We start from the raw sequence: 288358 nt of genomic DNA, 5'->3' as shown, positions 1-288358 counted from the left end.
GAGTGGTTTATTGTAAAAGGAGAATTTGACAGGAACAGATTGGGTCCAAGGGGAAAAGGGCTCTCGGAACAGCGGCTCACTAGGGAAACAGTAGAGAGGTGGTGAGTTTCAGAATCTAGAAAATGGGAGCTTTGAGCAAATAATGGTGGAAGTGATGAACACAGTCTGGGAGGGTTTGGCTGTTGGGTCTGGTCTTGGTCTCCGAGGGCTTCTCAGAGACCAAGGACAAATTAGTAACATCAGGTTTGTCCAGGTACCAGGTGGGGAGGCTCGACAGCGCAGATCCGGATAGCAGGAAGAAGGCTGCAGTGGAGGGCGCGTAGACAGAGGAGCGGAGCGACTGGCAGTCGGCGTTTCCAGAAACTGCAGATTTCAAAAGGGAGGTAGGTTGCAGGAAACCAGGGAAAAATCCTCTCACAGAGGATGTTCAGAATCTTGAGGACAGCACCTGAAGAAGGAGGACACGAAAAGAATCACTCAAGGATCTACTCGAGGATCTACTCAAGGAAACCACAAGGGGCTTATGCTGGAGGGCTCTGACAACCAACACCCAGATGTCAAAGAAATGGCAGTCAGCTCCTCCTAAGCTCCAGGCATGATGAGATGATGTAGCACAGGTGTGCAGGCTACGCCCCCTCCAGGCAGGGTAGCCTCTGGCGCTATCTGGTGGATGGATGTGAAGCAGCAGAGAAAACTCACAAAGAAAACCAACAGAAGCAAACTAATAAAAACCAAAGAACAGTTCTCATTAACTGAGATGAGTCCTACCACTCATCGCATAGAGCCGTTCAAGGAATCCAATCAGTAGTGAACGCGCCAGGCTATAGAAAGAAGTCAGTGATGGGCCGGGGGGGCAGGGCTAATGCCCGGGCCCTTTATACCAAAATAATAAAGGTCATGATAATTTAACTTTACAACTTAAACATCCCCACAACAGCATAGCTTACAAGTATCAACACCACAGAGAGTGACTGTCATTCTGAAATCCATCTGACATGAAGTATAACAAACCAAGAAAGCAACAGAAACATCAGGCTGCTGGTCACCAGCCACGTGCAGAGGAGATTATTGGTGCCCTTTTACCTTTGATGCCCCTAGTGCCCCTCTTGATTTTTTTTTCAAGTTTTTTTTTTAAATTATCATTATTTTTAATCTGTGCATCAGAAGGCTTGCTTGTGCCCCTCAGCAATAATACAGTTTGAAATAATCTTCTATTAACAAGAACCCAAAATATATCATGTTTGTTCATTTCTACTATACTTCTATCCTCTCAATGTTACCTGTCTTGTTTTGTATTCACTGTAAGATAAATCCAAAAACTGAGAAAATGGGTCCGAAACTTCCAGTCAATGCTAGATTCTATTTTTGTTAGCTTTAGTCTATGAGAAATATGTTGAGTTAAAACAGTTTTAAGTCACAAACAATCTGAGATATTTGAAAACACAAAAAGTTTGATTAAAATTAGAAGTACAGATTAGAAGGAGCAGAGCTTTATTCAACTTCATCAGAACCTTATCAGATGAATCAATAGGCACGTGTGGGAGGGTTGGAGGAGTGGGGTGTTGGGGTAACATGTTTTTACCTTTGATACCCCTGGTGCCATTTTATTTATTTTTTATTCTTATTATTTTTAACCTGTGCATCAGAAGTCCTTCTTGTGCCCAAAGCAATAATATTTAGCTAAATGTAATTTAGTAAAATAAACTAGTCTGGCTGGTCTCAGTCTTATAATGACTCAGTTTCTCTTCCTCCATGTTGTTCAGACACTGGGTTCAGGGTGAGGCAGAGGGGGGCAGATCTGCACCCTCTAACTATCAAATTATGGGTAAGAATATTTTTTTCATACACTGGTTTGTGAATAAAAACATAGGTCTGATGTTGACGTTAGAAAAACTGTTTGTATTTATATTTTCGTAATAGCGGGAAAAAGCCGTTTCGCCCCTAAACACAGAAATGCTTCGGGTGCAGAGGACCTTCTGACTTTAACTTAATAACTCTGCTGAATGCCCGAATCACTACAGGCAGTCTGAGTCTGTCCCACCGACAGTTAGAAAGAATGTCTGTCTTTATATCAGACATCATGATATAAGACACGCACCTCAAAGCCCCGGTACCATCCAGGTGACCCGGAACCACCCGATACCACCCGGTACCACCTGCTGACTGGTTGCTCTGCTTCTCCTTAACGTTTCCAACAGGCGGGTTAAAGCCGCTGCTGACGGGATCAAATACAATTGATGGAAATTGGTGGATTATTTTTATATTTAATGGTGCTGAAATGTATTTTTTGTTTCTGCTATAGCAACTCAAGACTAATTTTCTTCAGTTGTGCTTCTAAATCACAAATAGCCGAAAATATTATTTATGCACAAGACTTGGTAGGAAAGAACAACTTCTGTTTTTATTTCCATGTGTTTGACAGCATTGGAAAGCTACACTTTCAGAATCTGTAAATAACTCAAAATGCCAAAGAGGGCCTGGTTCATGGTTTTATTGTGGCCAGTCAGCACCACTCTACTCATGAGGATGAACAAAGAAAACAATACACAAGTTAAGAGACTAATCTTTTAACTTCAGGTTGCATCATATATTTAGATGTGTTATTGCAGGGCAATTTCAGGTTAGGTTATCCAGGGCTGTTTGTTAAATGGGTTAAATGGTCCTCAGCTTGCAAACATTTGAGAAACACTGGTCTATGGTAGTGTCCCTTTAAGTTGGTTACCGGCCATCTTAAAATGGTAAAAGAAGAAGAGGATATGCTGCATTTCCCCAGCCTTTTCCATGTGACCACATCCTATGCAATGCATTCTATGTTCATTTATTTCCAAATGTGTCCTAATCATCTCATTATATCAATATCTATACATTTATGTAGTTTGTAACTACAAACTTAATAAATGTAATGCTAATTGTAATGCTAATTGTTTTTTTAGCACTTTTATCTTGGGTGTGTTGCTGTACAAAGCAATCCCAGGGCATCACAGCATCATAGCTAAAAGCTAGCTATTTCATCTTGCTAGTTTGGTAATGCAGCTTGATACTGGATAAAACTAACCCTTTGCAGTTAGTTTTCATGCAAGTTAAAATAACTAGTAACATCAGATTCTAAGCCAGCTGGATAGCATCCCCTTTGTCCATAAAATTGAGCTTATTAATTTTGTAATAAATTATGTGGGAGGTTCCCGGTTCTGTATTGTTATATGTCTATGTATTTTTAGTGGATGTTTTGTCAACTTCATTTTTCTCAGGGGTAAGTGGGAAAAGAGAAGTCTCCCTGGAAATCCCACTACCTCATTCATGCATGATGCTTTATGAGCTATCTTATAAAACCTGAAATGTACATTCTTTGTAGAAGAACAATTTATTAAGTTCAGTCCTTTTACCTGTGTTAGTTACTGGCAGATATGACACATTAAATATGACGGACTGTGAGGTTTTCCCACAAACCAGCCAGAGAGTATTGAGTAAAGTTCAAAAGAAATTTTAATTTATTACAAAAAATCCACAAATAATTTCAAAATGATAAATCGGGCCCAAAACTGAGGTCAAAATAACAAACTACAACTCAGGTAGCAACACAAAGAACTCAAACAAAAAACTGAACTAACTAACAAGACACGAAGAGAACTTAAATAGTGGGTGATCAAACCACTACTAAACACAAAAGGGATAATTAAACACACACAAAAAACACAAACAAATACAAAGAAGCATTACTAAATCTTTAAATTAAATAAATATTAGAACTGAACTAACTTTCAAAAGAACAACAAACATTAAAGAAATAATGAAACTAAACTAAAAACCAAATTTCCCCCTCCCCCGGCGAGCAGATGGAATGGCCCACTGGGAAGTTGACCACCAGTGGGCATCAGCTGGAAATCATCTGTAGCTCCAGGGGAAACTGGTAAACTCAAACAAAAGAAATTTAGTGCATTTAACAAAAATTATAAAGAACTGACAAATAAAGTTAACTAAATGGGTGCACTACACATAGTTAACTAAATTGGTCAAATTAATGAAGACAAATTTAAAAATAAAAATCTAAACGATTCAAACAAATATATAAAGTAATATTAAAGAAAAACAGAAAACAATTACTTTTATTCTGTGACAGCAGGGACAGCTGTCACAGGGACGCTGTGACGTATCGCAGCAATGGACCAATCCGCTCAATGAGGTGTCTTCATATTCATGTCTATGGTTGAGTCCACAACACACTGTCTGTGAACTATGTAAATCCTCTGCGGCACACAGACTTTTAGGTCAAAATAGGTAGTTTGATTAATCTGCATTATGCAATATTAACCCTCTGCTGCCTGAGATCTTTAGTTCTCCTGGTTTAAATCTCCTGGTTGGGGGCAATGTGGGAACCTTCCCTGCAGCTTCATTTGAGTCTGTAGAGGTTTTCAGAAGCCATTCCCTAAGTCTTTTATGTCATGTCTTGCTTTTTTTTTAATGCTTCTTTTCATACCTTGCATAACTTGACTGTGATTTTATGTTGTACATTTTTGTCTGTGAAAAATGCTTTCCTTACCTCTGATCAGAGTTGTGGACAGCAGATGTCCCCAGAACCTTAGTAATTTGGAACATGTTTTTATGTAGGACAAACAAATATGCATCGGTTTGAGACCGTGCAGAGGTAGATGTATCTTTTTAATTTATTTGTGTATTCTTTTGCTGAATTGTGACCCCAGATCTAAAATATCAGCTGGAAATTTTCAGTGAAATATTTTTTTCACACCAAATTCTAAAAAATATGACAAATGAAGATATGTCTTTTAACGCAAGGTGAAACAGAAAGTTTTGAATTCAGCCAAGCTTTCAGGCATTGAAAATAAATTTTTTCCATTGATTTTTCTGGCAGTAATGCAATTTGTGATCATGTAATTTCATATCTTTGACATGTTTAATGCTGGGTTTTAATGTTGATAAAGCTATTGAAACAAGAAGGTGGTCGGATTGTTCTTATGCATCATCTTTACCTGTATCACATAAACATGATACATTTGATTAATTTGGTTTATTAAATTATATATAATAAAGAAATATTTGCTATTTATTTTGTAAAGGTAATTATAATTATATAGTTATGATTATGTGATTACTTTATTTATTTGAAATGGACTGCATTAATATACTTTAATAATATTAAATACTTAAACCTGAGGATTATGCATTTAAAATAAATATGCTTTTTACGCTTATAAAAAAAGCATAATAAGCATTTGCTTATTATGCATATAAAATATGCAAATTTTATATACATATTTTATTATTTTATCGAGAGAGATTTAAAAAGAACAATTTCACCAAATGTTACCTTTTAAAAAAGTGACTAATCTTTTAAATCCTCAAGTCAGATCGCCCTTTAAATAGAGTGACAAATAAATTGGGTGGATTAAGGGGTAAGTTCAGGGAACATCAATGCTGGATTGTGCAGATAAAATAGGCTTTCCTTGGTTTGAACTTGGTCTGGATTTCTGAAGACTGGATGTTTATGCTCAGCTCGCAATCTTTAGGTAATTCTTAATAATTCAGTTTAGGGTCCTTCAGGAACCATGTAGAACTTTAAAGTGATAGAAAAAGTTGGAATGCCATGGAAAACAGCACAAAGGAAAGCTATGTATTTTACATTTTTCAATCCAATTTATAGTGCACACTTATGAAAGCAGTTTTGTGTTTGCACTCAAAGACGTAGCTTCACTGATCATATTTTTCAAGATTTGGTGTAAAAAAGTATTTAAGTAAAAATTTCCAGCTGATATTTTAGATCTGGGGTTACAATTCAGCAAAAATTTTGAATTTTTTCAGCAAAAACTCAGCAAAAATTGTGGCTCCTGCTTTGGGAGTCAGAGCAGGGGCCACACAGCATGAGCATTTGGAAAAGGGGTGGAGAAGTTCCACAAACTCTGTGACTGTTGGGTAGTGAGGATAACAGGTCTATGTAGTGCCACTGAAGTAATTGCCACTAGCTGAGGCCTTTTGGGTGGGGCATGAGAAGCTTCTGCTGTTCTGATGGATTTGTCCCATTAGTGAATTGCAGCTTTTTTGTCAATTGGATGGTAGGCTATATGTATGCATTGGCCCTGAATGTGGTATATCATAATGACTGATCATTATAATATTTGTAAATCTGATTATGATTAAGTCAGTGCCTCACCAACTTTGAGCCTCAAGGCACGTCACTGCTTAGAAGATATAAGACCTGTATTGTCTATAATTAGTTTAAAAATGCTGAACCTTCAGAGACATACAGTAAAAGACAGGAAGGTAGAGGAAATTAAGTCTAACATAAAAGAAGGAAATAAATTAAAAGAAATAAACAAACTAGAATCACTGACTAAGGACTGAAATAGTGAAACAGAAGCAAGGCTAATCTATTCCAAAGAAATTGGAAAGTACAGAATTAAACCCTAAAATAACTCAAACAACCCAGGATCCTATAAAGTGCATATGTACAATGTAACTGACAAACATAGTGTTTGTCAGAATATTAATGACAGAAAAAATGAAACACCTATCATTAATATTCATATATCATTTTGAAAGGTAACATGATGTTGAATCTAACAAACTGGTGTTTGAAATTATCTTTATAGACTATCATCCTTAAATATTCTTTTTTCTTTTACAGCATAGATGTGATTTTAGTTGAATGAAGTTACTTGCAGCATAATAAAATGGACTGTTTGTTTGTGCTTTGTCATAAAATTGTTGATATACAAATTTGATTTCACTAAGGGGTGTAAAATCATATGATCTCTAAGGAATTTGTTTCAGAAGCACCAGGCAAATAACACCGTTGTGTAAAAAATGGAAAATAGCCTTAACCATCTTCCTGGACCTTACTTCCAGAGGAAGGAGTCAGGGAAAGTTGAGTTCCTTCTTCCTCCTCTTGCTCAGTTCTCATTAATGTCAATTTCATACTGCCAGTCCCAGGGCAATGCTCTCCTAAATGTGTATCAAGAATATGTTGGCATTCTGAATCCACTTTCAGACATCAAAAGGCTCCACAGATATGGCTACTTTCATCCACTCTCTACTGTGTTGATTGGAATGAACTCTTACTCTCATGCTCTTTTGACCTTAACATTTTCTGGAGGTGTAAAGTGTGTTTAATGGCAAATAAAAGTTTAACATGTGATGAGAATTTCCTCTAAAACACCACACTTAAAGGCAGTGACGCCACTGTCAGGGTTTGTAAATGAGGGAGAAAGTTGCTTTGCTATTTTTCATTTTGCTGATATATGGCATCTGTTACTGCTCTTGAATTTAATGCAACGGATGGAAATGTTTCCACTCAGGGTGAAATTCTGGTCATGGATAACATGTGATTCACCCTTCCCCCGCCCCTCTGGATCTGGATAAAGTTGTCACCAGTTTTCTCCTGTTGCTTCTCCCTGTCTTTGTGTACCTTTTTCAGCCCAAATTCTGACAGCACATTTTGAGGCGCTATCTCCAACTTGGTTGCCATGGCCACAGTGAAGTAGTGTTTTTGCTTGTTGCACTTTGGAGCTGCCACTTATCTTGTCAGAGAAGGATATGACTAGCTGGTGAGATGGGGGTTGATGGGTGAATGCCACCATCCCAGGGAACAATGGAAAGCAAATGTAGTCTATGTTTTCCCCAATAGGTATAAAGTTGCTGTTTTGTTGCCAACAGAGCAATTCTTGATCTCTTAGAGGTGCTAAGATTTGACCTGAGATTGTAGTTTTTAAACAGCAAATTTACTGCTGTTTTACTAAATAAAACCTCATACAGTATTTCTTTAACCGTTTAACCTCTTGGCTGCAGACTGCTTTAAAAATAGAAAATGCTTAGAAGGGTTAACTCAACATAATTTTTGGTGTTAGCACCTCTAAGAGATCAAGAATTGTAAAACTCAGAGACATCAAGTCCAAAAAAACTCAACAACTGTTGATAGGCCCCTTCACACAGGAACCCCTAAAATGGTTGAATTATAACACAGACCATAGATATAAAACTTTAGCATTCATTTATTGACAATGACAATGCTATTGGATTTTATTTAAAACATTCAGCAGAGATAAAATAAAAAATAAATTGTATATTTAGGACATTCCTGATAGTTTGATTGTTGTGTTACCATGGCTACAATATGGTGCAGGGGCGCCGCCAGGAATCTGGGGCCCCATGACAAAAAATTTATTTGGGTCCCCCAGTGACCCATAAAACTGTCACAATTTTAAAGGCTTGTAACTGCCTTGCTTTCTTTGGTCCAGTACTCATACTAGCACAATATTCACTGCTAATGAATTTTACATGCAACAGTCCACATACTGCATGTAAATAGGTTGCTTATTTTTTTCATGATTAATTTTAGCTCATTGAAATGTCTCTCCCCACCAGCAACAGTGAGAGGCTCTGTAGAAACTATACATGAAGCAATCCAGACTTCTACGCCATGTTGTTGTATTTTATTCAAATGGCATTATATAACTTTAATAAGAACATTTTTTTTCGTGACAGTTTGCTCTGAAATAGATGATCTGTGAAAAGATCAATCTCCTCCACCTCCTCCCTGAGCTGCTGCTGTCTGGGCATTGATCTGACCAAAACCAACCAATCAGAACGAGGATGACAGTATTAGCGCTGTCAATCAACCTCTTTCATTCGTTGCTAAGGTTAAATTTAGTGAGCTAAAGAAAGTGAAACGATTCATTCTCCAATATTGTTAGTCATTTACATAGTATGATGACAAATTAACAGTTGATTCATTTTATCTACATACAATGCAATATTTCAATTCATAGTTTAAGTTCTATTATCGGGATTCTGCAAGTTAAATATTTCATCGTATATTTCAATGATTCCTTTCATACAGTGTAAACTCCATGAAAAGGAGAAATTACTTTTCAGATCAATATATTTTTGATTGCTTTCAGTATCATGATATTTTACTTAATCTGACTCATATGATCTTCTTTAAAGCACTGATGCTTCACATTGATCATCAATAAGCTTATCATTTACAAGATTCACTAATGTTCTGTTAGCGAACATTAGTGAACAGATACCATCATTAGGACCAAGGAACAAAAGCTGTAGATAATTTTAACGGTAACAAAACAATTCACCATATTGTGACCAAACCTTGCAGCATGGTTGTGTAGTGAGTATGTTTTATTTTTTATATTTGTTTTCTAGGCAAAGTGCACCAATAGCACACTTAGTTAATGTTATAATAAGGTGGGTTAGTTGTCAAAAGATGTGAGAGAGGCTTTTTAAGAAGAAAAAAAAACTGACTGAATTGGTTGTTGATAGCCAGCATATATTTGAAGTTGTGCAACAAATACCAACATAAAAAACTACATAAAACCTGATAACTAGCAAGTGTTACAGAAAAATCTACGAGAGTTTAAAATTTAAGTGTCAGTTTGTTTGTTTTTTCGAAACGGATGAAGGAAATCACAAACTCGTAGTCAGCACTAACTAGTCATGGTACCATAAATAATATTGTTAAATTGTAAGTTTTCTTTAGACATATGTATTTGCAAAGCTAGGGTTTTTTTTTTCCCCTCACGACTGCATGCACACCGACACGCACACACACACACACACACACACACACGCACACACACACACACACACACACACACACACACACACACACCCACACACACACGCACACACACCTCCACACACAGGGGAGTGAGGTTCTCTACAGACTGTATCGGGAAGGCGCTGGGATTAAAAACTAGATGTATTACAATATCCCAATTAAATATACTATAATATAATATATATTGTTATATGCTATATAACAATATATTATATAAGTGAGGACGGGGAATTCCCTCTCTCACAGCATGGATGTTACATGAGGCAGATCCTATGCTCTGTTCATTAGATGGTAATGGGGTCAGAAAATAGCACTGACATACATCACAGCAAATGCTTTTGTGCATCTCATAAGATCCCAGCTAGAAATTATATCTAAAAACTTAACTGCAATCAAGTGCTATTAAAGACAAACAGAAAAAGCTTAAACACATGCAAGCAGTTGCTTAGAGACATACAAATCGTTCCATCTGCATGCACAAAAACATCAAGGATAAGCGCACACTTTGAGTATAACGCTGGGAAGCTTTCCTTTGTAGCATCTGGTTTCATCTGCTGAGAGCATGTCACAGCATGACACTGAAATGTTTCAGATGTTTACAAATTGAGATATTGAGAAGAGAAAACTTGACAGCTGATCAAGGAGGGATGTGTGGATGCAAAAAGGAAGGAGGGAAGTTTTGCACACAAGACAAGCCTCTGTCCTGTGTGCCATCATAATCTCTTTCTCTGCCTCTCAATCCCTCCAAAAAGAATTCCATAAATATATGATGGGACCTCGAAGAAGGAGAGGGAGAAAGTCAAACATCGCCTCTGAAAGTCACTAGCATCAGTAGTCAGAACACACTCCTGATCAGTGCAGCGGCAGTACTTTCATATCTTGTGGTTGTGAATTGAAACGTGCAGCACCTGGAAAGCTTGCCTCCTGGTGGAACTCCAACGTTTTCCTTTCCCTCATAGACTTAGCCCTTGTTTTTGAGAATCAATTAAAGCTGGAGCCATCACCGCACCATGTGTTCAGGAAATTAGTCAGTCACTTGGTCTGATGTGTTTAGCTCTGCCTATTCATCTCAGCTTTGCTGAAACAGGCTTACTTTACACACAGACAATATGAAGCAGATTCAACAGATGGCGAGTGTAGATGGTTGACATTGAACCTGATTCACAGCAGCTGAGATTCTCTCTTTTTTCTTAGATGCTCAACTGTCTTTACAGTAGAAGTGAGATCCAGGCTGTAAAAATCTGCCAACAGAAAGATTTTTCTTTATATGGATAAATTCAAAGGAGAAAAGGATTGTAGGATTACATGGTGGTGACACATGTCTCTAAAACAGATGGGTTCAAAAGTTCAGCACAGCCCAGGGATGCCGGGATGGCAGGGTTTCTACCAAGAGGCTGTGGAAAAAGAAAAAAAAAGCGATTTACCAGCCGATATATGTTCCTACAAATATTCTGTGGTCATCTGTGGTCATAAGCACAGATGATCGTAGGAACATAGATCGACTGGTAAATCGCTTAATTTTTTTCCCCCACTGATTATCTATTTTATGGTTGGACAACAAAAATTGTCCAATCATGACTTAACTTAAAACATATTTTTTAAGTTACATGCTGCAGCTTAATGGAGAGAAAACACTGTCAGGTGGAGTGACAACGCTGCTACGTATGTGAAATATTGCATCTCAGTAGCGCCTAGCTACGGTTTAACAGCAAGACCAGAACCCAACATCTTACACTGCTAGTTTGGTGAATGAAATTATATTCAGACTACTTGCTTTGCTTTCTGACCATTATGTTAATCTGGGTAAGTGTTGGTAGCATTGGTGACAGCAGAGGGGTTGAGGACAACCCACAGAAGGAGCCCTTAGTCGTCCATGCGGTCATTGAAGGTTCGATTCCTGGCCTGATGAGCTTTGCCTCATGTCTTCCCTCTCTCTGATTACCCTACTATTCTGTCAGAGCACTTTCAAATTTACCCATGGAGCTCGGCAGGGCTCAGCCTGAAGAGGATACATGGGTCCCCTCTCCCATGGGCCGACCACCTGTGAGAAGGGCCAAAGGGGTCGGGTACAATGTGAGATGGGTGCCGGCCAAGGGAGGGGGTCCTGGCGGTCCAATCCTCACTGGCTCAGAAGCTGTGCTCATGAGACATAGAATGTCACCGCTCTGGTGAAGGAGCTGGAGCTAGTGTGTGAGGTTGAGAGATTCCAGCTAGAAATAGTTGGTCTCAACTCAACGCATGTCAAGGTTTTATCGGATCTGTGGCCATATGTCTTGGAGACTCAGGTGAAGAGAGGCGTGGAGTTGTCCACTGACCACTATCTGGTGGTGGGGAAGGAAGCCGGTCAGACCTGGCAGGCCCAAATGTGTTGTGAGGATCTGCTGGGAACGTTTGGCAGAATCCCCTGTGAGACAGAACTTTAACTCCCATCTCTGGCAGAACTTTGAACACATTCTGGGGGAAGTAGGGGACATTGAGTCTGAGTGGACCATGTTCTGTGCCTCCACTGTCGAGGCGGCTCATCAGAGCTCTGGCCTCAAGGTTGTCAGTGCCTGTCATGGAGGCAATCCTCGAGCCCATTGGTGGACACCTTCGGTGAGGGATGCTGTCAGGCTGCAGAAGGAGTCCTATAGGGGCTTTTTGGCCTGGACATCGGGAACAGTTCTCCTGGATTGGCAGACTGGGGTGGTTGTACCCCTATTCAAAAACGGGGATTGGAGTCTGTGCTCCAATTATAGAGGGGTCACACTCTTAAGCCTCCCTGGCAAGGTCTATTCAGGGGTCCCGGAGAGGAGGGTCTGTCAGATAGTCAAACCTCAGATTCAGAAAGAGCAGTGTGGTGTTCATCTTGGTCATGGAACACTGGACCAGGTCTTCACCCTCAGCAAGATCCTGGAAGGTGGATAGGAGTTCGCCCAACCGGTCTACATGCGTTTTGTGGACTTGGAGAAGGCATTCGACTGTGTCCCTGGGGCAGCCCTGTGGGGGGTTCTCTGGGAGTATGGGGTACCGGGCCCTTTGATACGGGCTGTCAGGTCCCGTATCAAACCGCTGTCAGAGTCTGCTCCGCATCGCCGGCCATAAGTTGGGCTCGTTTCCGGCGAGAGTTGCCAGGGCTGCCCTTTGTCATCGATTCTGTTCATTACGTTCATGGACAGAATTTCTAGGCGCAGCCAAGGTTTTGAGGGGATCCATTTTGGTGGCCTTAGGATGCATCTCCGCTTTTTGCAGATGATGTGGTCCTATTGGATTCATCAGGATGTGATCTGCAGCTCTTGCTGGAGTGGTTCGCAGCCGAGTGTGAAACGGCTGCGATGGAAGTGGAATTTAGACTGGGTAAAGACTCACTCTCAGCAGAACCCTTGTTGGTACCAGTACTTGTGTCAAGTGATTCCAGTGTAGTACAACAGCCAATAATTGGCTACAATGTTATGGAGGAAGTTCTAGGAGATAATGCACTTAAACACAGAAAACCTGAAGCCATCCAAAATGTGTGTGGATCCTTTCCTATAACTGTCCAAACTGCACAGACAATTCTCAAACTAATTCAGACATCAGATAGTCAGGTTGATGTGGGTCTTGTGCACACAGGGAGAAGTCAAATCAAATTAGCAGCTGGACAAATCACCATCATCCATGTTAGAGTTAATACTGGAGCTCAGTTCAGAGGAGAGGACCTTCTTTTTGTTCCTTTGGAGGACTCGGTGCTGCCAGAAGGTGTCAGCACCGGTGAGGAGGGTCTCATAATAGTTCCTAAGGAAAGCTCAGGATTTGTCTCAATCCCAATTTCCAACACCAATAAGTATGATGTCACTCTACATCAGCGTGCAACCCACTTAGAATCAGTAAAGACAGCTTATACTGTAATTACACAACAGTTGAACATCACTGATGGTGAACAACAAAAGTTGACACTTCACCCAGAGAAAAGCCAGCTGCAGGACAGTTCCTGATCACCAACAGCAAAGCAGAAAAACAGTGGGATCCTCCAGTCGACCTCAGCCACTTAACGGAAAGCCAAAGACATACTGTGAGACGCATACTGAGAGAAGAGTGTAATGCATTCGCCTATGATAAAGATGACATAGGTTTAATTCCCTCTTCGAAACTTCATATCACTCTGCATGACACCACTCCAGTGAAGAAAACATATATGTCAGTTCCCAAGCCATTACATCAGGAAGTTAAAGAACACCTTCAAGATCTGCTGACCTGTATAACTCAGTCACGTTCTCCATATGCATCATCAGTGGTGTATGTAAGAAAGAAAGATGGAGCTCTGAGGTTGTGCTGTGTCTACCGGGAATTAAACAGAAAATCTGTCCCTGACCGCCACCCTATTCCCCGAAACCAAGATATGCTGGATTCTCTAACTCGCAGCTCCTGGTTCTCTGTATTAGATCAGGGCAAGGCCATCAAGGGTTTCTGGATGAGAAAAGTCAGCCCTTAACTGCTTTTATAACACCATGGGGTCTGTACCAGTGGATCAGAAACCCCTTTGGTTTGAGTGCTGCCCCAGCAGAGTTCCAAAGAAGCATGGAGGAATGCCTGATTGGCTTAAGGGATGTGGTATGCCAGCCCTATCTGGATGACAATTTAGTTCACACCCCAAGTTTTGAGGATCATCACAGAACTGTGTTGCAAAGATACCAGAAGCATGGAGTGAAGCTGAGCCCAAAGAAGTGTGAGGTGTTTCAAAGAAAAGTGAGATTTCTGGAGCGTCTTGTCTCTGGTGAGGGCTGCACGATGGATGTGGGAGAAGTGACAATATCCTCCGTTAGTAGTGGACACTATAATAATAATATGAATATCATGTGAAGTACCTCACTTACAAAATTACTTCCAGTAAAGGGGTCAATAGGTGACATAAATGCTGTTTTAAATGTCTGAAGCCATTTTCATGCAATAGTTGTAGTGAATTAATACTGTTTTGGGTTTTATTGTGTGTGGTATTTACAAGTTGTGTCGCAGTTTGACGTGGTTGCGGAGGGGGGTTAATATCCAGACAGCGGCTGGAACAGTTGTGTGCTGTGTCTCTTGTTTTCTAATGGCTGTGTAGCGATACCGCTAACGGAGTTACTATGTACCGTAACAAATATTAAATTAAAATGTTGCGGACTCAATCGCAAAAGCTCGTTTGATTGTCACACCGCTACACGGGCAGCCACCCATGCTGTCTATGAACCCTATATTTTCATTGGCAAGTCTGAGATTTTCAGAAACCAACATATTTTTTGTATGTAGTAATATTTTAATAAATTCCCCAAAATGAGAGATTGAAACTGACAAATGACGACTAATGCTGGCCTTGCTGAACATGATCATTCTGAAGTGAAGGTGAGATACTCTGTCGTGGCAGCAACATCTCAATGGCACTATGTTCTGAAAATGTATTTTGAACCTAAGAGCTAATAAAAAGTTAAAAATGTATTCATGGCATCTTAAGGCCTATTAATACAGTCTTACTGGGAATAACTGACTGAGCCGTGAAAATATAAAAGGATAGAATAGATATGAATTCCCAACGACAGGTTCCACATATATATCTGCTGGATGCCATTTGTAAGCTGCTGTGAATGTTTGTTGGCTTGAATCTGAGCTGTCCTTTCTGTGAATGCTTGTTCACAGAACAAAATGAAAGCAATGCATGTTATTAAAAGCCTGGCTACCCACATCAGTCTGTAAGTATCAGTAATCACTGACCGAGTGTACAGCACACACAGGCTCATGCTTGAACAAATTAACTTCAGAAAGTAGCTGTGTCTCAACAATCTGATTGCAACATCTTGAGTAGCCAACAGCTGCTGGAGTGGCTGATATCACCTAATGAAAGTAAGTAGTTGTTAGTGTCAATATACCGCCACACTCACCTGGGGTCCTTCTCACATTGAAGGGATGTGGGTGGGGACTGTTGATAACAAGCTTTTGCTGACATGCTGCCACATTCTGAAGCTGTATCTGACATCAGTTGGGGTCAGACACAGAACACTAACCAAGAGGCCACCATAGGCTGACAGCTCAGCAACCATCTGAAGCCCTCAAATTCAGTACACCTATCACATGGCCCTGGAGTATCAAATCTTAATTTATATAAGTCATATGTGTACTTGAAAATCTATATATTTATGACTTCACATACAAATGAAAACAGAAGTTTACATATACTGCATAAAAAGACATACACTTGTTTTCCTTATTGTCAGCATTTAAATCAGACCACACTTCTCTTGTTAGGTCAGTTAAAATTAGTAAAGTTGTTTATACTTGCTGAATGCTACACTCATGAAACAATATGGCAGCGATGTATTTATTAATGCCACCCTATCTTGGTGGAGGGCTTTAACTGTCCCAACTATCCTAATAGCTATGCTTTGTGCCCCTGGTAGGGTCACCCAAAGCAGATATGTTCTAGGGAAGAAACCAGACAAGGCACAGCCCAAAGACCCCTTATGACAAAGAAGACCTTTGGAAACTACGTTTTCTTGACCGAATTCTTCACTGGGGCCCCAGCCTACAATATACAATACCTTCAAAGTCTGAGGCACTGATTCATTTACAAAGGATTGATTAGTCATGTCTAAAATGCGGATAGTGATCAAAAGGAATCCTGGAAACAGTTGCATCTATATTTTACTCTCTTTGCACCAGCTTTTTTTCTCGCCTTATAATGTTATGATACAACTTCCCCAAAACGGAAAACTAAATATGCAGAGAATAGAGCTGAAAACCTCACCTATAAATTTATGAATAAAAAAAATCCAACAAACTGTGACCCCGTGGTGACCTTTGGACTCCAGCTCCAGGTGCAGTGATTATGTCTTTGTTTTAAGATGCACGGTTTGTCAGCAGATGATGTCAGTGAGTGGGAGATATTGCACATTTCCCGGTGCACTACAACATCAGCTGTCAGAAACCTCACAGCACCTTTGTACTTTGTGCTCACACTCATTTCACACATCACATTTTCTCTCTTGTTTTTAAACTCTGCAATGCAAAAGAAACACTTAAAAGTTATTTTTGTGAGGAACTTTTTTTCAAAAATGGCTTCATCATTGTCCAACAGAGTTTGATATCTTCATGTGTGAAGATAAATCCAGATGTCCCATGTTTAAGGTCCAGAAAAAAGCCTAAATCCTGTCAGTTAAAATAATCTATTACTCCTCAGTGAGGCACAGTGATGATATCCAAAGATTTGAGTCACTGATTCCCCTCCCTAACCCAACACTATATTTATTACTGTCTTTATAGCTTCATCTTCAATGGCTCCTACATTAAAGTATTATTAAATGCTAATTCATGGATGATAAGTGCAGTCCTTATCCACCTTAATGCCTATAATTGACAGCATTGAATTTCACCCCACCTTCATCAATCTCAGCCTTTTAACAGTTTTTCAAAATGAATTAAAATCAGTGCTTTGCTCAAAGGGGATTTACAGCAACCTGCTCAGAATATTCCTGCCTTGTTGGTGTTTAATCATCAGTTCAGAGTGCCAAATAACAATTCTTAAGAAATGAAGCTCTGTGTTGTTGGCTGGAATTAAGATCCAAACAAAAAGTCAACACAGAGGATCAGCGAGCTGGTGAGATGAAGTCCAGCTGCTCTGACACCTCAATACCCTGAAAATGAGTGTTAAGATTTTGTTCCACAGGATCAAAGACTCATGAACTGAGATAGACAACCACAATGACCAGATAAAGAGATATTCAAATCCAGATAATCTGACTGAAAATAATACTTGTCACATTAGCTGTGGATATCTTCACAGCTATATCCACAGTAAGTTAACTCTTTAGGGAAAGATTTATTTCACATTATAACCACAAATTTCAATGTGTATTTTTGCTCCCTAATAGACAAAGTGGAGCATAATTATGAAGTGCGAAGAAAATTCATACACCAATTTTGTTAAATAATCTGAAAAGTGTAGTGTGTTGAAGTTAAGTCCCATGTTTAAGGACAGCTTAGGTGGACAGCAATGTTATCTTAAGTTTCCAGCAGGGAAATACTCTATTTTCAGATAGACAGAGAATTTGTTAGCAAAATTATCAAAACTTTGAACCTGTTATGAAACCCTGATACTTCCGACCGATCTATCTGCATGTTCTTCGGTCTTTGTGATGTTGTTTGTTCTCTAATGTTCTCCAAAAACCTTGGAGCCCAGAGACAGAACATCTGGATTTATTGTTCTCTCCGACAATCACAATGCTTTTTGTGATTGTTGCACACAATCATACCTATCCAAAATGAAAGATCTTGCTGTACGTTTTTCAAACAAATGAGGTCAACATATGGTTGATTAACATAATCACTTCCCTGTTGGAAGGTTGCTTTCTGGAGGGGGACTTTGCTGTAACTGAACACACAACAGTTCCAGGCACAAAGACCTCAATGACCTTTTGTTTTAGGCACAGTCTTCATTAGTGATTACTGACAATATTGTAGGAGGATGGTCATGCTTCAGATACACTCTTGCATTACATTATTTTGAATTTTGTGTCAAAAAAAGAAGCAAAAACATATTACTGAATTAAAGTTGTATTTCCTTTTCAAACCAAACTTGTTTCAAATGGAAACCGTACGCAAATATATATTTAGTTAAGTTTTTTTTTTCTTTTCATTTATTTTGTTTCTTACAAAATAGTTCCCACAAACATCTAAGTAACTTTTTGCCATAGCATTTGGGGTGCAAAGATAAATAAACAAGAAACTGGGGTATTTTTATTGAGCCAAGGCCCTTAAAAACTGATGCAGGCAACACAAAATCCAAACCTTTAATTTAATGTGAATCTAAGACCACAAAACTCCAATTACTTTTACTAAAATGTTCACAATATGTAACATTGCTATATACAAATATAGCCAATACCTACTTTCAATTTGACAGATTTGCAAAAAGTTTGATTACCTCTGCTTCAAACAAGCATCAAAACAATGTGCAACAATTGTGTTGTCATGGTCAGTACTCCCTTTCAAAAGACATTTTGAGCCACTAGCATTACTAATGGTAAAAAAGAAAAGGTAAAGTAGAAAAGGAAAACTATATTTACAGAATTAGAATGATAAAAGAGCAGCGTTTATTCATCATTTACTGTAAACATTCTTAAAACAGGGCCGTGCAGAGATTTTTGGAGGGGCAAGGGCTCAAAGTTAAAAAAGGTCATATTGAACAAGATCTTAAAACACAGTACAACAACCCATATTAATCCAGAATTTAATTGTATCATACTATATCATTGTCATCATGCGAGGAAATGCAAAGCAAATGAATATTTTCCCTAACAGGTATAATGTTGCTTTTTTTGCTGCTGACAGACCTGGAGGACTGAGTTTATCTGAGACTGTAGGTGTTAAACAGACCAGAGGAGAGAAAGCTTCTGATTATGAAGTTGTAAAATAAGCAAATTTGCTGCCATTTTACTAATTAAGGCCTAATTATCTCTATTTAACCTCTAGAACAACTTGGCTGCTTTATAGATCAAAAAGCTCAAAGGGTTAACTATATAATGTTTTGATGTTAGCGTCTCTGAGATCTAGAACAGTAAGACTGGAATATCAAGTTAATCAAGGCAAAGAAAACTCAGTAGCTGCTGGTAGGGGCCATTCAGGGGCCCCTAGAAATGGTTTATTTGTAACACAGACCATAGATCTAAACCTGTAGCATCATTTATAGAGAATGACAATGTTACTACATTTATTTAATGCATTCATCTCAGAAAAAAGTACAATGAGGATTTCATTAAGAAGTTTACTTTGTAAAAGTTTAAAGAATCATCTTGATAGTTTGATTGTTGTGTTACCATGGCTACAATATGGTGAAATCTTTGTGTGTGAATTGGGTTTGTTCTCAAATACATCACAGCAAGTAACTAATAATCAAAAATAAACTCGGTCAATAAACCTCTCACAGACTTCAGCTTATCTATATTTAAACATGTTAGTGATGCTGATGTTCTTAATAGGAAGGGGTTTGGGGGGTGTAGAGTGGATCTGTCAAAGGCCCCATATTACCTTGGGCCGGCCCTGCATGAAGAGCCGCTGCGATGCTCATCTCTGGAATCCACCTGGAATCCACCTGGAATCCACCTGGAATCACCCCAGTGTCAGTCCGCCGATGCTTTGGGGACATTTTGATTCAATTGTGACATGTTTGGTGTTATGCTGCAGTTCAATTATTGCTGCAGTATTTTCTCTGATGTTTATTTTATGAACTCTGGCCCGAATCTTCTTTTAACACTTGAGGTTCTGCAGTAACTTCTATTTACAGCCGTTCACCTCCAGGCCAGATCCCGTCAGCAGCGGCCTTAACCCGCCTGTTGGAAACGTTAAGGAGAAGCAGAGCAACCAGTCAGCAGGTGGTATCGGGTGGTATCGGGTGGTACCGGGTGGACCCGATGTCTGAACAACATGGAGGAAGAGAAACTGAGAGTCATTATTAGACTGAGGGTCAGACTAGTTCATTTTGCTAAATTATTATATTTAGCTAAATATTATTGCTGAGGGGCACAAGCTTTCTGATTAACAATAATTAAAACAAAAATAAATAAGAGAAAATAAAAGATCAGAAATGACACGAGGGGCATCAAAACTAAAAGGGCCAGGGCTCAAGCCCCCTCTATACCCCCCCACCGCACGTGCCTTTGGAAATACAAAAATCTGAAGATCTACACTTTTTGCTTTGAAAGCTGAATTTCACAAAATATTGCTGTTAGCTTGAGTGTACAACAGAGCAGCTCCCTAGAAATATTTTCAATATTTTAAATGAGCCAAAAAAATAAATGATTTAGTCAGTCAGAAAAATAAACAAATTAATTTTTTTATACAATGCTTGTAAATAGCCTTTTTTAAATATAAATACAAACCAGAATACTTTGCTTTTCCTAACCCTAACCCCCTTTCCATGTCATCTATTTTACACATTCTCTTCATTTAACTCCAAACACACACAATGTTTTTTACGGTAAGCTACATTGTTTCCTTCATAAGTTGGAATGGCAACACATCCAAGTAAGATGTGAAACTTTTTTCTGAATCAGAAAATTTAAGTTTGGATCTGAATTTTGTTCTTATCTAGTGAAACTTTCCTTTGGGAAGTTATCACAGCCTGTAGACACGGTCATTGTTTCATCCTTAATCTGTATTTGTTACTAATCTGCTCTGACATTTGAGCACACTCTCTAGCTGACCTAGTGGCTCATGAACCTGCCTTGCAGTTTGCTGTCAATTTCTCAACGCAGTCACTCAGTATGCCTCCTCTGGGCTCCCACCATCGCATCAGCGGCGCCTCCCTGACAATGCAATGAGTCACCCAGATCTAGCAATATGTCCAGCAGGCTCATCACAAGAAGTCCAGACAAGGTTATTTCAATGTCACTGTCTCAGTTATCTTTTAGTTTGTTTGTTCATCCACCTTCTGCCTAATGAAAACCAAGGATTTTGGTATGTGTAATAAAGTTTTCATTAAGATCCAGAAACCTTGGTAGAGCCATAGCTTTGTACAAATTAAATAAAGTTAAATGAAATTGCAGATTAAATAAAGTTTAGTTTGAAGTCAATGGACTTGAAGGGTGATGCAACTAGGAAAAAAACAAAAATAGATTTTTCCTGGACTTCCAAAAGCTTACAGAAGAAACACTCAGACTTGAATACTTTATCTGCATTTCATGGCTGATTCTAACATATCAACCTCTTAAGGATCTTTGACGAGTCAAAAGATAGTACTTTCACATAGAAGCAACCAAGAGTCTTTTTCTAAAGGATCAGTATGACATAAAATCAACTTTTTCAATTGTTACACCGTGTTATAATGTTATTCTTTAATTAAAAATATCTCTCTGGAGTATTGGTTTGATTTTTCTTCTAGCATGTATGAGAAAATCTCCAATGTCCTGAAGCATCAATTCACCCAAGGGACCAAGTGCCCCACAGTGTTAAGAATGAAGCTACTCCTTGGATTGAACAGTGTATCAGTATGTAGGCAGTTAATCCATCTGTCACTCAGGCATTCTATATTCATTTTGAGTAAAACAATTGGGATGGTGATAAAATCTTTGAGCCAATGAGCATTTTAACCCCCTAATGACTCCCTGTGTTTTTCACCATTATTTCATGTTCTCATCTGAAACTCTTATTTCTGGCTCACGTGAATACACAACACTATAATAATGCAGAAATTGAAGTAAAATGGTCCAAAGAAGCAAACATCACACATCACCAGATGCTGTGCATGTCACTTAGTTTCAAGACAGGTAGAGTTGTCTGGTGTAATGTAACTCATTTGTCCCACCTGTCTCACAGCTCTAAAATGACCCTCATTCTTAAAAATGTGCATCAGACTGTCCAACTTGAGTGCAGGAAGGGAAGATATATTGGAAGATTTAATCGGAGCTCTTTATATTCTGAGGCAAGATCTTTTTAGGCACTTGAATAAAAATAATAGATTATGAATAAATTGCCACTGATGAGATTGCATATATGTTGAATTGGGTTGTTCAAGCTCAATCAAGTGCCTTTCTGTGATAAGTCACATTGCCCTGGGTTAATTATGCAGGCATTTGTTTTTCTTCAAAGCCCAGTTCCTTGATATCCACTTCTTACAGAATAAATGACTGTTTGCTTTCTTATTCCAGAGAATGTTATTCCTTGTCTTCAGAAAACAACCTCACTGACAGATCACACTGAATCTGGCATTTACAATTTTTATTAGTGAAATTTATTAGAATATTATAAATACATCTTCTTGTTTTTTTTTTTATTGGATTCAATTTAAAAATGCAACAAAAAGAAAAAACAAACAAAAAACCCCAAAAATTAATTTGAATTTAATAAATCACTCTTGTATCCATTTGTCCTTCCGTCCAATGAGATTTCAGAGAAGGAAAAACAATTTTTCTTCTCCCAGGCCTCGGATTGCAGGACTTCCCAGATGATCCCAAATACAATCCTTTCATTGGACTGTATTTCTGTCTGTCTCAGAAGTCTGTCTGTCCATGCACAGATTTCTAATTCTTCTTCTAACTAAAACTCTGAGTCCTTTCTGATCCATTTCACCTCTTCTGACTTGTCATGCTGCTTCCTAATAAATGTTTCATGCCTGAAACAAAGGCAGGTTAATCTATGGATGACACTGTAAAAGGTTAATTCTGGGTTTTTTTCCACTGAAAGGAGAATTTCAGTGTGTTTTTTCTGTCTGTGCAGGTAGCTGTCATACAGAAAAACAGGATAAACCATAATCCATGTTTCTTTTTTCATGGAACGAGTGTGTGTTCTAGCTCCATTTCATTACTTACAGGATTTAAGTTGTGTCTGAGTTGTGGAACAGAGGATTAAGATCACAGAGGATGTGCCTTTACCACATCCTTCATGGCAGCAACAGCTGAGGCCATACTAGTCTCACCTTGGTACAACTCTGATTGTGTTTTTGGAATTTAACTGGTCTTTTGAATTGCATTGTTGCTGAAAATATGCTATCTAGATTGTTTGTCATTACGCAATAGCCAGCCCCGGCCTAACCCTCACAACTCCTTTGGGCTGACTACTGACCAGCTCTCCGCCTAACAGGTCCTGAAAGTCCCTAAAACCTGGGTATTACCCTACAGAAGGACTGAGAGAGACAATCTGTCTAAGCTGGTGTCGAGAGAGACTCGTCTAGCTCCAACTACCTACAATCCAGAAGTTATGACCCTTTTCAGTTAAGAAACAATCAGTTTAGTAGGCCTCACAACTGCATAACTCTAATAACCACTTATGTTAACAGTAGCCCTCTCTCTAAGAATAACATGCACTTGTTAACGACTAGATTAGTTTGTGACTTTGTAAGTCCCAAAGTCATTATTTTATATATAAACTAAAGGAAGGTCTGGAGCCACCACATTTCTAGAGCCATGTACATGGATTTTACATTAAGTAGAAGAACCGTAACCAATAACATGACTAAATTAATTTCAGTGTCCACAGACCTCATTAGAATTTTAATATATATATTTATTTAAGCAAGCTTTGAGCAGGAGTAAATGACAACCGGATTAATCATCAATGATTACAAGTATCTAGAAACAAAATACATTTTAATAATAATAATAATAAACCTCTCCTAAATCGTTTCCCTAAACCAGGCATGTCCAAAGTCCGGCCCGGGGGCCAATCACGGCCTGCGGTCAGATTTCATACGGTCCGCAGCTTCGGTCTTACAATGTATTATTTACGGCCCACCTGCATTGTCAAACAGAATAAATTAATTATAAAACTTGAAACTGTAATTCCTCCTTTCACCAAATAGTGGCAGCACCACTTTAATACTATCAGTCTCTTCATCCGTGCCGCAAACCTCTCTCTGGTCATTTCTGCCATGGTCACTGCAAAGAAAACGAGGAAGGTTGACATTGAGGGCCGCCGCTTTCAGGAGAGAAGGGAATTACAATACTTCTTCACTGAAAATCAAGGCTCGTCTCATTTGTAATGAGACGGTTGCCTTGTTTAAGGATTTCAACGTAAAGAGACACTACCAGACTAAACATGCTAACACAGATGGCAAGCTAACAGGGCGCGACTGTGCTGAAAAAGTGAAGTAGCTCCAAGCTACAGTGGAATCACAAAAATGATTCTTCACGCCAGCCTGTGAGTCAAAAGAAAATACCAATAAAGCAAGCTACGAAGTGGCCATATTAATAGCTAAACATGGCAAACCTATTACTGAAGGTACATTTATCAAAGACTGTGTTATGAAAATGGTGGAGAACATTTGCCCTGAGAAAAGTTTAAAAGAAACACCACCCAAAACTAGAAAAACTAAAAATCCAATGTAATATGAAAATGGAAACGAAAGTTCAAAATCTGTGTAAAGCCAAAGGATGAAAATAAGCATTTATGGGATTTCCTGATGGGTTGTTGAGCTATATGACAGCTCCTCCTCGTGACCTCTGTTCCCTTTCTGTGATCTGGACTGTCACTTCCTGATGTCGTCCAGCAGAGCGGAAAGGCCAGCAAAAAACAATCTGAAAAAGAAAAAAAATAAAACAACTCAGAATTACAGTCACAGTCAGTGAAGTGCTTCAGAAATTCCTCACATCACATTCTAATTTCAGCTCTCCCCACCCCAGTCTCCCAGTCGTCGATAGTGCTATGAAAACAGTCAATAGATTTGTATGAACAACTGGAAACAGCTGTCATGTGAAGTGTCGCTTGCTATATTGTGCAAATTACCTAGGCTCATATCTGATATCCAGGCAGAGGTGGTGGTGTGAAGTTTTGGCATATTAATTGGACTGAGTGCATGCATGTTACCAAGATGACTTTGAGCTAGAGCGTAGAGAGTCATTAGAAGGGGAGCTGTCGGCTAAGTGTGTGTTGATAAAGTGAGGCCTGGAAGCACAGAGCAGGAGGAGAGCTGCAGTGAGTGGAACTGCCACCCCATGTTAATGATCAATGTTCTGAGTAGCTCATCATCATCAGATCAGCTTGGCTCAACAGCTTGTAATATAATTGATAATAAAGGAGTTTTTGACATCATGGGTTCAAAAGGAGCATTAGTCTATTCAATTTTACAATCACACCATCAAACAAATGAGTAATTAGACAGATGTTACTAGTTACAAGCAGAGCATCAGCAGCTCTGCTCAGCTCAGGTTCACAGAGCTCTTTAGCTGCATCTGGCTCATTATCTTTCCTAAATAACAGCACACCCTCCTACAAAAGCATGAATCTTAGTTTTAAAAAAAGCCAAATATCGAGGTATATATTCTGCAAAAGGTGTTCCTTATTGTATTAAGGATTTTTTTTATTGAACCTTTATTATAAGAAGGATAGATTTAAGGAGAAATAATGATAAAAATAATATAGCAGAAACTAAAATCAACATTTAGCTTCTTAGCAGCAGCTTGTTGTTACAAAAACAATATTCTCCATTTGGATTTGCCTGAAAATGTATCTCCTTATCGAAACCTTCAGCCTGCAGCTGATCCAAAACACTGCAACAAGAGTTCTCATGAAAATCTGAAAATATAATCATATTGCTCCTATTTTAGCTGCACTTTATTGGCTCAGTGTTAAATCCAGAATAGAATTTAGGATTCTCCTTCATATATCTGAGATCACAGCGCACTCAACTTCTGGAACTAAAATGGGAGACAAATTTGTGAGGCAGACACTCTCTCTTTTAAGATTAGGCTTAAAACTTTCCTTTTTGATGAAGCTTGTAGTTTGATTGGCTCAGTTATTCTGTAAGGGTTCCCTCACTTTATCACATTTTCTTACTACTCTTTTTGCAACATTTGGAAACTTAGTTCACCCTAATAATACTATAACTCTACAGAACAGCTAGGATCTGAGAATTTAACAGTGGTACACTTTTCTACCATGACAAACTGGATAAGTTTTACTTTTGGCAAAACAGAGCAAATAGGGATGAGTCAGATCATAACTGTTCAGTCTAATACATGATCCCAGAAGAAAGACATGAATATTTTACTGGCAGGTCTAAGGTTAGGAAAAAAAGTGTTAAAATCTCTTGCAAAATATGCTAGCTGCCTCTTGACAAGGCTTAATGAAAACAGATGGCTGGGTCGCCCAGATGGGACCCATCACCTTTCCTCTATTATCTTCTCAGAAGTGTACAGTGCTCACTCTGATCCTGTCCATTATATTTCTGCTAATGGATATGAAGATATCTATTCCAATGGAAAATGGCTATGGACAAACAGAGGACATCTTGCTGAAGCCTGTTCTTCATTGGTTAGAAACTAAGTCCCAGTTTATTGACCAATCAGGGCGAGAGAGAAACATAACCTCAGATAGAGGTGTGCTGATATTAAAGAATGTAACAAATATATAGGATCAGGCAAGTATATAAGTGTAAGAATGTCATGGAGTGAACAGTGGTGTATTGACCTTATTGTTTAGATTCTGGTGGTGTCAGGTTAATATGCACTCAACAGGATGTGAGGCCCCTTGGCAGGCTGGCTTTGTCAATGTGAATAAAAATAGCAACTGGCAATCTAAGAATTCTGATTTATGAAGCATGTTAATACCCAGGCTGCAACAATACATTGACTCAGTCTAGATTGCTGGTCTTATAGATAGAGAATAAGCATAACCTTCCTGGCAGATTTATACTTTATCCAGCCCCAGGAAAGTATCATCTCAGCAGTTGAATGAGACTAGACCAATAGTTACATTTTTTTCTGTGTCATTTCCTAACAGAACCTCTGGGTGAAAACAAAACCTTACTGTAATATTCACAGACAATTTCATGTAAATAGTTATAGTGATTACTAATCGTTACTGACACATCAACTGGTAGTACTGGTGATAAAACCATCTGCTAACTCATGTGTTTATATGGAAAATAAAGATTCATAACTGGTAGACCATAGTCCAGACTGAGAGCCAAGATTGGTTGTGATAAAAAGTGTGTTTAATTGTGCATATGATTGTTTATTTACTCTAATTATGTTTGAGTTGTGAAGTGTTTTTTTATTGTCAAAGTATTTGTGAGAACGTCTGCTAAAGGCCAGGGGCCACCAGGGGCCACTTTCAGTGAAGCTGACGTTTTTTTATGTGACTATAGCACCAAAAACATACAATTTTATTATAAAATTCAGATTTTTTAAAATAATAATATATAACATCATGCAGAAATTATTCTTTATATGGACAAAAAGAAAATATCAATTGCTCTTGGGGTCCCTAGTGGCTGTGCTAGGTGATGCTTCGCCAGTAATAGGAGCTGCATTGCAATATGCATTGTGCATCTAAATCTCCAAAGCACCGATGAAATATAAGTAAGCAAAACAATGTTGCATAAAATAACTTATCCTCAGGGACAGAAAAAAGATGAGTAGCAGAAGAAAAAGTCATCATAAAGCTATGTTTGCATGTGTCTTGGAAATGTAATGTTTACCAAAAAGATGTGTGAGCTGCAAATAGAAAATTTGCTTGATAGCAACCTCAAATGCTGCAGCTCAACAGCCAAACATTTATGCTGGAGTCTTTGTGTTTGTGTTTAAATTTTAAAGGAGTTGTTTGTCATGGTTGGCCTGTTTTTCTGAGGGTTTTATTTACTTAATAATGTTTGATAACAATAATTAAAACTCAACATTTGACATTGTCTAGTAAAATGTTTTCATATCAGACTACATATATCAATGCTGCCGCACTATTGTATTGATAAGCTACTCTCTGCTGTTTCTCACATATCGAGATATGACATGTGTAACTTATAAATTACATATCTTATAAGTTATACAATTTATTTATGAATTATAAAACATCTCCAGGAATGCTATTAAAATTATTTGAAGGCATTGAATCATCACAGCACCGGTCCATGTTCTCAGGTGAGAAAGACTCACCTAATAAACATTTTATTTTTAGCTTTTGGAATTACAGCTGAGAGAAATTAATTCAATCAAAGTATACCATGAATATGTGTGTTTATTTTTGTTGGTTTGACTACCTCCAGATGATACATGCATGTAGGATACAAACTCAACAGTGCTGTCAGAGTTGCAGTAAGTTTATAGCAAATGTGTGAATGATCTCATCATCTGACTTATGACTGCATCTATCTAGATGTAAGCCAAGGTAAAAACTGCCCTTAATCTCGTCTTCTCTGCTCCATTGGTTAGAGTGGCAGTCAGCCACACAGTGCATTCAGCCAATCACTGCACCTGAAGTGGTTTTTCAGGCCTGCTCCAACTTTCCCAATCAGGTGTGAGGGGGAGAGCTCACACCTGAGCTGCAGGCGTGAGCAGCAGATTTGTGCTTCCAAACAATTAGTTAATCTATTTGTTTATTATGCACTTTAAAAAATTCACAATATAAAAATCATGAAGATATGAATACCCAGTGAGCTTGGAGTCATGAAGCTGTCATGCACTGAACTATCAATGGCATTGGTGAGTAGTGAACATAATGTTGTTTTGTTTGTTTTGCATGTTGATGGTGGTAGGCAATGCTTAGTATTTGATCATCAATTGTCACATGATCTAACTTCTTAAATTAAATATATATATTTTAGATAATGAGACAAATGATGACATCTTTATTTTGTCTTAGATTTGATTGTGGAAATAATTGCATTTATTTCTGGATGTAACTGAAAAAAGGCTGGTAATTTACTGGTCCTGTTAATTTTGATACAGGCCAGGTGACCCTTTTTGGGTTAAAGGATGGTGAGCTTTTGACAACTGGCAGGGGTTAGGGGAACCTGAAATTCACTCCTTAAGCAGTCCTTCAGGAGTGAACAACAACAATAAGGTCAACCTGAACCTATACAGACACACAATCCATTATTCATCTCTTCTCTATTGGAAATAAATTGCGCTTGGACATTTTCACCTCAAATATCTGAACAATCAAACCATGGACTTTTTAAATGTGTGCTAGTCAGACATTGTGGTGAGCAGAGGGGAAATTTAAGGTTTATGTGCACATTTATATGAATGATGTACTGCAGTGCTCTCTGTGTGTGTAATGTATATTTGTAGTATTTATTTTTTGGGTTTTATGTATGTTTTGTGTCCTGTGGTGTTCACTTTAATTTTCCCTTCTATAAAATACATGGTATTGAAAGTAGTTATTCTTTTGTATTGTTTTTATTGATTACTGACAAAGTTTCAGTAGATGAATTCAGTCTTCTGATATCAGATGCTATCTAGTCCTTTAGATAGCATCTGATATCAGTGCTATCTAAAGTGTGTAGCACTTAAGTAGTGCTACACACATTATTAGCAGAAATAGAGGGACCCTCCCAAAAAAGTAAAAAACTCACTTGGGGCCCCTTGGAGGCTTGGACCGGCCTTATGATGCCCTCAGCGATGCTGCCATTAGGTTAAGTGCTCTGAGTTCTATAAAATACCAGTAAAAATGCAAATATAAAAAGGTTTGATGAAAGAAGTCTGCATGCCTGTTTATAATGATGAAATAAACTTTTAATTGAAGAAAATATGAAAAAGTGGTGAACCTGTCGAATAACAGAACAGTGTTACTCTACGAGCACATTGAGAACATATAGGCAGTTCAATAGAACCCAGGACAACATTTACAGCCACAAATACCTCACAGGCTTCAGTGAGGTCCTAACTGAGGAAACATGTTTCAGAAAATTCAAATTTTTTTGAATCTAAAAAAAATCAGTGTGTAAAATAAAAATGGGTAGGAATCCTTTTGTAGTGCTTTTTAAATGTGTGTTGTAGTTAAAATAACAAAAAAAAATTCCGTGAAACATTTGTTTAGCATGTATTAATAATAATGCATTCGTAGGTAACTTCTCTGTGGAAATTCAATAACCTATTCATGTGTTTTATATCAGTACTAATGTAGTAACAAATGTTACTACAATGAGCTGATCTACAACTCAGCATCAGTGATCCTTGGCTATAAGGGCAACCATTAATGTACTATTTGGCAGTTAATGCCTACATTAACTGCCAAATAGTACATTAATGGCTAAATATGTCTAATCACATTTAGTTATGATAACCTCCTTAGTTCTGACTTCCATTTAAACCTATTTAAATGGAAGTCTTGACTTTGTTACTGCAGAAATAAAGAATTTGCTCCATTTTATTGGTTCAGTTTATTCTACTATATACTGAGGTAAGGCACAGACCTTTCTTAAGCCCCCACTGCCTTGAACGATAAATTCAAGGATTCTTATTCTCATGAAAGTGGATAATGTTTAATACTTGATGCATGTTTTTAAGGCACTTGAAATGCCAATGTTGAGTTAGGCAAGGTTTAGTTAACACCTTACTAAACCTTGCTCATCTCAAGGTTTTCAGTGTTTATATTATGTACGCATTACATATATATATATATATATATATATATATATATATATATATATATATATATATATAGCTGGATAGCTCAATATATAAGGCATCAGTATATCACCTGAGAGGGCGGGGTTCGAATCCAGTCTGGGTCCTTAGGCAAGACCCTTCAAGCTACTGCCTACCTCATACCATGAGAGATACTATGTTGCGTAACATGCCGGCTCAGACGTCGTCCGGCCAAACAAGGTCTGCGTCAGGTGTTGGGGAACCAGAGCACCTTGATGACAAATGGGCTACTGGAACAAGATGGAAATGGGCGAGAGAGGAAAATGTGGATCTGTTGGAATGCTACTACTCAAGTAACCCTAGTCAGAGGGGTTACATGCAAAGACTGGGGAAGGAATGGTTACTTCGACCAAGCGCTAAACAACTCAGTGTTCCAACATCCGCAAACGGCAACTGCTATCACAACTTGAGATTGACGAGATACAACACAAATGCTACGGCAAAAGGGAGGAACCCGGATGTCAGGACTGTGGGGACTTAACTACAAGTCCCCACCCAGTGAGGGGATACACGGCCCCAATGAGCGAAACAGAGCTGAACGAGACAGCTGCTGACCTGAGAGAGAGAATAATGACCTGAATGACAACCAGACCTCCTCGGCTGCGTTCACACTCAGCCGTTGTGAACGCAGCATTGAGAACGATCCCTACCAACACCATAACCGAAAACAATGAGCTGATCTACAACTCAGCATCAGTGATCCTTGGCTATAAGGGCAACCAGACGGTTAGAGGCTAAAATCAAGGGAGGGAAGTGAGCCAACTGTCAGAGCTCCACAAGGGTAGGGTAATACCCTGGCAAACTCACTGCTCTCCATGAGCAGTGAGTTTCAACCAAAGTGGACTCAACCACTTGAGTCCACTTTGGTTGAGTCTCAACCTGAATGGTTGAGTCCACTTTGGACTCAACCATTCAGGGTGAGTCCCCAAAGTGGGTGAGTCAACCATTCAGGGTGAGTCCCCAAAGTGGGACTCACCCTGAATGGTTAACTGAAGGGCGAACAATCCTAATCCAGAAGGATCCATCAAAGGGTCCTGCCTCTCCACAACCTGGAAGCTCATGTCAGGCATCATAGCGGCCAAGATAAGCAACCACATGGATAAATACATGAGCATGGCACAGAAAGGTATCGGTGTAAATAGCAGAGACCGCAAAACCCGACACCAACCTGTGCATGGCTTGGATTGATTACAAGAAAGCCTATGACTCAATGCCGCATACTTGGATCATTGAATGCCTAGAGATGTATAACATCAACAGGATTCTGAGAGCCTTCATTGCAAACTCGATGAGGCTGTGGAAAACCACCCTTGAAGCCAACTGCAAACCACTTGCACAAGTGTCCATCAAATATGGCATATACCAAGGAGATGCTCTGTCCCCGCTACTGAACCCCCTCAGCCTAATTATCAACAAGACTGGCTACGGATACCGACTCAAAAATGGGGCCAACATCAGTCACCTTCTCTACATGGATGACATCAAGCTGTATGCCAAGAGTGAGCGAGACATCGACTCACTGATCCACACCACCAGGATCTACAGCACTGACATTGGGATGTCATTCGGACTAGAGAAGTGTGGTCGGCTGATGACAAAGAGGGGGAAGGTGATCCGCACAGAAGGAGTCTCACTCCCACAAGGAACAATAGCAGACATAGAGGACAGTTACAAGTACCTAGGTATACCACAAGCAAATGGCAACCTCGATGAGGCCACAAGGAAAGGAGCCACAGCTAAATACCTCCAACGAATAAGGCAAGTCCTGAGAAGCCAGCTCAATGGCAAGAACAAAATCCGTGCGATAAACAGCTATGCCCTGCCAGTAATCAGATACCCTGCTGGAATAATTAGCTGGCCAAAGGAGGAAACAAAAGCCACAGATATTAAGACCAGAAAGCTACTAACAATGCATGGAGGGTTCCATCCCAAATCCAGCACCCTGAGACTGTACACGAGCCACAAGGACGGAGGCAGAGGACTAGTGAGTGTGAGAACCACTATCCAGGACGAAACAACTAAGATCCATAAATACATCAGGGACAAAGCCTCAACAGACAATGTGCTCAGTGAATGTCTCAGACAACAGGGAACGGAGGTTGAGGTGCCAGAGATACCATCATGGGAGGACAAGCCCCTACATGGGATGTACCACCAGCAAATAACCCAAGTGGCTGATATCAGTAAATCCTACCAATGGCTGGAAAAAGCTGGACTCAAGGACAGCACAGAGGCCCTCATCCTGGCCGCCCAGGAACAGGCCCTAAACACCAGAGCAATAGAGGCCCAGATCTACCACACCAGACAAGACCCAAGGTGTAGGTTGCAAGGAGGCCCCTGAGACAGTCCAGCACATCACAGCAGGGTGCAAGATACTGGCAGGGAAAGCATACATGGAACGACATAACCAAGTGGCAGGCATAGTGTACAGAAATATCTGTGCAGAATGGAAACCCCGAGATCAAAGTGGGAAACACCCCCCAAAGGTGGTGGAGAACGCCAGAGCTAAGATCCTGTGGGACTTCCAGATCCAGACAGACAAAATGGTAATGGCGAACCAACCAGACATTGTCGTAGTGGATAAACAACAGAGGAAAGCCGTTGTGGTAGATGTAGCAATACTAAGCGATTGCAACATCAGGAAAAAGGAGCACGAGAAACTGGAGAAATACCAGGGCCTCAGGGAGGAACTGGAGAGGGCCTGGAAGGTGAGGACCACAGTGGTGCCTGTGGTCATCGGGGCTGTTAGAGATTTTTTGATATTATCATTTTGTTAAAGTGTTCTCTTCCTTATGTGTGTATGGGCTGACCTGGAGGTTACGACTGTCTTCACAGTAGTAAAGAGATAGTAAAACTTTATGGTTCTCAGACCTTAAAGTCTTCTCTGGTGTTTATCTACCCAGTCTTAGGTGACAGTTTGACCTAGAGCTGAACTGGGCTCAGATTGTAAATTAGATATCACACCTGGAACTGAGTTGTTGGTCTGTTTGTTAAATGTTTTACGACCTCTGTTGTTCCCTGACTGTAACATGTGACTGTTTCTCTTTGACAATAAAGAGGGAGCTCACGTGAAAGCAGATCAGAACGCTCTATGAACAGCTTGGAGGAGCTGTTGATGGAGACTTCTCCTTCTGCAGAAGCCTGACCATATTTAATTCATATACGTTGTCTGTGGTTATTTTATTGTAGGTTCGAGGAAAATACCTAACAGGGGCCCTCGGGGCAGTAACCGCCAAACTGGAGCATTGGCTACAACAGATCCCAGGAACAACATTAGACATCTCAGTCCAGAAATGTGCAGTCCTTGGCACAGCCAAGATACTGCGCAGGACCCTCAAGCTCCCAGGCTCTGGTAGAGGACCCGAGCTCAGAGGATAAGAACCACCCGCGGTGGGTGAGAAGGGAATTTATATATATATATATATATATATATATATATATATATATATATATATATATACTATTCATAGAAACAATGATTCAATGTATAGCCAGATTGTTGATTCAGTGCATAGCCAGATTATTCTGGTGCCAAAGTTTCAGCACAATAGCAGCTTGATCAATGCAGAAAGAAGTCCCTTCTCTAGGGAATTTGGATAGAACAACACAGCTGTTACTTGCAGCTGCACTTTTTTGCATTCTGTATGATTTAACATTTTTGACCTCTTTGATGGGAGACAACCTTCTACATAATAAGATTCATTCCCATTTACACAAAACGAAAGTTTAAATGGAGACAGTAAAAGTCTCTTGTCAGCTATTGTTTGACAAAAGATACTAATCTAAAGAGGACAATAATTTTATTATGGCTTTATTGTCCCATAATAATTTTATGGGACAATAAAGTAACTTCGGTCATTAGAAAAATGATGTATATGGATGTCAGGTTCTGGGATGTTTTGAGCAGTCTTGGGGTTTGATTATTGATTCTATTATTATTATACTGTGTTCCTTAGACTCTTTCAGTCTTGCTTCTGATTTACCTTGTTTTCTGTCGATTATTTCTTATTTTGTCATCTCCTTTATTTGAGTATTGGGATAGCCCACAGATCTAAAAGCTAGCTTCTTTGTTTCACTGAGTGATGCTGTTATGAAAACTAGTATGAGGAGGTGAGATCTGTCTAGATTCATGCAGAAAACAGATCCTCTCCTATGACCTGTTATGAGGAGGACATCTTGCTTCTTGGCTGTGATGATGGACTTGATTTTTTTTCTGATTAGATTGTGTGTTTTCTGCATAGCACTGTCTGATCTCAAGGACAGGGTGTCGTGAAAACTGGTATGAGGAGGTGAGATCTGTCCAGGTTCACGTAAAAAACAGATCATAACGGGCCTGAGAGACTGAAGTAATCTTGCACGCTGATTTAATGTTGATTATGGAAAAATTTATTATGTTGAAGTATTAATAATTATGAAGTAAGTAAATTCTGAAGTTGATTGTTGATAATTATAAATCAGTTAAACAATGAATCACAAGTTGAAGGTATAATCTTACTGGATTACAAGCATTAGTTATGATTGAAGAAATGTATTAAGAGTGATTGTGTTGATGAGTTATAAGTTTGTATAACATGTAAAAGACTGAAATCAAATAATAGAAAGCATAGGGACAGTCTTTGGGTGCAAAGGCAAGCCTTGCTGAAAAAAGACATCTGGTAAACGAGCCAAGAGGCTTGGTGCAAGTAGAGGATGAAGTAATCAGGTGGCCTGGTGTAAGCAAGCAGGCCTGGTATGAAGTAATCAAATACTTGAGAAGTCATGTAATCTGCTCCCCATACACAACAGTGGGGGAAAAGAGTATAAATAAGCAGAAAAATGGAGAGCTTCGGTTCTTCATCTTTTAGCAAGTGGAACGAGCAACAGCGGGCCAAGAAATCAACGAGGAGCCTCGCCCCGGATCCAGAGGCTACACTCCACTGGAAGAGAGACTGGACCCGATGCCCAACAGCTCTGGCTTCTAATTTGACCGAGGCTCCACACTCAACCCAAAAGATTTCAAGAATTACTGTGATGGACTTGGGGAATGGACAAAGATCGCAAAAGTTATGAAGATTTGGGATGTTTAAAGGATAATTACCAATTCTGCTTTGTTCCTGTCCGAAGTAGGATTTGTCATGACAAGACTCTGTCCAAGGATATTCATTCTTCTTTTGCCGAGATCCTCTATCATCTGGGTATGAGTTGTCTGCACCCCAAAAAGTCTTACTTAGTATATTGATGGCGCAGTTTAGGGAAAGGTGTTAGGAGAGATTTATGTTGATTTTATTCAGATTTAAATTTTACTCTTAAAAACTTGTAATCATTGAAAATGAATCTGTTTGCCATTTACTCCTGCTGAAAGCTTGCTTAAATAAATATATATATTAAAATTCTAATGAGATTTGTGGACATTGAAATTAATTGAGTCATTTTATTAGTAATGGTTCTTCTATTTAATGTAAAATCCATGTTCATGGATCTAGAATAGTGGTGGCTCTGGACTTTTCTTTAGTTGACATATAAAATAATGAGCCTAGAACTCACAAAGTCACAAACTAATCTAGTCGTTAACAGGTGCATGTTATTCTTAGAGAGAGGGCGACTGTTAACAGGAGTGGTTATTGGAGTTATGCAGTTGTGAGGCCACTCACCTGATTGCTTCTTAACTGAAAAGGGTCATAACTTCTGGATTGTAGGTAGTTGGAGCTAGACGAGTCTCTCTCGACACCAGCTTAGACAGATTGTCTCTCTCAGTCCTTTTGCAGGGTAATACCCAGGTTTTAGGGACTTTCTGGACCTGTTAAAGTGAGAGCTGGTCAGTAGTCAGCCCAAAGGAGTTGAGAGGGTTAGGGTGGGGCTGGCTAAGGTAATAACCTTCAATGCCATGAAGTTATGTGTGAACTGCAAGAGGAACAATGTTGCCAGACATTCCATGGTGCAAAAAGTATTTTCTTCCTCTCCATGAATTTATTCATATCCTGAGAGATTCAGAAAAATATATTATTGATTGCACAATATCCATGTGTGGACAGTTCTTCAGACAATTTTACACCAGCAGCTTTTCTCATAGAGAATATCTCTTTCTCCTTTGTTTCTTTTGTGCAGAAACAGAAGTCAGGAAAGGTGAGCAGGAATGCTCAGTTTGCTGGATTGCTTTGCTGGGTGCTGTGGCAAAGATGTATGACTGTCTAGAAGGTGAAAGTTGTTTCCAACTAAGACTGTATCTAATATGAAAAAATAATCAGGCTTTCTCACCATTTTACCATAGTGCAGGAAATGAAGCTGCCCCAGAGGAGCATTACACTACATTCCTGTGTATGCATCTCATTACAAATTCAAAGTATTCAATAGAAAAAAGGCCATTAACAGTGCCGTTTTCTGGGATGTGAACCAAGTCTGATCAAAATTCTGGTATAATAAAATCCCCTCGAGTGTTCAGATGGAACCAGTGCTTTTTCCTCTTTGATGAGCCAGGCATCCAGGCATAATGTCTTCACTCATGGTGGTTCTGTTTAAATTAGTCTGTGTTAAACACCATATTGAGAAGATGTTTGCTGATAAAACTGCCAGAAAAACCTGCAGTGGTGTTGATGAATTGCTGGAGAGGTTTCCCGGTGACTCCAATTGAGTGTACTGGCCAACTCTCTGCATGTCAGAACAGTAAAATCCTGACTCAGATTTGGTTTTTTATGTTACCTTTTTTTTCATAAGCAACACCAGAAAAAGCGTTCAAAGGTCACACAAATTCTCTCTAAGACACACACACCTGCACACCCCTTGCCACACACTCACACGCGTGCCCGCACTCACGCATGCACACATACAAACATATCAAAGAAACTGGTTGCTGTACGAATTGAACTTGCATTTTACTTGCACCTGTACTCTCAGTCTGCTGCTAACCTCCCACATCACACAAGTTCCCAAACACAACAGAAAACAATCTCAGACATAAATTAGGTATTGAGGCTATGAAGGTATGCTGAATCTGAGTACCGCTAGTTGGTTTCTTGCTGACGCCCCAAGTAGATGTTTCACTAACAGGTGCTACCTTGTATATTTACACACTGTCCCACATGCAATCTTCAGCACAGGAAGTTCCACATCTTGTGTTGAACAAATTATTGTCATCTACTGAAGAACATCTTCACAACTATGAGGATTTTCTTGAACATTTTGTGTTGAATGTGGGGTGTTCATCTTAAGTTCAATGTGGGGTGGAAGGGACAGGAGGTCCTTTGGTTTGTGTTGAAGATGTTCAACATAAGAACATCTTATATGTTGAGCTAAAGATGTTCACCTTGTGCTGAGGATGCTTAGCATAAGAACATCTTCAGGAGATGAACATCATCTTCTGAAGATTTTCCTCATATGTTCGACACCTTATGTTGAGCAGAAGCTGTTCATTTTGTGTTGAACATCTCATATAGTTGAGATGTTGACGCTGAACAACAGTAATATTGTTCAACGTCAACGTAAGAGCTGATAAGTTGTTTACAAAATCAAGCTTCATTTTGTTTTGTTGCATTACCAGAGGTATTTTTATATTCCATTTCCTAAAGGAATGAACATTTGACAAAAAAAGTTTCAAACTGACTTTTTTCCCCTTCAGTATAATTAATTCAGAAGTAATGACTTCACATTTATATAATTACAATAATAAAATTTTACTGTGTAAACAAAAAAAAAACATACAAACAAACAAAAAAAAAAACTGTTACAATTGGTTTGCGGTAAAAAGAAAAAAAGTGTAATACTGTTGATTGAATTTTGTATTGTAAAACAAAAATGCATAATAAAAAATGAATTCTGTTATTCACATTGGTAAATAACAGATTCTTTCTTCATGCAAAATAGATTTTGGATTTAAAAGTCAATTAACTTGCTTTTTGGGGGCTTTTGTTAGGATGGATTATTTTTACCTATAGGACAAGGGGAGTGAACAGAATGTTGGGATCGCACAAGGGTTAAAATAAAAACTAGCAAGCTGTTGATGAACTATCTCTGTTGTATTGTGTATTTCTAAATTTAATGAAAAAAAAAATGAAAAAAACTAATTGCAGAACACAGGGAGCCAGGGCTGAACAAAACCAGAAATCCAGGATAAAAAGACAGCAGGGTTACACAGGGAAGAAACCTGACAAATAATTGAGAGGAACCAGCAAGGAGTCAGAGTAGAAGAAGTATATTATTTCTGGCAGAGTGAATTTCGGAACTAAGGACCAGGGCTAATGAATTAACGAGTTGCAAGTCTAAGGGGAGAAAATAGAAGGCAGGCTGACAAGAGAGAGGGGGACTAGGAAATGAATCTAACAAGGACTAACTAGACATAAGAAACATAATTAAACTAAAGTAACAAAGAATAACCAGAAACCAGAAAATAAACATAATGAACTAGAATCACTAAGAAAAGACTGAACTAAAGTAAACCAGAAACAAGATTGATCCAAACAAAGAAAGAGACAAAATAACACAGAATAATAACGAAAATACAATCATTTAATAAACACCTAAACAACTTTAAAAACAAACAAACAAACAAACAAAAACAAAACAAAACACAGGGTCCTGGCAGCATGTTCCCTCAAACAGCTTTGTCTTATTTGACTGCTTTTCACTTATTGCATAGCAATCACACCAGGATTCAGACAGTGTTTTTCAGGTGATGTGCAGTGTGGTTTTCCACATTGTAAGGTTTTAATTTATTTCTCACTTTGATCAGAGCACCATATTCAGATGTACTTTATGACTTGTGGTAAACTCCAAATGAGTCATGTTGCCAGATGAATATCTTACATCCTTTGTGAACAAACAACCAATGATTTCTCAACTTAATTTTTTTAAATCTGACTGGTAGTAATGCACAATATATTCTGTACATGCGGATATGATAGAAATTTAGCCTATCATAAAGATCTACAGTCTACCTGCTAACCACGGCAGGACCGTGCAGAGACCTTTGGAGGGGCAGGGCCTCAAAGTTAAAAAAGGGCACATTGAACAAGATCTTAAAACACAGTAAAACATAGCAACAACCCATATTAATCAAGAATTCAAACTACATCATTGTCATCATGCGAGGAAATGCAAAGCAAATGAATATTTTCCCTAACAGGTATAATGTTGCTGTTTCTGCTGCTGACAGACCTGGAGGACTGAGTTTATCTGAGACTGCAGTTAGACAGAGCAGATGATAGAAGGTCGCTGGTTATGAAATAAGCAAATTTGCTGCCATTTTACTAATTAAGGCCTAATTATATCTATTTAACCTCTAGAATAACTTGGCTGCAGACTGCTTTATAGATCAAAAAGCTCAAGGGGGTTAACTATCTAATTTTTTGATGTTAGTATCTTTGAGAGTAAGACAGGGATATCAAGGCAAAGAAAACTCAGTAGCTGCTGGTACGGGCCATTCAGGGGCCCCTAGAAATGGTTTATTTGTAACACAGACCATAGATTTAAACCTGTAGCATCATTTATAGAGAATGACAGTGTTACTACATTTTATTTAATGCATTCATCTCAGAAAAATACACCATTGTGGAGAGCATAAAGCAAGAACTTGTTAAAAAGGCAGGTGTAAAAACATAGATTTTTTTTTGGGGGGGGTGGGGGGGTTTAACCTCTTGGTCTACAATGTGCAGGAGGAGAGTATCAGATGTCGTGGTCACACATGTGCATGTGTGACTCATGAATTTTTCTCAACATATCACTTGTCAAATTATGTGGTACTACCAACCTTGAGTTTTTGAATATGAGTCCATCATATTCATGAACCGTATATTCAATTCTTCCGTAAATGTCCTGTCGATCATGGTTTGATTTTATTTGAAAACTCTGTTAATCCGGCTAACCACTTTTAATGGAATTGTAGGTAGTTTGAGCCAGCGCACATCAAAGTGGTAGAGTACATCCCCATATTCAGCGTCCATGGCAGAATGGAAAGCCTGAAATTCTCTGTGGGTCATTCCTCTAGCTCGAATTATATGGACAGTTTTTATAACAGTTCATCACATCGCTCAGCTGGACAGTCTTGGCACACAGCTCTTCTTGATGGATTATACAGTTCATCCTAACAGCCTCACCTCTGCTCTTTTACCTTTGTGCACATCAACGATGCCATTCCTTTGCGCTCACCCGTCATAGCTGGAGCGCCATCTGTTGTTGCTCTACAGAGCTTGTCCCATTTAAGCCCCATCTTTTCTACTGCCTCTGACACAGCTTCAAAAATATATTTTTCCGTCGTCGTGCCTTTTAGGCTCATAGTATCAAGCAGCTCCTCCGTACAGCAAAAATTACCATCGTCTGTGCTTCATCGCACGCTATCGAGTAAAAATGAAAAGCACAAGCTTTGTCTCTCAGCTGAAGTTTCAGGTTAGCTGACGAGTCCTCAATTCTATGCACCACTGTATCTGTAATTAATTGCCTTTGAAAATCATTCAGACTGATTCAGTTCTGTTTTCATGCAAAGATATGTTTCAATTCATTCATATGACCTCTGAGAACACTTGGCTAAAAAACATAAATGATGATGTCCTTCAGTTATGTCTTTCAAAAATTTTCACTAAACACAAAACTGTTCAGCGGGTCGTCTCGTCTGATCTCAGGTCGTAGTCGAGAGCTGGGCCGAAACCCCGGGCGTGGCTCCCCCCGGGGCGGGGGGGGGGAGGCTCACGACGAACTCGGAGGAGCCGGGTACCCGGACGCGAATTATTTTCAGTAGCTTTTGTCACAATAAATCTGCCATAATTGAAAAAACTTAGAGCTACTGGAAGCATAAACACATATATACATATAAATGCTTCCAGTTGCCTGAGTCACCTAAATACATTCCACCATATACTATCTGTCAATCTGAAGATGAAGCATAAATTTGTGTTTAGTGACAAGAGAGACCCACTTCCTTCTGTGGGTGAAAGGCTCTGAAAAGTGTCATGTCCCTCAGCCAGTTTCACCAACAGAATTTTTAATACCGGGGAACAATAGCTACTGACACCCTGCATAAAAAAATTGACATGGCACCATGTCTACACAGTCTTGACAAGCAAGTAAGTTTCCAGCATGGATTTGTATAATTGCCCATGGACTAGAGATAATGACATGACAATCTCAAGAGCTACTGCTGCTTTGTGTTATGTGTCTCAAAAGTGATCTGGTCTGCTTGGAAGGAAATGGACCAGATCATTCTTGGTGCAGCAATATGTTGGATTTTCTCTCTGTCTTGTTTCATGTGTTACATTATTGCTATGTTTCAGTCTGTGGTGGCTTTCTTGCGGACATATGATCACTACTCGCTACTGGTGATCAAATCTGTGATGGTTAATCTTCAGTGTTGTCAAAACAGAGTTATATTTCCAATACTGCTTTGTTGAGCATGAGTAATCATGGAAGCATGAGAGCAGGCTCGTTGATAATTACAAGTATGTAAAAATCTGGTTTCAACTGCTTCATTCAGTCAAAGATAGAAAATCTATTTAATACTTTCTGTCCACATTGAAGAAATAGAAAATTGATTGCCAATAATGTTTTTTTTTTCTCATTTATCATAGAAACTTCACTATATCAGCACATTTCAAGTTTCCCTGAATATTGTTTAATTAAGAACTGTGTATGTAAAGTTTCAAATATTGCATGCCATAATTAATTTACAGTTATCTAGTTAATTCTAAGAGCTAGATGTAAAACTCTTGTACACATAATGCTTCTGTGACTGAGAGAGGCATGAGTATTTCAATCTATACTTTGCATTTTACTTCTGTAAATGCTAAGAATAGAACCTTCAGTTTGAAAGCAAAATTTTCTGCTGGGATAATCTTATGAGATGCTTAAGACATGGTGCTTGGCCATCAACAGCTTTCTATATTGAGCAAGAAATTTTTATTCAAGTCTGAAACATAAAAAAAAAAGTCAATAAAGAGAAGCTAAATGGCAGAAATATGGTTTCTGTAACCCAGCTAATGTTATTGCACCAATTTAGAGGAACATGCCTCTGGACTGATATGCTGGGCTCCAATAAAAGCAAAGGTGCTTCAAGACTGGAAAACCAGGACTATCTGGGACTGCTTCCCAGAGTCCTTAGCAATAAATTTATTCAGTTTTCTTTTAAATTACCTCTAAAGTGAGCATTGATTCACATAATCAATCAATCAATCAAATTTTATTTGTATAGCACATTTCAGCAGAAAGGCATTTCAAAGTGCTTTACATCATAAACACAAAGTCATGCATAATTTCCTAATGATTCTGTCACAATTACATGCCAGTGACTTCAATGAATTTTACTTGACAGATGAACATGAACTAATTGTGCCACAGAAGATGACTGCCATGCCAGGTTCAGTTGATACACCTCAATTTTCCCACTGTGGGAGAACAAAATATTTCTATTTTATTCCACTTTGGATAATCTAGCAATCAAACCTTCTGATAGTTCAACATAAAAGAAAGACAAGATTGGACAATTGATACGCTTTTGGACAAAGGTGTTCATTACAGACAGTTCTTGGAATGAGAAATGCCCAACTCCACCTCCTAAAAGCTTCAGGAGCTGTCTCAATGAATCACCAAAGACATCTGTTTTGTCTTTGATAAGACAACGTTTTATTCCCTGCCAATGTGCTATAATAAGGGCAGAACTTGGAAAATTGTTATTAGTCTATGTTGCTGCAGCAGCGAGAAGAGACCAGCAGATGTTGCCAGTCAGTGTTCAATCTGAGCTCCTCTGTATGAAAGCGGTGGCAGTGGAACATCAGGTCAATTGTCTGTCACATCGGTCAGAATGATGTTCTTCCAGCAAGCTGGAGGTGGCATAGCCATCAAAAAGAAACTGACAGAAGACTTGAAAAGCCTGTAATGTCCTCTTCCTCATAGAGTTTGCTCTGAACACACAGATATTAAACAGATCACACTGACAGCTCACTTCTAATAAATGATCTGCAAAGCTCACAGATCCTACTGATCTGCTCTAGTTTATTTTTTCTTTTTTGGCAAAACATGATTTTAGGTCTTTTATGAGTTCAACTAAACATATTTTTGCAGTTTTTGGTCCATGGTTTCTATTTGAAACACAATTTAAACCTGTTTACTGCAGGTAAAACAATTCATTGTTGTATTTTTGTCTTTTGTGCAACATGCTGATAATCATAGCACATTCTGAAGTTTCAGCTAATTTACTAAACTTGAACTGATGATGACTTTTAAACAGCCACCTAATAGAGCTAGCAAAGATGATTGAACAGAAGATCTAAAGTTTAGGAGTCATTAGAAGATAAAAACAAATGTATAAAAGATTACTGCTGCCTCTTATTTACTGGAAGTTACCTGCATTGTAAACAACCATCCTCCACCATGACAAAAGAAATGCTGATCTCAATGAGACTGTTAATGTTAATTAAATATTTGTTATGTGTGATGTGTGACCAACATGAACTGAACTGCTTTTTCACATCCTCTGTTGCTAAAATTACAATTCTAAAACAGCGCAGAAAGAGATGTCATTGTTTACACCTTCTTCTAATGTTTGCTGATTGGCACGGTCAAAAATTGACTGGAGGTAACCTGAGTCAAGGGGAGAAACCCTAGACTGTCCTGGAAGCAAGAATGTTTTTTCCAGTGTAATTGTGGAAAATACCCCAAGTGTTGGAGTGTGCCTTGTGGACTTCACTGGATTGTGATTGGCTGGTCTGCCTGTCAATCATGGTCGACAACAACCTATCAGAGTCTTAATGTGTTGAAACGTTCTAGTGTGCCGAACAGTTTTTTTTGTTACAGTAATTTTTTGCCGTAGTTCAATAGCTTAGCAACTATAATATAAAAAAGTGTGATGTTTGCTGATTTTAGTTTTGTTGCATTAAGCTGAGCATGAATAAAAGGTTGCCACATCTTTGACCGGATACCTGCAGTTTTTTCAGATACCAATCACTACACACTTCAGTTCAGTAATTGCACAGGAAGTCAGTGGCCAGGCTAATCATTTTGCTGTGTTAAATCTGTGTCAGAACATAATCCTTTTGGATTTCTTAAATGTTTACACATTGAACAGTCACTGTTTTGCTTCCTTCTCTCATATTTATGTTGAATTTGTGATGTTGAGAATCCTGTTGCTTTCTCTATGGATGTTTCGTATTCTCTTATGAAAAGAATGATGCACAAAATCCCCAATTGGGCTCTGTGTTTTCTGCTGCACCTAAATCTATCAGTGTGACCCCCCCCTCACCCCCCCCCCCCACCCCCACCCACCCTGTCTGCAGCAAGGTGCCAGCTCTGTGTCTCATATTCAAATCATGTCATGAATCTCAGTGAGAGTCCAGCGGAGGACAAAGGGAAGGGGGCCTCGACCATGAAAAGAGATTACCATTTTACAGATTTGAATTCTGAGTGGCTGTTGCAATTGTTTCCAACTAGATGGATGAAGTGTTTGTTTACTTGCTTGTTTCAACACTGATTAAAATGATAATAACCTGTGAGGAGTGAAGTAGGTATTACGATGGCTTTGCCATTCATCTGCCATGAGTTTAGGGCTTGTTAAGCTGAAAAAGCAGTGACAGTTCCATTCAGACCCAACAGTTTGAAAAGCTGCATGTTCTGAATGTTTTAGAACTGACAACCAAGTGTCCTTGGCCATTACACAAAATGTCCAATGACACAAAGAGAACATATTGTCTCTTGGTATCATGGATACTCTTATTGTGTTCATGTGAACCAGAGGAATTAATATTTATAGTATCTTCCATACTTGATGTATGTATTGTTTTTTATCATTGTAAGGAATGAGAGGATTAAGACAATATTTATTTGTCTTAATTAGTACAGTAATTACTGTACTATTACCATTCAACTTATCTATGAGTTTCATTTCTTTTTTGAAAGTTTTGTTTTACCTGCATTACATTTTTTGTATTAAAAATTATTGCATTAGCTTGAGTTAATTGCAGGGTCTGTAATTAATTGTGATTATTAGGATTTCAATCAAAAACCATATATCACCAAAATAAGAAAAATTTCCAATGAAAAACCTTTTGTCCATTGCACAAACTTGTTTTTAGTTGTTCTGAGTCTTTTAAAAGCTCATCCATTGTAAGATGCGTAGATCAGATATTCATCAAACACATGTGAAGAGACACATATTTAGAAAAGGTCTGTGAAGTAGACTGATAGCCACTTGAGCAGGAAACATCTCATCAGGGAAGCTTCACATGGCCCACAGGACACTTATTACCTGCCACCACAATGGCCTGTTCCATCCATCATGAATTCATTCAGACTAAATGTGAACCTGGTTGGAGAGACAGTGGACTTGTTCACTGTAAATATATGCACTACATTTAACAAAGAAATGTGCTTCTAGATGAAAATGAAAGTTGCAAATAATTCATTGTGAAACCAAACAGCATCCTTAGTATGTTCTTCATGCTGAAGGGAATTTTTAAAAGTTGGATATGAGAAGCTTTAGAGATTTACCAAATAAAAGCCTAAAATGATAACAATAAAAATATTTGATTAATAATTTAATTTATGATGCACTTTACGTCTAAACCTCAAAGTGCTACAACCAAGTTCCTCAGGGTCCCTCAGTGACTTGTGTGGTTTACTTTGAGTTTGAGAATGCGGTTCTGGCTATGTGCTGAATACATCCAGTCTAATAACTTTAATGGTATTGCAAGTAATAAGGTGGACTCACTTCTCTAAGCTGTTAGAATCTACCCCTGTCGTCTTTGTCATCAGTTGTATTCTGAACTTTTATGGACTGACCTTCTTAGTCCAACCTACAGACAGAGATTTCCAAGTTATAATATAATATGGCTTTCTGAAGATAATATAATCCTTTTGACCTCATTAAGTAGGGACCTCCAGCAGGCACTGGAGCAGTTCACAGCTGAGCAACACAGTGAGTCAGAGGCCACTATCCTCAGAGGGAGAACAGTGGTCTGTCTACCTGGAGTTGGGAATGAAAAACTGCTTCAAGTGGAAGTGTTGAAATATCTCAGGGTCTTGTTGACGAAGAGGTAACACATTGAAAGGGGAGCATCAGCAGTCATGTGAATACTGCTGTGGAGAAAAGGGAGCTGATCAGGATGGTAATCCTTAGTTATAATCACTTATGGTAACTGATAAAACAAATTCCAAATACGAGCAAAGGAAATTATTTTAACATACAAAGAGGCTATCTGCAATTAAAGGGACAGGGCTCAAAGAATCAGGGGACAGATGCCGGTGATCTGCACTGAAAGGAGCCCAATAAAATTGTTTAGGAAACCATAAAAGAAGCCCTTCTATAAAGGTTTCAAACACGTTCCACCAGTTCCAGTCTCAAAGTGTTTGGATCAACCTGAGATTTTGTAGGAGAGATTTTTGGGTCCAAGTTCTTAAGATCCATCTACAAGAACCTAAGCCCAGACTTCCAAATACAGGTTCTTGCAGATGGGTATATTGTATTTTTTGTACTATTTAGCCACCAGTAATACAATTCAAGTATTACTGGTCTGAATGAGATGTTAATATCTGTTGAACACATTTTTGTGGATCATCGTGCATCATTAAGTATACAGCTTTGCTCCCATTCCCAAATGCATTTAGCTAGCACACTCTAATTTAGAATAGATGGATGGTCATGATGTCAATAACAACTTAAGAATAAAAAATACTATACTAACAAATTGTTGTCATTCTCTGTCTTTTGTACTGATCACAGTAAATAAGATGGAATTATATGACGATGAAAATGGCAAATTTTTCTCTTTGACAAAATTTACAACTTTATGATTTTGAGACTCCTTTCAGATCCTGATATTTTCATAGGCAGTTGGCAAAGATTCTTCTTTGATCACAATTTATTCCAGCTAGAAGGTGTATGTGGCAGTTTGCTGGAGGAGCTGTGTGAACTAGCTGTTCTGCAAATGTGGTGCTCTCCTCTGGCTTTATGAGAGGTTGCAGGGATGAAATGTAACCAAATGTAAGAATGTAAATATGCAAAAAAATTTCATTGGAATGTTCAAACTAATGTACACTTTAATATTCCCTTTGAGGATATCATGTTTAAAAACCTTAAGAGAACAAATACTTGTTCATTACAGTGTAGCAAAATATGTTGTAGCCCAGCTTAAGAAATATGATGCTGAGCAACTTTCCTTGTAAATGTGACAGCTAAGGAAGGCTTTTGGGAACCAGTCTGACAAAAAAAGAAATGTGGCACACTGTGTTTACACTCCTTTTAACGACCAAAGAAAAAATGATCAAACACAATCATTATTCAGGATTTTTTGTGAATTTAAGCTAATGAGCAATCTTATTTAACTACAGTCTACAAATAAACATCTAAAGATTTGATTAAAGACAACAATCAGAAGTTAGGGTGTTAATGTTTCATCTCTGTTTTCTGTTAGCATTTAGTTATTCAGTTATGTATGTACTCAAAAAAGTTAATCTGATTGTCATGGTTCAACAGTCAAACATGATCAATCCTGGAAACATTACTGTGCCAACAGAAAACACAATTTAAATTAAAATTTTAAATTTAAATGTAAAATTTAGGATGTTGGTTTTCCCCACATAAAAACCCAGAATTATCCGGCCTTTGGAGCAGATATGGTAAAACTTTCACAAACCTACATCAATTTCATGTTTACAAGAAGCAACTGAAGATTTATGAGCACAGTGTTCCCTAACCTTGGTCCGCCAGGGACACTGCCCTGCATGCGTTAGGTGATTTCAATTGACATGTGTTTGTTGAACTGCAGACTGCTGAATAAGACAGGAAAACGTCAAAAACATGCTGGACAGTGTGCCTTGAGGACCAGAGTTTGGAAACACTGTATTAGCAAATGCTCTGTGTTGTTATTGCAAATTCCCCACCAACCACCAGATAAACTACAATTGGAGTTGAAGGCTGCACAGAAAAGAGGCTCATCCACACACTGCAGTTGCCAGAAGTCTTGGACTCAACACATTTCAGTGCTGCTCATTCCTCCTCCTAGCTGTCATGTCTCTTTAAGGCCCCTTTTTGAAATGTGCCTACATTTAAAGAATGTAGGCACAAAACACGATTTACTGATAAAGATAAACACATCACACATTAAAACGTAACAAATAAAACAAAAATTCTTTCTTTTGATCTTCTGAAATCACTCATCTTTTTTTATGGCACTTTTTAAGTTATGAAATAAATTTCTGTCAGCCACTAAAATGAAAAGCTGTCTTTTATCTTGGAGTTGTTGCCAACGATACACCTTCTGTGTATCGTTGATTCCTGAGCTCATGCATATATCCGGTGATAAGTAATTTTGGCACTGACATAATAATATAGAGAGTGGATCAGAAATTCTGTTCAATTACACAAACATGAAAATACAAGGTTCTGCTAAGCCACAGTGGGGAACTCCAAAATAGGTTGTCTCAAGCCATTTGGCAAACCAATTGTGGGCAGCCTGTGAGTTAGTGACGTCAAAGTATCAGCCTTTAGTCAGCAAAAGATCCAAGAAAGGTGAGGAGGCTGTTATGGTCAGACTACTTGCTATGAGATATATCAAGGACTGGTGCCATGCATGTAACCCAGGTCTACATGCTTGATGACATGCATGTAATCATGCACATACTCTTGTAGCATATTTTATTTAGACATACAATAAGCTTTACACATCCTATATGAAACTAAAGAAACTAAAGTGTAATCACTGGACACACAAATGTTGCTACTTTTTTATTCGAGATGTAACATAGTGACAAAGTAAAGTCAGAGTACATGTAAAATGCCAACTCTTCTGAGGAAAAGAAATCATAAAAGATACACTGTGAATAAATGTTTAAAGCTGTTTGAAAGCCGGATTTTTGGAGTCTTTTTTCCAAAAATGTTTCATACCATTTAAAATTATGTTCAGGAGGATCTATCTGCAGCACTTGTAAAAGTGAAAATCCCACAGCTTCTGCACATAGTGTGCATGCTCTTCCAACTGAGCCACCCACCACCAAATCACAACATTTCATATATATATAAAAAAAAACCTCTTTATGTCATTGAGTGAAACCCAGTGCAAAGCCAGGCTTTTGGCTCCCAAAAAACATTCTTTTAATACATCCTTTGCAAAAAAATCAAACATCTTTAATGAAAAAATAGAAAACACTCAGAAAATTTGGTAGAAAGAAGCAAATTAAATACAAAATAATTTTTAAAAATCATCAACATTTGAATATCTACACAGAACATGTTACAGTATGTAACACACATGTAACTTGTGCCAAAGCAGGTTATAAAATGGGCATATAACATGCCAGTTTATTATTTTAAATTTGTCATATAAAATACTTAGTGAAAAGTGATCATACCTCTATTGTCATTTTGTCATCAAAAAGAATGGTTATGGGATCAAGTAGCAACGATTCAGAACAAACAGCGGCAAAATTCATGAATGGCGTATTTACACAACTGGAGCGGGTAGACGGAGCACAGCGGGCTGCACTGTATTATGTATCACAAATTACCATTAACTCTTAAAAACAATAGCTCAAGTTTTAAGTTCTCCTAAATAAAGAAGTTATGCAAAAATCTGAAATTATATTCAGTTAGATAATAAAGCAGCAGATCCACAAAGATAAATGAATGTCTATGCTCCTGTTTTTAGTTTATGTATTAATCTTGAGCCACTTTAATAGATTAACTTTCACTTTGTCCAGCCATTCAGTTTTTGTTTCCAGGTTAGTAACAGGATTTGGCTCCTCTGTCACATACAGAAACACATATGTACTGTCATAATGCGCAACAACACTCGTATTTTGCAACAGGGATGGTAAGAAATTTATTTTCCAGTTTGTCCAAAAGCTACACCAACAATAAAGGTGCATTTCTGCCATGAACTGGACCACTGTGTGGACAGAAAGTCAACCAGAAAAAAGAAAAAAATAATAATTCTAGATTTGTTTTTCAAAACTTTCATGACAAAATCTTATATTTTTATTGTAACTAATCACAAAAATGTTTTAATTGGGCTTGAGATCAAAGTATATTCAAAGAGGCCAAAGGTCAGTCCAAGTTGAAGGTTATTAAGTCACAAATCTCTGTGTCTCCAGTACCTGTCCCATTGTGACATTCAGAATGAGCAACACAGTGAGATCTGAGTCTGTTTAGATAACATTTGTTGACCTCTAGTCATGTGATATCCACCATCTGTGAGAATAATGTCTTACCTAGATTCATTGCTTTGAAGCATTTGGCTTTTTGTATGAGTTGGCATTTCACTTGGAGAACTCTGACAGAAAAGCTGGAAACACTGAGGAAAAAGTTAAAAATTACCATTTTCTGGGCAGCAAAATTGGTTTCTCTTTATTTTGAGGGTGACATTTTCATTCTCATGCATCATTTATATGCTCCCCAGAAAACTGGAAAATAGGGGAGGGGGAAAATGCAGCTGCACAGATGAAATTATAAAATAGCAGTTCTGTTTGGATTAAACTTGTGTCTGTGTGAATGGGTGGCAGTCCCATCTGGAATTTATGTCTGTGTGTGTGTGTGACTGCCATGTGCGTGTAGATGTGTGTGTGGAATTTTTCTGCTGCATCTCACAAATATACATGAATAGAAACAGTGGGGCATTCCAAGCAATGTTGCAGGTCCCGAGGATAATTCTACCTTTCAACTGCCTCCCATTTATTTCATATCAGGAGCACTGTCATCTCACCCTGGTCAAGATGAAAAGCATCATTGTGTAAAGAAATTGAAATGAAAATACTTCTGGACTCAGCAGGATGGTGGGGTGGAGGCTTATCTATGACTCAATGGCACTTCCCTGGGATAAGATCTAATTCTGGCAGAAAATTTTCTTTATATGGCCACCTGCTGTCGTCAGCTTTGTCCCAGGATCACAAGTTGTTCTGGGTGACCGCTCTCTGGACATGGCGAACGGAATGCACTCAGCTCCCCACTGACGTTTAGATCTCTTCATTTTCTCCGTCATACAGTCTGGACCTGACTTGGAAACATAGATCTGGGGGGAGGATGATGATGGACGGATGGGTTGGAGACTGTGTATGAAGAGAATTAAGGAAAGTAACAGAGTCATCTTTATTCCAACTGTATTGACAACCATGCTTCAAAATGTAAAAAGTGAGCTCAGAAAACATTTTAATTTTATTTAATTAAAAATGAATAGTTCATGTAATAAATAAAGAATAATTTGAAATTGTGCTTTGCCATTTTTGTACAACTTTGTCACTTATTTTTCAAACTTCTTTCTTACTATATTTTTGTCCAACTATTTGCTAAAATATTAAATATTGTTATATCTTCTTAGGCTCCATGTCAATTTATTTATCTTTTGTCCTTGACTTTAAGAACATTTTTGCATAGACATTTTTTAAGCATTTTTTAATCCAGTTTTTTATTTTTTCTTGATATTGCCTCCTATTATGGTCAGCTTACAATTATTCTTATACAAAATATGAGGCACCTTTATACACTTCATCTCATCTCTGTTTCTTTGTGTCCTCTCAAGAAACAGATCTAACTAATCTATTCCTCATAAATATCTCTTTTGGATTTAGTACTATATATATAAAAATATCTAATATTGAGAACATATGGGAAGATGATCACTAACCGTTAAAATCCCAACTAATAACATTCCTAGTATTGACAACAATATTAACAATTTCACAGTGTTTTAGAATTCTAGTTTGTTTAGTTATCATAGGAAACACCTACAACTACTAAAATCTGAAACCACCGTAATATTTGTTTGCTCTGATTGAGGTTAAACCTAAGCTTACTGTCGAGCTTACTGTCAAGACTTCAACAAACGTCACTAAATGTGAAACAGGACATTTTAAAAAATGTATTTTAAATCATTGTACTGTGCATTTCCAGAGTAGGGTAAACATTTACATGCTGGAAAGGCCTAATTTTTTTAATTTTGTTACCAAATCATAATTTGAACACTTTTCTTTCAAAATATTTTTATGTCACTCTTTGTCATGTATTTTTTTAGAGAGCAGGTTTTTAATGAATGTGTTTTAGTGGCAGTTTGATATGTTTTTCTTCACCCAAACTGTACAGTTTGCACACTTTTAAATTAAAAGAATATGTTCACTTGTCCTGCTCAGCCTGTCAAAGAAATCTTGTAAGACCTTTGGATGGTGCAAAACTGTTTTTTTTTCATCCTTTAAACATTTTTTGACATGATCTCAACCAAAAATGTTCTCAAACTGTTTTAATTCAGATTTTTTAGCCATGGGGAATAATACAATAATAGAATCTCAAATAGTAATTAAATATGTTGCCAAAATGACATCAATAAAGTAATTACCCAAATAGCAAAATATGAGTGAAACAACGTTGAATCATTGAATCCACATTGAAGTCAAGCATTGACATGAAATTGAACGTGGTCGCTGGCTTTCATCTTGAATCAATGTTAGGTTTTCAACCATAACTGATGCGTTATCAATGTTAATTCATCCATCATCAGAATGTGGATCTGCATGCTCTTTTGTGTTTATTTTATATTGAATCAAAGTTAAGGAATCAATGTTGATTCATGTACATTTTGGTCTGACAGGGCTACATCATAACATGCCACTAAAAATGTGGCAGACAATGCTCCAGGATAATGTCATTCAACATTATCTTGCATTGCCATATTTTCCATAAATGTGTGTACACAAACTTAAAAGGTTGCAAGTCAAAAATATTAGTTTATTCATTCAAATACAGTAAGCCTGTAGGTGAGATGAAGACTAGATGAGATGAAGATTCTTCCAGTTTGAATTTTTCACCTTTCTTGTTTGTATTGTGACAGATTTTGAGACAGTTGTCCTTTTATTCAATTACAACTTCATTGATGTTTTTGAAAGATTTTCAAAACTGGATCTTATGCCAGAAATCAATTACCAATTTAAGTCTGGATGTAATAAAATGAAGCCCAATTAAGAGTCAAATTATGATGTTAATGATTAAGTATTCTGTCTAAGGTTTTCTTCACAAATGCAGCTTTCAAAAATTCACCTCCATTTTTAAGATTTTTTGAAGTAATAATTTCAGTTAAGGAAGTGCTTAAACATCAACACAAAAGCCCAATCTTTATACTAATATGTTAATAGCTCAGTTTAAGATTTGCAATTTCTCTTGTATTTTGTAACATTTTCTGTTTTACTTTATTCACAATGTTAATGTTATTATTCTTTTTTCTGCTCAGTTTATCATGTCAAACTTTTTTGTTACTGATGTGTGCCTTGTCATACAATTTTCTTTGAATATTCAAAAAAGAAACAGAAAACATTGCTATATTTCTGCCAAAACTTCACATACACTGATGAATAGTTAATAATATACATTATCAAAGTTCGCCTGGATGCGGAAAGAGGAGCAGGGCTGAAGGCATGTTTGAAGAATTGGGACACACTATGCATTTATACCCTTCAAAATAAATGAGCATTTGAAAGACACAAGGGTGGACGTGCGAGTATTAGGACCAGGACTTAGATTTATTTCCTCGTCCCGGGAGTATATTTCTCACTCCCTGTGCAGTTTTTTTTGGGTGAAATTGTCTTCCTTTTTCTCTCTCCCTCTCCTCAGTCTGCCTTATGCATTCTCTTTTAAGCTCATCAGCCCAGGACTTTTTTCAGCATTAACACTTCTGAGTACATCTTACTCTCAATTTAGGTTTCTCTCATTTACTCATGTTATTTTCCCATCCTACCGTCTTTTCCCCCAAGTTTGTGTCCTTTGAGTTTTTTGTAAGTTCGTAAATTTTTTCATGAAATTCACAAAAACTCTATTTGGTGCTTCCACCTGCTGCATTTGGGTCCACTTAAACATGACATTTAATTTTGAAACAATTCTTCAAAGTTGACTCCTGTTAGTCCCTTTTTGTCCTCTGCACAGCTCAGTGAAACAGAGGGTTGTTTCTGTGGAACTGAAAGTTCCACAGATCCTGCTCCAGGATCGTCTTACCCCACACAGTTCGCCTTTGTTATCGAATCTGTTTGAGCTGATGGACACAGTGCATCACAGAACCCACCTTTAATGAATACAAGATGCCCAATCAGCAGCATGTTTGGTCATCCACTGCCGCCTTGCCAGTCCTCCTTCCTGCAGGCCATCGCTGTGAAACCCAAGAGACGAAGATTTCAGAAGCAGATTTGTTTTCTCATCCTCATTGCACATGTCTGAGGGGAATCTCCCTCTACGAGTTGGGGGAAGGATTCTGGCAATTTGTGTTTACATAATGAACAACAGTTCAGATTATCCACTCTTTTTGGAGTCCTTCGAGGAGTTGCTGGGGAGTGCCCCTCCTGGGGACTCCCTTGTTCTGCTGGGATTTCAATGCCCACGTGGGCAATGACAGTGAGAACTGGAAGGGGATGGTTGGGAGGAATCCTGATCTGAACTTGAGTGGTGTTCAGATCTATGAATCTATGATGAACTTCTGTGTTTGTCATAGATTGTCCATAATGAACACCATGTTCAGGTATAAGGTTGTACATACTTACGTCTTAGACATTCAGGTGAAGAAAGATGCGGAGCTGTCCACTGACAACTACTTCGTGTTGAGTTAGCTCTGGTGATGGGAGAGGATGATGGTCAAACCTAGCACGCTCAAACGTATTGTGAGAGTCTTCTGGGAATGTCTGGCAGGGTCTCCTGTGAGATGGAGCTTTAACGTCCATCTCCATGATGGACGTTAAAAATGAGTTTTCTCCATAGGGAGTCTATGCGCATTGGCAGTCCAAATGACATGCAGCTCTATTACACCTTATCTCACCCTTAGATAGGGTTATGGCCAAGTCAAATACGAGAACACAGAGTGCCATCAAATTACACTTTTGTTTTTGAACAAGTGAGTACACATACTAATTTTGACCAGCAGACCCTGAGAGCTCACATATCATTGGTTTTTTGAGTGTAAAGGACACTTTTGCCATTATTTCGAGTGGCGGTGGTGAGGCAGAATGGAATGAAATGTTGATTTTAATGAAGATGGCTAGAGAACAGTCCAAAGTCCAGGCAGTAGAGAACAGAGCAGAAGTCAAAAGCAGAAAAACTCAAATTGTTACAACTCTGAAGTTGGCTACTTCACATAATCTGTATTTTGCTTTTGGCTTCATGGGGCTCCAAAAGGGATGGAATGACTTTCAGAAATCATTTATTTGAATGACTTCCGAAAGACAGAGCTTATTTTGTTATAAGTCCAAACTGACATCTCAATCTTGTGAATTGAAATTTTATTTGTTATTATGTCTGTGAGTACTGAGGCACAATCTTGATTTTGATTTAATTTAATAAAACCTCCTCCTTGGGCATGCTACCTTATTGTGGTGGAGGGGTTTGAGTGTCCCAATGATCCTAAGAGCTATGCTGTCTGGGGCTTCATGCCCCTGGTACGGTCACCCAAGGCAGACAGGTTCTAACTGTTGTTTGTGCTTACGGGCCGAACAACAGTTCAGCCTACCCACCCTTTTTGGAGTGCTTAGAGGGGGTACTGGAGAGTGCCCCTCCTGGCGACTCCATCGTTCTGCTGGGGAACTTCTATGCTGACGTGGGCAATGACAGTGAGACCTGGAGGGTGTGGTTGGGAGGAACGCTCCCTCTGATCTGAAATCGAATGGTGTTCTGTTGTTGGAAATTCTGTACTCGTCATGGATTCTCCATAACGAACACCATGTTCAGGCATACGGGTGTCCATATGTGCACTTAGCACCAGGATACCCGAGGCTGTAGTTCGATGATCGATTTTGTCATATATATTCATATGTATTCATAAAAGCACATATGTAAAGTTAGCATAATGATTCATAACTGAAGCTCCAGCTACATAGGTAACACAGTACTTATTTAAACCTTTGAACCTTATATTAACTCAAGTGTTCTTGAGAAATAATCCTATTCAACAACAGGATCCTAGTTTATTTGCATGATCGTTGAGCTGTGAGTTACACTACAACAACTTGCAAATAACATAGGGTCTTGAAGTTATAGTGCACAAGGAGAGCTGCTGGAAATCTGAAATAAAATGGTGAGGTTTCAGTACTACATATACACACAGTCAAAAATTTAATTGCATGATTTTAAGCCGGAAGAAGTGGAAAATTATATTACTGAAAATATTTGTTTTTTAGAGCAGAATGATGACAAAGGACTGGAACAACTGTGTTAGATAAAACTAAACTGTGACTAATGGTCCTCTGACTCAATGTATATACTTTGATATTCTAATTTATTGAGACATGCTACAAAACAAAAAAAAAAATATGATGACAATGACTTGATTGAAGGGGGTTATGTTGACATATGGCGGTGTTTTCATTGGCATGAAGTTGCTTTTTCTACTCCTCTGGTGAAAGTGTCACCAAATACCTTGAAAAGCCCTGTGTGCTCAGTTTGCAGTTTGATAGTGATCTTTACAGCGTGTGAAGTGGCTGCTGTCTCTCAGTATTCTTGCTTGTCCTTGTATGTCAATAGTAAATCACAGAATGGCATGTTGCAACTTAGCTTCAAGGATATTGTGTTACCTTCCAGGATATGACGCAAGATTAATGGGCTGCTTTTGTTGGGAAATGCAGCTGTGTGAATTCTTGGGGAAAGTGAGAAGAGAAAGGACCCTTGCTAATATATTTTGAGAGTCAAAGTGGGCCAGGAAGATGGTGTGGTGAAGAGCAGAGTCAGGATTTAATGTCAACAACCTGGCTGTGTTTACTCAAATACCTTTAGGAGAGAGAGGGCTGGCATACAGACACAATGAGGTAATAAGAAGCACCGTTCCTTCACCCTGTAAATACAGATGATGAAGAAGAAGAAAATAATGGTTGTGTCAGTTGTACTACTCAGTGGGTAACAGTTACCCATCTTTTTCATCTTCATGCTGCAAATAAAAATCAGGCAACAAATGTAAAAAATTACAGAGCAAAGAAATTCCGCACCTGCTTAGTTGTAGTGCATAGGCGTACCGATGGATCATGTGGTGTTGGTTGTGATTGTAAGATTACCTGTTGCTCACCTGGTGACTTTAGTGAATGGGTGGTGGAGGAAGTCTACCTTTTGCTCACCGCTTTAAGCTTGAATAATATTTGTCTTTGACCACTATTGAAACCTGTGGATCTGTTTTAATGCTGCCTTTTGCCTGCAGATGTTTGTTATTCACTGATATTCTGGCTTGGATTATTATGATTGATGAAAATAAAACCAGCTTGGATTTACATTTTGATCAGCTGGCGAGTTAACAATGATTTTCCTATTCAGCTGCTTGGCAACTTAGTTTGACAGTCGCCAATATTACTGTAAGTGTGGATGTGAATACAAAAGTCCTAGATTTTCATTACTGGATGTTTTAGATGTCAAAAAACTTTTAAATGTAACAGTCATCCATTTACAGAGATTTCTCCTGAACCAAATCACCATGGCAGAAAATAAACTGAGTTTTCAGAACGATTTTGAATGAACGCTTGGTAACCCTAGTGAGTCACAAGCAGTCTAAATGGTAAAGTTCATATAGTTTTTGGCAGACAGATGTCCATAAAGTGCTATATTTTTAGACTACTAGAACATACCAATCAAGGTTAAATCAAAGGAAGATGGATATAATAGCAAATCTTTATTGTATTTTGGTGCTAACCTGTTCAGTGATTTATGAACAACAGTATTTTAAAATGTATTGTCTGAGCTACACGGAGTCAATGTAATGACCTTAGAATTGCTGTGATGTGAGAACCTTGGTTTTAGTGAGAACTTTGGCCCAACTGCAGCTGACTGACTTTTTTAGGCAGTCCTGTAAAGACACTGTTCCAATAAAACAATGTGACTAAAGATAAACACACGGATTAGTTTCTCTAGTTATTGCTAAGACATTAATTCTGGAAATATTCTTCCAAGTGATAGAAGGCCGACTTTGTGTCTTTATGTGTCTCTGAAGGTTCAGGATAGAGTCCATCACTATTCCCCGAGTTTGGGCCTGATGCATAGTTTCTAACTATAATAACTAAAGCTGCGGGTTGACTCTAGCCCTTGTCCGATCCTAACATTCTATTAACTCCCCTTGTCCTACAGGCCAAAAATGACCCGCCCTAATAAAAGCCCCAAAATAAAGCAAATTAGAAGAATTTTAAATCCACAATCTATTTTGCAGGATGAAAAAACCTGATATTAATCAGTTCGACTAAATTTAATTATGTTTTTATTATGTATTTTTGTTGCACAATACAGAAAGACAATCAACAGTATCACACTTTTTTTTTCTTTTTACCACAAACTAAATATTGCTAAATGTGAAGTTATTCCTTCTGAATTAATTAGACTGAAGGGGGAAAAAAAGTCAACAATTTGGAACTTTTTAGTCAATGGTTCATTCCTTAACATCTTTTTAGGAAGTGATTTATAAAAATACCTCTCGTAACGCAACATAACAAAATGTTGCTTGATTTTGTGAACAATTTAACATCAGCTCTTATGTTGTGTCTCATAATTATGAGATGTTCAGCACAAGAACATCTGCTCAACATAAGGTGTCAAACATAAGACAAACATCTTCACGAGATGATGGTAATCTCATGAAGATGTTCTTATTCTGAACATCCTCAACACAAGATGAATAACATCTTCTGTTCAACATAATGTGCTAAACTTATAAGATGTTCTTATGTTGAACATCTTCAACATAAGCCAAAGAACATCCTGTCCTTCCCACTCCATGTTGAATGCAAAATGTTCAACATGAGATGTTCAAGAAAATCTTCATAGCGTGAAGGTGTTCTTTACCATATGAAGACGCTCTTACGTTGAATATCTTCAGCATCAGAATTTGTTCAACATAAGTTCTTCAACTGCGTATGCTGAAAATCCCGTGTAGGACAGTATGTGCAAACATACAATGTTGCACCTGTTAGTCAAATGTCTATTCATGGTGTCAGCAAAAAACCTTCATATGCGTTGTACCTAATTTGTATGTCTGAGATTGTTTTCTGTTGTGTTTGGGAACTTGTGTGATGTGAGGGGTTAGCTGCAGATTGAGAGTACAGGTGGGAGTAAAATGCAAGTTCAATTTGTAAATCAATCCAGTTAAAATGATATGTGTGTGTGTGTGAGGGGGCGGGGGTGCATTTGTGTGTGTTGGATGGTGTGTGTGTGTGTGTATTTGAGAGAGTTTGTGTGTGGCCTTTGAACTCTTTTTTTTCTGGTGTTTAAATGCTTTTATAATTCACGATCCCAAAATGACCCATACGACAATTCTTGTTACCCTAGTGATGTACAGGCCACATGGAAATAAAAACAGAAACAAGGTGTCACTTTTTCTTATGATGGGTCAATTTAGGAAAAGGCATAACATTTCAAGTTGGAAAAAGATTGTTTAGGATATTTTTTCTACAGCTAAACATGCTAGTTGGTCACTTTTGACCCGCAAGACAAAACAAGGGCCAGATCAATTCTCTTTAGGTCAGAGAAATGTTTTTTTTCAGCTGGAGAAAATTATCACACATCCACACATTTATTTGTTCTCATCTAAGTGCTTGGATGGGTTGTAAGTCACCTGGTGACATCATCATGTAGAGCCAAGTATCAGAGTTGTGGTAGCTAATCGTACGTTCTGTTCTAACTCGAGCAAGATGAAGCATACAGACACTGAAAAAGAAAGGTCATAAGATTGACCCTCAGGGTAGCCCACATGTGACTTCTGTCTCTGTAATTTTTGTAAGAGTTGTACCAGTTGAGCACTGGTACTCAACTTTCCAGTTGTTTCACTAATATGTCTTGGTCTCTAGACTATGACATAGTGTTAAAAGCTGCACTGAAGTCCAACACAACCAGCAGCGTAGTTCTTCCATAGTTTGTTTTTTTATGACTGTTATTGAATACTGTGACATAGGCAGTCTCAGTATTGTGGTAACCAGGAAAACCAGACTGAAAGACATCAAAGCAGTTGGTTATAGTTAGGAAGATATTTAACAGTTGAAACAACTTTTTTTATTAATTTTGCTGATGAATGGGATGATGTACATCAGCCTGTAATCTTGAAGCAGTGATTTGTCCAGGATTGCTCTATTTATCAGCAGTTTGATGACTGCTGCTTTTAAAGCCTGAGTGAAAACATTTGATGAAAAGAATGAGTTTACTATTTGAATCAGATCAGAGGGAATGACAGGCAGGACTTTCTTCAAGAAGGTTGTGGGTTGGACAGGAGTTTAATTGATTTATAATTTAAAATTAGATTTTTAATTTCTTCTAAGCTTATAGTTGAATAGTTGAAACAGTAGGTCATGCTTAGTAATTAGCTTCATTGTGACATCTATATTTCTTCAAATTAATCTATTTTTTTTTCTTTTTTTTCCCAAAAAATTCAGATGAATAAGAATTATCCCATAGTCAGTTCTGTTGCTATTTTCAGCATCATATTATAGATATACTACTTCTATATTATACCTCTACTCATATATAAATACCTTTGTGGTTTTCTTGGAATGATTCTGAAGCCTCCAGTGCTGGATAGCAAGGGACATCATCAATTTAATACTATGTCAATATCACAATATCCACATAAAAAAGTTACAAGTGACACGCTTTATTGGTAAGTTATGCAGTTCCTTTTACAAGACTGTGTGACGAGACCCCAGCTACAGTGACGAAAAGCCCTAAACTCTGTTATCAAACGACGCATGACAGTTATTCAATAAGATAACAACAAGGGTTGTTACAGATTTTACTGGGAAGGGATTTTCATTGAAGGTGCGGCACATAAATCTGGACAAACAGCTCGCTCTGCCTATTGGATGACACAAATCATCCCCTCGGTAGGATCAATAAAGTAATACACAATGCTTCAAAAGCACAAGAGCAAACTGTGAGGCTCTGGAGGATTCAATAGCCCCAAAGAATGTGTGGGAACTGGGAGCTCAGGTTAGAGGAGCACTTCAGTCTCACCAACTTGCCATGAAATAGTCAGGGAAAGAGCCATTGACCCATGATCCAGGCTGAAAAAGAAATCACTTGTTTTCATAATGTCCACCTCTCATGTTGGCAGAAAGCAGGCATATATATGGCTTGCAGTCAGGAGAATATTTTAAGAGGAATGATGAGGAGTGGGGAAGTTTGTCCGGCTCATAGCAGTCTCTAGCTGCTGTGCAGAATGATAAGCAGCCTCCTCCTCAAAAACTGCGTGCCACTTTCTTATCCAAACACAAGCTATCTGATAAACACAAACACGGCTGCATCTTGTAAAATGAATCTGAGACAAATTACTTAGCTCATTAGGCAGCTGAGGTGAAGCTCCTGAAAACATTGCAGAGTTAGGGAGGGTTTGTTCAGCTCTTGTTTGTTTACCAGATACAGCCTGTTCATTTGCATCCTCCTCTCTAAGTGCAGGAAGGCTGGAGAAGTTGTTCCTTTCTTCTGTAAAAAGGGAGTTTGTTCAGCTTTTTAGGTAGCATCTGCTCTATGTAATTCTAATGCTCATTCTGCAATCTGATGCAGGGAGCAGATGGATGGAAATCAGTTGCTATTATTGTTATTGTGCAAAAGACACCTGTATGAAAAAGCATTTAGCTTTGAAATTCTGTTACAAGTGAATGGATTTCAAAGGATTTTACCCAATACCGTTTCCAACAGGCCTAAACAACTCTGCCAAAGTTTTAACAGACTGATGAGGCTGATAGTGTTGCATGCTCTATCACTAATAGGGTAAACACAACAATCACTACCAAAGTACACTGTGCCTTTAAAGCATGCCAATTAGCTTACCATTCTTAGCTAAGAAACATTAGCTCTTACAATGTCTTGTGTGCTTTTGAATTCTAACACCAAAATACCAGAAGATTAAAAGTTTTAATGTAGGTGTAATGTGTAGGTTCTTAGCGGATGTTTGTTGTTTTCACACCAAAGATAAATTTGTTAAAACATGGTGATTTAGTGAAAGAAGTCATTAATGTTTCATCTTGTTGCCAAGAACAGGAAGGTTGTCTCATTTACTCTGAGGGCAACAACTGTAACTTGGTACACGTTTGCTATAGAGCACATACCTGAAACTGACTTTGACAGGAAGTAAGTACTAGGAATGTAAGCTCTGGTGTGAGAATCGAACCCTTTTAGGTTGATTCCTGTGTTAAGTGTGCCTTCTCATGTGTTAAATTGGCCTACACCCAATCTCCCATGTCTTTCCTGTGATCCCCCCCTTACAATCCCAGCCTTCTGATCCCCCGAACCCCTTTTCACTTCAAGCAGCTCCAGCTTCATGCTTTTGGTCATGTAATAATCATTCTCAATGTTTCATTTGATGGGAGCTTCCCTCTCCTTGAAGGCCCCAAAGCTCTCAGCCACATTTCCAGTCTAATGCTGCCCCGCAGTAACTCATCTATGTTACGAATTGAGCTTCTTTTCTCTGACATTTTCCTCTGAACTCCTTATTCATAATTTGATGTCTCAATCTGAAACACCAATCCTAGTTTCACTCTCACACGCATGCACAGACTGCCTGGTGCAGGGTTTCTCTCTTCCTCAGATCTATCTAATGGCATGTGTTACAAACCTACACTAGCAGGTCTTTCAAAGGGGCGGGAGATGGAGAGGGAGGTTGTCCGGGTTGGAAATTTGATGACTCTGGGATATTTTTAGAGCTGCAGTATAAGAAAAATTGTTGGAAGAGATGAGTGAAAAAAGGTTAGGAGCTGACAGCTTAAATGCACTGCAAAAATGTTTACAGTCCTTGCCCATAGGAAGTCACAATAAATAAAGACGGAATCCATCACCAAGCTATAATTCCTGTGTTTCAGTAAAAGCCTATGAATTTTAATACATTGTAAAAGAAATATACAGCTCTCCAGAAAGAGGTAATAATTTATAGGAAAGATGATGGAATGGAGTTTCCATGTAGTATAAATACATCTGTGTATGCTGTCACTACTGAGAACTATAAAAAGCAAAACTATATTCAGCAGAGATGATTGGATAACAGCCCGATAAAAAAAAGCCTGTATCAATTATTGCTGTTGCACCTCATGGCAACCTTTATGTTTCTATAATTGTATCTCCAATGAGCTTTATTACCTCCTGCCAAACTGGGAGGTACATGCAGGTGTTATCTCTATTCAGGAACATCTGATAAATACATCAACTTGTGACAGTCGAACAAAGAAGTAGAGAAAAGAATAAATTAGTCATTGTAAACATTGACTCTCCACCACAGTTGCAAATTAGCTGCAAAACTCAAAGAGTGACAGCAACTAATCCTCTAATTTCAGCAACTGAACTCACATCTTATTTGTTTAAAATTTGTTTTGAATTGTGCAAAAATTTTATGGTAGCCTGGAAAAATTTTCTTTTAGAACAGCAGCTCTCAACACTGGTCCTCAGGGAACCACTGTCCTGCATGCTCTGCTGTCTCCCTGCTGCTGCACACTTTACTTAAATGAATGGGTGATAGTAATCACCCATTCACAGGTTTGATGACTGCAGAGAAAATCATGCAGATCAAAAACATGCAGGACAGTGGTCTCTGAAGACCAGTGTTGGGAACCACTGCTTAGAGGGTCAAATATGTAAAAATACACGCAGGTGGTTCTAAAGCAAAAGGCAGGTACACAATACTGTGACAGAGGTATCAAGGTACACTTTTGAATGAATAATGTATTTCGTATATTTAGTCACCTAATCCAGCACCCAATGTCGATTCATAAAACCACAAAGCAGCAACGCCAAGAGAAGTGAATGTCCAGGGATGCTGTTGTGGTGCTGTTGTGGCCTTGGTCCTCATGGTGGTGGTCACAGGTTTGATTCCCACCCTGGCAACATTTCTCTCCCTCTCTCATTACCTTCTTTCCTGGTGGAACTACTTTCAAATAAAAGCCACAAGAGCCAACAAAACCTTAAAAAATACATTTCTAAGTGAATTTACATCTTCACCTTCAAAAACATGGTTCTTTTTCTGAACCATGTTTTTCCATGGTTCAAAACAAAGATAGTGACTAGGCCTACAAACATGTTTTGTTGAAAACATATAGGAGTAGACTAACAAAGATTTTACTAGATTTCATAAGAAGGGGTTGGGGGGGGGAGATCTTAGAAGTAATAGACTGGTGACGTTTCATATTGAAGATCAGAGGTTTGTTTCTCCACCACATATTTAAGATTTCTTTAGAAAAAATACTGAATAAGCAGTCAGTAAACTTATTGGAGACACTGGGACAAAGGCTGCCTCTGGCAGGTTTGTCAACATGCCTGAGGAAATAACATTCTACACACAGAAGCTAAATACTGTAGCCATGATGACAACTTCTGTATTACTGAGGAAATCAGTGCAGTGCACAGACAAGCAGCTACATGAGTTAGCTTAACTTTCTGGAGAACTTACCTAAGATGTTTTTACATATCAGAACTAATCACAGAACTGGCTGGGGTCAGATCAAACACACAACACATAATTTTCTCATTTTGAGTAACTTTTTACTGTTTTGTAAGGATTTCACACATAACTGTCTCTAAATTTTAGAGAAAATGGTCCAAAAAAAACTCCAGTAAGTGGCAGTTCTCTGGGCACACACGCCTTGCTGATGTCAGAGGTCAGAGGAGAATGGCCAGACTGATTCGAGCTGATAGAATGGCAACAGTAACTCAAATAACTCTTGTGACAACCAAGGTATGCAGTGTGCATCTCTGAATGCACAACATGTTGAACCTTGAGGCGGATGGGCTAAAGCAGCAGAAGATTACACCAGGTGCCACGGCTGTCAGCTAAGAACAGAAAACTGAGGTTACAATTTGCACATCGGACACTAAAAGACTTGAAAAACGTTGCCTGATTTTATGTTTCTGCTGTGACATTTGGATGATAGAGTCAGAATTTGGCATCAGTTGCATGAAAGCATAGATCCATCCTGCCTTGAATCAACGGTTCAGGGTGGTGGTGGTGCAACAGTGTAGGAGATATTTTCCTGGGACACTTTGGGCCCATTACTACCAATTGGACATTGTATCATCGCCACACCCGGCCTGAGTATTGTTGGTGATCATACAGTGCAAATAATCTTAGACTGGTTTCTTGAACACGACAGTTCACTGTACTCATTGTCATTTACTTTTTAAATATTTTGTACACAATATTTATTTATTTTCTTTTCCTAAATTTTGCTGGTGGACTCCCAGTTGGTTTTCCAGGCTGTCTGAAAAGATTGCTGGTGATTTGAACATTCCAAATAAGTACATCTGAAAATTAAACAATTAATCTCTCATTCCTAAACACTGTAAAATAGTAATGTATTATTAGGATTTACATCATTGTCTTTGTTAGAGCAAATTAACCATTTTGAAAAATGTAAAGAAATATCTAAGGTGCGTCTGATTTTTTTTATGATCCATTCCAGTTCTTTTTACAGTGGAATATGTTGTACGGAGACTCTGAGAGCTTCCAGTGAAATGTATCTGGCAACTCACTTTAATTTACACTCCGAATTATCTGTAAAAACAAAAACTTAAATCATTCTGTGATTGAAACGCCTGTGAGGGTTCAGGTATTTCACTAAGTGGTTTACAAGCTTAGAAAGAAAATAAGTGGAGATGAACAAAAAGATTTAGAACTGATACAAAAAAGGATGGTTTGCTCCTCTTGTGTACATTTTCTCAGTTCTATTAGAGGGGAACGCAATGCTGGAATGCAACCCCTCCTTTGGTGCTATGCTTATTTCCAGATATGACTGGGCATGGAAAGGCTGGAATGTCAGACTCTCTAGGGGAGCGTCTCAGAATAATTTGAGGAAGAAGCTGGATTTCATTTAGGAAAGGTTTACAGGAGAGATGAGGTTAGTGGGTCACCAGAGGATGTACGATCAATTAAAGGGGAATTACAACTATTACACTTATTAGCAAACAATAGAGATTCCTTGACTGAATCTCGCAACCAGAGAAACCTAATAAAGAGGCACCATGCAGGTTCCTTCTATGCACCACGACTGGATATGAACATGGTTGTCTCAAAAAGAGCAACAGCTAAGGATGAGAGGATGAAATAAACCATTTTAATGGGTGTGCAGCATAACACACATTAGCTTTTTTCAATAATAATTCTCACATAGACGAAGGTCTTCCTTGGGAGGTGAGGAAATGTTTTTTTTATGTCCTCTCAGTTCCATAAAGACAAATTCAGGCAAATTCAGACAAATAAGTAGAGAGCTAAATATATACATGATATAATGTTGACATAAAAATAACTGCCAAAAGTTTTGACCTTCAGTAAACCTGCTTTGAACTTTGAACTTTCCAACTACTTTTTTTTTTTTTTTTTCAGGAGACTTTGCTTTTAGCCTGTGTGGGAGATTTAATGGTCACAGAGGTCAAGGAGTTTGTGATATGACCAGGATGAAATGTACCTAATGAAACCTCTCCTGCTGGGGTGGCCTGAAAAACATATATACACACACTGCACAGACTAACCAAGGGAGATAAAGGCAGCTTAATACTGATGCACAAGAATTTGCATAAAAATGCATACAGATATTTCCTCTTCCTGCTGTTTCTTTGAATCAAGCATCTGCTTTTACTTTTGATTCAAAGATTTAGAAGAATAACATCATACAAGTAAAGATAACTGCAAAACTATAGAGGGAAAAGATCATCTGCTGATGGGCTCAATGTACAAGTGGAGCACAAAGTATTTGTACCAGTTTGTAGTAAGCAACATATATTGTCAGAATGGGTTTCTACCTATTTTATTTACACTTTTTTCCAGACTCACATTATGTATATTCTCAATACTTTTTAGCTTTCAGCTGGTGACAGAGAGGTTTGTCTTTTGTTTTGTAAGTTGCCTTGACTGCGGGTTTAATGTTTAAATCATAAAATTCCAGCTGAGGTCAAACAGAGCATCAGTAAATAAAAATCAAATGCTTTTGTGAATGTTAAATTTGACATAGTAGGCTACAGCCATTTCCAATAAAATAGAGCATGTATTCTGATATTTGTCATTTGTGCCTCATGTCGCAAATAGTAGAACGGAGCCATGACCTTTTGAAATAAACAAACATTAAATAGGTATCAAACATTTTCATTAAGCTCACAATTCTGTATTAAAATACTTTTGATGTAATTTTCTTATTTAAAGTGTTGTTTTCACCAGTTTTCAGTAGAAAGTCATCAGAAACAAACATTTTTTTTTGCCTTTGCCATCATGCTGAACTTAAGCTTTGCATTTCTTCAACAATACTTGTTTCCACTTTCCAGGCTTAAAATAATGCTGACCAATTTTCTAAAACCTCCTCATTTCCCTTTGATAACTCGAGTAACACTGTTTACAGACTAGCTTTAAGACTCCATCTTTGTGAATTATGTCTTAAATTGTAGAACGTAGCCATGTCAACAATTTTGTGACTTAATTGTTCGGTTTCTGAAGAATAATACTTGATTTACACAACAGCAAGGGGAAAACAGTATAAATAAATGGAGAAGCAGAGAGCTGTGGTTCTTCGTCTCCGGCAGATCGAGCAGGCAGCAGCAGGTCAAGTGGACCAACAAGAAGCCGCGCCCTGGAACCAGAGGGAATACAAGCCTCCACACCACTGAAAGATGTCCTGATGTCCAACAGCTCTGGCTCCTGATTTGATTGTGGCTCCGCCCAGAAGAACTCAAGATTGTTGCAAAGGACTTGGGAATTGGACAAAGGTCACAAAAGTGGTGAAGACTGGGATGTTTGGAAGACAACAACCAGCTTTGCTTTGTTCCTATTTGAAGGATTCGTCATACCAAAGCAAGACTCTTTCCAAGGACATTCAAGCCTTCTGTTGCCGAGATCCTCTAACATCTGGGTATGAGTCTGCCTGCACCCCAAAAGCCTTACTTAGTAAAATGATGGCACAGTTTAGGGAAGAGAGTTAGGAAAGGTTTATGTTGATTTTATTGAAATTGATTTTGATTACAAAATGTAATGTTTATTACTTGTTTCATAATTTTTTTAATTCATAGATGGGGACAATAATGTGTTCCCTTTATTTATTGTTGGATTAGAAGTACTTATCAACCAAAGAAAATGAACTAAAGAACACATAAATTAACCAACTCAAACAACCCAAGATCCTGATATTTGGAGGTAAAATCCCAGTGAATTTGTGACAGTTGTTTTTGTGAAAGCATATACAGTGCATGACAATGTTACACATTTTTACTGATTCTTGTTCAAACTGCATAGATAAAACCAATATTTTCCATGTGATGCTGAAAGCCAATATCTGTGAGCACGATAAGAACCAGCTATAAGCAGCTATGAAAACAACACCTAAATGGCACATGGTCAGGAGGCAGATTAATTGAAGAAAAATTTGCTCTTCAACACACTGTATCCACTGTGATGTGATATTATTGATCTCTGAAGAGTTCCTGTCTTTTCCCTTCCACAGGGAGGTTGGAGGTCAGGATGGTGCCCTCAGAGGCAGAGAAAACACTGGAACATTTAAGCAAGGAATCATTGTGTTTTTCTTACACTTTAGAGGCAAAAGTGTAATGAACTGTGTGTGCTCCGCCAGACAGAAGTCTCACTCGTGATGGAGTAGACGGATTGCTGTGACAGGCTACATTACTTCAGTGTAATTTAACACAGTGGCATCTTTTAATGTGCTGAATCTCTTCTAAGTGATGAAAGGCATGAAAGGAGAGTTCAGAGGCAGACAGTTCAAAACAATAAAAGCTCTCAGTAATAGAAAAAGGAAGCAAGAGCTTCTAGTCTTGCTCTATAAATGTAAACAAAATCTGTGTCTTGCTTTATTCTTTAATCCGTTTCATAAAGTAATAATATTTGAATGTTTTTTAAAAACCTTTCAACAAATCACAGACGACATTGACAAGGTGATTACACTGATGAAGGAAAATAGCTGTCATAATAAAAGCAAATATTATGCATGCCCAACTGCCTAACAGTTTAACTTACAACATTCTGCTCCAGTTTTCAGGAACTGTATTTCTGTGGGTCGAGTTTTGTCATGCCACTTTAAAAAAAAAAAAGCATTTTATTTAAATGTCTATTCATCCACAAACTCCCTTTACAACATCCCTGATCTGGCCATGACAGCTCACAAACACAAGCTTCAGAGTTTTCACCACACAGGTTTGAGGCCTCGAAGTTTGTCTTTGGCACAAGGGGGAGCAAGCAACTCAAAAACCCAAGGAGCAAAAGTTTCACTCCTTGGGAAACTTGAATGTGTAACTCACATCGTCGTCATCACAGTTTAAATTTTCTTGTATTAAGAAAATTTGTATTCAATTTTCTTAATTTAATACAATTAATTCTTTGTATTTTTCTTAATACAAAGAAAAAAATCACCTTAGTGGTGACTCAAAAATTGTTTTCTTTGTCCCCAATAAAATTCAGAATTTAATTATTGTCTTTAAAAGTCACCATTTAGGGCCACTTGTGGTAACCAGAGCCACAGACTGGGCCCCATGGAAACTTTCTTTTGACGACTCATAGTTCACTCTTGAAGCTCTGCTTCTCTCCTCGGTGTGCCACACCCCTTTCAGCCTGATCCAGCTACAAGAACTACAAGAAAGAGCAGGAAAACACCAGCATTCCCCACCAAGACTTTGTTGGAGGATGTGTTTCCTGCAGTAATTTCTAATCGAGAAGGAGCGCCACTTACAGGCACAGCAAAAGTTCCCCACTGCCCTAATTCCCCATATTGGGCCGTCAGCTCAATATGGCGCTGGTCGCAGAATACTTCCGGTATTCTGCGACCAGCGTGCGGATTCCATCCCCCCTCGCTCTGTGTGCCCTTCTTCCATCCCAGCTCTTTTTATTTGGCTTCAATCAGCCTCTGGTGGCACCTTTATGGGCGGCCAATAATTGCACTCCGCCTCCTTAGAGAACTGTGTGTTTGGGTTTTTAAAGAGGAAAACAAACAAAAACTAACTCCATCTAAACATGCAAAGTACAACAAAAATAAAGTTAAAATATAAACCTTGTCCTGAGTGTCTGTTCTTGTGCATCCATGCTTTTTGCCTTCTCTTGTTGTCTGCCTTCTGAAAACTTTGTAGATTATTATGATGTCAGTGTTAAGTGTTTTTGCACAATCAGTATAGCAATGTAAATAGTAATTGTTCATAGCATTTTGCTTCATGAAATAATGGCCAATTTTTTCCAGTCTGCCAGTCTAGACATATTTATTTTAGCAACAAAGATGAAGAAAAAAAATCTGACCTTGGAATTCAACAAACCACAAAAACTCATTTCAAAGGATAAAAAGTGAGAGAATCTTCCTGTATCAGAGGTATTTTTCTTAAAGGGATTCTTACAATGGTTAGCAACAGCCTGCAATAAAAACCTTAGATACTGTGAAGGTATTGTCTACTCTGTGGTGTCCGAACCACTGCTTTCTTCTTGAAATATTAAAATCCAAGTTCTGGGATGTAGCAAAGTACAAATGAACAATATTCTGAAAAGCAATATTTAAAATCTAAATATGCAACTGTCGAGATTGAAGCAGACTGTGTCTAAGTTTAGTCATAAGAGTATTTCATATTGGTCTTAGGCTGACTGAGTTCAGGTTGATCGCTGACTTATTAACTGCTCACATAGTCATTGATTACAGCCCGCATGAATGCGGTCTCACTGATCTGCAGTAGCTATGGACAGGAGCAGTGGCTGGATGTCTGCTGGTTGTATATTCTGGAGATAGGAGTGTACTGTCAGAAAGCCAACATCCATTGAGCATCCCGGGGATGAGTGGGGCATGACAAAGCCCCTGAACCTCAACCTCTCGCTGGAGGATTGGGTAAAACTTCAGTGTCATTCACGCTCTGCCGACTCTCTGTCTGCTTTCTTAAGACCTGCCATGTGACTGAGCATGGTGGGGAGCAGAGAATGTGTGTGCATGTCAGGGCCACAGAAAACATGAAAATCTCTGTTTCTTGCTCCATTGTGTTCATGTTTCTCATTCGATACTCCTGATCTGAAGTATAGAGGTTTGAGCCACGCCTCCCTCTTCCTCCTGTCTCTACCCTTTTAACTCAGACAAGCAAAGCACATCTACATCAGATTAATTTAAGTAAATATACAGTGGGAAGAAGATATCTCATTAAGTGGGATTTTACAAACACTGTCTGTGGTTAGAGCTGCAAATCAGTCCTAACTGCTTTTCTCAAGATAAACACCAAATGAAATGTGTACAGTGTAACAGTAGAGGGATTTGGTCTCCACCGTTGGGGAATCTGCATGACTTCTCAACACTACAACAAACCTGGAGGCAGTAGTGGAAGGCTCATTCATGTGTGGGAGTGGAGCAGTGTGATATGTGTGGGATTTGAGATTACTCTGCACCACAGGATAAGGTGGCACTTTATTTCCTGCTGTAATGTGCACAGAAAACCAGAGTAAACAGTCATGAGTGTACTGGTCAGTCACAAGGACTAAAAGTGAATTTCACAGCAGGGGAGCAGGAGAATAAGATAAGGTTTTATTAATTTGTCATCAATAAAATGTTGAGTTCTGGTCTATTAAAGTACTTGAGAAAGAAAATCGGGTCTTCCACAAACAGTTGTCTCACTCGGCAGCTTTCAGCCTCATATCCCACTGTTATTTTTCATTTATTTTGTTGGGGACACTGCATCATTGCAACAAAATGCTCCAGAAATTATTTTTCTCATGGAACAATTGATATGATCAATACTTAGGGTTCTTAAAGAGTCAGACTATATGATTCCACTTTGTTAAAAGTCGTAAACAAAAGTCATTTACATTCATCTATTTTGTTAGGATTTGATAACAAAGCAGTGCACAGATGAGGAGTGTAATGGACAGAATAAAGAATTCGGGGTATTCTAGAAATAAAGTTGAAAACTATTAAAACCCCTATACATTGAGGTAATAAGATAAAACCTACTTTTTTTTCTGATAAGCCAAACTACAACCATCTCGTCTCTAGTGAGCATTTTACTGGCAGGGCAGAATTTTTTCTGGAAGACAGAAGGGGGTATAGTTTTTATAGTTTCAATAGTTGATGCATTGATCGTTGCCCGCTTTGCACGTGCTTGATCTCTGAAGTTTACCTTGGTGCGGACCGCCCATATACACTCACCTATATGGACATTTACATTGTGAAGTAGATTTTTCTTTCAAGAGAAAATGTTTTATTTGCATCATGCAGTGTTCTTTTATGTATCACATAAATGTAATTTGATCATAGTCAAGATGTTTTCCGTGCAGCTGCAGAGGGTGTACAAACTAACTGAACAAGATGTGTCTGCTGAAGTTTCCCAGACTGTTCGTCTGGGATCTTGCTGTCTTTCCTGTGGTCTTCCCTGCATGGGAACAGAGTGTTTAGTTTCCCGTAGTGAATAGTGATAGTGAATGAGCATACAAAGTTGAACTATTCCATCTTTTTTTTTTTTTCCTTTGTTTGGTCCTTGAAGATTAAATCTCTGCCTCTGTTAGCTGAGAGAGGTGAATAAAGCAACTATGTAACTCTGAGTTCATTAGAGCAGATTTAGATTTTGCCTAATGCACTGTATTCTTGCTCTCCGTCTGCAGATGTATTAAAGATTGTTTTTGCTCCCTGACTTTTGTCTGGATCTCAGTCTGTGAATTGTGCACTTCACAATATCAACCCTATGTGAGGATCCATGTTTCTTTGTAACATAGTAACATAGTTTATCAAGGTAAGAGTTAATCTTAAAATTCACCGCGGTTGGTTTGGTCGCTTTGTGAACCGCGAATGTTCACATTGAACTTTGCTCAGTGTTCACAGGTGCATATTTAGAGGTGTGTTGAGCGTGCAGTGATAATGATATTTCTTTGTGAACACAGGATTATGTGTGTTTACATCTCAACATGCTGACTCTATTAAGTTTGAGTTCCCAGTTGGACGATGAGTTACCAATGGTTCAGACCGTGGAGGAGCTTTCGTGCTCCCCTCTTGACTAGTGCAGCATGCTGGTTTGTTTTGATTTGACTTTATTTTTTGTGGTGACACAATGTATATCAAGTGATTAAAGTCAGATAGAGTAGCTGCGTGGCTTTGCAGAGATCAGAAAAACTTGTCCTATTATCCTTGGGTAACCAGATCAGTCTCTGTGGCGCTTACAACAGAATGGAAGAGTTACTAAAGCCACATAAATCAAATCTCCCATTTGTCCCTTTACACCCAGCAGCAGAACTGTGCTCATCATGCAGGGCCTGTTCAAGGTTGACTGAGGCCTTAAGCAGAATTTGATTTAGGGGACCCTCTTGCTTCTGAAAACATCAGCACCACTAACAGCATTTCAACATGGATTTAGTGAAATCTGGGAGAGGGGAACAAGTTAAATTGATCAAATAGTCAATTATAATTGTAGCTAACTAAGATGCATTATTGAAAAGCTAAAACTCAAAGATTGAACTGCGTGCATCAGATTGTTCCTATGGTAACAAAACAATCTAACTATAAATATTGTACTTTGAACTTCTACAAAGTAAACTTGACAGCTCCTTAAAATTTAAAATTTAAATGTTAAACAAGTTATAATATTTTAATCTATCTATGCTGAAACCATAAAATCAAATTTAACTGCATTGATAATTTTTTAGTTCATTGATGCTTTGGGCCAGTTCTAAATCATGTTTTTAGATCCACTATTTGGATTTGACAAAAGTGCAAATAATTAAGATGTACTAATTTTAAGTATTTACTGGTTGCTATTTTGGCATCTGTACTTCAAAACAGTACAACTACAACAAGTAATCAATTCTATATTGAACAGTATACAGTAGGTATTTTTGCTATCCAAAACTGTTGCAAGAGATCTTTGCCTATTAAAAGATGTCTTGTTATGACTTGTTGAATACAATGCAAACTTAGATGAACAAATGTTCAGAATGAAATAAAAAAATATTTCAATATTTTACACATTAAAATGTAATGACATTCAATTTAACAATCTTAAAGGCAATTTTTCCTGCTCTTTAATTAAGCTAATTAAAAATGTCAAGACATTTAGCTATAAATGTCTGTGACTTTACACAAAAAAATGAATTCATAAATTCATAAGAAACATTGTGATGTTAATTGACCTCCCCGCTACCCAGAGGAAAATAGTGTCACAACATAGAAACAATGTTAAATTGTTTGACTGCATTTTTGTATTTTTATAATGTAAAGCACTTTGAACTGTCTTGTTGCTGAAATGTGCTACTGAAATAAATTTAATTGATTGATTGAAACATGTAAAAAGCATACATTTTGTAATTACTACAGCTTTAAATAGGCCAGTGAGTGCTGAAACTCAAATTAGAAAGTAATTTCAACAGATTTCAGGGACAAACTCAGAGAGAAATGCTCAAAGGAGCCCTTGAGCTCCAAGAACCTTGGCAAGATGTGAAATGCTGTGGTGGAAAGGATTCATAGTCCTGTAAAACAGTATTTTCTTCCCTACAGAACTCTTCTTTTGATGTTTATGTTATACCCAAATGTTTCCGATCAAATCAGAAAACAACTAGATTCAGTTTTGAAATTGATTTAATTTTATATGTGAAAAGGGTGATTCAACATGGCCTTGTGTTTGAAAAACTGATAACACAAAAGCACAATGTTCCACAAATTGTTAGTGACTAGTACTGTAAAGGATGCAAAATGAAACATGGCAATGAAAACTGATCATACCTTGTTATGTTTTAAGATGTTTTATGAAGTTATCCATGGCCCCTTATTTTTAATCTCATTTCACAAGCTTCTAAAAGTTTGTGAAATCTATCGCTCAGTCTCTAATTCCTCAGCGATGACTTTCCATCTTATGGATGTCGTAAAATAACTTGACAAATCTTCCCAAACCTTTAAGACAAGAGACTTGAACTTAAAACACCGAATTGGACAGAAATATCCTTAAAATCCCCCTAAGATTTCTCTGACATTACATTTTATGCTAATCAGAAAATAGATTCAGTGTGTGGGAAGAGCCATGACATCTTTCAGCTGCAGCATGAATACTCCCCTCCACCCTGCCCCCGCACCTCCTCCTCTGTTAGCCTCTCAGTGTGCAGTCAGATGTTCCAGGACCTGCAGAGGTGACCTGCTGCCACGCTGCAGTGTTGTCTTGGCAAAGAATGCAGCTGCAATGCCAGGAGCATCTCCCAGACAAACAGAGCAGATGTCTTCCACTAACAAACAGCAGAGTGGGCTTCGGGTGGGCCTCCCTGTCAAGCCTCCACTGCGCCAGTCAACTCAAAGTGCTGAGTTTGCAGATAGTGTATCAGTAATACTGACAGCCAAAACCAACATGCTGAGAAGCTCCAGTGGGTTGCTGGTGTTCAGCTGCTGCTTTTTCCACCTGCACCTGGTGCTTCATTCAATTATTGTTTTGTTAACAAAATGATTTTTTTTTTTCACATATGTGCACCTTATATTTATGCATGAAATGGAATGATATCTTAATGGAGATGTCAAAGAGAAGATATTTAGACTGGTGACACTTAATTCATCGTGCTTTTTTGCAGAAATGCGACCTATAAGTTAAATAATGTAATTAAATTATCCATCCGTCCGTCCGTATGTATTCTTACACCGTCATCCCTAGTGGGGTTGGGGGATACTGGTGTAAATTAAATTAAAAGCACAAAATAGACTAAAAAATGCATGTGAATTTTTGAAGTTTTCTCATTTGTAAGCCATAATCAAAAGAAATTAAGGCTTGAAATATTTTACTGTATGTGCAATGAAACTATTTATTGGTTTCCATTTTCTAACATGAGTGAAAAAAAAAACACTCAGCTTTTTTCAAATTATTTAGAGATGTCCCTGTTTTGTAATGTAGAATTATAATTTAGTATTTTGCTTCTACAGACCAGGTTACCTTACATTTCCTGTGATGACACCATGTTTTCTAAATAACATTAATGAAATGAATTAATATTGTTTTTGGGTAATTACCTTGATATTTCAGTTGTAGTTGCAGTGGTGCATATTTGTGCCATATTTGATGCCTCATAGTTGTGACCTAGAAGTTTTCTGTTCAGAAGCATGTTAACCTCATGCTGCTGAAGATCACCAGTTATATGCCACATCAACAAATCCACATGAAGGGAATGCTGGAACACTATCTTCCTGAAGCAGTCTGTCATGGATTATTGTAAAATATTACCAGATGCAGAGGTGGTGTGCATGAATTTTAACTAATTGTAGACTACCTGGGAAGTAAAAGAGAGAAATAAAATATGTTTTATCTGCTGCCAAGCAATGAGCTACATCCATCATGTATGAGTGTATGGATTACAATGCATATCAGAAGGTCATCTTCTCACAGTGTTACAAGACTATGAAGACACATCAAATGAACAAATCAGTTCCAGGTTCCAGGTCCATTCTGAGTTTTTTGCAAACATACAGCTACCATAATTCCATGTGTGTCAGAGGGCTGCATTGATGTCTACTGTCAGCAGAAGTCATCATGGTGACATTTTCACCCTGAAAACCAAGTTGCAACTGTTGATGAGATTATTGCTGAATCTGAATGTAAAGTTTATAATTGTTGGTATTTACTTAGTGATTTTAGTGATTCACTCAATCAGCTCTTTGTAACAGTTGTTTAATAGCACAGACACAGCCTTGGATCCAAAACCAAAAAGACAAATGATGTGCTTGTGATGTTTTACAAAAGCAACTCTAAACAGGTGGATTCTCAGAGGTCGCTGATGGAATAGTCGTCGGAGGGTGGGCAGGTTGAAGAGCGGGTCTCGGCCAGTGTTGAATTGTAATCCAGAAGTTCGTTTCAGCAGAGGTTCTTCAGTATGGATTGCACGTGGGTTCACCAGGAGTTCTTCTCCACGGCACCAGGAGGGTATTCCTGCAAAGAGAAATATATGGACAGTTTCAGGTCACATATAGTTTGTAGGTAATATGGCAAATAACCAAAAGTTACATTTACCTTCATAATTCCCAAATAATTCAAAATTTCTTGCACATATTTCTAAAATAGCAATTAGTGCTTTTGATTGCAAAAAAAAAAAAAAAAAAATCACAATCGTGGAAGAACCAATCAATTAACTGTCACAAATAGCTTAAGAGAGTACTAAATTGGAAATGACTGAGCATGCAAAAAAGTTCCTAGGAGAAGATAGAAGAAAAGTAAAAATGTGCTAATCAGTTCACAAAACTAAACATGCAGGAACTCAGATGTTACTCTTTCTCCAAATGAATTCAGATGAGAAAACGATTCCTGAGTTTTTAACAAACTGAGGCTCAAAGCAATCCCCTTCTCACTGAAAAGATAATTAAACACAATTTAAAAGAGCCAGTTGTCTCATTTACACACGTTTGCTGTCAGCATTCCCACACGTCTGCATTATGACATTACAAGATAATGACTGGCTGAGCCTGGGAGCCTTCTGCAGCCATACAGATAGAGGGAATGAGAAAAAGCATTCTTTTCTCTGAGCCTAATAAGTCCTTATGTAGCAGCCGACAAGCCTCCAGAGCTGCTAAGTTCTTACTCAAACATGATCCTTGCCATGTTTGTGATTTGCAGGACAATTGGTCCACTATCAAAGTGGAAGGGTTCAAGAGAAAACCTGACTGACTGGTAGAGTGCTGCTTAATCTCCAGAAAGTAAGAAAATAAGTCTGAGGAGCTGACATAAGAGTTAATTTCTTAATAACATGAATATATTTGAATCCTAGATTTAAATATTTATAGAAATTCAAGTAAAAACTTCTATAAATTCCAAAAAGAATTCAACTAGCTTGTATTTTTATTAGAAAGAATAGACACAATCACATTTTTTGTGTGACATTGATATGTTATCAACAGATAGAAATTTCTTTCACTTTTCAGACACAAACTTTTGTATTTTTGTAACCATTAAGACTTGCTTTCACAACCTGTGACAGCCTGACTCTCACTTACCGTCAGAGTCAGTCTGACTGTATATTATACTTGTATATCTATCTATATATCATTGGATATATAGACAGATATATATCACAGTGTAAAGAAAGCAACAGAGATCTTGAGACAGAAGAAACTGTGGCTCTGATTGTTAGCGTGGAGGAAAACATCATCATTACTGCTGCTGTTCTACCTGCATCCCTGCCTGATCAGAACTCAACCCATTTCACTCTTCAAATATGTTGTGAAAGATCATAATGCTGCTTTTATGCCTCCCATTTTGTCAGGCTTTTGTCTCCATCTGCAGCAGAGTGATGTTGCCTCCACAACAGGAGGGAACCTGCTAGACATGAGACAGTTACTTTGGGGATTCTGTATTTCCTTTAGGCGGTTGAGCTTTTTGCTGGGAGGTGACACAACGAGGCCACTACTCCTCCCTCAACTAGAAATATGAGCATCAGGTAAGAGCTTCATCTTGCAGTTCTGTTTTTCCACATTCTCTGCCTTTAACAGTAGGAATCTGGTTGCAAGAGCTAAAAGTGAGGATTTGCAGCAGGTACTAACCCCCCTCTATGACAGTCCCTGCTCAGGAGCTTGATGTGGTGTCAAGGCCAGGGGCTGTAGTGGCTCAGCTCCTCTCAGCATTCCAGACAGGCCAGATCCAGACTCTGACAGGCTTGGTCTGTAGGGACAGGCTGAGTCCAGACGCTGCTCTGACCCCGTTGCCCTCCTGTATGTTGTTTACCTTCAGGTGTTGGCACCTGCTCAGACGAAAAAGAAAAAACACAGCTATGTCTGCCTCTACCTTTCCCAGACAGGAATCAGAAATTGACAATGCTCAGGCTCAAAACACCTCAACCCGGCGCTGTGGGCCCTTTGCAGCTGCCAAAAACTACCTGGACCTTGACCATGGCTTAAGTAAATTCTTGAGGCCAAATGCACCTGGAATCATTCTTTACCCTGACAAGAACAAAAGCGGTTTAATCAAAGGTTTCTCTGCAGCTGCTCAAAAGAAATAACACCTAACACTCAGTTCATGTTTTAAAGCTGTATGATTAAAATTTTGAGATTACAAGGAAGTGAAATTGATCTAAACTCCAAGAAAAACTTTCATTACCTCAGGGGAAGAATGGGCATCAGCCACAAGGAAGTCCCTCTGTGAGTGAACTCATTTTATCAGTGGCTCTCCTGCTGGATGTCAGTCCTTCCTTGTTGTCAAAAATGAAATCTAAATGAGGATTTGTAAATACAATGTGCATGTACATTTTTTGGCCTTTCACTTTATAGGTGTGGGGACTGAACAGCATGAGAGAACACACACACAGACATGGACACGCACACAAACTGATGCTTTACTTCTCAGCTCTATTCTTGTTGAGTAATTGTAAGGAATTGCACGTCTTTGAAATGACAGATAAATTTGTTGCATTATGTTGATTGTTTTGCAAATGTGGCTGATCGTTCTTTTATTTGTCTCTGGTTGTGCAGCACCTGTTTTGTGTAATTAAACCAAATTTTGACATTGAATTCTGATTGTAGCAATCTGCTGAATTCTACTCAGTTATCAGCTAACTGAAAATATTCTCTGTTCATAATTCAGTGTTTGGACAATGAGAGTCTGAGCCATGTGGATGACAGATGGCCAGGCTGGTCAGAAGAGCAGAATTTGATTTTGACATTATGAAAAATTATCAGAACTACCAAAAAACACTCTTAAATGTTAACACAATTATTTTTTTTCTTCTCAATGACTGTTTTGAATTATTAAGTAGAATTTAAAATAAACATCTCATGTCTACCTGTTTAGTTAATAGATAAATTAATATGAACAATGGAAACATAGACATCAGCTTTAACACCAGGCAGTGATACAATCATGTTATTGCACTGATCATTTGTATGCTGTTTTATATCCAAATGCATCTGACTGTGATGCATTTGGACAAAACCAAATGCATCACATTTGGTGGACAAAACCACTACTTCATATTAGTGAGTAATATGTCTGTCTGTCCTACAGCAGGAGAAACGTGCCAATCTTCCACTTGTGTCAGGGATATTTTGATCACCAGTCCTTGGAAGAAAAATAGATATTAGGACAAACCAGGAACTCTGGGGACTCGTGATCAATATTCTCCAAAGGAAGCTGAAAGAAAAAACATCTTTCTCAGATAAATTATTCTTAGAGATTAAATTAGCTACTGAGATTAAATTTATGGAGATCTCCATAAAAACTCAGTTTTCTCCATAAAAATTGTATTTTTATGGAGATCCAGGATTAACATTATTTTGTTTTAAAGTAGGGGTGTCAAACTCCAGTCCTCAAGGGCCGCTGTCCTGCAGTTTTTCGATGTGCCACAGGTGCAAAACACTGGAATGAAGTGGCTTAATTACCTCCTCCTTGTTCTCCAGAGCCTTGCTAATGACCTAATTACTCTATTTAGGTGTGGTGCAGCAGAGGCACATCTAAAAGTTGCAGGACACCGGTCCTTGAGGACTGGAGTTTGACACCCCTGTTTTAAAGCATACAATGCAAAAATCAACATTTTTTTTAGCTTTATATCATGTTATATTATTCCCTGATCGAAAATATACTTGCAATTCTGCCTTGATTCTTTCATGCACATTCCTGTTGCAGTCGTTTGGGCTTATTAAGCGATTGCACATATGATTCGCCACTTATTTCTCCAAAGTTCGATCTCAAAAGTTCAGTTCTCAGCTGAGCGCCACTAAAACATTCTGTATGCATTCTTCTATATTTCTTCAGTGAATGTCCATTCTGAACCAGCATTACCAGGTATTTTTGGTAATATGTGACATGTGTAACTTAGTACCAATTACACTCCTAAAAACACTCACTCTGTCTCCACTGCAGAGTGAGTGAAGGCAGTGAGTGGAGGTTTTGGATTTAAGTCAAGTCAAGCTTATTTGTACAGCACATTTCAGGAACATGGCAGTTCAAAGTGCTTTACATCATAAAAACAGAAAAATAAAAACCATAGAACACATTCAACAATTGAACCATTACATTTTGTAAAGTGCCATTGTAATGAAGAGGCCTTCATTACTGAATTAATTTATTCAATGTATTGTATAGCACTGTAAAAACATTTGCACTTTCTCACTATGCACTTTATTTAGCACTGCACTTTTAAAGTAGATCTATAAATTAATAACATTTTGCACTCAGGAAGTTTTAATTGTATTTATTGAGTATTTTAGGTATTGGTGTGTAGCCTTTGTTCTGGGCTCTGCACAGCTGCTCCTCATTGGCCAGTGGAGGTGGTTAACTGTGAAGAGAGGAGAATTGATACTCAGAGCAATGAGCTATTGGTGGATAAAACTAAATAAATGATGTGCATAATTTATTAGGTATGGAATGTGCTAATATAGTGACTCACCTGTCTTTTTATGTGTCCTCTCAGGATGTTTGGACAAATATTGTCCTAAGGGGCTGGACAATGATATAGGTCCTGGGAGAGACCATTGAGAAAAATGGGAGAGGGGTGTATTGTTTTATGGTGTACTGTTTTATGGTGTTTTAGTAAGGGTAAGGATAAAACATAAAAAATATTTATAAAAAGGAAGTTGATGTGGTTGTAGTTAAATGTTTTTATTCAATTAAGGGGAACAGGGTAAGATGGGATTATCTTATGAATTTTCAGATTGTTTTAACTGTCACAGCTGGGACTATTTAAGATTGCAATTTTCACCTGTGAGACAGATATTGAGACATTGAGATGTTTGTAAGACCAAGAGTGTGACATTGTTTGTGATGCTGGGAGGAATAAACCTGCTGTTCCACCTAAACTCTGCTTGATATCATCAATCTGCACTGAAAAATCCAGCCGTAAAAGGCCAACCTGTTACAAGTGGTGTCAGAAGTGCGTCTATTCATGCCACAGTGCAAAGATGATGACCAGAGGTGGTAAAAAGCCAGGCCAAGAGGGAGAGCCTGATGAAGCAGCTGGAGCTTCCTCTGAAATGGAAACCATGGCAGCGACCCACCCTGAAGATAAGTTGGAGGAACTGGCGGTGTTGGTGAAATCCATTATGCGGTCTCAGGTGGCTAGAGACATGAAGATGGATAAAGATTTTTCCCGCCAGGAGCAGAGGTGGAAAAGTATGCAGCATCAGTTTCAACAAATGCAGCTGCAAGTGAATGCAGTACTGGAAAAAACAGGATGAGTCAGACACACAGGATCAACCTTCAACATCTGAAGCACCTGCAGAAGAATCAGATGGTGGTGATGTTCAGGTGGCTCATGGTTCCAGGTCCATAATTGAACCAAAATTTCTTCCCTTATCGACGGATGACGACATTGAGCATTTTCTGACGACGTTCGAGAGGATGGCCCAGGTGTGTCGTTGGTCCAGAGATGAGTGGGCGATTCGTCTGGTCCCTCTGTTGACCGGCAAGGCCCGCACAGCCTATGTTCTAATGGATATTGCTGACTCTCAGAACTATGATAAACTGAAAGAGGCAATTCTGGCAAAATATGAAATTACTGCTGATACTTATCGACGCCGCTTCAGATGCCTAAAGATTGAATCAGGTGAGACGCCGCGTGAACTTTATGTTCGACTGAGACTTGTTTTCAAGATGGATCAAACCTGATAAATCTACTGTGCAAGAAATATCTGAGCAGATAATTCTGGAGCAATTTTTAAGGATGGTTAATCCAGAATTGGAGGTCTGGATACGTGAGCGTGACCCGAAGACAGCAGAAGAAGCAGCTACGCTTGCAGAAGTCTTCAGATCAGCCAGGAGGGGGAGCTGGAGCACCTATGCTGGCCAAGAGACTCATTATGCCCAACCAAGTAAGTCCACTGGGGGTGAACAGGGCTCTGGTCTAAGTCAGGCTAGAAATGGTTCTAGTTTTAAGCAGTTCCCTTCCCATCGACCTGCTAAGGTTAAAAAGTCATTTCATAAGTCGTCAGGTCAGGATATTAGATGTTACAACTGTAATGGTTTTGGCCATACGCAACATTTTTGTCCCGCCCTAAAATCAAAGCCATCACTGATGTGTTCAATTCCAAGAGCGGCTACTGAAGTTGAAAAAAGAAAAGCTTGTACGGCTTCGGTGCTAGTTAATGGGAAGAAAGAAGAAGCATTGCTTGATTCTGGGTGTTTTCAGTCTTTAGTACATGCAAGCTTAATCCCAGATGAAAAGTTAAGTGAGGTGGGGGTTAAAATAAGCTGTATACATGGAGATGAGCATGTCTACCCTAGTGCAGAGGTGTATTTGACAGTGGGAGGTCAAACATACCTGGTACAAGTAGCTGTAGTTCCCTCTTTGTCATATTCAGTTATACTTGGTAATGATATTCCCACTCTCTTAGACCTTCTTCATCAGTCGGATTATGAGCCTCAAGTACTTACCAACAGAGATGCCCCAGGTCCATGTTTCAAATCCGATGTACCAGAAATATTGAAACCATGTAATGTAGTCACAAGAGCTCAAAGTTCAAAGGCGATGTTGGAAGAACTCCCTTATTTTGGAGAGTCTCTGGAAACAGAGCAGGGAAAAACTAAAAAGTCAAAAGCTCAGAAAAGAAAAGAGAAGTTCAAAGGCTCAAATAATGAAGGAATAGAACAGCTGTCTAAGCCAAATAATATGTTTGAGTTTGACATTCCATCAGATTTAGGTGCACTCCAGAGAGATGATCCTACTCTAAAACCTTGGTTTGAGAAAGCAACTAGGGAGGAGGAAACTCATCAGCGCCAGGTAGACTTCCGTGAAGATGCAGTTTACATTACTAAAGGAGGTATTTTGTATCAGAAGAAAGGACATTGTAAAGCATTAGCTCTTCCACAACAGTTTAGACACAAAGTTATGGAATTGGGTCATTCAATTCCGTGGGCAGGTCATATGGCTTTTTACAAAACACTGAACAGAATCAGTAGTCGTTTTGTTTGGCCAGGAATGTATACCCAGATTTCAAAATTTTGTAGTTCCTGTGAAAAATGTCAGTTGACTTCAGGCAAAGGAGTAGCAAGAGCCCAGCTACAACCGCTGCCCATTATTGACACTCCTTTTGAAAGGCTAGGCATGGATATTGTGGGCCCATTAGAAAGAAGCACTACAGGTCACCGTTACATATTGGTGATATGCGACTATGCTACACGGTATCCTGAAGCTTTTCCTCTTAGATCCATTAAGGCCCGACATGTTGCTAATTGTCTCCTGCAGCTTTTTTCTAGAGTAGGAATACCCCGAGAAATTCTCACAGATTGTGGGATTGTTTTTGTAACTGTTGCAGCAGGTTTACAAATTACTAGGGATTAAGGGACTTAAGACCACCCCTTATACCCCCAAACGGACGGGCTAGTGGAGAGATACAATCAGACTCTTAAAAACATGCTACGCAAGTTTGTCTCCGACACAGGTGTCGACTGGGACCAGTGGCTGCCGTATCTGTTATTTGCTTACAGGGAGGTTCCACAAGTCTCCACAGGTTTTTCACCTTTTGAATTATTGTATGGACGTCAAGTGAGAGGTCCGCTGGATCTACTGAGAGACTGCTGGGAAGATGCGAAACCTGAGGGTGAAAACATTGCAGCATATGTCATTAACATGAGAGAGCGATTGCAGGAAATGACATCTTTTGCACAGGACAACATGAAAGCAGCTCAACAACATCAAAAGACATGGTACGATCAGAAGGCCAGAGACAGAGTCTTTTTGCCAGGACAGAAGGTTCTGTTACTGCTGCCTACCAGTGACAACAAGCTGCTGACAAAATGGCATGGACCATATGAGATCACCAAACAAGTGAGTAAAGTGGTTTATGAACTGTATATGCCGGAACGGATAAAGAAGCATCAAGCCTTTCATGTTAACTTGTTGAAGGAGTTCCACAGTCACCAAGAACCTGTGCATCAGGAGTTATTTGTGAGAGCGGTTGAGGATGAGGAAGTGACTGAAAAATTCTTTCCTACAAACATGTCTGATGGTGCTCTGGTTGATATTTCTCATCTGTCTCCAACTGAGCAGGAAGAAATCAAACCTCTCTTGGACCCTCAGCTCTTCAGAGAAGTTCCAGGATTTACATCACTGGTTAAACACAGGATTCAGTTGAAACAAGATGCACCGAGTCGTCAAAAGAGTTATCGCATTCCAGAGCGATTGGTTCCAGTGCTGGAAAAAGAAATAAAGTTGATGATGGATTTGGGTATCATTGAAGAGTCTAGCAGTGAGTGGTGCAGCCCAATTGTGCTGGTACCAAAGAAAGATGGATCTCTGAGATTTTGCATAGATTTCAGATATTTAAATGGTGTCTCTAACTTTGATCCATACCCAATGCCTAGAGTGGACGATCTACTGGAGAAAGTCGGTTCAGCAAGCTACATCACAACGTTGGATTTGTGTAAAGGCTACTGGCAAGTGGCTTTGGCACAAGAGGCAAGAGAACTGACGGCCTTCAAAACGCCTTTTGGTATGTACCAATTTAAAGTCATGCCATTTGGGCTCCAGGGGGCGCCAGCGACGTTTCAACGTTTAATGGATCAAGTGTTGAGAGATGTGTCAGAGTTTTCTGCAGCATATTTGGATGATGTTGTAGTGTATAGCCGGACATGGGAGGAGCATCTGATTCATCTGAAGGAGGTGCTACACCGCATCAGGCGGGCCGGACTGACAGTGAACCCACAGAAGTGTAAGGTTGCACAAAGAGAAGTGGAGTACTTAGGTTTTGTTATTGGGTTTGGAAAAATAAAGCCACAAGTGGGGAAGATGGAAGCAATCCAGTTCTTTCCAGTTCCCTCTACAAAGAAGAAGGTGAGAGGATTTCTGGGTTTGGTGGGCTGGTACCGGAAATTCATACCTTTGTTTGCAGAACGATCAGCTGTGCTGACGCAGCTAACAAGGAATGCAGCCCCCAACAAAGTGTGTTGGACAGAAGACTGTGAGAAGGCATTCAACGATCTCAAACAAGCAGTATGTACTCATCCAGTTTTTACACACACCAGACTTTGCTAAACCATTCATCTTACAGACAGACGCCTCAGGAGTAGGGCTTGGAGCTGTCCTGCAACAAGAGGTGGACGGTGAGAGAAGACCCGGTGTTTCTGAGTCGGAAGCTGCTTGACCGAGAGACGAGATATTCGACAGTGGAAAAAGTGCTTGGCCATGAAGTGGGCTATTGAGGCTCTCAGGTATTATCTGTTAGGACGTCACTTCATGGAGACTGACCATCGTGCTCTTCAGTGGTTGAGACGGATGAGGGATGCCAACGCTCGCATCGCTGGATGGTACTTGGCACTTCAGCCATTTGACTTTACAGTTCAGTACAAGCCAGGAAAGTCGAATGGTTGCTGACTGTTTATCCAGAGTCTCAGAGGACTGAGATACTGAGCTCTGAAAAGAGAGGAGGAGGAAATGTAATGAAGAGGCCTTCATTACTGAATTAATTTATTCAATGTATTGTATCGCACTGTAAAAACATTTGCACTTTCTCACTATGCACTTTATTTAGCACTGCACTTTTAAAGTAGATCTATAAATTAATAACATTTTGCACTCAGGAAGTTTTAATTGTATTTATTGAGTATTTTAGGTATTGGTGTGTAGCCTTTGTTCTGGGCTCTGCACAGCTGCTCCTCATTGGCCAGTGGAGGTGGTTAACTGTGAAGAGAGGAAATTGATACTCAGAGCAATGAGCTATTGGTGGATAAAACTAAATAAATGATGTGCATAATTTATTAGGTATGGAATGTGCTAATATAGTGACTCACCTGTCTTTTTATGTGTCCTCTCAGGATGTTTGGACAAATATTGTCCTAAGGGGCTGGACAATGATATAGGTCCTGGGAGAGACCATTGAGAAAAATGGGAGAGGGGTGTATTGTTTTATGGTGTACTGTTTTATGGTGTTTTAGTAAGGGTAAGGATAAAACATAAAAAATATTTATAAAAAGGAAGTTGATGTGGTTGTAGTTAAATGTTTTTATTCAATTAAGGGGAACAGGGTAAGATGGGATTATCTTATGAATTTTCAGATTGTTTTAACTGTCACAGCTGGGACTATTTAAGATTGCAATTTTCACCTGTGAGACAGATATTGAGACATTGAGATGTTTGTAAGACCAAGAGTGTGACATTGTTTGTGATGCTGGGAGGAATAAACCTGCTGTTCCACCTAAACTCTGCTTGATATCATCAATCTGCACTGAAAAATCCAGCCGTAAAAGGCCAACCTGTTACAGCCATCATTGCACATCAAAATTTTGATTAATGTTTCATTGATTATATGTCAAAAGCTTCTCTAAACAGGTGGATTTTTAGTCTAGACTTAAAGAAATTCAATGTTTCATCTGTTTTGAAGTTTTCTAGAAGTTTGTTCCAGATTTGTGATGCATAGAAACTGAATGCTGCTCCTATGTGTTTGGTTCTGGTTCTTGTGAAGCAGATTAGATGAGAACCAGAAGACCTGAGAGGTCTGGAAGGTTGAGACAACAGCAGCAGATCTTTAATGTATTGAGGTACTAAGCTGTTTAGTGATTCATAAATTAACAACAGTATTTTAAAGTTTATTCTCTCAGTGCATGTACTTCAGAACATGTGCTATGTGCTCTATCTTCCTGGTTTTAGTCAGAACCTTAGCAGCAGTGTTCTGGATCAGCTGCAGCTGTCTGATTTTTTAGGGAGACCTGTAAAGATACCGTTGCAATAATCAATGCGACTAAAGATAATCGCATGGATGAGTTTCTCTAGATCTTGCTTGGACATTAGTCCTTTAATCCTGGAAATATTCTTGAGGTGATAGAAGGCTGACTTTGTAAGTGTCTTTATGTGGCTCTGAAGGTTCATTTCTGAGTTCATCACAACACTCAGATTTCAGGCCAGATCGCTGCTTTCTAATTTTTGTAATTGAAGCCGTTCATTGACTCTAGATCGTTCCTGTTTAGGTCCAAAGATAATAACTTCAGATTTATTTCTGTTCAATTGGAGGATGAATGGCACATCCACACGTTTATCTGTTTGAAGCATCTATTTCGTGCTTGGGTGGGTTCAGAGTCATCTGGGGCCATCACAATGGGGCCATCAGAACTATGTATCATCAGAATAGTTGTGGTAGCTTATCATACTTCAAGTTATAACCATGAGCTAGTGGGGGATATACTGATACCTGATATCAGTTCCTTATATTGATATAGGAACATCTTATATCACTATAAGATATTCTTATACTGAATAAGAAGGGTCCAACGATTGAACCCTAGGGTACACCACATGTGACTTCTGTCCACTTCAATGAGAAATTTTCTATTGAAACAGAGAAATCTATGCTCTTTTTGTAATATTTGAACCATTTGAGTACGGGACTAGAGTCCTACCCAACTTTCCATTATAATATGTCATGGTCAACAGAGTAAGAAACTGCACTGAGGGCCAACAGAACCAGCACTGTGATTCTTCCACAGTCTATATTCATATGGATGTCATTCAGCACCAGAGCAATCTCAGATGTCACAAAAACCAGACAACAAAGCAGTTGGTTATCGTTAGGAAGATATTCAACTGTTGAAACAACTTTTTCAATAATTTTACTGATGAATGGGAGGTTGGAGATTGGCCTGTAATCCTGAAGCAGTGATTTGTCCAGATTATTTTTTTATCAGTGGTTTGATAACTGCTGTTTTTAAAGCCTGAGGGCAAAACATCTTAGGAAAAGGTTAAGTTTACTATTTGAATCAGATCAGAGGGAATGACAGGCAGGACTTTCTTAAGGAAAGGTATAGGCTTAATATCATTACAACAGGAAGAGGAGCTTAATTGATTTAAATTTCTTCTAAGCCTTGATAGTTAAGTTACCTGTGCTCCATCTTTCTGTTTTACAAGCAGAAATACAAATGTACTGGAAAACGTTTCCCCTTTTGTGTCATCTTCTCTCTTATTTGCACATCCTCACAAGGAGACTGTGTTGAAATTTTCATTATGAAAAAGTGTTTGTTTTGCATTTGATTGCAGACAGCAGTTTCAAATGAAGCTGCATTTTAAAGAAGAGCTGTTTCAGCTGAGTTCTTGGCTGTTCTTGAGTACTTTTTAACTAATTGAGTAAATGACAAAGAAGCGGGAAAAAAAATCGGTTTACTATTCTCTATGAACAATCACCCAGTATAACTCCAAGAGTTACTCAGATTAAATGTACCTTTTCAAGAAAAGGTACAAAAAAAGAAGAATGTGAGGCTTGGTATTTCACAGCATCCTCACCAAAAATCATCTCCGAACTTACAGTGCCTTTCAGAAATATTCACTTAAATAAAATATCATCTCCAATGGTTTGAGTTTGTTTTGGGTTTCTTGTTTTTTGAGTCCCTTGTTTTTATAGTTTTTCTTGTTTTTATCTAGTTATGTTTATTTCTTTGGTCTAGTCCTTTGTTAGTTACTGTGGTTTTGTTAGGCTTCTTCTACAGTATGGCATCTTTCAGAGTGTAGTGTAAATGACTCTGAAAGCTAAAATACTCAAATTGTAGGAAAATGTGGCACCACAAGGTGTAGTAATGGTTATATTTCTAGCTTTAAATTAATTAAAAAAAAGTTTAATGTTGGACTCTGACAAATGGCTTAGCAGCACTGGCTTAGCATCCTAAAGGGACTAAAAAGGAGAGAAGTATGGATCCCTTTAGGGTGTTCTGCTGCTGTAGTGGTTGCTTAAGTGGAAAGATTGTCAACCTATCACTGCAAACATAGAGAGAATACATATATGCAGTATATGTTTTCTCCAGGGATCTAAGTCAATAATCCATGACATGGATTCAAAGAATCTCTTCTGTCCTTCACTGCTCACTTCAGAGCAGTATTCATTGGTAAATATAATAATTAAATAGCTACTTAAAGTATCTGTTGAAAAACTGCACTCCATGATAAACACTTCCCATAAAAAAAAAAAACATATTCCACTGCAAGAAAAGGCAAAGCGATTCCATCTTGACAGAACTCTGAAGCAGATGCACAGAAGCAGAAAAATTCCCCCTTAAGCCTTTCTGGTGTGAAAACATTTCTCTGGTTCTTAGCTGAAAACACACTGCCTTTGTATGCATGAGTTTTATCTGTGACACATCTAAAAAGGTCTTTGAGAAATTCACCAAAGCTTGCACCTAACCAGAATCCTGTGGTGTGGGCTCTTCACAGCATTTAAAATGGGGTGGCTGAGAAATTAGATGAGACCCATGCCTACATTTTAAGTGCTGCATCTATACTTGGAACATTGTGATTATTCATTCAGTGTTCTGATGTATTAGAGTGGTATTCTTCTCTGATGTCGCAGTGTTAATTTTTTGGGGTCAATAGGTAATGAGCTGAAGCAGGGGCGGAGCGTCAGGGGGGAGGTAGGCTCCCCTGACTATGAGTTCAGGGATCCAACCCTTTATCATGTCTGATGAGAGCTCCTGTTGAGTATTATGTATGTAGGATTATGTATTATGGTGCCCTACTAGATTATATAGTAGGTTGCCCCAGTCATTGTTGATTCACGGTTGATAAAACTTTACAAGACTGACTGATTTTAGTGACAGTGAGTGTAAAATATTGACTATAATGTTGTGCTACATGACTGGCTTTATTTTCACTCTTACATTTAACTTTATGACATGCAAAATTACAAGTTTATCATCCATATTGTCTCCAACTGTATTCTGGGTAAAGCTCGTCACCAGCCGTCCACCAACATGGCAATAGACAGCAAACTAGCTAGAGCATTTCTACGGACTAAGTTAACATGAGTGGGGCTCCAAGAAGCGGCAAAGTGAAAATGATGGAAAAAATAGAGCACGGAAAAGCCAAAAACAGGACGCATATTTTGTTCCTCGTCTTGGAGATGAAGCAGACTTTTTTGTTAGCAATGACTCAGACCCTGCCAAAACTGGCAGCCCAGCAAAGGAGCTGGACTAGTTACAGGTAGAAACTCTGACATTATTCACAAAGTGTCAGTTAACCGTAGACTAATTGTAAATTGTATCAGCCCAGCCGCCTAGCTTACATCCCCTTTTCTCTCTCTGTCAGTGGTGGTGATGTCAAGGACTGACAGCTATGTTATAGTCCCTTTGGATTCAGCTCCTTTTTGAGTCAAGACAGCATTTATAGTAAAGGTTTAAAATGGAGCTTCCTGGAAGAGCATCTTCCAGATCATCCAGTTTGTGTGAACGGCGGCTAGCTGCTCCGGGCTCTGAGTTGAAATTGATAAAGTGTGAAAATGATCTGATCACTATCTGTGGTTCTGAACTGCTTTGAATTTGTGTTGTTTCATCATTAGTGACCAGTGACCTTGTTATTTCTATTGTTCTCTTGGTTTGTTGTACTTCATGTGAAATTGATTTCAGAATGACAAAGCCGCTCTCTGTGGTGGTGAAACTTGTACAGTCTGTTGTCACAGGCATATGTATGCTGTAAAGTTAAATTATCATGAGCTTTCTGCACTGTATACTTGGTCTGCTACCGAGTCGAGGTATCATTTTTCTATGAGTGCCCCAAAATGGTTTATAGGCTATTAACAAGCCTGAGTTCAAAAAATAGATCTAGAAGCTAGATCAATTCAAGAATCCATCATGCTGAGGTGAGCACTGGACCACAGCAGCAATATCTAGATTTCAGTTATGAATCTGTAATAGAATGGGTGTTTTAAATACATTGCGTGAGAAGAGGCAGGGGTGACTGCAGGATATTATTGGAGGATACGCACAAAAATATCGTCACACCTCATCCATGCAAACACAGCCACATCCCCAACATGCATAAACCACACAAACCTAACCCACACAAACATGATTTGTATGACACATAAACTGCCCAACTGTCCCAGATCCATTTGAACTGAACCCTACTGTAAAATATCTGAAATATTCCTTTATTTTCAGAGTGTATTTTCTTCCATTTTGTGTCCAAGAATGAATGGGAGTTACAAATCTTAGGTTGTTAACTACAGGACAGCAGTAAAGAGAATTCCCTATTCATCTGAAACAACATTAGCTTGCCCTTAATACGTCTCACTTGCTAAAGTGGGACTTTGGGATTAGGCAAGATGGCTAGCAACGAACTCCCTGACAAAACTTGTGGGTCCTAATTCAGCTAACCATGTCCAGTATGTGCACATGACTTCGAGATATCAATAACCTTATTTGATCATGCACCTCCAGACGTGCATCTGATACTAAAGCAGTTAATGCTAAACAATGATTTATTTATCCAATTAAACCTGTAACTAATTAGAATTGGACAATAAAGGAGCTGGTTGGGAACTTTCTCCAGTACACATAGGTTACTGCTGAGTCTAGTAGATATAATTGGGGTCTCTTAAGTGCATAAATTAGCACAGCAGCAAGCCTCTGGTTTACCTGCTGAATGTCCCAATAGACTTATTCAGCAGAACATCTTTTCCAAACTACAGAACACCCTTTTACATATTTGATATTGTTAATCGGATTAGGAGTAAGATATATTTTTCTTTCTGTACCAAATTATGAATAATGGAATAGGAAGGCAAAATAATTTACTCATTGCACATGGTGAATGTGGATTAATTGAATTAAACAGAAACAGAATCCCTGGTGTTGCGAAGCATCCTAACAAAGATCGCCATGCTTCCTTTGCAGATTTATGCTTTATTGACAACATCGTTTGTACATAATGAAGTAATCTTTGCCTAATCAAATGGATTAAGTGAGTTTTTCTTACATTTGTTAATTCAATGAAAACTGTAGCTGAAACATTTAAACAGAGGATGTTCAAACGCTGCTTTTTATTTTGGGTAATCACAATTTGAGGAATAATTACAGCCAAATTACAGCATCCCGCTTGCGACATAATCATCTTTCAGCAACTGGGTCAAAGTTCAAGGTACTCTCGTATCATCAAAATTAAAAGACATTTATAGTACGTCAGAAAATGGTGCTTAATTGAATTAATCAACTGATAAACAAGCAAAACTCTTTCCAGGTCCTCTCTGTCTGTCTGTCTGTCAAAATCACACTAAAGAATATATTACAACAAGAAAATAAAGATACAAAAAGAAAAATTCTATTGGGGTATCTATTTTCTGAATTATTGTTTTCACTTACTTCTGACTTGTTTTTCACCCCTTTACACTTACATTAACAATAGATAAACAATGTAAGACACGAGTCAAACAGGCGGACAGCAAAAACGAAACAATGACAAGTAACGACAAGGACCTGACGAGGAACAAAGGACACAGGTGGGATTAAATACACTGAACACAGAAAACTCAAATAGAATACACGGAAAAACATGGAACATGACAGTAGGGTCTCACCTGCCAAAATATAACAAATATGATCTAGTCTTTTACAGGTTCTAGAAAGATTTAAATCAACCTCATGTGTACAGAAACAAACAACAGATTCCACTTTTTCACTGCATGTTTAACAACAACCAAACAAATGTAAAAAACTAATTGCACTTCAAAATTCAATAGTTTAGTTTTGAACCACATTTAGCTCCAATAACTTGAAGTAACTATTTTCTTGTGCACAGCTCTCTAATGCTTTGTTTAAACAGCATCTCCAAAAATATTTGTTTATCCCAAAAAAATAAAAATAAAATGTGTTTACACAACAGCCAAATGATGCTCCACATGGAGTGAAAATCCAATTAGCAGAAGAAATTATACTGTGCGCATGCCAGGCCTGTAGAAGGTGGGAAAACTTTCTGATCCAGACAGTTGTTCTGTTACCCTTTGGGTAAAAATAAATAAAGCAGTTATTTAAGGTCCCTAAATGGCTCTGGTAGAAAAGTGTACATATGATCTAGTTAGTAAATCTAATTGTTGGCTGCATATATGTTCCAGAAAGAGCACTTTCTGCTTTAACATACAAAATAATATTTTGAAGTGCTGCCGCACAGAGACAACATGGATGCCCACCATTGTTTTTGGTGTGCTGTGTGCAGGTGACAGCCTGGCCTGAGTGACGTGACTCATGTCATAGTTTCAAATTGTATTTGATTTACATTTACATGGCCATAAACACAACAAGACATTTGCTTGTTAATTGGATTCTGATGTACACAGGGCCTGAAAGATTCTGCACAACATGTCAATCAGGTCATTAGGCCTGAACTTTGACTGGACCACTGCAACATCATGTTTCTTTGGTTTTCCAGTTATTCTGTTGCAAAGTTCATGCTGCGTTTCAAATAATTGTCTTGTTTAAGACCTTGATAAGTGCCACATGGAACAAAAATAATTGTTCTGATGATAAACAATCTCAACCGAAGAGACTGTTAAAACTACCTGATGACATTTCTTTAAAATTTTCTGTGTCAATGTTACAGGTAATCAGGCTGTTTAGATGCATTATATGTGGATTAGCCAGAGCAACGTGTAGAAAACAAGTTCTTAGTAGTCAGTCTCAAGTCTGACTTTAAAAGTAAATCTCATTATTTGGAAATAGGCTGATGTCATGGTTTGGGTTTTCCTCATGCAAGCAGGGGGCAGCAGTCTGGTTCTGATGACAGGGTGTTCGATAAAACATACACTGTCATAACCACATGAGGGAAACCATGAAGGAGAAACACACAATCAGGGCAGGATGAGGAAGAAGAACAGCACATTGTGAGTATTCTGGACCAAACAACTCAGCCGAACAAGCACAATCCTGCAATCCTTTCTTTCTCAAAACATTAAAATGCACCATAGCCAACATCTGGTCCTCAGTCTGACAGAACAATAATCATAGAAGTTAAATAGATGTGTGTTCATAGGGAAAGCGTGCTCGTGACTGTTCCATCTGCCATGTTGTAGCTACGTCCAGTCTCCTTCTGTTATGTTTCTTAATATAGTCAAATTTACATCTACACAAGACAGTAACTGTTTCTTTCAGTCATTGCACAAACATATTTCCTGCTACAATTATATAATGAAAATGATCTGAAAGTAACAACTTACTTTCTACAGAACGTGTTTTTAATTCAGATTAGAGAATAGTTTATGCTTCTAATCTTATGGAGATCAATGTTTCAGTGAGGTGGCAAATGTAATAGAAAACCAAAATTATAGATGCTTCTATAAGTGAAAAATAACATGAGTCAGGAACCCACAGCATGCCACCAGATAACTGGAATCATTCTCTGCTAAACAGAAAAGCCATTCTTCACCTGCTCAGTTAACTTTGTTACAGAATGTGAATCATTGCTAATCTGAAACATGTTCAAAATTATTTGCAAACAGAATTTTAAAAAAGACTGGCGAGTATTTATATTCACCCCTTTGAAATATACTTTGTAGAATCACTTCCAGCTCAGTGAGATTGAAATGAGAACCTTTGTTATATTATTTTCCAAATACCAATTTTCATTGTGGTCAAAGTTTAGTTCAGTTTTGGTCTCATCTGACCAGAACACCTTCTTCCCCATGTTTGATGCGATACCTTCATGGCTGCTTGTTTACTGCAAATACAGTAAGAATTTTTCAGATTTGCTTTTTCTGACATACCTCCATGATGTCAGATTGAACTTGTTTTTCACCCCTCAACATTAAGTTTATGTTAAATTAATACATTACTTAAAGAGGGTATATTTTGTGTGTGCAGTGAAGGTAGCAGAAAAGCTTTCATTAGGTGTATATACTTGTACCAAGACATTTTCAGACATCACTTGAAAGAACAGATGGAAATCAATTTCATATGAAGACAAATTTGCCTGATTTGATACTGTAAAATTTCTAATCTGTCTTTTCCTACCTCCTAGGAGAACCAGAAAGGAAAATTGTGTTATAAGGAAACACCCTTCCCCTGTTCTAAGGAGGGCCCATGGCCAGCAGCTGGATGCCTACAATAAGGCCATTTTTAGTACAGAGACTTCCTGAACACCTAACAGCAAAATGAATACCAAGCTATAATATTCTAAAAACATCCAGACACTTTTGTCCCATCCTAATTGGCAGTAATGGAACCAAATTTGTTTTTAAGTGACTGAGGAACAGGAAATTCCTGAGCAAATGATGTGATTTTGCATATTGTGACAGACTCATTAATTCTAAACACATCAGCAAAATTAGCCCAGTGTGAACAAAATGATGATTTGCTCCAGCTGACACCATTAAAAAGAAATGTAATCGCTTCTGGTGATTTATCATTACATTTAAAGGGTCTTTTGTCTTTCAATAATCTTATCTTTCTTATAAGGTGGGAAGGCTGGATCAGTCAAAATGATGAATGAATGAAACAGGTCTCAGACTTTTATTTCTTATGTATGCAGTATCTATTTTTTATTTACTGATTTAAGAATTTTGAATTCTATCCAGTAAAAATAACACTTTTCTTTTGCATTGATGCACTGTCAGTAATAAAAAATTATTTGGGAAATATCTCATTTCAGTCAGTCCCGTGAGGTTTCCCAGCCTCGAGCCCAGCTGTTTCTTCTTGGCAGGTTTTCTACTTGGAGAATGAAGAACAGCCTGCCACCAGAAAAAAACTATGCAATGATCAGGAGTTAATCAATTAACACAAACAGTAAGGGCAATAAATGATCAAAATTAAATTTACACAAGAACATACTCGGGATGTTCTTGTAAATGTACAGTAAAGGTACAGCAGTGACTCTTTACAGTACACTGCTGTAAAGATGTACTGAAGGAAACTCTCAGCCCTTTTCTGTTTCCAGTGCTGACTCTGTAGTTCTACTGCTATAGACTGAACTTATTGGTCTTGTTCTCACTCCTCTATTCTCTCCTTCTTTTCTCAATATATAGGTCATCATTGACATATGAAATCATTACTGACATGAACTTTGAGTTATTACAGATCGCTGCAAGAGATCTTTTCTGCCAACGAACTCTTGGAAGAATTTGAATTACTATTAGTTACAACACTTAATTTCCCACAAAAGGTATGTAGCTATGTAGCCTATTCCAGCAAATATGAGATAGGCATTTAACATTTTTTTTTTCGCTTTGGATTTTGGTACTGGTACTAACCCATTTTTGCAGTCTATTACTTTTTATTGAATTATGAACTTTACCTTACTTGAGCCAATTAATCCCTGTCTAAGACCGATCATGTTTTAGAGGTTATTCTGGGCTCACCAGTGAGCTTGGTGGCTCCACTAAGCCACTCTAACTGTGGCTTGGTGGAGAACCAACTGATGTAATCATTTACAGACTGATAGATGTCATTCACTTAGTCATCTGTTCAAGGACTGTATTAGATCTCAGCCTCTTTTGAGATTATGAATTTTTTTTAGATCTTTCAATCTACTTCGTGTTACCATACAGGTCCTATTTTTAAAAGACATGGTTAATCTCAGGAAATATTTAGGGCAAAGTTATTATGGATGAGTTTTTTCTCTTAGTAAATTAACTTTGACTGTTACTAAAATTACATATCAGTTTGACAAAAAGAAAATCTAAAACAAACAATCTCTAAGTGGACAAAGCCGCTGCATTTCTAATTTGCCATTAGAGGTTATAGGGCCGTCTGATTAGGAAACCATCTGGCATGTCCAATCCCACTCGGAGGAGACCTCAAAGAAGACAGAGTCCCAATACTTGCACTGCACGCTGCGCCCCTCTATGAAATAGTCACTGTTTTGGCATTTGTGCTGCTAAAAAGTACAACTACAACAAAAAAACAAAAGATTTTAAATGTACAGTACAGAGCAAAATTTGATGTGTAGAGTGATACAAAAATTATTTCAATACTTTACACTTGAAAACAGATTTTTTTTGCAACAGGCACAGGTTGCTCTGTTAACATTGCCATAGTTTCAAGATGGTAAAATTTTATTACATGGTGATTTGTCAAAAAATACACAGTAAATTACATTAACATTCAATTTAACAATCTCAAAGGCAATTTACCCTGCAATTCCACTGATTAGACATGATTACATATCAGCTTTTACTAAAACAAAATCATCTCTTTTATCCAGCTAAGGGTTAGTTTGGTAAAAAATGGCTAATATGATATAAAGTTAAGGACAAACATACTGCACATATAAAATGGTTGCTACATTGTGAAAATAAAAAGACTAACAGAACTAAAATGTGTGAGGGGAACTCACATCTGATTGTTAGTGTTCGTAGCAACTGTCGGTTGACAATGATATACACTGCTGTACTCTTCCCATCATGTATTGATTTGCATTTGATGTGTTTTATGGTATGATTTATTGTCTTTGATTTTTTAACTTTGATACTTTGCATTTTAGTTTTTTGTACTTGTAACATAAATTGCCTATTTGGGACACAAATAAATCTGAATCTGAAATTGAATCTGAAGCTGAAAGAAACTATGTGACAAAAATGTAATAAGGAGAGTTTCATAAGAAACACTCTGACTTCAATTTTCTTGAATTGTGGATGATACACTTTGCCAAAGTCTGTCTGAATGTGGATTTAGCTGAAGGGCGGCAATAGGACCCAAAAGGACCAGAGAAAAAGATGGATGTGGAGGTTTGGGACACACTACACACTCACACCCTTTGAAAGGACACAAAGTGAAATAAATGAGTAAAAGTTCAAGTATTAGGACCAGGCCCAAGAACTTGCGGGAGGAACTATAAATTTAGTCTGAACGGCTCGGTTCCCTCAAAATGAGCTGGAAGATGTTTGGGAAACATCTAAGAATAAATAATAAATTTATTCCTATATATTTCTAATTTTCTAAAAGGCAAGTGTGGCAGCCATGATATCCAGTTACTTTCACAGAGATATAACTACTGCATTTGGTCCAATTCTAGACATGATTTTAGATGAAAAACTGAAAGTAGAGATGGAGTTGACAGGAGTCTGATAGAACGACTGAGATGCTTAGTGACGTGAGGCATCAAAAAGATGAATGATTGTATGTGACAGATGTGTAAGATGTTTTGGATTCCAAATAAATGCCGGAAAAAATTGACAAAAAGAGACGGGCAGGGACAGAAGAAGAACCATAGCGTGCTATGCATGCTATGGTTGTGCATGCATAGTGTTACATTTATAGTGACTGGTTCTAAAAAAATGAAAAAAGCTGAAAGAGATCATCAGTTCTGAAAGAAGAGAAATCACTGCAGCAATTGAGAGAAGGAAAGAATAAAAACAAGTTTGACTCAAAGGGCAGTCTGATCAAACCATACATAATCAGATCGAGAGCAAACGAAAAAAAAATCTGATAACTTAGTTTGTAAAACAGTTCACACACACCATAACAGTTGGGAATTTTCATTAGATACAAGTGTGTTATTTTACATTCTTACTGTCATAACAGCAGAGAATGAGGTACATATCTTTAAACTCTGTGCATCCATCCTACTTACTCTGCCCACTTCATTAGGGTCACAGAGTGGGGAACAAGGCAGCACCATCCCTGCACTAAGTGAGTCAAAGTTCTTTAAACAGGTTGTAATGGATTATAAATGATTGTAAAATGAAATGTCCAAATTAATTGTAGTTTATTAAAATTAAATTATTTAAATGAATTTCTAGTATAAGACTGTTGCAGATTGTTTATGTACGTTTGTCTGTTTTGGTTTGCATTGTTGGTGATTTATTTGGTTTAATGATATTTTGTAATGTTTTGGGATTTTTTTTGTGTTTTTTTTTGTTGCTTTAATACGTACCTCACTGGCTGCCGTAGAGAAAGAGGGCAGGGCCTATGAAACTGGGGAATTGCAGTGAACTGTCAAACGTTTGGACTAAAGAAATGGCGCTCCCCAGTAAAGGCAGCGAGGTGTGTTTTTTTTGTTTGCTGTTGTATTGTCGATTTGTGTTTTGTATTTTAATATTTGTATTTGTTTAGTTTTCACGGTGTTGATGAATTCAAGTGAAGCGAAGTGACCTGGTGACCTGATGATGATGATCCAGCAAAATCATCAAAAGAGAAATAAAGCCAATATCACCTGTCGAGACTGGCTGTTTTTTAATTCAAGTACTGGGGAGCAGCTATTCAGGTATTAAATTGTGCATGTGCGCAGTGCCAAATGAAGTAAGCAATTTTCCTCCAATACTGTTACAAAGTTTATGGAAGTCTTGCAAGAATGCGGAGACACACAACTCTCTAAGACACACTCAATTAGTGGCACAGCTGTTGAGACCCATTTTTAAATGACTCACCGACTCTGACTGAACACTGACTGCCATGGGAAAAGATGTGACGAGGATCTTTATAATGTAAGAACATGTTCTCACTGTAGTCTGATGATCAGCTTGGTGTTTGTCATGTCTGTATAGCTCTTGTTTTCAGGCTTGCCTCATCAGATCCATCCAGTCCAATAGTCTACAGCCAGCACTGTTGGAGCATAACATTTTTTATACAATAATAGGTATGGTTTGACATTAAATTTAGTTAATGTCAAAATAAATTAGTAAAATGTCTTTTTAATAAGGCAATTTATATGAATATTACAAAAGTACCACCTGCTTAACAGGAAAATATAAGCAAATATTTTATAGTCAAATATATATTATTTACTCATGAATATCTGTCTGATAAGGCTTATGGTCGCTTTTAACAATGGATAAAGTATTAAGTTCAAAGTATTTTTGAATATCAAGGTCTACACACAGAATAAACATAAACAATCAGGAGATCAGGAGAGGTGCTGGTGCCTATCTCCAGTGAATATTCTGGGTTAGAGGCGGGGTACATCCTAGACAGGTCAGCAGTCTGTCACTGGGCAACAAAGAGACAGACAGGACAAACAAACCATGCACACACACATTCACACCTAAGGAAAATTTAGAGAGACCAATTAACCTAACAATCATGTTTTTGGACGGTGGGAAAAAGCCAGAGAACCGGAACATGCAAACTCCGTGCAGAAAGATCTTGGGCCAGGAATCAAACCCAGGACCTTCTTGTTGCAAGGCAACAGTGCTACCAACAGTGCTTAAAAAAGTAAATCAAACAAGAAATCAATCACCAATAAAATGCAAAAAAACAATGAAATGATGGTACAACTGATAATATTGAGGAAGCAGTTTTATTTAAGAAGAATTTAATTTAAGAGTGGGTGTGTGCTCATGCTCACTCTTTTGTAAAACGGGACTTTGAAAAAAATCTGGACTAAGAATTATTCTTTTTTGTCAGTGTTCTGTGAGCAGCCATATAGTTCTTGTGAATTTTGGGGTCTGTCAATGATTGTCTGCTGGACATCTTGTCAACAGTCTTCCTCAAGAATGTGTAACAATATGCCCAAAACATAGTATTTATTTATTAGTTTTTTTTTCTTTATTTTACATTCAGATTGTCTGAAAACTTATTTTTTGTGTTCAAAATGGGTTTTCATTGGATTTAAGCAGTAATCCTCAGGACTAGCTAAATCTTGAAGCAGTTCACTCCTTGTGCAATGAGAACAACATTTTCAGCTATTTAGATGCATCTACATAGCTGTACACACTGAAGCAGATGCGTACTCTCATATGTAGTCCTTTTCTAAAACCATTTGTTGGAGGAAAAGCTGTAAATGAGCAAAATCTAATTGTGACAAAAACTTCCAAAAAAATAACAAATTAACACATTTAAAAAGCATCCCAGTGTTCACAAAAGATCTGGACTCTAGAGCCAGCTTACTAATGGTATAATACTGAATTTCATGTAGCTATGTAGCAGCCCACACTGATGACTAGCCCAAGGGTGAGGAAAAACAATCATTGTGTAAAACTAGTATGGGCAAAAGAGGGATGAATTTACTATGGGTGTTCATTTCCATGGACCTGTGTGAGGAAACGTCACTCAGGTTCCATCACTGGTGACAGCCTGGAAGCTTCCCCACTACCTATTTTGGTAAATAGATAAATCACTGCATCACTGCTGGAGGCCACGGTTAACCTGATGAGCTGCATAGTGGACGATATTATGATTTCAGTGATGTCAAGAAAAAAGCATTTCAATTTAATGGCAAATATACCTTTTCAATATTTCCCACTGTCAGGATTTGTGTTTTTCTGAGTATTTGTGTTGAGTTTTGTGTGTCTCTGCGTTGTTCTGTCTCCTCTTGATTACAACCAGGTGTGTCTCGTCTCTTTGATTACCCTCTCTGTATTTAATCCCACTCGTGTCCTTTGTTCCTCGTTGGGTCCTTGTTGTTTGTAGTTGCATGTTTCTATTCTGTACCATTGTCCATTCGTTTCCTCCCATTGCTGCCGGCGTTGAGCCTTCGCTGTCCGCTCAGCCGTGCTGCCGGGTTGTTGGACTCATGCTGGATTATTTTGGTCATTACGCCTTCATTATTTCTCTTCATCCTGGTTCTAAAGCAGCGGTTTTTAACTTGGCTTTAATCGAAACCTTGGGGTTCTATGAGTCGGTCTCGGGGGTTCGGCGGAGCCTCAGCTGCGGAGGGAAAGACACACTGTGTAAAATCTTGATGACGCGCTTCGCTTGGCCGTCATTTGCTTCAGAGGATCACGTGACATTGCTTGGCCAATCAGAGCTGTGGGAAATTTAGTGCACGCAGTAACCAATGGCTGTTGTAGTTGTACGTCGTGTGGTTTCTTTCTCAATATTTCAATCCATACTAGACATGTCGAGCAAAAGCAGAAAGGACAAATATGTATGACATGGATTCACAGTAATCACGCTGATGGGTTTCACATGTTCATTCTGACATGTAAAGGTGACATGAAAGCACAATTCTTTAGAAATTCAATTATCTGATAGTATTGTATGACCGTTCCAATTTTTACAAAATCTGTCTGTCCCTGATCAAGACCTCTCTGAGCATTATTTGGAACATAAACCAATCCAATTCTTACTGAAAGTTTTCTCATACTTATCCTGTTAGTCACAAATCACACTGTCAGGTTTTATTGCTTCCCTTCTCTGATTCCACATTTTCTACTCCCTCAGGTCAGTCTTTGAAATAAGACAAAAGTGTGCCTGCCTGATCCCAGCTGGAAAGACTGAGGGTATTCATGGAATGTAGACACACATCAAAAACTCAGAGCGACCAAATGAGTAAACAAATATGGGCTTTGGTTTCTGTTTGTTTTGTTTTCTACTCATTTCATAAAGGTTTGTCAAGTGCTCTGGTTTCTCTTGCTCATAAAATGGAGTTTGAAATCCTTTGTCCACACTTCAAAGAAAAAAAAAAATTGTTGTGTACATAACAGCCCATTTTTAATTAATTCAGTCTTTTAATCTTCCCTGATCTCTAACTTAATTAGAACATATTTTGTTTTCTTAGTTTTATTTTAGACAAAATAAATGTCATTACGCCCCTTTCTGTTGTGTTATTTGGTATGTTGAATTTTCATTATCATTTGTTATGATCATTATGCAGCTTTTGAAAGTTTTTGAACTTGGCTAATTACATTTTTTAAGCTTGAAATATATATTTACATCTCCTGTATTGTCTTTACAAAGACAATAGAACCACATGTGAAACAGACGAGAGAAAAAGAGGCATCTTTCAGCTTGATTAATAATGACATCATCCCATTTCCATAAGAAAGACTGCATAAATCCAAGAGCCTAAAAGTGGCTCAGCTTAATGGAAAGCAGCAATCAGTGATGCTTAAGAATAATTCCCTTCCTAAAGTCTGCCCAAATATTTGCTGATAGAGTCATAGCTTATACTGTAGCATGAATCATGGACACCTTTTGCTTCCAAACCACCAGTACGTAAAGTTTTCAATGTTTAAAGCAACTTTAATATTTAATTATTTCATTATGAGCAGCATTTGAGAATAATTGCACACATATTTTATGTTGCGTCTTTAGCTCCAAGAACAGAATCAATCAATCAATCACTTTATTTTGGTAAATTGTCCACATCAAACACAAGAAACAACAAAAACAATAAATAACCCACAGTTTACCAAAAAAGGAATAGGCTGAAGCAAAGCATACTCTTGCCTGCTCTGTTTTTTATACTCTACAACCTATCAGGATATTTTCACAATACATATACAAACAAATATATGTATTGAATGAAGCATGGTGTAAAGTTAATGTTTTTTTGTGAATGAAAGCACTAAACAGCCATTTTTCATCTAAACACCACTTGTTGAGACCCCTATCACTTAACGGATAATATGCATCATGCCACTGGCTGTAAGCTTGGCTAACTGAAAGCACATGGGAAGCGGATTGCTTGGAGACAGACACTTTAGTCAGCCAAAGATAATGGTTGACCACTTGAACACAACCGTGCCTGCTTATTCATACCCCTTTAATGGCAGATATGCTATGCTGAAATTTGATGTGTGAAAGATAGTTGGTAGAAAATGTGCAGATTTCACATTGTTTTATATTGCAAAAATTTGGCTCTTTGCTCTAACTGTCACTATTCTCACATCCATGGAACCAAATGAAACTGAGAGCCGCCAAAACCAGGATTTCATGAAAATGTCATAGTTTAGTAATTTAGATGATTAACTCTTTAAGGTGAATGTTATGGTTGTGTTGAACATTACTTAAATTTCTTTGATTTGTGGCCTTAATTTCACTTGTGCTCTTTAATGTGTCTGTCAGACAAGATCAGACCTGACCTTTTGGCCTGTATGCAAACCCTAAGGGTTTGCCACATTTAGGCAAATACTTAACCTAAGTGTTTAGCTTATTCTGCGCTTAACTACAGAATAAGCTAAATGTAGCCCTCACTTAACGATTACGAAAATAAGTGGGGTTTGGGTTCTATGTTTCCCTCTCTATAATATTTTGGGTCAGTAAAGGTTGAACTATACTAAAGTGAGTTATGCTACACACAGCAAACTAGTTTAAGAACGTTCCTTTAATTCGGTAAAATAATAAAGTAATGGCAAGTTTAGTGTTTAAACAAACCAGAGAAATAAAACATTATTTACACAGAACAGTAACTTCACATTCAAAGTACACGTTAGTTATATCACACAGTACTATAAGCTAATCTAATGCCGGCAGCCAAGGCTATCTACGTTGCAGGCCTGTGAGATGCTTTGGAACCAGGAGTTCCCTCCGACTCAGAAATCCAGAGCTTATTCACTCAATGAACAGTTTGGCAAATCCATACCTTGATCAACGTAAGTCCTCAACGACATATCCAATCGATACTTCACTCAATAGTCAGCGTTCATCCAAACAGTAGCTCCCGGGAAAAAAAAAGTCCTGCGGCCTTCACGTACTCCACGTGCTCCCCTCGACAGTTCTTCTCTCCCTCGGCGCCAGAGGTACTCTGAGCGACACGGGCACTCAGAGTGACTATCTGGGGTTCTCGTTATCCAGTTGGTCCCGATCTTCTGTAACTTTTTTTTAAGTATTACTCTGGCAGCAATACAGCAGTTTACAAAAGTCCCTTATTAGCAACCGCTGAATTAGCTGTGCTCTAACTCTAGAATGCCTAGGTCACTACGAAAACTAACATATAGTTGGCAGTTTCTCTCCGAAACTTAACTATCTCCTGTTAGCCCGCATGAGTTCTATATCTGAGGACTCGTCGTACTCACTTCTAGAAATTTCTAAATACCTCTTCTTGTGCTATTCCTTCTCTCGCTGAGCTCACTCTTTTCTTTTTTACTGCTCTCTCTCTCTCCACACCTGTGCTCCCTTCACTGCCCGCCTCCTGTAGGACACTACCGTTTTCTGACAATTACCCAACAAGGTACACATAACTTATTCTCAACAGTACTAACCTACTTTAATAACTCTAATTGAACCTTAACATGTTAATTGAAAACAGAAATAGAACAAATGAACTTATTCATATTACTTATCAGCTTTAACCTCTCTTAAGTTTATGTTCTATCCGGGTTACATAAACACACCATTCCCAATGTGACACACAATGTTGGCACTACCATTCAGTGGGGATGCTTTTCTTTAGCAAGTACTGGTAAACTGGTCAGAGTTACTGAAAGCTAGTAAAAGGGCAATTCTAGAAAAAAAAACTGTTAGATACTGCAGAAGACTTAGTATCATTTTTCTATCATATAATTTTCTTTCATTTTCCTTTGGTTTCACAAGAATATGTTAAGTATGCACTGTTGTTTGTCTTGGGTTATCAAATAAAATTCAAAATAGAACAATTGTACACCTACACTGGTTCAACACCAGGTAAATTAAAGGGGTTGTGTTCTGCTTCTTCCTCGGGTCTTTAGGTGACATGATTGTGTAAATAAGAATCAGATGTTTTTTTTAATATATGTATCTTGTTTGATATCACATAGCAACACATTGATATTGATCAAACACATGACATACTGGGTGTATAAAAATAATTTTAGGCTCCTTGAATAACTTTCCTTGTTGAACTGGGATGTTAAAGTGTCTCTTCTTCAACGTCACATCTTTATTAAGCCCATCATTGGTTCCTGTCAGAAATTCTGGCGGAGGGATTTATGTATGAAATATTAGTTATGAGCTTCACATAACCACAGCAGCTTGAGACCGCTCAGTCTGCTGCAGCTTGAGACTGAGAGGTGCTAATCTACATGGATTTACGACTAGAGAAGAATCAAACATGCTGGCCTTTTCTTTCAGGAAGTGACCCAGATGCAGATGCTGAAATTAAGAGTTTTTTTAAATCTCTTTTTTCAGCAAATATAATCAGAAATTGATAATATGAACCCCTACTGTCTCTAAACACAAAGGCCTGTGCTTCCAAAGGCTCAAAAATGAGGTTTATCACCTAATTTTTCTACTTTAATGCAGTTCAGAGAATACTACAACAGGACATCAGGCCACTTAATGTTACTTTCGCACTGCTTTCAGAATAATATTGTGAAATCACTTCCTCCTTGCCTACTACAGTGAGGAAATTTTTCATGTTTTCTTTCTTTACAAAGAATGGAGAGGTCTGCCATTTTTATCTTTGGTGCACCCCCACCACGAGACAGAAAATGCAAACAAAAAAAAAAAACATATCTAATGTTTTCGAAATAATGAATTAACATTTCACATGTGTAACCCAAGGTAAAAACTGCCCTTAATCCTGCATTTGCTTCTCCATTGGTCAGAGTGACAGTCAGTCACATAGTGCATTCAGCCAATCACTGCCTAGTTGTCAGTAAGTTGTCTGGTTGCACTTCAAGCTGGCACACTCAATAAGCTTCCAGTTGTTGTCTCCAATGAAACAAAGCAAGCCACCTCCATATCAGCTTTGAGTAGTGGTGGGTCGTCAGGGCCTGCAAGGCCTTCTCTGCTGGCCTAAAAATATCTGAATCACAAACCAATGTTAACTATATTTTATCCATGAATACATACTAAATATTTCCAAATGGTCTGTCCGCTTCCTTTTATTGCTAGACCCCTGGTTGCGCTGCTTCCAGACGTGTATTTTCATATTTAAGCATTTAACCAATCACATTGCAGCCACTATTTGTTGCCAGGGTCAGAGGAATCTACCTGGAGCCCTTCACAATCAGTTCTGCTGGCCCAGTAGCATAAAATATATTTCGATCAAACTGTTGCTTCAACCAATCAGATTTTGAGTTGGCGACACCAAGGCCCTCTAGTAGGGTACCCACCCACTAACTAAACCTCAAGAGTACAATCTTATAACCTTTTGGTTCCAGATGGACTCCTGAGTGTCAGCTGGCTTTTAATGCCCATCACCAGTCCTGGGGTTTGCTGATCCTGCATTACCTTACATACTTCACACAGATGCCAGCACCACTGGACTGGGTGCTGCCGTCTACCAAGAGCATGAAGGGAAGCTCAGGGTAATAGCCTATGGTTTGTCAGCCAGTGAAAGTTGCTATCCAGCTCATAAACTTGAATTCTTAGCACTGAAGTGCTAAGAATTTTGAAACAAAAGTTTCAAAATTTTTTGTATGGAGCGGATTTTACAGTTGTCACAGACAGCAACCCCCTTACTTATATTCCGACATCAGCTAAGCAGGATGCTACCAGTAATCATTGGCTGGCCGCAATTTCTACCTTCTCCTTTAAAGTGCAGTATCGAGCAGGGAAACACAAAGTGGACACTGATGCACTCTCTCGTCGTCCCTGTAGAAAATCTGTCACAGAGGAGGTTGCACATAAAGATCAGGAACTCATCTCTGAGTTTGCTCAACAATATCTTTCAGACAGCAGCAACAATGAGATATTACCTGAAGTGATTGATGCAATTTGCCAAAGTTGTTTGGTTCAGACCAGAGTTGAAAGCGTTTTGATTGAATCACTCTCAGTCAGGGCAGATTCAATTCCTGTGGACTACTTTGAAGATTCACATGGACTTCCTGTTGTACCTGCAATGTCTCATGCTGACCTAAAAGACCATCAGAGATCTGATCCTAGTGTTAGGAAGGTTATCCATCAGTGGGAGACTGGTGAAAAGATTCCTCCGACAGTCAGGGGTGAACTTCTAGAACTTCCTCTTCTTCTTAGAGAATGAACTAAACTGGAGATGATTGATGGCATTCTTTACAGAAAGTGGCAAGAGATTGAGCAACACATATACCAACTGGTCCTTCCAGCAGACCTTCGTCTGAATCTCCTGATGACTCTGCAGAAGGTGAGGACTGTGAACCAGAAGAGATTTCATTCCATCTAGTTCCACCTGCAGTAAAGTTCAAAGTGGAGAAAACACAAAGTCATCACCTCCTGATGATGTAGAGAACTCTGTTGTTCCAACAACCTTTCAAGTGAAGAAACAATCTCTTGAAATTCTTTCAGATTCTGAGAGTGTGAAGTCAGTTGTTGAAGTGGAATCTATTGAACCAGAATCCCGTGTTGAAGAGCAACATGATGTGTCCACCTCATTCTGAAGACTTGACTGATCCAGAACGCAAAGTTGATGCAACTGTTCAAGCTCCTGATTCTGAAATTACTTTGAGTAGATCCCTAAACTTTGATGGCATAAATGACATTCCTCCAAAACATTCAACACGTCTCAGAGTGGTGCCTAAACGACTTCAATATAACACTTTAGTCGTTCAAACTTTATTGTATAGTTCGTCCGATGCTTTAATTTTGATACCCACTACTTCTAGCACTGTTCACGTTGTCTCATGTTTACATGTCACAGGATGTGCATGATTTAAGGGTGGAGGATGTAAGCCAAGGTAAAAACTGCCCTTAATCTCGTCTTCTCTGCTCCATTGGTTAGAGTGACAGTCAGTCACACAGTGCATTCAGCCAATCACTGCACCTGAAGTGGTTTTTCAGCCCTGCTCCCACTTTCCCAATCAGGTGTGAGGGGGAGAGCTCACACCTGAGCTGCAGGCGTGAGCAGCAGGTTTGTGCTTCCAAACAATTAGTTTATCTCTTTGTTTATTATGCACTTCAATACATGTATTTAAGATAATGAGATAAATGCTGATATCTTTAGTTTTGTCTTAAAGATTTGATTGTGGATATAATTGCATTTATTTGTGGATATAAGTGAAAAAACGTCTAGTTAACTAGCAGACTGGTAATTTACTGGTCCTGTTTGTGTCAATACAGGCCAGGTGACCCTTTTTGGGGTAAAGGATGGCGAGCTTCTGACAACTGGCAGGGGTTAGGAGAACCTGAAATTCACTCCATACTGGTCTGGTAGGAGGCTGATGGTCCATAATATTTCCCCCATCATCTCACTACATAGACACACAATCCATTATTCATCTTCTTTTCATCGGAAATGAATTGCGCTTGGACATTTTCTCTTAAGTATCTGGACAAACACACCATGGACTTTTTAAATGTGTGTCGGTCAGACACTGTGCTGATTAGTGGGGAAAGTGAAGGACTCTTTGTGCACATCTATATAGAAGATCTACTGCAGTACTGTGTATATATTTATTGTTTATTATTTTGGTTTCTATTTATGTGTTGTGTCTTGTAATGTTTACTTAATTTTTCCTCTTTAAAGTACATAGTATTTAAAGCAGTTTTCTTTTATATTGTTTTTATTGATTAGTGACAACAGTTCCAGTAGATGAATTTAGTCTTCTGATCTCAGATGATAACTAGTCCTTTACTACATTAAATAGTGCTACACATGAAAAAGTATGCAATAGAAATAAGCGGCTTTGTACTTGTACACTATAAAACAGATGAGTATGCATCAGAGAAAAATTCAATGTTCACTGAAGAGGGTGAATTGTCAACAATAGAAAACAGTATGAGAATTATTCACAGACTTGGTGATGATATTAAAACAAAGCTCTCTCTTGTATTTCTCTGTTCATAATTTAAAATTCTGAGCTTGTCTTCTTAGATGTCCAAGTGTGCTTGTAATTTACTTTTCCACCACTGGTACTGTCTTTTTCATTTTGACTCAATGTTTTTCCAAGGAGGTTTACATTTTTTGCAGGTTACTTTTGTTTTAATGGGAGAAATAGGATAAATAACATTTTCAACTTTAAATTTAAAATGATCTGTTCAATCACTTGGAGAGGTAAAGGAGTGTGTAGTAGGTTATGAAAAAGCCTGGATTAATTGGTTAACAGTTTCTGTGACGTATCCTTTTGACATTACTTGTGTACCGTTATCTTTAAGAACAGTAGTTGCCTTCAGCAGTTAGTTACCTTCAGTAGTTAGTCACTGACTGGTTGTGCAACTCTTGTTCTAATGTTACACTGATGCTTATAAAACATTGTCATTATAAACATGATAATTATCTCATAAAATTTCATATCCAGATGACACAGATACAAGTGACTAGACTTGTCAGTTGTATATCACTGCCTGAAGGCTATAGGTGTGTTAACAGATTCCTAATTTTCTTTTCAAATGAATGCTGAATAAATTCTAGATTGAAATATGGATTGGTAATCTGTGAATCTGCATATTTGTTGCTAAAATAAATATTCTTATATGAACCTTTTAGCTTTCTTTCTTTTTTTACATGTAAATAGCATCGTTAAACTACTTTTAGAAGTCTACTTAATGTAATTTTTTTAAGCCCCCATAGTTTGTAAATTAGTCTGAGGTGCACTGAAATAATAACAATGCTAAGTTTTGTAATGTTTCCTATGATCTGTTGTTGAGCAGCAATGACTGTATGACACAAATTGAGTTTATCATTGATGTATTGCTAATATAACCATATTGAGATAACCTTGATTTTTATAAATCCACAAGGCTTGATTTAGCAGTTGTTTGTGGCATTCTGATTGGCCAGCAGGTTTCCTCATAAAATGACAAGTTAAATTAAAGGTTTATGAAATAAATTATATTAGAGCCAGTGTATGTCTATTTGTTGAGCAAGATCAGTGGCTCAACAAATAACTCATTAATATATGAAAAGAGAGAAAGGGAAATTTTAAGATAACTGTTTCTCAGTGATGTGCTGCTGGATTTCAAAGCTAATTTCATCAGTGCTCCCTCTTTTGACCAATAACTATCCCAACAACGAGAAAAACCATGATCCTAATAAATCTTATGTAATCCCTTTCTTGTTTCCGTAAAGGGCAAAACGGATTGAATATGGAGTCAAAAGTCCATCTGGGAGTTTTTAATGACGGAGAGCTGATAAGTTTGCAGCTAGCCAGTGGCATATCATTAATACATATGCACAGGCTGGAGCTGCTGCAGAAAGATGACGACCTGCTCCCATATCCCAGCTCAGCCAGAGCTGGCACACTGAGCCTGAAATGAATGGTGATGAGGAGGGAATTTAAGAAGGTGACTGATGTTATATTCATCACAGCCTTTTCACCAGGACTGCTGCCTCATTCCACAAAGTCACAGGTTGACTGGAAGCTGCTAAAGATTGGTTACATTTTCTTAAACTCGCCGGAGGATGGAAAGGGCTAATTTCCTCACAGAGGAGAAACATGCATGAGAAATGTTGAAGAGTCAGTCTTTTTTAATTAGTCAGAGCCTGTTTACTTTGATGCAATTTTGAATTAGCATTTATTTACAAACATTTTACTTAGATTGCACAGTTTTTATCCATCCATCCATTCTTATCTAGAGTTTAATCACAGTGTAGCAGCATAAATAGAGGCCCAGACTCTCCCCGGCTACCTGTTCCAGCTCCTTCGGGGAATCCCAAGGTGTTCCCAGGCCAGCTGAGAAATGTAGTCCCTCCAGAATGTCCTGGGTCTCCTCCCGGTGGCATGTGCCCAGGACACCTTTCCAGAGAGGCGACCAAGATGCTCGAGTCACCTCAGCAGGCTATTCTCGATGTGAAGGAGAAGTGGCTCTCTTGAGTCCCTCATACTGAGCTTCTCACTCTATTTCTAAGGGAGAGTCCAGACACCCTACAGAGAAAACTCATTTTGGCCACTTGTATCTGAAACCTCATTCTTTCTGTCATGACCCAAATCCCATGACCATTGATGATTGTCGGAACATAGATCAACCAGAAAATTAAGAGCTTTGCTTTTTGACTCAGCATTAATGGGGTCCACTTTATAAATAAAATGTTTAAAGTTTGGATATGGGGTAAAATATCAAGACTTTTTAAGTCTCTGAAGATTTGTTCAAGTCAGTCTAAAGTCATTAATATTTAGATTTTAATGTGACCTCTGTTATTTAGTCCCCTTCACTATTAATAAAATTGTGGGAAAGAAAAATGTCTGTTGTGTCAAAGCATCTTGTACATAACCCAGATCTGTGTGTGTCTGTGGAGATCCGTACGTCCTTTACGTAAATGCAATTGGTCAGTTTACTCTTGTTTATGCGGCGACTTGGGAGTTTAGGATAAATACTTGCAAAACACTGACTTGGTCTGTCACATAATATAAAAATATCCAATGACTGGACCTGGAAAAATAGATAAATTCAGTCTTAACTGTGTTAATGGCAGTTTTTTAATTTAATAAAGAGCATTCAATACTAGAAAAGGCATTTGTAATAGTTCAATACCCTGAGTAGATGTGAATGCCGTGCAATATTTATCTGAATAAAAATGCAAATGACATAAACTACCCAAAAAATACATCACACTTCATAATCATGATTTGACTAAATGTGAGAAAATTTAGAGGGAATGAATATTTTTTGCAAGCACTCAGACAATAATCATTAGAGTAAAACCAAACTTGATTGAAATGGACTCAAATTGAGCTGAGAACTTGGATTATGTTTACTTTTAATGAAAGTGAATGGAACTGAATTATTGTGTACTTTCATTTTGACATTTGTTGTTCAAATGACACTAAGATGAAATGCAATGAAGCCCATATTCATGCATTTTTTGGGGTGAAATTCATTAATCATCACACACTCTGGTTTTCACAAGCTTCACAGCAAAGAAGTTCTGAATGCTTTTTGCCTGCTTTGTGTTGGAAAGAGGAAAATGAACTTGCTCTCCATTGGAAGCATGCAAGCAGAAATCAGTTGGAGAGAACACCAAACCAAAACCTACAACAGCAATCCGTTGTGCAGAAAGCTGATTAGAGAGCAAGAGCACAATGGAAAGTGAAAACAGAATTTGTGTCCTTTCTCAGGGGTTCTGAGTGGCAGACATGCGGCGATGGTGAGGACTGTATCTGGGCAGAGGACAGCAGCTGGACAGGCTGGCTGGCTGCACCAGCCTCCCACTGCTCAAACTGGACACCTTCAGCACCACCACACCGGCCGCCAGAGACACTGAAATGAAACATCTTCCTTTTAAATTCTTATTTGTTCTGGCATTAAAGCACCTCTGTCTCTTATGCACTGGAAACCCTAACTGATTTCTCACCCTGTATCCCAAAATTGAGCTTCAATTACAGGAGACACTTTGGTAATCCAACCCCTGACAAGAAAAGAATTAAACTATTTTTTTAAGCTCATGGTGTGGAGTAGCATCCAAACCCATTTACTCTCTGCAATTATTACTTGTATAATTTATCCATTTAGTAATTGGAGATTTGAATCTCACAGTGCTCTGTTCAATCCATCATCTGACAATGTTGAGAGAATGGCAAAACTGACGTCCACCTAAACTAGCAGGTCAGCAAAGGAAGACATTAATTAGAAAAGTGGCCAACAAGCCAAGATTTCTTCCAGAAAACCTTTGAACAGCTGCCGAGATCCAAAGCTCAATTGTTAGTTGTGCACACTTCAAAATTGAGACATCTGAAACTGTGACAAAAAGAAAGCCACATTACAAGTCTTGGCCACCTTCATGTAATGAAGAGAAAGATGCTTTGATTGGATGAATACTTGAGATGAAAATGTAACTTTGCTTTCTACATGTTCTAAGCTCTGCTTTTGAGACTCTGAAGACAAGTGTGCTAACAAGTACATTATGGACAACCTTGAGATGTATAATACAATGAGTATATTAAGTCAAAATCTTCTTCAGAACCACTACAAGACAGATCACTACAGAAGATCCAACCTACTACTGAATTTATTTAAATATTTGCGCTCAACAATTGAGGTAGTATCCCTTTCAAACCAGCTGGCCTTGGTAACTCTATGAAGCATCATCCATGCAGTCCACTAGTATGTTAATCTTAATGCAGTTCATTTGTGATCCAATTCGGAACTGGTTACAAAACATGTGCAACAGGACAGACCACATGCTTCCCATAAGCGGTGATGTTTGGATTTTAACAATGCAGCTATGAAAACGGACTGAGCAATCATCACAGGAAATGAGAGAAGAGGCTTTATGACATTTCACTCACTGACTGTGAACTTTCTATAAATCCATTGTATTTACGGCAAATGAAGTGTGGTGATCCCAGGATCATTTGAAATTAAACTATGAAAGCTGAGCAGTGCATGAGAAAAGGCCTATTAATTATTGGTTTAATGACGTTCCACTTGCATGAAATATCAAAGCTGACTTAAGAGGATTGTGTTCATATGTGGCAGCCTTTCGTGTTCACACAGCAACTGGTTGAATTGTGCTTTATGAAATGTTACATTATATGGGAATTTGAGGTTCTATTGGCTCTGTCTTCCATTATATCCTCTGGTTGTTGTTCTTACTGTAATAAGAAGAAAGAATACATTTTAATGGCATGAATTTTAATGTAAGTTCTACAAAACTGTAGAACCTACAATGTGGAACAGGATGGCTTAAGAAGTACAAATCCATTTTCTCTTTGAAACTCCTAATTGGATCAAAGAAAAATGTAGATTTTTGGTGTACATCCTTGCTTCTTGGTGAACCAATTTTCATAATTGCAACCTGAGGTATCCATGACTTCAAACACATGGGAAGGGGAATAAGGGAGGAGACTTTGTTGTAGCATGATTACTTCTTTTCCAGTGCTTTGCATTTTAAACATTTTATGAAGGTTGCAGACATATATATATATATATATATATCTGGCAGGGAAAGCGTACATGGAGCGACATAACCAAGTGGCAGGCATAGTGTACAGAAACATCTGTGCAGAATATGGACTGGAAACCCCAAGATCAAAGTGGGAAACACCCCCAAAGGTGGTGGAGAACGCCAGAGCTAAGATCCTGTGGGACTTCCAGATCCAGACAGACAAAATGGTAATGGCGAACCAACCAGACATTGTCGTAGTGGATAAACATCAGAGGAAAGCCGTTGTGGTAGATGTAGCAATACCAAGTGATTGCAACATCAGGAAAAAGGAGCACGAGAAACTGGAGAAATACCAGGGCCTCAGGGAAGAACTGGAGAGGGCCTGGAAGGTGAAGACCACAGTGGTGCCTGTGGTCATCGGGGCCCTCGGGGCAGTAACCCCCAAACTGGAGCAGTGGCTACAACAGATCCCAGGAACAACATCAGACATCTCAGTCCAGAAATGTGCAGCAGTCCTTGGCACAGCCAAGATACTGCGCAGAACCCTCAAGCTCCCAGGCCTCTGGTAGAGGACCCGAGCTCAGAGGATAAGAACCACCCGCGGTGGGTGAGAAAGGGAATTTATATATATATATATATATATATATATATATATATATATAACTCTGCAGAACTGATAACTCTGGAGAACAGACCAAGGGTTTGGACACACCTTTTTATTCAATGACTTTATTTTATTTTCATGACTATTGACATTGTAGATTCACACTGAAGGCATCAAACTATGAATTAACATAGTTTGATGTTGAAATATGGAACTATGTACAAAACAAAAAGTGTACAAAACAAAACTGAAAATAAGCCTTATATTGTAGTTTCTTCAAAGTAGAAACCTATTGCTGTGATCACTGCTTTGCACATACTCTGCATTCTCTTGATGAGCTTCAAGAGGTCGTCGCCTGAAATGGTTTTCACTTCACAGGTGTGCCCTGTCAGGTTAATAAATGGGCTTTCTTACCTTATAAATAGTCATGAAAAGAAAGAAAACCCATTGAATGAGAAGGTTGTGTTCAAACATTTGGTCTGAACTGTATGTACTAAGATATATATATATATATATATATATATATATATATATATATATATATATATATATATATATATATATATATATATATATATATATATATATATATATATATATATATATATATATAGTCAGGGAAAATATATGTATATATTTCCCCTGACTGCCGAAGGAGGAACAGCTCATCCTGCTCTCTCTCGTCCTTACTGATAACTCTGCCTGTAAATTATTTTTAAAGCGACAGTTTTTATAGTTATATTTACATTATTGACATCTTAACTGGATTACTACAAACCAAAGGACTGGGTGATTTTCTTACTTTTATTTTTACCTTTACCTCCAAGTTAAACCAGGGCAAAATACCTCCGGCTGACCCCAAGGACATGAGCAGTATTTTACAATGACTTCAGTCTATAGAAATGACGATTAAACTGCTGGAGGTGAACTTTGAGATCAACGCTACCTGTAGAAATGAAACAACCCTTCCTCAAATCAACGAAGAGGTTGTGCACCCTGCACCGAGCAGCTCACCCTGGAACACTCTGGGTGCCAAACCGAAATGGGAGTCCCGCACTGCGAATCCAATAAGCCGAAACCCACCTTCAACTTCAACACCTGCTCCGCCAAAGAAAGACAAATAAGCAGCTGCAACCAAAACGCCTCCATCAACCCCGCTCCCACTGACAAAGCAACCTGCCCGAGCCTCAAAACATTCTGACCCTGTGGGAATCCCACTGAAAAACAGATTTTCTGCACTCCTGCCTGAGCCTCAGAGTGAAACTTCGCCTTCAAACATCAACAGTGAGGCAAGACCAACACATCCATCCCCCAAAGCTCCAAAGGACAAAGCATCCACCAGGAAAACAAAAGGTATGTCAAAAGTGCTTATTGTTGGAGATGAGGCAGTAAAGGGAATCAGTGATGTTTGCAATCCAAGGAAAACAAGAGTGATGTATTTTCATTGTGACACTGTATCTGATTTAACCAACAAACTGCTCTCTCTAACCACTGATCAGCCAGATATTGAGACTTTAGTTGTCCATGTTGGAGCCAACGATCTGGCAAAGCAAAAGTCTGAGATTCTGAAAAAGGACTTTAACATTCTTCTGAACACTATGGGAAAATTAAAAATGAAGTTATTCTCAGTGGTCCAATTCCATTACCTCATTGGGGAGATGAAAAACACTCCAGGCTGCTCACGATAAACAAATGGCTGATTAAAACCTGCTCTACCAGCTCAGTGACCTTCATCGATAACCTCTGGATCTATTGGCAGCGCTTTCACCTTTTTGGAAGAGGAGGACGCAATCTTAATAAACATGGGATACTCGCTGCAAACCTTTTTTATTTTATCAACAAGGACAGCAACAGGATCATCGCGTCAGAAGAACAGGCTCAAGGATGTCTGACTAGGAAGGAACGCTCCCCGTATCAACAGCATGATATTCCAAAACAAGCTGATAAATCTACTGGAGATGGAGCGACTGCTTCCCTCCCTCCTTCCCCCCTCCCTCTCTGCTCCTCCAATCATTCACAGGATTCAATAGATACCAATGAAGAAATGTCTTCCGGACCAGAGTTTCTTAACTTTACAGATGGAATGAATCAACAGGTTCACTTTGGCACGTCTGTCCTTAGCTCTCACATAGCAGACCTCACTTCATTTAAGCTACCTGCCCCCAGATCCATCACTCTGCGTTTCTGAGGTCTGAGGCCGAGGACCAGATATTATCTTTACACCCGTCTTCCGCCAGAATGTGTCTGGCCCCCAGGTACTGCAGAATAGGACATTACCTGTCCGGATCACTACAAGAAAATTTACAAAAAACAGAAATATGACATACAGCTGTCCTATTTCAAACCTCACACTGAAAATCTTTCTGCCTCCAAGCCACTTAAAGTAGCTCTTTTAAATACCAGATCACTCTGCTAAAGCTCTATTAATTAATGATTTCATCACTGAGTATAATGTTGATGTTATGTTTCTGACAGAAACATGGTTGAATGACAATAATGACCAAATTGTACTAATTGCATCAGCGCCGCCTAACTACAATTTTTTAAGTGAGAATAGAAAACATAAAAAAGGAGGAGGCGTGGCTTCTATATTTAAGAAAACCATAAATTGTAGTAAAATCTCTTTGGGTCATTTTACATCTTTTCAGTATTTTGGAATTCAGGTTAAAGGCTACAAACTTTGACACTAACTTTATACAAAACTCCAACATATGTGGAAAATTTCTTTACTGACTTGAATGATCTTCTATCTATCAACTACTTAATTATAAAACCCTAGAAGAAATTAAAAGTCAATTAAGTTCAAGCTCCTGCTGTCTGGATGTCCTACCCACACATTTCTTTAAGAAAGTCCAGCCTGTTATTGCTACTGATCTGATCCAAATAGTAACTCATCACTTACATCAGGCATTTTTCCCCAGGCTTTGAAAACAGCAGTTATCAAACCACTGCTAAAAAAGAACAATCTGGACAAATCACTATTGCAGAATTACAGGCCGACCTCTGACCTCTGACCTCCCATTCATCAGCAAAGTTATTGAGAAAAACTGTGTGTAAACAATTAAATATTTTCCTCATGGTGACCAACTGCTTTGACTCTTTCCAATCTGGTTTTTGTGCTCACCACAGCACAGAGACTGGCCTAGTCAAAGTATTCAATGATATCCATATAAATACTTTGGGACTGTGGGAGAACCACGGTGCTGGTTCTGTTGGACCTCAGTGCAGCTTTTGACATATTACTGAATCGACTGGACAGTTGGGTTGGACTCTCCGGTTCGGTGCTCGACTGGCTTGAATCTTACATAAAGAACAGGGATTTCTTTGTTTCAATTGGAAACTTCTCATCAAAGAGGTCAAAGGTCACATGTGGGGTACCCCAAGGTGCAGTCCTAGGACCCCTCTTATTCAATATTTATATTCTCCCACTAGTTCAGGTTATAACAGAAAATATTTGCTACCATAACTATGCGGATGACACACAGCTATACATTACAATGTCACCAGGTGACCTTTGACCCCATCCAATCACTCAATAAATGCTTAAAGCAGATAAAAGTGTGGATGTGCCAAAACTTTCTCCAGCTGAACAAAAACAAAACTGAAGTCATTATTTTTGGACCTAAAGAGGAACGATCTAGAGCTATAGATCTAGAGCTATAGATCTAGAGCTATAGATATAGAGCTATAGATCTAGAGCTATAGATATAGAGCTATAGATCTAAAGCTATAGATCTAAAGTCAATGCACAGCTTCAGTTATTACAACTAAAAACTAGCGATCAGGCCTGAAACCTGGGAGTAGTGATGGACTTGGACTTGAACCTTGCAAGCCACATAAAGACAGTTACAAAGTCGGCCTTCTATCACCTGAAGAACATCTGCAGGCTTAGAGGACTAATGTCTCAGTCAGATCTAGAGAAACTCATTCATGCTTTTATCTTTAGTCGTATTGATTATTGCAACAGCGTCTTCACAGGCCTGTCCAACAAATCAATCAAACAGCTGCAGCTGATCCAGAAGCTGCTGATCCAGAAGCTGCTGCTCCTGTTCTCAATAGAACCAGGAAGATAGAGACATAACAGCAGTTTTAAAGTCCCTCCACTGGCTCCCTGTAGCTCAAATAATAGATTTTAAAATACTGTTGTTAGTTTATAAATCACTGAACGGTTTAGCACCACAATACATTAAAGATCTGCTGTTGTTGTATCAATCTTCCAGACCTCTCAGGTCTTCTGGTTCTGGTCTGCTTTGTATCCCCAGAACCAGAACCAAGAGAGGAGAAGCAGCTTTCAGCATCTATGCACCAAACATTTGGAACAAACTTCCAGAAAACTGTAAAACAGCAGAAACCCTGACTTCCTTTAAATCTTAACTAAAATCTAACTAACTACAATTCTGTTTAGAATTGTATTTGAAATGTAATATGTAATAATGTATTGTTTATTCCATGATGCATGACTTTGTGTTTTTGTGTTTATAATGTAAAGCACTTTGAAATGCCTTGCTGCTGAAATGTGCTATGCAAATAAAATTTGATTGATTGATTGATTACAGTGTTGTTACACAGTGAGAGAGCAGAGCAAATCTGGGAGCGCGCTATGAAGGTAGAAAGAGTAAAAGAATAAATTCCCTCAACTTATAAATACTAAATATAGTTTGTGACTTTCTGGCCAGATGAGTCAGGCAGACAAACCATGAGGCGGCCATCGAAAGCCCAATAACTGGTTTTGCCAGTAGCAAGCAGCAAAGTCCTGGTATATGGAAACAAAGCTCTGGTTAAAATGAGACACAATACAACATGTGAACAATGAGAAGGAATTCACTATAGCTCAAAGCATAATCATAGAAACAGCAGTGACAGAACAATGTTCAGTTTGCAACTGAAGTGGATTTATTTTTTATTTTTTTGCAAGACATGCATGATTTTACAACGTTAACATAGACAATAGGGTTGGTGAAATGTTATATTTCATATAGAGCTGAAGTAAAATACAGCCACTGGTCAGTAAAACTTACAAACACAAATGGACTCAAAACAATGTTTTCACCCATATTGTGATGCTTAGATAGGGTTTGATTTTGTTGCATTTATGAAATTGATCTGTCTTTGAAATTGATCTATGAATGCATCTATCTGTGTGTATGTCCGTCTGTCTGTCTATCTGTCTGCCAATGTCCTAATAAAAAAACCTATTGATATAACTAAATATTAACAATTTAAAGGCACTAAGGGTAGGAGAGTTTGTGTCTAAATCAAAGCTGAGCAATTCATGTGTTTCATTTCTCCATACAGAAATGATCTGTTTGAACTGGTTTAATTCCAGTTCATTTAATTCTTTTTAACTATGAATTCATATCTGGACTCATTTGCTTTGATCTTCTGATGTGTGGGGAATTAGGTAAATATTAACATCTGGTGTGAATTTTATGTCATAAGTGATATTAATAAGTTATTAACTGAGAAGAAAGAATTAAATGAATGAGAAAACAAAGAAGTTACTCACATTCACTCACACTCCATCACCCTGAAACTGTAGCCAAGTGGAGAGAGAGGCCGCGGACAAGTGAGCAACAAAGCCAGTATTCAGGAGGAGAGATTTCACCCAGGCATAGAGTGCTTTGGCACAATGTGCAGTGTTATTTTTCTGCCACACACAGTTTTGCTTGTGGGACAAAAATATTAAATTTGGTCTAATCTGAGAAGCTTTTCCTTCTCATCCATGCTTTAAGGTCAGACTTATGGAGTGTATGATTAATATCTGTTCTGTCCAACCTATGCCATGGCTCTCTGAAGCTCCTCCATACCACATGCCAACATGGGCCTTCTGGCTGCTTCTCTAACTAATGCTCCCCTTGTCTGGCCTGTCAGTTTGGGTACCGTATCATGTCTTGGTAGCTTTCCAGTGGTACCATATCTAGGGGCATTATAAGCATATGTAACATTTTTCCCACACACTTTTCATACAACAGCACAGATCACCTGGGGGACACTCCTCCCACTTCAGAATACATCACACCCATATCCACCCAGGTGCGCACCCCCCCCCCCTTCCCTGTACTCTCTCTTTTGCTTTCATGAAACAGTCACAAAGAGAGAGACTCAGCTTTATGCAGACAGCCTCCTCAGTGGACAAAAATATTGTAATCTCTATTCAGAAATTTTTTGTAATTTCACAATTTCAGTATTATAGTAATAAGTTAGTCAAGAATCATACAAATATAAATATTTCATAATACTGTCAAGGATAAAAAATATTTTGAGAAATACCACCTCAAATTATTCATGTTACAGTTTTATGCAGTTACAAAACCTGATAGTGGAAGCAGACTGGCGAAAGACAAATGTCAATTTTGCTGGCTGAATGTATTTCTGCAAAAAAACACAGCAGCAAACTTCTGACCTATCACACAACACTTAGTGTTGGGGACGAATACAAATAGGCTGCATGCTCTCCTGGGAACATATTGTAAACTATTAATATTATCTTTTCTCTTTGCAAACCACACTCATTACAGTGTGTTTGTCACATGACATCTTAATAACTTGGAATAAAATGTGTTTATAAGATGTTCTTGAGGGGTACGAATACGTTTGCAAGGCTCTGTATGCATAGCACTCCTAAAAAGGCCATGCTGACATTGGAAGGTAGAACAAGCTAGGCAAACGGAACCCTTGTAAAAATGTAACTTTTTTCGGCATGCATGAAACAAAAAAAAATCTGAGCTCCTATTCTTTCTCTCATAATGTTTACTAATTTGACTCTGCTCAAATGCAAGTAATTAATAATAAAAAAAAGCAGTAACATTAATCCAGATTTATTTAAACAATCATTAGTTAAACACATCCATGCAGGATTCCAGTGTTTATTGATGTCAGAAAGGATTAGCAGTAATTTGCATAATAAATAGGCCAAACAGACCAAATAAAAACCAATAAAAAAAAACAGGAAAAGTACATAAACCTTGATGAGAGTCCTTGAGGAGCCCTGACCATATTTATTAACAGTTTATTAATCAATATTTGTGGACAATAAGTACAGCTGCTTTTCCTGTTGGGGAGTAATGGAGATTAATTAGTGACCTCAAAAAAAGCTGTATGTATTAAGCATTAATGAGCCCAACTTTATGCTTTCAATTTTAAGTGATATGCCAAGTCATCTGAGAAATGGGAAATTAACTTTCAAATTTTTAATTGTTTTTCCACAATTATGATTATTAGCAATTTTTCTTAGCTTTATACTCTGCTCCATTCTTCTGCTGAATGTCTGAGAAGCAGCAGAGTAACAGTGAATCAGTTCCTGTTGTGTGAACGCTTAGTCTCAGTGGGACTTTCTGCTACTTAAGGTGACCTTCTGCAGATGAAAACACCATTTAATGTCCCTCCATCAAATGCTATATTTGGGAAAAACATTAAAGACACAGGAGCCAGGGGGGAATTGAAAGTCTTTTCTCTAATAGGAAATTGCTCAATGGTCTAGATCATCTGTATCTCTGAAGCTTTAAAAGCCTTTGTTAAATCTTTCAAGCTATATGGGGAAAAAAAATAGGATATCATCCAGTCGGCCATCTCAAGGTACTTCCCAGACAGGTCCAGTTCTTTTGCAGTTGTAAACAATTTGATTTTGCTGAAATTTAGTTGCTGATTACATTAATTCATCAAACATAATATTGAAAATATGAAAACAGGAACAGTGGGATTTATTGACTGGTGTGCTCAGTGACCAGACCAAAGAAAAATATTGATTTTTGTTTGACTTTGTGTTTCTTTATGAACTATGTTAGACATATAAAAATATGCAATTATTTATTTTTTAATTTATTTCACTGCTATTTAATAAATAAATTAGTTGAAGATAGATTTCAATTAGTAATGTAACTGACGATGACAATCAAACTTTGAGCAATGCAGGAGTTGGCTCTATAAAAAGAATCTTGAAGAGTGTTAAATATTAACCAAAATAATTATTCACATTTGGTTCCTATGTATTAGTTTGTAAATGTTGCCTGGAAAAATTATTAAATTCTGACAACATGAGGTTCAGTCTCTTCATCATGTGGGGTGTTCAGCAGATAACAGTAAGGATTTATATCATTGTATTATGAAAATTATATTAGTTGGATAATTCAAATGTAAGTAATTTCTAATACTAATTGAGCAACATCTCATTTAGCAGCCACATAGAATCCAAAAGTTCATTTTTATTTCTTTTGTAATGTTTTAATATTTCTTGCTTCTTTTCACCTTATAACACAGATGAGATGGAAGACACCTTCAGCTGGGACACTCAATCCTGTTGTGTGATTAATCTAACCTCATCTTCAATGTCTATCAAGAAAGATGGATAATAACATGCCTGTTGGATATGTTCTAGATCAATTTAATTTATTACATTTAAATTTTCTAATACAACCACAAGAAACTAATTCAGCTCAGTGTTTAAAATAATATTTGCATTGAACGAATCCTGGAAATTGGATTAATTAAAGGTAATTCAGCTAGTAAATTTGCATTACATAGCCTATGTGCAAAAGTATTTAAACAAATAGCACCAAATACAAATGTTATAATCTGCATTCATTTTACTATTTTTCAAGTCCAGCATTCTTGAAAAGTAGTACAAACCCAAGAACATAACAGAAGAAAAATACAAGACACAAAACCCCCAAAACAAATGACAAGAAAATAAAGAAATGTCAGTTAAAAAGTTAAATTGTCTAACATTTTCTTTGAATGTGAAACTGTATCAATATTCAATTTTAAATCGCTTACAAAGCAGCTTCCTGTACTGTGCTTTATTTTTTAGCAAACTGAAACTTTGGAAGAAACAAGATGATAAAAACAAAACACACATTACGCACACACCCAAACACACGCACACGCACACACACGCACACAAAAAGGAAAACCAGCATTTCCTCCCTATTTGCTCTCTATTTTGGTGACGTTTCTTTAGGCGCACGCCCATTGGTCATCCACGCCGCCCATCTCGGTGACTGATAGCGGTGCTGTGTCTGTCTCCTCCCCGCGGCAGCAAACACTATTTGAGCTGGGACCATCGGATCGTTACAGAGAACCGCTTCAGTGTCGTCAATGGGAAGCGCGAGAGACGGTGGCAGCAGCGAGAGTTACGGTCCAGACTGAACCCGCAGCGGCATTATGCGCTCCAGCTCCAGCTCCAGCTGCAGCTCCAGCTCCTGCTGCAGCTCCTGCCCGTGGCTGTGGATTACGCCGTTCCTTCTCTTGTGCTGCCATGCGGGCGGCGGAGGAGCGCAGAACGCCAAAGAAGGTGAGTTCCCAAAGTTTGGATTGTTTTCGCCTGTCCCACGGAGCAGCAAGTCGTTGTCCAGATTAAACCGACGTCCTTGTGGGAAAAAATGAACAAAAGTCACGACATCTCTTCTGTTGTTATTGATCAATTAATTTAACTTTTGTTATTATTATTAGAAGAGAAGCGTGTGCGGCGATGACATCCTGACAGCAGCAACAGAGAGGCGGATTGCTCTTCGTGTGTTTACGCACGGTGATCCAATCCTGAAACGTGGATCTTTTGCAGATTATCTTGTTTATTGTTCCAGGTATTAACAGCTTGTTTGCTCAGCACTGAAGCTGCGACATGTCTTCACTAACTGGGTAATATGAGCGGATCGATGAGCACGCTGGCCTTGCTCGGAGTGAGTACGCCGTCCACCAGGACGCAGCTTTGGACGGTTATTTCCTCCAAAGTGGCCTCGGCTCTGACAGTCCAGCCTGAAATACGACAAACCGCCACGGAACCGCGGTCGCTTCCAGACGCTGAATTTAAGCCAGGCTGGGAGAAACAAAATAAGATACAGGAGGGTACAACTGGACGCTCTTTGCAAATGGGATCAACTATATTAAAAGAAGGACATCCTAAAATGAAACTAATGGATCAACTTCATTTTAACGACGGCTATATATATATTAAAAAACGGAAGCCTGTCGATCGGCGCTAATTGAGCGTTTTGCGCCGGCGGATCTGATGAGGTGAATTTTAAATGTCTTTCTGCGGGATTTTTCCGAATCCACAAAGCGCACAGCGTGTCGTCCGAACGCTGCCGGACTGTTTTTCAAGCCATTTCTCTCGATCTAACTGCTAATCATAAAACCTTTTTAAAGAAGTTGATTTCCAGAAGTCTCCGCCATGCGCTGCCAGGAAACGCATCCGAAATAAGCCGCTGGTTTTACAACATTCAACGGTCTCATTGTTATTATGATTCAAAATGATCAAATTAGCATATATGTTATCTTGAAATAATTAAACAATTAGAAGTAGCTGAAGTGAGCAGCCAGTAATTGCAAATTACGCGTATAAATATTTCACCAAATGATGACCGACCTACGGATGTTTCCAGTGTTCAATGAAAAGTTTTCCTGCAGATCAGGACCTGCCCGCTGCTGCAGCGCCTTTAGTTGCATGTTTCAGCCTTAGAGCTGCTGCTTGCAGGAATGAGGTCACATTCCTGCGTTTCAGACAGATAGACAGATAGACACACACATGCACACCCTGACAGAAAAAGGTTCCCACAAGGACACAAAAACATGGTGCACACGCACACACGGCTATTAGTGACAGCGAGGTCCCCCGGCCCCTGGAGCGAGTTTTAACCACCTGCCTCTTGGTTCCCTGTCGCTAGTGATTCTACTGGACTCGAAGGCGCAGCAGACAGAGCTGGAGTGGATCTCCTATCCTCCCAATGGGGTAAGTCTGCAGAATCCCTGCATTGCTCACATGCATTCCAGTGGATGCCCTCTGCATCTTGATGTTTTTTCACTCATTGCTTTCTCTGCTGTGTAATAGGGGACAATAATGGTTTAAACACACATGCACACACACAGGTGATGCACTGTGGTTTCTTACTCCTCTTTCAAAAGGTGCAGAAGAGGTACAAGTTCGCGAGGATGGTTTGTGCCTCCGAGTGCAACCGGCTTTTAACATTCAGAGCACAAAGGCCTTAACTGAACCACTTGCACAAGTCTGGTTAAAGCAAGCAGTGACAAACTTTTAAAATAAAAAATGCAAGGACAATCTGATAAACAAAACACAATCATTGTTTAAAGATGTGTGTGTAAGATAGAACATCCAATCTTCCTCCTCCCTCTGCAGATCATTGTCTCTAGATTTCATACACCTTTGATCAGTTAGTTTGATCAGCTCCAATTTAAGTTTCTGTCTGCACCTCATAGCAATATTGAAATGCATTTTCTTATGGATTGATTCATTTTTAATGAATTTTTTCATTAAAAAAGATTTTTTTCTTTCCTTTTAGTGGGAAGAGATCAGTGGCTTGGATGAAAACTACACACCCATTCGTACCTACCAGGTCTGTAAAGTCATGGAGCCCAATCAGAACAACTGGCTTCGGACTAACTGGATAGAGAAGGGCAATGCCCAGAGAATTTTTGTCGAGCTAAAGTTCACCTTGAGGGATTGTAACAGCCTGCCTGGTGTGGTGGGTGCCTGCAAGGAGACATTCAACCTGTATTACCAGGAAACAGATTCCGAGGTTGGCCGGGGCTTGAGGGAGAATCAGTATGTGAAAATTGATACAATCGCGGCGGACGAGAGCTTCACCCAGGGAGACCTGGGTGAAAGGAAGATGAAGCTGAATACTGAGGTGCGCATCATCGGTCCCCTGTCCAGGCGGGGGTTCTACCTCGCTTTCCAGGATGTCGGGGCGTGCATCGCCCTGGTCTCCGTCAAAGTCTACTACAAGAAGTGCTGGTCAATCATTGAGAATCTGGCCACCTTCCCAGACACAGTGACAGGATCGGAGTTCTCCTCGCTGGTGGAGGTGGAAGGCATGTGTGTGAATGATGCTGAGGAGGAGGCCGATAACTCCCCCAAGATGCACTGCAGCGCTGAAGGGGAATGGCTCGTACCCATTGGGAAATGTATATGCAAAGCTGGATTTCATCAGAAAGGAGATGCTTGTGAGCGTAAGTAGTTGAACTTAATTTAACCTGTGTGACTATAGGTGTCATACTACTGCAATAGTTTTAAAAGAAGAAATGTGTAGTTCCCAAACTTGTAATTTGCTTAAATACTAACCGATAGAAAGCATATTAACAATATGGACATGGCGAGTTGAATATTTGTGTTGGTAAAAGGATTCATATAGCTGAATCATTAGATTCTGTTCTAATTGATTGTGAAGCTCTTCATTTTATCGGCCTGAGTCTGTTGACATAGGGATTACACAATAAGTTGAGTTGAGCTCTTCAAAGCAAACTCTTTTCTCTTCAAATGATCCAAAGCCGACTCAGTCAGCAGCAGAGTCCACCGGTTCAGACGAAGCTGTGCTATCCTGTTCCCCCAAACAGTCCTGACACAATGGATAACTGATAGGGCGGCTTTTTCTGTCGCAGTAGAAGAAGGGTTCAGTTGTTTTTGTGAGGCTGGAATAATGACATTACAGTCGAAAATAATTTGCCTTTCCTCTCCTGAAATATTTGCAGGATTGTTTTTTGGTAGTTACCCAACTTGAATGATAATAATCCTTAGAATAGCTCCAGTAGATTAAACTGGGCCATCTTAGGTCATAGAACTAAAGTGGCATGCATCATCAGCCAAGACCTTTTTTTTATTTTTTTTTTTCACAGTGGGCAACCTCAATCTAAACCACTTATAAGGAGCAGCAGCCAGTAATAAGTGAATGGAATGTGCTTTAGAACAAATTAGCATCCCTGGCAGACGAGCTTTCTGCCACGCTGTCATCCATTAGGGACCCCTCTGAGGGAGGTGTTCTAATGAAATTTATTAGGCCATGTAATTTAGAGCAACATAGCATGCCTCGAGTTGTGTTATGTCTCTAATGTTAGCAGGCTATCACTGATTCAGCCCCATGGAGCGACTTCTTATTGTTCTTGTTGTTTTAATATGCATAAGATCCAGTCGTGCCCTCAGGTTTGAAGAAAAGCTCAGAACTTCTCTCCACAGGGAGAACGCTGCAACTTTAAACTAATCGCTCCAACCACCTTTTCTTATTGTATCACTGCAAAGCCCCCACAACGGAAGCCCGTCTCTACTAATTAATCTGTTTGAGGCCAACTTAAGGAAGTACCTCTAGGTAAAGCAGCAACACACTGAGTTTATTCCAGCATTGTTTAAATCCATGTGAATCAAACTCCAGCTTTGACGCTGCACCTTTATTAGCTTTATCTCTGCTGAGCCATGAGACACTTCTGTATTAAGGGGTGCTTAATCTAAATAAAATGAGAATCATGTTGCACCATCAGCACTTCTTGCAGTGGCTCCATTGACATCAAATTGTCCACTCAGTAGTTTCCTGAAGAACCAAAACTATTCAAAGTATTTCTATACAGCTGAACAACAAGCAGTTAGTAAAACTGTCTGTGACTGTGAAAACAATATGAGGCAAATTTCACAAAGCAGATCCAAAATAGATGATTTGAATGGTGAAATTAATACATAATGCTTATTTTCTCAATGTAAGAAACATAGTAGTGTCCATTGGATTTTATTGTCTTTTTGCTTTTCCCACAAACTTTTGAGTTTTGTGGAGAGAGGATTTTTTTTCAGCAATACTGGTTGAAAATGGTTTGTGCTTTCCAGTAACTGTCATTTAATAAGAATTTATTATGTGAGGGGAACCTCCACCCCCCAAAAAAAGAAAAAAAAATGCTTTGGGTAGTTAAGTTTTTAAGTAAAGTGCTGTTGATGTATAGCACATTCTATTTTGGGACATGTTTCTCAGGCTCAATTTGTTAAACCCCTGTGAATGCTTGTCCCAAAGGGATTAAAATACAAATCCATGCATTAACACTGTGAGGTTCAGGGCTACAACTTGTGATGTTTATCCCAAACTGATCTATCACTGCTTTTTGCTCAACCTGAAACCTTGAACCTGGAACTGCTTTGGTAAAACCCCTTAGAACTTGTTCTGACAACACTTTGTCTGGGAGTTTGAAGTAACCCCCTAGAATTGATGCAGCTCAGTTGCTGTGATAGAAGTGTTATAGCATTAGGAGCCCCGTAGACTCTGTCACTGTCATTCGACAGTGGGATGAGTTAGATGCTCGATGTCTGAGATCTATTTTGGATTTCATAGTGGACACACACTCACACATAATGACCTTGCTAAATTTTATAATTTAGAAAAAAAAAAAACTCTGTCTTTGTCAAATCTGACTTTTGGAGGGTTTTGGGACTCGGTGCCATAAATTTAATTGGCAACGTAGCTGTTTCTAATTTTTACACCCATTTAATTTGGTGGACATGTCCTAATTTCAGATGAGCACCAGTTACCATAAAGTAGTTGGTCTCCTAAGACAAGCCTGTTTTAGGATTCTATGACAATAACATGAGCAGTGAGTAAAGTATCCAGCCGACATGTTGGTGCAGGTGGAGTTGGCGCTTTTAGCTGTCAGTCATTCCATTTGAGAACCCCTCTGTGTGGAGTGACAGATCTTCTCCAAAACTTGTGATCCACTCATTCATCACTCTCTGCAAAGAGGGACCCCTTGTCTTTCACTTGTGTCCACCTCCTCCTCTCTTCCCAGTGTGTCTTTAACTCTTTGTATTGCAGTAAATGTCACTCAGTCTCTGCGCCCGCTGTGTTCGTTCGGTGGCCTCCGTGGAGGGAGTGTTGAAAAAGGCCTGTTGAAGTGTCCCAGCAGCCAGCCAAGGTTTCATTTTGCAAAGAAGTGTGCGTTGTGAAAATACCATCCATTCATCCCCTGGTTCTGTTCAGCACTGTCTGCTGGTTGTGGCGGAACCACTGAGTCGTTCAGACAGAACGGGCCCTTGTTGGGGGACACTCATGTCTTTGTTTGACTCAATGGCGAGAATGCATGTTGTCGGAATTTGACACATCACTACCAGCGCCTGTGAAATGATTAACTAGTGACCCTCAGCCAAATGACTGTGACAGCTAGAGAACAGATAAAATGCTTTGCATCTTGCAGCTATTTCTCTTAGTGCATGCTAACAGGAGAATTAATGGGATACTGCAGCATCCTGTGGATGCTGGCATCATCCGTCTTGCCTGTCTAGGACTTAGACAGAAGTTAGTTGGAGACTGATTGATGATTGAGGCCCCTGAGGGAAGGGGCAGAGCTTCATCTCTCTGAGACAGCTAACATGCATAGAAGCCAGTTGGCAGTTGGAGTAGCCAGGCCCAGCTTCAGGTATGGAGATAAAGTTTTGTTTAGCATTTCAAATGAAGGCAGGAAGCCAAGTGTCATGGGTCCTCATATGTCTTGATGTTCCCTCTGATTGATAAGGTGAGGATTTAATGCAGCAAATGACTGCCTTCTACTGCTTCCCCAGAGCTTAATTATGCAAATGACAGGTGTGTGCCGAACCCACAGGAGACCCCAATTGGACCTAAATCACTCGGAATTGGAATAAATTGATGATGGATGGGATCCTGTCACAGCCATGTGCTTGCTATGAAGAGCTTCCCAGGGCTTTTCCTGTCTGTTGTCCTGACCTAGCAGGTAGAAAACACACAGATGGAGCATTCTGTGCTCAAGATCCTACTTCCAGTACAGTTGACAATGTTATAAAATTGATTGCTTAGAGGCGGAATCCCAAGATATTTAAGTGAAACCAAAAGGAACTGAACTGAACTGAGTAATGAAAAGAGAACCTAAGTTATTGATCATGTAAAATGGCAATAATGTGCTGGCTCCTTCCTCTGAAAGGAAAAGATTTAGCTTTTGGCCCAGTTGACAGATGGAACTCTCAATCTAAATTGTTGGTCAGAGAGAGTAAAAAGGTTTTTATCTGTTTGATAGAGGAACAAAGACATATTGCAAGTTTTTTTTAAATTTATTGTTTGATCTGTGAAAACCCACTGACAGATAAAAACAAAATTTTTAAACACTAACTTTTCAGAAAATATTTTGGATTTTTTCCGAGGTGGATTTTCTGACTAGTCATATAAATAATTTTCTAGGGTCTTAGAAGAATTATGTTATCGTATAACTTTTAGTATGTGTGTAAAAAGCAAGAACCTTTTTTCTGATCTCAGTTTCTCCACTGGTAGAGAGACAAATAGTTATTTTTGTAGAATGTGGAAAAAAAAAACAACAAAAAAAACAGATTCACATTTAGTTTCAGATTATGATTCCTATATACAATCCTGACAATATTATCATATTTCTTTGTGGGTTTTTTGCTCTAATGTCTCCTCATTAGTAGACAAAACCACTGGTACTTCCTCTTAGGTTTGGCAAGCAGAGCCAGGCCCTCACCTTCTCCTCTTTCAAATATATACTTGTGAATGAGGAGAAACAAAGGGAGAACATACAAACGGTTTGGTCTGTGCCAGCTGTGCCTTCTGTGGAATCTAGCAGTGCTGTCAACACATCAAATTAAACACAATGCCTCATTTTAGAAAAATCTCTGAGTAAATATTTGTTCTCAAGTGTTATGTGACAAAGAGACAATGGGCTGACATATGCACTGATAAGGCTGCATCATAAAGCACATAATACATTAATATTCAGGTCTATCAGATGTTGGGGTTGTTACTAGTAATCGGTGTGTACTAATGGAACATGGATCCTCTCCATCTTTCTTGGATTGTGAATATGTTGCAATTAATCATTAACAAAATTTTTGTCTTATGAGTCTCAGGGCAACAATTTTAGATACAATTTTTATTTGACAAAAAGTGATTTTGGCAAAAAAAAAAAAAAAAAATTGTTTTTAACCATCTCCTTTTTTTCTCAAAGATATTTTAGGCAAAAATATATATTGTTTTGCCACAATATCTTTTGCGATATCTTTGCAATATCTTTTGCAAAGATATTGCGCCTAACACTTTTGGCAAGAAATTAAATATGACAAAATATTAGGGAGGTAACAGCATAGAATAAGACAATGCTTTAACGTAAGCTGAAGTTTTACAAATGAACACATAAATGAGTAAAACAAGTAAATGATTGCTCCGATAAAGGATGTTAATAGGAGTTACTTAAATCCAATGAGGATGGCTCTGCTTGAGGTTATGGATAAAACAGATGGCTGAAATTTGGGAGGTAATTAGTTTAATAAAAAAGTTGAGTAAATGTCTCAACCAAGTTTCTACATTCATTGGATGTTGACACAAATGTCTCTCTTGACAGGCATAGTCCTGTCTGTTGTGCTCAGGCCTCATGAATCAAATGTAATTATTGTGAGTATCTTGCAGATAAAGCAGCACCACACAACATTTCCTCAACGCTGCATCATCTGTTTTATGAATCAAAGTGTGATTAACAGAAGTGTACTGTAAGCATGTCACGGGACTGATTATGAGAAAATTACAACAGTTTTGATGGGATTTTGTTTCCCTGACACTTTCTTTCATTTTGTGAGTACAGGACAACCACGCAAACATGTCTTTTTATACACCAATATTCTCTCCCCTTTTTACTCTTCAAATAAGGAACATTTACCTCAAAATTTATATCGTAATCAGAATCTCATAACCAGGAGGTGAAAATAGTTTTTATGCAAGACTGTTGGACTGTTTTTATGCTCTTCATAGATGAAGAGATGGCTTTTAGTATCAGTTTATACTTTCTGGAATTTTTCTGTGATTTTTGATTCTTACACATTTTAGTTGATTCCTGTGAAGTTTTGCTTTGCTTTGGTTTGGTTTCAATTCTTGTTTTTCTTCTTTTGAGTACATTTACGTGATTGATGACTATGAGGCTGAAGGCTCCTTAAACGTCTTCATTCACTAGACTCATTTGCAGAACTGAGCAACATCGCAAGCTAGTACATTAGAAATAAACTTAGAGACATTATTCATTTTCATAAAAAATTTGGAGAGAAAATCTACAGTTAAGACATAAGATTTCTGATCTTTATTGAAAGTCAAACATCATTTTCTTTGTGATGGGGCATGGATGTTTTGTTGGTGTTTATGCATTCCAGCCTAAGACTTCTTTTCAAATGTGTATTGGACATGACTATTTTAAATTTGGCAAGCGTAAAAAAGTGACAGCTTATTGGGGTTGAATTCTTGGAATCTGACCTGCCAGGCCTAATTGGAATCGTTCTCTTCATCACATGAAGGGAAAGATTCCAAGAAAACATTCCTCATTCTCACACAAAGCCAGATGGTTAGCTATACTTTGTTAGCTCCAGAAAGGAGACCTTTGTGACTTTATTTCAGATGATGTTATTTCCAAGGTGACGCCAAGGTTCACATTAGACCATGCATGAGGACGGTGAATATTAGCTTCATTTACACATGGCTGCAGGAACACAATGGAGGCCTGCCGGTTGTGTTTAGTAATGTGAGCGCCCTGGTTGACAGGAACCTGTCAAGAAGAAGATGGATGATCGCAGCAGTTGACCCCTGATCACCAGAGGAGTCACCTCTCTGTGCCCCTCCCCCCCTGCATGAAAAAGTAGCCCTCCCTGCAGTGCAGAGGCTCTCTTCTCCACTTGCATTAACAGGTTTAGACATCTCCATCGATCCCTTCTTTCAAACCTCTTGCCGTTCTAAGCTTTTGCCCTTTTTAGCTATCCAAACTGTGGCACAGATGTCTTTTTTGTAATTGGTTGCCTGCCGGCTTCTTGAGAGGGATGTGATCAGACAGGCGAACTCCATGTCAGAAGACAATGGCTTTAGTGTTCTGTGTTGTGTCCCTGTGGCATGAAGGTGAAAGTGATATGTGAGGGGGCCCTGGGGTCTCGCTACCTCAAGAAGCAGCAGAGAGCGCTGGGTTGTCAGTGGAGCTGCTCCTTTGGGAACCCTCAGACCCCTGGCTCTGTGCTTCAATCTTCCTTAAGAGGAAAATCAATAACTTATTACATAACTGCACAGTTTCTTCTCCACCAATATTCAGAGAGGGAAGCAGAACTTAAAAAGTGTCTTTGTTGCAGAAAATGCAGCTGCTTGTGTCAGAATTTCAGAGTGTCTTCCAAACAGCAGTATTACTGTTTAATAATGACCAAGCATGGGAATAATTATGAATCATGCAAAGTATGTTTGGCAATATGGCTGGAAAACATAAAAAGACATAAGTATTTCATATCAGTCAATATTCATTTTTAATGATTAGTTTTGTTTTAAATATCCAAAAATGCTGCCAAACTGGTATTGTGACCTTTTGTCTTTTATCTACAATTTCCCCTTGAGTTGTTTTACTTATTTTCTCATTTTACTACCTCCTGGTTTTATTATTAGTTTTAGGCTGGAAAAAAAAGAAGAAACTTCTCAACCATACTGTGTGTATTCAATGAACCTCGCTGACTGTGCCGCTTTCTGGTGATACTTGAGAATTAATAGTCGAGTTTACAGATTGCTTCTCTTGACGAATTGTTTCATTTCCCACAACTTTATTTGATACAAGCAAGTCTGATGAGTTTGTTGAGTGCCTAACCCGGTTTCTTCTCCACCAGGCCCAGCACCACACAACTGTCAGTGCTGCACCGAGAGCAGCAGTCAGGTCATTTCGACTGGTTCCACTAACTCTCAACATTATTAATTCTGTGTTGCACACAATACAATTAGATGTGATTGCCATTTTGCCATACGTAGTGAGTTCATCACAAAGTATGCATCTGTGGTGACAAAAAGAATTATCTGTGGGAAAGTGTCCGATGGATGTCTGGACTGAATTGGAGTCGAATTTGCACAGACCTCTGGTGCGCTAATGGTGGGCATTTACTCTATAGTTTGTAGCTAGGCAACCAAAGAGCCACCAGCCTTGTTTACCTGGCTATGATGGGTTGAGCAGCTAAAGCCTTGCTATTCCCTACATCCCCCATAATGCTTAGAATGTCAGAGCAGTGACATTATTGACATTCTATTGGATGAAATTTCTTTTGATACTGATTATTGTCTATCATTAGCTATTGTTATTGTTTTATCGCACAGTCCTGTGATTTCTTCTAATCAAGTTGGAGTTTGTTTGGACAGTTGCCATTTAGTAAGGTCTTACATTTGATTCTCGGTCTGGGAGTAATTGCGTGACATGTTTGTTTCAATGAGTTTGCAGGGATGAGCAAGCTTGACATTGTTCTAACTCTTTTTGTTGCATCTGTGATGGTGTGGTCAGACTAACACAGGCTGCATCAAGGTCAGGGGGGCTGGTAGTCACAGGAACAATCCAGAGATAATGCCCAGTTGCTGACTGGGGACATTTTTAGCAGCGGTTTGCATTGGGCTGCAGGGTGCTTTGGGTTTGTCACACTTGTGGATCCTGTGCTTTCATCCCCATAATGGAGAGTTCACTACTGAATTCCAGTGTCTGTCAGCACAACTCCTTTTTTAAGCCATGTTGTTCATTAAAGGTATCTGCCCAGTTACCATTAAGAGCCTAGTCTCCTGTTGTCATGTGAGTTAAATGAGCTAAACAAAAGGCAATTAGGCAGGGGTATTTTCCATGTCTGAGAAGCCATTTGAAAAAGCTCACAGCAGCTCAAAAAGCAAGGTCCTCTTAGGAAGATGGTGTGCAGATTCATGACACAGCAGAGCCAGAGAAAAAGGCCATAATTTTATTACATTTAATTTTGGAATGATTTTCAATTTCTACATCCAAAATCAAGAAGGAGTTGAAGGAGAGAGAAGACAGGTGTTTAAGTTTGGTCTTAGGTGTGTGTATTGATGTATGCAGCGACTAATGGAGTTGAAGCAATCATGTTTTTTGAGATTATATTTCTTCTTTTATATCCTTTTTTTCACCGCAGCAGATATGTTTCTTTACCAAAAATCACTTTATGATCTTCAACTTATTTTAAGATTTAAAAGTACCTTTCTACATGTCTGTTCTAAGATAATTACTTCCTACCACATAAAATGAAAGTGAGCAAGTATCACCTGCAGTTTCTCAGAGGACTGTAAAGAGGCATTTTTAAAGAATCAGGAAAAACTGTTTGTTGCTCTGAGCAACAGAAAATAAGAGTAACACATTTATAGCTGCATCTTTTAAGAGTATACATTTAGTTATTTTATCTTATCCATAATTAGTTGGAGTCAATAATTTGATCCTTTCTGACAACCTGGAGTCAATTTAAGGCCATTGGACTGTCACGAAATTTGAAACAAGCATAAGTTTATTTTTCTTTGGTAAGCTAGTCTAACTTTTTCCACTTTTAAGAACTGGCTATTGTACTAATTTTACCCAAACCACAGCAGAATTAGTTTAATTATCAGCAGAACTTAATCAGAGTGTGGCTTTGATCTTTGCTGTGTACATCCGAGCCGGTGCTTCCTTTGGGTTTTCCCTTCTTCGAGGGCAAAGCTTGGTGCCCTCCAACACAGTGTAAGGGAATGCTAATCTTCTCATTGTTTCTCACAGAAAGCTACTTATCTCCTACTAAGCACAGGTACCTCGGATGAATGTCTTGGTTGTGTGGATGTGTGGAACTCGGCAGACAGACAGAGCCTTCTCACGTATGTTTAGGGTTGGGGAGAGGATCCAGCATAATGCCAAATCAGTCTTAAGCCATTTCTTACAAGTTTCAAGGCTTCCATTTTATTCTGCTTATGGTTTCATGGACACTGTGCCCTGTTCCTCCAAACCGGGGGGAAAACGTTGATGAGAAAACGTTGGTGTTTGAAACATGATCTTTGTATCATGGGCAATAAATTGGCAAAGACTCTGAGCTTTTTGTGTTTTGATGTGTTTTGTGAGCCTGAAATGCTTCTTACATTTTTGGTGTGAAAATACTAGTAGTCCGAGGATTATATCTAACAGTCCATAAAATTCAGTCCCAAAAAGATATTTACCCACAAAAACCAAGTAGAAAAGTAAGTCAGATTATTAAAAACAGGCTAAAATATCACTAAGTTTTAAAATTAAATTGCCATTTTTCTTTCAGAAGCATGTGATTTGTTTTTACCCTAAACTAAGTGGTAAATGGACTGAACTTCTGTATTTTTTTACTTGTAACAACCTCTCAGAGTGCCTTTAGAGTAGACCATGTGTCTGGTTCACTCATGAACCAGACACATGTCAGTTGGAAGCTTGGTGCTATGCCCAAGGGAACAACTACATGTGGTCAGGGAGGAAGGTGTAACCGAACCTACAGTTTTCCAACCACTCTGGCCATTGAGCCATACCAGTATGCCAAAGGCCAGTCAATGGCTTCCACGACATGTACTATACATTCTAATTCAGAGTGCAACTTTGGGTTAGACATAATTAGGAAAGCATTACGCATTGTACAAGATTGTTTAATCCTAGCGATGTTAATTGTTATTAATCAAACCTCACTCTTCATTTATCTTTTCTGTCATGTCAATCTCCTTGTTATTTTTCATATATTTTTGTTTTTTGGCTACTTTCAATCTTTATTTGGTTAGTCCATCCAAATGAGTAAAATATCTTTGGCATGAAGAGTGTAAAATAATTCTTTAACCAAAGTAGCCTACCCAGTGAAATCTAAAAATATGAATATGCCTAGATTTCATGAGATTTTAATTAGAAGTAATCTTCTGATTAGTCTTTTTGACTAAGAAGTAATATTGTGGAGCGCCCTAGTCAGGGTCCTGATTTGATTCTGAAAGAGAATCTGTCGAGGCAGCTATAGATTAGGGCAAGTTTAAATCTATAACCTGACCCGAATCCCAGCCAAAAGTCAGGCCCGGTCAGGTCACAATTACATGCCTACTATTTGGGTTGTGTTGGGTCAGCTTACAATCCATATTCAGACAGCACAGAAAAGACTGTACAAGACTGTATGATATAAAGTTAATCTGCTTAGTCTAATCTGTTGCAGAAGGAAAGAAATGAAGGTGCAGAAATTAATCTGACAAGTGCAATGAACAGCACAACTAATGCACATGTAGCCCTGGCTTCCTCTCAATCATGCATTTCAGAGTATTTGCACTTGACTCACACTACACTTACAATAAGACATAGAATGGAGCTGGAGTATAATGGGCAAAATTTAAAAAGGGGAGAAGTTACACCAGTAAGCCAACAGAGTGCAAATACAGAGGTCTGGAAGTATCTTAAACTAGTAGTTTAAGATAATTATCATCAAGGACAAATAATATAAAATCATAAGATAACTTATATTGCTATTTTCACCCTATTGTTTGTAGTGTGAAGTATTCATTTAACTTAGTAAATTATTATTTTTTTTTTCTTCAAAAATCACTGAAATTTCAGTTTCCCATTCAAATGCTCAGAAGCACAGCTATTGAGGCAGCAGTGAGCTCAGCCTCACCTGGGATTGCGCAACGTCTCACTAACTGCATTGGCTGCCATTTGATGCGAGAATATTTCTCCTCTCTGTACACTACCAAAAAAATACATGAATTGATTTTCCATAATTTGCCTTCTGTAAATAATGTGCAGTGCTTTTGTTACCAACTGTGTGTAACAAGATTCATGTGCTGAGGAGCGATCAGAAACAGCAGAGAACAGAGGTGAGCCAGGCAGTTCTCTTGCCTTATGGCAGGGCCGCTCATGATTCCAGATAATGGGCTGGTGACTCCCTGACTGCAGAGTAAGAGCTAGGAAACTGTAAATGAGTCAATTGCAGCGATAGATTTATTATTTTCTCCTCTATTCTGACGTCAACGTGGATGACTACATTTCTATACTTAAACAGTTTGAAACAGAAAATAATACGAAAGAAAGATTTACTTCAAACTACGAGACGAGGTACACGGTCTTTTCAAATGAAGTGGTATGCAAGACTGGCTTTGAGAATGTCCTGCTGGAAACTGTCTTTTCTATTTTCTTTGCCATCTTTTCTCAACTTCTGTCATTGTGTGAACTCTGATGGGACTTTGTGACTTAAATAATTTGCCAAGAAGCCTCACCAAACATGAGCGGTCTACCACTCATATTCAAAGCCAGATTGCAATAAAGCCATTTGGGATGTTTTTACAGAACGAGCATGTGCACTTCATTTATAATAAAGGGAAGACAGTAATAAAATTTTGTCATTCAGTTTTTAATGAAATGTGCATGTTGTGTGTTACAGTTTAAATAATTCAGAAAAGAAATGACCTGCAAACTGCTGTTAACTAGCTAATAGCAACGGTAACAATAATCTACCATCACTTATTAATGATCACAAAATAAACATTAAACCTTAAACCATTCTAATGTGTTGAATGTACTGCTTTTTGTGTTGTGTGGTAAATATTTAAGTGTTTTTTTTTGGTGTTGAATCCTGAAACATAAAGTGGTTTTGTTGCTATGGAAACTAGTCTGTCTGTCGCTTGGCCAATGCAGACAGCGAGAAAGAAGTAGTTTTGACTTGTACTTCAACAGCTTTTCCCTTTGCTGTGGAACATAGCACTAAAATAATATCTACATTTCCATGTTTCGTTGAGTTAATGGAATTACTTTACTGTGGCAGCACAGACATGGGTGACATGTAAAAGAATAGTCTTTTTGCCCTCCAGCATTGTTTGCTTGCACAAAATTTCTGTAGATAAATAATAAGATCCCGGGGGTCTATATTTGATCATGATAAAGTCAGAGCCTCACCTGCCTCACCACATGTCAGTCAATCAAACAAACACATTTTATTTGTGTAGCACATTTCAGCAGCAAGGCATTTTAAAGTGCTTTATATAATAACAAACACAAAAACACAAAATTATACAAGATGGAATCAACAATCAAAACATTACATGAAGTCAAGTGCTTTCATCAAATTCGTAATTGATTACATTTCAAATACAATTCTAAACAGGTGTGTTTTTAGTTGAGATTTAAAAGAAGTCAGGGTTTCTGATGTTTTACAGTTTTCTGGAAGTTTGTTCCAAATCTTTGGTGCATAGATGCTGAAAGCTGCTTCTCCTCTCTTGGTTCTGGTTCTGGGGATGCAGAGCAGAACCAGAACCAAAAGACCTGAGAGGTCTGGAAGATTGATACAACAACAGTAGAACTTTAATGTATTGTGGTGCTAAAACATTCAGTGATTTATAAACTACCAACAGTATTTTAAAGTCTATTCTTTGAGCTACAGGGAGCCAGTGGAGGGACTTTAAAACTGCTGTTATGTCTCTATCTTCCTGGTTTTAGTGAGAAGAGGAGCAGCAGCTTCTGGATCAGCAGCTTCTGGATCAGCAGCTTCTGGATCAGCTGCAGCTGTTTGATTGATTTGTTGGACAGGCCTGTGAAGACACTGTTACAATAATCAATAGGTTTCAGGCCTGATCGCTAGTTTTTAGTTGTAATAACTGAAGCTGTGCATTGACTCTAGATCTTTCCTCTTTAGGTCCAAAAATAATGACTTCAGTTTTGTTTCTGTTCAGCTGGAGAAAGTTTTGGCACATCAACACATTTGTCTGTTCTAAACATTTATTCAGTGATTGGATGGGGTGAAAGGTCACCTGGTGACATCGTAATGTAGAGCTGTGTGTCATCCGCATAGTTATGGTAGCTAATATTATTTCCTTTTATAACCTGAACTAGTGGGAGAATATAAATATTGAATAAGAGGAGTCCTAGTATTAGACCTTGGGGTACCCAACATGTGACCTTTGACCTCTTTGATGAGAAGTTTCCAATTGAAACAAAGAAATCCCTGTTCTTTAAGTAAGATTTAAGCCAGTCGAGCACCGAACCGGAGAGTCCAACCCAACTGTCCAGTAATATGTCAAAAGCTGCACTGAGGTCCAACAGAACCAACACCATGGTTCTCCCACAGTCCGTATTTATATGGATATCATTGAATACTTTGACTAGGCCAGTCTCTGTGCTGTGGTGAGCACGAAAACCAGATTGGAAAGAATCAAAGCAGTTGGTCATCATGAGGAAACTATTTAATTGTTTACACACAGTTTTTCTCAATAACTTTGCTGATGAATGGGAGGTCAGAGGTCAGCCTGTAATTCTGCAGTCATGATTTGTCCAGATTGTTCTTTTTTTATCAGTGATTTGATAACTGCTGTTTTCAAAACCTGGGGGAAAACAGCTGATGAGAGTGATGAGCTTACTATTTGGATCAGTCACTACGTCACTGGATAGTTGATGTGAAAGAGACGTGTTGGCTTCAAGCAGTGCAGCAAATGTGCTGCTTTTGTCTTCTATGTGATCAGGTTGGATTTTTTTTAGGCCTGATCTAAACTAATGAAAGACTTTCCAATCTCAAGACTTACAAGTAATCACCAGAGTTAAACTGTCAAAATATCAAAAAACTTCTTAGCAAAAACAGAAAGGGTTTTCTTGTCTGAATGACAAGTAGACAAGCAGTGCTAGCTGTCTAATTATGTGTTCAATGATTTTCAATTGAAGCACATTTATGTTATTGATTTTTTTGGTTTATTTTATGTATATTCATATTTTAACAAAAAAAATGCTGGCAAACAAATATTTTAACATCACTGTGATGGTGAAAATACCAGTAAATGCATTTTACTGTAATAAAAGTTTTAATGCTGGTCACTCAGTGTCATGAACGAAGTGTTTCATTGACTTAGGAAGAGAAATTCACCCAGCCAGGATTCCTCACAGGTTTACGTTTCTGCATTGCTCTAAATTACTCACAAGATGTAGAGGCTCTTACATCGGAGGGGAAAACACCACAGGCTTCAGTCCATAAAAGAGATGCAGCCATAGTTCAGCATACATAAAAGGCCAGTAAACAGAGCCTGATGAATGTCCACACTAAGGCCTACTATTTATTGAGGCAAAGAACATAAGTCACATCTAATCAGAGCAATGGAAGCAGGCCCAGGGCAACATTAATGCATAAGAAATAAGCTCTGTGTGAGCTATTGACATCCCTCCTTATAGTCAGAACACCCGGTCATGGTTCTAATCGCATGCCTTGAAAGTGAAGCTGAAAAACATAAAATAGGAGTTGGGCTTTTAAAAGGCATTTCATGCTTGTCAGAGCTCCAGATAGATGTGGGGCTTTTTGAAACAGACAGACAGATAATGCTTATGATAATCTTGGCAGTGGATCCCACTGTGATAGAAGCCATCACATGAGTTTAAAGGTGAATTGTCTTTTTTGTTTCTTTTTTTTTTGTTTTTTGCAAGGAGTGAATGATTTCATTTGCTCTCACACCAGCTTATCTGACACAATTGCTTGTGTTTAGGCAACAGATGAACTTACCAAGGGGAGAAGAATTGAGCTGCCAGGCCTTCACTAACCCCTGTTACTCCCACTCACTTAGTGATGTGTCAGGTAGTCCCAAGCTCGAATACATTTTGGGCTCAAGGGTAAAGTGACTACTTAAAACAAGGCACCCAAAAGACAAACTTCTAAGTGTCCTCTTCACTTTCCTCTTCACTTGACACAATTTTATCTCCAGTCATAGTTGGAGATCCCATGGGATTTGGGTGATGGAGGCTCAGTGCCCCCAAATCTTGAAAAAAATAATAAAAGAAACTTTTGTATGTAAACAATATTAATATGAGAAACAAAGAAACAAAGAGTGAAGTTAATCTGTCATTCATCTAAGAAAAACATATGGATGAACCTTTAGGTCCTCCCTGCCACTGTTAGAGCAATGGTTTAGTCCAATGTGTAGGAGGAGCAACAATATACCAATCAAATGCTATTTGTATAACACATTTCAGCAGCAAGGCATTTCAAAGTGCTTTACGTCATAACAAACACAGTCATGCAACAAAGAATAAACAATACACTAAGTAAAGTTCCATCAGTAAATTTTTAATTGATTACGTTTCTAAACAGGTGCGTTTTTAGTCGAGACGAGAACCCCAGTCTCAGTTAGAGCGTCTGAACTGAGGAGCTATCTATGGCTCTGCAGGACAAACAAACAGAAAAAACTTCTTGTAATCAAATATTTACAGTAAAAGACATGTAACACATTTTATGTTATTGCACTGCTAAGAAACACATTAACAATAAAAATCAGACTGCAGTTTGTTATTCCATTGAATTATGATAAACTGCCTTGTTATTGCTTGGAAATCAAAACCAGGCTATTGCTTTGAGAGAGTTAAGCTTTCTTTTTATCAAAGGTAGCAAATACTTCAATAATATTTAGCTCTCTAACTCTTATGTTAATGAGAGGAGTCTGAAACTGGAGGAAGGAGCTGAGCCTTTTGAGTGGCTGACAGCTCAGCGTGTGGGAGACGAGAGCAGAGGAGAGATAAAACAGAGCAGCTGACAATAGATTGAAAAAAGAAAGTGTGCCTTCATTTCTTAACATCTTCGACGTACAGCTTTTTAAAGCATGACATAAAATCTGAATTTCTTTTCTAGAAAACACTGATGGTTTGAGGCTAAGTTTAAGCTGTGATACTGACCAGATATTCATTATTTCTACCCATTGTAGGTTTTCAGTAATCCAGGATATGAAAAACAAACAAAAAAGTTTTAAAAATAAAGCAACGTAGCAAATTTGAATAATGCATAGCTTGTACTAAGGGCAATACAATAAAATCATTGTTGATGAGTAAACAAAACTTTTTATTTAGATCCTAACATTTTTTAAAGGTGTTGGAGAGATTAGATCAGTGAGACTGAACCAAAGTCATATCTAAACATTTCAATTTTAATTTGACTTGTATGGGTCAAACTAAAATTGACCCATAATGAGGAAAACAACACATGTGCATTGCCTTAGTCAATATTGGTCTATATTAAAAACGTTTCACATAAGAGATATGTGACTAATAATGGATTATTTTAATATTGTTATAATTGTATTCATGTGAATATTATTAAATGTATTATTTATTTCGTGACTATTAAGTACGTATTAGCCATGCAATTTCAACCCACAATAATGACCAATTATTCAATATATTCTATGCAGTGTTGTTAAAGTTATAACTGCACATTTTATGTTAAATTTCACTAACTCCACTAAATTGCTTTTAACTGTCCCACTATTATGAAATTGAATTTCCTCCCTTCTCTGCAGCTTAACTAAGGTAGGCTGCAACAAATGCTTTGGACATGTAGAAAAATTCTAAAGCATTAAGTTCACAACTCTAAGCTTCTGTTCACTTGCCAAAATAACAAATTAATTTAATATAATTGATCATATTTGTGTACTTTCTTCACATGGGGCAGCCATTTTACTAATGTGCTAAATGAATGCACATTATCTATGTTAATATACACATAGACCAGGTCATAAATGAAACAAATGACCTGATCCAACTGATCCCAGGAGGCTTTGTTTAAAATCAAATTACTGATTTTGTGGTGCTACTTTATAAATATTTGAGTGGAATTTTGTGATTTTTTTTATTTAGCTTTATTAAACCCCTTTAATCTACACATAGATAAAAGATGAGAAAAAACAACAAGCAGACTGATTGAGCACAAACTTCAAAGGTGAGAGGTTATCAAAATTTAATAATAAAATAAGGGATGATTTCTTATATGAAGGGACATGCTGGGACTCTGATCCTCAGCCTTGCATTAAGATGGGAGCTTGTTGGTAAGCTATAGTTTATGTGGGGAAAATTGAACACCTTTGCTACATGTTGATTTCATTTCTCATTGCCACAACAAGCCAGACTTTTTTTTTTTTTATCATCTATGAAACATGTTTATTGCTTTTGCTTTTATTGGGGGGTCACTAGTTTCTGTTGTGGCACTTTCTTTATCTTCAGGCATTTAGGATTAGGGGCTCTCCAGGACTTTTTGTACAAATATATTAAAACTCGGTCAATCACATAATTCCATAGTAATTTTCTTACCATATCCTTTTAAAGCAGAATTGTTTTTTTCACAATGACATAATTTAACATCTTAAACCTGTCACTTTCTGAAAGTAAAATCTATCAGTGACAAAATAATCTACAGCAAACGTAACTACTTAGCAGTGAGGCCAGATTGCTTTGGTAGAAAAATTTATTCAATAAGAAAATAAGGTATGAAGAAAAATGGCATGTGGAAACCAGAACCATTACAAACAGCACATGGTTCTGTGTGAGCACTCAGATGCGAATATTAAGATCAGTCCTTCGAAGGAAATACAACTGCAGAGATTGTGAAGCCACAGGTGACAGGATGCATATTAAACCAAAGCTGTGTTTAGAGCTGATGCTTATAACGACCTCAGAGGCCAGCCTTTGTTATAATTTTATAGAATGCTAGTGTTTTTGAAAAAAAGAAAATAAACCGTTTCCTTTATCGTACTTGACCCGCTCCACCTGGCATTCATCAGTGGCGGGGCCAGCGTGTTGGTCCTGTCAGCTGCGCTCCTCCCTCTGCCTCTTTTATCACTCTAATAGGGTGCTATCTCCCATCCTGCTCTGCCCAGGTCTCCACAGCCATGGCTGGATCCCTTCTGCACACATTCCTTCCACATATGCCTGAGCGGATTTAACACATAATCAGGCCGGACGGGAGGGTGGTAGAAAGGGGGGAGGCCCCGGCCCTGACGGCACTCATCATGTGTAGACCAGGGAGAAAGAAGAGCCCACACTAGTCATTCTCACTTTGGTTCCTGCAGTCTGCAAACAACTAATAGAATTCCCACAGTCTCACACTTGAATTCACTTTTAGACCTGTCCACAGCAATATTGAGACCGATGAGAGGAAATGTAATATCCCAGTTTCCGTGCTTTGACCAGTTCCTTTCATTTGTGCTCAACACCAATAAACAATTTAACCTTGATTGGAGTTGTGCCTTGTAAGCAAATAAGGGAGGTTAGTTTTCAGGTAAGAGATGGCTTTCAGTCCACTTTTTTGTTTTGTCCTGGAACTGGTATATACAAGATTTCCTTCCTCAATGGTTATTTCTTTTGTATTTTAAATTAGTTATTTATTCAGAGCTCTGAATATAAATCAAATGATGTGTATATACTTTTTTCTTTTTATGAACCATTAACAAGCTTACAAATCAGCATGTTGTAAAGGGAATGTGGGGTTCCTATGCATAAATAACTCCACTAAGAGAGTTTTGAGTATGTCTTGTTCACCAATACTTGCAGCAAGAAGAGAGCAATCAATAGCCAGATTGCAGGTTTGTTTGCAGTAATAAGCCAGTTCTCTGGTGAAGAAGGGGATGAGTTCAATGTGTTCTTGATTTACTCATTCCCTTCTTTGCTGGAGGACTTGTGAAGAAGGGGACACCTTACCTTGGCAGTGTCATGACGCTCAGTCTATACTGATGAAGACTCAACTGATCCCAGGATGCAGAGGGCCAGGATTAGAAGTTGATGTCGAGGTGACAGTGCTACAGCAGCTTAACGTCCAAATCCCATCAGTCCACAACTTTGTAAGGAACTTATATTTTCATGTATCCATGTGAAACCCATCATTTGAATGACAACAAGGATCTGAAAACTGTTGTCCAGTTTTTACTGGTGTTTAATTCTTGTTGCTGGAGACGTATTCCTCCTGAATGGTCAGATTTAGAACACTTCTCAGCAAAAGCTAAGACAAGAAAATAAACCTCAGTGCCACTATGTCACCTCCAGAGAAGGCTACTAATTATTTTCAGTATGAACAAAGAGGAGCAAGTTGGCTTGGTAAATAAGGAGTCGATTCTGTGTTTTCTCTTCCTTTCCTGTCCATTACCCAGAAAGTTATGAAACTGTCAAACTCTGAGGAAAATTTGATGCAATTCAGTAATTTTAAGATGCTCAGTTCATAGGACAAAGGAAATGAGTCCGGTCTTTGGAAAATACTGAAATCCCCTTTCTGTTTTTGTGCATATGTGTCAGTGCAAGATAAAAAGTCTTGATCCTGCTCTCCAGGCTCTGATAAAGACACTGTGGCCACAGGAGTGTTTGATTATGTGTCCCACTAGTCTGAGGACCTGTCCTTTCCCAGGCTCTTTGTCCTCTCTCTTTGTAAAATTGCTCACTGCAGCTTGTCCGCCTAACATGAATGAATGAAAATGCTCGACCAGTGGAAGGGAAATTAGATTGCTTTAGCCTGCTGAGGAACTGGCTCACATGTAGCAGTATTTTTTTCTTCATCTACTAAACTGCTGCCTGCTTGTCAAGGGACTGACTTATTTTGTTTGTCTGTGTCGTAAATAAGCCCGTTGTTGGATTGGATGCTGAGCTTTTTATAACTGACCTCTTGTCAACAAGTGCAAGCCTGCTGGCACCTTTTATCTTCTCAAGAAGACGACCAGACTGGCTTAAAAGCCAGTTTCCAAACAAATCATTCTGAAACACTTCATCCTTATACATGTAATTACATGATGGACTGTAAATCCTCCTGTCATAATCATTGCAAGTATTAGAGTCGGGCCTTTTGTGCAATGTTTTAACTTGTTTGTGTCATTGTTTGCTTGTAAGGTGTCAGTCATTTGGTCAGATGGGAAGGCTACCGGGTAAACAGAGCCAACGTAATTGCTTTGCAGCTATTTCTCCTCAGATAGAAAGTGTTGCTGCAGGGACAGTCAACAAAGAGCGCTCCTGCAGCATGGAGAGGCAGGGAAAGAACTCCTCGACAGACTGGAATGCTGGGCTGGGACAGCTATGTTTGTACTTGTCACTCAATGCACTGCCAGTTGTGGTGAGAGCTGCAGAAAGACTTAGTTGCCGTGTCATACAGCCCTTCGATTTTTGAGACCTCATTTGACGCTTTGTTGGCTCTGTAAGCATTTCCGGCTGTTAAACTCAGCTGGGTGCACTGATAAACATATATACTGTCAGTGGAAAGAAGCAGAAATAGCAAATGTGAGTAATTAAAAACCAGATTTCCCAGCATACAAGGAAATATTGAGTCATAAATATTTATTTGTGATCTAACTGGAAACATGACAAGAGCAAGGCAAAAGAGGACTTCATGAAGGCAGTGGGTGTGGGCTTTGCCACTCGGCAGGTGGGGAACCGAACCGAGCCCAACTTCGTGATGAGCGTGGATGACCAGGGGATAATCTGCATGAAATCTCAGAGCGCCTTCAAAACAACCAAGGGAAGAGATTACAGCCTTTATTACAAAGTGTTTATCACAGAGGCATCTAAAATCAATTAATTAAAAAATCCCCTAAAGGCGTCTTTCTGACCGGGAGCTGAACGCGTGTTGAAGGGTTGTGGACCGCTTTGGAGTGTCTGGTTCAGAAGCACATTTCAAACTTTTGCTTAAAATGGCACATTTAATTTCACTGTAAAGTACAGAGAAAAATGACGAGTTTTCAACGTTGTGTCAATCCATTTATAGTCTAAACAGAGCAGCCGACAGTTTTTCTTGAGGAAATAAATAAAGGTGCAGAAGTTAATTAGACTGTAACATGCGGAGTGGACTGCAAAGCCAATGCGGACGCGGGTCTGCTGCTGAGAATGAAACTTGACTCTCCCTGTGGATTTAACAAATGGAGCTGGAAGACGTTTCCCTACAGCGCCCAGGACAGCGGCGTTCTGGAGGGCAGCGGCGTTCTGGAGGGCAGCGGCGTTCTGGAGGGCAGCGGCGTTCTGGAGGGCAGCGGCGTTCTGGAGGACTTAGTCTTAGACTTGTACTTTATTGATCCCTTGGGAAGACTCCTTCAGGAAATTGAAGTTACCAGCAGCTTACAGGCAAAAAAGTGGCACACAGTAAGCATATGCAAAAGAATACAAAAAATACAGATTAAATACAAAGGTACACAGTAAATGTAATAAGAATATAAATACAACACAAAAGAACATATAGGACAGACGTAACATCTGTCCGTTTCGGGGAAGATAAATAAATAATATAAATCCTCGTAAAAACGCAAGATGGCGCACAGGATAAAAAGCTCACAGAGCTGAATTGATCGGTTTGGATCAGACAGATCCCACTGACTGATGAACCAGGGGGAATTTGTGAGGCACAAACAGCCTTCAGACTCCAGCAGGTGAAATGCTTGAGATTTAAGTTGTTGTTTAATTTCATTTATTATGAGCTATTGGGGCCACAGTCAGTGGTTTTTATCACTACGGATTTACGGTTCAAATAGGTAAATACTAACTAATGTTAATATAATTATAATTTGACGGGTAAAAACGGTATATGACCGATTTAAAAAAAATTAAAAATATGCTGTTGACCAAACTGATGGAGAACAAAAAAGTCTAGCGCGACTTGATTCTCATACTGGCCCCTTTGGTGTCGATCAAAATCGGAATCGGCAGGCCAGGATTTGTGATCAGCATAAGAACTGCAATTGAAGTAGTTACTTGTTATGTAATGTGTGATCAGTCACAGCAAAATGGGGAAAAAATTGGCATAAGCAAGGTGCAGCTGAGAAATGAGCTAATGTGCACTATATAATCTAATCTAATCTAACCATATAATGCAGAAATGAAAGATTTTTTAAAGATTTTTAGGCCCACATTAATTTGCTGTAAGCTTGTGTTTCTGAGTAAAACCAAAACATATCTACATAAAATAAAGTCCTGCCTTTAAATCACTGGAAGCATTTAACGAAAACACCCACCTGAATAGGCTTCATCATTTTTAAAGAATCTAGGATAGGCATATTACAAGTGATAGCTTGTAGCTCATAGTTATACCTAGTTATAGGCTTAGTGCACTTAACTCTTCCCCGAAAGCCTAGTGCTCTCTCTACTGCAGGCTGCAGATCCTCCTGTCTGCTGTCACTGTGGGAGTTAGCTCCAGTCCCAGCTGGGTTCTCCCCCTCAGCAGGCTGGCCACCCAGCAGATGAGCTCTTAGAAACCCAAAGGCAAACAGGCTCACCGCCTAATCAGAATGTTAAAATGGCTGGCATTCAGGCTGAAAGCTACAGGATCCAGCCAATTTTAACCAGCTGGAGAAAGCCCTTCAGTGTCATTATGTGGCACTGTTTACACTGCAACTACACGCAGCTTACGTTGCTGTTTCCTAAATATTATCTCTCGTCAGAACTTTACAAATGGTAAAAAAAAAAGATAAAAAAAAAAGCTAAATATGGTGAGTAAGCACTTGAGAGCTTTGTAAAGAAGTTTTGTGCAGTCAGCATTCAGGCTTTTCAACCTCCTGCTGGATCTGTTTTCAATTACTGGCTCACAAAGGTAAAGAAAGATTAAAGATAATATCCTATCATTACTTCTATTTTTTATTAAAGGACTTGTTTCACAAGGCTGCAGCAGAGCAATAAATAGAGAATGACAGCACTTTCAAGTAGCTAAAGTCAGGATCCCCTCAGCTTCAGTTTTGGCGTCTTTTTCGTCCCTGGAAGTGGTAAAGTGGAAAACTCTGTCCTTATCCTGCCAGAGCTGTCAGGAGGGCTGGTGGCTGAAGGAAAAGAAAATAAGCTGAACAAAAGAGGGGATCTGAAATCGAGGGGGAGTAAGAAGGATAATCATAGCCCTTTTACCTCAGTAGCTCATGAAAAATAGATTTCAGTGTAATTTAATAGTTTGTATGGAGATCTATTCACTGAAGTATAGACTTCTTGAAGATTGTTTTGGAATCAGAATGATTTACTTACCTCTTTTTTCAAAGAACCCTGACTTTTGTTGTCAACTTGAAATCATGTGACCTTGGTTGCAGTTCTTTTTACTATTCCTCACACATAGTTGGCATTGGTTGCTATGAGATTCTCAAGGAACTGTATTGTATTGTCTCATTCTTTACAGAAAAATATTTGATGACAAAAGTCGTAAATATCTATGAAGACTATTTCATGTTCATGACAGGACTTATGTATGTATGACAGTGTCATATCAGTCTTATGCACACCCCTTTAAATCAAGTGTTATTACAGAAACTATTGAAAACACTTTCAACTAAGCCTCAAATCAGAGTGATGGTTGTCATTCCAGGCTCAATCTGTTTCTACTATGTGACAAAAGGTGAGAGACTCTTGCTGTTGCTTCTTCAAAAGCCAAAGGTTGACCATTAATTGTTCTATATGCTAATCTCTGCATGTATAATATCTATTATATCTCATTGATAGCTCCTGTTCAAGTCAAAGCCCTCTACTGACCTGAACATTTAAAAGAACAAAAATCCTCCAGTTTTTTTCCCCTCCCTGCTCCTCTTTATCCCTGGGCTGGTGCATCAGTGTGAGATCTGGGACGACTCACTCTGTCTGCTTTAGAGGACTAACTAGATCATCAACACTTGAAAGTGGAGGTTTGTTCTGTCTTGCCTGCTTCATGGTGGGAACCCTGGAGTATTGCTGGGACTTTGTTTGCACAGGACCAATATCACCTCAAGACATTTAGTGATTTATAAGAACTGCTGAGATCATCATTGAATGAGATCCTTTTTGAAGATGGCTCAGCTGGGTTATTTCAGATAAAAGTGCTGGCAACATGCCAGGCATTTGTTGAATTTTAAATTAGAAATGATTTTTGTTTCAATATTGGTGTTGGTCCTTTGAGTAAGTAGTCTTGACTTCCGTTTTAGAGAAATAACTCTGGTCACAAACCTAAGTGCTGTTGATCTGAACATACAAACTTCTATTGTAACTCTTGGCCCATTATGTTTTATTAAAGAACTGTTAACATGAATTGTTGATTTTTCTATAAAAATGATGAGAACAACATTGGATATAATTATAACTTTTCAGTTGCCAGTGGCCTTTTATATTTGGAGTACAGACAGGTGATGTCACTGTGTGAATGAGAAAGCAGTCACTAACATTTACTAATAATTTATAGAGACAAAATGATTAGAAACATTATTTTACCCCGTGTTAAGCATGTTAAATTAGCAGCTAGCAATTAGTAGATGCTAACCTTAACTCTGAGATCTGAGAAGCTGTAACCATTTTCAAATCTGGCATGATCTATGATAAGAGCAGATTTTCAAACTTTAAAAAGACTAAATAGAACATGTTTGTAGTAAACTTTCTAGCCTTCTTGTTATCTGCTAAAAAACTTGCTCTCTTGCTAAAATGTCATAGAAAACTTATACATACATATTTGTCATATTTGTCCTTTTAACTTAATTCAGAACACCTCCCTGCTGCTGTATATTGATAATTGAGTTTTGAGTCATAGCTGCTAGAGGATAGCTAACCTGTTGCGTTAGGTGACAGGAAAAGCATTGTTAGTAATGCTCGGTAATGAAACTGAAAAAAATGTAAATCTATTAATTTTTTCCAAATGAGCTCAGGTCCCTGGTTAGACTTCATCTAAAATATTTTCAAGGTATGTAAAGTGACAGTTATCTCGATTAGATGTTTCTAAAAGCAGAATCTCATAGCTTCCAGCTTCCTCTGTGTGTGAACTCGAATTTCTTCACCTGTATGATGATTAAACTAAGATTTTGCTACTAATCTACAGATGAAACCAAACAGAAGTTGCTTCAGTCATATTGTTCCTATTGAACAGCAAAGCAGCCTGTGTAATGTCCTGTTCGTTGTCTGTCCTCAGCATGTGGTCGTGGTTTCTACAAGTCTTCCTCTCAGGACCTCCAGTGCTCTCGCTGTCCAGCGCATAGCTTCAATGACCGTGAGGGCTCATGGCGCTGCGATTGTGAAGACGGCTACTACCGAGCGCTCTCTGACCCGCCATCTGTGTCCTGCACAAGTGAGTCTGCCAGGCTGTTGCTAAGGTTAACCTTCCTGTTATGTTCCGGGTCAAATTCACCTGTTTTGAAGTTTACAATTTAAAAAAAATAGTTGGAAGTATTGTTTTTTGCATGAAACTTTTTCTATTTGTCTTAATAAGTGCACACTACATAGAAATAGAAAATGTATTAATTTTATACATTTGCACCACCCCCTGCGTCTACTTTTTACATGAATACTGTTTGGGTCAATTTGACCCAGCAGCCAAGTTTAAGTGCAAAAAAATATAGAAAAATATTCATTTCTATATGTTTCCTTGCAGCTATGAACCATATTTCATCACGCATGCATGCACAACACACCACGCACATCCATGCACACATGTACATGGGCTTGTACACACAAATGGGCTTGTGTGTACAAGCTCATTTCTCACTATTCTCTTTACTTCACTAGGAAAGTGCAAGAAAACAGGTGTTATGTAACTTTTGATGGGAATCTTTTCTGTTCCCGTGGATGAACTCCACCCACACTGAGTGGATACTCAGCAGAAGTGGAACAAAACATAAATACTCTCTGCATGACTCATTTATCTTGATTTTAATCAGCGGGTCAATTTGATTTTGAACTTGAGACACTATATTTGTGTCTCAAGTACAATTATAAAGATCGCCCATTGAAAATAAAATTTAAATTTAATGTTTTGTGTCTAGGTTTTTTCCAGTGGACGTAAACAATTTACATTCCATTTTTTTTATGTCTAAATGAGTAAATGAGTGGGTTGCCGTCATTGTTCCTTAATTTCTGAGAAATAAAAAACATAATTGCACAAATGTACATTGAAATGGTTAGTATTGGAGTTAATAATCAGATACAAAGCTGTTTTGGAGGAATTCTTTTATTTCTGACACTATTGCATGATTAAAAAGTTTCCGGGTCAAATTATTGAACATTATCGCTGTACCTTAGAAACGAACATAACAGGAAGGCTTCTTAAAGAACGCTTTAAGAAGCCACATCTTGGGGTTAGTGGGGGGCTGGGGACCAACATAGCCCAGAGCCTTGATCCAGACCTGTTGAGTCAGAGTGCTGCGGTCTCATGAAAGCTCCAGATGCGTTTTCTAACAGCTCCTCTGCCTCCCAGCATGTCATCATAATTATGTTTGCAGGCTTGGGTGTCTGTTTTCTGTCTTAGCTTGTTGCTAATGATGAGAGAAGCAATTTGCCATTTCCCGTCTGAAAGACTGCAATTACAGTCAGCAGCGACGTCCCACGCAGCAGCCGTCCTTTGTCCTGGCTGGGGGAGCGGGTTTTTGACAGCCAGTGATGGCTTATTTACACTGGATGGGGGATTCAGGTTGAATTGGTGGAGTTCATTTGCTCCCAGCTCAGATTCTCAAACATATTTATGTCAAAGTAATTTTCTTTTTTTCTTTTGCCACTTTGCCGTCAACTACTGTGCACGGGGGAATGGCGCTCACCAGCAGGACCGTGTTAGCACTGTGCTTTATCTCTGTGGGTAAACAGGACCCCTAAATGAAATCTTTGCGCCTTTGTCTGTGTGCCTTCTCTCTGCTGATAAAGTATCACAGGACCCATGGATTGGCCTGCAGGCGCCTTGCGGCTGCACATACTTCTCTGGCATTCATTATGTTTATTTTGCACATGCATCTGTTGATTCCAAACAGCTGAAACAGCTGTGCATGTGCTGCCAGTACACATGCCTGTTCTGCTCTGCTGAGTAGTGCTGCTTTTCCCCAGTTCACACAAACTAGGGCAAGTCAGAATTTTTAATGTGACAGAGAGAGGCTGCTGGAAATATATCTGACGCAAAGTGTTGCAGTGTGGAGCGTTGCACTGGCTTGTCTGTTCAGTGAATCAGAGAATCGGAGGAGAGGATTCAGTGGTGGAGTTTGGGGTTGGTTCTCGATCTTTCTTGCAAAAACTCACTGAGCAACATGTCTGTCTCTGCCTGCCTAACGCCGTGTTTCAGTCAAAGAGTTACACCCAGGTGTGTTTAACTATGGAGGGGCTTCAGCTCTGTTGGATTCTTTAACCCTGCTCACTCGCATCTGTGTTGTGTAAGATAAAATATACCTTTCACAACACATACGATGGTTAAATGCTTACAGATGAAAAAGGATATTTGGAATAGAACAAGGTGATTTTTTTTTTTTTCCTTAGAGCAGGAATGCCGACAAACATTGCCTTTAAAATCTCCAAGGTCTGTCTTAGTGTTTTAGCTCGCTGTTTCTTGCTTAGGAATTTGGACTCAGAATATTTGGGTGTGTCTCAGATGGCTCCCCCAGAGAGGCAAGCATTTCCTTTTTGTCCAAATGTTCAGCAAGGCTAGCACTCAAACTTGAGCTGAATTCCTAACTGACAGAAAGAGAACTGGGAAATGGAATGTTGGAATACACTGTTATTCAGCTCAAAGCAGATCTGATCGTGTGCTGTGGTCAGTTAGGAGTCCTTAAAAAGCACTGACATGCACAATACAACCATGATGTTAATGGCAGGGCTTCATTACACTACAACACTGAAACACAGAAGCAACTTGGGCAATGATGGGTCAAGTTGACCCATAGCATTCCTGCTATGATGTGTCAAAAGCATTCAATTTAGACCAATTTTATTGCATAATTTAGTAGAATGAGAACAAAATTTGAAAGTATTTCAACAATACTGCGACAAACACTGTGACAAACTGGCGATCTGTCCAGGGTGACCCCGTCTCTCACCTGGAACGAAGCTGGAGATAGGCACCTGCAACTCCCGACCCCGAAAGGGACAAGGGTGAACAGATAATGGATGGATGGATGTAGCCTATTACACAAAGAAATCTGAAATTCTGTTTGGAAATTGTATTTGTCATAACTGAAGTAATTCAGAGTCATTAATGCTGATTCTCTGGAGCGATTTCCAGTAGAAGTCAGTCTTACAGAAAATCTGAAGAAGTATGACTGTCATGACATGCAAACAGATCAATATTTAGAGACAGAATTCCACAGTAACATGTCCTGAGTGACACCATGACTTTGAAGGTCTACAGGGAAATTGTCCCAGAATGGGGATGCTGCCACTGAAACGACCCGGTCAAGGCCCGGTCACCTCCAGGCTTTTAGTGAGTGGATAACTTCAGGGATCTTCCATGTGCAGAAAAACTTAAAAGTTCAGATAAATGATGTGGGGTAAGGACGTCATTACGCCACAGCCATTAGGAGATTGAATAGATCTGCCCTTATGAATTGTCATGAGACCCAATCCAAGATTTTTTTTCAATATCGCAGAGGATAAAGATACTGATATCAGATCTGTGGATCTCTAGCATAGATTTTGGTTTGAAACTAAGAACAACATTAGATAAAAATTAGGAATGTGTAAAGTATACAGTAGAAACAATAGTAATTTGACCTACTGTAGATATCTATTGTTTACTGGCTAATTGTGGCAATGCTTCTTGATGATGTAAATCATCAAAACAGAGCAGCGGGAAACAGAGTAGCTGCGAGGGCAAAGGAAGCTCTCGTTAAAAAGTCAGGTGCAAAACGTAAATGATCAGGACCCGGTTCGGGTTTAACCTCCTGCAGGAGGAGCACTGCACATCTCACTGTTGTCTGTGGTGATGGTCCAACGGTTTTTCCAAAACTACAAAAAGAAAACCTCGCTAAAGAGCACATGGGCTCTGTGTGACCCCACCGGGCTGTGCACAGAGTTAAAAACTTGTGGGGTCTAAATCTCCCTGTTTCTTAAGACTATAGGAGGGTTAAACTGTCAGACCAGGTGAAGAAAAATGTAATCTGCAAAGTGCATGGAAGAGAGGAAATACAAGCAATTTTGTTTTACCACCTTGAAACGAAGCACATGCTTAAATACCAGCAATGCAACGGACTACAACTTCCAGTCACAACATTGGGAAGAAAATGTTTATACTAAAGTTGTTGGGTTTCTATATAGAAATATATTTTTCATTTCTTTATTTGAGTTTGATTTAAACAGGTGGCCACCATGGTGCTTAAGCTGCTGTCCATAATTACAATAACATGCAGCAACATATAAAAACAGTTAAAAATTATGCACAAACAACGTGGACAAAAACGAGTGTTAAATGGGTTTTACCAAATACAAATGGATGCATTTCAATATGTATGTGATTTTTTTTCATTTCTATTGTTTTATACAAGTTATGTATATAGTTACAGCCACCCATCACAATAGCTATTGTGATATACATTTTATGCCATATTGCACATCCCCAATATAAATAGTTAAGACTCAAGGCAGAAAGCAAATGTGTTTCTCAGAAGGACATTTCATGAGTAGTGTTTGTTTTATATTTTCAGGTTTATCTTGAGCTCATTGTTATCACCTGAGCTCATTCTCTTCAGTGCAGAAGAATTTCTGAAAAATGTGTGAGTCTATCCAATGGCTAAGACGAGTCTCCAGGAGAGATGTTACCATCCACAACAACCCAGATGGCAAACATTTTGTCACATGAAAGGATGGAATACCGTGACAGTTTTGCTCTGCCACCTTTCATGTCACAGCTGTTCAAACTGTGAAATGTTCATCCAACAACATATTATGTTTGAAACATCTGGTTTATTTATTTAAGGTAAAAGTGCATTGTAAAAAAGTGTTTCAGTCTTGTCCCAAACTGCTATAAACTTTAAGATGTGAGTTGTTATTGCGCTGAGGCTTTGCTAGCTTGGCTTATCCTGTTGAGAAATCCTTGAGGGGAAAACCACACTGACGCACCACAGAGCACTGATTCAACCCTCCCTATGTTCCTTCCAAAACATTTTTTTACAGCACGCAGTTTACAAGATGACACACTTTGAGACTTCCGTATTACGTCAAATATCTAAAATGTATTAACATTATTCATTATGTCTTTAAATCAGTCTGGTCTTGTTCTTCATGCAGAGCACATAGAGCTCCATGCAAAACACAGACTATTCCACGTTCAGGTTCTGCAGAATGAGAGACTTTTCAAGTGCTGTAGAACTGGAGTGATGTTTGAAATGTGTTGCTAATTATCTGGTTGATTGAACGAGTCAGAGAAATGGGCTTTACCCATTTAATAGTGCAGTAATACAAGCGGGACGTTAACTAGTCCCTTATCTGATGGAATTGTTAGATGCATTTTGGTACAGTAGAGAAATTCAGTAACCTCTGTTTCAGCATGTTAAAACTTGGCTTCCTCAGCCCTTTTTATCTATTTTACTCGCTCCCCACCAATATTTGACTGAGACAAGGACATAACTCAAGCTGAGGAAATTTGAAGCTGGCCAGTGACAACAAACCACCAATCTTTTAGAGCTGCGCTGAGGCAACCATGCAGAACTTGCTGAGAGAACAGCTCCATTACTCACCTCTGCAACCACCCTAATTGGATGTTAACGCTTCACTCTTAATATCCCCCGCTGATCAAGGGCGGTCCACACATGCCGTGGTAAGAACAGCAGAAAGTTTCCACTCTCACGGTGTCCTCTAGCTGTTCCCTCCTGGGTAATCACCTTGGCCAAGTAGAGGCATAATTACTGAAGTTGCCTAATGTACGCTTACCATTATTCATTTTCATCAACTTTGGGTCTACACTTTATGACCCCGCACCATTATATGTAAATATGTATTTTTAACTTGCATGGAAAGCGTTGGGGTCCACATCAGTCATCCAACACTATTTTATTTAAGTTCTTTCTCTCATTTCCTTGTTTATATCAGGATTATGTTAGTGTGGCCAAGTCACTCTGATTTCCCTTTATCATGACTTTCTTCAACCAAGGAGTGGATATCACTTGTAAATGAATTTGCATTGGATGAATAAATAGCTTGATTGACAGATTTATTTTCTTTTTATTGACAGATTTATTTTCTTGATTCCTGGCGCTTAGAGATTAAGGTAGTGAACTGAGAAGGGAATGAGATGAAGGTGTGACTGGGGACAAGAAAAGCCAAATTCCAATGTTTAATAAAGATGAGGGGAAACATTCTAAAAATGCAGCTCGAAAGATGTTTCTCATGTGGTATGTGTGAGCCGGAGCTGGCAAATGTAGAACCTTTGCTTTTTTCTTCTGAATACTCATCCCCTTCTCATGCAAAACTGTGTGGAGATCATCTATATGGATGGCTTTTGGGAGTTCTTTTCTTAAGGAGGAAAATAAGCATGAAGAAAAGTCATTGACAGGTTGAGGAGTTGGACATCAACCATGGAACAGCTGTGCTAAGGGAGTTGTGAGCAGTCAACTGCTCCACCCAGCCCTCTGCTGCACCTTTTACAAATGTGCCACCTCAACAAATTGATGCTCATGAGAGTTAGCATCTCACATAGCAGTTGGATATGCTGATCTACTTTAGTTCTATTTATCTGTATTCTGCCAATTTATAATAAAATGTTGCTGAAACTCTATACCTAAAAGCAAGTGCTCACAATTTAAATCCAGGTTGGCTTATATAAGAGAAATGTTATATCAAAAATTAAACATACGGTAATCAATTTTAAGTTCCAAAAACTCAAGTTCACGCTAGGGATGCACCGCTAGATCAGATCTGATTTCCATCATACAGTGTATAGACCAGTTTTAGTACACTTACTCAAAACAGCGAATAATTAATTTGATCATGATAGATTCACTCATAAATTCTTAAACCCTGACTTTGTTTTGTATTTGAAGATAAAGTTGGCTTCTGTTTTCAGCTTCCCATTCAGGAAAGAGCTAAATGGAGTCCACTCATCTTCACACAATCTTGAGTGACTGGAGCTAAAATATCTGCAAATCCAAGATGCTCTAACTAGTTATTCTGACCCTGTATTTTTTAATATATTTTTTTAACTGTACAGCATTAGACTTCCATTATTATTATTATTAATGTGCACTGCTGCACATATTAATGTGCAATGCTGCACATTCACTACAGTAACAACACTATTCAAGTCCATTTTATACACTAGAACTTAGACTTGGTCCTCTCTCAAGCTAAACATGTATTTTACTCACATTGCTTGAGTTGAATCAGCAGTATATTGAAACTTACGTAAAGCACATAAATGCAATGTAAGTACAAACAGGTTTTATCTATTAAAGTGTAGTAGATAGTGTTTGAAATAATGTTTTAACTTTATTATAGATTATAAAAATCTTAACTAAATAAATAATGGTTTTCCAGCTCAAAATGTTTTTTCATATTTCTGTTCTCAGTGAAGCACAACTGTCCACTAAAAATTGAAAAACTTTTCTCCCTTCTTGGGGCTAATTGCTTATAAATTATTGGTCTATTAACTATGCATGATGTACAGCTTTTGAGTTGATTATTTCCATTATTCCTTTACTCTGAATTCATGAGCAAGCAAGAAAAATGAAAATAATTATTTCATATTCAATTTTTAACTACCTGCATCTAACCATCTCACTTTATTTTTTATTTATTTTATTTATGACTAAATTTCTTAATCTGATACCTGATTCTGAATTTTGTACCACAAACAAGTGAAGGTGCTATAAAATACCACCTTTGCTTCAAGGTTAAGGATAATAAATAATCCTTGAATCCTAGATTAAATAGGTCAGCTCTCATAAATTGGACAGATTGTCACTGATATCCAATGCAGAATTTTTTTTTCAATATTGAAATTGACACATATATTAATATCAGACCAGTGTATCTCTACTATGTGTCAGTACTGATGTACTGACACATTTCTGACTAAACAGTTGCGTTTTCTACATACAGTGTTGGAGTTGATTTTGGGTTTTGATAATTTAGGTGTTAATTTTCTTTGATTAGATGTTTCTGTTTTAGTTACTTTAAGTCGGTTCTTTGTGTTTCTAGTTTTGTTCATTTCTTGTCCATAATTATTCCTTGGTACTCTAATTATGTTTTGTAGGTCTAGTTATTCTTTATATTTTTGGTCTGTTTTTCATTAAAACATTTAACATCATCCTTGCTCCCAGCTACAGTCTGCATTTTGGTCCATCCATAAACTCACAATTGATTACACTTCTTGCTTTTGTTTAAGACATATCAGCAAAAGTTACTGCTAATATTTTGAAAATTATAGAATAAACTAATTATTTATGCTGTGATAATATTATTTTGATGATCTGATCTCTGATCTGGCAATTTCTCTGGTTTATCTTTCGACTAACTTTAAACCACAGAGAGAAACAATGGAAGTTATACAAGAAATGTCACATTTTAAAACTGTGGTTTACATTCAAACTAATAACTGGCCTGTGCCTCATTATCAGCTTATGTTTGTGAAGCATATTTATGATCAGTAGGTAAGAAAAGATGGGGCAAATTTAACCAGCTTTGTTTGCTTGTGTACAGAATAATTTCCCGTCCTTAGTTCTGAGAAATAAATCAGACATAGGTTTGTAAAGGTAACAATAAATACATTACATAAACATAAATACCTACCTAAGATAGCAATCAAAGATTATATTTTATTTTCCCATCTATCTGATGAGAATCGAGCCGTACCAAATTAGGGAATTACAGAAATATCTGAATTTGAGTTTTATGAAAGTAATCTATAGTTCTGCAGAGCTGAAGAATCTTCTTGTCTTTGTGTTGCTGTTTATTTTGGAAATCCTGCAGTATGTATTTACAGACACTAGAATGTGGATATAATATCCCAGTATATTTGAAATTGACTTTACATGTCTAATGCTTATGTAAAGTCAATGTAAATCATTGCATGGTTTTGAATCCAGCATGTAATCAGATGAGGCCATGCAAAACTGTTCCCTTCACTCAAACAAGATTTACAAACATCACCACCCGGAGAAACATCTTCACTTTTAGAGGGAGGGGGTCATCATGTAGTTGCACAAAGCTTCCACCAACTGTCTCCTGGCATCAATGTTTAATCTCTGCTTATTTTTTACTGATACATGTCCACACTTTAGTGGGGGTGAAGTCTTCCAGCCTGTCCCGGAGCTGAGAAATCCAAAAATGCATCCATTGTTTGTGGTTACATGCTCTCAGAAGGGCTTTGCATTTTTTAATACCCCCTCATGCCACACACATCCTAAAGTAGAGGCTAAAATAGATTTCAACCCACAGCCCACAATGTGAAAGACTAGTAAATCCAACACTGAATTCAATAAGCAGCATTGAGAGTTTGGTATTATGGTGAGAGCAGTCTGAAGCACCTTGAAGCTCTTTAATTCTTATTGCATGTCTTCCTTTTTTGGTTCTGCAGCCACATCATTAGAGGCGAGGTCATGGGGTCACAGCACACATTTGTAGAGTGAGGATTATCTCATGAACGATTTGAATACCACTCACCCCTGCTGCCCCTCTCCCCACCGCTTCCCAATTAGAGACGCAGCCGGCTAACAGGCTGTGGAGGGTTAAGTTAGCCACAAGCACCTCTCAAGACTGATAAGCAGCAGATTCCTCCCTCCTAAGCCTGGATTTATCCAGGTCTTATAACTCGACAAAGAGCAGAGATGAGCTTCGAAACATGACCTAAAAACGATCTGCTGCTACACTCGCTCTGCTATAGGTTATTAGTTGCACTTCATAGATTAGCTTAACCTTGCTACTCATACCTGCTTTTTTTTCTACAAAAATATTTGAACTCAGTCAAAAATATGGGCAATGCCAGGATGAAACTCTGAATTCATAAAATCTATATGTATGTAGAGCACAGCACACATGTGGATACCAGTGCTTTGTCACACTGGCAGAGTTGGAGGGAAGCAAGCAAGTGATTGAGACATTTCAGGCTGTGGGGTCTCTGGCAGGCTAATCCGTGAAATGAAACTCAAATGGGAGAACGGGTGAGAGGCGAGAACATGGAAAGATAAGACAGTGCGGGGGAGTGAGAGACAGAAGAAAAAGTAAAGAGAAGCGGGAAAGAGACAAGCCCTTGAGCTAGAAGGATGAGCAGACAGACAGACAGTGGGGTACAGGTGCAAATCTGGGCTGCAGGTGAAGTCAGAGCACAAATGTTGTATTCCAAAGGCCAGACACAGCCTATTCAGAGGAACAAAGACGCTGAGGTGCAGGAAGAAGAAAATGCGCTTCAGTATGCTTCAAACAAACTGGGTCACGTCATGTGTCATTTAACCACGTCAAAAGAAGAATATCTACCTTGAGTGGGCACCATCAATGGTACAATACACCAGCTTCCAAAGGCTTTCTCCCACTGTCCTAGAATATAATAGGACAATGGGAGAAATAAAAATCCACAAGGGCAAATCGCTTATTAGTTGAAAAGCTACTCCATCCAATGTGTTAAATATTAATTATACATATAGAACCATTAGCAATAAACATATATATAAATTACTTATCACACATGGATGTGTTTGTGTGATGTATCTGTATACATCACACACACGCACATGCGCCCACATACGCACACGGACACACATATATATTTAGTCTGATCCTTTATGTATATATAGGATCAGACTCTTAACTGTTTCCAAGGTCTTCACATAATAATTTATACAATTCATGTTTGAAACCGTTAAAGATGAATCAAGATAAATCAAGATAAATTATGGTGACCGATTCTGAGTCCTGGTACTCTCATTTTGAGACTAATTAAAAACATCAACTGAACCTGGGCTGTACGTTAGAGAATTGTGGCTTGAAAAGTGGAACAATCTACACTGGCCATTTCTGATGAATTCTCATCTCTTATCATTGTTCTGTCTGGGATTTTATTGAGCTCAATTTCTCAGGACAAATTGTATCTAGTCCAAGCCGATAATTTAAATTATCATAATATAGTAGCTAAGTAATATAGTGCAATGAAGTAATTTATTGTAAAGGTGACCGACTGTCAGTGTTTTAGGTCTAGTTTAATTCCTTATGCTGAAATAAGAAATTACTTTAGACTTGAAAAGTCGAAATATGTATCGTCATTCATTAATGTGTTTCCAGTAATGGCAGACTTATTGATGTTCCCAGCTGTTTATGTTGCGGCATATTGGAAAGTGTGTGTGTGAGCATGTGCAAGTGTTTTTAAATGTATATATGTTGAGTCATACTGCCACATTGGACAGTAGGAGAGCTGAGAGTGCATGCTGAGTGTTGGAGTCGAGTGGTCCTATTGGCAGCTGCTCCACTTCACCTGCCACAGGTGGTTCTTTCATCTTCAGCCTGCGTCTTCTGCCTCTTCTTTTCCCCAATGACCATGAATATGGATGCTTCTGTGTTCCCCTTAGTTTTAAAGAAGGAAATCAATTCAGGGCTGCCATAATAAGTCAAACGTATTGTTATTACAGTTTGTTTTGGTAATGTGACAAATCTAATGAGCTGCAGGCCCCCTCCATTTTAATTTTCTTTAGAGATCATTCAAGCTCCCAGAGAGAAAAATGAAAATATTCTTAAAATATTCATAAACAAATAGCACTAGTTATGTCATATAACATTGACTATATTTGGGAGAGTTTATTTTTATGAACATCTGGGTTGTAAAATCTTACAGCAGGGAACATGAAAGATAAAAGGAGTAATTTGTTATTTGCTCATCTCATAGTTTTATGAGATGAGCTTATCTCTGTGATTATGAGAACATTTATGAGCAAATGGTGTTTGGGTCTTTTGCATTTTTCATGTGGCATACTTCTTATGTTATTAACTCTAACATTCTACCAACTTTAACAATAACCTATTGGAGTTGCAGGTAAGAATAACAAATTTGATGCGAAAAATGAAAAGAAAGGAGGAACTGACAAAAATCAATAAGGTACCAAGCTTGCAACGAAAGGCTCCAACTAGATACATTACATGTAGAAAGATTCCCTTTGTAGAAACTGGACCATAGTGCATCGGTTCTAGGAACATGAAATAAGGCAAATTCTATAGGCAGTTCTGAGTGTCTGACGGTCAGTCTGAAAGGTGAGGGGAAATAAACATGCAGACTTGAACATTAATGAAGTGGTACAATACGGACTAGATCGTTGTAACATAAATTATTACACATGAGAGATGCAGCAGGATGACCGCATCTGTGTGGATTCCCTCCACTACCCACTGATTCCATCATCAGGCCACAGCTGCATATGCCAGGCCCCAGCGTGGTAGGACAATCCACAACAATATGTCAGATTAAGCTTATGGTTATATTGACAAATTAACAGCATTACAAAAAAAGAAAGCAAAACTAAAATACTACTTTATGAACCCAGAATTTCTCAAAAAATGAATAGACTAAAGGCAAGGCTTATGCATATTTACCCTATTCAGAGACTCAGCAGCTTACATTAATGAGAGATGTCTTCTGTCCATAAGTACACATGCAGACATTTACATATAAGCAACCCTAACACGCATGGATATTCATTCATACATACTCATACATTACATACATACACGATTACACAATTCACAAGTTTTCATAATTCCACATGTTAAGGCTCTCACAAATCAAGCATGTAATCTGAGGCCATCATTTGTTTCATTTCGCAGTTTCACGACAATAACTGAAACACATTGAGATTTTACTTGACTTTTTTTTGCGTGGATACAATTTAAAGGGAAACATAAGTAGGTCATTTTCACAAGATATAGAAATATGGGTGAGAGTAGGCACAAATGTGTATATATATGTAAATTGAGGCTAAAACATTGTGTGGGTATGGATGTATGGATGCATATATTTAAAGATATGTGAACCCAGATAAAAGAGAAAATTAGTTAACCTATGTTTATTCCTATTTGATTTAATAATGAATGTTCATCTGAAAACATGACATGAGTTTATGGGGTATGAGTTCATAAGTTTCTTACTTCTTACTCCTTTTTGAGCATTTTAGATTATTTAGCATTTCTTGTTCATGTATGTGATTTTATTCTTCTATCATGTTCAAAACGGATAAATATGTTAAAATATTAACAAATCTTGTGAATTATACTTTGCCTTAACTTAAGTAAATAAATGGATAAATAGTTTATTTCCGTATTTTGCGGACTATAAGTCACAAAATACGACTTATGGTATTTAACACTTATATGTTAAGTATATAAGTCGCAGCAGCCATAAAATGCATCATAAAGCAGAAAAAGACATATATAAGTTGCATTTTTTGGGGGAAATGTATTTGATAAAATCCAACATGTCAGACATGTCATCTTGAAAGGCAATAAAAATAGAATAGAGGCAACAACAGGCTGAACAAGTGTTCGGTATGCTAATGTTACCTGACAAACAACAAACTGAGAACATGCTTGGTATGTTAACATGACATATTAAGAGTTATGCAGGTAACTATAGCATAAATAACATGCTAACAAGTTTACCATCTTTGGTATTATCTTTTCGCTTATTATCAGCTACGCTAACTCCGGAGGTAGCTTCTACCACACACATTATCAACACAAGCCCAGAGCGCCCTCTTGCAGTTTAGTGTGAAAATAACATGTGATGTAATAATGTGTTAATTTCCACACATAAGTCGCTCCGGAATATAAGTCGCACCCCCAGCCAAACTCTGGAAAGAAACTGACTTATGGCCCGGAAAATACGGTAGTTGGTTCACAATTTCCCACTGACATGTAAATTTTGAAGTGGTAGCAGAGGAGGTGGGCCCTTCTAGCAGCCATTACATCATCTGGTTACCATTAACTTATTATCCATCCACCTGTTTCACTCTGTGTTTGAAAGAGGTTGCTGAGCAAAATGTCCACTAATTTCTAAAGCAGTTACCCTGGTTTTACAGAGCCCCCACAAACTTGGACATAGTTAATTGCACAGAGGATACTTACTTGAGGAATAATAGTGTATACTAGTGAGTTGAGTTTGAACTTAAAAGAATTTTTTTCCAAGTCTCAACTCAGATAGATCAACTGGACAGGGCAACCTGTGAAGCTGGGATTCTGATGTGGAAAACAGTAGTTTCTCAGCAATGAAAGCCTGTTCATCTACATGTCTGTTGTGAGGTAGAAACAGTGAAAGCTGCACTGTTAAACTGTTAAGCTGCTTTGTTTTAGAGATGAATCAGTCACATTAACTTTACTCCTAAAGCATTTTGATGTGGTGATGTGTTCTTGGTGTTGATGTGCTGAGAAATCAGCCAGCTCACAGAACAGCAGTTCTGTGTTGCTACAGGACTGGTGTTATTGCATTCTCACATCACACCTTTAAAGATATGGTTGAATGTTTTAATCAGCATGTTTGCAGACCTTGGTGGCTGATTAATTCTCATTCAGGTTTTGTTCAAGGTAATGTGTTGTCAAAGATCAACACAAAAGTGTATTTGTAAAACTTAACTTCTGAGCATAAAGTTGTAGAATGTTTTGTATGTACAGATTTTCTGTTATTTGTATAAAACCTGGAATAGATTCAAACATTTGGACATGAAACACAAGTATATTTAAAACACATTTCTGTATATTTTCTGTAATGTGAAATAATGGACCAACACATCTTCACAAAACGTCTCCCAGTGTGTACTTTAATAACTGATTTAACTTTGAGACTTTCCATTATAGGAATAAATAGAAAGGGACCCTTTAGTTTCACTTTCTCTGAATTAATAATAAGCGATATAAACAATGTTGCCTGAACTCTGACTATAAAATTTATTCAGTCTACACTGCTTGATTTCTCTGCGTTCTACCACTGACCTTGGTACCTGCCTCGACTCCCTTTCTGTCAGCGTACCTGCAGAGCCTTTTTTCTGGCTCTGACTCTTATTATAATTGAGAGTCAGTGTTTGGCTCTGGGTCTGGAGCTGGCATGTCCTACAGCTTTTTTCTGGTTCTAAGAGAACCAGAAAAACATCCAGTTCATGCACACATTTGGCTGTCACTTCTCTTGGCACTCATTTATCTAAATCTGCCTTCCTCTGTGTGTCCACCTTTGACAGGACCTCCCTCTGCACCACAGAACCTGGTCTACAACATCAACCAGACCACCGTTAATCTGGAGTGGAGCCCGCCAGCTGACACAGGCGGGCGGAACGATGTCACCTACAGGGTGATCTGCCGGCGCTGCAGCTGGGAGCCCGAGGAATGTGTACCATGTGGTCCAAATGTGGGATACTCTCCCGCACAGTCCGGATTAGTGGATACTTGCGTTAGCATCACAGACCTGCTCGCTCATGCCAACTACACCTTAGAGGTGGAAGCTGTCAATGGTGTGTCGGATCTGAGCAGGACTCAGAGGCTGTTTGCAGCGGTCAGCATTGCTACAGGTCAAGCAGGTAAGGCAGTTTGTTGATGTTGTTACTTCATCTTGAAAGTTTATTTATTTATTTATTTATTCTTTTTGGTTGTGTTTCTGTATGAAAACCCAGAAGTTTAGAAATGCTTCCCGTGAGCCTTTGCACAGTTTGTTGTGTGCCAGTGAGAAGCCTGCACTTTGCTCCAGCAGAGAGAACATCAGACATTTGAATCCTGACGATTGACAGTTTAATTTTGAAACCCTCTCATACATAAGTCCCGGTAATGATTTCCAACATTAATGGGTATAGACTGACATGATCCATAATATTTCCGTCATGAGTATTACCCAGATTAATTTAATGTGTGTGTCAGCACTGCAGCGGCAAACATTATTAGCTTAGCAATGATGCAAGCTCAGAGTGGTACCGAAAGAACTGAGAGTGTATGTGCAGCTCAGTCCCTTTGGAATTCGCTGTAATTAAAATGGTGTGTTTTGTGGTGAAAGACTCTAAAGCTTTTTTTATTCATTATTTCTATAGATCCACTCAACAAGATTCCTCTTTCATGCTCAAGCGTCCATGAAACACAGTTGGCCCAAAAGGCCACACTCAGACCCAAGTGATTGAAAGGTAGCTGCAAATAGAATATTGGGGCTCCCGCTGATGATGCAATTTCTATACCGAGATGTTCCTGTTAAGAACAAACTAAAGCTCATCATAAGTCTGCATTGTTTATCATTTACAGTTTTATGTTTTAAACCAGAAAGAAGGATATTTCTGTATTCTGGATCCTTCATTATACAATGAAGGTATTAGAGACCAATACAGCTCAGCAAAAGCTCGAGCTTTGATGGTGGAGATGATGTATTTGCAGAGGTTTACGTCATGACAACAACAAACATGCTGACATGTGGAGCTGGGACCGTGGGGCAAAGGGCAGAACAATGTAGACTGGAGGATAAACTGATGATTAAACGGTGGTCTCTCAGGGTCCACCATCATTACAACTGGCATAGAGACAGCACACAGTAGGGCTGGGAATCATTTACTATGCCACACTTATATTTGATTCAGATTTTTTTTTGGCAATTCCTAATTGATTCGAAACAGAAATCACTAGTTATAATAATTTCTGTATCAATTTTCAGGTGTGCAGAGTGGGTCCTCATGGTCCACTGTGCTTGCCAAGGCAGAGTGACAAATGCAGATGTTTAAAATGTTGTTGTAACTCTTTAATTCAGATTCTTTAGAGTCATTGTAGATCAGGGGTCTCAAACTCAATTTACCTGGGGGCCGCTGGAGGCAGAGTCTGGGTGAGGGTGGGCCACATAAGGGATTCCACAAAAAACAAGTTAAAAAAGTCCTCAAATGTCATTAACAGTTTTAATGATTTCTTCTGAACATGAAGTGTCCTGAACGTGAATGGAACATTGAGTGAAAATCATGAACGGTTCTTCTGAACATGGCTTCTGTTGCCTACTCCTTGCTGCCAGAGACTTGACAGCGCTTCTTCTCACAAATCTGAACCACATTTGGCTTGAGAGAGGAAGCAGTTGAGACCCTCAGTATGGCTTGAAGATGATCATCACTAAGTCTGGACCTGTACTTGGACTTATTGAAGTTCAAGGTGGAGAAGAACTTTTCACACAAATATGTGCTGCCAAAAAGGCACATGGTCCGCTTGAACATTTGGGAAAGCTCAGGGAAGTTGGGGGGCAATTCCCTCAAAAATTGCCCATGCTTGTCTGCTTTTCCACTCATCTCCCTGAACTTGGTATTGAGGTCAGAGTTGCATTGCAGGTCAATGAGCTCCATTTGAAGCATAGGTGGGGCATCTTGCACATCAAAGGTAAAGGGGTCCGCAAAAATTTGAAAAGTGGCTCTGTGCGTCTTGAAGTCTGCAAATCTGTGATCAAATTCCTTCTGTAGCTTGAAATTAGCATCAACATATTTCTCACCACTTAATGGTGTGCCTGCATCCACAAGTGCCTTGCATGCTGGGAAATGGCAAAGGTTTGTATGAGAGAGCTGGGCTTTCCATAACACAAGTTTTGTGGAGAATGCTCTCACGTTGTCATAGGCAGTGATGACAAAATCTAATTGATTCCGCTCAGTGGCGCTCTTGTTTCACGTTTCAAACAAGTATTTAGCTAGCTAATTGCGCACAGAGAACGTCTTAACGCAAAAACGTAATTTCCGCTTTGTGACGGAGCGCGCCTTCACTGGGAAGCGCGCTCTGCCGCGCTCTCGAGCCAGAGCGAGAGGCGCCGGTCGGGAGCTCACTGAGCTCCGGTAGCTGAATGTCATGGCAGCTACAGGTGCTCTGTCACACGCTTCTATCTGTAACAGCAGCATAGACGATAAACAGCCCGCTAACAGTCGCCGTTCTTTTTGCGCTCGATCATGACATTTGTGGTAGAAAGTACGATAGATGGCAAGCACAAAGGCGACTGCTGTCTGGCTGTTCATCACACGCCGTGCTGTTGTTGCAAGCGTGAAGTGCACGAAGCTGGTGTAGCTTAGCCTAGCCCCGACAAGGTACGGCGCGCGGGAGCTGGCTGATTGGCCCCTCGGAGGTCCACTTTCTCCGCGGGCCACACTAATATTATACTTTCATATTAAGGTGCGGGCCACAAAATATTGTACTGCGGGCCGCACTTGGCCCCCGGGCTGCGAGTCTGAGACCCCTGTTGATTCTATCTACAATGCATTTCCTATTGACAGGAAAGATCTCCTGTACCAGTCTGCACTACAGTGAATCTGAAGAAGCCTTCGACTTATAACACTCTGTTTTTCCTCTTTTCATGAAAAGAAAAGAATTTCCATAATTTTCTTGATTTTAGTCAGAATCCTTCCTTCAGTATTATTGAGTCTTCTGGGTATTTCTGTCCATGACAGAAATAAGACGCACTGGAAGTTTGAAGTGTACAGAGAGAAAAGGAATTATGAGAGTACAGTCCTTTTATTATTACTTTATTAGGGTTTAAAACATTAACCCATGCTTAAATGGGTTCATGTTGAATCTTCTATTTTTCTTTAACAGTCACAGAGAGAGGACCACCTTTCTGCAGACAATTTCCTCCATTAACAACATAGTTGAAGTTTCCATCCACACTTTTGTTGTTATTTAGTACGTATGTATTTAATCCCTCACTGCATTGAATAAATACTACTTTAAAGTATTCATATTGCCTGAGGGTACAAAAACTGGATAGTTGAAGTGAAATATCAATATTTAACCCCATGTTTGACTTCAACAAAGACGGGCCGGTTGAATCTTGTTTTCAGTTTTGTAGTTTCTTTTGTTTTGGTGCTTCCTGCACAGAACAGATCGATTCAAAACAGATTTGATTCAACGCTGCTGGCATTTCAGTGTGGTGATGTCAGGACGTCCCGTGTCATTACAAAGTGGAGCCCGACAGCAAGTGGATTTGTCTTATTGTTTTATTTCTTGAAATCAATTTTGGGACATTTTGAATTGATTTGGAATCATATTAAAAAAGAATTGTGATTCTTATGTGAATCCACTTCTTGGCACATTCGTAGCACATCTTTTCCCAAATTACATGTTGGAATATTGAGCAGTAGAGTTTAAGGGTATTTGATGCAATAATTAAGACTTTATTTGGCATACAAAGAAGTCCAAGCTAGGCAATGACTCCAACTGTTCAATGAAAAGGCTAAAGAAATGAATGCTGGCTTTATAACAAAAGTTGGAATAACAGAAGACTTAACTGAAAATAATATATTAAGATTGAAAATAGCCATATTCTTTCATGTGCTTTTCTGGAATCTAAGTAGTTAAATATCTTAAAAATAGTGATGAGTTGTGATAGTAGACTGGATGAACATATGAAATTTTGAATAAGTAGTCTTTGGTTTAGTCTGTTTTTATACATACATTCGGAAGAAATCCATTTTTATGGTCTTTAGTTGAGCTTCTGTTAGTTGACTGGCGAGTTGGTGATTATCAGTCTTTTTAAATTCTAGCTGAATTACACAACTGCAGCCTCTGGATGATGATTCTCTGGATCAGGGATGTCTCATTTTGTTAGTTTCTTGGTTATGGTGAGTATGATGAACTGACCTTTTATTGAAATTTATAAACTATTAACTTCGTGTTAAACTTTTAATATATTTGTTCATCCTACCTATGGCATTCAGTCAACCAGCTATTACTCGTGATGATAAGTTCTGCTTTAATCTTATAGTTAACAAAAGGAAAGTCCTATGTGATATGAGACTTCTGTCACTGATGATACCCTTAAAGATCTGTCTTGGATCATTGGAAATTATTTGTTGCTTATAATCAGAACATTGGATCTTCTCACAAAGATTGCCCTTTTATGGCAAGTATTCTGGACCATTCACTACAGAAAGACTGAATTATTAAAACTTTTTATGCCTCATCATTCAGAATTGATTAACCTTTGAGAAGCTTGGGGCCCTTAATGCTGAAAGAATTTGACAAGGTAAGAAGACTGTCTTTTGTCCCTTCTGTCCCTACCTGCTGAATGATAATCAGCGTAAACAAAGCAGAGTGTCAAAAGGCAATGAATGAATAAAGATGTTAATGCATCTGATGAGAAAGTCACACCTCTGTAAAATTTAGCCAGGGAAATGTGTGGAGTGAGGCGAGAGTTATATAAGCTGCTGGGTGCTTATTGTCCCCAGAAACCTGATTACCTCTCTCTGCTGTTTTAAATGGCTTTAAGTATTTGTGAGCTTGATTTTTCCAGCTCTGACTTTTCAGCGGTTGAATGGTAATTCCCAGTGTTGAGTAGATGTTGCCATCTCTGCCATTGCTCCGTGCTGGAAGTTAAGTGCATGTTTCAATCAGTGCTCCATTGTGAGTCCGCAGAGCTGCAGAGCAAACCTCAAAGACCCTCGTTGTTCCTTGCTGCCTCAGCTCTCCAGAAGCACACTTGTAAACAAGTTCTTTTGTTCTTCCTGCAGAGTCATGAGTGGGCATTGCTCTCCATTAATATTTATTCAAGGAAAGATTGAGGTCTGATACCAAAACATCACAATGCAAAAATAGGAGAGAAAATGTTTTATGGGAAGAACTCCCGGACCTGTATTTGTTTGCAAGTTCCAAGTGCACACATATGTTTATGTTTAGCACAGATTGGTTATACTGATTGAGTTTAAGTATCTCATCTTACGTCAGATATATTAAAACTGTCCATAAGAACATTTTGATGCTGAAATACCACAACCACTGCCTTAAGGTAAGATGGCCCTAAGTTTGAATCATGGTCAGTGCCTTTCTGTTTGCAGCAATCACACTCTAAACATGCATGGTCTTCTCCAGCAGTACAGATAAAAGCATGTTAGATTAATTGTTTGCTGTAAATCACTCATTAGATGTTATGTAGGCCTGCTGTAAACAATTATGTTAGCCTTCGAATAATATATTGATTATTCTCATGATTAATCAAATAACTGAAAAAAACATTGATAAAGAAAAATATTGGTGAATACTACATAACAGTATTGATATTGCAGAGCAATATCAATTCATATGTTTGTGCACAGCTAACAATTACATTTTTATGCTTTAGAAAATTATCCTAGTAATAATAATGCTCACTTATTAAGTTAACGTGAACAAAATTTATACAAAAATCTGAAATTATATTCAATCTAATAATAAAGCAGCAGGCTCACAAATAGACAATATATGTTTAATGTCCATATTCCAATTTTTAGTTTATGTATTCATATTTAGTCAATTGAATTCATAACTCTCCCTTTTCCCAGTCATTAATAGCTTTTGTGTCTGAATTCGGCACCTCAGTCATACACAGAACACAGCAGCCCGCTGTGTTCTCTCTGTCTGCACGAGTCTGCACTCCACCTGTCTAGGAGGAGGACAGAGTTGATTTGGAGGTTAGTTTCACTTTAAAGATTATCTTGTATTCTGTTTTTTCCAACATTTTAATTATTTCTATTGATGGAGAAAATGCATTTCTCTATCAATAGAACTGAAAAAGAAATTCTATTGATAAAGAAATAAATTCTTGTTTTTTGGAATGTTTTGATTCCAGTAAACATTGAAAAAACCACAACTTGTGTCTTTACTTAATTTATATGAATTAATTTATTTTATATACATCATTTAATAGATATTGTTCCACTCATTTGTGAAAGTAACACCTGGGGAACACTGAGTTTTCTGGACTCTGTACATCTCAATCCCCCATTAACTAATTCTATCAATAACACCACTTAGAATGAGACAAAGTAATGTCCCATCGCTTATTAATCCTGTCCAAATAATTAATGCACATTATTTTGGTTGAGTGAATATGAAGTATGCTAATATCAGCAGATTGTTACTTCAACAGTTAAGCAAAATTATAAAATTCTGCATGTACAGGTGTTTGCCTGGAACACTGTTTGACAATCTGTCATATCAAATGTATAAACCAGTGTAGTCCTATTTTTTAATCTACATTTCTAAAGATAAAACTTCCAATTTTTGCTTTTCATCCAGACAACTTCATTTAGTTTAGATGTGTTGCCATTTTTTGGTTTCATTTGCTTGTGTATTATTATGAGTGTTGAATGATGTCCCTCTCAAGTAAAAACCTCCTCTAACATTCAAAGAGAACAACAGGCTTATTCCCTTTGGTGCAATCTCTGTGCAGAATGAGAAAAGGGAAAAGAAGCACAACGGAGCAGCAGAATGTAAGCTAAGCATTCGTCTTTGATCTGAAGAGCTTCTGTGCCTGTGCATTCCATGAGAAGCAAATATTCCCATTTAGCTTGGCTGTCTCTGCCTGTCTCATTTTCAGCATCTGGTCTTCAGAGAGAAAACCAGCCAAGTTTTCTGCATAGTTTGATAGTTAAGAGCAATGATCTTTAAGAAGAACATAAGTGATAATTGATACTAGGCTCTTCGCTGGTAATCTATATGTCCACTTTATTGACACTTAATCATCACTTAATGGACATTGTTGTGTGCATTTGTGAAAGTAACACTTGGGGAACAATAACAGCATTGATTTATTCCTGTTTGTGTTCTAATCTTCCATGGTGGCCCTAAACAGGAGGACTGATTGATTCTGAGGAGTCCCCACTGACCTGTGCCAGCCAGTGTAATTTTCTAGTTAAGCGGATCCTTCTTTGTATCATTTGTCCCCGGTTTTACGTTACTTGGGAGTCCATTCTCTACACCCCACGCCTCCCACTCCCTCTACCCCCCACCCTGCTCGGCCCCGCACACTCATGGTAATTTGATGAGAGCTGGGCAAAGCAGTAAGAACCAACAGCTGCAATAAAACTGTGGTGGTCTCAGAGCAGCAGCTCAGAGCACTTAACCTGTAGCTTTTCTGTAAATGGCTCCTGATTTGTCTGTCACCCAATCCGTCAGCAATGAATAATTTTCATGGAAGGTGCACTTTAATTACTTTCCCATTTAAATGGCATTATCGTGGCCTATCTAGGTAATTAATCTCACCAAGTATCCTGTTTCAACCTTTTATTGCTGGCAGACGAGCTCGCTAAATCCCCCGAATCTGCTGTGCTTGAATGAGTCCTCCCTCACAGAAGCTGGCATTGCGTCGTTCCTTTTCATTCGCTCCCTGTTGCAGTCGTTGGACACCCCTTTCTTTTGGTGCAGGAAGCCTGTCAGAGCAACCGGCTGTTTCAGCGCCTTGGAACGAACTCAGGCAGAGACATTCATGCTGGGTAGCAGACAAGAATAGACCTCAGCCAGTGTGTGGGTTTAGTGGGAAGATATAGAAGCATCAGATATTTTGTCTGATATGTTTTCTTACTGTTATACAAAAAGACTCAATAGCATGTGATATAGTTTAGAAATATATGGTCCAGAATACTTAAGCCCTTTGCTCAAGATGTTTAACTTACCACCAAATCTAAACTCACAATTAAAAAGCAGACCCTCTTTTTTCTTCCTGGTGACATTTGGTTCATTTTGATTGGACAACAATTTTGGCCTCAAATCCAATAGGTAGTGGTGATTGGATATATTCCAATATGATTTTTCAATGGAAAAAGTTGACACCGTGTGTTCAGTGTTTAACGTTGCTTTTGTCCCTGAAATATGCATTTTGCAAATGATAATAATGAGCAAAGGTGCAATCAGCAATATTGTCTTCCATTTTACAGCCATACTCTTGATATGTTTATATTTTTGTCTTTTGCACTGTTTTGAAGAAGAGTTTGATCCCCCGTATTGGAATGTGTGGATATTCCAAGTTACACACTGTTGTGGTGCACATAGACTCCTTTCAGGGAATGTAAAAAAATGAAGTAGAAACTGAATTCAATCAGTTCCTTCTTAGACTTTGGAGTGGAAAGATATGACATTTTTGTTTTTCTCTCTTTTTGGGATTGAAATAAAATGTCAGCTACTTCATGTAGAAAACAGTCATGAATATTCTAAGTTGATCTGGTCATCCTTTGTCTTTACATGTAAGAACAATCAAAGCAGAAACCATGGTCAATAATTACCTTACTGGTACTTGAAGACTCTGAATATATTTATTTGGAGTAAATGCACTTTAGTTCCCTCAAATGCTGGTCAAAGCTGTGGAGCAAAGCCATTTACCATTGAAGCTGGTCAATGGCCAGCTTCATTACATTCAGATGTCCAGATATTATGGACATCTGGACAGAACCCTACATAATAAATTAACTTTAGCTGAAAGGATTAAATAATGAATTTGAGTTCATACACTTATTCATGTTGATTCAGTAATGTAATTTGAATATATTCTGTTTCAATTAAATTGGGAACTAATTTTTTAGAACTAGAGGCTCCATAACTTAACCCAAAATAGTTGTGAATAGGAATTTATCAAATTCTTTGGGCCATCATCTTCAACACTGTCTGGTTTGAAAGTTTTATATCTACCTTGGATAAAGCTGTTTTTGTGCTCTTTTTCAATACATTTTCTCATGCACGGTACATTTGATGGAAGATAAAGCTCACTGATAAATATCCCTGAAGCATGCAGCACAACTGTAGTCATGTCTCCATACCAAATGATGCATAAAGTCACAGCAAGGAACTGAAACATTCTTTTCTAAAACCAATGGAGAAATGCCTCCAGCATGAAAGCAACTATTCCCGGAAACCAGACAGAAAGCTGATCTGTGGGTAAAAGCGAAAACCAACACATCATAATATTCAAAAAAGATTGAAGATGTGGAGTTTAAACATACCAATCCTGAATTCCATCATATCTGGTTCTATAACATTTCATGTGTGATGTGGATTTATTCTGCCCCTGACTCTCACTCACAATAAGAACATTTTAGAATTGATGCATTTGTCTGCTAGGGCAGTCCTTCAAAGGACCCAGCAGGCATTTTCAGTCTTGGAAAAATAGTGTTCATCACTTGTTGAAAAGCAAAGCTTTATTCTGTTTGCGTTTTTAAACGATAGCGCACTAAATTGAGAGGTAGTTAAAATTTATTGTAGTAGAATCTAACAGAGTTGCAGTAATGAAAACCCTGAATGAGTTACTTTTTATTTAGTTCCTCCCTAACTTTAAACATGTTCATAGCTAACTACACCTTAGACTGAAGTTTCTGAGCTTGGATTATATTATATTTAATTTCATTTTTCATTTATTCTGGAAACATTGGCTATCTTCTCTCTGTGTTAGTTTTATTTGGTTTACTTATTTACTTTCCCACTTGTCGTGTGGGAAAGTAAATAAGAATAGCTATGAATATGTAGCGTTTGCAGAGATGGATATAATATTTTGTTTTGAAACTATCTGGTCTGGACGATGGAACGTTTGTCTCCAATGTTAATGTGGAACTGAAACAGAGTGCAGTGATTCACATTCAGCCTCATCCTATGGTTGTGTTACCTAAGAACAGACCTAGACACAGCTTCAATTATTCAAACCTCTGCAAGGCAGCAAAAAGGAATTGATGCAATGTTTCTTTCTTTGCTTTTTTTGAGCACTCAGTATGATGTTTACCTTCCTTGTGAAAGCTCACTGATTCACTCAAACCTTCACTTTAAAGGCATATGTTTGATTTTAATAAGATCTTTAATTCTATCATTTATCAACCAAGATTTTATTAAAATTACACTTATCAGTGTTTGTGGATGTATGTTCCAATAGTTTTGACTGAATACTAGAGTGGGTAGTCATGGGTTTCTCTGCAGACACAATATTCCTTCAGTATCTCCATACTAAAAACCACAGGCTTCATTGGAAATGCTAAAACGGAGCATGCTCTGTTTGCTTCATTTCTCTTCCAAATTATGGGCTGGACTGTCTTACTTGCTCCAGAGGTAAAAACACAGGAGCATTTATCTCTGCTGGATTCCTTTTTAAGGCTTTGAGCAACTCTCACTCAAAATGCTCTACTTTAAGTGTCTATAATGAGGACATTTTAAATGCAAGATTTTTTAAAGGCTTAAGTGGCGACTTATTTGCTATTCATCATGCAGATAGTTTGTCTTGCTTTTATGGAGGCATTATTCTGGATATGTTCTATTGTCATTCTACTTCCTCCTACTGCTTTTCAAATGTATTATGATTATTTTGGCACAAAACTATGTGTCTCTTGTATTTCTTGTTTATGTGGGTTATTTTATTCTGCTATCATGTTTGAAATAAGCAAATAAATAAATAAAAAAAACAAATACTAGTTTTTGGAACGGATGTAGGGCTGAAACGATTAATTGTGAGGAGTCAATGAATTATATATATATATTTGTGTGTGTGTGTGTGTGTGTGTGTGTGTGTGTGTGTGTGTGTGTGTGTGTGTGTGTGTGTGTGTGTGTGTGTGTGTGTGTGTGGGGGTGTGTGTGTGTGTGTGTATAAAACACATTCTTTGTCTGTAAATATTCTCTAGAGGAATAATAATAATATAAAAATAATAAATAAATAATCACACGATCAGCCGTACACTGTGATGATGTTAAGTGAAGTAGAAAGTGCTGGACTCTTCACATGATGATATTGCTGAAGGATTTTTTTTGCTGCAGAGCAGATACAAATGGTCAAGCTTTCACTGAAGGAATTCTGTTACTGAATTTTAGGCAATAAAATGTTTTCTTATTTAAGAAAAGGAATTTAACTAATTGTATATTTGTGTTTTTATGTATTTCTAATGTTTTATAAAGTTAGCTTAAGTGGTAATATAAAACATTTCCAGAGTGTGCCATGCTTTAAATCTTATTAATCAATTGATCATCAGAATCATTGATAAATAATCTTTTACTACAATAATCAGTAACAAAGCTCTAGACTAATGGCCTTTATTCATTAGTAGCTGGACTGGAAGAAGGGCAGAAGGAAAATGGAAAGACATGCAGGAAATGATAGGGAATCAAACCTGGGAAGGACTTTTAGCCTCTGTATGTGGTGCCTTGCTCTACCATTAAGCCGCATTAGAAAAAAAAGTAAAAACAGTTTAGATTAAAATATTCTATTGCTCAACATAATATAAGAAAGTACTTAACCAACCTATAGTTTAAATATGTTCCAGGTAAACACAAAAGCTCTAACAATTATTTACTGCCTCCACTTACAAACATAGCAGCCAGCATTATAAGGTTCCTATGGCACCAAGTTAAAATTGTACTGTTTTTGTTCGAGCAATGAGGAATGTCCTTCATTACGTTCAGCGTGGAGTAGCTCTGCCAGTCTAAAGAAAGCTCCTGAAATGGTGCCATTTGGATTTGGTGCATGTTCTCACACTGATCACCCTTATTTTTATAGACTGGCCAGCCAATGAATAAATATAAATAACAGCATTTAAAATCTCACAAAAGCATTCATTGTTATTGGTATCAGGAGGAGAGATGTTTTCTGTTAACTTGTGAAACAGTCACAGGAACTTTTATTTTATTTAAATCTAAGAAAAATAGACTTCCAGTTGACATTTAACTGGATTTTAATATTAATAATTTGCATAAATAGCATTAATGGACATAGGGAATAAGTACACCCCAGCCCTTTTCTTATTAAATTGAAGACTTCTGTTTACTTCTATTTTTACTGAAATCAGCTTCTGCTCAGTTTACTCTTTCACCAAACATATGAACACTGGTGACCTGTGACAGACAGATCTTTTCACTACCTTATAAAGTTAGGGATGAAAACTGAAAGAACATCAATTGCTGGCAAGCACTTCTAATCCATCTCACTTGCTCTTGTCTTTTTCAGGCCTTTTACACACGGAGATGAAACTGAGACATTTTTGTAAATGACAGGGTGGCACCACAAACCTAAAAAATGTTGTAGTGGGTCTGCCGGGCCAATCAGGGGCGATGCAACTATGCCAGAGAAGCACAAAAAAAGAAAACACAGAAAAGCACCATGAGAGTGAGGCGCTTGTGGGATAGAGAGAGAGATTGAACTAGGATGTCACCGTTTAAAACACAGCCACAGGGAAACATGAAACCAGTATTTTGGAATTGATCCCCACTGAGACCAGGTTTCAAAGACACTGAGTCACAGTGGACACAGACACTTAAAGTTGTCTGTGCTAAAATTGTCTGTTGGGCAGAGAGACTTAGAATATTGGTCACCAATAAAGTTCAGCCATACCCTTATGATCTAAAAATAAGGGAATGCTTTTGTAACTGAAGATGCATGATGTGTCGCAATAACATTGGTTTGGCCAATATTAAAAATCTCTAGTTGTAATAAGAGGTAACTAAATACATTCTTTTAAAAACATTTATTTTGGCTAAATAGATTTGTGGAATATTACACACAGGAGCAAATATTCTTCAAAACAGGGTCACAATATTGTCACTGAATTAAACTCTGCATTACCCTGTTTGGATCAAACATTTTGTCATTGCAGTTATTTTGGAACTTTGAAAAGAAAAAGTTGCCGATCCCCGGTGCTTAACCTTCGGTTGCTATAGAAGCGTCATATGCTGGGTAATGTTTCAGTCAGAAGCTTCCAGCACCTGCCTGCGCTCTCTCCATGTCTTCACCACAGGATGACAGATTTCCGAGCAGAGAATATAACGCTCGGTGAAATTACAGACCTGAGGGGCGGCTGATGAGAAATGTCACTCTAGACAAAAATGGAAGTCTAATATATTCCATCCCAGGTTTGCTGGACACTTATTAATATCTCAGTGAGTGCCACTAATTAAGCTAGCCAGTCTGGTGTGGCATGCGTAGTGGGGGACAAATAATGGTGTGACTTGAGAACAAAAGAAGTGCAGTGAGATTTTACATATTTAGCAGAGCCATGACGCCCTCAGTGCACACTGTGCTGAGCAACAAAGAGCTTGTTTTGGCAGAGCAACACAGTCAATTTTCTCCTATCTCTTAATAGGCTGATTTTTTTTGTTGTTGTTGTTGTTGAGACAATCCCCATTTACTGGAATACCAACAGATAATAACAATGTTTAGATGCCAGTTGATGAAGCTGTGGAAGTTCATTAAAGAAAAGACGAAAAAGGGAAATGGTCTATCAATGCTGTTTTCTGATTTAAAAAGATTAACACACCAGTTATGAGCGCAAGGAGGCCCATTGTTCCCTCAGTGTGTGTGGATGTAAACTTGGCAGCAATAAAACAGCCACATTCTTTCATCCTCACACCAGAGCTGAACATTTTGAAAGTATTCTTGTGCTCATCTCCAAAGCACGTAGGAATCACGACCCACGCTTAAAATGGGAACAGATTTGTATCCATATGATCAAAAACAATGAGCTAAACAATATGCTGCAGTTATTCATACAAAAATCATAAAAGTAATCACAAAATCCTGAAGGAAATGTATTTTATTTTTGCACACATTCAAGAACCAACTGACCATCTTGGGATGAAAGGTTACTGCCAAATGAATTCCCCTGAAGAAATGTTAGCTGAATTCATCACAAAAGTAGGTCAGTCTGCTGTCAGGTCCAGCATTATCCATGCAGAGGAGTAAATCTTTACCTTTTGCACCCGCAAAGCTTAAGAAAAGATTACATCACCATAATGTCAGCACCACTATGTGCAGGATAGATATGATGCAGATTTTGAAGAGGTTCATCAGATCACTGGCAGCCTGTCTGAGCTGGTAGACTAATTCTGAATGATAGAATGTCATAAGAGTGTGACGTTACCACATGAAACCTTAAAGCTGCATACCTCCCATTGATGTGAAATACTATTAGGCGACTATTATTGACACTGATTTAATCCCAAAATGAAATGTCAACATAAGTCCTGAAGGTGAGGCATGTGGTAAGTATGCCACAGTGAAGAGCAAAACAAATGAAACAGTAGATTTGGTCTGAATGAGAAATGATAAAATATAAAAGTAAGTATTTTAAAAAGTGCTCAGAAAAGTATCAATCACTTTCAGCTTTGAACATCTTTCAGCTTCCACAGTTAAATTCTCTGCTGGTGTTTGACCATTGACCAGCCATGAATGACTGTGAGGCCTCAGTGAAACTTTTCCTTGTGCCGCTTCTTTATCTTCCTGCCTACTTACCATCCACACACATTTCCCATTCATTTATGTAAACATGGATGCACATCTTGCACACACCCAGACAGTGTGCACCTGTGACTCCAGGAGCCAGCTTCTATATGGAACACATGCTCAGGAATGTCACGGCCCCGGCTGCAAATGGCTTCGGCACTTTGCAACAGAGTCATTCGAGTGTTTCATTTCCTGCCAGAGGAGTTAAAAGGACTTCCAAGGGTAATAAAAGCTGAGTAGGGCTGCATGTCTTTAGCTGCCTGAAGAAACAGATAATCCCTCCTGCTGGATAAAAAAAATAAAAAAGAGGACACACACCTCACAATCTGATGTCAATTTCTAAACTTTGATTGCTGCAGGCACTTTTTCTTGTGAGTAGGAAATGCTTCCTGCCTACAGAGTGACTGTGAGCTAATTTAAGGTCCCCATACTCGAGCATACTTCAGCTGTACACATGCGAGGCGGACTTAACACAAACTCGAAGCACATGTCACTGGACATGTGCACACACAGATACATTTTAATGACATCTGTGTCGCACATTAAACTGCCTCTTGGAAACGGTGCTCACATCAAACTGCTTTTCATGTGACACCAATACGGTTGAGAGTAGGCTTCCACGACTCCATATTTTTTAAAAGTATGGATGATAAAAGTCAACAATGACTAGTTGCACTGACATCATAGAAACATCAGCGAACATGCTTCACAACAAATTACAGTTTTATTAGCTATATTCATATAAATATTGACAAAATCTATTATGCAGAATTAAAAGAACACAAAACAGAACATTATCCAGGACTTCTGCATCAGCAGTGAGGCAGAGAGGTAGTTCAGTAAGTTGAGTCTGACTTTTTAATAACTGTAGTCACTTATGATCAGGTATATGCTCATTTTGGATAGCTGCACATATAGGACTCAAATTATTGCATTGACCACAATTGTACTTTTGGAGCATAATTAACTAAGCTTATTATTATTCTGTTAAATTCAATGCAGCCTCCTGCTGCACCTCTGTCCCAATGCACAGCAAGATGCTCTGCTGACTCTGAGCAGCCACTCTCTGATTTTGTGGGATGAACTCAAAGGAATAATATTCTGTCTGAGTCATGAGACTGCCATTCTCTGTCCTGCACTGACAGGTCTGTTGAGTCTTCCCAAATGGATAAGAAACAACTAGCTTATCAAACTTTCTAGTTTGATGAGCGAGTTGTTGGACTGTGTGAAATGAAGGAATTTGTCACAACATTTTTAGGATCAATGCGGCCAATACGAAATCTCATCAGTGTGTGGACAGCCCACACAGCTCACGCAGTGCACACAGTACACTGGAGTATTTAGAAACATAAATATGTCAGAATCAAGTCCTTGCCCATTGTTTTTTTTTTTTTTTGTATATGTTTCAGGTCACCAAACAAATTTAAAAAAAGAAAAACTCAAGTGAAGTTATGATTTTATTACCATAATTATTTTTGCCTTTAAGATGAACAAGCTTGCATGTTTTAGAGCAGCTAAGATTGGTCTTAAATAAGATTGAGATCATTTGGTGTGACTGTAAACAAAGACATGCCTGGAAAACGTCCAGTGAAGTTGAATTAAGACGATGCTGAAAAACTGAGTGAATCATCATGTTTTGATGATTCAACCAACAGCATGCTCTTCAATGCCGTCTCAAGTCTGATGGATGTTAGGTCGTTATCTATTTAGATAATGACCTAACAAGTCTAAGTCGTCTATTTCCTAATTTTCTTTTGGAATCAGATACACAAATTCCATTTTTTCTTTTTTTTATATTGCAATTCTCAGGGAAAAAAAAACAGACCTCAGTCAGACCTTAAAGGAAACCAGTAGATATTAACCAGGAAGCTTCTCCTACTGGGGCTCTGTACCTGGATCAGTATGAAACAGAAACATGGATCTAAATCCTGCTGCATTTTATTGATGGGACCCTTTTTAAAAATCATTATTCCAAAAGTTTGATCCTTCAAGATATATATATATATTTTTTTTTCCCGTGCTGTTTTTTGGTCAATTTCAATGTGTATTACATAAAAAAATATTTTCTTCCAAAAAATTAAATTTTGATTCTTAGATGTTTATTGAAATAGCTTAGAATATACTCATGAAACAAGCCACACAGAAAAACGACTAAATTTATTTAAACCTCATTAAACTTGAAAAAAAATTGTTGTTTTTTCCGTGCCTTTTAACTTAACAAAACCTTGGCCGTGTTTCCTGGAGCTTTCACAAACTTTCATTTTCTTTCCGTCTGTGGGTTTATGAAATGGTTTATGAGGGCAGACTTGGCAGAGCATGATGTTGTCGTACTTTGTCGTGCTCTGCAGTTGCAGGGCGGGAGGGATTTTTCGGGGACCTGTGAGCATTACTCACTGGTGCTTTTGTGAGATGAAAAAGACTTTTGGAAGATTGACAGCTGGGCTTTTTTCTCTTTCATTGTCTCATCAGCATACTGTCTCCTGCAGTGAGGAAAACTAATTATGTCTTCAACCCACTGCTTTGCCCCCCCACCCCTTTTTCTACAGATCATCACACTTGGAAATCATAATGAGTTTGTGGCAGACCTCTTTGGCTTAGCAGGAAGGGAGGGGGTGGGGGGGTAAATTCAGAAAAGTCCGTTCACTCAAACAAACCGCTGGCAATTATGGGTGACCTCCTGACCCTGGAAAGCTGTCGACCCCAAATTCTTTCAGTTCCCAACCAAAACATAGTTTAGTCCTTCACACCTGCTAGCATCTGTACCTCTGCCTCCTTAAACTGGAGCACCACCAAGCCTTTTTGTTTTCAAAGCAGAGGTAGCGTTCACAGCCATCTGGTAGGCTGCTTTTAATTATTTTATATGAAACAACAGTAAAAAGATTAAAGCAGCCGCGGCTTGGAGGAGGACACTGGTACTGGCAGCAGAACAGATGGTATTCACATCTGGGCTGTTGACGAAGATAGAGAGGGCAAGAGGAACGCTGTGACAACGTAACCCAGCTGTACCCCGCCTCTGAGTGCCTCTGTTAACCCGTTTGCCCTCTTTGCTCTTTCTGGGGTGTCTTTGAGCTGCGAGAGCGGCATCTTGGTGGGAAGTGTTGGAGTCTGATTGAAGCACCCTGAACCATGCTGGGAAAGAATAATTGGCCATTTGACCTTTGTGGGTTTAGAGCTTATTGACAACATGTACGTGAGCCGCTCTGGTCAACTGATCATGCTTCACATGCAAAAGGAGATTTTGATGCTGACATGACAGCCCAGTTGTTCTTCTGTGTATCATCAGGAAAACTTACTTTAGTTTTGCGTTTTAATTTTACATCAGTAGCTACTTTCAATTACAAATGTGGACAAAATTGATGTTCTCCTCACATTGAAAAAACTTAATTTTGCAATTAAGTTTGCAAAATTAAAATTTATATAAGAAATGCACATGTGAATAAGTCTGTTCACCTAATGAATCAATGAAAAGTCTAACAAGGACGGATATAAAAACATGAGATGCATTTATATTTCATCCACAGCTCTAGCGCTCATCTACTAGCCATCAAAGGAGACGTTGGCGTCTTATTCAGGAGTCTGAATCCTTACATTTGAGAGCGACTACGTGTGCCATATTTAAACTGCAATGGTTGGATGGATCCAACACTTGTCAATGACAAACTCAACTTTTGATGAACTGTGTGATGCTGTGAGATCTCTGATGGTGCCAGCTGCACATCATCCATCGAGGCCATTCCTGAAAACAAATGTATATCACCTGCAGATAAATTAGTGTGATTCACATGATGTGAAAAAAAACATTCTATATGACTGAAAAACCACCTCATCCAAGCATACAAACTTTTTATCAAAACATTTGTTTTTGTGCCATGTTTCCATAAAAATAAAAATAAAAAAATACTTTTTGTAATTCCAGTTTGCTCAGTTTAATGGAAACAAAGCTAGTGTTTCAGATCTTTGGACAAATTCCAATATAACATGCATGAATACAAAATTCAGTTTTCAAAGAAAAGCAAATCACCAGAAATACATTTTAGTGACTTTCTGTGCTTCTGTGATGTTTAGAGAAAAAAATATTCATTCTGGTTTTTGAGTCGTAATTAGCTTATTGGGAGTTGTGAAATATTTCTATTGTATGAACATAAAGTTGTTTTCTCTTTTGGAGAAAAACAGCAGATTAAAAACCATCTAGAAATAGAAACTGGTGAATGTCACTATTTTGTCCTGTAATGAACAGTTAAGCTCTTAGACATTGTCTGCTTGCTGCGCCCTTTGAAGCAAATAATTACTAGCAAGTTAGTCCAATACACTTTAATTAGTTTAATGTGTTTGCACCTGTGTCACAGTAACAACGATTGGTTATTGAACTGATTAGTCAATCAACAGAAAATAAGTGGGTAATGAATTGCATAATCAATAACTTGTCATTAAGTCGCTTTTCTGGCACACATGTCAAATCTCTCCTTTGCGGTCTGCTTTCATTATTTATACTGCTGATCCACTTGTGGGAAAACAGTGTGATTGGGGTCAGGAATCCAAACGGAGAGAAACGCTTGTTCTATGAGAACTGTGTGCTGAGGCATATTCTCAGAAGAAAGATTACACCTAAATGAAAATTGGAAGAGCCGGCATCCATGGAGACTCTGCTAATTAAATTTGTAAATTCCTCCCAAATCATCTCCCCATCAGGATGGTGACTCGTCTTCCAGCGCTGCCAAAAAGTGTGTCACAATGTGTTAAGACCAGTTTACTCTGGCACCAGACACAGATGAGGGATAAAAATAAAGGCCAGTTTTGGGAAGACACATTCTGTACAGCTTGCAAGATAATTGTTGATTATTGTCACAATATTATTTGATTTTTTTTCTCCTGTGTAATAATAAATTCCATCCAGCCTGTGAGACTGAGTGACTTCATGTATCGGCTGGCTAAGCTTGTTAATGTGACATGTTACAGATAACATCCTCCTCTGGTGGCTGGAATTCAGTCAGTTGATGCTACAGGATGGATCTGGTTGGGAAGTACTTTCACATCAAAGACATAGAATACTGTACACTCCACACCTCTCACCCACTACTTATTGTACTTATTGGTCATAAGGTAGAAACAACCCCACCTCCACCAACTCAACATGGTTTGTTAGTTCATCACCTTAAGCTAACTGACGGTAGCTGCTTTTAATTTGTGTGAACATGTCATCAGAATAAATCAATGTCTCTCCAATTAAGTAGTGGCAAAGTGGATTGGCGCTCCACAGAGTAAACATGCTGGGTGCCTGACACAAAGAGGCAAAAGCTGCTGTCTGTCATTGTCCCAGAGGTAATTGGGGAGTGGTCTGGAGAGAAAATCTAATTTTCCCTACCAGGCTTAAGCTTTGTGTCCCTCGCGGCCTATCAGACACAAATCACCAATTACAGTAATGGCAAATCCTACAGCCAATACACAAAGGCTGACAACGATGTGACACCTTGCCAGCCTTAATCAGGATGTTGGGCTTCGTCTCTCAATTTGCAAGAGCCGATCGTCACTGGCTTTGGTACGGAACTTTTAAGCCGCTTTAGCCAAATATGACATGGTAATATTACTTCATTGTTAGTTCCAAGGGAGAGAAACTGTCTAACGAATTTTTTTCAGCTATTAAATCAGATTGTCTACAAAGTGGGACTGACATTTTTATTCCTATGATCACTACTTTAGTTCTATCCTCCACTGCTTCCTATTTGCAATTGAAGAGCAACACTTACACAATTTAGAGGTGTGAAATGGAAGAAAATGATTTGTAGTTTTGGTAAAGTGGAAGACTCTTATTGTAAGCAAATATAAATAATTTGCATATCATTTAAATGACAATAAAGTGTAGTTAGAATTTTTAACTATGCTGATCTCAGAGATCATACCAATTCATTGTTTTTTCAAATCCAAAATACTAAAAGTTGTAGATTAAATTGAATTCAAAACACTGAAAATTAATTAATTAATTCATTAGTTAACAAATTGATTAATTAATTAAATAAATAATTATATAATTAATAATAAATTAACACAAAACTTACAAGAGAATTTCCAAAAACTGGTTGGTGAAAGAGAGGGCACAAACAATTTAGGAGGACAATTTAATCTGAAAAAATAATGTTCCTGTACTACAATAAATAATATGTATTACAAGGTGTGCAGTAGAGTGGAAGAAATCAAAGCCATCAATTTAAAACTCAATATATGTGAAAAACATGCAGTGTGTCCCAAAGGGAACTTCAATGTTGTCATAACTAATGTTCATTTAAGATTCTTCAGACTTGTTATAACTGCAGATGGCTGCTGCAGCCATCTGTATTACAGATAATTTGAAGAAGTATCTGACTGAAGACACTCAGTTCAGCTTCTTATAGACTAATTTATGTAAATAAAATCTAGGGTAATTACCTGTATTTTGCTTATCTCTTAATTGTAAGAAAAGTTCCACTTCATCCTTCTCTATTTGAGAAAGTTACATTATTTTTCTAACTTTTTAGTCCTTGTCAATGCATGTCATATTTGTATCTTAGCTCAAATAAAGAAATATCATAAATTAAAATTTTAATGATGACATTGACATCCCTAGCTATTCTTTAGTATAGCATGTCGGCAACCTCATTCCTTCTTTTTTTTCTGTTCTTTGTATTCCTGCTTGCAATGTTTTATGCTAGTTCCAAAAGTTATATCAGTTTTAATTTCAGCTCTTATTGGACCCATTTTTACTGTCTGGTTTCCCTCTAATATGATGAAGTTTGGATGTATGGACATCATGTCCATGGACTGCATGTGTTCAAGGTGATGGAGGTTAGTTTCTGCAGAAACCTTGAAGTTATTCATCAAACTTACCTTGACTCTGAGTCTCAGAGGGACAGCAAAGTTTTAAAGTTTCATGCATCCTTATAGGACCCTCTGAAATGCCCGTTCCCTGCCTGCTGGGTTTGTATGTACCTTGCTTGCACAAAGTTTTAATTTAGCCCTGTGTGAAAACTGAAAAAGAGCATCAACCCTAAACTGGAACCGCTGTGGATGGTTGGACCTCAAAACTTTGAAGTTTCAGCTAATTAATTTCTTCGTTTTGCTGAAGCGGGTACCTGTGTGAGGCTCAAATACTACAAACATGCGTGCATGTGTGCGCGTGTGTGTGTCTTCGGTGCTGGTGGTCCTCTTGTTGTGTGGACTCTACATCACAAACAGTCCCTCCACCCCACTGCTCTTCAGAACCCACAAAGGTTTAAGTTCTCCCAGCAACTATTGTTGGCTAATAGTGAAGGATTATTGCAGCTCAGATTCATGCAGGATTGGCTTTTTTTAATTGTTCCTTTGTGATAAATGGATGTGGTTTTAGTCCGGTCACTCTGGTGTGTCAGAGGAACTGACTGCTGATTATTTTCATTTATTTTTACTCATTACTTGCTGTTTGAGAAATAACTTTCTATATTTCTTCTGCGTTGAAGCACTCTGACAGCTTCTTGCACTCCACCTGCTTCTTTTTTCACCCTCATACCAAAGCAGAAATACAGTAAAATAACAGAACAGTCAAGAACAGGTTGATCTTTTTTTTCTTCTTTTTAGCTGAACGATCTTTAAACTGTAATCAGACCCCTGAACTTCAAGGAGCTGGAGTACTTTTCCACGGCTTCTTGTTACCCAGTAGGAAAAGCAATTTGTTTGCTCAGTCTGCAGTTTTATGTGACCGTTGCTGCTCCTGCCATCATGGGCAGCTCGCCATGAACTTCACCACAAAGCCACGGAACAGTCAAATTGAGAAAACATTGCATACATTATACAGCTGTTAGAAAAACAAGTCGCCGTCACGAGGTGGACGCAGTCTCCGAGGTTTTTGGAGCCTCTTTGCACTGGAGTTCAGCCTCACTGATGAGCTCTAACACCTCATTAGAGGACCCCCCGACCCCACAGACCTCCAATTGGACAGACCCCCCACATCCCAACAACAGTCAAGCCTGGGTATTATGACGTTCATCTTTGTAACACAGCTGATCTTAGTGGCAGAACAGGAAGCATTAAGCCCATTTCCAGGATCCATCTTCCAGATGTTACCCTCCAACAATTAAAAGTGTTTCAAAAGAAAACCTTCGTGCCGAATGGGAAATGGAGTTTTGTTCAAAAACAGAATTGTTTTTGTGTTTAATTGAATGTAAGGAAATTACATTTAAAGTATGTTGCAGAAATTTCAGTGATACAGATGGAGTTTTTTTAAAAGTGAAATTCGACATTATGAAATGTCAATATATTAACGGACTTGACAATAATCAATCCATCCATTATCTAGTGCGGTGACCAGGGGCGCAGTGCTGGTCTACAGTGGTCAACAGGCCACCCTACACAGGGCCCAGGCCATCACAGGGCACTTGGCAATAATGTTGATAATTTTTTATGTACATTGACTAATGTGCAAGCAGTAATTATGAAACAATCAATCATGTTTATGCGTACAGCACATTTCAACAAGAAGGCAGTTCAAAATGCTTTACATCGTCATATAAACATACAAAAAATACAAAGTTGTAGAACACAGTCAACAATTCTCACGTGTCACACATCAGAATATTGATTATTTCATTTACAATGTTTCAAAAACAACACTAAACATGTGAATTTTTAGTCTTGATTGAAAAAAACTCAGTGTTTTTGCTGCTATACAATTTTCTGGTTTGCATAGACGCTGACTACTGATTCTCCATGATTGGTTCTGGTTCTGAGGATGCAGCCCTAAATGAAAACGTAATGTTCAGCAAATGTTCTTAAACTGGACTGGAGTGCCTGATGTTGTGCAGGATGTCTGTGTGTGTGAGCGCCAGCGAGCGCCACAGCGAACTCATCAGCCATGACGCTGGTGCACAGGTGGATAGAGGGAGAAGGGGAGAGGGCGAGTCAAGACCCCGACTGAAATAGTCTGCGCAAGGACTCAACGTGACCTCCTGTCTCTTCTAATTTGTGACTTGGTTAAACAGAAACAAAATGACATCTTGCATGTGAGCATATAGAAGAAGAGAAATGGGAAGTGTTATTGTTTATGTCATAGTCTTATTGTACCATATTTGATCTATTGGGTGGAAGTTTAGGGCAATATGTACCAAACAGATTATAGCTGCTTTACATAATACAAAAAAAATCAATTAATCAATCAAACAAACAAAATTCTATATAAAGTGGGATAATGGGAAGATACAAATCCAATATTTTTAAAATCAAATGTACTGAAATTCTGACACGTAAAAGCAAAAAACCGTCAAATTCCACACAATTTTCGGAAAATGTTTTGTGACGGGGTCTGGGAGAGGGTGTAATTTAAGAGAAGTAAATTTAAAAAAACTATTTATGAGAACAACCAAAAAGAGTTTTATTATGTCAGTGTGTGGTTTAGATTCATGGATTTCTAAATTAAATGATGAGCTCATATAAATTGCAAATATAATACAACTTAGAAAACACTACAAAATGAGCTTACTGAAAATATGTTGCATAGGATGGGCCAAAATCAATATTGTTGTTAATAATGTGTAAATAATTCTACATTCAGTAATGAGAATGTGAGATTTGAGCACCATTAAATACGTGAATGCTTTAAGGGTTTATCTGGTGAGGTTAGATTAAAATGGTTTTATGTTGTTGAGAGAAGAAGGAAATCATCTTGTCTTATAGCTGCTCCTCTTGAAACCAATGGTGTAATGTCAGTTAACATAACTTTATCCTGTTTTTAGATTTTTGCTTTTCATTTCTTTTTCTGAAAAAAATAAATACAATAAATAAAAACTCAGTAGTAGCAATGCCACACAAGATAAACTATTTTCAAGTTTATCACATAGGAAACCATCAGATTCCTTCATGTTTTAAGAGGAAAATCTTAATGACACAAACCAACTAATGAATCAGGCCCACAGCATCACACATCCTTCACTGTACTTAACAAAAGACATGAGATGGCTTAAAACTTTTATATCTGCTTTCAAAGCAACTCTGCCACGTCATCCATCCATCCATCCATCCATCCATCCATCCATCCATCCATCCATCCATCCATCCATCCATCCATCCATCCATCCATCCATCCATCCATCCATCCATCCATCCATCCATCCATCCATCCATCCATCCATCCATCCATCCATCCATCATGTATGTATGTTTGTGTGTGAGTGTTTGTGCAGCACGTAGGTTACTAACAATCTTCTGTGGGTGTTTAGTTAGTCTTTTGTGAAGAGTTTAAAACAATACAGAATTTTAAAAAGTTTAGTTGTGAAATATATATTTTACGAAAGAAATTAGTCAAAAAGTTTGAAGTATTATACATTTTGCTTGTATAGTCATACCTCACAAATCACAAATGTTTTTCTGGACTCCAAAAGCTCTGAAGCAATTTTTTCCCCTCAGTCAGAATATTGGGCCTGTCATGTTGGGAGCTAATATCAGAGAGTCAATAAATATTTGGTCTTTGCATGAGTTTTTAAAACAACTATAAAAAAGTGAAGACAAACTTCAAGAAAATAACAAGCAAAACAAACAAACAAAAAAATGTCGACTTAAATTTTTAAAAGTATTTTTTCCATGATTGATGATTCTGGGGAGAGAATTTATCTCTCTTACACTCTTACCAGCATGTGGCTTCAGCTTGAACTAAAAACACCAGCCTGCAAACAGCAAACTGGACTTTCTTACCATAAAGAGGCCAGCTCAGCTACCCACATTGTTCACCACATGCTTTGCAATTAATCAAGCGCTGAAAACTAACCCAGGGCTGAAAACTCCTCAGGACCCCTGGGACCCCCCAGAGCCTGAGGAGCCATGTGAGGGTCTGCAGGGGCTGTGGGCAGTTGTCCAGAACAAGGAAAGTGGCCTTGTCTTTGTGGAGCGGGAGGAGGAGCCAGAGGAGTTCGACTGAGCAACCTGAGAGTCGGCTTTGTCTGGGCCAGCAGCTGATCGGGCCGCGCGGTTTCAGGGCGGGGGGCAGTCCGGTCCGACACAGTCTGGGAATAATCAGCTCTTGTTAAACTCAGCAGCTTCTTAGTGTTCCAAACAGCATTTACATGACACTCCGTAATAAATCATAGTAATGAATTTAATCTAAACACATTGTTCCGCTCAGTGAGTTGTGACAAACCAACGCTTGAGATTGTGTTAGTTTTTCACGGCATTCCCACAGTCACTCGTCTCTCTCTTTGCTCGGTCATCATTAATCATTATTAGCCACTTCCACATCTAAAACAGGTGGAAGAAGAAGAAGAAGAAGGAAAGCTCTGTGGAGGTCAGTCACTCTTTTTGTGAAACTCTGGCTTTTGTAAACACCGCCTCCAGGACAAATGCCTGTGGTGCATTCTGATACAGTTCTGCAGCATCAGGCCTTTCCTTTCATTTCCTCTTGGCTTTTCACCTGCTGCATCTCTGGAGATTCACTTATTCCACTCATATCATGAGTGTACTGTAATCACTGCAAAATCACAAAATCATGCCAAGTACATCTGTAAATATCTTAGCACACTTGAAGTGAGACAAAACTAACTTTCAGTTTTAGCAATTTATATGAGCTTGTTTAAGTTAACTCGTACTTTTTCATCAACATTGCGTCTCTCTTTTTTTAAATATTGATTTAAAAAAATCAATATAGCTTCTATATCTTTCCAAAAGTTACTTGTGAGTTATTGTTTGTCTTATTTCAAGTGCATAAAGATATTTGTACTAGAAGCTGAACCAAAAATACTTGGTAAAATGATGTGTTTTTTCAGAGTTATTCTGAAGTTCTGTTCTAAAAGTTTTTTTCTTAACACTGTAAAATATTTGAAGATGGTTTAACTTGAAAATGAAGGCTCACCTGATTGAAAATGCAAGTAAAGTCAACAGAAAAATTATTTTGCTTTTATTTAACAAGAGACAATTTGTAAGATTAATTTGTAAGTCATGACAGCTTTATAATCTTTGTTTTTTCTCAATCCTGCATTTTATTTTATCAAAATAAAACAAGAAATCTTGTATAGAAAAAAGTTTATTGATCGCTTTCATTTAGTTGAGCAGAAATTATTACTGATTAATTTAGTTTGAAATGGTTTATTTTAGCTGGGTTCAGTTTTATGCTATTCAGGCCACAGTACCTTTATTTTCAATTTGTTGGTATTTATTGATACTTGTACAGAACAAACAGTGGAGAAAACAGTAAACCTATCAATCCTGGCAGTATGAGCAGTTTTGCGGATTTTTAAACATTATTTAGAATTGCATCATGAAAATTTAAGCTTTAAATTGAAAATTTTTAGGGGCTGGCAAGTTTCTTTGTAAAGGTTTGACTGGTACTCTCAGCTTTGTGCCCTGTTCACTGCAGCATCTGTAAATCATTCCTTCTTTCAGCAATGATTCTGGTCTCCCAGTGAAATTCTGAGCACCACAAAGATGCGGTTAAGGGTATATGAAAAAAACTATTTGAAATATTTAATTTGTCTTTTTGTAAAAACAAGCAAAGCTTAGCCTGAGGATAAGAGGGTGAAGTAAAATCTTTTGGCCTGCCAGGTTTACATTACACTGAAGAAAATCTTGAATGTGTTAAAGGTCACGTTACTAATTCTGACTGAAGTCTTTTCCCAGGGAAACGGCTGAGAGAAGCAGCTCTGTCATCCATCGCTGCTTTTGCATCTTATATACAGCTTTGTTAGAAATACCCAACAAAGGGTCACACTCTGGAACTTTGTATGTAAAAACAAAAAAGAAGTAATTGATTGCACTGAAATGTTGATATAATTAATTACATCAATGCATAATTATTTGAATTTAATTAATTGAAACACTTTAAAACATTTTGATTTGAATATTTATTTAAAACAGATTTCTCATCACTGGTATTCGATAGGAAATATCTCTAAACTTTCCAGTTCCAAACGTTTTTTGTTTTTTTTGCAGATTTGAGGCCAGCTTGGCTGGAGCGTCTGCTGGTCGACTGATAGAGGCGATGAGACTGACGGTTGCCTGGTTTTACTGCTGCTGATTCTGCCTCGCTTTATTTTCACTTTTTCTGAGCTGAAGGTGATCTCCTAGAATGAGGCTGCATTTTGCACTCTTCCTGCTCTGTCCCACTTGCTGTGAAGAGGATTGTTTTTTTTTCTGTCTTACTGAAAAATAAGATTTCCAAACATCAACCCAGCTCTGCAATAATCAAACGTAGACAGTGTTTGCTGTGAATTCACTCGGGTCAGCGAGAGCGCGCTTTGCTTCTTCCACTGCTGTCCATCGCGGCCTCAGGCGGCTCCTTTTCAGTCCGTCTCCGACTCATGCTGGACTCTGATCTGTCTGGACCGTATGGTGTCTGGGAGAACTGGCAATCTGCAGACGATGGCTGGAGGGACCCTGGATGGATGGGACCTAGATGAATGGGGTCATGGATTGCACCCATCTAGGCCTGTGATTAAATAACATGGGTTCTGATTAATATGATCATCCTCCTGATGATGGACTGGTTTCTATAATAAGTGGATGTTCATGATACCAGCTGTGTGTCCTCCACATGATGCAAAACCATTGTTGAAATTTCACCCATTTTAAAACCAAACACGGACTTCATTTGAGCCGATAAGGGAGAGAGAGCAGCTGCCTCTGCGGGGAAACGCAGATAAGTATGACTGCAGGGATTGCAACCTCAGAATAATAACGGTGCCTCAGGATTTTAACCTGGTGAGCACCATCCGTCTGCAGCAACGTGCATTTTGTGAAATTATCTCACTTGTCAATCAGCCCTTCCCCCACCAATTCCCCATCTCTGCTGCCACATTCTTGGAGCTTGGATGTCCAATCAGGTCGCAGATTGAAGTGGAGGGCCCCTCAGGCTGAGCTTTGACATTTAAGGGAGGCAAAGAGGTGGAAGGGCGTTTGGCTGCTTAGCAGCGCCTGTAAATATCCACAGTTGCTGCTCTTGCTGTAATCTGCTCTGTCATTTCGCTCTGCAGTCTTTGTTTTATTAAGATAAACGATAAAAGCCACCGACTGTGCACACGCGTGGCTTTGCTTAGCCTGCTCAGGGATTGGAAAAGGCGTGCCTTGCAGCTGCCTTCAGCTGGAAGGCAGCGGACAAGCCAAGCGTGTAACTCTAACAAGTGCCAGTGCTTTCATTCCTCATCTGGCCTCTGCTTGTTTGTTCTCTGCATATTTTCCCTGACTCTCTGTGCGCGAGCTGGGGTTAGATAGCATCATTACAACCCAGCTCTCCAGTAAAAAAAGAGAAAACAAAGGACTTGACATATCTTTATGACTTCATCAGGCTGTCTGCTGAAAGCATTCAGCAGATCTGAGGAAATTCAGCAATTAGGAATCAGAGTATCAGGCTGTACGTCATACAGAAAGCTCTTTCAGGGGATTTTCTCTGATTAAGTAACTTCAGATGGAACAGCCATTAATGAACAAAACTAAAAAATTTAACCAGCTGAGATTCCCTCTCATGGCATTCTCTGGATTCGACTCTGTTAACTTGAACTTTTTTTTTCTCACAAACATCACGCTGTTGTGATAATTCTGATTGCAGAAACAAGTCAACAAAAGTTCTCGTTAGGGCCTGGCTCTGCTACAAACCACGGATCTCTGTGGTTATTTTGTTTCCACCTTAAAAAACGACCTGAAGGTTCCCACTGAACGCAGTGAATACATGACGTTTTCACAGGCCTGCTACAGCCTTCCTGCCGCTCGTCTCCTCGTGTCTTCGTCTCTTTGCAGCTAATTATCATGGCCTTCCACCGCATGACCTGATTTCTTCCAGACGGGGAGGATGTGATTCACAGCTGGCATTATTAAAATACACCTCAACTGATTGCTTCAGATTATATTTGCTCCACTGCTTATTCAAGAGTTAGTTATGAGAGAAGCTGAAAATAGTAGAGGTGCATTTCCTCTTGGCAGTGAAGCCAAAGAAAACTTGAGCTGTGTGACCGTATATCTTGGTCAGACTGCTTTCAGCAGCTGCAGGGTGAATGTCGCCATCACTACAGAATTACAGGTACAGTTATGTAAATCTAGTCACGTCAAAATGACTCTCTTGCTCCACATGAGAGAAACTAAATATGGCTATTGCAGACCCAATTCTAGCTGACTTGAGAAAATCAGGGAGTGTGCTAAGAGGTGCTGATGATAGACTGCCAGACTTGCTCCCTAATTTGGATACTGACACAGGAAAGCTGAGTGCTTCTTCAGTAAGCGGTGTCCCCGCTGGTTTGACAATTATGTAACACAGCTGACCGGTGATTTCTGCATCTGTTACTCTGCTGAATGGCATTTGATATTTACAAGGCAGCGAGTGGACGGGAATACCACCGAGGGTTAAAATGAACTCCTGTCATGCAGCATTGGAGGGGCAATCATGCACAGTGTGCCTTGTGTAGACGTCAGTGCAGCATGAATGCAATTTCCCCCACTGACCTTCCACTGCGTTTGATTTCTGGCTTCACGGTGTTGTACAAGGGTATACTTAAGCTGTTAGGTGTGGGTGATGCACTCAGTGACTCAAACAACAAACAATAAAGGAAAAAGAAAAGAAAAAAAACTTATTTGAGCACAAGAAGTTCTATGAAGTAATTGAACTAAACTGAGAAATATTTCCTAACTTCCAAGTTCCTTTGTGCCTGAAGAAGAGATTCACTGCTCTAAATTTTGTGGCTGATTTTTGATGTGTTTTAATGGTTTTATTATTTTTTGAAGGTTTTGTTGGCTCTTGTGGGCTTTATTTGAAAGTAGTTTGACAGGAAACAGATTAATGGAAGGCATGCAGCGACCAGCGCCACGAGGACTAAGACCTCAATACGTGAGTGTGGTTTGTCCCTGCACCACCAGAGCATCCATTTTTAATTTTTAATTATTGTTATTTATTTATTTTTTATTTTTTTTATATTTTAAGAGACAAAACTAACAAAAGTTCACATTTTAATCTGTCTCTAGCATCTGGTAGAATTATTATCTCACTCAAGGCCCTCCTGCACTTCATTCAAAGGGTAGAGGTTTCAATACTTTGGATTAACAATGGAAGAGCTTTCATTACCTCTAAAATAGTTTTCTCTTTGGATATTCCATAGGAATGTAAATCCGAAAACTCAAAAGATCTTTGCATTTCTCAATCGAGCATATTCCATAACTGCTTTGTGATTCAACTTGTCTGTGTGCTAGTTAATCTTCATGTTTTCTGCTCTCAGTCTTCCACTCTCTCTCAGTCTTTTACAGGCTGAATTAGTGTGCCTCACAGAAAATACTGCTTACTCTTAAAGGCATCTTGTGCTTCATTTTAAACTCTAATACTGACAATAGTTACAGTTGTGTCCTGGTCACCTGGTAGCAGCATCCGCTGTGGCCTCTGGGCAGAGTCCGTCAAGCTGAAATGATGAGAGTTCCAGTAATGCTATGTAATGCTATGCATTGACATCATAGCAGTGATGCTATGATGTTATAGCATTACTTGATAGAGACTTTCCTCCCAGAATGTATCTGCATTTTATGACTACCAACTTTGAAGCCGAGATAATTTTATTTGCTATTGCTCAGTTGATCCACAGACCTGATGTGTTGAGTCCTTGAAATGAGGAATAATGAGGGGGGATATGATGGCTGTGTTGAGCTGTCAGCACTGAAGGGATCAGACATGTATTAATAATCATGCCATCACCTCTGGAGCTGTCAGCCCTATAGAACATGAAAGACTCGGACTAGTCCTCCTTCAAATCAGCCCTGGCTAATTGCTTTCAAACGGAGTGGCCTTTGACCCCTCTGCATGGTCACAAAAGATGTCCCTGCCTCGACCGGCATTGTTATGCAGAGAGGACTCTGTCCTCTACCGGACTCTTTAAAACTATTTTCAAATGCAGGCAGTTCAAGGGTAGTTTGTATTCTTCTGCCTGGAGTGTTCACTGTGAATAGGATTCACTGGGCTTGAAAAATTTTCCCAGATAACATCCAGTTAGCCACTGGTGGGTAAACATGCTGCCTTTTCATTGATGTCTCATCACTCACATTTCAGTGAAGGCCTTTCCCTATGAAATAAGGGAACCCTGAAAAAGTTTGGATTTTGAAGATATTTTACCAAATAATGGAAAGAACTGAATTATTGTTCAGAAGAAGAGGTGCAGTGAGGTGAAGTGCATGCAGATTCTGAGTGATTTCTAAAAAGTCCTAACCATCAGCGCTGAGGTCTGTAATGCACAGTACCTTACCACACACTGACCTGGAAACATAAGGAAATCATGCAATATGTAAAAGAATAGAAAGGATTAAACAACAAAAACAATTAAACCCTTTAATAACTATGGAGATTTTCTAAGTGAGCTTTAGGCATTGGAGCTTTTAAATTGTTCAACATTTAAATTTAAGATTTTAAGGTGCTGGCAAGTTTACTTTGTAAAAGTGCAAAGAACAATTTTGATAGTTACATTGTTTTGTTACCATAGCTACAATCTGATGTTATGAGTTTAATTTTTGAGTTTGAGCTCCGTTTGTTCACAATGTTTATTTGTTTTCTCAGCAATTTACAATTATCACTGATTGGTTTTAAGGTTGACCCATTTCCCAGATTCCATTAAATCTGTGTTGAATCTTGTTGTTGCTGCTGATATTCTTAGCAGTGAGAGGGGCTCCTGAATCAAGTTCTGCCCAAGGCAACATATAACATTGGACCAGCCCTGGACGGTGTGCTAAATCCACTGTCCACCCTATGGATATCTCTGATACAAAGGGACAGAGATTTATTTTATCAGGCACTGCTAATCAGTAAGCTATCCCATTTTCCTGACTGTCTACTTTTTAAGACAGTCTATTTAGTTTTAAGGAACAAGTTTTCCTGATCTCCATGCAGCTCCACGCAGAAAGTCTGCCTGACTGTAAGTAGAGAAAGGATTTGTTCTGCCGCAGTTTGAAGCATTATGGCACTGCAAAAAATAAATAAAAAAACTACATGCTGCGACTGAAACACGATCCCACTAATGCAGTGTCCCACCGAGGAACAACAGGCATGGAGCCACAAGTTAGACCAATGTCTGTTAGATGTAAATGCATCTTTGTACACAAAAACACGTCATTGTCACTGGATGGCATGCTCAACATGCACCTCTGAAAGTGTGACGATAGGTTATATTTGTGGTTCATATCAAGTTGCAAGCGGAGCAAACATGGTGGCTTTTAAACTTCACTCAGACCTTGATGCTGTGAAAAATGATTCCTCAATGGGGGTTCATATAAATCCTGTTACAGATTAAACTTTTCATCAGGAACTCCTTCCAGTTTGAGTGAGAGGTGGGGTGCGAACCGCACCAAGATGAACTTGAGGTGCAGACAGTCATGACCGACTTGCAGAGGCGCCAGCTGTGTGATTGGTGCACTCCCACATTTGTGTCCTGTTCAATGTATTTTTCAGATTTGACTCTGCTCTGCTGGTGAAGTACAGATTGCAACGTTTAGTCTGGCGTGGGGCCAAACCTGGCGGCCCACCAGGCTTATACTACACTGGGGGAAACCCTAAGTTTCTCTAAATCTTGCTGGTACATCACTACTTTAATCCTGGAAATGTTCTTCAGGTGATAGAAGGATGACATCATAACTGCTTTTATGTGACTGAAGGTACACTCATGATACCATAAATATCCTGAGTGTAGTTATGGTAGCTGATTTTATTTACTGTTATAAGCTGAGCAGGTGGGAGCATATAGATATTGAATATGAAGAGTCATAAGATTGAGCTTTATGGTACCCCACGTGCAACTTCTGTCTACTTCAATGAGAAGCTTTCTACTGAAACAAATAAATCTCTTTGTTTTTGTAAAAGTCGTACCAGTTGAGTACTGGACCAGAGAGGCCAACCCACTTCTGTCATCTCAGTAATATGCCATGGTCAATTGTGTTAAGCACTGTCTGGGTTTGTATGGATGTCACTGAATACTCTAGTACTTTCTTAGAGAATATTAGTACTGCAGTAACTACAAAAACCAGACTGGAAGACATCAAATCGGCTGGTTATGGTTAGGAAGATATTCAACTGTTGAAACAGCTTTTTCAATCATTTTACTGATGAAAGGGAGGTTGTAATCCTGAAGCAGTGATTTGTCCAGATTATTTTTTATCAGTGGTTTGATAACTGCTGTTTTTAAAGCCTGCAGAAAAACATCTTAGGAAAAGTATACGTCTACTATTTGAATCAGATCAGAGGGAATGACAAGCAGGACTTTCTTAAGGAAAGGTGTGGGTATGACATCAAGACAGCAGGGAGAGGAGCTTTATTGATTTATAATTTCTTCTAAGCTTTTGTAGTTGACTAGTTGAAATTTTGTGATTTTCTCTGCATTTATTATGTTTGGGCATATTATTGGTACTGAATTTGCTGTTGATGTGCAGATTAACCCTATACTCTTTTGTATTTTTTTCTGTGAAGAAGTTGGCAAATGCATTGCATGCCCTGAAAGGGGTTCAAGTTTACTGAAGGGTTTTGTGAGCCTGTCAGTTGTTGTTCATGTTTTTATGATTTCCACAAAGAAAGTTTCCCTTGCATGTTTTAGTTTTGAGTGATAACTATGCAGTTTTTTTGCATAGATTTTATAACAAACATGGGGAATATTTTGGCTCAAAGCAGGCCATCCTGGATCATCTAAGTGAAGGGTTCTCCTTCCTTATTAGTTGTCCAGTCAGATCCAAAGTGTGAGACTTTGTTTTCTCTATGGGTTCCAAGATGTTCCAGCATGAGCTACTTGGTGAGATGCATGTGACCTCTCCATTGTTTTGAAGAGGAGTTGTTTTGTTTCCAGAACCAGCATTTATCTTGACATTCACCTCCAGTTGAAACACATGTCTTCATCTGGCAATCGGACGAATGAGTCTGGGTTTGCCGGTTGCCAGTTTGACGATACTTGTCTGACTGCATTGTGCCAAGTGTAAAGTTTGGTGGAGGGGGGATTATGGAGTGGGTTATTTTTCAGGAACTGGACTAGGCCTATGGTTCTAGTGAATGGAACGCTGAATGCTTCAGCATACTAAGACATTTTGGACAATTCAATGTTCCCAATTTTGTGGGAACAGTTAGGAGCTGGTCCCTTCCTCTTTTAACATGGAGCACAAAGCAAGATCATAAAGACATGGATGTCAGTATCTGGTGTGGATGAACTTAACTGGCTTGCTCCGAGTCTCGACCTCAACCCTTTGGGAACTCCTTTGGGATGAATTAGAGCAGAGACTGAGAGGCAGGCCCTCTCGTCCAACATGTGTATGTGACCTCACAAATGTGCTTCTGGAAGATTGGTCAAAAATCCCAATAAACACACTTTGAAACCTTCTGAACAGCCTTTCAGAAGAGTTGAAGCTGTTCTAACTGCAAAGGGTGGACCAACATCATATTGAAATGAATGGGATGTCACTTAAGCTAATATGTCAGTCAAGGCAGGTGAGTGAATATTTTTGGCAATATAGTGTATTAGAATACCATTTGAAATGATTGCCATCACCAGTTTAGCCATATTTTAGAAACACATTGTAGCATTAAGGGGAATTGGCATGTGGAAGGCATATTATCCACTGAGTGAATGAAGCTTTGTTAGAACGGAGGAACAAGGTGCTTTTAGACTGGCTGGATCCCAAAGCCATACAGATGGGAAGCAGTTTTAGGCAGATCAAGTCTCCCTGTCCACATTTGCTCTTCATGCTCACAGTTGACTGCAAATATGAGCCGTTATGTGGAATTCAGCAAAAGGCTCAGCTCGCATGAAAATTTAGAGAACAAACTTCTGTTTTTACAGTTGGAATCCTTAAAAAAGAGAAGGTAAAAGCAGACTACCAAGTGGTACATTTAGCTAATAAAAAATAAAATAAATAAAAAGAAATTAATTTACTTTAATTATTCACCTTATACAAAGCTGCAAATGTGATATGGATGAAAGTATGTGAATGAAAATATATATTTTGCTAAATCTTTTAATCGGTTACATTTACACCCTTTTATTTTTTTTCCAAGAGTGTTTTAGAATTAAGTCTTGAGAACATCAAATGCCATTCAGATAAATAAAACACACACACACACCCCCACCCCCCCCCCCCACACATGCACACACACACACACCCACACACACACACACACACACACACACACACACACACACACACACACACACACCCACGCAACCCCCCCCCACACACACGCACACACACACACACACACACACACACACACACACACACACACACACACACACACACACACACACACACACACACACAATAAAAACAAAACAATAAACAATATTTTCTCAAGATGAATTTCTTAGCTCCTAATGATTACAACCTAATCTGATGAAGCTCTTATTTCAGTATGTCAAGGCAAACTGCAGTTAGTGACATACTTCCATCTAATATTCCTCTCAAAAAGAATTATCATCATCAACAGAAAAAAATTCATTTTTGAGGGAAATTCCACAAGGAGCACTGCTAAAATGCCCCTTTCCATTCAGCTACCAACATTTAAAAGCAGTCGCTTTCTGCTCTGTTGTGGGAGTCAGCACACAAAGCAGAGGTAATCTCCATTCTGTCATATTTTGTTAGTGTCAGCCCAGCCAGGGACCAAACTGTCACTAGTCCTTTGTTCCTTGGCATCTACAGATGATGTTTTAAAAGCATTCAGTCTCATAACTAGGCTCCCTCCAACAGTAAATACATGGTTGTCGGCAGTGGAAGGAAATAGACTTGTGCTGTAAACGCAACAATAGCTTTAAGTGTGTGAAATATTTGACAGGAGAGGGAGAGCAAAGCCAGCTGGAGAATCTGGAACCTAACTATGTTAACACACAGTTATGGAAAAAGGAAAATCTCTGAGTATAACATGACGAAAAATATTTGTTCAATGTTTCTTAATCCATTATGTGATATAGATGTGTACTGCCTGTTTTTAAGACAAAAGATTTTGATTAGGTTCTCTAGAGGAAGACATATGTTCAAGTTAAAATGCATGAGGATAATGTGATTTACTCCCAGAGGGAGGAAATTTCTGATTTGGCTGTCCTCTCCCTTGATGCGGAAAATGCCTTTGATCAAGTAGAATGGCCCTACCTTTTTGCAACCCTGACAAGATATGATCTTGGCGAACACTTTTTAAAATGGTTAAAAATCCTTTATCATAAACCTTGTGCTAGAATTGTCACTAATAAAACACTATGCCCAGTATTTCAGTTTCACAGAGGCACCAGACAGGGCTGCTCGCTGTCACTCTTACTTTTTGCCTTAGCACTAGAACCCCTCGCGCAATCAATCTGTGCCAACCCTCTTATACAGGGATACAATACTAAAGGGACTATAAATAAAATGTCCTTATGTGCAGATGATATCCTACTGTTCATAACCAATCTTCAGTGTACTATACCAACGCTCCTAGATAAAATCTCGCAATTTAGCAGATTTTCAGGTTATAGGATCAACTGGTCCAAGAGTGAACTCATGCCAATTAAGCTCATGGACTCCTCGATCTTGGAAAGTATGCCATTTAAAATTACTAATGATAAGTTCACCTATCTTGGAATAGAGATTACTAAGGACTTTAACTCACTTTATGAAGCTAATTTCTCCCCCTCCTGGTGGTGAAGCTGCAAAAAACATTCAGTTCTGGAGATATCTCCCCATTTTCCTGGTGGGAAGAATAACTCAATAAAAAATGGTTTTTCTCCCTCAGATATTTCAAAATATTCCCATTTTTCTACGCAAGAAATTTTTAAAGAAACTTGATTCCATAATCATCCCATTTCTCTGGGACTATAAAATGCACCAAATTAGCAAAGCTCATTTTTGCAAGTCAAAACTGAAGGGTGGACTAGCCTTCCCAAATTTCTCATTTTACTATTACTCTTGTACGCTTCGCATCATCACAATTTGGCTAGATCACAATTTTACACAATCCAAATGGATCACAATGGAAAAAGAAGACTGCAGCCCTCATGAAATTGGTGCTGTTATTCTATCACCAACAAGTATAGATAACTTGGCATACAACAATAACCACATCATCCACAATACTATTCGTATTTGGAAACGGATTAAATCCCAGTTTGGTATTAAATCTTTATTTTTCTTATTACCGATAGCAAAAAATCCCTCATTTGTCCCTTCCACGTTAGATTTAGGTTATACACTATGGAAAGATCTAGGCCTCAGGACTATTGGTGACCTGTTGGTGGCTGGTAACTTTGCCTCTTTCTCTCAGCTTCAGGCCAAATTTGGTCTCCATGAACATAATCATTTTAGATACCGACAGGTCAGGGTATATACCAAAACACACATGCACACTTTAGAGAATATAAAACCTAGTGAATTTGATGAACTTTTTTAAACTTGGTTGTGGGGAAGGACATCTAATCTCCCAGATTTATAATGTGTTATTATCCAGATCCTCATCGTCCATGCAGGGCCTCAAAGCAGGCTGGGAGCAGAAATTAGGAATGGAGATAAGCGATGAACTCTAGAAGGCTGCGCTAGAGAATATTCACAAGTGTTCTGCCAACTCTAGACACTGTCTTATGCAATTTAAAATTATGCACACATTCCCACTGTATGAAAAATGCCATATTGAAGAAGCCACACTTCTCCATTCTTACTCCTTGTGTACTAAATTAACACCATTTTGGTCTGGAATATTCAAAACTTTGTCAGATATGTTTCATACAGAGTTAAGGCTGGACCCACTTCTGATTGTACTCTGAGTTTCAGCTCAATTTTCACAATTTAATAAATACCAACGACAACTTTTAGCTTATGCCTTCATCATAGAAAAAAAGCTAGTGCTGATGTTTTGGAAAAAATCTGAGGCTCCATCAGTCAAATTGTGGCTGGAGGAACTGGTAAGGCTCTCTCATCTGGAAAGAATACGGTTTTCACTAACAAATAACTTAAAGCGCTTCAATAAAACTTGGCAACCCCTTCGACAATATATTGATAACTCCACTTGAAAAGAATCTGATTTGACTCTCGGTGTGATAGGATGTACGTCCTAGGGAATGGGGAGGTGGGTGGGTTTTGAGATGGTCCTTGTTTATGTTACCTTTGTTTTGACTTTGTATTGTCTTCCTGTTTTATGCTCACATCAAAAAGAGGATGGACTTGTATTGTTTGTTGCAGTCTTCATGTTTGATTCCTAAATAAAACTGTCCCTAAAATGTCCCTAAATGCCAACAATTTACTGAGCTTAAAAATAGGAGGGATCTCAGGCATTAAAGAGCTACAAGCATATTGTGAAAATATCCATAAATGCATATATGACACTCATGAACTATCACCATTCTGCCTGTTGCCTCAGAGTTAAAATCAGCCAAGCTGAGTAAAAGCAGAGAATATTAATAAATGCACTGTTTCATATATTTGCAAGATATCCACATTCAGAGCACGGTGAGAATTGACTTCTGGATCAGTTAGCTTTACAGGGGAAGGTGTTTGGGGTCACTAACACGCTTTCTAATCTTGCAAAATGAATGCACAAATGCTTTCCCAAACAGTCTCTTTAAGATCAGCATAACAATTATACAATTTTCCGCTGCGCTAAGTCCCACAGGTAGGCCGGAAAGTGTTAGAGTGGTTGGCTGACTGGTCTCCATGATATCAAGTCAGTGATTAAATGCTGACACGTAGTTATGCCTGAGTGATTCACTATTTGCATCAGACAGAACGCAAGGAGTGTCCCTTTAAAAATAGTCAAACCACAGCTGTGACCTTCATTTTAAAGCCTAAAAGGAAAAAGACTGCTTTTGTTGAAAACTGTGCAGACCCTACTCTCATGACCTGGACTGAAACACAGCGGCTCTGCTCTCTGCTACCAGCTGAGGTCTGAGAAGGAAGTGGGAATGGGCTAAGTCATTACAACTGCTGCTGCAGTTACAAGGGCTTCAGCTCTGAAAGTAGGAAGTTTCATCATGCTGCCCATTCCCACTGCAACTCTACTGTACTGTCAAAGCTTCTATTCTGGCAATTATTAGATGTGAAAAAGATGTGAAAAATAACAAGCTGTTAATCTTTTAGTTCAGCAGCATAATCTTACCATGAAAATATATGAACACTTACATTTTATTCAGTGTAGAAAAATTAAGGTGATCAAACTCAAATCATTTGAAGTTAATTTAAAACATGGTTTATGTTGCATTTAGTAGAATGCACTGAAAGGGGAGCCAAAAATGTTCCCACTGGTGATTCTAACAAAGATTCTAATAAAAACAAATATTTTCTTAACTTGATTGTTTTATGTTTTATACTTACTAAAGTACAGCCAAAAAGGCTACAGAGTCTTATCATGCAGCATACAGAATCATGCATTTTAACTTGAACATACATCTTCCTCTAGAGAACATAATCAAATTTTTTTGTCTTTAAAGCCGGCAGTACACATCTACCTCACTGAGGTATAATGGATTAGAGCCATGAAAAAAAGATTTTTCATGTTATACTCATAGAGATTTTCTTTTTTCCATAATTGTGGAAGATAGTTAGGTGTAACTATTTGTACCACAGTTCCAAGAAAATAATATATTGCACTTTTTTTTCTGTAGCTAAAGAAAGAAAAATACATCTAGATACATACATCTCCCCCCATGATGTAAGGTTACAGTTCATAAACAGTAAAGGCATGGTGAGTGAGTTTAGCTTAAGTCTTTTCTGTTTTTGTCTAATGTTTCACCAGATACATAAGAAATACATTAGAAGACGCTATGAAATGTTCTGTCTGTTATCATCATGTGGATATACTGGAACGTTCAGGACAGGAAGTTGATATAGGAATGGTGCAGAACCTGAAACATACATTGCCATCTTATGAAGCACAGGAAATTAATGATAAATGAATCTGAATAGCACTTTTCCAATCATTTTGACCACTCAGAGCACTTTACACGAGAGTCACATTCAGCCATTCTCACACAGTTACATATCAGTTTATACACTGATGAGTATAAACTGATGATGCAGATGAGTATAAATGTGGGAAAAAAAGTGGGCAGTGAATCTTGTCCAGAGGCACATCGGCGTAATAGGAGGAAGCAAAAACTTACAACCTTCTGTTCACAAGATGAGTACTCTGCCTGCAGAACCACAGTAGCCCCTCTAGCTATTGTCACCCAGAACCTGCAGCCGAGGGGTCTGCCCTCTTTTCCCCATGGGATAACATCAAGGGGTTTTCCGTTTTCCAAAGCACTTTTCAAATGCTTTGTTGATTCAGCGCATTGTATCATTGGCCTGAAATAACCTAATGTTCATTATAAAGGTGGTTTTTGGACCACTTGAGGAAAAATTCATGTTAAGTCACTGATTTATGAAATGTATGCCTAGTGGTTATTACTGTTGCCTTACAGCAGGAAGGCCCTACGTTTGAATCCTTGCCTGGGGTCTTCTGCCTGGAATTTGCATGCTCTACCCATACATGTTGTCTTCGGCTACTCTGGGTAGGCAGAAGCTTAATCTCAATGGTGATCACCTGGTTAAATCAAAGTTAAATAAGTAAATTCAAAATATATCTCTATATAGAAACACACTAGCTTTAATGTATTGAAGAGTTGTGACGGGAACTTGTGGTCAGCTGCATTGCTGGTATCAAAGCAGATGCTTTGGTTTGAGGTGGGAAAATGAACAATTGCACGTACATGACTGTACGTGGGGGGAATGTAGAATCTTGGGGGCAATAGGTAGATGAGCTACAAAATTTGACTCGACACACAACAATGCATTTCTGAAAAGACTTGCTTTATTGATCTATGTCCCTTAAACCTTTTATGTTTATGTTAGCTTTTAAATGTTTAACGGGATGCCCTGCTCTGCACCTAATGAAATCAAGGACATTGTACAAATTTTAAATTCAAAAATTAAATGTTGTAAATCATTCATTTAGATTCTTCACATGGTTAGGATTTAATTTAGGGTTCATTCACACCATCCCCCTTTAGTCTGCTTTAATGGAACTCTAGTTGATTTGCTTATAAAATTGGAGAGGTGTGAGTGTTGCAGTTTGGTCCCTAATTCAACCAAATCTATGGGACTATCAGTTTGAAAACTGATGCACAGCTAAAGAAGCATATTGGAAGATCTGGTCCATCAAAGTCATCAGTTGTCAGATCCTGATCACATCAGGAAACTGATGAATCTAAAGGCGAATTGAGAAATTATCATTCTGTGTTCATAATAAATATATATCTCATGTACACAGAGTTCTAGAATAGTTCTTATCTGTTAGGAGCAAAAATAATGCAGGAAATTATGTTCTTGAAAACCTTTGTTATGTTTTTTAGTCAGCTGTGTTTTTTCTGTAGGTATTTAGTGCACAAAGACATCTGCTGGTGATGAAAATAAACAAGGTTTAATTTAGTACCTTTAAAACTACAGCAGGGTTAGACTGGTAAAGAGTTCAGAGGACATGGGATGGCAGTCAAATTTCATGAAGTCAAGCTCAACTAAAAGCTTGTTGTGTTTGGGGAGTGAAAGCTTAATTGTCCTTGAGACTGGCTAACTGTGCAGAGAAAGGATAGATTGTTTTTGTGTGTTGGATGGATTATGAGAAGACATGTCACAACAGCAGTCTTTCTTCCAAGGTCTTGGGTTCTCACTGTCGTAGCCATTACTGTCCAGAATGCCGATGAGGCCTAATGAGATTTTAATCCAGTTGGAGTCATTAGTAGCAGGTCATCTTAAAACAATCTAAGGTCACGCTGCATTAAGGCTCCAGAGGTCCGCTCCCACTGGGTCACTGAACACTCCACCGGCTCTTCAGCACATTGGCTTGTTTAGGAAAAGTTGGTGTCTCTTGTTGGTCCTTGATTTATGAAGAACAATACATATGTATCTATTTTCCTCTGCAAAGTCTTGTTGTTGCAAAGTAGTTGCTGCCAGCATGACTTGGTCTGGTGAAAAAAGTGTTGAGCTAATCTTAGCACTGCCTCATTTACTAGAAAGGAAGTTCTAAAATTGCTGTCTTGTTGCGCTAGAATTATTTTTTTCTGTCTTTTTTCTTACTTTAATTCAACCAGGAAAGGCCCTTTGAGATTAAGAACCTCTGTTTTAAAGGCGTCCTGGCCAAGAGACAGTAAAGGTTATACAATTACAAGTACCTATACAATTCAAATTCCATACAAATAACCAATGAAAGTTCATAAATAAAGGCTGCACATTGGCTGTTTATGTTTATGCAGCCAAACCCTTGGCTGCATAAACATGGAAGATGACCCAAGAACTTAAAAGTTGGTACTGTGGAAGCATTTTGGATACATTTCAGAAAAAAATGAAACACTGACAGACAAGATACAAAGGATCACTGAGGGATTAGTGTGGGATTATATTTAAACCTAAAATACTTAAACGATCAAATTCAAACAATATAATTCTACACAGAGTGCAGATTATTTAAAACATTGACTGAGATTTCAAAACTGGTGATTCTGTGTGTGAAAACACAAAAGAATCATAATCAGAAGTTTTGTTGTTGCTGTTGTTTTTTTTTCTCTTCTTTTTTGTTTTGGCATCAGGATTAGATTACAACTGTTGACATAGATTACAACAGACTGCTCCTTGTGGTCTTGTCAAATCTGAGGGAATTATCAGATACAGATTTCTGATAAATTAACATATATGATTTGTCGGATTTTTTATTTGCAAAAATAGAAGAAATTTTAGTCTTCCTAGAAATACTTCTTAAATCCTCAATATTGGGCATCGAGTCTTGAGAATCGTTTGGATCGGGACTAATATTTCCATTCTTCCTGAATCTTTCAAATATTTAAATGTGACCTGGTTTTGATTCAGAAGCTGCCGAATTCCAGTGAAGAAGAATCAGCTGGAAGTGTATGGACCGTGCCACAGCGGTCGACACTGTGGCTTCACGTTGATAAACAACTGAGCAGCTGGCTCAGTGCAATGTTTGAAAAAAGAATATATTGTGCAAAGAAGTGAGCACAGTAACCATGCTTAAACATCTCTGGATTCATGGTGTAGAATTGATTGTTTACTCCACCTAGACGCACTGCCAACCCCCAGCCTAACTCTGTTCACAGTGTATGATTTTACACTGTATGAGCTGCTCAGCTAGACTTGTTTTTTTGTTTTTTTGTGTGTTAACATGGCCAGCAGCGTAGATGTGCTTTCATCAGCTTTTCATAAATAAAGTTCTCTTGCATAAATGTAACCCTGTGAAAAGTTTCATAACATTTATATCCAAGTTCATATGTATGATATTTATTTAGTTGGAACCACTTCTATGAAAAAAAATGCATAGTACAGCTTAGTAAAGCATAGTAAAGTAAAAAAAGCTTAGCTTTAAAAAAAAAAAATAATGATAATTGAGAAGTTGAGACCTATTTTATCCAGAATCTATAACTCATTCAAATCATGCTGACTTTTTTTGACTAAATAGAATCGTAATCAGGAATCTTTAAGATGCAGAATGGAAATGAGGAATCAGAAGAGTTTAAATTTATTTAACACCCAACCCTCAGCCTTATGAGCTCAACATATGTACATGGCGATGTGTGACCTGGCTGTATCTAGGCCTGTCACAATGAATCAATTTATCACATGATAAATTAAAACAACTTCATTTCCATGATGTATAGTTAGTATCTCCCTGTTTCTACCAATAACTGGATGACAGAAGTTAGTTTGGTGTTTTGGTCTCAACCAGCACCTTTTTTTTAAAAGACATTTTGTTTTTGTTTTTTTATCTTTGATTCTGTTTGGGTTTTTTTGTTGTTGTTGTTGTTTATTTATTTTGGTTATTCAAATATCTTGCAGCTCCAGTGTTAAATGTTCATTACAACTTAAAGCTTATTGATCTTTGAGATATACCATTACAATTATATTACTTGAACATTGCCTCTATAAAACAATTATACTACTTTTAGTATCATTTACTGCAATAACCTTTAGGACACTTTGTCATCCAACAAAGTGTCCTGGCAGTTCTATGTATCATCACACCCCCTTTTTTAAGCTTTTTTTTCTCCGTGTGCAGAAAGACCTTTTTATTGAACATTATTGCCATCCACAAAAGCACTTTTCAAATTTTTTAAGACGTCCGGTATTGTAGCCCTGCTTGTGTTTTGCCCCAAGAGCAGCTTGAGTCATCAAGATTTCACATCAAGATTTCACAATGTTTCTAAAAAAAACAAACAAAAAAACAGTTTGCGCTGTTTACAGATTTGTGATAAACAGTTTTTTTTCTCCTTGAGGTGATGTTCAGCAAACCAAAATGCATGATGTTTTTTCCCACTCCACGATATTTCAGCAAAGTGTTGTAACGTGATGGTGATTATAACCAGGACAACAATAATTAGTGATGTTCTGGAATGGTGGAGGAAGATTTGTGTGATTTATGAACCTCCCAACTACACGGGTACAACGGGTAACTTTTACAGCTTAGGGAAGAAAATCTCCTGAGGCTGAAATACCTTGTTATTCTCTTCAGGGCACTGTGTGCTGACTACGGAAAAAGTTTGGTAGAGTCTCTGACAAAAGTTCAAAGAAATACTCTGTGTCTTAAAGAAAACAAACAATCTGTGTCCCAAATTTTTCAGTTCTGGAAACCAGTTAAAAACTAGCTGCTGTTGCCCAAAGAGCACCAGCACCTGTATCAGTAAGACGGTTTTGTTGGACCGTGTCCAGAGAAAACACTAAAGGAACAGTAATTATAGGAGAGCTAGTGGTTGATACTGTAGCATTAGAGGTAGTTAAAGAAGATACACACAACATGACAGAAACTTTGCTTTTAGCCTTATCTACAGACAGTTTTTAAATTCATATGCTTTCTTCAAGAAAAAACTGCCTCTGTGCCAGTTTAGCAAACCTAAATATCACAATACTTAATCCAGACAGATAGACACTTAAAATGAGGGATGCAAAGAACCTGAAGTAATTGGTGTACATAAGACTGGTGTCAGGAGGTTCCAGGTACAGACCTTTCTGACGAGCTGCATCATCAAGGAGTAGAAGGGTCTGCTTGTTTCATTGGAATTAATTAAGTAAATTGTCATTCATGATTTACATGTTGTACTTTTCCGCTGGCTGGGATAACGTTTCCTCTGTAATTGAAATTTGGACCTCAGGGTGTAAACATTTTCGAGGTGTTTCCATGAATATTCATGGGCTCATGGGGGCCGCTGACTGTTGATAAAATGGCTTCTGTGGGCCTAATTTGTGTGTGCGTGTATGTGTGTGCTGAGGGGGTTAGCCCTCCACTTATTGACACGTTCCTTTCCAAACAGCTCCATCTCAGGTCAGTGAGGTCATCAAGGAGAATGTGCAGCAGCGCAGCATCCAGCTATCCTGGCAGGAGCCGCAGCAACCCAATGGCGTCATCACCGAATATGAAATCAAATACTATGAAAAAGTGAGTGTACAGTACATGTAGAAGTGTTTATCTCTTTCTGAAAAGCCTTTTACTGCCATATCTCATTTTACATCAACATTTCTGCATTCGATGAGTTTAGACTCCGTCTGCAAGCTGCTCTGAGTGACATTCTGCAAGGACCTTCTTTGTCTTATAATTGCAATAATGACTGATACTCATAAGATTTTAATCAGGCTGTGGTCCTTCGCAACCACCCCTACACGAGTTAATACACACACACGCACGTGCACACGCATGCATACCCACATACAGACATATTGTCTTAGGCTGCAGCAGTGCCAGAATTAGCAGTCTGCTACTGTTATCTCACTTTACCTTCTACATAGATCTCAGCTTTCCCTCCCTGTGTTTCAAGTCTGAACACATCAGCTTTTTACAACCAGGTTTAATGGAGCGAATTTCACCCAGCAAATCAAAGGCAGGGAAGCAGAGCCGTGATGCCAGTCCTGCTGGCTACAGACTCTCACACTCTCTGACGAATCAGTCTCCCGTGTCACGTAGTGTGGTTGAGCTCTGCCCAACTGTAAAAGTGGAAAATTGGAAACAACGACAACACCCCTAACAGACCATGGCATTCCATTTGGGCTTTTCCAGGGCAAAATGCTCAGAACTCAACAACAAAGTACACAATCCATGCAGCTTTGACAGAGAAATTTAGATCAAACTGATTTGTCTATATGAGGAGGACTTGTCCTTGTAGAGAAGGATTTTGGTCGAATAATGATGTTCTGTGGGGTACATAAATAATAAAAGAAAGTATTTTCATTTAATTGATCTGCTGTTGCTCATAAAGTTGGAATAATTTTACTCTAAAACATAGTTCGTTTAGATTGCTTTTTATTGATATAAAATTATTTGTGAAAATAAATCACATCTTGAAAAAGTATTCCAGTTGTATGAGAAATTGTGCAATTGTCATAATAAAGCTGATGTCACCTCCATGAAAAACATGTTTTTTGCAGGACTGAAAAACAATTTTTCCTCTCAAAATGCAGTTTTAATAACACAATAAATAAGTCGGTTTTAACCCGTTTATTCCCAATTTTTTTCCTGCAAAATAAGCGCATCCATTTAAATTCTTGGACGTCTCTAACAAATATTTATGAATTATTAAATTTTATGTTGGTTATGTTAGTGAAAATGTGGGTTTTATACTCTGCAGTAATTGTTACTTGTGGGAAACTGCATGATGTACATTACACAAATATGGCCTATTTGCACATATAAAAACAACTAAGAAAAATTGTGACATCCATAACCTATTGTAACAAAAAATGGTTACAAGAGTGTTCAGAAATATTTTAGAAACATAAACACTGAATGCCACATCCTGCTGATGGTCCGAGTGACCTTTGAGCTCATTTGGTCATTTCATCAATGAGGCAAGGTCAAGTGAAAATGTTACAACAAATGTGCTTCTGAGAGGACATTCCCCCTGTTCCACCAAAACAAGCACAAGACCTTTGCCTTTTTCCTGAACTAGGTTCAGACATGGCATCATATTGTAGTGGCCATTCAGTGAATAGGCCACATTTTGTAAAAAGGATCACCTTTTGGGGGGGAGAGGTTCAACTGTGGAAATCAGAGTGACATAAAAGACAATTTTAAGGTTCTTTCATATCTAAAAGATCTAAAATATCTGATAGTTTTAAGCTCTGTGGGAACAGCAAAGCATATAGATTAAACATCAAAGCAATGGATACAAAGCATAATGCTGTCTATGTATTATGCTAGCGGCAACAGTTGTTGTGATGCGTACATTCACTCTATTAAAGTATATTACAGACTTCCTCTTGTACAGGTTTGTGACAGACATCTACTTCCAGAGTTACAGGCTGGTAGTAAGAGTTCTAGTCGTGGGATCTTTCACACTAGATACATGGAATTGATATTGCTTAGAGTAGACAAACTATTATTTTATTTTAAAACTTAAATTATCTGCCAAAAGTTAAGAGCTTCGAGAAGTCAGAAAAAATGCCTGGCAACAATTGTTGCTGGTGGGATTAAACGGGTTAATAACCAATCTAGGGTATGCTGTTTTTTAAATTACTATATTAATATTAATATTCCAGCAATGATTGTAAATATTTTTTATAGCATATCATAAGCAAGAAAAAGAAATACTGGCAATTATTTTAAAAAGTCTAATTTTCTAAGACAGACATGGTGTTTGGAGCAAGATTCCTGAATGGACAGCTGGTTTCAGCTGTTCCGTTTGAGAGGTTATTAGCAATTAATATATTACTTTTAGTTGATCGATTGCATTTTTATGTTAGAAGTGCACAATCTTAAAATAACCTAGCATATTTTTGAATTATATAATGGTGATTTTTATTTGCTATTAATCCACATGGTTTCATCATCACAGTGTCCCCAGAACTCTTTAGGATGTTGCCCTCTGAACTCTAGATCAGATGTGGGCAGATAAAGCACTGAGGGAGGCCAAATAATCATCAGTCTAATGCACAGCACTTGAAATGTTATACCATAGTATGAAAAAGTAAATTTCACATTGGAAACATTCTGTTATGACTGTGTTATTGCATAAATGAACATTTCAATATCAACCATGATTCAATGTATTGTACGGCTCTAGTTTTATATAAATACAAACACAACAAACTGAAATTAAGGATCTATTAAAATACAGCCAAGAATAAATTCAACTTTTTGCAAAGCAAATCTGGAAAATGTCAGTTCGTACAAACACGATTTCATAGACTTATGAATCACAATAATATTTGAATAGAATTGGTTGAATAAAATATTTAAAGTAATGTTTTTAGGGAAGGATCAGGGAGATCTTATACAAAACAGAATGTTCTAAGCTTAAAGACCCAAAATGTTAACACTGTATATTTTTATACTGCCTACTGCCCAATCGGTCAATCAGCCTGGGTGGATGTGCTTATTGCAGTGCACACTGAAAGTTCATTAATGCTGTTACAGAATTGTGTTTATATATTTAAGCTTTTTGCTTTCTTATGTTTTATTTTACTCTGACTGCTTTTTACTGACACATTGTGTTAAAATGTGTTGATTAGGCCAGACGTTGTCTGCAATCTGACAGTTGTAACTGAAGGTTCTTGTTTTTATCTGAAAGTTGTTGTTTTTATCTACGCACTCACATGCACACACTACGTTCCACAAGAAGAAAAATCAGCAGCTGATACCCAACACTGAACACATGCGCCATCAACTGACTTCAGCGGGGAGCATCCTTTAGTGCCTACCTTAGGTTATATACCTAAAAAAACCTTATTTAATTCTTAAACAATAATTGTAAAGTAAGTTAACATTCTTTCTGGTTCTACAATAGGCAAAGAGAGTGCTGAGTCACTCCATTCACTCCAACTCAGCTTTATTTTTCAGCTTTTGTAAAACATGCCACTGGGTAATGTTGTTTCATTATGTTGATCATTTTTATAGTAGAACTTAAATCCTGTGAGCTTCTGTAAAAGTGGACTGTGAAAGCATTAAGTTTTTGGTAACTGAAACAAAACTAATGAGCTATTTGTAAGCAGGAGGAGAAAAGGGATGAACCTACATAAAAAGTCAAAGGAACAGCAACAGAAAAACAAAAAGTTTTAATTGCTTTTAAAAAAGGACTGAGTAGACTGAGCAGAGAAAATGGTGTGTCTCTGATGGAATTAATGCTGTGGAAATATGCATTACACTGAATCTTCCAATATAATTGTCTGTCCTAACAGAAAGCCTCATTTGAATGTTAATCTGAGAATTCAGAATGTCATCTCAAATATTTACCAAGAACAATTAACTACATTTATCACCTTCATTTATCAATGTTCGTTCAAAGCAATGATCTCGAAATGACTTTTCAAAAACCTAGGCTTACCTTGAGAACAGTAACTGCTAACATATCCATATTTTTCTTGTGCAGGACCAGAAGGACAGGATCTTCTCCACAGTGAGGTCCAGGTCCACCTCTGCTACAGTGAACAACCTGAAGCCGAGCACAGCTTATGTGTTCCAGATCAGGGCTTTCACAGAGGCAGGATATGGAACCTTTGGACCCAGACTGGAGATAACAACCAAAGAAGAACCCAGTGGTATGGAATATTAGTATGTGTTATGTGTTCTTTTTAGTGGTGAGACTCAATTAAAATTTTTCATCAAATGAATTGCCCAGTCAGTAATTACTTAATCGAAATTAATTGCATTTTATTCCAAAACTACATAGAAAGAAAATAATCGCATAATTCAAAGATTCTTTTTGCTGCTAAATTGTTACTGTTATTAGTGTTATTTAGGTTATTCAATCATCAGCATGGGAAAGGAGAACCGGTTCTCAGTAGATCAATTCCTTGAAATCGTTAAGCTCCCTGCTTCACAATTCCACTTGTAGGTTCCTGTAATGTGTGACATATTTGAGTGATTGTTCTCTACAAGCACCATATTTCTCCTTAGAAAATATCCAAGATGGCATCACGGCAGAAACGCTCTAAAATCTCCAAATATATCACAAAAAAAGACGATTCCAGTTACAAAATTTTTGAAACAATAAACAAGAAAAGGAGTAAAATACCTCCAACATTCTCCAACAGTTTTACTACATACAGCATGGAACTGATTTGAACAGACATGAAGTATTTCATACGTTGCTTAGCAACGGCGGTGACTCTCCAGGGGAGAGATCTTCCAGCACAGCGTCTTTTGCACGTCCTTATTATTATATTAATCTTAGCATTGTATTGTATGAATAATGTTCATCTAATATTAACATTTACAGTCATATTCAATAAATTTAAATATAGTCTCAGACAAGGCTCATTTGTTAGACTAAGAGCACATTTTTCAGTAAAGCCACATTTTTGCATTAAAAATATTTTTGTTGGTCTGATATAATATTCTAATCTTAAAGTTTGAATCAAGAAGTCATCATTAAAATAAATAAAAGCTGTTAAACGTAGGTTGTGGGGCAGTAACCTGTGTAATGTGTTTAAAATGCTAATTTGAAACAGATATTCTTATTTTTTTTAAGTCAGCTTTATTTTGTTTTAAAAGGAACATAATATACAAAGTATAAAAGAACTCTTGTTCTTTGTGTACAAGAACAAGAGTTCTTGTATACAAAAACTCTTGTATTTTGAATACAAGAGTTTATGTCCTAACTCAGTGCAAATTGATAAGAGAATCAATAAGGAATTAAATTGATAAGCGAGATTAATAATGGAATCAGTATTAATAAATTCTTATCAATCCCCATCTGTACTTGCAACAAAAGTTCCAGTTCCAGACTTTTGCATGTTAAAGAAAAGCCTTTTACTGTGTTAAAACTTTTAACACGTCAAAGTGTATGTAATTATTTAATCAAAATTAATAGAAGACCCATTCCTAATTATTCTCTGTCATTATTACCACTAAAATTTGTTTGTTTTAACTTTGCGTCACCAATTTCCTGCTGGAAACATCTAATGAACTTATTTTCTTTAATAACTGATGAAGTGTTGGTTCTGCAAGTGAACGTTATATTAACAAATCATCCTGGAGTCTAGTGTTTCTGTCTCAACTATGCACACAACCTGTTGTGTGTTTTCAGCTTTGGCAGTAATAGCCCAGGGAAATAATTTACTTTGAAGCCAAGCAAACACAAATTGCTTTGACTTTATGCTGACAGACAACATGCTGCAGGAAAATCACTAAGCACAAGGACAGACTCCTGTAGTGTCAGGAGGATATAGTCATTTAAATCTAATCTGTTACATTAACTGTGTCCTTCGTGTTTTTGGGAGATCATCAGAGGTGTTTATGTTGAGGATGAAAATGTCTCATGTTATGAGATCTTTAATAAAAAAAAGCTTTAATCAGAGATGAACTGTGCCCCAGCCGATTCTTTTGTTTTAGCAATATTTCCAAGGTTGTTAAACTTTGGGATTCTCATAATATAGCATTTATGTCACAGCATCATTTAAAACAAACAAACAAAAAAAAACATTAATTTATTTATTTGTTTAATTTATTTACTATTTACTTGCCTTATATTAACATGAACCAAATAATTAAATGGAATAGTTCAAAGAAAGAAATAATATCAACATCATCATTCATTGAAATTGTTGATGTGTGGTTTCCAGTTTATTATGACCAAGAATCAGTACATCTGTAGGAACCTCTCCATTACAAAATATATGATTTAGTTAGCTTTTTCAACATTCATTGATAGTTTATTTACATTTAATCATGTTTATATACGACTCAAATTATTTTTAATCACATCCAACATATTTGTCAAATTTTTACCAGATTAATTAGGCTAATTAGCTAGGCTATCTGCAGTCAGCTGCTTCACAGCTTCTTATCATGACTGTTCTTTATAAACAGAGGCAATCCTAGTTAGGACCCATCTACCGTTGTGAAGTTTTTGAGGTCGGATATTGGGGACCTTCATGGCTGTGGGTTTTGGTGTGATAATGTTTTATGTTTCATTACAAAATGATAAGTCTTTAGAAATAGAGAAAAATGCAGTAGCAATGAACACAATGTGTATAGCCTGTGTCATTCAGTTTGCATCTGATGTGAGTGGAGTCTTTATCAGTTCTTTCCTCCTAGCATTTAAAGTCCATCAGAAATAAAAGAAAATTTCCAGAATTTTGCTACACTAAAAAAAGTGGTCACACAATTACTTTGGGTGTACTACAATTTGGTACTGTTGACATCAGATCTGATTATAAGAGCAGGGGATGGAGGGGATTTTACAACGAGAGGGCAGGGGGTGCTCGTAATGCCACCCATAATGTGCCACCCCGGGTAGTTGTCCATGTTGCCCATTTTAGAAACCGGCAGTTGAGTGTCATTAATATTAACACTTACCTCAAGTAAAGTGAAACATGTAGCAACAGTTATGAATATGTCATTAAGTGTTATTACAGTGTCAATTGCTATACTGACAGAGTCATTCATATTAAGTCTTACCTCAAGTAAAGTGCAACGCACTGGATTTTTTTATAACTACCATCATAACTATAGAACATATATAACAAACCCTTTGTACATTGGAATAAAACAAAATATTACTTGTTCTTCAAACAGAGGGTTTAACTTCTGATCAGGATTGTAACTATGAATTACTGGTTGAAGAACTAAAATTACATCCATCCATTTTCTAATACACTTGTCCCTAGTGGGGTCTGGAGGTTCTGGTGCTTCTCTCCAGCTACATTCCGGGCGAGAGGCGGAGGTCACCATGGACAGGTTGCCAGTCTGTCACAAGGCAACACAGAGACAGGCAGGAGAGACAACCATGTACACACACACTTACACCTAGGGAGAATTTAGAGAGACCCATTTGAGGAAGCCGGAGTACCTGGAGAGAACCCATGCATGCACAGGGAATACATGCAAACTCAAAATGTAATGTTTCAGTTGTTGTCTGTGTGTTCTATGACTTTGTATTTTTATGTTTTTATGACGGAAAACACTTTGAACTGTTTTGCTGAAATCTAAATTAACTTTGATTGATTGATTGATTGATTGATTGATTGATTGATTGATTGATTGATTGATTGATTGATTGATTGTGCATATTTAAGTCAGGCATTTTTGTGTAAGTTTTTCCAAAAACATTTTTTGATGCATTTTGCATTGAATATTTTTGAAAAACATCTCAGTTTATTCCAGCACTTTGTGTTTGCAATAGCTATGCTTTTATGCCAGTTGCCAGTTGAGTAAACACATAATCACTTCATAATTAAGTTAATTCATTTCATGTACGCTGACTAAGCAGATTTTTTTTAAATCCATGTTCACTATATAACAGATATACAGGTAACATAGGTAATAAATTGCAGTCCAGTGAAAGCGACCCGCTCACAAAGCCTCTAAAGACTTCCATGTGACAGTCTGAAAATGGAAACCTTCAGGTGTGTAATTCCACAGTAGAGACGCCCCCTTTCCTTCGCATCCCAAATATAACAGCTGATGAAATACTGGCATGATTCTCCATCTTTTCCATCACTATTTTTTCTTCAGATACACTTGATTTAAAATGCAGGAACTTCCCCTCATACGCAAGTTGCATTAACAGTATATGAAGCTGCTTCAAGCTGTTTTTTGGGTCTATCAGCAGTTTGTCAGTGCAAACAGTCAGAGAGCTATGAGGGCTCTGAATAGGAAACAATTCAACCTGAATTTGCCTTTGTTTGAGATGAAGGACACTGCCGTCGCCACCTGGGACTATTAAGCCCACTTTCTGAAACAGTAGAGCCGTGTGTATGAGGACGACTGAAATAGAAAAGCCCTTATTCCAGTTCTCTCTCGGGGCAGAATGTCGGAGTGGGGGTGGGATGGTTATCAATCTCCATGCTGTTCACTGGGACTTAATTACTGTCTGCCGTGCAGATTGCAGTTTTCAGTATTTTGAAGTTCATACTGAGCATCTCTGTCTGTTTGTGTATTCCTCTCATCAGCTGCGATTGTCTCCAGCGAGCAGAACCCCGTCATCATCATAGCAGTGGTGGCCGTGGCGGGGACCATCATCCTGGTGTTCATGGTGTTCGGTTTCATCATCGGGAGAAGGTACGCTCTCGCGGGCCCCATTGACTCTCCGCTCCTGTGAGTCTGCGCTTGTCAATTAGCCTTTCTGTCACTCACAGGCCTCCACCACGGTGGAGTCTTCACACATGCACACATGTGCACGCATCATCTTGTGGCATGCTGCTCTAATGGCTTGTGATGCACCATTTTTCCCTCCCCATCCACCAACCAAATTTTTAAGCTGTTTTTGTGGAGCCATTGTAAGACAAGCACTCCACAGAGAGAGCTTTGGCCCTGCGTTCCTGAGTGAGAGTGTGTGACATGGAGAGGTCATGATGAAGTACAGTGCTGATTTTTTCCCCATCATCACAAACCACTCAGCCCTCTGTCATTATACCCCTTGCATGAACAGAATGACAGGCAAACTCGCTTGTCATGATGAATTTATCAGAACTTCCTCCTTGATGTATTTTAGCAATTCTTCACTTTATTTGGATCTAAACCTTCAGATGAAGCACAATAAATGATTCTGAGTAAAGTTAAAAAAAAAAAAGAAATGCATCAGTCTTCTTTTTCAGGTTTAAACGTGTTTTACCTGGTTCCTACCAGGTAAAACAGATCACACTAACCTACCAAAGTTGCTAGGCGAATTGTTTGTCTCAGTGACTTTTTGTGAAATGCAGACTCCAAAAATATTGCAGCAAATTCTCCAGATGACACATTACATCCTGAAATTGACAGAAACTGAAAAACTGACCTGTTAATAATTTGATCTGAAAAAAAAATGCATACCCATACACAGGCAAGTGGGAAGCTATTTGTTTACAATAACTAACATTTTGACTATGCATTAAAATGTAGAATGTAAAAAAATATGTTTTTTTTACATATTTACTGAAACTTTCACAATGTCATGACAGTATAGTATGAGACAGATGGAGCTCTTCACCTCCATCCTGAGCTGAAGAAATGCACCACTCCATTTCATAAACAACCAATCAGAGGCAGGAGGAGGGTCTTTGTACTGTCAGTCCACCTCATGGAGCTTGATGCTAATGCTGCTGAATGGGCTAATGGCAAAAAAACAACTTACAGAAAATCTGCCATCTATTGGTGGCCATGCTAACAAGCTTTAGCACTCACAACAGGTTCTATTGTGGTGAAGCAACTTTAGCATAAGCTATCAATTGACACTGACGACATGACGATATTAGTTTGCATTATTTTGTATTTTGTTTTTATTCATCTGAAAATGATTTAAAAACCTTAGCCCTGGTTTCCTGTATGTTATGCTGTGGAGACAGTAATGCCTCCTTGCACAGATGTGGGTAAAGCTGTTCTTTTAGAGAAAGTTTATTGCTCATGATTTGTTTGACTGTGCTTTCTTGAATGTGTATGTCAAACCACGTACTGGGGGGACTTTCAGTTCTTTCAGATTATAGGATAACAACACACTACATGCTTTTACACTGCATGTCCTGTGTGATTGTTATGTAGCTGAGCTACTTTCCCTAATCCAGGCTGCTGGCTTTGCAGTTCCTACTGCTCAGCTGGGTATCTTCACAGATTTGTCTTACAAAGCCTTAGTTGACGCATTAAAAATTTTGCAATTTAGGATATTAATTTCTCCCTGTTGATTCTCCCATTCTCTTTTTCTCCACCCCTCCCTCCCACAGGCACTGCGGGTACAGCAAAGCCGATCAGGAGGGAGATGAGGAGCTCTACTTTCAGTGTAAGTGCTTGTATTCATCTGCCCAAAATACACAATGTATGTTTAGTTTGTACAGACACACGCTGCTCAAGACTAAGCAGGAAGAACGCATTAAAACTCATTAGCACCCCCAGCAAGATCGTTATCCCAACCCATTTGATTTGAGGCACTGCTGGGATCTATCAAGCCAGCCTCTGCTGCTGATTGGCTTAACTCCATGCTGGAGATGAAGAAGTCAGAACACCACAGACTCAAGACTGTGACAGCTGCCAGTGAGGGAGGAAAAGGTGGACCAGGATGTAACGGGAAGTTCTTCAAGATGTGTCTGGTGGTTTTACGGGTGACAGAGTTTCTCTTACTTTGCTGTGGTAGGTTTTTAACTGATACGCCACCTCTAATGATGCCTCCAGAGATGCAGTTGCAGACAGCTTCTCCGAGTGGAGCCATAATGATCTGCGCTGTTGGCTAACTGCTGATTTCGAAATAGAGGGTCAGGAGTGTCACAAAGCGTAAAGCCCATTCTGCTGAGCCCAGGCTAGCCACTGTTAAGTATCTGACAAATGCAGCTTGGTCCCACCTACTACAAAAAAACAAATAAACAAACAAAAAAAAACTGTGTGAAAATACAAACAAAGTTGGAGTGGACAGAGTTTAATGGAAGCATCTGTCATGCTGTACTGAATGACGAGAGGCTGTCAGGGCTGCAGAAGCCAGATCCAACGTGAAGACCCAATTTGTCTGCCATGTACAAGTGAGGAACTTGTGATAAGACATGTACTATCAGATCCACAGACATCTTGGATGGACGAAGCAATTATGGGAGCAAGTGGAGGGAAATCTCAGCTGCCACAGCGTCCTCTCCCCAGTGCACAATGGATTTGTTGTGTTTACACGAGTGAATTGACCAAGATATCTTACCACCATCCACTTTGTGTCTCTCCGGCTGTTCTACTGCGATTTTCTATCGGCTCAGTTCTCTTTTTTTATAGTAGAGCTTTTACATTGGATTTATTGGCTTTTGGTTTACGTGCAAATTTTAAAGTACATAAGATCTAATGAGAATTTTTCATCCATTGAAAAGTTATATAATTTCAATTGCACCACTATGTAAAATAATAGCCCCATGCTATATTGGTATGACCTTTCCCTAATTGTCAAACACATTTTCATGGATATTCATTAATTTTTCCTATAGGGGTTTTTCTACTTTTTTTTATCATCTTTTCTTGAAAAATTATAAATTGACCTGCCTTAGAAATCATTCAAATAAAATAAAACAATGTGGCCTCTTCTAGCTTTATTCACATCTAAAATGTCACTCATCATTTTGAGTTTTTTTTTTTTACAGTTTGTAATTGTTTATGTCATCTGTAAGTCAAAGTATAGAACGATGGACCCATAGCAATTTTTCTCAAAACAGTTGGACAAAAAGGTGTCAAGACTGCAATATTAATGTAATCAGAATAACATTAATATTATATGTTATTCTGATATTTATATAAAAAAAATCTATCTATCTATCTATCTATCTATCTATCTATCTATCTATCTATCTATCTATCTATCTATCTATATCTATCTATCTATCTATCTATCTCTATCTATCTATCTATCTATCTATCTATCTATCTATCTATCTATCATCATATTGATGATATATATATATATATATATATATATATATATATATATATATATATATATATATATAGATCTATCTATCTATCTATCTATCATCATATTGATGATATATATATATAGATAGATAGATAGATAGATAGATAGATAGATAGATAGATAGATAGATAGATAGATAGATAGATAGATAGATAGATAGATAGATAGATAGATATTTTTTTTTTTCAAACAAGAAACATACAGGACCACAAGAAAACAGACTGTAGAGAACAAGATAGGAACATAAATACTGTATGTTGGGCATCATAGAGCTTGTAAATTACATGAAGGAAATTGGTGCGTAATCGTTGTATTTTTCAAGATATCATTTGTAATCTATAATCCAGATGTAATTTGGATTGAAGTTTGTGCCGTATCATTAGAATCTGCTGTCTTGTTGATGGAACTAATGTTCATAATTCGTGCTTTGGGGTTACTGCAACTATCTTTTCACCATCGATCAGTTGTTCCTGTTTCCTTTTGCCTAGCCCTGCATGATTTGTCGTAATTTCATTGAACAATGAATGTTCAGCCATCAGCTTGAGATGTTAAGATCAGCTTGCTTTTCCCTCAAGGTGGCTGAAAATTAAACTTTTGGATTGATGATCAGCTAGAGATGAAGTGACATGACCCTAAAGATGCTGAAAAACCCTCCAATGCAGCTAAAGCAGGAAAAAAAGTAAAAGACTCATCACTCGTTATGGCTTACTGGCAATTCACAAGCAGTTTTTTTCCTATGTTAAGAATTGAAATAATCACTCAAAGCTTAATTTTTTATAAACTCGGGTTGTCTAAATTTGGTTTGAAGATCTGATATATTTAAATGTGACTAAAAAGCAAAAACAGGAGAAATTTTTACTTTTTCACCACACAGTGTTGTTACAGAGGTATAAAAATAACTTACCTGCACATGTCTATAAATTTGACATAAAAAGACCCAGCTGAGATCTGAAGTCAGAAGGTTGCTGTTGTTTAGAGAAGAGTAGAGATATAGGCATTGGTCAGTAAAACATTTAGATGAAGGAAAATCAAGTAATACAAGTTTAAATAAGAACAGTTTTAAAGCATCAGTATTTGAGAGCTCCTAAAATATTCAAAGGCATTGGTGTTATATTTAAAAAAGAAAAACAAAACACTCTTTACCCATTCCTCTCATTGAATGATGAGGTATTTTACAGCATATGTTAGATACTGTGAGGCTCTCTCAGCTGCTTTAGGTGAAAGGTACCCGACTGCCTGATAAAATGCACCAAGCGCAAGTTCCTAAAATCTTAGCTTCCCCCTCTGTGCAGGGTTCTCAGTCTTTTCGACACCAGCATCTGACGGTTCAGCTGCTCCCTCTGGATCCCTGGCCTCTGTAATCGTTTGCCTCTCAAGTGCCTGCCAGCGCGTACTGTGCATTTTTAATCACAACAGTAATCCTCTTGCCTTTCTACAGTTAAATTTCCAGGCACCAAGACCTACATTGACCCCGAAACCTACGAGGACCCGAACAGGGCTGTCCGTCAGTTTGCCAAGGAGTTGGATGCCTCCTGCATAAAAATCGAACGAGTTATTGGAGCAGGTGAGCCTATCCTCAGCTCTTCCCATTTAGTTCCTACGTGTTCTCATACATCATGCTGACAGGCAAATATTTACATCTTGAATGGGGACACAGCTTCATGCATCTTATATTGATAGAGCAATTGCAAGGAGGGGAAAAAGTTCATTGCAATTAATGTGTGGTCTGCGTCTGGCACAGGCAGTCACAAAGATAACCGCAGGTGAGAAATTGCTGCCACATGGGTTTTACCGAGGCGGTCAATGACAGTATCTATGCATCTCTAGCATGTCTTATTATAGGTCTTGGTTACACTCCCCTGAGTATAACAAGGTGTTGTACTGCAATTTGTATTCTGGCACTGCACAGCTGCTTTATCTCAAAATACACTAATAAATTTGTCATTGTGAAGTGTGTGAGGTTTTTCTCTCCTTTTTCTACCTACTGGGCCCCTTCACTCATGACTGATTTCAACCCTCGCAGGAGAGTTCGGGGAAGTGTGCAGCGGTCGACTGAAGCTGCCTGGAAAGCGGGACGTGTCAGTCGCCATCAAAACACTGAAAGTGGGCTACACAGAGAAGCAGAGGCGGGACTTTCTGTGTGAGGCCAGCATTATGGGGCAGTTTGACCATCCCAACGTGGTCCACCTGGAGGGAGTGGTGACAAGAGGTGGGGATGTCACTGATTTGGAGAAGTATTTGAATTTGACGTTTTTAGATCATAACCAGGTTGTAAGCTTAAATTAAAAAAAAGGAATAAACAAAGCTAAGGAATGAAATAAATAGTTTTGTTTATTTTGAGTTGAAAATTAGCCGATGAAAAGTGTCAAATTATAGTACTAATATTTGAAGAAAGGACTTTCTGTCTGTGAATATGGCATGATTATTGAAATGCACCAGTAAGTCTTGTGCATCACTACTGAGGTTGACCACACAAGTAACTCGAGGGGATCAAGAAGAGTTGGGACAAAATGTAAATACGGTTGACCCCTGGGAATGACATTTGCCTATCAAAAGAGCCAACGGCAGGACTGTTCATATTTATTGTGACAAATTCCTTAGTTTTCCTCAATCTGAATGGAAACTAGCTAGTTTGAGTGAGTTGGGTGCTAGTCCTGTTTCTTCTTCATCAGGGCAGCCACTGCACATCTGATAGTGCAGCACAAACTGATAGTCATGCTACATGTCCTTACAATTTGTTGTGCCAACTCTCAGCCTGATCAGCTCAAATACAAAACAGGTTGATGTAAACCCAATTTTTCATGCATACGCGGTCGCAAAAATGTAAATTTGGGCAGGTGCAGATGCAGGGGGTTGAGTCCATCAACCCCCAAGTATGTTGGGGCCTTTAGAATGCATCTGAAATTAAAGTGCAACTATAAACTGCACAAATTACAAGTGGTGTTTTAGAGTAAAGCTTAAGGAAGATATTTGTCACAGTGTCTAGGTATGGTAATTGGACCACTGTTACCTCAGGTGTGACGTCAAACTTCAAAGGTCAATGGTATGTAGCATAAATCACACCAGCCATTTATGAATGACTGGCAGGAGAGGCTTAAAAACCTGGACTCCTTTTATGAAGCCATCTACATCATATGGAGCAATGCTTCCATCAGCCTCATGGGAATTCTCACAATCAATCTTTAAAGAATCTTTAAAGAATTAAGCAGCATATTTGGGAATGGATCAACATGAACAGTGGGCCTACTCACTACTTTTTAACTCTTGTAGTTCTGCTCTCCAGGTTCTTTGATCATGTGATGAAAAGTGTGATCCAGTTCTTAAAAAGCTGCTGACACAAAGATTTTGATCAGCTGGCTAAATTAGCTCCACATCCTCTGTAACATTTTCTCATTTAAAGATGCTAAGAAAGGGAGCAGATGGTAACTTTTAATTAAAAACAAATGAAACACAGCTATAAATAACTTGGAATCAGTTTTGGCTCAACCATTGTTTTGTGAAGTATTATGAAAGCCAAATAGAAATTAGGTATTCATTAATCATCTGCTCTTTTTTTTAATCTTTCTTTTCAGGAAAACCGGTCATGATCATCATCGAGTACATGGAGAATGGCTCATTAGATGCTTTCCTCAGGGTGAGTATCTCCTCCGAAGTCAGCGCAGCATCTTTTCCAACTTTTTTGTGCACTTTACCAAAGTGTCCCAGAGAGCAGTTAGTCTGCTGTGGGATCGGGTTTCTGCATAAATATCATAAATCTTGTTCTAAAGCTTCTGCAGCCTTGCAACTTAAATTCTCCCCTCTGGTCAGTGAAGATGGCTGACCTGCTTGTGTTTCTCTATGCGTCACAGAAGCACGACGGTCAGTTCACAGTCATCCAGTTGGTGGGAATGCTGCGGGGCATAGCAGCGGGAATGAGATATCTGGCCGATATGGGCTATGTCCATCGAGACCTGGCTGCGCGGAACATCCTCGTCAACAGCAATCTCGTATGTAAAGTCTCAGACTTTGGCCTGTCAAGGGTGATAGAGGACGATCCCGAGGCTGTCTACTCAACAACTGTGAGTCAATTAAAGTGCTTGCTCTTCTTACCAACAGCCTTGTCTGAATTCTCTAATCAAGTTGCTGCTGGTGCATGAAAATAGAGCAGAGTAAGATGAGCATGTCCAGGCCTTCTCTAGCTCTGTAAATCCAACTTCACTTTAGAAACTGTTCAAAAAGCTTTAATCAGAAGTGTATTTATTCACTTCTAATGTATGGTCAGAAACTGTTAAATTAGATTGCTGTTTTCTTGTGTATTCAATGAGAGTGAATGTTTAGATGAATGAAATATTAAAACATGGTGATCAAAAATAAAATTAAAGTTATTTAAATTTAAAGTACATTTGCAGTTTTGCCTGGTAAAAACCAACATCTTGTTCTACAATGTGCTTCCTACAAAGGGCCTGGACCCTCGGTTATTGAGAAACGATTGCTTGCTAAAGGTACAGACTTTGTTGAAGTTTGGATGAAGATCGGATTTAATTTTACCCAATCACTAATGCTTGACCTTAATATGTGTAATGGCCAAACTCCACTAAATTAAGATTACTGGAAATTGCCTCATTTGCTAGCGTTTCACCAGCTACTTGCCTCACTATTAACAGAGCCAACTGGAACTGGATGAAATTCAACTGGACAAATCAAGCTCAGTGGGAGAAATCCCAGACCGAGCTGTAAAGATGAGAATTGAGCAGAATTGCATAGGAAGGGAACAGCCTGGCTATGTCTTGATGTTTTTATCTCTGTTTTGTTTTGTTTTTTTTTCCTGAAGACGTGTTGAACAAAGCTCTGTGAGATGTTCAGTACCGAGAATGTTGTATTTATGTATATATCAATAACATAGAAGTCTCAGTCATGATTGATCAATTATCCTAAAAATAAAACTTTGACTTAAGTTTTTTTCACGGAAAGATAAAAAACTACCTTGTCCTGAGAAGGAAAGGTATTGTAGAACTGGCAGTAAAAAATATAACAAGCTGCTGTAAATACTGATGACTTCCTGTGCTGAAGGTAAAATTCCTTCAGAAATTATTAGAATAGATTATTGCTTTACTTATGATACTTAATACAACAAAATAAAATGTGAATTACATATCCCGCTTAATTCACATTATTGGAGGTCACATTATTTTTCAGTGTGACCTCAGTCCTCTGACGTTGCTAAAGACCCGACTTGCTGTGAATTAATAGTTTTTTTTTTTTTTTTGTGAGCAATTTCAGTAAAACTAAGCACTTTCTGATTAAATGGTGAGAAGAATATTAATAATTTACAACATTTCTGGAGATAAGATGCTGCATATAAAGGTCTTGGTATATAAATGTTATTTTCATGAGGAAAGACAAACATCCTTCTGGTCCTTTATTAAGAATATGAATGAAACCTTGCACCATAATGAATGTGTAATAGAGTTAACATCTAACATAAGAAAAAAATTAGGCAATAATTATGCAATGATTAAAGCATTACTAATACAGCTGGATTTTTAAGTAGCTAGTTATGTTATATAACTGGTCCAACACTGTGGGAAATGTGTTGCTAAGGCTTTTAATGACTAAACAGCAACATTAACCTGGGGTTTTTCCCCAATATATGCCTGAAATATTAATCTTTATAGTTTTTACAATCCATGAAGCCTTTTTTTAAAAGAATATATGTTTGTACCTTTCTCTGACTTAAGGTTTGTACAGATTTGTTCTGGCTAAATATATAATTGAAACTCTTTCTTTAATTGTTGCTTTATGGGAAACTGTGGGATGTCCTGAGTTTAATTTGTACCTCAGCTGATTGCATGTGTTTTACCAAACAGGGTGGGAAGATTCCCGTCCGGTGGACAGCACCAGAAGCCATTCAGTATCGTAAATTTACCTCTGCGAGTGACGTGTGGAGTTACGGCATCGTCATGTGGGAGGTCATGTCCTATGGTGAGCGGCCCTACTGGGACATGTCCAATCAAGATGTGAGTAACTACATCCAGTAAACAGCTAACGTGATACAGCACATATTCTGTTTATGGATCACCTCATAACAAAAGGGCATAAGAATTTTAAAAGTCTCAGACACTGCTCTTAGGTTTTATTTTAGGCGTGGAGACCATTGTTTTGAACCACAAATAAGATGTCAGTAGTTCATTTTACATGTTTTACAGAAGAAAAGGTTCTTAATGAAAATCTTGACCAAATAGAGACTGATTTTAATTACGGAACTGAATCAATTTTCAGGTTTTTGTTTTTTTAGATTTCAAAATGTAAATTTTAGCCTAAGTATTAGACCCTTGATTGTATCTTTTGTTTTATTGTGATCAGACATGAAAGGAGCACCTGATTACTCTAAATCAAATGGAGAAACGCCAGAATTCTTCCCAGTTCTTTCACATTGTGTGGATAGCAAAGTAAGCTGGGGCTTGTCCACGGGAGGTCCAGTAAAACTGCCTGAACTGGTTGAAGGGTTAGATGAGAGCACACAGGCAAAAACAGAAAAACAAAAGTCTTATGAATGAGAGTTTCTTAGCCTAGTGAAAGAGGTTCTGCTAAATTGGGTTCCAGCTGTAGAACAACGTGAGGTTGGGTAGTAATACTGGGACCCTGCCAGCCTCAGTTCAAGACTTCAATCCTTTCTGGAAAACAATGACATTCCAATCATAAGTAAATAAAACAAGTTCCTACACATAGCTGATTTGCTCATCCCTCCAGACAGAGCACACCCTCCACATAATCACACGGTGGCAGGAGCATCATACTGTGGGAATGCAATTCCTACAGGGGGCTTGGTGAAAGTTAAACGTTTTGGAGTGACATACAGGACAACCCTAGAAGAGAATGTAAAGAATACTGTAATACAGTTTTCCAGCAAACACACAGATATGTCACCATTTCCCAAAGTCCTTTATTTGAGAATCTGTGGCAAGCTTAAAGCGTGACGCTGACAGATCCTCTCCATCCATTCAGTCTGAGCCTGACTTATTTTGCAACGAAAAATTGGAAAAAACTTCAGGCTCTAGATATGCAAAGTTGGTAGAGGCATACTTCAAAAGAAACCAGTTGAGAGTGTCCCAAAATGGGTCAGAGGAATATTTTCCAAGCCGATTACATCACATTTCATAACCATGTCAGCTTCTTTGAGTATGTGGCTTGCAAGAATAGTAAATCTTCAATAATCCAGACAAAGCAATGTTATAGGTAGCATTAATAATGATGATGATGATGATAATTATAATTGTTATTATTATTATTGTTATCAATAACATGTCTGGTATTTATAACAGTTTTACATGTTAAGTTTATCAACAGGAGCGCTTGTAAAGTTGTGGCATCTGCCTTGTTCATATGACCCATAATGCTTTGTGTGAGAAGTCTCCATGACATCTGGACCAGCATTGTTATGTATTTAAATAACAATTCCCAATTCAACAATTCAAAATGTTCTCTAAAAGAACAAATCCACATTAATACAGGTGAGAATATCAACTGCTCCACTTTTAATTAATCATATAACCATCGTTGCATCTTCATTTTTTAAATACTGGAAGATGCTCTGAAGTAAAAGCTTCTTATTATGTCCAACCTGTTTTGCTAAAAAAAATGTCAATTAATTAAATGTAATTTAATTTAACCTTGATCTGATTTTTGAATAGTAATGAGCTCATTAAGTTTATACTTGACTATTGTTAAGTGGAAAGACAGTTGTCTTCTATTATTGAGTTATTAATGGTTATTAAGCACAACTAACTAATAATGAGTTATCACTTACAGTAAAAACCATGCCTGATCAGCTCAGGTGTGGACAGTTGTAGCTTGCTAATTCATATTCTACACATTATATGTGTAGAATATCCATTTATAGTTGGAGTTTTGCTCAATTAACACTGAATGGGAATAGAAGAGAAGAAATGTCCTCTGCTGTTCCTCAGGGATTAAATGTACAGTGTATGTACAGTAAAACTAAGTACATCACTCACATTTCTGCAGATATTTAAGTATATCTTTTCATGGGACAACACTGACAAAATGACACTTTGACACAATGAAAAGCAGTCTGTGTGCAGCTTATATAACTGTGTAAATTTACGCTCCTTAGTGCATTTAGGATGCGGCAGCCTAATAAATCTAAATAATCTATTAAGAAACTATCCAGTAAGGCCACATTTACAACATAACACAAAAACTACTTTGCCATTATGAACGATAGAATAGTCTGATTTAAGAATCAGTTTTGCAGTGGAAACACAATTAATGTTGTATAACTTATAAGTAATGCAACAGCAATGGGTTAAGACAGCTACATAACCACCAGGTAAGCTACCTCTGATTGGATGCAAACAAACAGTTCAACAGCTATGGCTGGACACCTTGGAGATGTCTGGAATATTATTCACACTGAAAATTAGCAACTTGAAAAATGCAACTGGTTACAATTAGCTAACCAGCAAAACACCTTTCCAACATAATTTATCCCATGGGAACAAAAATAGACATTGTTGTGTTGTGATGTTTCTATTGACGGACGGATGGATTTGAGACAATAAAGCCGTCACTAAATACTTCACATGAATGAACCCTAAACTTGTGTCAGCAGCATCATATTGCCGCTACATCCCCAAAATAATAACACACAACGTTATTACTGTGGATTTAAAAGAAGTTAAAGAATACCAAAACCACAATTGAGTAAAAGAAAAGTCTTCACTTCCAAATAAGTAAAAAGTTTTGAAGTGCACTCACAGTTGCCAGAATTGTCTCGTCTTTCTGCTGACACAGTAAAACTCAATACTGAGGCCTCAGGGCTCCATGCAGGGATGTAAAACAACACAACTTAATTTAAAAGACAGGTAATCATGATTTATTATTTTCTTTTTACCATTCTTTTTCTACTGTAGAGCACATTTACTTCCTTTAGACCAAAACTTCCTTTTGCAGAAGTCACAAATTGCCATAATGATTGACTCACCCGCAGCTCTGTGAGTGCTGTTGCCTTTTTCCCTGCCAACTCCTGCCGAGAGAGTCCAACCGCGCCAGACCACTTGAAGCTCTTCCTCACTCTTGGACACTTGACACATTTTGATTGATGGTGGAGGGAGAGTGAGTCTGGCCTTTCCTGTACAACTTCCAGCGTTTAGCACCCACAGCACCATAGCCGAGCATGATTAAGATTCTCCAGCATTCCCCAGCTGGAGACTGTTGATTGAGCGTTCGGTTGTTAGAAATGCTAAACAAGATGGCTCTACTATTTGACAGGCATCAATGTCAGAATTTGTTTTTTTGTGCTTTGTCAAGATGTCAGCAAACGTCCTGTCTCTCTCTATGAGTGGGGATTCTCTCTTTCTGCTTTCTGCTCATTGACACCTTTTTGCTTCATTCTCCCTGGAAACGGTTCTGATGAGAATATCTGATGAATAGATGCACAAACATGTCAAGAGCAGCTAGCGTCTGCTCCATATACTGTCCTAACAGCACAAAATACATGTCTCTAAATAAGTAGGGATACATTTACAAAAAGTTTATTTTAGTAATTGAATTCACAAAATTAAACTCATATTTTATAGATTTATATTTCAGTAGATAATATAAGAAATACAGAGTTTGAAACAGATAGGACTGGTCAGAATATATGTTTTCTGTCAGGTCAGGACTTGGAATTACAAAAATTACAAAAATTATTTCTATTTGCTAAATACCAAAATAATAATTTTTTAAAAACTTTTCTCAAATTCAGAAGTTCATAAACATTTCTATAGCACAATATTTTCCTTAATAGACATTGTTCAAAGACTTCAAGTTTATTTCTATCAAATCGCAGGCATTATTCTGAATGAAGGCCGTTGTCTCTGAGTGAATTTACAAGGTGTAATCTGGCATTGTGCTTTTAGAGTCATGGTTTCTTCATCTCTTTGTGGCGTCTCAGCCGTTGGTGCATGAAACCGTGTATGATGACACTCTTACCATCCAGAATCTTTACCAGGTTTTTTGCTTTTGTTCTGGGGTTGATTAGAACATTACACACCAAACTGTCTTCAGAACACATAAGCCATCTGTTTATTTATTTGTACGATGGCAGAACACTCAAAAGTGTTTATACTTGCACTTGTTTTATCTATATTTGTTAAAACTTTCAATCCACTGGAAATTATGACCTATGAAGAAGCATGGTGGTGAAAATCCACTATTAAATACTTCTGCAAGACAATATCCATGTATGTTCAGTTTAAAAGTCATTCATGAATATCAAAATTGTGCTTTGTCTTTTGATTCATAAAAGTCATAGAGGCTCCTGGGCCATAGTACAAAATATTTAAGAAATGGCAAAAGATGGTTAAAGGAGTTTGTAAAAATCTGAAGCTCTCAGTGAGTAAGTAAAGAGCAACAGGGATTTTTGTAATATGATCCCACCTCCCTAAGAGCTGCTTCAGAGCCTTGTTGCTGTTTTCTCCTCAATAAACTGTTTTTCAACTGTGCTCTGTCAGAGGAAACTTTGAGAATAAAAGCATGTATTCCATAACATTTTCAGGGTCAGTGGAGGGAAAAGGAACATTTTGGAAAAATGCCTGAGCAGAATATGTTTTAAAAGCTGTCATAACCATGAAATCAAAGTTTGCTCATTTCCTTGACTGAATAATAATGAGGTGCAGAAACTGTGAGTTGACAGTGCAAGCATAATTAGATTAATAAAGGACAAATTTCTAAGTGCATTTTAAGGTTTGGAATATGTAATGAAATGCTCTTTGCCTCTTGCTTCAGGAGCTTTTCTTTCCTGGATGTGTCCCATTCCAAATTTTCTTAAATACACAGAAAATCTATGCCTTTATGAAACATGATAGATTAACTTTGTCATTCTGAGATGTATGTTTACACCCTGAAACAAGACAGCAGCAGTTAACCTAGATTTATTTTTAAATAGTTAATATTGTAACTTATCTTTTTTTTGTGCCTAAAACTGTCTTGAAACCGTCTCGTGCCATGGTTGTTATTAATCTGACATTGAGCTCGCAGAGGAAGGACTTCCTGACACATTTTTCTTTTTACTGTTTTTATTTTACAGTTTCTTAAGAACTGGATTTGTTTGGGGTTTTCTTTGCTTTTTTTAAATGGCTTAATTTTTTTATTTGGAAGATTTTATCGGTTAGAATCAGACTCACATATTTGTCAAATTAAAATATTTTAAGAGGTACAGTTTTAATTTTGTCTTAACTATTTTTATTTTAACTATTTTTATTTGCTCCTAAGGTCATAAAGGCAATAGATGAAGGCTATCGTCTCCCAGCGCCCATGGACTGCCCTCCAGGCTTGCATCAGCTAATGCTGGACTGCTGGCAGAAAGACAGAGCCGAGCGTCCAAAGTTTGATCAGATTGTTGGTATCTTGGATAAAATGATCCGCAACCCTAACACATTGAAAACCCCAGTGGGCACATGTACAAGGTAATGATATAGAACCTTCAATAACTCATTTTAAAGGTGATCTCCTGCAATAAAGAATTTCTACTTTTATTTCAGTGCATTAATAGATGATCTAAAGTGTCCCAGGGATGATTTAGTCTCTCTTGTTCAAAGACAGAAAATAATTCCTGGAGAATCGATTGGAATAGCAGCCTCTATATGGCTTTATGGTCAATAAGAGGGCTTTTAAATCAATCTCTATAATGAGTTCCTAGTACTTTGGAGAGCAGTGGGAGTGCCAGCCCTCACTCTGACATTTGTCAGATGAATTCTATTTGCAATCAGACCATACTTTGCTAAGGTGAAATTAGAGGTTACAACTGGTTAAAAAGCCTTGTATTATATGGATAGTGCAGGAGATGTATTCCCCAATCTATTTAAATTGAAAGGATATTGATAAAAATGTTTTTTCTGAAGTAGAAGCTGACATTGTTCATCTACTTATGAGTTTTATTTGGATCGAAGCCTTTTTTCCATGCTTTTCCTAATTTACTGCCCTGCTGGATGCCGTTGGTTGCTGCTTTGTTTCACCTCCTGCTTGATTGTGATTTTAGCGGTACACTTCCTTTCCACATTAGACATAAACGTCTCTCTGTGCTCATCCTGCAGACCAATTAGCCCCCTCTTAGATCAGAGCACACCAGATTTCACCACTTTTCGCTCAGTAGGAGAGTGGCTGGAAGCCATCAAGATGGAGCGATACAGAGACAACTTCACTGCAGCCGGCTACAGTTCCTTGGAGTCTGTGGCCAGGATGTCAATAGAGTAAGTAGATATGAAGCATCGTGAAAGGGCATTAAAACACTTCACTATTTTTCATCTCCATATGTTCATAGTGAGAATTTCAATGCATCTACTTAACTATAAAAGCCTAGAAGAAATAATTCGAAGAAATAAATCAATTAAGTTCAAGTTCCTGCTGTCTTGATATCATCCCTACCACTTTCCTGAAGAAAGTCTTCTCTTTCATTGTATTTGATCTGATTCATATAGTAAACTCGGGAGTTCAAACCACTGATAAAAAAGAACAATCTGGACAAATCACTGCATCAGAATTACTGGCTGATCTACAACCTCTCATTCATCAGAAAAAAGTGTTGAAAAAGCTGTTTCAACTGTTAAATATTTTCCAAACTATAACCAACTACTTTAATGTCTGTCAGTCTGGTTTCCATGGTTACTATAGTACTGAGATCGCCCTGGTTAAAGTGTTTTGTGACATCCATATGAATATGGATTGTGAAACGACTGGAGAGTTGCGTAGGTCTCTATGGTCTAGTATTCAGCTGGTTTCAGTCTTACATAAAGAAATGAGAAATTCGGCCATAAATTAAAAAGTCTCAGGAAAGGGCTGGGAGTTGTTTTTTTTTTTTTATTTCACTGAACAAGAAGAGATCCCGTAGCAGTCATTACCATGGATGATTGAAATACAGAGACACATGGAAATGAAGAAACAAACATGCAAATAGCTGAAATCAAAATGGGTCAAAATGAAAAGTGTGACATCATCATGATCTGAAGCTGCGCACATATTCGGTCATGGCTGAAAACATTAAACAGGTCAAAATATGTTGTAATAGTTGATCAATAATGCATTATCCTTATGATGCATGAGTGTTGGTATGGAGGGTGTGAAATTTAGTGTGCCACAGAGTCGCAGCAAGTCTTTTTTGCCATGACAGATGCCGTTTCCCCCACTCCTAATGATCTCCTGACCATATTGGGATGAAAGTGCATACCTTTACACCAGGGTTGCTCAAGTCCAGTCCTGGAGAGCTACCATCCTGCAACTATCAGATGCATCCCTGCTCCAACACACCTGAATCAAATGAATGGCTCATTACCAGGCCTGTTCATAGCTGAGCCTGGTCTACTGGAGTAAGGCTGCAACTAAAAGTTGCAGGACGGTAGCTCTCCAGGACTGGACTTGAGCACCCCTGTTCTACACAATGTGTATAAGTGCTGCTCTATTGGTCAAGAAACTATTACCTAATTAATCAGAAAAATGGTTTGACTGCCATCTGGTTAACAATACTTCAATCAGTTAGCATAATGAGGTTAGGCTTGTCACCATCACTTTGCTGGATGAGATGTCCCAGAAATGATTGGGATGAAAGACAATATTATTAATTAATACAATGTTAATGGCATAATAATGCAGGTGTACCCTTTCAAAGATCAATATTAATTTCTAAAGGTCATTTAACACTAGAACTAGAAGACATTTAATTATTTAAACTAAATCAACCAAAAACAAATAAAACTGATTAGGATGTCTTTGTAAACAAACCTGACCTTCAAAATATATTAATCATTGGGCTCAGACAGAAAAAAACAGGCATTATTGCCAGTCAGCACTTTTTTGAAAAACGTGTAACCTTACTTCTTTTTACTGGATGTCAAATGTTTGCACCGGTTTTTTAAATGCTGCTTTTACAATGAGATGAAAGGGTAGCATCTCTTTAATGATTAAGCAAATTGTCTTAAGTGCGAAAGGGGTTTAGTTAGCATCATTTTGTGCAATTTGCTTGTCTAATAAACAAGAGAGTTTGGACTGTCAGTCTGACAGAGTTGTAGTGTTTCTGTTTATTTTATTTTATTTTATTTTTGAAACTTGAATCAGATGACTATATTTTAGAAACTTGAAACATTAGACAGAAACATGTTTAATTGCTACCACAGCCATCCAGTCTGAATTCAAAGTGCTCACGGACTGCAGCTGCCATGTTCAGCGTTTTCTCCAGCGTTTCTATGGATTGCTCCTCCTCTCGGGCATTTATGCGATTGTTGCCTCATCGCACAGGTTCCAAGGGTAAAGAACAGAGCCGCATTGCCTCGTGTGTTGAGCCCTTTATGCTTTTTCACAAGGTAAAGGTGTTTTTCAACCAGTTTCTTTGGTAGAAAATGAGAGATGTGAAAAAAAAAAAAACAAGCATGCAAGTGGAACACATCAACCTCATTTTAATTTATTATGCAAAAAATTTATTTAATGCAACAGTCCCAAATTAGGTGAACAAATCAATCATCTGCATAGAATGGCGTTAGATTAAGTTGTGTTGTTAATGAGTCAGTACCACAAAGCATTAATTCAATCTATCAACCAAATGTTCCAGGATTTTTCCAAAAGCACTTTTCATGTGCTTTTTGAATATGCTGCAGCTGTATCATGTATCATGCTAAACATTTTGATGGAAACAGAAGAAAGATATTTAATAGAATATTATTATATTCTATTAAATATCTTAAACATACAGTAGATAAAAATGACTTTCTAAAAATAAGTTGCAGAGAATGGCACTGTCATGCTGTCTGCTTTATTGCCAGATCTATTGTAAAAACAGGTCTTAATCAGGTTTTCATATGCTTGTCTTTGTCATCCTAATGTTATTTTTTCCATTTTCACAATGCAGAGTTTATATGCTCACCAAGAGTTTTGCATGTTTTGGTTCCACCCAGAGGAGCTGAGCTCATTTTTCAAAAACAGCTTCATTCACATCTATTTTATCAGCATGGATTTATACATCCACAGAAGCTGTTATTTTCCTGCCTGCTGGTTTGCTCTGCTTATTAGTTTAACACTATACATGAGCTCTAACCTCATATGCTACAAAGAACTACTGTCTTTTAAAAACAATTCATCTAAAGCCTTCTCTCATTTTAGGGCTGAAAGACTAGAGAGAAAATTCCCTTCTACACACGAGGCAGTTCACCGACTCCTTCCGTTACGCTTTTGTCTTGTATCATTTATCAAAAGCTGGCTTCATAAGCATGCAAACATTGGATTGCCTATGTATATCTATTTTTAGAACTAAATCAGGTCACTCTATTAATGCCATTGGTTTTTCCAACAAAAGAAGAACTTGTTTCTGCTGTTGGTTTGGTCAGATGAGCCTCCAAATGAAATATAAACCTCGAGCGGGGTGGGGCAAAGTATTGAACAGGCCTGTCAATAATAAGCAATAAATCAATTGCCTGATTAATTAAAATTAGCTCAATTTGCATGATTTATCTCTTTTTCTATTTTTGAAGGGCAATTTTGTTTACAAAGACTTCATAATAATTTTTTTTTGTTTTTATTTATTCATTTAGGATATTTCCAGTTCCAGATGTTAATTAGAAACTAATGTTTATTAATCTTTGAGAATGTATTCTTCTATTATTGTGCCATAACTATTATGTTTTTTGCCAATGTTCTCTAAACAACAATATTATGGCTTATTGCAATAACTTCAAGGAAAATATATCATCCAGCAAACTTTGTTATTGTGACAGGCCTACAACATTTTCTGTATAATATAAGGCCCTGATTGAGCCCTTTATTTTCACCCATCATACAGTTTCTGTTGTGATATATCTTTATAATGAGAAACTGATTTAAACTAAACTAGCTGGTTTTAACTAGCAATGCTTACTTTCTAAATGGTGATGGATTTAACTTTCTATTTTCTTCATGCATGTCTGCTCAGTGTGTAATTATACTTCATCATACATAATGTATGGACTGTTTGGTTTTCATGAATTCTTTCCAGCTTCTGGTGGAAATTTTATGTCAGTACTTGACTTGCCGAGAACTCATTTTCTCAGTTGTGTATAATGTAAAAAATCTGTTCATTGAAAAGAGACTTGAGTCCATAACAGGCTGTATCCATTTGTACAGTGATGGATGTGTTGTCTTGTATTGCAGGGATGTGATGAGCTTAGGAATCTCACTAGTGGGCCACCAGAAAAAGATCATGAGCAGCATACAGACTATGAGAGCCCAGATGCTGCACCTTCATGGTACAGGAGTTCAGGTGTGACACGCTGCGACGGGACGCCTCGGTCAGGGTAAAAACACTAAGACAAGACTAATCTGGAGCAGCGCCTGGTCAAAGTACATGGATATCTGCTGTATCTGACTCCTACTGCGTCTGGAGGGAAATCATTCCTTTGTTCCTCAGTGAGGGAATGGGGTCCGTTTCTTCAAAGGGCACTAAAGAGAGGAAGGGCAAGAAGCAGTGACAAAAATCAACTACCTGTATGAGATGACTTGTTTTTCTTTTTTATTTGTAGACGTGCTTAAAAACTTAACCACATATCAAGGGGCGAGTTGGAAAGGAGTTTTATTACCTTAATGATGGAATTAAGCGCACACCATAGATGTGAATTTCCTTTACAAAGCAAATGAAACTTGCTTTGGTTCCTTTTTCTACAGTCTTTATTTTCTATGTGCTTGCCACAGGGAAATACTGTGGCATCCACAGGACTTGTTTTCTTCCTTGTCCTTGGATGTGACAACAGGGTAACTCTTATCCAGATGCCGACGGAGCTTTGCGATGCAGATTTCAAGGTACTGTTTGTGCTGAGTCGTGCAAGACTGAACTGGTTGCAGTTTTTGTCTTTCCTTTAACTTGTTTTTAACATCCCTATTGCATCCAGACATGCTCGTTTGCAGCCCAGGAAACAATCGCAATCTTCAACCTTTTGAAGAAGTTTGCGCAATAAAGGCAAACTTTTCCTCTAATCACATGGTTGTTATATCAGAATAGCAATATCCATTTGTCAGAGAATTCACAACAGGACACAAAGTCTTAGAACTGATGAGAATCTACGAGCACAGTTCAAAGATTATATTCGATTTGCAGCCACTCTGTAGTTCTGCTATCATTCTGCCTAAAATCTTGCACATGGTTTGTTCCTACAAATTGGACGGTGTTTAAGGGTGGATCCTGGAACAGAGAAGATGTCATACTGCCTTAAAACATATTTAGATTTAGTATTTACAATGTTTTAAGTACTCTAATGGTGATGCTATCTGTGGCTCCGGTAGAGGGTTTTTGTCACTTTTTTTTCTTGTGGTGTGTCTTCTTATCAGTGATAATCTAGATCTGGTGTGCACAAACTCAGACTATTACCAGGAATGACAGATTCAGTCGGAAAGAGATTGACTAAAAGAGCAATAATTACCAGGGAGAAACAGTCTTCAACAGCGATCCTTTATGGTGCTATGTATGAAAAGCATGTGTGTGCTACAGTGTGCTGACAAACCCTTTGGAAAGATTTCGTCACCCCCAGAAAGGAGAAGGAATGTACCTCCGTGACCTAAAATGCTTTGGAGCGCGCTCAGAAACGTGCCATGCCAAGTCATCAAATGAAATAATCATGTTGTGTTTTGCCTCTGTGATATGGTAAACATTTGATGAAAATCTAACACAGCATGGAAATGTCAAGCCGAGTTGTCGCAAAGATGAAAGTGGCACCATTTTAAACTCTAAAAAGGTGCAAATTAGCCATGCTAACATCATCCTCCGACACATTGCACCACCCAGAAATCAAAGAGATCCTTCGGGGTTGGCGTCTGAAAAAAACCCGGGACCAAAGGATGGAGTCTTCGTCAGACGCAGGCCTTGCTGGTAAATCCTTCCGTCCTGGCTCTGCAGGCAGCCGTGCAGCTGCCTCTTGTTTATTTATGTGTCTCCGCCGCTCATCCCTCACAGGCGTGGATGTGATGGAACATGCGTTGAAATATGCTCCTTTTTTTCCGCGTGACTTTGTGTGGAAAACAGAGCAGAAGCAGAGGCATGTGGGGGGTGAACGATGTGTTTTAAGGCTGATCAACCTCTTTGGTGCCATCTGTCACTACTTCAAAAGCGAAAAAATGTTTTCTTGTTAGCTGAATGTGACTTATTGCAATTTTCTTTGATAGAAAGATGTATTTATTCAGCTGTCATGATAAGGGGGATGGGGTCACTGACAACAATCAGTGCAATTTATTTCACTGCTGCCATAAACTCCTAATATTGTATTAATGTATTCATGAATGTTTCACCTCCAGGACGTAGAGAAATCAGAGTTGTAGTGAAACAGAAGCTTGAGTCTTACAAGCTCCACAGGCTCTGTGTAATTTTCTTGCAGTTTCTTCTTGATGCAAGAAAGTGGGAGACAGATCCAGTCACTAAAAGCAAGAGATGAAAAAAATGGTTTGCAGCATGATCACTGCTATCTTTCTCATTGGGCATTTCAAGATCAACTGACATGAAATAATCAATTTCCAGGTACCGTAATTTCTGGACTAAAACAAAAAGAAGGAAAAAAAGGGGTTCAGATTTAGCCCCCTCTAATCTGACAGAGTTATTAACACACAAAGATTTTTTTTTTTTACTTTTAATGAATTATGGACTAGTAATACAAACAAGTAAATGCTTTTTCCCAAACGTGCATGTAACATGGTCACTGAGTGCTGTCTTCATCTTCCTCCTCTACATTAAAGCCATAAAGTCGTCTTCTTCAGCGACATCCTCACACAAATTTTCTGTCTGTCTTTGTTGTCACTCTCAATGTCACTTTCATCTTATGGGAAATTTGCTCTTGACCTTGTGCTGTCCTCTTCATCATGCAGCAGTCCAGCCTTTCCAAACCTACAAACTAAGAATTTTCTACTGAGGATGGAGTCTTGCCCTCTCCAGTTTAATGGTAAACGTAATGTGCAGCAGCAGCCACTGCATGCAAATTGAACACATAGATAAAATGCAATTACAACAAAACACACTCAGATTAAATCTCCTTAAATTCTTTGGATGTTTTTCAAGGCAGTGGATGTTCTTACTGTTTATTTTAGACTAATGCTTCAGTCAGTTTCTGATGTTTGAAATTCGCTAATTGTCCTTTATAACATAATACTTTGTTTTCACCTGTATTAAAAGTAGATTTTTGTGTGAAAGTTCTTTTTTAAGCGAACATATTTGACTAACTGAAATAAACTGACCCTGTTTATTTGTAAAATGAACATAGAATGAGATATGCATCTGATTCTTTTTTTGCTTCAAGATAGACAGCAGTTGCTGACTTACAGTAAGTTTTTTTCACTGTGGGCTTCACCCTCTGTGAAGAGATACCAGGAATTAACCCTGACCAGAACTCCTTGTCACACACTCCCTTCTTTCGTCTTTACAGCAGAGCTCAGCAGTTGGGTTTCGGCCAGGCCTTTGAATTGAACACAACCATGAAGTCATTCAGTCAGCACAAAACACCATAGTTCACAGATGGCACCACCTTTCTCTCAACCAGCTCTTTTCTTCGGGGTCTAATTTTCTAACCTGGCTCTAAGACACCTCACTCCCATTGGTAGAAGGCCTTTGTTCTTTTTTTTGGGGGGGGGGCTTGAAAGGCATCAGTTGAAGCCAAATTGAGATTACCGCCAGGTTACAATTGATTCAGTGAATGAATCACCTGCAACTTTTACAAACCAGTTTCTGCTTATTTTATTGGCATGCTGTAATTCAGGTCACTTAGCTCTGCATAAAAAGATTTTGATGTGAAAGAAGGTTACAAAATGAGCAATTTTTTTTAAGTATAATCTACAAAAAGACAAAAAAGAGCTGAGAGACACAGGTAATGGAGGAGTGGTTGAAATCAGAAATGACAGAGTATGAAGTTATTTTTCAAATCAAGATGTCAAGCAGCTGGACATTCCCTTTTTGGGGAGGAAGTGGATAATTCCAAAGACAGCCACACTGTCGATTGTGTCAGAAAGAGCTGAGCTCTGAGGGGATCTTTGTCTACGTTTGAAATGTAAAACTTGTACATCTTATTTATATATTTTTTTTTTTTACACCTATTACTTAGTAGAGAACTCTGATTACATGGAAAATGCACTATATTTTTGTATTTCACAGATGAATTATTGTTATCCACAAGATTTCAGTTGAACATATTTTGTTTTCCATTTAGGACCAAAGACAGCTGATAGGATGTTCATTTTTAATCTAGACTTTGTTTTCATGTTGCCTTCAGTTTCCTGTACAGTAATGCAAATTTTTGATTTAATATTTATTTTTATTTTATGTGATGACAGTATTGAGAATATTCACTGGTCAAAAAGTACTTTCCCCAACAGCGGAAATGTGAGATGATTTAAATTAGATAATTTCTTGTTACATAGATAGTTCTTTTTGCTTTGTAATCTTTGTAATAGACTGTACATATATTTTTGGAAATATAATGCAATCTCTACAGAAATGCCTTGCGTCCTTTGTGATTGATTTATAAATGTATAATTAGATGGTTTTGTGGGTTTTTTTCTTTTGTCTTCTCTTTTTATCTTATTGAATTATAAGAATAAATGTTATTTTATATATATATATATATATATATATATATATATATATATATATATATATATATATATATATATACAGTTAGGGCCAGAAATATTTGGACAGTGACACAGGTTTTGTTATTTTAGCTGTTGACAAAAATATGTTCAGAAATACAATTTATATATAGTATGGGCTGAAAGTGCACACTCCCAGCTGCAATATGAGAGTTTCCACATCCAAATCGGAGAAAGGGTTTAGGAATCATAGCTCTGTAATGCAGAGCCTCCTCTTTTTCAAGGGACCAAAAGTAATTGGACAATGGACTCCAAAGGCTGCAAGTAACTCAAAAGGCCTTTCCCTCGTTAACCTGTAATCAAGTAAGTAGTTAAAAGGTCTGGGGTTGTTTCCAGGTGTGTGGTTTTGCATTTGGAAGCTGTTGCTGTGACCAGACAACATGCGGTCAAAGGAGCTCTCAATTGAGGTGAAGCAGAACATCCTGAGACTGAAAAAAAGGAAAAAATCCATCAGAGAGATAGCAGACATGCTTGGAGTAGCAAAATCAACAGTCTGGTACATTCTGAGGAAAAAGGAATTGACTGGTGAGCTTGGGAACTCAAAAAGGCCTGGGCGTCCACGGAAGACAACAGTGGTGGATGATCGCCGCATACTTTCTTTGGTGAAGAAGGACCCGTTCACAACATCAACTGAGGTCCAGAACACTCTCAGGGAAGTAGGTGTATCTGTCTCTAAGTCAACAGTAAAGAGAAGACTCCATGAAAGCAAATACAAAGGGTTCACATGTAGATGCAAACCATTCATCAATTCCAAAAATAGACAGACCAGAGTTAAATTTGCCCAAAAACACCTCAAGAAGCCAGCCCAGTTCTGGAAAAGTATTCTATGGACAGATGAGACAAAGATCAACCTGTACCAGAATGATGGGAAGAAAAAAGTTTGGAGAAGAAAGGGAACGGCACATGATCCAAGGCACACCACATCCTCTGTAAAACATGGTGGAGGTAACGTGATGGCATGGGCATGCATGGCTTTCAATGGCACTGGGTCACTTGTGTTTATTGATGACATAACAGCAGACAAGAGTAGCCGGATGAATTCTGAAGTGTACCGGGATATACTGTCAGCCCAGATTCAGCCAAATGCTGGAAAGTTGATCGGACGGCGCTTCACAGTACAGATGGATAATGACCCCAAGCATACAGCCAAAGCTACCCAGGAGTTCATGAGAGCAAAAAGGTGGAATATTCTGCAATGGCCAAGTCAATCACCAGATCTTAACCCAATTGAGCATGCATTTCACTTGCTCAAATCCAGACTTCAGACGGAAAGACCCACTAACAAGCAAGACCTAAAGGCTGCGGCTGTAAAGGCCTGGCAAAGCATTAAGAAGGAGGAAACCCAGCGTTTGGTGATGTCCATGGGTTCCAGACTTAAGGCAGTGATTGCCTCCAAAGGATTCACAACAAAATATTGAGAAAAAACTTTTTTGTTTGGGTTATGTTTATATGTCCAATTACTTTTGAGCTCCTAAAATGTGGAGTGTTTGTAAACAAATGTGTACAATTCCTACATTTTCTATCACATATTTTTGTTCAACCCTTTAAATTAAACGTTACAATCTGCACTTGAATTCTGTTGTAGAGGTTTCATTTCAAATCCAATGCGGTGGCATGCAGAGCCCAACTCACAAATATTGTGTTACTGTCCAAATATTTCTGGCCCTAACTGTATATATATATAAATCATCTTGGAGATTTCCCAGGGCATTCTGTATCCCACCATTCAGCAAATCTCACTCGCTTTGTGCAGATCAGGATGCCTTCTGGGGGGTCCAATCAGGCCCGTGCAGAGAGAGGGAGCTGAGAGCCCATGCCTCTTTTGTCCTTGATGACCCAAGTGCCCTTTTTTGAGTTTTTTGTCTTATTTAATCTATGCATCAAGAGGCCTGCTTGTTCCCCTCAACAAGAATATTTAGCTAAAAATAACAACTTAGCAAAATAAATGAATGGCTGATTTCAGTCTAATAATGACTGAACTGATTCTCAGGGCTTCAGCATCCATGGTGTTAAGACACTGGGCTTTAACTGTATCATTCTGCCCTTGTGCAGGACTAAATGCCCAGTCACCAAATTGCACCTCAAAGCCCCGATATCACCAGCTTATTGTCTGCTCTCTGCTTCACCTTAACCAAACGTTACAACCAGGCAAATTTACACAACTGCAGATGGGATCTGGGCTGGAAGTGAGCGTCCAGCAGAGAGATGCTCAGCAGGCGGAGAGGCTCGAACTCTTCATGCAGGGCCGTTCCAGGGTAAGATGGGGTCTTAGGGTCTTAAAACCATTGCTTAAAAATAGATTTAGTAAAGTCTGAGATTGAGCCCAGGTTAATTGGCCAAGCCTAAAATCACTCACTGATTATTGGTTATTATGTATTATGATTCTGTTATAGTAAATAATAGAATCATTATTTGCTATAATAATATAGTAAATATATGGCAGAATAGATGCTACATGATGTATATCACTATGTCATGAACAGCATTTCCTCTAATATAATATATGACAGTGTGGCATTTTCTCCATGATTACTAATGATTACGAACTATATAAACCTTAATCTTGTTACCTTGTGAAAAGTGTTGGCTGCACATCTGTGGGGGCTGCCTGTCCTTAAGATTAACGACTGTTATCCATGATCATCTTCTTTGCTCATGAAAAGGTTTATGTTAAAATGACAAGTGTGGTCTTTATCCTTGTTTGCCGATTGTGCAGCCCGGCCAAGTTTACAGTGAAATCAACTGAATAAAAGTGACTTTAGGCTACTATCTGTTTTTCCTCAAACTTTACAGGAGCCAATAGGTTGTTTTGACATCCGTCCCCTGGGTGTGGACCTCTTTCAGAAAAGAGTCTGTTTTTTGGATGGAGCTGTCTTTTCTAAAACCTGTAAATTTGTTATACCTGTTCACTTAATGAGACAGTAAAATCTCCTCTGCCCGTCCTATAAACTCCTTCCATTTATATCAATCATAGACATCAATTCCTCTGCAGAGATTAAAAGGATTTGATCGCATGTTTAAGCAGTTCCAGTATTTATTGTGGGGTGTCCATTAGTGGCTCTCTATGCTGCTTCCAAGTCTTCTCAGGTATCTATGTGAATCCAAGGCTCAGGTTTCACATGACATTTTGTTTTTTTATTAACTGCACCATCTGTCCCACCTTTACTGTCTTGATCATTTGCAGAACAAGGTTTTTAAGATGGAGTAAAAGAGCAATGTGATCTAAAGATTAATTTATAATTTTTGCATTCTATCTATTATCTTCCTCATTCATAATTAAACTTGCTCACCAGGTTGCTCCTTCTCACATTTTCTTCTGTTAGAAAACTTCAGGAGTTATTCACAGATCATGCTGCAACTTTTGTGTTGATGAAAAGTCCAAAATTACCAATGATATTTCAAATCTTGAGGGGAATGCATAACAGCAAAACAAAACAAACTTTGAGTGCCATCTGTAAAAATAATTTTGAAAAGCAGAACATAATTTATTTCCAAAGTGTATTCATATAAAAGGCACCATATAAAGTTGATTTTGGCCAGCATGAAATACCATTTTTCTCCTACAAAGAGACATCCAAAGAGCGATGAGCTGAGAGCTGGGTATGTTCCAGCAGTTTGGCAGCTGAAAGCCTTGAACACAACATGCAGAGGGGGGAAGCATCTGAATGTCACGTCCTTGAAAAAAAAAATCTCAGCCAATATTTGGCAGAAGATGTGAGTGAAGTGCGTGAACCCTCGACTGATCTATTGTTCGCTGAAGCCTCTGAACTGAACTTCAGTGGCAACACATCCAAAAAAGGTGAGAGATCCAATCTTCAAATTTCAATTATGAACATAAAATATAATTAAAGCCGCAAGCGGCGTCGTGCAGCCCTCACAGCCACGCGCTGCTCCGGCCTATTGGCCAACGCGGGGGTACCAGCAAGAGGCTGCACCCCATGTCTTGTTCAATGCTGGGAAGGGGCACCAGCCTGCCTGCTGGATAACTTTCAGGTCAGTCTATAAAACTATAATATAACCCTAATATAACTGCATTGTGTTAAAAGAAAAAAAAAAAACAACAAAAAAAGGTATTTTGGAATAGTCTATCTCATTTCCTAGGAAACAGAACTGCAGGTTTGAGTTAGCCATGATCGTCAATGCAAGTACAAATAAAGACTTAAAATATACTTCCTGGTGTGGAACAATCTATGTTTCACTTTTGAATGAAAAGACTGAAATCGGTTCACTTAATTATTTTCTAGTTTACTGAGATTTGCCTTTATCAATGTAGACTGTACAGTCTTTTAAACTATTATTAATTGAGAAACTGTTTACAAATATGAGCACTGGAGAAGAAACTAATATAACATGACTCAAATATTTCTGTAAAAATACTCACAAAATCCTGAAAAAAAAAGATCCTGTGTAAACCATAGCATGTAGAAGCTCAGTAGTAATGACCATGTTTTCAGAACTCTTCCTTCCCTGCTGCTGAATGTCAGGGCTTTTCCTGAGAGCGTTGCTCTCAGGAAAATGGCACGCATCAGCGTTGTTTTCCTGTATTATCTAATTCCACATGACTTGGCTGATTTTATGCTTGAGGCATTTTGAAGAAAAATAGTTGAAGCCCATCATCAGAGTGGAAGGCCATTTGAAATAAATGTTGCCTTTGAGGGATGAACATCTGGATGTCTTAGAATGCTGCAGAAAGACACTCAAATGGAATCACATTAATCTTGAATATTTATGGAATATTCTGAACAAACTACATAGAAATCACTGACAGATGAGGATGAGCTCCATGTCTTCAAATCTCCTGTCTATCACTGCTGATTATTACAGTATATATGTCTAAAATTCCCTCCAAAAATATTAGGCATATAAAAATAACCCATGAGAACATATTGAAGTCGTTCAGGACTCAACTAAAGGTGATATTCGTCAATGAAATGTGATCAAATCTGTTTGTAGCTTTTATGATCTAATATCAATAAAATGAAAAACAGCTCTGATATTTGTTTCTCTGTGTCACCTGGCAACCTGCTAAAGAAATGATTTTGATGCTTCTCTTGAAGATTTCTAAGAAAAGCAGAATTCTAAAGAACTCTTTTCAGTTTTTTATTTGTTGAACAGACGTGCAGCAAAATCATAACCAGATATTTTACTTGTGTGGGTTCCATTATTGACTACTGCATGTATTTCAACTTAATACAAGTGCATTGCCACTGATACCAGTTCAATCCATTACCAAACACTGAAATCTCAGTCCAGCTCATTTTAAAATCAACACATTCCATTAGTTCATGTTTTTCTACTTAGATACTGTTTTTCTTCCATACTTGTTTGATAAAAATATTATTTGAAATAAAATGGATTGCATCCCAGAAAATGAGCCTTGACTTAGCAAGGCTAAGTGGTTTGATATCACATGGAACACATTTAATGAAATAGATCATGATAAATACACAGATCCAGCTATACTTTAATGATCTGCCACTAGTTAAGATGCCTGCTAACTTATGAATGTAACTTTTTTGAACCACAATCACCAAAAGTATTTTTATGATCTAGCTAAAACATCATTCATTTTGACCCTCCACCATTTTTAAACATGATTGGTTGAACTGGCTTTGAGGTAGCCTCAGGTGAATGAAACCAGTTGTTGGCTGGCACCATGAAATGCCCTCTGTCTCAAAGCTATGCACCAACTTGGGTCAGAATCTTTTCATTTCCAGCTCAGACGTTTTGATAACCTCATTACACGTTGAGACTTTCACACTTCCCATCGCACTAGAAGAGTCAAGGGTCAGAGCTGAAAAAAGAATTTATTGCTGACAGACTGTAATAATGATGAGATTTAAATACAGGTCCAGTTGGCTTTCTAACCAGTTTTAGCCATGTTTTGCTTGGCTAAGCACATGGAGAACATGCAGAAGCAAAAATAGAACTAGGCCTCTCAATATGACACAGGCCTTTTGGTTTTTGGTTTTATTGAATTTATCTTATTTGAAAAAGACAAGCAAGAGCATTCATCTGTTTGCAGCCAATAAGTCAGATTCCAGTTGATTTTATTCTCATTTTCAGCTAATCATCGCCTGTGTTGCATGACATATTGAATCATTATCAGGGAACAAAATGTCTTCATTTAAATGTCCTCAATATGTTGATGTGCTGCCACATCAACATAAAAAAAACAGGAATGTGGCAAGGAGCCAGAGGAAGATAATCACAGAAGAAATCATTTGCGTTTGGCGATTCTGCAATAATCCAGAGCCTTGCTTCACCATTATTACACCATCTGACATTTTGCATCTAATAAAGCAGTCAGACAGGGATATAGAGATAAATGGTTTTAAGTGTGCAAATTGATTAAAAAAGGAACACACATGCTTGACAAATGACTTACCTGTTGGACTCCACAAGGAAAATGGATCACGACCCATTTAGAAAACAAAAGCTTTGCTTTTCAATATTCAGGTATATCCTTTGGGGAAATATTAGGAGATATTTACAGATGCAAGAAGCCAGGCTCTTTATGCAAAATTTGTCTCTCCTGTCTCAGAGAAAAATTGAAGTGGTTTCTGCAAAAGTGTTGTGTATCCTAAAAAAAGAGATGGTACTGCATCAAAAAAAAAAAAATTTGTCAACATGAAGAGAATATCAGTCTTTCTGGAACAGATTAATGTTAATTTTCTAAAAGGATTCTAGATTAACTTTATACATGCTGCATATTTCAGATTTCAGACAGCGATATAAAAACACCAACCTGTGAATATTTACACAAATACCTACATTAACAATATTGTTCGGCCCCCTTGCATTAATACTTGGTAGAGCCACCTTTTGCTGCGATTACATCTGCAAATCGCTTGGGGTATGTGTATCAATTTTGCACCTCGAGAGCCTGAAATTATTGCCCATTCTCCCTGCAAAACAGCTCAAGCTCAATGAGGTTGGATGGAGAGCGCTTGAGAACAGCAGTTTTCAGCTCTTTTCACAGGTTCTCGATTGGATTCAAGTCTGGACTTTAACTTGGCCATTCCAACATGTGGATATGTTTATTTGTGAGCCATTTCATTGTAGATTTTGCTTTATGTTTTGGATCACTGTTGGAAGATAAATCTCTGCCCCACTCAGTCTCAGGTCTTTTGCAGACCCAACAGGTTTTCTTCCAGAATGGTCCTGTGTTGGGCTCTGAACTGAAGTGCGTGGTAATTGATATCCGAAAAAACTGCAGGTATCCGGTCAAAGATGTGGTGAACATCACACCTTTTTATATTATAGTTGCTAAGCTGTTGAACTACGGCAAAAAATTACTATAACAAAAAAAACTGTGCGGCACACTAGAACATTCCAACACATCAAGACTCTGATAGGTTGTTGTCGACCATGATTGACAGGCAGACCAGCCAATCACAATCCAGCTAAGTCCACAAGGCACAGTCCAACACTTGGGGTATTTTCCACAGGCTCCATCCATCTTCCCATCAATTTTTACAGTCTTCCCTGTCACTGCAGAAGAAAAGCAGTCCCAAACCATGATGCTTCCTCCACCGTGTTTGAGAGTGTGAATGGTGTGTTCAGGATAATGAGCTGTGTTGCTTTTACGCAAAACATATCATTTTGTATTATGGCCAAAAAGTCTGATTTTGGTTTCATCTGACCAGAGCACCTTCTTCTACTTGTTTGGTATGTCTCCCAGGTGGCTTGTGGCAAAACTTTAAATGAGACTTTTTATGGACATCTTTATTCTTGCCACTCTTTCAGCAGTATACAGAGGTATGGCGTCAGAAAAATGAAAAAAATCTTAATTCTGGTACATGACGCAAGTCATGTTGGAGTTCTGTTGTTCACCCAGAAAAAGAAGTTTATCTTTTTTAAATGCTGATTGAATAGAAAGCAACCCAAGCTCCAAGAATCAAATTTGAGCTACATGATCTGTATCAAATACAGACACAGATATTGTTTCCTTCCCAACCTTCATAACCCTAACTAAATCATACCAACTCAACAAACACAACTAACTGACTCTTCTCAATGAACACACAGGGGAATTTATATACAAAGGCTAGCCTACACACACACACACAAAGAGGGGCGGGGAAGAAAACAAAAACAACCAATACATAAACATAAATAACAAATTCAAATCACAACATTTTACTTTAACACAACTATAAAACAAAACAACCTAACACTGTAAATATTATAACAATAGAGCGAGAGGAAGATATCAATAAGGCAAGAGGAATCTTCCACATCAAATTCCCTGCTTCCCGCAGCCTGATGGTTCGTTCCAATTATTGGTTTGAGACAATCAACTCCCTCCAGCCAGTCACTGAGAAAATGGAGGAACCTCCACAACCCTCAAGCTCCCAGGCCTCTGGTAGAGGACCCGAGCTCAGAGGATAAGAACCACCCGTGGTGGGTGAGAAGGGAATTTTATATATATATTTTTTTTTTATCTTTGAGAAAGTGTACTTGCATTAATAAAGTATTAATTGTGATATATTAGTCAACAATTGTCTCAAAAAAACAAGATCATAATTATCACAATTATTTCTGGGACAATTTATCATCCAGCAAATGACAGAATCCTACTGCTCAATTCCCACCGTGAATTCCTGCATGTTTAGGATGTTTCCCTGCTTCTCACCAGATGAATCACGTGGCAGTTGACCACTTTCGGAGGTCATCATGTTCTGCAGAATCCTGGTAATGATTAAAACATCTTGAAAGTCCAACCAGAACCACATCTAAAGCCTGCAGACTCATGAGTACTGACTTTGGACATTCCTGTTTTGGTTACAATAGCCCAATAGAAGTCCAGATCAAAATACTATTGAGGATCTGTGAGATTGTGAGGAAGAAGTCTCAGTATTAAGATGTCCAAAGCTGGAAGAGACAAACCACAAAAGATCACAAATGCACAGAAAACCTTTTAGACTTCAAAATATTTTACTTTTTGCAACAAAAAAAAAAATCTGATCACCACTATGTTGGATAAATTTATCAAACTTACAGGTGTTGAGTATTATTTCAGTTTTTGGTGGGATTTGTAAATTAAAGTTAGCTCATCTCACCATAATCTGTCCAGCCAGTAACATAATTAAAGGCTGATGGATACATTTGCTCAGCAATATAAAATGGTATTTCAAATGTATCCAAGATTGTTCAATAAATCTAAACCTATTTATTGTAATTCCCAAAGACACATTTCAAATCATATTTCAAAAACAGATTTTAAGTCTGGATGATTATCATAGAAGCACACAGTTCTGGACAATAACCGGAGAACTGATTTGTTAGGGGAGGCAACCTTTCAGAAAAATAACCTCATCTGTTTGTTATATTTTTCTCACAAATAAAAGAAGCATTTTGTAAAATGTTTCTTTCTCTGAACAAATCTGTGGACTGAGAGTTACACAAGATGTTTTTGGCTGATTGAGAGTGGCCCCCGGCTCTTATATTCATGGATTCCTTTTTATAACCAGGCCTGTAGCACCTCACTGCATTAAGCATTAAAGGAGGCAGTAAAATATGGCTCCCTTTATATGTCCCGCAATCCCTAAGGTAGATGATCAGTTTCACAGACTGGCAAATGCCTGTGTGGGAAAGGTTGATGGATTTGGCAGAACAATGGCTACTTCAAAGGCAGCCGAGCGGCTGCTGCTATCAGCTAGCTGCTTTCTGAGGGGAACCAAGGTTCTCTTTCAGACTTTTATAAGCGTGCTTCATAAAAACATACAACACATAAAAAATATGATAGACTCAGTCACGACACGTACTGATGACAGGTCAAGAACTTTAAGAAAAATCGTGATGGCCAGTTGATTCAGAGGGGGAGACTGACGATGCATTCTGTTCTTCTCTCATTCTGTAGAGCACAAGATGTTTTCAACTCCTCAAGAATTCAAAGTCAAAATGTGCCAGTGGACAAACAATTATGTGTTTGGGATAAGAGGTGGGGGATGACAGAAAAATAATAGAATAGGTTTTATGAAGTATAAAGATTAATCTTCAAGAAGCTGTCATTTCCCGACAGACAAGAACCCAGACCTGATGGAGGAAGCAAATAGAAACTGGTTTTCACCAGGCCAGATACTTTTACTTACGTATGTTTGTTCACGTTTCCATTTTTTCTCATGTGCTTTTTGTCCAGAAAAAGTTTCTGTAAAAAAAATAAAATAAATAATAATAATAATAATAATAATAATAATAATAATAATAATAATAATAATAATAATAATAATAATAATAATAAAACATGGAAACCTCACTTAAAATTTTGCATCTCAAAGATGAATTTCAATGAACAAATGGACAAATACGAGTCCCGTGCTAGCGGGATAAATTACTGCTGGAGTGTTTGGCACATTTGTCAAAGACAAAAGAAACACCACTGCTTTTCTGTTCACATTTCATGTAGAAGAAATTTGCGATCCTGTCTTCGTCAAAGGTTTTTCTGCATGATTTCCTTCTGTGGTGGTTGGTGCTGCTCCACCACAGGCATAGCTGGGACAGGTTTTTCAAGGCAGTTGGTTTGTGTGAACCACACTAAATGGAAATTTTTAAATAATTTAGCTATTTCGGTCCCCAAATAAACTGAGTCCGCTACACTATCAGGGCAGACATCATCGCAAATCATTTTATTTTCCAGAGATTCGGAATTTCTTAAATAACTGAAATATGTCAGATTTTACCACAATTGTTTCCCACATGCCTGTATGTACATCAATCCAAATCACAAAGTGCACAACTTCACAAGAAAAAACAAACATTGAATTTACAACAATATCTTGTGAGACAATAGCAGGGGTGTTTTCTTATTCTTTAAATATTCATGTCTGCATTTTGAAGCAACACATTATTAAACAACCTGATTGCACAAAGAAATAAAAACTTACGGTAATTCAAAGAATTCCAAATATTTTAATTCTATTCAGTTTTTCACATTGTGCCAATTAACAGCACACTTCAGAGCATTTTACAAAAACACTAAAATTCAATCCAATCTTACAATTAAAGACAAATCAGCATGATGCATGCACTGTGATATATCTACAAAAATAAATATTTTTGTAGATATATCACAGTTATCTTTAGTTTGGATGGATGAGTTTTAATCAACATGCGAGATTACAAACAAGAGCAAGGACTCAAACAACTCGTGAATCTCATTGTTGTCAGCAGGGCTGCAAAAAGTAAAAAAGAAATCAGGATCAGGATTAATCAGCAACATTCCTGGACTTAGAGGACAACAAACGTGAATAATGTGGATGTAAATTGTGTGAGATCAGATTTTGCCTCTTTGAAAATCTGTTCTTTCTCTGTGTGCAAGCATTTTAAGGCATGAAGTGGAGGAGAAATCACAGTATGGCCTATTGTAAATTGTGCCATAAATTGTACCGCCCATGTCTGAGCGGTAGATATGGGGCTTGCATCGTGACACCATTATCTTTTCATCTGACACAAGATGGGCCACATTATTCATGGAGAATGAAGAGGTGGAGGATCCCAAAGGGTTACGTGAGAGTAGAGTGACAAACAAAACAATAAATGAATATTTACGCAGCGTTGTAGAAGTGTAGCCTGGACATTGCTTGCAAACTGTTATGTAAGAAGTGTTATAGGCCACTGCTTTGGTAATGATCAGAAACCTGCAGATTTAAAAAATTACAAAGACAAACAGCAAAAGTTAGCATATGTCCCTTGGCTGATTTACTTTGCACACATGAGCAGATTTGATTCTGCTGCTTCTCAAATCAGGACCAAATTAATATAACTTTAATGGTGATGGCATGGTCTCAGTGACAAACAGCTGTACAGCTGTTGTCTCACAGAAGGCCTGAGTTTGAAAAACAGAGCTGATAAATAACATCCAGTAATGCCAAATAATAACCAAACAAATGATAAACAGATCCCCTTTAGAAGACACTGCTCAATGGAGAGGAATGGTCCTCTGCAGCTGTCAGGATCTCTCTTCCCCAGCTGGGTTGGTTGGGTCGATGCTTGGTGGCTGAACCCAACAGGGGTCCTTAATGGGACTTGTATTGATCCTAGCGTGGTGTTCACCCCACGGGTCTAATGGAAAACTTGGCAGAAAAATAAAGCAAAAGTGTTCCCCACTCTCTGAACTTCAATCAGATATTGGAGCAGAAATGTTCACTTTGTCTCATCTTTTTTATAGACACAACTGCTGTGAAGCACCGTTCTTCTGGCCAGTCAGAGCAGAACGATAGTTGAAAGATGAGCTAGCATAGTAAAATGGTGGCTGTGGGGAACTGTCTGGAGAGCAGGTTGCCCTTTAATGCTTCACTTTAAATTTGAATAAGCCCTTCTTCTCACAACTAATGATGCATATTGTTCATCTAATGACCATACTGGGGTAGATCACATTCAAACCTGTTTTAGGAGAATGCTTGCAAATAAAACATAGTACAAAATGCTAAAGAGAGTGGTTGTTGGCCCTTGAGCTACTTAAACAGACTTTCCCGATTGATCATAAATATCACAAAATTGATAAAATAACTATTTCTGAAACCAACATAAGTTTAAAACAATCTTACTGTTTATAATTTAACAATCAACATTTTGACGCAAACCTACCACCAACACGTTAGCAGTTTTTGTCCCTTCTGGCTCCTTTCATGACCAACATGTCACTTTCATCAGGTTTTTTGTCCTGTTGACTTATCATCTAACTTGGAGTGGAATGTCATGAGCTCGAATTGACCAAAACTGCTAACTATTATCAAGGCCCGCTCTACTTTTAAAGCAACATTATGCAAGTAAAAATGGCAAATTTGAACAGCATATCCTCCCCGGCTTCACGATGATGCTGTTTTTTTTTTTTTACAGCGCTTTACATACATCTGGAAGTGTGCATTATCGCCACCATCTGGTCTAGAGTGTGAACTGGAGCTAATGCCATTAACTAATAGATAGATCTTACATCATACATCTGAAAATGAATTGGGTAAAGACGGCTTCTGTGCTTTAGTTAAAAAACTGAAATCATATTTGGAGGGAAATGAAAATACCTGCTTCTTTCAGTATTAAGCAGTATTATTGTTTTTGTTGTAGAACTTGTGTCACTAAAAAGTCAACATTTGATGTTGAAGACATAATTCATGTTGTTAAACAATATTACATTAAATTCCAAAATGAGGATTTTTTTTTTTTTTTTTTTAAAAAAAAAGGCTTCTAAAAAGGCATACTTCACCAGCCTGAAGTATACATTCGGAAGTAATTTAAAACGTACTGAAATTTCAGTATATTTAATAGTTTACTTTTAAAGTAAGCTTCACATGAATTTTAACAAAGTCTATTTTGAACATATTTTAAAATATACACAAGATATCTTTAAAAGCATATTGTAATAAATACTTTTGGTCACTTAAAGAAGACTTTAATATATTTCTTAAAAGTGTATTGTGGTAAATTATATTGAAATGTGTTTAAAGTCATAATATCAAAATTGTTATAAGCATGCTGTTAGTATAGTTTGTATATATTTGTAGTACACTTAATACTTAGTATACTTAAAATATACTTATGCAAATGTAAGTACATTTGAAATATGCCAAAATATTTTTTTATTCACTTGAGTAGCTTCTCTGAAAATACAAACAACATTCATAAGGCCTGAGTCACAGGCTGCTAATGGCTGCTGTGTTCTACTGAGCTTACGCCCTCCAACGCAGATACTTAGGACCCTGAGTTTGTCATGAAATGGTGGTGTTTGCGGTGGTGAGGCAGCACGCTGGAGACCCAGGTAAGTGAACGGTGGTGTAATTTAATAACAAAATAGTCCACAAAAACACAGTCAATAAACGGAGTCCGCGGCCAGGCAGCACGGCTGAGCGGAAGCCAGGGCTCACACCGGTAGCAACTGGTCTTAAGGGCGGCACAAAACAAACGAGCGACGACAACGACAATCTGACAAGGACCCGACGAGGAACAGAGGACACAGGAGGGACTAAATACACAGAGGGGGGAACGAGAGACACCTGGGAACAATCAAGGGGAAGACAGGACAACGAGGAGACTCAGGACACAGAAACTTGGAATAAAAACAGAAAAAACACAGAACCTGACAGAGATGCCCAAAGCACCTTTTTGAACTCATCCCTTTCTAAACTTATTTCACACTCAGCCAAAGTGTTAGCTACCGACATTCATATGAATACACAGCTTAACATAGACAATACCTCATATATCAGAAATTGTTTCTATTTCTATTACAAACTTATACTTTAATTTCCAAAGCTTTGGAAGCCTTGTTTGGTTTTGAGTAGAGGACAAATGTTTTCCTTTGTCCTGATTCACAGCGATGATTATTATTGCAGATTTGCTGATTACTGATTTAACCTTCACAATCATTCAAATGGAATGATCACCTCATTGTGTTTATTTGCAACTTCTTATTTTATTTTAACAAGGGATGCAGCTGTCAGCTGCAAAGCACATCTGCATAAACGATAAAGGACAAAGGAGATGCACGAAGCAAAGACTTCTAACTCAGAAAAGACATTCTGTTATATAGGAAAGAAAAACTTTGCACATCAGTTAATAATGTTAACCGATTTACTTTGGTCTATTTTGTGTATGCAGCATAGCCCAAAATAAGCCAATTATTTTGTTTCAGTTGTTCTTTTGGCTTTTGCATGTCAAAAACACAACATGCATGGTACTGCACTTGCAAACACTCCAGGTAATCCAGCTATCAGCCCTCTAAGGTGATCTTAGAGGTGTTCTATACTGCACATTTTGGTACTGATCCAACATCAAGTAAATACAGGGCTAATATCACTTATTCTGTTACCAGTACTGTTAGTTATGTTTATTATTACTAATAATAAGTAATGATAACCCTCATGCTACCATTAGCTTCATACTTAAAATAATTAAATTGGGTTTATTTTCTATGCTTGCTGTACTGAATAGATTAAGCCAATGTAAATCAACATGCTGCTGCCCCACACACCGCTTTAAAGCATTTTAGCTAATTTTATTATTTGGGTAAATTTTTGTTTACACACTAATATTAGCAAAATGAACTTTGATAGCATGTTAGAGAACACAACAATGGTTATCCACATACCACTTTAGTTCACCTTAGCATTGTTGCTAATTATCAGCATGAGAATTCTTGGTTCCAGCTGACAGGCACACTTTGACTGTCCCTTTTGAATTTCTTCAGGAGTTTTCTAGTTGCAAAAAGTAAAGGACAATAGATTGCATATGAGCAAGAATCCCAATCTGTCCTTCTCAGCATCAGAAGAGGTGAAGAATAGATGCAATTACAACGGTGCCATTGCTTGCATTATCATAACTATTGCAAGGTGAGGGGCAATTTATATGACTGATTAACCATTCTGACCAAATACTGCTACAGATATGAATTCTGACACTGTTTTGCAGATAATTCTTTTTCAACATCTGGTCCAGGGTGGTCTATCGTTGCCTAAGATGTATTAGCTTCTCTGCAGGCATTTTGTTGATTGAGAATAAATTCTGATAATGTCTATATTATATGCTTGCTAGCGAGTGTTTCTGTGGATTTTTTGGAGGTCTGAAAGGTTACATCACTTAGCTGAAAAAGAATGGGCAGTAAATCATCACCTTTTCATAGACTGAAGAGCTACACAGAGATTATGTAAAATTTAAAAACTTTTCATTGGTACCAGTTTAGAATAATTTAATTGCAAGTAAATTATTATTCATTGCAGGTAAATTATGGACCATTAAAAAAAAGCTAATTAAGTTCTGTTCTTCATCTGTCTTGTAGATATACTGTCAACACTGCATCATATTTGCGTTTTGAGTCACAGAGGTTCTGGCAATGTATGGATATTGCAGCTTTAGTTGGAAATTAAGATTTTTGCTTGAGCGTTCACAACAGGATTTGAGGTAGAGGTAACAAAGAGGTAGAGGTATTAAAGAGAAAGGGGTGGGTGGTCTTGTGCTGGGGGGAGGAATAAGGTGACTGACAGCACTTGGCTCTGATTGGTTGTTTCTAGTTAACATTGGGAGCACTGGGAGAAGCTCTTCTTCACAGATTATCTATCATATGTCATGATGTAGTAACAACTTAAACAAATATGGAAAAAAAATATTCTATAAAAGTTACATACCAGCTTTAAAGTCACAGCCTTAACACCTGAAAAGGGATTAAAAATGTAAATTAAGACAGACTTAAAAATGGGAAATATTCAAACTGCCTGATGAGCCTGTTTGGTACAAAGTTCCATCTGTATATGAGACAATGTAAATATGTTGCCCAGCACGTGTCCCAGCTGCAATTAATCCTCTGAATTTAGATTTTCCACATTTGCATACATGATTCCATCAGTCTGGAGAAGCCATATGTTTCACCTGTGATAATTCCATAAGCGTTCTTTGGTGGCTGTTGGACTCACATAAAGAACTTTCATAGAAGTGAATGCTTGCAATGTTGTCAGATATTCAGTGTGGCATTTTATATTTATGTGTATTTGGTTTTCTTAGGCCTAATCTGAAGAACACAGCTCCTTGTGTCAGAGCTGGTTGGAACTTTATCACTTTTCTGATGCAAAGTCTCTGGAATTATGAATCCAGAATTGTTTTGTTTTTGCTTTCTCTGACTGCTGTCCAGTACTGAGTTCATCCATTGAGGTCTGCTATCACATTGGTCTAAGTCAAACAATTAGTTAGTTATTTTGTTGCTTTTGAGGATTTTTTCCTCTAAGGACAGACAAGACTACAGCACATGTTGCTCTTTTCCTGTCAAATCAAATGGTTGTTTCCATTGCCACCATGAAATTAGTTTCCTGTAGCAATTTTCTTGCCTGGCATACAAAACAAAAAAATCATCTTTAGTCATCAAAGTGATCAGAGAACATTCTTTCTTTCTGCCATTTAGCACAAAAAGGAACACACTGTTACACTTGCTTCCTAACTGATTTGCAAGCCAAACTTGTTAACCACTAATTATTGGAAAAAAGAAATTAAGTTTGTTACCTTGCTTATTTTGCTACGTCTGTAAATTCTCACTTTCATACTAGGGGTTAATTTTACTTACAAAGGCCAGTGGTACACTGGTTTGCATGTGTACCAAATTGGAATTGTTTATCCCTGCTGCTTCATTGTTTGTAATTATGTGAACTGTGCAGATCACAACTCCTGATATAGATATTTTTTTAGAATCAAAGGAAAAAAAGCATTAAGTAAAATGTGAAACTAAAATTGCATCACTGGGAAGTTGAAATGTCAAAGGGTTTGTGTAAAATTTACCTTTAGGAGCTTTAATGTTATTTTCTTATCTTGATTCTTTCATGTACGTTTGAGAAATGCTATAACCGGTTTTCTCAAACTGGTCCCGGTCCACTTGTTGTCCACATGCACCCCCAGACATCTGCATGTACTGCATGTAAACAACCATTTCTTTCTTGTTTATGTCAGTGGTCCCAAACCTTTTTGTTACCGCGGACCGGTCAAGACTTGGCAATTTTGCTGCAGCCTGGGGGTTGGGGTGCTCCAGTCACAGCGTGTCGTTGTGGTGTGTAGGCTATGCCCGAACTAAAATCAGGGATATTCAATATTGTCTTTGCCAGATTATCACAGCCGGTGGAATTTTCCCTGAGTGGGAGCGAGAATGCAGACTGTTGAATGTGACAGGTAGCCAATCAAAAAGCGTGTTGAGAACGGAGGGGAATCCCAAACATGGCACAACTGAGTGTCCGGTGGATTATTGTATGTGGTTATGTTTATTCAGTTAAAAATGTTAACTATGAAAAAAAAAATAACTCACAATCCTTAAATCATGCCATGTGAACCTTAAGCTCTACTCCTCTCATCTCGTTTCGACCACAGCCCTAATTCACCAGAATTAGGGCTGTGTTTTAGTACTCCAAAAACACAGCTTAAATTATGAAAATAAAATCAAACCAAGTTTCTCCTGTATTCCACATCTACAGAGTATGTGTACCTTCACGCCGCTTTTTTTCTGTGGTATTTAAGGCCAGCTGAAAAAATGACCTCATACAAAGAAATAAACTACTTTAGTCTGATTATGATTATGTTTATTTTAGTTTAGTTCATAATAAATCTGGAGCAGATCTTAAGGAAGGAGAGAGGAAGACCACAACAGAGGTAGCGGATGGGGATCAGTGTGTGGAGGATCAGATGGAGGCAGATAATCCAAGGTGAAGAGAGGTCACTGAGCAGCTGCATAACTGAGGGATATATTGGCTTGCTAAAGTGTTCCATCACTTTCACTTTTTTAACATTTTTATCAAAGTGCAGCCACAAATTCTAACATTTTATCTTTTATGTCTTCATAATCGCAACAGCTAAGTGCACTCTATGACTCTATCAGAAGCCACACTTGCTGTTGGTGGAGTATTGAAAAGCTCTCCTGAGTTTATCTGTGCCACTGACCTTTGGTTAGAGGGAGAGATTTCTGTACTTTTAACAAAATGAAAAACAAAGAAATGTTATCGTTTGAGTAATATGGCTCTTTATCACAGTGGTCTGAACTAAGTTATAAAAGATTCACAGCTAAAAGGGAGGTTATAGTCCAAGTTTTCTCGGGGAGCTCTGATGAAATTAGCTGCTTAACAAAGCTGAATATGGCAACTCCAGCAACCCAGAAAAGTGCCTGTTACGGCAGGGAGGAGGATGATTATCAGAGATAGTCTGCCTGCTGGCCTGTGTAAGGCCAATCCATTTTTTATGAAAATACAATACTGGCAGCCCAATCAGCATGCAGCACAGCACGCAGCAATGCAAGGTGCTGATCTCGCTGCTATTTCTGCTTTTCATCGGGTCTGACTTTCTAAAGCGCTTTACCTTTTGCTCTGCTGTGTAGGTTTGCCTCAGTATTGACTCTGAGTTTTCAAGCATATTAAATCCAATGACAGTTCCTGCAGTAAGCAAGTGGAGATGTTGTTGCATCCATGTCAGATTGGATAATAATACATCGTGTTCTTTTTAATCTATGTCTTTTTATCTGGTAAAATAGTCTCACCAGAGTAAAAATGTATCCACACGTCCTGCATGGAGGAGGTCTATGCAGGAATAGATAAGAAAAAAACAGATGTTTGTCAATTAAACCAACTGATTAGGTTTTTTTTCAGTTTGCAGCCTGGAGCTGCATACAGAACTTGTGCACTCCAACATACTACTTCTTTGAGTCACACTAAGAAGGCAAAGCTGTTTCATCTACAGCTTGAACTCAAATACAAGAAGGCCACTATGCCACAGGGCTTCTGGAGAGATTGTTAAAGGAACTCATTTGTTCTCCTTCATGTTTTTCACAGGACAAAGTTTGTTCTAAAAATAAATGCTAATTGTCTTTTAATGTGTCTTAAAAAATAAACCAATAAATCAAATGATAGTAAAGTAAAAGGGGATTACCGATTGAAAGGCCCACTGGCAGAGCTAATTTGACTGTCAGATGAGAAAAAGGCTTCAGAAAAGTGCTGGATTTTCAAACAAATCCAGATAAATTGCCCCATTCCACGGCTGACCACAATATGTTCAACAAGGAGCCATTAAGCTCCAAAGCTCCAGCTTATGAAGGAAGGGCATGATGGAAGTGGCATGGAAAGGATCCAAGATCTGGGATCATTCCTGGCTGAATGCGGACAATGCTTCCATCAGAGGAGATGAGCCGGAATGTGATGGGCTTTGAATCAAAATAAGAAGGCAATCTGTTAAACCGACAGGGCATCTGCAGGTCAAGCAGGGCTGATTTCCTAAATGTGACTCAGACAAGCGTGAGAGCATATGTGTGAATGTGTGTGTGAGAGAAAAAAGGGAGTATTTCAGGCCTTTATCACACCTGCCGTCTTCAAACCAGTGTTAAAAGGCCCTAAGGTTCAAAGGGCATATGTTCCACTGTAATTTTAGAATGGTTGGAAATCATAGCATCCAGTTGGACCTTTGCTCTAATTGAGCAAAGCCAGGTTTCCATAAATGTTTTTTATGCACATTTTGAAGTATCACATTAGAAAAGATTGATGGAAGTTAATAAATTTAAAACAACTTCCTAGCAATAAAGTTTTTGCACTCTCTTGAGGTAGCTTTTTAGTTTCCAAAAAAGTTTTTAATGTGCTCAAGGGGAGATAGAAACTCGTTTGTTGAATAAGTTTTGACATAGTAAACATTTACCTCAAAAGACTGACAAGCTGTTTCCAGTGAGTGAAGGTGTGGATTATAATTACATTTCTTGCCCTGTGGCTAAGTTCACACATCAGGCAAATGCAACACAAATCAACTTTTTTTGTCCATATGTGTTCTCTACCCAACTTTTCACTTCAGTGTCAAAGGCCCACTTCTCATCTTTTCACCCTGAAAAACTTCTCCAATCTGTGCCACTTCCACAAAGCAGCCAAAATTACTGTCAGGATTTTGGGTTGTTTTGGTGTTTTGACTGTTTGATTCTAGTTCCATTATTGTTGTTTCCTTTAGTTTCTTGTTTTGATAAATCAGCTTTACCTTAGTTCAGTCCTGTCTTAAGTTACTCTAATTTTAATATGTTCCTTCTTCTTTTCTTGTTCTCTCTCTCTCTTCAGACTTCTCCACTCTCCCTACACACCTGGAACCAGTTAGCCAATCAGCTCCGGCCCATTGCTACATTGCTGCCAGTATTTAAACAAATCTCCTGCCTGTGTCATGATTTACTCATGTTTATGATGGTGTTATGACAGGCTTATTCACAACCCGTCAAATAATGTGTTACCAATAAATGATCCACCAGGGGCAGATTGTTTGGAATAGCAATAAATAAATGACTAATTAATACAATGTGAATATATAAAAAAAATATTTCCTGTATTTTTTTTAAAGAAATGCTTTTCTTTATTTGTACATGAAAGAAAGAACACACTTAACCAAACCCCTGTGAAAATTAAACATAGTAAATCTTATCATAATTGAGGATAATTGAATCCAGACCAATAAGTAAACTTGTTAGCTACTTATCAATGTTCTTTCTCACTCTGCTATTCTACTTTGTACATTATATGCTTCACATATACACTCTAGAGTTAATCGGTTGATGCTGACATTAATTATAAAGTGTGGTTTACCAGTTAGAGACTCAAGGAGAACAAATTACCTTCCATCCATTCAACCATCAAACATACTTGCAGGGTGGTGAGGGGGGCTGGTGCCCTTTCCTAGAATCATTAGGTGAGCGCTGGGGTTTATTCTGGACAGGTCACCAGTGCATGGCAAGGCCCTTAAAAGCCAAAAATAATAAAATGTATGAAAAAGAAGTGCCAGATTCACAAAGGAAATACAATTTGCCCAATTGTATTTCACAAAGTGCAGCACTTTGTGGTTTTTGCTGTTCTTAAGGGGAAAACAGCATGTCTTATACCATGAAGACACTGTGGAGAGTCATCCTCATAACTGGCGGGGCCAGGCTCCTCTTCTGAGAGAGGGAACAAACCAGTAACCTGTAACAAACTTTACATTTTGATGAGTGCCATCATCAAAATCATCAATACATATCAAATACATATCATAAATTATTCACATCAGTGTGAATTTATTTGTTAGCTCTTCTAACATATAAAAGAAAGCTAACATAGGCCATTAGCCAACTCCCACATAAACCACATAATTGTGAGCAAAGTTTCAAGATATGTGCTGGATGCCAAACAAAGACTTTCACAAATGGAACTGATACTAAAAGTATACAGCTGTGCTGTATGCATATTGTTTATGTATATTTGAATCACATATAGTGACTATGATGTGAAAGGACATAAGAATTACCACTTTGAGACTTAAGATGATCAGAATGTGTGAAGAATTAGAAACTTGACAGATCCGCTCTCCCAAACAGGCATATATTGTGTGCATTTCATCTATGGCTGGAAAGGTGGAGGATAAGCTGCTGAAATCTTCCCGTCAGACGTGACTGCCCTGATCTGTTGTTTTAACAGAATTAGGAGGATCTGAGGTGGATTATTGTTGGGGCTGAACTAACACTGTGTGGGACTGTCGGGCTGTGCTTAGATGTGCCATGCATTTTATACTGTTGTCAGAGTGATGTGACAGGGAATGAAAGGCTTTTCTGTGCACACAGGCTGAGATGTTGGGGGGGATAGGAATGTAGGTTGCTATTGAACTCTGCTGGAGACACAATGATTAAGGAAGAGATATATTACTATTCACCATATGAATCAGGGGATTAAATAAATTCCAAACTGATTACATTTTGGCAAGAGAAACTTTTTGTGCTGAAAAGTCCTGTTGCTTTGGAGCTGTGTCAAACAAAAACTATCATGCCAGTGCTGAGCGATTGGTCAGACAGCACTTATTTAGTGAAATGGGTTTAAAAATAATCTGACAGCTAACTTTAGATGGATAGAATTTCAAGAAAACTGCAGTAAACCAAACCAGTGTCTGACTTTTTTCACTGTTCCTTTAAGTTCAGGTATTTTTGTTTAAAGCTCTGCTAATTTCCTTAAACAACAAATTTTGAAAGGGCAGTGTCACATAAAATCACTTTTTTTCACTTTACATCATGTTATAATGATGTAATGATGTAAAACTCAAAAACATACCTTGAATCTCCCATGGAAACCATTCAGCTGTGCAGAACTCTTGTAGTGGACCGAGCGCCACCTTCCAAGAGACAGCTCCACCTCGGAACTGCAGTTTTCAAGTGTCTGAGCTTGAACAGCCCTCCACTGCAACTTTCCCACTCAACTCCTTCAGACTAGCCAACAGAAATTAGCAAATACAGAACTGCACATCTGCAGAGCTCATTGTATGAGCTTAATCTCAGTGAAACATTGTTAAAGGATTAATAGAGGAGGAATGTTGTGATAACTTCCTGAAGGTGGAGTTTCAGAAAGAGCAGACAATTTTGAAGTGACAGAGGCCCAATTTCAAGGCATTAAATCACAAAGTTATATTTGTTATACATAGCATTCTTATAACAAGTAGAGCAAACATATTTACTTGATTGTGCTATAAAGTGGTTGAAAAACATAATTCTGTCACCTTCATAGAACTTTTATACTACAAGACAGGACTAATGAACAATGGATAAGAGGTAAAATGGTGTTCAGTGCCTCATCCAGGATACTTCAATTCATGGTAGGAAAACAGGTGACTAAACTTCTGTCCTTCCTGCTGTTGGAAAAGTGCTCTTCTTCCCGAGCCACACCTGCCACACCGTATGCTTGTCAATTGGACTCAAATCAATAATTATTGTATGTAAGCAACTGTCAGCTATTTGTCATTTTTGGTTGGGTTTCATTTATTGCAGTGTGAGCCAATTGGCAGGCAGGAAATGCCAGGACTGATCTGACTTTTGAGACTTGGATTATCCATTCACTGGTTAGTACAGGGCTTTTCCACGGTCATGTCATGCTCTAACCAGTCAATATGCGGTTCAGTTCCACACCAGGCAGTAATCTTTTTTTTATACCCTTTGTTCCTCGCAATTGCGGATGGGACGTCAGCACGACCATCTGCAGTCAACTCTCTGCTGATGTTTAGAGTTGACACTGAGTAATGAAGAACTCTGATGGACCAAAATAAACCCAGATATTTAATTTGTTATATAGAAATTCATTGCTGGCAAAAACATAATGATAAAGGCTAATTCACGGTCTTTCTGCTGCAAAACATGTGCTTCTGACCTGCTCATTATTAAACTCATAAATAAACTCCTCCAGATAGCATGGATGCGGTTCACAGCTAAATGAGATTCTGTCTTGTACCCTGCTCTGGACTACCCCTGAAGTAGGTAAGAGGCTCTGAGATCAGCTGGGCTGAGCCGTGTCGGATCTGCTAATGGAAAACGAATCTGGTAAAGGCAGACCAGGACTAAACCGGTCAGAGGTGGGCTAATGGAAAAACGCCTTAAGAAACCAAAGTTTTTGTGTGAGACTGAGCAATATCACCAGGTATAGTTCTCTTCCCATGGGTTGTGGTGCTGCACTCCTGGAGAAGCAGTGAAAGCACTCTCACTCTAGAGCTGCTAAGGGACAGAGGCAGGTGTGGAGATGGAAGTGTGCCACCTTAGCAAACAAGCTATTTTCAGTGTCTCGTGTTTTGGTTTGTTTTCTAATGCATACAGCTAGCACTAAGGATGCAAGCATGGGAAAAGAAACATACTTTTTACACAATTTCTCAGAGTGGGGATGAGTACAGGAGGAGAAGAGGAGTTAGATTAACGCCAGAGGAAGATAGTGAATATTGTTGGTTAGTGAAAGCATTAGATGATTAGTGGAAAAGGATGGATGGATGGATGGATGGATGGATGGATGGATGGATGGATGGATGGATGGATGGATGGATGGATGGATGGATGGATGGATGGATGGATGGATGGATGGATGGATGGATGGATGGATGGATGGATGGATGGATGGATGAAAACAAAAACTAACATTCAAACAACTGACAGATTTAAGATTTGCTTCAGTTTAACCAACTTGTTTTTTTTTTATCACTTCAAGTAATATTTTTGTTATGCAGTAATTTAACCAGAGGATATGTAGAGTTAAAGATTGCCATGATGGCAAGAAGGCCTCCAAGGATTTTTCACCAAAGACATTTTTTGAGATGACTAATTATTAAATAAAGAAGCGAAGTTAATAATTTAAAAAAATTAAAGCTCAGCAATTGTATCCTGTACCCCAATCTAGTTTATGTATCAATCTCTGAACTGTTATGAACATGATGTCTGCACAATTGCAAGATGTCAGTCAAGCATATTGTTTAGTATGAAAGCTGTAAAAGTAATATTCAAATGCTTTTCTCTTTTTGCACAGATTGTGTGCCAAGATCTGGAGAACACTAAATTATTTTATGTAATTAGAGACAATTCATAAAGACGGTGTAATTATTTTATGTCCCTGTGTGACTGCAGTTTGGTAAAATGTTCTGCAATAAAGCTTTAGCAATAAATGCTTTCTGGAATCCAGCCCTTTGAGAAGTAAAAGGACATTTAAACTTTTTACCAAAGTTTAAGATAAATTGAGTGTTCAGTGTTGTGTGGAAGAACAGAACCCAAAAGCAAGCCTTTAAACCCTCAATGGGAGAGCCTGGAGTAAATTGAAGCTACCCTTCATTTCTAGCATTACTTTGCTGCTGCTGGTTAGGATTATTTTAAACAATAGGACATAAGCCTAATGAAATGTATTTAGGATAATGTAATGATCAATAATTGGAGAATTTATGGAGGGTGGTTGAGTAAAAAGTGGTCATCCATGAAACAAAGTGCTACACACACACACACACACGCACACCACACACACACACCCGCACGCATGCATACACATACTAAGCTGTAATATGTGTTCTTCTCTGTGAGCTCTTCTAAACCTGATTTTCTAAACTTAAATACAACTGAAAGCAGGAATGGGTTGAAAAAGGGAATAAAGACAAGAAGGCAGAGAGGCAAAAGAAGGGCTAGAAGGAGGTATTTCTTTAAATAGTTGTAATTTCTGTTGTTAACCCGCAGCAGTGTGTCCCTGTCAGAGGCTTTATCTGTCAGTTGGACTCTTGCCCATAGACAGCTCTGGGCCCAGTGTGGGACTTCACAGTAGATTTTTTCCTTTCTCCACACAGCTGCCTGTGGCAGGTGTGCAGTCATCACAACTCTATTAGCTTCACTGTGGCAATAAAAGCACATTAACCTGCTAAGCTGAGGACACGCTAATTACACTGTGGGATCTTTAGGAACCTCTGTGGACTTTTGACTGGGTGTGTGCAGACACTACCTGCTACTTTTATATTCCTTTGAGCCCCCCTAAAAACCTGGAAAACCAGAGGATTCAACTGTAACAGCACTAAACCTTTCTATACAACATGTAAAATTAGCATTGTTTACAAGGAAAAATGCGATGCCTCAACTAAAGCTGTTTTCACGCCTTATAGTCTGACAGATTTGGTTCAGTTGGAGACCAAATTCTGCATTTTGTTGAATGAACCTTTTGAAAAACCTTTTTAACCCCTCATCTGTGGTGGCGCTGCACCAAAAACCCTGGAAATAAATGAGATAGAAACCTCTGAAGAAGATCAGCACAACTTCCTTCTTCATGAAATGTAAACAAAAACAGAGTGGCTTCAGATTTCAATTGTTGTCAGATTTCTCTTTCGTCTTTGGCAAAAGACCATAATCATTTCTCCCACTAGTGGCAGACTCCTTGGTTATACTTACCCAGAATGCTGTGGGATAAGGCACTGTACATTGAGAACCCAGAAGGTGAAGTGCTTGTCATTTAAGTGGACTAAGTCGGCCACAGTCAGTGGTTTTTGTCACTACGGAAAAAAAAGTTAGTTGCAGTCATCTGCTTTATGTGTGATAGGATCTGGATTCACGATTCTAGTGAATATGAAGTAAACTGGATAAAAAATTCAGCTGAATAGCCCTTGTTAATATGATGATAATTTAATGGGTAAAAATAGTATCCGTCAATTTTTTTATAAATGCTGACATACATTTTTTGTTAATTTTTAATTAAACACGTCTGGTGTGACCTCTGATATAGATGCTGTATATACTCTGTGGATTTGACTATAAATTATGATATTAAGAACAAAACTCATGCAAAATTCTTCATATACCAATGAAAGGTTTAAAAATGACAGTTATTAAAAATATAATTTAAATCAGTGGTCCCAACCTTTTTTTACCGTGGACCGGTCAAGACTTGGTCATTTTGCTGTGGCCCGTGGCGGAGGGGGAAGAACTGTCAGATAATGCTTTTGCATGTTGGTGTACATGCAGAAGCATTATCGGCTCTGTGGTCACAGAGGTTTGGAAACAATCCTTGAATCGTGCCGAGTGAACCAGACTTAAGATTCACAAGCTCCTCTCCTCTCGTCTCACTGTCCTCACGCTCTCTGTCTCTGGTCACTATGGTAACGTTTACATATCCCTTCAAAATAAGATACAGATGTGCCACAAAAATCCATTCTCCTGTCTCTTCTCTGGGCCTTATCCCTTCGCAAAGAAACTCTCATCTGTTTCCTACTCATTTTGCTGTTTGTGGCTCAATGCTGTTGTGCAAGACGTAACCGAGAGATAAAATAAAAGATCCTCACACTCAAATAATATATAAAACGGAAATATTTAATTATTTCTAACGCGGCCCGGTACCAATTCGTCCACTGACCGGTACCGGGGGTTGGGGACCACTGATTTAAATAAACCACTTTTCAATGAAAACTTTATTCATATCATTATCTGAAGTAGGAAATTCAAACATTGTTAGGAAGCAAAAAATTCATCATAATGGGTAAGGATTATATCCTCAACTTCAACACCCCTCTGCTTGGCTTTCTAACCATATTTTCAGATATTTCAGATAAATAAAGTATTTTTTTAATTGATGTCAATACCCAACACATATTTTTAAACATTGCCTCTTGTTGGTGTGACTTTAGTTCATTTGGTTTGGTGAACTGTGAATATGAACCAACACTGATTCAACAAGACATGTGGCAGTATCATGCAGTGGGAACTCTTTTCTTTGACAAGGACAGGAAAGTTGGACAGAGTTGCAGGAAAATGGTTGGACATCCTGAAACATGCAGGCTATTGAACCATTTACAAGCGACCTTTTGGTTCCAAAGTGGGAATTTAATCTTGTACTCTAATTATTGTGTATAAATTAATCAAGAATATGATGGGGGTTTTGTTGAAATATGTTAAAATGTGCCAACGTACCAGTACAGTTCAGAGTAGAGGGACCCCAGTGTTCACTAAAAGACAAGGTGCTAATAGATTTCCACACCTCAGGCTTCTTGGTTGAGTATTAAAAAAGTAGACTACTTGAAGCTCTTTCAAAATGAGGATGACACATGAATATTAGCAACAGTATGTACAGCATAGGTTTATATGATCTAAGTCCTCGTTGTACCAGAATTCCACCTTCTTAGAAGAACATCAGAGCAGTTTAGATAAATCACAGCCTGTTTTGTAAAACTTGAAGCCTTTCAGAATACTCAGCAGGAGTAGGAGTTAGATCTTACTCTACTCTGAAACTCACAAGCCTGCCTTTGAAAAAGATGAAATCCCCACCCATGCCATCTCTCAACAAAAGACACGCATAATAGGTAGTCACAAAACGCACTTGGGCTTCTCCATGGGCACTTCCATCCACACCCTGATAAAGAGGTCCATTTGAGCTCTTGTTGGATGGGATGGAGTTCAGACTGGCTCACCACAGGGGATTGTCCCTGGCTATCTCCTCTAATCCCAGGCTTGAAAGGATCAGTGAGAAGATGCCTGGCAGGTCCTTCAAATCCACCAGCTCAGGGATATTTAGTTTGTAGATTTCTTTTTGTATCCACATGTGAGGCTTGGCCTGGTGTGAGTCTTGTTTGGTTGTTCTTGAGAAAATGTTGTAGGTGGAGAGAGGTGAGGGTCAGCTTCTTCTGTCCGGCTTCTCCAGGATATCAAAACCTGGCCTCCTGCTTTTTCCAGGAACGTCTAGTTTGTGTGGGTGTGTGTGTCTTTGTATGCTTGGAGATCTAGTGATGATTCAAAACCCTGCAGCACTCTTCAAATGAGAACACATTTCATTTAAATTCAGTCTAGCAACCCTCCACGTTCAGTTAGGTTTTTGTTCCATTTCATCAGCCAAGAATGGCTGATAAAAAAAATCCTTTTGAATTGGAAAAATCCCAGTAAGATGCAGGTGGAATTCGTAAAATTATGAAGACACTTATACATTTTATTTTGTGATATTTAAAAATAACTGTCTATATAATTAAAATAATAATTTAAAAAATAAGATAATAATAATAATAAGAAGAAAATACAGTTGAACCTTAAAGTTTTTTTTATTTATTTATTACAGAGCCTTAAATCAAATTTATTCAAATGTGTTACATCAAAGTGAAATATCAACAATGTAATTCCACAGAAACAATCAGGTTACACCAAACCTTTGTTGTTGTCATTAACCTGGAAAAAAAATGGATGACAGAGAAGAGGAATGATTTTGTTTCAATTGAAGGAAAGCTATGATTTTAGGATGAACAGCCAATCTGCATTGACCAGCTGGAAGTTGAGAGAACAGAACAGTCTGAAAACACTGAAGCACCGACATTAGGTATACGTTCTATGGAAAAGAAAAGCAGCAAGGAATGGCTTTAATGACTGCAAAGACTGCAGATAAACACATTAAGAAAAGAAGCATGGAAAGGAAAAATGACCTTTAAGCAAAGAACAGATTGGCTACAGTCTACTTGTGAGGTTAGTCACTCACCTATTCACTGTCATCTGTTACTTTTCAACTGATTTAATCTCTGGTTCTCACTATTCAGCTGCTCACATCAATTTCTTCTTTCATCTCTTTATTTGAACATTTTAAGTGCTTTGATCTCTTCTATTCCTCAATTTCTGATTTCTCTGACTCTTTTATATTGCAAACACCAAATTGCTCCTCTGAACATAAAATGAATATTACTCTGCAACTTTTCAGCATTTCAACAGGAAAACATTCCTTGTGTAACATTAAAGTTAGGCCTTAAAAAGTAACCATAAGCCACAAACATTTTCATTTCGTCTCAGGGAAAACACATTTTTAAACTCAAACAATAGTTTATAATTTATTGGTGTTCATTAATGACTTTAACTTGTAAATCAAAGTGTCTCATATGTGAATCAATAAAGTACCTCAGAATGTACATTCTTGCCACATATTGTTAACTGGACCTGCAAAGAGAACACATTCTGATCCAAATAACAAACTAGAACATGTCATCACAGAGATGAAACAAGCTAGCTTTAGCCTGCAGAGCAAGATGTGTGCTTACTGATGTTTTCTAGCAATATGTGGTGAACGAGGATATTATTTAAGGCCCTAACAGACTGGATGTGTCAGGATGGAAAATTGGGTCAGATTATGTACAGTTAGAACATATTGAAGTCAACAGGGTCTTGCAAACTGTGTCACCTGACAAAGATGGAGATCCTTCTTGGTTTGTGCTGTGGAGCAAATTGACAGGAATGTCAAGTGCGACAGGAAGTGAGTCATGGTGCCAAAGTAAAACACATCTACTTTGAGTTCAAATATTAACTTATTTTTTTACTCACGTCAAAAGCAGTGTGCTTACTCATGGTAAGAGCTCAGAAGTACAAAAAATCTGAGTGAAACAGCGATCTTGTCCAAGCAGCTAAGAGTTTGCTGTCAGACCAGCTTGTGTTCATACTGACAGTATTTCTGGTGGTCTGCAGGGGGGCTGTCAGATGCTCATGGTGTGTTTTGCAGGCTGAATACAATTGGATTCCATTCTGGTATATAAATATAAAAATTTTGTCTCATTTCATTAAAAATTCTCATTTTGTCTCATTTCAACTATGTGCAGCTTTCTATTGATATATAACATAAAAACTTGTGAACCGCATTGTAGTTTGGGTTGAAATGTGTGAAAATCTACAGAAGTGAAATAGCTATGAAAACCATTTCAAGGTCAGCCTTTCCAGTGACTGTTTAGTTCAGATCAGTAAATCAGCTTCTCTAAGAACAATAAGGTATCATGAGAAAAAGTGAGTCAGTTTCATTAAACACGTTCTCTTTGTTGAAAACAATATTGAAGAATCCAACCAGACGGTCATATATTCACATGTAATTTTCTTCTCTGTGTCCTCAAGCAGCGATTCCACAGCTCTGTGTAGACAAGCAGCACTAAGAGGAACATTATTGAAGCTACATTAGCACTGCTGTTATTACCCAACTTCAGGCCCTTATTTTATTCCCCACCCATTCAAGAATCACATTAAGGTTGTGGAAAGCTGTTTTATTGCTTTGAGCTTTTCAATTAGTCAGGATAATTTGTGTCCACCTTCCTTAGATTAGATTTTAAATGAGAAACATGATGTGCCATTAATTATCACACTTCTTATTTGTGGACCAAGCTCTTTATGGTCCAGAGAAGGAGTGGAAAGCTTGGAAATGGGGAAAAGATGAAGAGAAGGAGGAATGTAAATGTGATGAGGGAGTGCAGGATGGTGGACAGGCTGAGTTATTAGGTCAGTGAGAATGGAGGGAAGTGTGACAGTGATGGCCCTGAATGCCTGGCGTTGTCTGTCAGACCATCTGACAGCCTGATGTTTCTGTGAGCTGATCTGATTTTATCTTGATGCTGCTGGATGCTCCCAGGATGTTTTTTTCCTCTATCCAGCCCCCCAGCGTCCCTCTTTCCCACTCAGCAAACACTGAGTTGATTGCAAACTCTTTACTTCCAGTCAGTTCTAGAAGTGGGTCAGTCTTCTGAGCAGATTCCAGTGAGGCTGTGATCTGAACACTGCTGATGCCACTCAATATGGTGTGGCAGGAAGAGTTTCTGCACCCAGACAGTCCTGGGACTCTACTGGCCATTTTAGGAGTATGTTGATATATGATCTGACTTTTGAAATTTAAACTGAATATGAAATATGAAGTAAAAGTGATCACAGAATTTTATGGAACAGGATTCAACTTCTAAATATAATATTTTTTACTGTTTTATGGTTGTTTAATGTATGATGTTTTTATGACACCACATCATGAATGTCCTGCATGGAATCTGATTGAACGTCTGGAGAGATGTGAAAATGGCTGAGTGGTGTCTCTATCCAAACTGATGGAGAACAACTGCAGAGAAGAATGGAGCAAACTAGCTGAAGTTAGGTGGGCTGAGCTGAAGGCGTCTGATTCAGAAAGGCTAGAAGATGAAAAAGCTGCCAAAGGTGGATTGACAAAGCTGTGAATACTTACATAAATGTAATTTCTTTGTTTTGTATTTTGAAAAAAACTTTCTTTCCCCCTATATTATCATAAAAGTGTATTTCTTTGTTGAATTTTGAGGAAAGTGATTAATTTAACACAATTTGGAATAACATAAAATATAGAGAAAAAAAAGTGTGAAAAAATGCAGCAGCAGAACTGCATGGTGTTATTCCACATTTGTCCTTTCTATCTTTTAACCTTCATATGGATCTAACACTTTAAAGCTGCGGTATTCTGACGTTGCCCTGAATTCTGTAGAATGAAGTGAAAGACCTTAAATCTGCACTGAAAGCGACAGATTTGTACATACAGTGACTGTCTATCTGTGTCTCTACTACAAGGCGCATGCATGGAGCTCCTCTCAAATCCCTGGATGCACACCGTGATAAAGGCCTTGCAGGCTGAATTTAAATAAGATAACTACGCTCTCTTGGGACAGACTGCGTGAGCGACTCACATTAAAAAGCTCTTCGAAGCGGCTTCTTTCTGCAGGACACTGAATTGCTGCAGTGAAGCAGGTGTTGGTAACAAAAAAACCCCAAAAAAAACAGTTTGGGGTCTGATGGCTCAGAGGTGATTAAAAGAAGCGTATGAGGGTGTGACACATATGAGTTTTGAATTGACAGACGTGTGATAAATTCTCCTGAGCCAGAAGTGGCAGACAGTATGTGGCACAAACATTCTGACCATCTTGATTGTGAATATGGAGTCTAGTAATGTGATGTAATGTGATGTAATGTAGTCTAGCAAAGCAAAGAGGATGTAGCATCCTGCTCTATCTTTATAGTCCCTCTCTTTTGGTCAGTTAGAATCAATTTAGCAGCCAGGACAAGAATCTATGGTTAAGTAAAATAGTAAGTTAAGATATGCTGTGGGTAGTGCTGTTGCCTTGCAGCAAGAAGGTCCTGGGTTCGATTCCCGGCCCGAGGTCTTCTGCATGCAGTTTGCATGTTCTCCCTGTGCATGCTGGGTTCTCTCCGGGTTCTCCGACTTCCTCCCACAGTCCAAAAACATGACTGTCAGGTTAATGGGCCTTCCCAAATTCTCCCTAGGTGTGTGTGTGTGTGCGTGTGTGTGCGTGTGTGTGTGTGTGTGTGTGTGGGGCGGGGGGGTGTGAGTGTGTGTCTGCATGATTGTTTGTCCTGTTTGTCTCTCTGTGTTGCCCTGGGACAGACTGGCGACCTGTCCAGGGTGAACCCCGCCTCTCGCCCGGAACGCAGCTGGAGAGGAACCAGCACCTCCCGACCCCGTTAGGGAGGAGGGTGATCAGAAAATGGATGGATGGATGGATATGCTGTATTAACATATTAGCTATTTATGAAGGTGAATTTATCTAATTTGGTGCAAAGCAGTATTAAGAGGAAACACAACATTAGAGTTTTCTGTTTTACATCTGATTCCAGACTTTAGCACCAATGAAACCTGTTCTCTGAGCTGTCTTCTCACTTCAACCAAAGCCTTTTTACATAATTTAAACAAGAAGAAACAATCTAGCTTTGAGAAGCATGTCTGTTCATAAACCAAAACAAACTTCAAATACTGACTTTTTCATCCACCCCAAAAGTCCCAAATCTTTTGGGATTTGGGACTTTTACACACATATCTGTATGTGAAAGTTTGCCTATATGAAATAGGTTTCTATTTGATTAGGCCAATGGTTGCTTTAATGACAGCTGAATTAATCATAATACTCATAGTGTGGATTACTTCAATAAGATTTCGTCCAAATAAGTTATCATAGTTTTGTTTTTGTTTTCAAAAACTGTGAACTTCAATGTTGGGAAAATTTTTACTTTTTTTCCTCATCATCAAAATCAATAAAAAGACTCAACCCAGTCTGACATGCATCTGGTCAGATTAAGATGAGCACAAGATCACAACTATAGCAGAGCAGCTGCTATAGAAACGCTGATCAATGCATCAATACTGCTGAGAAAATACTCTGATGATGCACAGCCTGGGTGAGATCTGAACACAAACCAAGTCTGAGTATACAGCACCAGGAAGCAAAACTGATCAGCACAAAAGCAAATCAAACAAAATACAGCAAGTTAAATAACTATGAAATAAATCTGGAACAGGATATTTACATCAGGAGAAATGATTCACAGTTCTGTTTCTTTGTTCTGCTTCAGGGATGCTTCTACTCATTTGGTTCAAGGCCTGTTCTAGTTTGTACTTTGAACTGCAAGATTTTGTTGTGTAGGTCAATAAAATCTTTGTCTTCATAATCTATTGCCTTTGATTAAAAAAATTTCTCCATGTTGCATCTTGTCAGTATGATGTTATGATGAGCGGAAAATGAGTGGAAAAATGTCAAATGAAATGTGCATCTCAAAGAATTTCATAAAATGTAAAGTACAGAATGAGTTTTATGAATTAGCATATGCTCTGAAGTGTTGGACTTTAGTTTTCTCATCAGCAAAAAGGAGAAAAAAAAGACTGATAAAATACAGATTATTTGTGTGGTGGTTTTGTACCTAGATGTCTAAAATGGATCATAATTCAATTCCAATTCATCTCATTTGAAGAGGGCATATTCACAACACAACATCTGAAAACACTACAGAAAAACTCCCCAAGACAGTCAATTCATTCAATCATACACACATTCCAAAATAAGAAGAAGCCATAATAAGTACCAGACTGTCTTAATGGAAAAACAAGCTACTGTTTTGTAATACAGGATAAGCCATGTTAATTATAAAACAATAATCTGAAAACATGTCAAGATTGGTTAAGTAACAGCTGTATTTCACAGTAGTTTTAGTTTTTAATTATTCTTTTTATGTGTCATTTCAGGCAGTGTAACAAGTAAAAATGAGGAGAAGGAGAGAGGAAAGGAGGAAGAATAGAGAAAAAACCAAGAAAATACCAGGAATTTGTAGAAAGAGAAAAACAGAAACATGAAACCACAGTGACAAATAATATATGCATAACAACATGACCCAAGAATAACAGGAAATTAATAAAAACCTGACTGAATGTCAATGCAAAGCCCTGGTGAAGGCAGAGAGGTGTAATATGTGTGTTTTTCTTGTTCACTTGTGTGTGTGAGGACCCACAGAGCCACAACCCACGACCCAAAGCAGACAGAACAGGTACCAAGAGGAAGACGTCCCGTTTTGGGCAGACAAGGTGTCGATGCATTAACACAATGGAAACTGTCTTGGCAGGACAGAAGCCAACTTTTACAGTCTTACCTATCTTCACTCTTGCGGCTAATCAGTGCCATGAAAAATTGGCACTCCTTCGCTGCTTTGCAAATAGTGATATCTCAGCTTCTCAATCTTTATTATTATTTTTTTTGTAATATTTCAGATATGCTCTCCAAACAAATCTGTGAATAGGGGATTTTTCCACTGTAGCCTGGTTAGTTGCTGAATAATCTGGGTTAATACTGCAGTGAGTGTGAGGTTTCCATTCAGCCAAATTCTGCTGGTTCCTGGTTAGTATAAAGAGTGAGTTAGGGAACTCATAAACACTGCAGACGCAAAGTGTGGATAGGTGAATGGGATTTCAGTTGTCGATATGACAAGACGAATTTAAGCCATTTATAATCATCTTTACACATGACAGTTTTGCATCTCATTACCGCCACAAGATTTTATTTTGAGTCCTGTGGCCACATCATTGTTCAAAGGAACTCTAAAGCTGCTTCTAATTAACCGCACCATACTGATCCAAACCACAAATGTTCGAGTCATTGGTCCAATTGAGTCTGAGAGACAGGTTAACAGCACCCTTTGGTCTCATCAAACGTTCAAGCAATTTAATCCATGTTTTGCAGCTTTTGTAATTCAGCCTCCACTCAAACACCCCAAGATACTGGTAATTACTGCCAATGATTGAGTTTGTGTTGATGTGAAGCACTGCTTGGGCTAGACGGGACTGGAAGGAGAATGCATTTGTTGTGTTCTTTTGGCAGAATGACAGTGATCCAAAGCTACAAAGACAACAAGCGCAGCACCTATTTAAATGTTTAGTCGAATAAAATGAGTTGTGACATGATGAGAGGAAAGGGGAGTGGACCGCACAGCCCGTCTGGGGTGGTTTTAATTAACTCCTGTGTTTCAGAAACAAAACCAATACACATCAGTGTTTATGACAGCCGAGCTAACGACACAAAACCAGACTCCAATCTTTCAGGAGAATTGCTTCCGTTTTTCTTCTCTGACTGTGATTGGAGACAGAAAAAAAATGCTATAGAGTATTGAAAAGGTATTCCTTTAAGATTTTTATGCATTCTTACATTAAAACTACAAATCTGAATCTATTTTATTATGACAGCAAAGTCTGACTTGCATTTGTGTTCAGCACATTTTGATTTGTTACCCCTAAATACAATCTAACACAACTAGTTTTCATTAGTAAAACTGTTTACTGGTGTGAAATTTAAGCTGATCCTTTTCTGGATTCAAGAGGTGTGGAGAACATTGTATTTTTGTATGGACCCTTAATTTGGCTTTTATATGTTTTATCGTTGTGTGACTCTTCATGTTTTGATTGTTTGTTAATTTTCCTGTTGCCGGAAAAGAAATAATATTTCTAATATAATCTTTTATTCTAAAATGGCTAGATATCAGTTCTCTAACTGAATGGTCATAAACTTTTTATTGAGTTAGTTGTACATAACATTAAAATTAACTGGAAGAAAATGAGTGTAGTGTTTTACTTGTGGCTGTATGTCTGTAAAAGTCTATTTCTTATAAGCAATTAATTACACTTTGTCTTTAATTTATTCAACTCTTTCAATTATTTATAATAGGAACAAAAAAGTGTTTGAATACATATAAAGTAATATGCCTGTATTACATCTGATTACCAAGAGGAACATGGCTTCACTGACTAGAAGGAACACAACTTTAGTCATTTCCAGGATAACCTGAAAATCAGATGAATCATAATTAAACATATCGACTAACTAAGAACAAGCTGATTGTTAATGCATTACAACTGTAAGAACATCAGCCACATTTTTAAAATTAGAAATGTTTCATCAGCACATTGAGCTAATGTGATCCCAGCTCTAGAAAGGTGAAGGTCTCTGGACATCCTGAAGATAAACACTGACTGGAGTCAGGAACCATCTTACAACTCAGATGCTGCAAGAAGAAGGTTCTTGCAGCATCCATCTTTTCCTCAGTGTTAGTATTTAGATGTTTTCACATTTATAATTTCACTTTTTCTTTGGTGGTGGTTTTTGCATTCGGTTGTTTACTAATTTGGGTGCACACATTCAGTAAACACCTTTTGTTGAATTAGATCATTAACTATTTTGTTTTTTGTTGCATTTGAAGGATTAGCTGGGAGAAGATAATTGATTAAGGCAAACCAGAAAGTGGAAAAAAACCATCAGACTGCTGGAAACAGGGCACTTGAGGATGAAGATTCTTCCACTCTTTCTACTAATAGCATAACTGCTAAAACATTTAGGTTGTTTTGTTTTTATAGTTGTGTTAACGTCAAAATGTTTTGATTTGAATTAGTTATTTATGTTTATGTATTGTTTGTCTTTGTCTTCTCCCCCGTCCCTCCTCTTTTGTGTAGGCCTTTGTGCATACAGTCCCTGTGTGTTCGTTGTGTGAGGTCAGTTTTTGGTTTGTTATGTTGAGTTAGGTATGCCTTAGTTGATTTCTTTTGGGCTTGTTAAGAGCTTTTCGTGAAGATTTTTTTTTTTTGGAAAATAAATAGAAGCTATTTTTTTTAATATATGCCTTTGTCCTGGTTCCTTGCTGGTCGGACCATAACAACCACAATGGTCTACCAACATCTGAAAACACATTGTTATGAATGTGCGGCACCCACACGCAATTCTGATACTTAAGTTATTTGCAACAGTCTAACATTGCTGCATGTGTTTGGATACAAAACTCAGTTTTACCTCACCTTGCAACGTCTGGGCCACCTGCCTTCCTCAAACTGCCGGGTGAAAATCTGCTGTTCTTCTGCACCTTTTCTTGAAAGCCCAGAAAAATCACAATTAGACTATAAAAATAGCTCAGCGCTCTCTTCTTCTTTGAAAGTTTGTGTTAACATGACAAAAAGCAGGAATGAATACAAGTTTATATGCATGCATGATGGTAAACTTTGTCACCCATTTCTATATACGTAGAATATTCCCTGAAAGCTGCATCACATTTCCTAAAGCTCAACTAGAATGAAAATTGTGCTGTGTGCAATCAGATGACTGCAGATATCATTCCAAAGGACTACAGTCTAGGAAGTTAGGGAGTTTTTTTATTTTTATGAAACAATAAATTTCCAAGTGCTCCAGGGAAACAAGCAAGGGAGTAATATAAAAGAGTGGCTACAAGAGAAGGCAAGCAGGGGTAATTTTATATTACAAAGCAAAAATGTGAAAGGGGTGGGAGGTAATTTTTTTCTCTCAGTATATCCAAGATAACCTGAATGCCCAGAAAAGAAAATAGTTCAACAAATAAATAAAGGCAGAGTGGCCTTTTCTTTGTTTACACCTCCAGTTACAGTATGTCTGCGGGGCTTCGCTGCACTGCAGACTGCAGCACTACATCGGTTGGATCACTGCCTGGAGAACATGTACAGATAGAGACGCTGTCTGTGGAGTTCAGTGAGTCAGAGCCTGCTGGGGTGCAGGGAGGGCCGCAAGTCAGAGTTTTGGCTGACCAGTGCATCTGTCCTTGTGTCCTCTGGAGTCAGTCATCTGTGCAGATGAGCATCAGAGCAAGACAGCCGGCAGCCCAGCCAAATAACACATATGTACCCAAGGCGATGTCCTTCCACTGGTGGTGCTTAGTTTATTTATCTTCAGGCTTTGTCACGGCCAGTTCCTCATGCTGTGTGATTGTGAGATATTGTGTTGCAAACAGACTGACCCCTCTGGAGCCATCTGTTTGGCCTTGGCCAGCTGGAGGGAGAGATCCAAAAGCGACCTCTGCTTACAGCTTCACTCTCAGCAGGCTTCACAGAGCAACAACCAAATTATAAGAGGAGAAAAGCATGAACTCCTTTCATGCTGGAACTCGTTTCAGCATAAAGAAAACATTTATCAATGCTTTTTTTTTTCAACTTAATCATTTTAAAAATATATATTATTGTTATTATTATTACAATGATTATTATTATTGTTGTATTTGCATTTTCTTTTAGTTTGGATTTTGATGTAGGAATTGTTCTATATTTTGCATTAAATCATTTTGCAATTCCCTCATTTTATATTTAGATGTTCTTTAATATCAATATATTTAGATAAAAATATGTCTTAGTTTAGGCATATAAATATATATATATAAAAATTCCCTTCTCACCCACCGCGGGTGGTTCTTATCCTCTGAGCTCGGGTCCTCTACCAGAGGCCTGGGAGCTTGAGGGTTCTGCAGTATCTTGGCTGTGCCAAGGACTGCTGCACATTTCTGGACTGAGATGTCTGATGTTGTTCCTGGGATCTGTTGTAGCCACTGCTCCAGTTTGGGGGTTACTGCCCCGAGGGCCCCGATGACCACAGGCACCACTGTGGTCTTCACCTTCCAGGCCCTCTCCAGTTCTTCCCTGAGGCCCTGGTATTTCTCCAGTTTCTCGTGCTCCTTTTTCCTGATGTTGCAATCACTTGGTATTGCTACATCTACCACAACGGCTTTCCTCTGATGTTTATCCACTACGACAATGTCTGGTTGGTTCGCCATTACCATTTTGTCTGTCTGGATCTGGAAGTCCCACAGGATCTTAGCTCTGGCGTTCTCCACCACCTTTGGGGGTGTTTCCCACTTTGATCTCGGGGTTTCCAGTCCATATTCTGCACAGATGTTTCTGTAGACTATGCCTGCCACTTGGTTATGTCGCTCCATGTACGCTTTCCATGCCTCTCGGGTTATATAGTGATGCCTTATGTATTGAGCTATCCAGTCAGCTATATATATATATATAATATATATATATATATATATATATATATATATATATATATATATATATATATATATATATATATATATATATATATATATATATATATATAAATCATTAGGCTGTACTAAGACACTCATATATATATACATAGGCCCTCATCCTGGCCGCCCAGGACCAGGCCCTAAACACCAGAGCACCTCAGCTGAGGTGTTTTTATTGAATTGTTACCAATAAGTACAATATTTGCTTCCCTGGTGGTTCTGCCACTGCAACAGAAGCCTCTTCACACTCTTCCTTCTGCTTCACCATTCACAAACCTTTAAAATCCCTCTGTGTGATCCTAGAAGGCCAAGAAGTCTCTCTGCCTGTCATATTTAGTCCATATCCCATGGGACGTGATATTTTTGCCTCATGGTTACTCAGGATAAGATATTAATCCTCATTAGGCTGTACTAAGACACTCATTGACTGCTCCGAGGTCTTTGAACCAGGGGGATGCCTTCTGCTTGGAGTTGTAAGAAGCGGCCCAGTTCTGTCCAGAGAGAGCCGCTATGCAGCAGAGAGGAAGAAGACTGGAAACACTCTGCTTCCCTCCAAGATGTCTGATCCACACTATTGTGCTCTGTGTAAATTCCCTTCATCTATTTGATCCTATCTGAGGTTTCATCTGAAGGCAAATTTGTTTATACATTGTGTATCTATAAATTTTACTGATAAGGTTTCCTGAGATAACAGAGATAGAAAAAAGATAACGTTCCAGTTCTATTATCTGAACCACAAATGACTGTCTGACACCACAGAAACAACTGGATGAAGGAAGATAATCTGTGAAACTAACAAAACACACTTAGCCCATTAGCACACTGGCTACTGTATGATGAGATCTTTATTAATTAGTTAATTAATTAATTAGTTTGCATTTAACATTTGTTTTTACCATGGTGAAAATAACCAATTGAGATTAAAAACCTCTTTTTCAAAGGAGTCCAGGTCAAGAGGCAGTAACAATACATCCAGCTCTAAAGCATCTGATAGTTCATCAAGCAGTGGATGTTCTGTTATCACAGGAGGTGTGAGGAAAAGGAAACAAAGTAGATTGAAAACAGTGTTTCCTTTTTGGTACTTTGATTATGAATGCATGCCGATACACAGCACTCCCCCCTCACTCATTGTTCTCTCATGAAATGAAAAAGACTATGGAGATTTTATAAATGAAAGGTGACACTAGTCTATAATGAAATGGAGGTGATGTGTAATAAATAACTGCCACAGTGTCAAATTTCCCAAACAAGGTTATATGGATGCATTATGTGAAAAGTGATGGCCAGGTTTTATTTCCAGCCAGTACATGACTGATATGCATGGCTTACCTCTGTAATTGTCTAGGTGCACTGGACCCAAAGACGGACATAGCAGTATTTCCAGCCTGGTGATGTTGTATGTCCTAAAATGGCTGCAGAAATAAATTATCACTTTGCTCACTGACACAAAGGCTCAGTCACCTCCAGAGATGAACATCACAGTTTGCTTCAACTTTGATACGTTACTGAAGCAGTATGTAGACAGAGCAGGGTAAGCTTCCAGGTTGTGGAGCAGCAGGTATGAAGTCGACTCACTGACCTTTAGAATGACATCTAGAATGACCATCCTGTATATACAAGGTTGTTCTGACCACCAAGGGAGATGGGCACATTATCAGGTAAATATATCTATGACACTCCTATGAACACATTCTTCATTATATGGTGACAAAAGAAGACCTCTAAAATCCAGCCGTGCTGCTGTTGATAAATAGATTTAAAGAATAACTTTGCTCCATCATGGTATTGCACCTTCAGAAACAAGAAAACTAAAGATGTGCTTCACTTAAATCAATCCAGTTAGTTTGACTGAATTTTTAACTTGTCCTTCTAAAAGGCAAACAGCTTGACCTTTCAATTAAGCTGAAACTAATGTCGAAGTGTTGGCAGTCAGGTTCTTTTCACCTCCAGATAATGATGACCAACAGGTGTGCAGAATCACGGGCACGCTCCTCCCGGTAGGCAGCCTCTGGCACTATCTGGTGGACAACCAGTGACGCCATCAGCAGGACCAAAACTAAGAAACCAATGGGGAGAGAAAAAAACCCCGGAACCTAACAGCACTAAGTACTCCGACTTTCTCCCTAAGTCAAAAAGCATTATGTTTCTCTAAATTGTCTTTGTACTGTGTGCTTGGTGACATGTCCAGGT

The 288358-nt window shown here is 38.2% G+C and overlaps 1 protein-coding gene across 3 annotated transcripts; it reads left to right on the top strand.

Moving 5' to 3' along the window:
* Nucleotides 1-124863: 124863 nt before the first annotated feature.
* epha7 (eph receptor A7) lies at nucleotides 124864-246365 on the top strand. 3 transcript variants are annotated; one of them, XM_055044114.1, is made up of 17 exons: nucleotides 124864-125089; nucleotides 126459-126523; nucleotides 127092-127761; nucleotides 152948-153103; nucleotides 167922-168257; nucleotides 213874-213998; nucleotides 217921-218089; nucleotides 222446-222554; nucleotides 224189-224244; nucleotides 227339-227464; nucleotides 227924-228109; nucleotides 229473-229534; nucleotides 229749-229958; nucleotides 231747-231896; nucleotides 237157-237350; nucleotides 237978-238133; nucleotides 242053-246365. In XM_055044114.1, the coding sequence occupies exons 1-17, from the start codon at nucleotides 124960-124962 to the stop codon at nucleotides 242165-242167; spliced, it is 3015 nt and encodes a 1004-aa protein (XP_054900089.1). In that variant the 5' UTR covers nucleotides 124864-124959; the 3' UTR covers nucleotides 242168-246365. The 3 variants fall into 3 exon arrangements, with proteins under 3 accessions (XP_054900089.1, XP_054900088.1, XP_054900090.1); XM_055044113.1 differs by having other exon boundaries at nucleotides 222446-222590; XM_055044115.1 differs by lacking the exons at nucleotides 152948-153103; nucleotides 167922-168257; nucleotides 213874-213998; ... (9 more) ...; nucleotides 237978-238133; nucleotides 242053-246365 and adding an exon at nucleotides 140785-142149.
* Nucleotides 246366-288358: the final 41993 nt, after the last annotated feature.

The sequence above is a fragment of the Poeciliopsis prolifica genome, unplaced genomic scaffold (assembly GCF_027474105.1).
Source record: "Poeciliopsis prolifica strain line A6 unplaced genomic scaffold, Auburn_PproV2 SCAFFOLD020, whole genome shotgun sequence".
Taxonomy (NCBI): domain Eukaryota; kingdom Metazoa; phylum Chordata; class Actinopteri; order Cyprinodontiformes; family Poeciliidae; genus Poeciliopsis; species Poeciliopsis prolifica.
Note: the sequence above shows the minus strand (reverse complement) of the source record. Positions and strands in the feature narration are given on the sequence as shown.

Bases quoted from the DNA above. Each gene is read 5' to 3' on its own strand.
- epha7 (XM_055044113.1), top strand. From the start codon at position 124,960: ATGCGCTCCAGCTCCAGCTCCAGCTGCAGCTCCAGCTCCTGCTGCAGC. The intron at 227,465-227,923 runs GTGAGCCTATCC...CAACCCTCGCAG, and splicing joins CGAACGAGTTATTGGAGCAG to GAGAGTTCGGGGAAGTGTGC. The intron at 229,535-229,748 runs GTGAGTATCTCC...TATGCGTCACAG, and splicing joins CATTAGATGCTTTCCTCAGG to AAGCACGACGGTCAGTTCAC.